This window comes from Mugil cephalus, chromosome 10, assembly GCF_022458985.1.
Source record: "Mugil cephalus isolate CIBA_MC_2020 chromosome 10, CIBA_Mcephalus_1.1, whole genome shotgun sequence".
NCBI classification, from domain to species: Eukaryota; Metazoa; Chordata; class Actinopteri; order Mugiliformes; family Mugilidae; genus Mugil; species Mugil cephalus.
In genome coordinates, this window is record NC_061779.1 from 18,582,704 (window position 1) to 18,871,061 (window position 288,358).

A 288,358-nucleotide genomic window follows, 5' to 3' on the forward strand; every position below is an offset into this window, starting at 1 on the left:
GCCAATGAACCCATATGCTGGTGGTTTTCATTGTACAAAAGTGCAAAAGCGAGAGTGTTTTGTTCCATCGATCCGACATTAACCCTCTCTGTCAACATCCTGCCCCATTTATATCAAGATAGCACCAAGATAATGCCCTTTCCACTCCCTGATTTATATTCCCCATGCACCCCCACTATGTCCCATGGGTATTTGGGCTGGTGGGTGGGGGTGTACCTATGCAGACGAGCCTGTGGAGATCACTGGGGCTAAATCACATTTACCCTCCCTGCCGTGCCTCCTCCATGTCCCTCCTCCTCCTCTGCCAGGCAGATAGATGACAGCCACCTATTCTTTCCTCCAGACAACGGGGTGTTTGCTGTTCCTCTTATCCACCCAAGAGACCGACCTTGTAACAGTGTTATTCAGCAGCAGGATCCGTCTCTATTTGCACTGCCATGTTGTAAGAGGAACAAAAGTGTTTGTCTGCAGGATGAATACATCTAGAGCTTGGATAACCCACACACACAAAATAATATCCTTTTGGGCCGTGTATTATGCTGCTCTTTTCGGGTTTCATGAATTTCCCGAGTGTTATTGAATCCCTTTGCTTGGTGATTTTCTGTGTCAAATTTTTCTAATACATCCCCTTGGGCTGCAGATAATGTCTTTATTGTTGCACATTAACAAGGGTTCCCATCTCAGAGGAAAACTAGGCTTCTCTGATGAACAGTCTGGAAAATAACCATAGCTAGGAACAAAGCGTCAATACTGAACTTAAAAAGTCAGCCTCTGATCACATTAAAAAGACTTCTTTCATATGTTCCTCCAAATGCACCCAATGAGGCTAAGTCCTTCAATTAATTCTACCCTGCTCTTTCTCAAAGATTCCTGCATTATTTATGGGCTTCTGCCACTGCCGATTATTATTTACTGTTTGCTGTTTACATCCACGATCTCCATCTAATCCCAGGGGATTTAGACGATCTCATGTTTGGACTGACACATGGGCAAGGCGTCGTAATTAGTAGAGGCGCCTTTTTGATATCTGCCTGATAGAACTCCGTCTGACGGTTAATAAGCAGACTACAGAGGCGCTCATTTCTCATGTTATCCTGGCGATGTGTAGACACGCAGTTCAATTTATATGCACAGGATTATAAGACTTCAGCCTCTGCTTCATCAAAACAAAGGAATGAAGTTGAGTTTGTGGGGCTAAAATCGTCAAGAGCACATTTCAAAAATGAAATCATGATAAATTAGGAGACAGAGTGAAACAAACAGGAATCCAAATGAGCTGGTTGGAATCAATACAGATTGGATGTGGATATCATAAATTGATTGTCTCCTATAATTCTGCTCTTTTGACATGGCTCTGTGAGGTAAGATTAAATAAGGATTTACATTTTATGAGAACACTGCAAAGACTGAATGCCAAAAATAATTTTTATGCGTTTGTATTACATTCAGTCAGCATTGGAGAGGTAGCTATGCAGGTAGAAAAAAAAAACAAAAAACCCAAAGACAGCCGTCCAGGTAGTCTGGTCTCAAAACAATCAATTGGTTATTATGCACAACAAAAGCGGCACAGAACCTGAGCACCATCCAGAAGAATATCTGAGTAATCATGGGGCTTATGGCTAATGAGAAGCAGGTGTCTGGGGTTGGTCAAATCCGGGCAAGGACCTCTGAAGACAAATGGTTGGCAGGTGAGGAAAAGCGGAGAGAGAGAGATAGGAGAGGGTAAGTGAATCTGGCAGCAGGAGCGAAGAGAAGAATTTGTGTCAGAAGGAAATTAATTAGGTGAAATTAATTTTGCAGGATACAGATATTCTGTCGTGTTATTGTCGCAGCTCTCAATTCTGGAAGATTTAGACTTTTAGACTTAGACAGACTTTAATGATCCATGAGGGAAATTACTTGGTCACAGTAGCTTCGCTGCAAATAAAAGTAACACTCTTAATGGTCAAATAATGGAGATATCTAGAGACTGATGAGATTTTTGTCTTCGAGGAGTTTTTGTTTGGGCGACTGTGCATTTCCTGTGGGTAAGTTTTGACTCTTCAACCACCACTATGAGCTGCCAACAATCTTAGTTACCTGTAGCTATTGTTACCCCAACAACACAAGGCTAACTAGTGTTAGCGCTGTTGGCACACTAGACAGGGGGTGTTAAACATATGGCCCGCGGGCCAAAACTGGCCCGTCGGAGGGTCCAGTCTGGCCCGTGGGGGTGAGTTTGCAAAGTGTTTAAATTAGATGTCATTAGGAGCAATTGTTCAATAAAATTGGCACCCATTTGATTTTTTTTTCCCACTATGGGTCGCACCGATCTAGTCACAGTCGCGGACATAACACAACACAACACTAAGACCCAGAACTAAACAGCAGGTGGCAGCAATGTGCCGAAATCGCCCTTTTCGCAATTGCGCTTTTCTCGTGCGCAGAGATACCTTTTTTTTAATTTTTTCCCACCATGTCCCCTTAGGGGCTCTGTACGAGAGCATACATATTATTTTAAAATTACATTATTACATTATTATCGTTTCTTATTATTCTATTTTAAGTCGCAAACATAGATTAACCAAACTTATTGCATGCAATTTATAGACATGAAAGCAGTAGTATTCATCTATTCATGTTTAGGTACCGTAGTAGCAATGAGAGTGAATGCTTAATCACTTAATAACTCACCATTAGCAGAACTCCGACTGTCTAGTAGACAACAGGATGTTTTGTGTGTGTATTGCTTTTAAAGGCTTTCATAGTGGCATCTGGAAAATGCTGATGAGGCAGTGATGGATCCCTGATGGACGCTACTGTGTGTGTGTGTGTGTGTGTGTGTGTGTGTTGCTGCATGGTCCTGCGGAACAAGAAGGTCTAGCGCCCCCTACGTTGACAGCCATAACCCTTCATCCAATCCGCGGGGACAGGACCGTCACTTTCTTCCCAGCTCTTGAGCGCCCGGCGATGCCGTGCTGAGCAGCTGTGAGCATCGTGAAGGACACACGGACGGACGCAGCCGCCCGCTACGGAAGGTAAGAGAAGGGGCTTCGCTGGGGAGACATGGAAGAAAAACTGCTATTTGACATAATTTCCAGAGAAGCCGGCCGCAGCATTTTTGACAGCTTGGAAATCAGTGTTGTTTACAACGGGGCTGAGTGGGATGCGAGGATGGGATGGAGCTTCTGTAGCCCACCGCAATGCAGAATTGTCAACGGTGTGGAGACCACGAAATGTAAATTATTTTTATGTCATTTTTTTTGTGTCGTGGAAAGATGCCTAGACACTGTATGTGCAAGAATATCGCGGGGTGGCGGGGGATGATGATGTTATGATCTGCCGCACATCCTGGCATGCATGCACTGCCCCCCCTGTCGATGCACGGAACGGATGTAATGACTGAGTGATACCTTTCCAGCCACGTACGGGGCATACGCTTTGAAGTAAAAAAAAAAGAGTGATCTTTAAAGTCTAGATTAATTAAAACACGCCAGAGGCCATAGTCTAATAGCGCCGCACATACCGATGATTCAAACTGCCACCTGCCTCTCAGCCAGGAGATTAAGAAAGACCCGACGACTGTAAACACTTTCATCTGGGGTGGAACTGAAACGCGTGTTGGTGCCACGATTGAATGGGGCGCACGGTTCGGCTCTGTCATCTGTAATTCTTTAATAATAGCCCATTGCGGGCTTGCCGTGCCAGGATCTGAGGCATGTAGAGGGTGTCATGGGCGCGTCCTGACTCACCAGACTAGGCTTCAGTGGGAGAGAAACAGTTCGTGCTACATGTTGCCAAAATCGGGATTAGGGATTTATGCAAGTGCTTGACACATTTCCAAAGGGGATTCTTCAACATGTAGCAAAAAGATGAACAGAAGTATGTTATTTCAGCCGTTGATGGCTGATGAGCTTCCAGCCACTTCGATCACGATGTCATGGAAGTCATGCAAATATACAGCGACCCATGATCAAACTACAGAAATCCTGGATGTGATCCTTTTGATTATAATATGCTACATTCTGCATCTAAATTAATTTGGCCAAACATTATGTAAGCCAGTGAAAAATGCTTTCTAATGTACCAGTAATAAATCCTCCTTCATGACTGATATGATGCTCAGTTTATATTGAAACACCATCAGAAATCATCATCAGTCATTCAGCTAAATGATTATTGTGGAGGATGTAGTCAGGGGTGCTGTTAGCCTGCACTGAATTTAAGTCTTTGTTAAAAGACTGAAACAGGGTTTTCAAAAATAATAGCTCTGCAAGACACAGTCTCAGAAGACACATTCAAATCAACAGTGCTTAGTTATTTTAAATACATGCTGAGTATCACCATCGCAAAGCTAAGAATTAGGCCAGAACTGTTATATTGGAGACAGATGACCATTCACACTCACATGCACACCTATGGCCAGTTTCGAATCACCAGTTAACCTAACGAGCATGTCTTTGGACTGTGAGAGGAAGTCAGAGAAAACCCACGCAGGCACAGAGAGGGCATGCAGACTCTGTGTTAGCCCTGTCATGGACCGGCAACCTGTCCAGGGTGTACCCCACCCCTGCCCAGTGACAACTTGAGTAGGCTCCAGGACCCCCGCCACCCTCTCAAGGATAAGCATTTACGGAAAAAGAATGAATGAATGTTGTATTAAAATGCATTAATTTTTGAGTAGTGTTACTATTGAACTGGAGTATGTACTTGCATTATTTATAGGCAGCTAAACGAGTCTTGTTTAAGCTTCCACAACACTTTGCTGTGGACTAATGTCGTCGTGGTTTACCATGTAATCTAAAACAACAAATATTGTTGTTCTGCTTTTGTGAAGGACAGAATCCACTGAATCCATTTTAAGTTTAGACCGCCAACCACAAACACCTCTGGAAACTCTCCACCTAGATATTTTTGACCCAGATTTCGGCTTTATTTCCTGTTCAGTGCAGGTGTGAGATTCTTCTCTCCGTGTGTCCTGGCTGAATCAGAGCTATAATGTGGCACAAAATGTCAGGGGATTCCAAGGCCTTCTGTCAGGTGAAGCACTTTATGAATCTTGTAAGCTTGACTTCTGTTAATGCATCCTGTGCTGTGTCCCGTGTGCACCCCGAGGACAGACCCCCACCTTCATGCTAAGTGAGTGAATTTACTCTGCTCAGAAGTAGGCTAACCTTCTGTGTGCAGAGCAGCATCTTGCTTCACGGTGAAATACGTCCGAGTATAGAGTTCTGAATTTCGTAATAAGCGCTTCTCTTCCAGCACTCTGGCAGCAGTGACATATTGGTTTGCCAAAGGTGCATTTTTACAGTAACCTGCAAAACGTTGGCTAAGGCTGTTCTGTGAAATGCATTTCAGCATCAGCCTCCATTAGTGTCACAGTCATGACCTGAGTGTGCACTTACTTCCGTTTTGATTTGAAGCGTCAGTCACATGCCTATGTCATGTATTGATGTAGATACGCTAACCTCACCCGAGGCTGAAAATAGAGCCGTCTAACGTACAAACGTGAGAATGAGAGAGACCGTCCTTCTTTTATTTGCTGCTTTTTCACTTTGTTGTTCTAGTGCTACTGCCAAAAGTTAAGGAAGCATCAAAGATTAAAGCAGTTTGAGAGTAATTTTAGGAGATTAGATCTGTTTCCAGATGTCCTTCCAGACTCCAAGCATTAGCTCAGTAAAAGAAGATAGATTTTTCCGAGCGATTTGAAAACAATCTGAACTGATTGGCAGCGGTGGCATGTTGGCAGCAGCATGGGGAGTTTGTTGGCCGTTCTTTGTTCTTACACACTGAATGCAGTGTCAGTCACGCTGGAGGGAAGACGTCCAATGGACTTGTTTCATTGTACAAGTGAATGTTCTTGGAGAGGATGTGGGGAGACGAGACGGCCCATGCAGATGAACACTCCGTGCAGACACGCACGCACAACCATCAGCCTGTACTGCTGCATCTGTCTTCCCTGTCTGTAGAAGTGCTTCTCTGTGTCCTGCTGACAAAACCTGCTATGCTCTCGTCTCGATGCTTCCAATAGGTTTGCTCGGCAATTTACACACTGGCGATCAATAGTGAGACTCACTAATGGTACGACAGTGAGGCAGAGGCATGACGTCTTCTGTGTTTGCCTGAGGACAGACCTCTTCTCTGTTCATGCCTGAGAAGGAGAAAGGGCCTCAGTCCCCATCTGCCGTCCCTGGCTGTCTGGATGCAGTTTAGACTCGGCCTGACATCGATTCTCCCACTGTGGACTGATCCTTGCTCTCTGCATGCACATTACCTGATATAGATCCTACTGTGTGCATAGGCACGGATAAAACAGATTTGTACACCACTTGTTGATCAGTCAGTGACTCCGTGCAAAGCTGTGAAGACATTGTGGCATAACATTATGACCACCTTCCTTAATATTGTGTAGGTCTCCCTTGTGCCTCCAGAACAGTTGCGACTCATCAGAAAATGGACATGGTCCTCTGAGGGTGTCCTGTGGTGTCTGGTAACAGAATGTTGTTAGTGGGGGGTCTTTGGGTCCTATGGATTGAGAGGAGGGGCCTCTGTGGATCATCGTACAGATACTTGATCAGTTTGGGATCTATTGAATTTGGAGGCCAGGTCTTGTGCTGCGTGTCTCTGTCAGGCTGCATCCTGCTGGGGATGGCTGTGGGGATTGCTTGTCATTGCTATGGGGTGGGGGTGCCTGGTCTGGTCTAGGTGGGTGGTACCGGTCTAAGTAACAGCCACAATGTTATTAACTTGTCCTATATTGTTATTTTATTAGCCTTTATTAGCCTGTCAGTTGTTTTAATGTTGTGGCTGATCGATGTATGGTAGCTTTGTAATGCCAACAATGAAAAAAAAAAAAAGGGACACACAAATGTTAGACGTCAAACATTTCACTTTTTGTTGTTGTTGTTATTGTTAATATTCCATTTCTGGTGCCTCGGTTGCCCTCACGGATGTAATAGCCTTCAATAATTGCTCCCAGCACTTCAGGAAGCTACTTACCTTTAACGCTGGAGCCCATATGAATAATTATCCATCCACACTGGAATAAAATTGTGCCTAATGCATGTACGTGAATATGTCTCTACAACGCTACATGGTTTAAATCTGACAAATAAATCCACAACCAGGTTAAATAAAGGATACATTTAGATAAGTTTGATATCGACTACAGCATTTTTGCCTATTATAGCATTTAAGATCCTGGCAACCTGACAAGATAAAGAAAAAGTTATTGAAGAAATGTCTTCGTTGTAAAAAACATCAAACCTCAATAGGATATATCTGAATGTGTCTTTCATCATGGAGCCAATAATCTCTTTCTTTTATCAGTGCGGTTTTGTTTGTTGATAAAGTGCAGAGATTGTGGCTCACAATGCCTCCTGTGGTTGTCTATCTGCCAAAGTGATGTCTCCTTGAAAATCAGATTACTCCTAGTTTCATTAAGACGACATGGATCAGACAAGCAGGTAGTGTTTGGAAGTTTCCCGGTATCTCTCCCTGCCACTCATGGGGGAAATAGGATGGCACTGATCAATGTTATCGAAATGTTATCGCACAGTAGAAGTTTCAGCTTCCGTGACAAGGATTTCTCTTTGCAGCTTAAGAGGTCAGGTCCTTAAAATCACTATTTAGATAAAATTAAGACATAAAATCAGGATTTATTTATCAAAGAGAACTAATATCCCCTTCTCATAATTCCATCTCGTTCCACCGTTTTTGGTTCCAGACCATCCGCATGTTAACTTTAAACATTAACTTTAAATTGGGGATTTTAACATCATTAAAAGCTGTAACTAGGTTAAATCGGAGAAGATTTCATGTCTGATATTCTGCTCAAGTTTCTCTTGGATATTTTTAGACTTTACAATCAAAGTAAATCTTCTGGGATTTATGGACTCAATTAAAAAGAGATTACAAATGTGTGCCCTTCCATCGCCTAATCTGTGTTAACAGCGTGATCAGTCATTAAAAAAAAAAAAAAAGTATTTCTGATGATATATTTTCTTAATTATTTTCATTGTCAGCCCAGAGAACTGTTTGTTTGCTTATTAGTGGTTCTACCCTTATCTGGCTTCACTGGGACGCCAGTGGTTTCCGCAATAATAACGAGAGTTATTTGCTCTTCAAACAGCTAATTACAATTAGGTTGTTGTTAGCTATGGCTAAGGGGCTCTGTATTTAATGATGCTAAGAAGTACATGTGACAACACTGCAAGGTTAGTGGGTTCAAAGGACAGTTTCTGTAATTAAGTAGTCAATTTCAAGCATTTTAATGTGAATGGGCCTTAATTAAACTACTCCTCAAAGTGTCTGATTACCTCCTATGCATTTGTTTCACTGAGCAGAAATATTATGTTACACACAGGGGACTGGCTTCTCACACGGGAGTCTTGAACTGCCTGTTTTTGAATCTTTGTGTGCGTTCAGTTAAATTGTTTACAGGGCCGCCGAGAAGCTGTGCAGCCAGACGACTGTTCCTGTAAGAGAAGACGTTCACTTACTTGTAATTTGAAAAATCAGCCGAGTGTGTCTGATAACTTCCCTGGGATTTAAAACCAAAGCTTTGAGATGTAGAAACATTTTTTTGCTCACAGCTGAAATCCTTATCTGTCGAGATGTTTCTATTTCTTTCAAATTGTTTTAAAAAGTCAAGTACTTAATGAGTCATAGAGACTTGGTGTGAAGACCGTTGAGCAAGCTGTGGCACTAAGAGATATGACGCAGAGGAGATGTTTTGGCTGAATTTCGGATAGAAACGATGAGAAATGATGCCTGCTGCCAGGCTCACCTATACAGTCATATTCCCATTGATACAGTATATACTCCTCCAAACTATTCAGATGAAAGTGTGTATTTAGTGTCGTTCTGAAGATTAGATTACCTCTGTATACTTCTTTATTGGAATAAGCTGCATCGTTCTGAATTTAATCCCATTTAATCAGTGTTCATTATGTGCATGTGAAAGCATTAGTTTCAACTGCTTGCGCTGCTATGTTATAGTGCTGGGGATAAAGAGCAAGCCTCATGGAGGAGGGAACTCACCAATTAAGTACCAAAGCGCCTTTCTCGGTGGGGCCACGCTACTCCTGGGGCCTTTGAGCAAGGCCTGTTGCTATGGTGCTGGGAACATGTGTGGAAGACAGGAGCACAGATCTGCATGCTAGTTCAGCACGCAAGGCTTGCGAGCATAAATGCACTGCTTATACCGCTGCTTTTCACATGGACTCTGTGTTTCCATGCTAACAGAATATGGGGTGGATATAGCATGCTATTCAGTTCAGCCTTGTTACCTGCACAGATACTGTACCATATTAAACTGGCGTTATGAAGCCCACCTGTTTAAAATAACAGGAGCGTGTGGGAAATTTTTACATTAATTGAAAGTGTCCTTGGTGGGAAGCATATTCGTTTTTCAGCTGGCTGATTCCTATACTCCAGGTTGAGGGATTGTAAAAGTTAATGGATAGAAAGCTAATCGCGGAAAGAGCCCAGAGGCAAAGGCTTCCTGGCACGCAGAGCGAATACTGAAGAACGCTGGGAAGCCTCATTATACATTTAGGGGCGTCTTGTTTTCTCACTCTCTGGACAGCTGGACAGCTAAATTGTTCGTGGATCAATAGTTTAGCGTCCTATTGGCCCCAACGAGTGATTGAAGTGCATTTACACCCAAAGAAATCCCATTATCCTTGGCGGAAATGGGAAGCATAGCACTAGGAGCTTCAGCAAGTGTTATCGCTATGCCCATTATTCAATGTGTTTGTTTACCTACAGTGTTACCGTTCAAAGGCATTTAAAATTTACCTTTTCTTGCTTTGCAGTTGCATTTATAAATATCCCGGTGTTCCTGTTTGGTTTTAAAATAAGGGGCATCCACTTTTAGATCGGGTGTCGTTTCTGGGAGAATTCCTATCACTTCGGTTCTTATTCAACAGGGTCGATTAAAAGTTCAGAACTTCTTGCGCTCCCTTACAGACCGGCTGATTGTGTATTAATGCTGCGTATAATGACCGGAGCCTTGCTGCAGCCCGTCTGTATTGATTCAGCACTTATTTCAAATGGCTGCTGTTGTTTTTTAAGGCCAGCTCTTTGGCTATGGCAAATGCAGGAGGAGAGAAGGAGGAGGGTTGGGGATATTGAGAAACTGAAAAGCACAAAAAACTTTGGAGCTCTCCCTTCATTCCTTAGATCAGTGTAACCACAAATAAAAGCTGTGGCTGTTGCAGGCTGTGGGCTGTGGGCCGCCGCTGTCCTCTCCTGGCTCGTTTGCTGCGCTGCCGCTGTATTTGTTTTTCATTGGTCAGCCCCCGAGCCCCTGGGTCCTCGGGTCCATCTCTACATGAAGAGCCCATTGATGTGGGCAAAATTAGCATTCGGTGTAGGCGAGCACGACAAACAGGTTGGTTTTCCATTTCACACTAACAAACCTGTTCTTTCTGGATACTCTCAAAGGATCTCAAATCAGCCGACTTGTTGCATAGCTAATGAGCATGGACAAAAGTAGCCAAAGAATGCCCATGTAGCCTTCTTCGGTCCAAGGAAGGCACTCTTTGTGTAGGCCCTGCCGACTGACACATCAGGGCAGCACATTTCAGCTGGTATGACATTGTCACATTTGGCTCAAAGACCTACAAGGTGATGTAACAACCTGCGTCATGTTTTCTCCAAGTACCAGTGGCACAATACAGCAGCACTAATGGCTTCCGACAAACTCCCCTAAAACGTCTGTGAACAAAAGTTGTTCTTTGGCTTTAGCATATCATTATACAGATCTGAACCCGGCATTCTGGGGAATCGGCCTGACTTATGCATGAGACTGTCGCGCTAATTATACTCCACATTCTTTTCCTTGGCTGAGTTCGAAGCTGCAGGAGCTTCTGTTGCAATCTGCTAATTCATGCTGCTGACTTTCTTCTCACATTTGTACTTTGCAACAGCAAAGTGCCCTCAAGAAAAAAATGACTAATATCACCCCACGGAAAACACCACATGCAGCCTCGGTGTTCATTATTTGTTGGTTTTTTATTTATAATGAGTCAGACTCATGCTTGTTCAAGCCAACCAAGAGAAAGAGAAAGGGAGTTTAATTACAGAGCTTTTACTTGTACAAGCTTCACTCTTGTGCAGTTTATATAAACGGTAAAAAGGTAGGTAATGATGATAAGGATGCGAGTGACGCTACTTCTCATTACCGACTGTCTAGACCGAGGTAGTTGCCAGCAATCACAACATGAATTCCTCTCTGACTGACACCGGCTCTCACGCCGTGAGGAAAAATGAGCAACGGATGCAATTAAAATGTTTGATCGGAGTTCAGTGGGTCACAACAGCGAAGAGCTTCTCTACTGTGTGTGTGTGTCTGATGGTGAAATATGTCAGTAGCACACCAGCTAGTGTCGCTGGTTGGATTATTCATGGGGAAGGTGTAATGGCAGTGAGTAGAGGAAAGGGCATCCAGAGGTGAATCTGACTGGGAGACAGGGCATTGAATCCTATTTTTTTTTTTTTTCCCTCCCTACGCTCCTTTCACAGTTGCCACCCCCCACTTCTTGCAGCACTCTGACTCTTATCTGCAACATACAGCTCCACTCACGCTGCACACACAGGGCCATAGTGTGTGGAGGACAGACGGAGTGAAGGGCACAGTGTCACTCACAATAAGGCAGTAAGACACACACGCACATAAACACACACTTATATATACAATGAATGGAAAGAGGAGGGGTTGCAGTTCTCTTAATTCCCCTGCAGAGACGATGCAAAACACTGCTCTTCTATACGAAGGGGGATCGATGATTACAATGCATTTAGGAAGACTGCTTGAGTACATAATGTCATTCACACTGGCACATGACCAACAAGATCACAATTTGGCTTCAGTGCAATGATCGGAAAGGGAAAAGGTTGACAAAAAATACATATGTCTGCTTATATTCTGAATAATAGATGAATCAGGTGACTTCTAAGAAAAGCTTTAATCCAAAGATTAAAAAAAATCAGCCCCCTTTTAAAAAAAAAGTGTGGAGGAAAAGATAAAATGTGGCTTCACAGAGCAGTTTTTGGCCAGATGTAGTCACTTCCTGAGGTCTTGTCATCACCACCAGGTTGTTAGGCAACATGTGAAGACCACGATGGACCGTGCCAGAGTCCTTCCTCCGGCTTTTATTCCCAGGTGCGCTGTCAAAGAGAACGAAATGTAGACCCTTGAAATTACCAGGAGTCTGAATGCTTCTAAATTAACCATTGAAAGTCAAGAGAACTGTACTTTGGAAATGAATACTTTGCACACACTTCAGGCACTCGCGTACCACCATGCTGCAGTGAATAAAACTGCAAAATATCTGTCAAAAGAAGGAAGCTGTAAGTACAGCAGAATCAAGCAAAAGTGTTTGTTTGAATGATAATAAATAAAGAGTCCCTTAACCTAGTTTAGTTTTCTTGCTGCTGCAGGAGGGGGAGGTGAGCTGATTGGAAATGCTTTAAACCATGTGGCTGTGTGGGTTGTCCCAGCTGTGTCCTTAGCAGCACTTGGACTGAGCATGAAGAGCTTCGTTACAGTGAAGGGAAGATTTACATATGGGAAGTGATAATCTTGGGATCTGAATGCCAGAGAACTCCCACACATCTACGGCTCATTGTGCTGACACAGCGCTGTCATGATGAGCCAGTTTTGTGTCTGAAGATTTCAGTTCATGCGTCATTCTGCAGAATTAACAACTTACTGTAAACGTCGTATGGCCCGGGCGTTGATCTCAACACTCAGTACACGGCTCTCTGTTCTGTTCTTTCTGTTGTTTTAAGTGGGCACCTGTTTAGTGTTTTGAGCCATAATCACATGGTGTGACTTGGCCAAGAGGCACCAGATGACTCAGGTCTTTGCCCAGACTGTTCCTCATTGTCAGTCGGCACACACACCGCTTCCCAACAGGCCGACTGACTGTGGCCATGTGCTCAGCGGTAAACACAAGAGAGCAGGGTCTGTTTACATGGGCGCTCTGTTCCAGGCGTCAATGTATGTGACGGTGGAGAGGCTGCAAATATTGCATCCGTCAGCAAATTGGCACGTTTTGATGATTAGAAAATAATGAGTGACAGTTGTAGTTCGAGGAAAGAAAGGCAGGTGTTCACGCAGATATGCGCCCTCCTGCGGTCGCGTGAATCAGTGCGTGTTAATTCCTCTTGACGTGTTACATCAAGAAAATGTGGGAGATGCTTGTTACAAGACAAACCTTATGATGCCTTATGATGTGTTCTCTAAACTTAACTAAGTAACAAGGCACTTCTGAAAACAACCCTCCTTTTATGCACTAGGACGCTGCAATACTGGATAATATGTTCAAGCATCAATATACCCTAGCAACAAATATTAGAGTCTCAGATGTTTGCCAATTCAAATGCAGTTGCCTTCTTTAAATAGTGTGCACTTTTCTTGAGTATTTGAGTGCCAAATAACTGGGGAATATTATTTTACACATAAATGCACTCATTGAGAGGGACTGGAGAGCCTGCAGTGGCACAAATAGTGGAGGAAGACTTCCTGATGGGCAGGCTTGAATATGCATGCCGCTGCTTAAAAGCACTGGCACAGACTAATACAGTATGGCAGTCAATGGATCCACAAAGCAGGCTTTGTGTTGCCTACTTTCAACTCTGGAGGAGGCGTCTGAGCCTTTCGTTTGAAGCACTCTGGCCTAAAGTGCCACATTTCAGAAAGCAAAACCTTAAGTTTAACTTAAATGTAAATCTTATAAATAAAATATCATATGAAGAGACGTTGTTTGTGTTAACTACAATTCCTCAGCCACTACACAATTACTTATTAATCAGTAAATGGTTACATTAGTTCCAGCTTGGTTTAAGATTTCATTTAAGATCCATTGAGGCTAATGAATCTTAAGTAAAGCAACCAAAGTAAACAACTTAGCAGACATATTCACTGGTGCTTTCAAATGGTCTATTAGTGTGTTCTCTCAAACCACTACTTGTGGTCCAGACATTGTTCCATCAGTGCTGTTTAGACAGTAACTGGAAAGGTCCACATCTCCCTCTGAGAAAAATATGTAAATAGGAAATAGTAGAAGTAAAGAAATCTCTGCAGGGCTTGATGTCTTAGAGCTACAAATTGTGCGACCATGCCCTTGGCAAAAAGGCCGCCATGGCGTCGAAAGGGGCAGCGGCACTGGGAGCCACAATGGCTTGAACAAATGAAATTATCATTCTCAAAGCTTGAGCACGTTCAGACCCCGCATGAATCTGTCTGCCTTTCTTGTTTTCATTCGTTCTCCTGCAGTCTGCATGCAGCCATGAGCTTTGACATGAGAATATGAGAGAAGCTGCTAGTTCTCCTGTGGGGAAAGAATCTGTGCTTAAAATAAAATCCAGATGAGGCACTTTGTTGCTCAACATGTCCCTTGCCGTAATTACTGTGAATAAACCGATACAACATCAACAGACTGCCCAATGGCCTGGAAGGATTTATTTTTTTTATGGCAGAAATATTTGTATAGGCAACAATGGAAACTTCAATGGAGAGCTTTTTGTAATAGCAAAGCGGGTAAAACATCAGTTGGTACTGCACACAGCTTCTGCTGCATACGTCAGCTAACTGTTTTGACAAGCGGATATAAGATGAGATCATCCTTTATCTAAATGGAAATTGTTCAGTTCAGCTCTGCTTAAATTTGCAAGTGTATTTGGCTTTTTAGTAACGCACAGAGGTTTGCTCTATTGAGAAAATTCAAAGTGTGACTGAACACTGGGAAGTTGTGCTTTTGTCTGGAAGACCTTTGTGACATCTCAAGGGTATAACTAACTTCATTTTTACCAACAAATTTCTCCAAACAACTCTCTCTTCCTGGGGCTCCTCAGTCGTGCATCACTCCACAACCTGTAGCCAACAGCAGCGATGCTTCATAATTATCGTAATGGCCGTTTTTTTTTCCAGAAAGCTTCCCAGTGTTCAGCCCCACTTTGAATTTTGGCCATCTGTAATTTACAGTAATTCAAGTACCGTAAACTTTTTTTTACGTGCAGGCAAATGTTCAGGTCTTAAAGGGTTAACACAACAAAGCTAAACCGTAAATGAATAATCACAAAAGATACCGATCAGATTTTAAAAATGCCTGCATCCGCCCCGATACCGATCTTCTGATACCGTTTGGGACATCCCTATGACTCATGACCATTTAAAAATACATTTGTATACTGTGTGGATAAATGTATTTGGGGTTGAAAGCGGCTTTTTCATGAAGTTCTGCTGACCATAAAAGCACATAAAAGTTTTTTTGGAGACCAGTGGCACCAACAGCCTCATGGGCTTCTGGCCTCAAAGGCTTCTTATGTAATTATCCTAATTACAGTGTCAGTTGACTGAGGCAGCGACATCGAGGCATCAGCATTAATAGATCAATACTGCACAATTGATCCATCCTTGTCTGGCTCAGCTTTACCTGAGCTAAACTGGCTAATATTGATTAATCTGCTGTTAGATTTAGTTTCCCACGCCTTGTTGTGTGCATCCTATTACATGTGTGAATTGATTAATATATTCCAATGATTGGTTGGTGCTCACCCAACAAAGACATTTCTTTATATCTTGCAGAAAAGTGTTGTGTGGACACTAGACTCCTCAGCAGACCTCCACTTGTAGTGCAGTGCTCTCACACACACACCCATTCTTGTATTGTCATGAGGACACTCATCGGTATAATGCATTCCTTAACCCTAACCCTAACCATCTCAACTAAATGCCTAACCCTAACCTAATTGTAACCTTTTCCCTAAAACTGAGTTTTAACCTTCAAAACACCCAAAAAGTGAGGCCAAAAAAGTGAGGACCGGCCAAAATGTCCTCACTTCACACAAATGTCCTCAAACTGATGTCTTTAACCTTTGTTCTCGGAAAGATAGCTGTACAAGTACACACACACACATCCGCCAACACACTCACTCACGCACACAGTCACTTTTGAGGGTAAGGACGAAAAATGTGGAAATGAACTCGCATATGAAGGACAGAGCTGTTTGATTGGACTGTGTGTCACAAAGGAAGATAAAGGTTATTGCCATCACTCGCACGCAAAAGACCGTATGCTAATTGTCACCACTTCCAACTGCTCCACTTAAATCTGACCTGCACTTTGTTCAAACGGTCTTCTCAGCAGATCATAATAAAGACAGAACAGCCCGAAGGTGAGACGTTTCTCGTGAAGAGGAAGAGGAGAGAGTGGGCAGTTAGCTGTGATGGACGCCGAGTTCTGCAATTAGGCTCAATGCTGTCACGTGCGGTAATAATTATCCGACAAGGAGATGTGCTCAGTTCCCCTGTTCTGTCACAGTGAGAAAGAGATCATGGCTGTTTGTATTTGTGCGTGTCTGCATTTGAATACAAAGAGGCAGACAGAGAAAGGAAAAGAGTGTCACATTTCCTCAACACTTGGCAACACGAACGTGGGACCTGGGTTCTCTGCAGTGACCTTGTTTGCTAATTAAGTGTCAGACCTATTTTTCCACTCCAGGAAAAAAGCTCATATCTTAGGGCTTAGATTCCCACAAGGCTCTGAGAGCACTTGTCCGGCTGCTGGTTGGCTTCTGTGGGTTTCTGTGTTTTTTTTTTGCGTCGTGTATGTGAATAAAAGTGACATTAGAGAAGCCACTGAATGGATAACCCTCTCTTATGAATACCGCATTAGGCTGTGAAGAAGGATGTAAAAAACCCAGTATAATAACAGCAAAATGTCACTGTTGCTATTATTGGCTAGCATCGGCTCCACTGCTCTCTTTCACACATTTTGGCTTGACAGTATCTGTCCTGTGGCAGACAGCTACAGGTGCAGCGCTCCAGTAAATCTGTTCTTGAAAAGATTCGGTATGAACTGGGATTTGGATGTTTTAATATAGAGTGTAGCAACTGATCATCCTTTTCTTATTATATTCACATTTAGTCAAGCCACTAGTCAACTGGCTGATATACTGATCTATGATATCAGTATATCAGTCAGTTGACTGATATATAATTATTTATTTATTTATTTATTTATTTATTACATGTTTTTGTGCCTTTTTGTGGGTAAAGAGAACAGAGACAGAAGGGAACAACGTTCATCAAATGCCTGCCAGCCGTTGAAGTATGCTGGCAGCGTTTTAGTCCATGAGTCATGAGCCCTTATCTCTCTCATGGATATCAGGTCACCTTAACTTTTCTGTCTGCATGTCCTTCAGAGATCATTATCAGTTTCAAGATCATAGGAGTGATCTTGAAAAAAGGGAAATTGTCATTTTCGTCTGTAATTTAAATTTAATCTGTAACAGTTTTCTTAGGAAACTCCAGAAAACCTACTATATCGTGAAGGTTATTACTGTTTTGATATAAAATGCAGATACAGAGGAAGAAGTCTGTATCCCTGTAGTCTGAAGAATCAAGCGTTATCATATCTGTTTGAAAAGTAGTTTTTTAGACATATATCGTCTTGTCTCTTTGCATCTAGCGGCCCTCTTTACATTGTATGCGTTTCGCTCAGCGACCATGAAAATTGCCCTATTTAATGACGCCCTCTAATGTCCCTCTGGATGCAATACTTCTGCAACAACAACTCACTGACCTTTCCTCTAAAAGCTCCTACCTCCGTAGTAGGTGCTTCTTGAAATGAACAACAGAATTCTCTTTGGATTTGTGTTTTGTTCCCCATTGTGCTGGAAATTGTTGTGTTCTGATGCTGCAGGGCGTAACTGATTGTTTGTCCAGTCCTTAAAAAGAGCAGCATTATGCGTGTGACACATATCAGTCACTTGAATGCCAGCCTTGACCTATATGTGAAGGCGTGGGCCAAAGGAGGGGCAGGCAGGCCAGAGCATAGGGCAGATATCTAGACTAATGAGCCTTAATGTGGCACAACATGCATTAATTTGGGGCCTGCAGACACAGTCAAGAAGATACGTTTGGTTCTTTGGCAGATTCTTTGAGCTAATGCCATCATGTGTTTTGCTGTTGTATAACTCAGACCACTGCTTGAAAACCTTCACACATACACTACACACACATTTGCTTCAGGATCTCTCTGGCACTGCATTCTCTTTCTCTTTCTTGCTCTTACTCTGTTTATTGCAATTCTTTTTTTTAATATTTTATTTTTTCAAGAACAGAGTTACAGTTACAAACTGACAAGACAAAATCAAATCAAGGAAAAACTCAATATGCACAAGGCAAAAGACAAACAAAGTCACAATGACAGGACAAATAAAGTGGCAAAATAAATAAAAATATAAATATAATAAAATAGTAATAAATGAATAAATAAAATACAATCTGCTGTAATTGAAGAGATAGACAGAGACAAAGGGTAGCATCACTACACATAGATTATGCCAAGCCACGTTTGAATACAGGGAGATTAGTCAACCTGGTGCGGTGATAGATTCTCCATATAAAGTAAAAATGGTTGCTATATTTTGGAAAAAGTCTTACTACCTTTCTGCATCCAATAAGGCGTCAGCTTTCCACTTTATTGCAATACATTTCTTAGCAATTGTCAAAAGGATTTCTGGATTTTCTTACCACCAAATGCTTAATTCTTAACTGCTAAATCCGTTTGCTAATTAGATTCATGTGCATGCTGGATGTAGCAGACAGCAGAAGACAGGAGCTGATGGGGCGACTCCCCCAAGGGAGAAGGGAAGCATGCGGAAAGTTCAGTGTGACTCTAAAACTTCTTATCTATGCCTTAATGACTTCTCTAGTGAAATAATCAATACAACCCAAATGACTCCCGGGGCCCAGGGCCCACTACAGGAAGAGGATATCTCCAAATATCCATTATGGATGAGAGCAGAAGTGCCAGGATGGAACGAGAGGAGGAAGAGGAGAGAGGTTACAGCCAGAGAAGAACAAGAGGGTTGGAAAGACAGGAAGGGGACATGAGAACGTAGAAAGTAATGGATGTGAGAGGGACTTGACCCAGAGTGGAGGAGGAAGAAGATTGCACCGTGGAACACTTCAGCTGTGTGTTGATTTTGTTGTATCTTGGCAGCCTCTGTGTGGTTGCTTCCCGCTGTTCCTCCAGCACGGTTGTAAGGTTTATTTCCAGCTGTGGGACTGGACGCATCCCTCACAGCTATCAAAATGAAATTGTCTTCTTCCGTCCCTCCCACAGTACAGCGTCACCTCGGCAACAAACGTTTTTTGTTATAATTTTTCTCTTCTGCTGCTCTCAACAGCATCCTTCCCGTGGTAGATGCCATAGTCTTTTTACTTCCTCTTGTTGTAGTAATGTTGTCCTCCCCACCGTGGCTGCCATGCCCTGTTATTACTCTCCAGCTCTCTGTAAAACACATACAGTATGTGCAACTCCCCAGCCCTCTATGATCATTCTCTCTCATGCTTTCTGTCCTCCTCCACCTCCACTGTGATGTGAGGTCACAGTTGGGGAGTCCTGTGATTTGACAGCTAAATGTTTATGTGAGCATTCATTTATGTGTGCATGCGACGGAGGGGGCTTTGTGCTTTTCAAAGCCTGTCATAGAAGGGGGCAGCATGCCATGACAGCAGTTGCTAACCCACACTAGCAGACTAACAGTTTATCCTGAGGCGTACTGTAGCAGGGAGATATACAGCCGGCCCCAGTGCTGCCAGCTCATCTTTAACGGGACTCTCAACAGCACCAGTGTTGGGGTGCGTCCGTGTGCACCTCAGGGCTGCATGCTCGGGAACAGAGGTGGGTGGCAGAGTGGGCTCGCTGTTTGGTTTGCGTGCGCTGTGTGGAGGAAGGAGAGTTGGGAACTTTGCTTGTTTCTGTTTGGCTATTGTAAGCATGTGTGTGTCTGTGTTTGTGTATGTGTGATCTGGCACCGCTCATCTCTGCTGGCTCTGGGATTCTGTGCTCTGCAGAGGGAATAGCTCATTATCCACCTCTCAGAATGAAGCATCCTGCCTTACACTGCAGTGCTGCACAGTGAAAGGATGCACCTATTGAAGCATTATGTGTACGTGGCAACCGTACATGTGCATCTTAGCTTGTATGTTGTTAAAAGGAAAGGCGCGACGTGCTTCACAATATGTGTCTATGTCTCTTATATCTCCCCTTCTGTGTTTTTAGCTTCAGCCTTCACGAGTTTCTTGGACTTGATATGTTTACATTTTTTTCATTGCTTGCGGCTTACTGTTTGAGCTACTAAGGCAACAATTCATTAAATATTCACTGCTATTTTCATTCTATTTTGTGTGTGTGTGTGTGTGTGTGTGTGTGTGTGTGTGTGTGTGTGTGTGTGTAAGGCTGCGCTATGTGTGTGATTTATTCATGTCAAGGCTCACTCTGACACATTTGTCCTATATGCCCAGTGTAGCCTGTTAGATCAAATAATAGGCAAGTGTCATCAGCATATATGCTGTGATAATATTTGCCCTATATGTGCATTGTTCATCCATGTATGCTGAGTTTTATAGGCCTTTAGTACATCATGGTTAAACTCCAGTGGAAACGTAGCTGCTTCATGGCTGTAATTCCTTATGGTCTGAAAGTCTGTGACCTTTAGCAATGACTTCCTGTGCACGGTTTTAAGGCTTTCAATTCAAGGAGTCAACAGCAGCATTTGCTTCTGCTCAGAATCCAGAATGACTCTCTGCGTGAGCACCTTGAATATTAATTACATTTAAATTTACCAAATTATTGAATCAAACTGTTCCTCAAGGTGAAATAACTTGGGCTGGAATCCAGTTTATTTTCTCAGCTTGTTAGTTAGCGACATAAACACCAGATTTGGTTCAGTTTATTTCACAGGAGATGGTTAGTGGCTGTATCTTTCCTCGGATTTGGTGAGGGCGCACCCCTTTTGAAGTAGCTGACTTTGATGCACCAATCAGCATTTCAGCCTGACTTGTGTGCTTTTTTTTTTTTTTGGTGGATTGGTTGCCAGGCGACTGAAAAGAAAATGTGAAGAAAATCAATAATCTTGATTAAGCAGACCTTTAGTGTTTTTTTTTGAGTGTTTGTGCTGTATGATTGGTTGTTGGATATGTTAAATATTCTGCCTGCCATCACATAGTGGAGCAAGGTTATTTATCCTTCCTCTTCCCTCTTCGATCAGAGCTGCTAAACAGTTGTGATGACCCTCTTAGGGTGGCTACCCACTGTAGTAGTATATAGCTTTAGGGTTTTTTCCTCTTTGCCTTTTGCCCTGAATCTATGCAATAAAAGACCAGTGGTTGGTACATCACTCTATCACTGTATCATCAACTAAGCAAGGACCTCACTGTATCTGTATCTATGTAATCTTCACATTTTGTCCACTGTTTAAGGCTAAGTGAGTCCAAGTGTTTCAGGTGTTTTTTAAGTAAGAAATAGAAAATACCCATAATTCAGACTTCTAAGGACTGTGTACATTTGTAGTTCCACATAAAAGGGCCTACTTTCTCCGACAATCACAGGAACCATTCCTGTTAACCTTAATGTGCCTAACATCAGATTAATACAGTGATACCTGAAGAACTTCTCCTGCACTTCTAATTGAAATGTTGCTTATAAAATGAGGATTTTCCAGCATTATATAGCTGTAGAAAGGACCTTATTTTATCAAATGTGTATTATGAGTTTGTTATTTTTTGTCTTTTCTACGGGGTAATCAGAATGATCCATTTCTCCACCTCATTCCCCATCTGACATACTACAAAAAGCACTTGCAACAAGAGCTGACTGCCATTCAGGTCACCTTCTTTTACCCAAACCTCTCAGCACTACTCATATTAACATGTGCACAAAAGCTCTTTTGGGCTGACTAGACCCAATTGGTCTCTCCTCCTAAGATGCAGCTTGGCTAGCTCATTGAGCTGCTGTCCTCTTCGACTGACTCACTGAGCAGTAATAAAGGGCTTTGAAGGGAGAATCAGATCTGAGCAATCAGGGGCAATTTACTTTGGCTTAAATACAAGCATGTGAGAGGCTACAGTTGTGCCTGTTCCATTATCAGTCAGCCGTAAATATTAGCTGTAAAAATCTGTTAGCACTAGCAAGATGTCAGTTGATTATACGCATTGCCTCTTTCTTCAGCTCCTACATATTCACGTACAAAAGCTCAAAGCCAAAGCAGCAATGGACTAAAACCAGAAATGGTCAACAACTAAATCTTAAAATCAAAGGCGGATTTTACAACCACGGCTCTCATGTAATATGTATTTCTTTTCTTCCCTTCATGCAACCAGTCTCTTCATTTTGCTTCCGAGACGCAACACCACATCAAATGTGCAGATTTCAAAGAGCCCTAGAGACTTATCAAAGACTCTACTCACATGCCTTCCATGAGTCAGAACGGTTTAGTCCAATCAATGTAGCACATCCAGTTTATTTTTAATGTTTAATTTAAGATAGCGCAGTTTGGTTATTTACTCACTCGCACAATTGTATGCGTGATCAGTCATCTGCTTATCATAATGTCCTCTAAACAGACATCTGATGAATGGCGGATGATTTTTAATTTCATTGCTTACGAGCACAAATTAGAATCAGTTTCATTTATTGAACAGAAAGTGCCATTGTCAGTGTAAATTTCCTTTCCTGGGTATCAAGTATGGTGTTGCAGTTTTATTGTTCATGCTTCCCGTGCACTTTTACAAAATGTGCTGCTAAGAAAAATCTGTATTGTTTGCTTATTTATTCTCTATTTTCTGCAGCCGTCATTGTCAAGCGCAGGGTAGGTGCGACTGGCATTTTCTCTTAATCCTTATCATGTAAATACCCAAATGATGAGGCCCTTTGTAATATGTTCCAGTACGCCCACCAAACCAGACCAGAGAATGAAATGAAAAACATCATAATCAAAAAAAGAGACATGAGGAAAAATGCAGGACGTCTACAGTTTCATTGTTCGATGAGCTGCCAGTTGCTGCTTTTTCAAAAATAAAACAAACCCTGCATTTGCTACAAAATACCGATAGATTTCTGAGAAACGTATCTACCTGCAACAAGCACCAACAGTTAGCTTGTACATGCTATTTTTGTCTCTTGTGGTCAGAGTGGTATTGTTGTACTGAACACACTGAATGTACTGCACCTCTGATAACAGGGACAGAGGGAAGGAAATGATCCTCTTCTATTCGCTGGAGGGATTGTGCAATGTCAGATGTTTTGGGTAAATCACACCGAAGAAAAAAGTCGAAACATTGACGTAAGCCAGACACAAGCCTCGTACTCTGTCTCTGCGCCCTCTGACTTTTCCTGCACGCTTCTGAGAGAATAAATGAGAGAGTTTACAAATAAAAGCAGAGTGCTGGCTAAAAGGAAGAATTTTTACCATTTTAGGACTAAATGGATGCTATCAGATGGGATTTGGTCTCAGGCGTCATCCCGGACTCCCTTCACCTCCTCCAATAGCTTTAATGATGTTTGTTGATTCCTGATTTCATTAGATACATTCTAATATGAATACAATGACATTTGTTCTCAGCACTGAAGTGCATGATTACCTCTTGCACGCCACAATCTATTTCATTTTCTGTAAAAAAAAAAAAAAAGTGTGTAAGCTAAAACCCCTAAAAAATAATTCTACTTACATGCTCACATACATTTTACCATATCTAACAAGTTCACCATTCTGTCAGAGACCCAATTTAGACCCTAAATGGACCATTAATGGACCATTAAGGGCATCAGCTGGACAAGAATGTACAAATGTATAAATGGTGAAAGCGTATCTGGAAAGATTTGGAACCTCTGCACAATTTCAATACTGTGTGTTTTGTTGTCTCAGCACAAAGCTTTTATGTCTCTTTTCAGTCTGGCACACAATTTATAATGTTGTCAGATCTGCTCCAGCGATACAGACCTACAGACAGACTCAGTCTAAACTAATTTGTGTGTGGGGCCTTCAGGGCTCACTTTTTGTGAAATCTTCTAGCGTCCCCTCTGCCAGATCCCTGCAACAGTTACTCAGCATCTTAATGCAACCCAAAAGCGCCCTTTGACAATTTGTGTGTGATGGTGGCTGCCCCCCGTCCCTGTCCCTCACAGTCAGTATTGCTTTCAAACTCATGGCAGCCCACAAGTATAAAACTCACGGCTGGGAACAGCTGAATCATCGTTTTGCCTTTTGCCCACGAGTAACTCTAGAAAGATTATGACTCAGAGCATTTCATGAAGATATATCACTTATTTTTGCTACTCTCCACAGCTCATCACAAACTAAACAACCGAACGTATTATTTATTTATTTATTTTTTTAGATGAAATGAACACAACCCTTGAGTTTGGACCTGAAACATACTGTATATTTAATCCATACATCTACGCTCACATACTTAAAAGCTAATATATGCTTACTAATATACCATGTGTTCTGTATTACAGATACTTTGTCAACTGTCAAAGACTTCAGGTTATAAACTGGACACTTTGTGTTCTACACAAAACACAAGTTTATGTCTATTTTTAGGGAAAAAGAAATCTTTGAAATGAATGAATGAATGAAAATTTTGAAAATGTTAACTAGTTGTTGTGGATCATTTGTTCCTGTGAAGATCAATTCAAGAGACAGTTAAATAATGAGGGAGAGCTTTTATCCTCCGTTTTTCATTTTGATGGTTCAGCGCATAGGTCTCAAGGGGGTCCATGGAGGGGGTGGGGGTCGCAAAATCTTTGGTTGATCAGATATTTTTTTGTATATTTTTTTATTTCCCCGCACAAATTTTAATTTCTTTAACTATTTACTAATATTCTAGTAAAGGGGTCAGGGATAGCTTAATACTGAATGCAAAATTATAATATTAATGTATATTTAGAAGTATCACTAGGTCGAGTTTAATATAGAAGACATATAATAGGTAGGGGGTCCCTACTTAATCTGTCCATCAGTTTGAGGGTCCTTGGGCGGAAAAACGTTGAAGACCCCTGGTTTAGCGACTTTGTACTGACCGGACTTTACGAGCCAGGAACTTTACTTGAAGGACTTTATTCTATTGAAGGATCACATTCATAAGAGTTAGTTTTTTTACATGTCTTATGCATGATACGTAAAATAGGAAAAGTTAATCAGCAGATTTACAATATCACAGTGCTGATGATGCCTTATTGTCACTGAAGTTTTTTTTCCCATGTTTTCTGGATCCTTTCAGCTCCTCTGCATTTGACATCTTTTCCAGGAGAAACCAGGCTTTCTCTGCGACACCGGGGGGGATTATGTTTATGACAGTGCTGATGATGCGTCTGGCACGTTGCCAGGCTAATGATGAGTAGGTGGGGGAGGCGTTGCCGCGCGGGGGTTAAAGAAAGAGGGGGTGACATTGTGCGCCCGTGCATGCGCGTGTTTTCAATTTGTATTTTTGTGCGTGCGCGTGCGCATGCGAGTGAGACGGGGAGGGCTTAAGAGATTAAAACCGCAGGCTGGTCACAGTGAGGAGAGAGGACCCCTCCGTGGAGCGCTCTCTCTGCAGGGAGCCTCCTTCATTGGCGTCCCATTTGCATGAATCCCTGTCCTGCTCAGGGAATTGGCCTTTTCTGTTCTCATCTTCCCTCCCCTCCTCCTTCGCACCTTGGAGAGAGTTCTTCCATCCAGCGACGTTGCTTGTTCTCTGAGGCAGACAATAGAGGGGAGTATTTAGGACACTTGGCAGGGCAGGCGTGGTGGAGGGGATGGGGACATGGGCTGCTAAGTAGCTCATCTCATCACATAGCCACTGGCATGATACCCCTCTACGGCAAGGTAAGCACAGACCAGAGTCACACACACACATACACTCAATGCCCTGATTGTTTTTCAGTGTGTTTCTTGGAGCTCCTACAGAGTGGCGATGGCTTTCCACTAATAGGTATCCTCCTCCTTTTCTTGACCATAATGCAATTAAGGAGGATATTTGCGGCTTACTTTATGATTACATTTACACATTCTCTTTGTCTAGTTAATCTCTGCCCTAATGTTGGATTCCCTGCCTCTAATCTAATAAGGGGATGAATGGGGATGTTGTGGGGAGGACTCTACTTAGATAAATCTTTCCATTGTTTGCTGCCCAAGTCAGTGTTTCCCTTTTATTTGTGTAGTCTGAATGTATTTATTGCATTTCTCAGTATACTTCTGGATATTCTAACACTTTCTTCCTCGTCTGTGCAGCTTTTTTTCCCGTCACATTTGAGCAGCAGCCCGTCACCTTGTTATTACAGTTATTTACCTCAGCGCATGGACATTAGTGAATAGGGACTTAGACATGCGGCTTCTATAGCGCGCCTCTGTTCTCCTGTAGAAACCGCTTAGCCAATATCTTTACTGCACAGATGTGCCATGAAGCAATTAAGTGGAGGGCCCTTTTCTTGATAGAGTGCAATTCCCTCCTGACCTTTGCCTATATGGCGCAATTTTTCATACGTGATGTGACATACTGTCCATTCTTGGATGCGCATATCTGGAGGCTGGAGCATTTTCCTTACGTTGAACACATCACACATTTGCACAGCCGTTGCACTGAAAGGTCAGTGGTTTACTGTGCTGCTGTTGATTACATTTACATAAAAATAAGCTGGAAATGTATTTAACCCCCGCATCAGAGGTTGTGTTGGATACACTGTCTGTGTGGAATGACGGACAAACTCTCTCTGATGTCTCCAGTAATTTCTTAAGAGTGGTTTTGAGACTCTGTGTAGAGGTTCCAGCTTGGCAGTGCCCGACTTTACCTAATTACCAGGTGATTTGAATATGCAACCTGTGTCAGCACCCTTAACTGTGCGTAGTCTTAACACATTATAGACATCTGAGTTATATTTACCCTTGAGCATCTGAATGGATCTATGGGACTGACACACTTTTGGAGCCTGCTTCCGGTGGCAATACGAGGAACTGCAGTTTTTGGCACTTCTGTCTTGGTTTCATTTTTTTTTTTTTTTAAATCACTTGTTAACAGCAACAGTAACATGCAAGTGCCAGAAAGAATAGGCTACTCTTACTCATAGATGTGGTGTCCACAAGATTTGTTTTTAATTTCTTCAGCATGTGATATTTACAATCTTTTTAAATACTTAACACTTGAAAACAGCAACACTAGGTAAGAGGAACCTTAACAGTGGCAACAGTGGCTGCGCCTTATGAGTTGTTACATACATGTAAAAACAGCAGTGACTTAGTGTAAACAGTGTAAATCAGCTTTCATTCTAAGCTCTTTGAATCGTCACTTCCTGTTTAGGATCAGCATCAGAAATTGACCACATTGTGACCTCTCCTGCAGAATTTCTCATCATTTCAATTCCAGTCATATGTTTGCATTAATATAGAGACGCTGTCTGATTTGAGGTTAATTTAATTCATACGTCCGTCCGGCTCCTCATGGGTTGAATGACCAGTGTCATTGATATTCAGGTCAGATGAGGTTGCTGAGCCTGTGTGGCCCCTGGGGCATTGTGTCGACTGCAGTGGTTGGGATAAATAGCTTACATTAGCATGCCTGCTTCAAGTGGAGTGAGACAGAGAGAGAGAGAGAGAGAGAGAGAGAGAAAGGGGAGCGAGAAGAAGAGAAGGAGGTAGGTAGGAGCGAGACAGGGTGACACAGTGAACGAGCCATGACTGGATCATCTGCAGCTGGATTACATCATGAATAATATACGCCACATGGAGCCTGTCTGCTATAGGTTCACAGCAAACAGTTAACACATGAAGCGGTTTGAACACAAGTAGAAAACACTGTGGCAGACAGTCGCTAAAAATATACAGTGGGGGAAATAAGTATTTGATCCCCTGCTGAATTTGTAAGTTTGCCCACTTCCATAGAAATGATCAGACTCTGGTTTTTATGGTTGTTTACTGGTTATGGGTATAGACAGAATATCAATCGAAAATGCATAAAAAAACACACAATCTAAAAGTTATAAATTGTTATGTATTTTATTAAGGGAAATAAGTATTTGATCCCCAACAATTCACTTAGAATTCAGGCTCCTACAGATTGGCTGGTGTGCATGTGGCACACAGCTATACTCAGTCAACTAATTACCAATACTCCTGATCTTAACTCGTCATGTATATTAAGCACACCTGCTCTAAGAATCAGTTTCTTACATTCCAACTTCTACAGCACCATGGGCAAGACCAAAGAGCTGTCAAAAGATGTCAGGGACAAGATTGTAGACCTGCACAAGGCTGGTATAGGTTACAAAACCATCAGCAAAAGGCTTGGTGAGAAGGTGACAACTACTGGTGCCATTATTCGCAAGTGGAAGACCCATAAAAGGACCATCAACTGTCCTCGGTCTGGAGCTCCCCGCAAAATCTCGCCTCATGGAGTGAGGATGATGATGAGAAAGGTGAGGGAGCAGCCTAAAACAACACGGCAGGAGCTTGTTAATGATCTGGAAGCAGTTGGGACCTCCGTCACCAAGAAAACAGTTGGCAACACACTGCGCCGTTATGGATTGAACTCTTGCAGTGCCCGCAAGGTCCCCCTGCTCAAGAAGGCACATGTACAGGCCCGCCTTAAGTTTGCCAGTGAACATCTAAATGACTCAGAGAAGGCTTGGGAGAAAGTGCTGTGGTCTGACGAAACCAAAGTTGAGCTATTTGGCATTAAGTCGACCCGCCGTGTTTGGAGGATGAAAAAACGTGAGTATGACCCAAAGAACACCATACCCACGGTTAAGCATGGAGGTGGAAACATCATGTTTTGGGGCTGTTTTTCAGCAAAGGGTACAGGGCAACTTCACCGCATTATGGGGCCAATGAATGCAGCCATGTACTGTAACATCTTGGACAAAAACCTTCTTTCCTCAGCAAGAACACTGAAGATGCCTCGTGGGTGGGTTTTCCAACATGACAATGACCCAAAACATACTGCCAGGACAACAAAGGAGTGGCTCAAGAAGAAGCATATTAAGGTCATGGAGTGGCCTAGTCAGTCTCCAGACCTTAACCCGATCGAAAACCTGTGGAGGGAGCTGAAGCTCCGAGTTTCCAAGAGGCAGCCAAGAAACTTGAAGGATTTAGAGACTGTCTGTAAAGATGAATGGGCCAAAATCCCTCCTGCGCTGTGTGCAAACCTGGTGACCAACTACAAGAAACGTCTCATCGCTGTGCTTGCCAACAAAGGTTTCTCTACAAAGTACTGACTTGTGTTGTGCTTGGGGATCAAATACTTATTTCCCTTAATAAAATACATAACAATTTATAACTTTTAGATTGTGTGTTTTTTATGCATTTTCGACTGATATTCTGTCTATACCCATAACCAGTAAACAACCATAAAAACCAGAGTCTGATCATTTCTATGGAAGTGGGCAAACTTACAAATTCAGCAGGGGATCAAATACTTATTTCCCCCACTGTATTTATGGAGTGCATGTAGTGCTACATGGGAGTTTATTTTTAGGCATTCTTTGTTTTTCTTCACAAGTTTCGTTTCCTATCATTAGTTTGTTGGATCTCAATTCACTATTTCAACTATTAGTGAAAAAAAATGTCAAGAAAATGGTTTCCTCACATCCTGCTGGAAAAAAAGAAACCAGCTCCATTACAGATAGCAGTGATATTTACAAATTAAAAATTGTTTTTCTGAACCAGTTTCTGCTCAGCAACTCAAGGTCTGTGCAATACAGAACAGGTAGAGAGCATGTTTTTCTGCAGGTGTCGTTGTTTGTATTTTGGGGTTAGTGCTTTATTTGCTATATAATGAGCCTGGACGGCCCATGTCTGTTTTCTGTCTTAACTGAATCATTCTGTTGCTCTACTGGGAGAAAAAGCCATGTTTAGTTGTAGCCAGGTCCAGGCTTATTTGTCCCTTAGATACATACTAGAGGCATAGAGATGTAGAGAAACACTTAATGATCCACAAGGGAAATTAATTGGTCGTAGCAGCTTAATTATTACAAAAAGATGAGAGCTGGATACAATAAAGAATAAAAGAAGGTCTATAGCGTTCTCTGTGGGAGCAGAGCTGAATCTGCCCATCTAATGTTAGTGGAGGAGACTGATTGTCCACAATGGAGAGCAGTTTTATCAAGTGTCCTCCTGTCCTTCGCTGAAACAAACGTCTCCAACTCCCTACCAATCACATGTCCGGCCTTTCGGATTAATTTGTTGATCCCACTGACGTCTTTTTTTGCTTTCAGGGCTGAGGTTGAACAGACAAACAGGCTGTCTGTGCTTCGTCCTGGAGTCAAAATCAATGCTTTTGTCATAAATAATTCATAGGTAAGAATAAATGTGTCACCACTGCCTTGTGGTAAAATGGGGCTGATTCAGCGTAAAAAAGAAATGGATCACAGCTTGTGTCTCATTCTGGGACTGGCATCAAAACCAGCAGGTGTCTGATCTCCTCTGAGACGAAAATATTTGTGATGTTTCTTGTTTTCCATTTAAGAGAAAATTGAAGCGCTTTGATAGCAAATCCTGTGTTTGCCTTTTAGGAGAATGTGCTGTAAAAAATATCTTGTAAAACCAGAGAAGGTGTAGTGTGCAGAGAGACTGTAGTGTATAGTTACAGTTAGCCGCATTATGACTGATAATAGCTGCTTAAAATAGAGACTTTGGCTTCCAGGAAGAGAGGAAACTGCCTGTGGCTGTTAAACTAGCATCAAATGTGCCCACAACTGGAATGTTTGATTGAATTTTTTGTTAAACTTCCGTGTCGCTTCAGTGAATTTCACAGGATGGTTGGGAGGCAGAAAATCAGCCACATACAATGGATGACTTAAGCTAAAAAGACTGAACAGTAATGCCCATTAAAGCAGATGAAGACACAGCTGCTTCCCACAGATGATGTCAGTCACTGTTTCATCCTGATTTAATCTGGATCTACACTGTTTTTCTTTCAGATAAAATGTACAGTCAACGATAACAATGTGAAAAGGCTTTAAATCCGTATTCAGACCAAATCTGATATACTATGAAACTTCAGAATCCCCCTTGTTAGTCTTAAGTGAGAATTTAATGATTAGTAAAAATCAATGATACTACAATTTGTGGATTACTGCTCATTTTTACTTTTCATATAGAATGTGTTTACATCATATATATATATATACATCAATAAATATCCTGAATACTTCAATCATTTTGAAGAAAGGAGTCTCATTATATATATATATATATATATATATATACCTGAATAGAAAGGAGTCTCATTATATATATATATATATATATATATATATATATATATATATATATATATATATATATATATATATATATATATATATATAATGAGACTCCTTTCTTCAAAATGATTGAAGTATTCAGGATATTTATTGATGTATGGGCATAAAGAGAATAAAAAATGATGAAGCCATAGATGTATATTTAAACAAACCATAACAGCAGAGTTCAGATAGTCGTGCACTGAAAATTAAGAACAGTCGAGGGCTGTGTACAACGGAACAGAATCAGAAGTCAGAAAAAACTTTATTTATCCCCGAAGGGCAATTAGGAGGGCGCAGAGCGGCACATAAATAAGAGCAAGAGAATAAAATAACAAAAAAAGAATAAAATCAAAGTGGCAAAAACAGCATATTATGTACGATGGCAGGCCTGCTGCCAGTAACAGAAGAGTGAGATGAATTGTGGAAAATAATATAAAGGACATTGTAATATTGCACATGAGGATAAATGATATTGCACTTGAGTATTGCACAAGAAAACTTAAGTTATTGTAACTGTGTTAGAGTTCTTTGAGTTCAGGAGGAGAACAGCGTTGGGAACAAAGCTTGCTCTCCTCCACTGGACAGCGGAACCTGCGACCAGATGGCAGTAGCTCAAATGCATCTCCAACTGCCAAGACAAACAAAGCATCCATTATATAAAGTCTTCCTGAACTTTTAACAATAGTCTCATTTAACTTTCAGCAAAAACAGCCCTAAGATCAAACTGTTCGCTAATGTACATACATACATTGCAACATGATCTTTAAAGCTGTGGGAATAATCATGGGAGACGCTGCACTTACTAATTGGAAAGGACATGAATTGAACTGATGAAGTGTCTTACTGGAACTAGTCTGATCTGCTCCAACAAATAAGTTGGAAAAGTTATAAGAGGAAGTCTTATTGCCAGAAACCCCAGTGGTCCTCAGCAAAGTGGAGCTGTTGCAACTGCACAAAAAATGACTTCATCATGCATGAAGTCATTTTTTTCTTTTTCCTCCCAGCGTCCAATTGTTGCATTCAGCTGAAGGTTTGTGAGACAGTCTAAAAAATCTAAAGATATTCACTTCCAGTGATGTAAAACACAAGGCTTTCGAACTGCTGTTCGAGAATTGACTAGAACAATACGCTGATTGCTTGACTAAGACGCTCTGCTTTAAAAACACACTGAAGCCATTTTCTTACATCTCAGTCAGACATGACTGGGGTGTCTCATTTTCCTTCTCCAACTGATTAAGACCAATCCAGCGTTAACCCCAGCTCGGCTTCATCTTCCAGGATTACTGCAAATCTCTTGTTAATGACTGATTGTGGTGGTGGTGGTGTTGATTGTGCCTGTGGTGAGTGGGGATGGTTGGGGGAGGAGGTGATGTTGTTGGAGCAACATCGTGTTTTTGAAGTCTTCCACTCTGACCCCAGCGTCATCCCCTCCTCTCGGCTCCACCCTCTTCCCCTCCTCCCCCACATCACTGGATCTAAGCCCTAGCAGATAAGGAGAGTCGTTTCCATAAAGTTACCCACTCATTTATGCCACTCGCATTGGAGCAAACACGGTAAAAGGAGGCGCTTCACTCACTTTGACTCAGCTTGCAGCGCCCTAAGGGAGTTACAGGGTCATGATAAAAAACACAAATGACAGTATCTGCCCCCAGAAGCCTCCACTGATTCCTGGTTTCAGAGCGGCGAGCTTGAGAATTCCAAGGGGAGTAGGGAGAGAGAAGCAGAATGAAATTCTGAGAGAAAAGCAAAGCTGGGAGTGGGAGAAAAAAAAAAAAAAATCTTAACATGAAAAAGCCACCGAAAGCAAACCTCAAGCAGTAATAGCTCTGGCAACCTCCAAGGTGTGATTTATGGGGGGGGGGTTTTCTTTAGGGCTTTCATGTCTGGGCTTTGTGATTTACTCTGATGACTGAAACGCTCTCATCACGTGCATTCAGGCTGCTACGATAAGACAGGGGAGGTGGAGGCCCCATTAATACTGATTGTATGAGTCTGCTGCCTTTCTGTTGATATACTGATGTGTCCATCAGTATATCAACGTAGAGACATTTCCTAATGGGATAGATGGGTTTAGTTGTTCCACTCTCCGCTATTATGTCACAGTAAGGCTCCTTGTGGTCGCTCCCATTCTTCTAATTGCACATATAAAGAACATTTATGATTTATGAGTGAGGGAAATGACCCATGTAGTTGATGCACATAGGGAGGGTACGAGAGTGAGTTTTTATAAACTATTTTTAAAAACAATTTTTTTTCAATGCTTTGTCTGACTGCAAGTGATGAATGTCTTTAATAAATGAGCAGAGCACCCGAGGTATCAGTTCCACAATAGAAGAGTTGTTTCAGATTAAAATGGGTGTTTGCATAGTTTCATTGCTGGTAACAAAAGGCCCCCTGCAGTATACAAACTGCTGCTTTTCAGAGGTGTTGCTAGGATACAGTCCAGCGTGAAGATGAAATCCTCTCTGTGGGGCTTTCGTGCAGCTATATGCGTCTATGTCCAACGTTTACATATAGTTAACGTTACACTAAGTCTGCTTGTTTAGCTTATATCGTTTGTGCGTGTGAACCTGTGTGTACTCGTGCGTTCAGTTTTGCTGTTGCCGTTTTACACGCGCTTTCTTCTCTCATACTCCCATCTCTGTTACGAGATTGCATTCGTCTGGCGAGCTCTGAGATCTCAATCCCGTCACACCTCTGGGTCTCCGCCAGTTGGCACCTCAAGCCGTTCTCAAGAATCGATAGTGTCTGCTTTGTGTTCAGTTACACTCTAATCAACAGTCATGAATCCAGCAAGACGTGGGAATGAATTAGCTGCCAACACCGAAATGATGCTCGGTGCTTTTAGTATTTGTGACTTTTAGCGTATTGGTCAAGGATCGTCAGAGAGCATGCTGTGAATAAGACTTTTTTCTACATTATTTCTATTTCCTATTGCTATCCCTTCAATGACAGCAGACCTGATGTCAGTAATTAAAATACAGACCTGGATTGTAGATCTGTCATCTGTAAATTGACACGCACATCGTCCACATCTAAGACACTAGGATCTAGAAGCTAATGAGTGTGTGTCTGAGATTATTGCCACACGGGAAATGCTTTTAAATCCACATTCATGCTTATCCAACCTAAGAGACGTGAACAAAGGCCCAGACCCTATGTCCGACTCTAGACGCACATTAGTGTAAAAATCCAGTCCATATTAATGGGAGACATTACAGGTAGAATCCCACTGTGGGATAAATTAAAAGACTGTCTTGTTTCAAGTATCTCTAAAATAAACATTTAAATGTGTCATTTGGACGTTTTCTTTCTACGAGTCTGAAAGAAGACTGGTTGTGTTGTGAAAATAGCTCAAAATCGCACAATTCACCAGCGCATGAAAAATAAATGCTTTTCCCCGTAGTGTCTCTGCTAAATGTGAAAGTGGTACGTCACTTTTCACTCACACACCGTTGATTCCTTTTGTGTGGCACTGATTCAGACTCCCTTGTTGTTGAAATGGTCCAACAGTTGTCATCACCCTTGGCTGATTAATCTGATTATTCTAAAACATTTTCAGTTTGAGCTGGTTGCATGCGTATCATCATGAGACTGCATTAACCGTTTTGGCACCAAACAGCCATCATGGAGAAATTATCAATCCCCTTTCTTCTTCTTCTCAGTCAGCGCCCCCATTGTGCTTCCTCACTCATACAGCTGCTGCTTTTCATGTGGTGTCACTGCCCATGAGGCTGAGAACTGGTGCTGTGCTGGTGTTGTGCCATTTAAATCTTGGGGGATGCGAGCGAGCGCCGAGATGCCCGAGCAGCTAAGCCCTCACTCGTGATTTCCTCGGGGGAGTTGGCCAAATGCCAATCATCAGACGTCAACCTATCAAGGGGGTCTGTGCCTCGGAGGCTGACGGGAAGCAGAGGCGCGGTGAAGATGAAGCGTCGTCTCCTAATGGTCCTCGTGGTTTGATTCGTGAAGCGTGTCACACTTTGACACCGGTTGATCCTGATGTCGTTAACACAGTTTCGTACATGCACAGTAATGCTGCCATAGGATTACGCTTGTGTGCTGCAGTGATCACGCACAGAATACTGATGCTGTGTTTATGCTACAAGAAAGCTATATTTAAAATGTGCTGCCATGTAACGTCACTAGTGGTTAGAGAAGCAGCTTTGGGACCTAGTTCGATCCTCTCCGTGTCCATGGCCACAAACTTCATATCGCTATCAAATTACTTGTAACCAGTTGCTTTTTCTAAATCAATCAAAATATAATCATGCAAAAAATATTGTACAATATTGTATGTTGCAAAAGCAGAGGACAAGCACCAGTCTCCAGCTTTGGATATGTGAATTTGTATTTATATCGATTCCTAACTGTTTACTTCAGTTTTATGTTCTCTACTCATGGCCTCTCATTCAGCCTGATTTTCTAATATATGAGCTCCCACACAGATACGTTTTTTGTGCAAGGTAGATTAGAAAAGATACTGCCCTCTTCTTGGGCTAAAAGAGGCCACATGGTTTGACATTCAACAGGTGAAGAGCTTTTTCTGTGCAGCTAGCAGGTGTTTTGCTAATCGCGTTAAATATTTTAACCTGAAGGACACTTTTTTTTTTCTCTTAACTCGCAGTGCTTTCTTCCGTAAGAGGTTTTCTATGTTTTTGACCGCCTCTCTTGCCCTCTTCTCTTCTAGGAAAACCGGGAAGTCCTGCTAATGTTCCATCAGCTGAGCGTCCAGCTGTGACCCCACCAGGTGGTTCTCACTACAACATCATGCTGCACCTCACCTTGCTCCTCCATCTCCTGGTCCTTTCACACTGCCGTGCAGGTCTGTCGCACATTCAGCTCCAAGTAAAAGGCAAAACTAATCCACAGAACGTGCAAAAAATATATTTTGAGATACTGTATATGCAGGATCTGTTGCTTGTATGACCTATATGCCATTATATTTCTTTTCTCAGAGCTAAATGCAAATGTTTAAATCCCAAATTTCACACTTGGCTTTGGCATTGTATAAAAATGTTGTAGTAAGTTCAGCCTTGTAACAGTTTGCACTCTGACAGTTTTCTCAAGCAGCATGCAGAACTCAAAGGCTCTTTTTCTCATTTAGTGCGATTTTGTTTTCTTGTGCGCCCTTGATCTTTCGAGTATCGTCATCCGAAAATCCAGTTGTTGGATTCATTCAGCACCAGCCATCTGCTAGTAAATTGTACCATTTACAGCTAGTACAGAAACAGATGCAAACTTTGAAAAGTGGCTTCCATCTACAAAGGCTGAACATGACACAGGTGGCAGGCAGCTTGAATAGTAGCACACTTGTCTGACCCGAATTGTCAGTGTATGCCGTGAAAGAGGGGTAATACAGACAGAGTGTGAATGAGCTGCTAACTGCCAGCTTTAGAAATCTTAGTGAGATCTTAGCAAATGTGTGCTTCAAAGAAACAAATACAAATGTGAGTTCATAACTGACGTTTCAGTTTTGATCTAATATAATGATTTGTACTCAGATTTGATCAGATCCAGGTAATTTTAAGAAAAAAAAGCTCAAGACAATGAATAAAAGATACACACAGTACAATGTACTATGTTTTAGGCCAAGCCATTCAGCCATGTGCCTTTCAGGGCCCAGAGTTTGTAGGTTTCCATTCAGCATAATTCTGTGCAATCACCTGTTAAGGAAACAAAACAAAGTGGACAGAAAATAACAGCCCTGAAAATGACCTGTCTGAAAAAGAACCATCGCTCTCTGAGTTTCCATACCTTGGGCAATTCTCACTAGTTTAGAGGGGGTTTGGAGTGCGAACGCTCCTGGCTCCACGCAGTGTCTTTTTCGTAAAGATGCTACGATCTAGAACATCCATTTTTCTTTATTCTCTCTCTTTTTTTACAATAGTCAGCCACTTATGGCATTGTAAACCAAAGTCAGAGTGTATCACATCCAATGAGGGGAATGGACAAGGAAAAGCACAATAACACCGCATACATGGTTGTGCTTCACTAGGCACATAGAGTTCACACAGTGCACAGCGTTGAACTGTAACACTGTTGCACTTTATTTAATCAGACAGCAGCCAAGCGGTAGTCCCTGGTCTTTACTGTAGGTGGAGAGAACTGACTTGACATTTAGTGTAGCCCCAACAAGAACAAAGTTTGATGGTTAATGTGACATTAATGCGGGAGAAAAAACTCAAGCACTATACTACCTAAAGAAAAGTGCAGAGACTGTTTTCTATGGTGCTGTTGACCCATAGTAAGGCTTATACTGCAACATATAGTTTGAGAACTGACTTACAGTCTGTGACCATTACAGTGATTAAACCCACATACACTGAAGGCCAGTCGCTGAAGGTTTGTATTTTATTGTGAAGACAGAATGTTGTGGATTCCTCAGGCTGGCCTTCAGCCAACGGTAGTGCTTCAGTCCAAGGCAGGATTTCCAGTCATTCATCACATTCACAGCAGCTAAAAAGGAGCTCTACTGTAGACCAGTACCTTTCTGAAGAAACTTTCTCAGTGATGGATGATTTGTTTTAGTCAATTTTTCTTGTTTTGTCCAAGGAGAAGTGAGAAAAATACAGCGTGCTGCGGGACCATGTTTCAGTACGTTCACTTCCTTTGTTAACTGTTACAGGTGCATCAGTCCATGGAGAGGCACCTGACTTTTATGGAGGTAAGATGGATCACACGGCAAAAAATTGAATAGTTACTTCTTTCACTGCCCTTAAAAATGTTCCCGTTTTCAGTTGCGATTGTTTGCCCGTGTTATGTCATGAGAAATTCAACAAAGATGAACATTTAGCACACATCTGTGAGGCAAAAACCTCTCTCTCTGCTTTCCTACACGGACTTAGCGAGCACCACGTTTCCAGTCTAAGGGAAACCCAGTCTACAGCCTTACTGCGCCCTTAAAGAGAATCCCCAGTATTTTTATTATTTGCCACCTGATTAAGCTGGAATTTAATTCTCCACAAAATATGGTGTCAAGGCTGCTCGCAAGGCTACAGAAAGGTCATGTGGGCTGGTGACAGGTGATATGTGCTCATGAACACCTAAAGCACCCCTGGGAAATTTATGGGATTCCTCAATTTTACCTGAAAATCAAGACCAAGAAGATATCTGAACGGAGAGAAATAGGTTAGCGGGATAGCAATAAAATTCAAATGCTTGTTTCAGTTTGATTTATAGCCTAGTCTGAGCAGAGACAAACAGTCTGCTGTCTCCTGTTTACTGGCAGGTTGATGAGGCCGTGGCCATGGAGAGATATATGATTCACAGTCAAGGTTATTCAGCCAGACTGAAGACTTACGGTTTATTGTTGCATTATTATATCAGAACACTTCCGTCACACAAGCTGATACTGGTATTAAGTTTTAAATGTTATATACATACATACATATATATTTTTTTTTAAAGAGAACTCACTATTGACTATTGAGGGCATCATGTTGAAAAGATATTTATCAGATTCATTAGTATTTACCTTTCAGGATTCAGTGTGAATATTACTCATTTCTCTCGGCCTACATTAGGGTGAGTGAAAATCTGTGTGCCACCGTTGCTATTTCTGGATTTCTCATTCTTGCAGATGTACATTAATCTTAATGGAGCCGGGTAATATCCAAGACTGTTCTGGCCTGATGAGTGCAGCATGGTCATTAGATGCAGAACTTGTATCTGAGCTGCCGTGCCTCGTTGTGGAATTATGTATGATAGATGAGGCAAAGAGAGAAAGAATTATAAAAAGGCTGTATGATTCATTCGTGATTCATTTAAACAGCCAAATGCAGTATAGACCTTTCTGCCTCTCTATGTGTGTACATGTCTGTATATAAACAGCATGATTCTGTATATACTTATATTGATATATTTTATGAGGAAACGTCAGAAGAGATGATCCACTTTCATGGCTCTGTCACATATGAAGCTAACTCAGCTTAGCACGAACACAATTGGACGTGACTTGGTGTTATCAATAGATAGAAATTAAGATATTAAAATTAAATTAAATGATGTGCTACTATTAGTGATGAGCTACATTCACTTTGAGGTTGCATAACATTTCAGATACTCCAGATGTAAAAAGCTAAGATGTAAAAGCAATGGAAAAGTAGGAAAGTGTTCCTTTGTGGAAATATCTTTATTAATAATAATAATAATAATAAAATAAATCAACTTGAGAGTTTTTCTTTGTCGGGGCACTTCCTTGTTCTATTATGTAGAATGGGTTGAAATTTCATGCCAGACTGTCAGCACGGGGTAAATTGAAAGAAAGGAAGGCTTGCTGATGTGTTGCTTGGGAACAAGTTGTGATGCTGTATGCCAGTTGAATTGTTAATGGATCCTGTGGGGAGAGAGGTCATATTTTTCTTCTGGCCTCTTTGTTTTTTTTTTTGCTGTATTTTTACCCAGTCATTCTCATTAGTTTTCTGTTCCATTAACATTACTTGGTTTTACTTCCTCGACATGTTGAGCTTGCGCTCTGCTGAAGGTTTTTGATGTACACATCTAATTTACTGATCTCTACGGTTCTTCAGGTCTCTCTGCACAAAAAGAAAGTCAGAAAATGCTGCTCAAGTTTTAGAACTTGGTGTCAGACCTGGACAAAGTTGAAGGCGCAGCCCTTGGTGGTGGTGGTGGTGGAGTCGATACCAGGCTCCTCAAAGGTCACAACACTGTGTAGGCAGCCTTCCAGCAGGGACACACTGTAGGATCAGTCTTTATTCCTACAAGCAAACTTGTTATCATTTCAGCTCACAACATTGTTAATACCCATCACTCTGCTGCATCCACCAATAATCAACTTTAGACAGACAGTGCAGGCTTGAAAGGAGTCTTGTAGTTTTTCAGAAAGTGTCAATATATCCACCAGCAGAACGTCTGGGGATTATTTCTGGACTATTGACTGATATAGTTGTCTGTCATGGTTTCTTACCGTAGCGAAATCATTGGATTTAAATTCGAAAAAAAGTTAGGTATTGTGTTTGTTCGGTGTCAGCTGACATTTGAGACGATAATTCTTTTTGACAGCCGTGTTGACAGCAGTTGGCACCACGCCGAGCGCGCACTAAGTGACACTGGCCATATAACGGAAAATAACTTGACCCGCAGTGAAGCTGAATAATGATATATTATTTATTTAACAAACAAAAAAAGTGGATTTTCCACCCCAGGGACATTTCGGTTTGCCTCATTAGGTGGCTCAGGGGGTTGTGGAAAACTATTGCTACACCGTTCTTAGGCCTCAAGGATACAATATGTTAACTGTCGCGCTTGGACTTGCAGATGTAGCCCCAAAGCATCACTGCCAGTAAAGGTTTAAGACCCTCCGGGAAACAAAAACACACACTAAACATTGGTTTTGCAGAATGGAAAGTTAAAGCCTGGAAATTTAAACAGGATATAATTAAAAACAAAAACCAGTAACATTTTAGCAGCAGGTAACTGTCTTGTACTTAAAATGACACTTTAAATCTCAATGAATAATTGATGTCTCAATGGAAACCAGCGATAGGGAAAATAACAGCCTCCTAAAATAACATGCTTCAAATTCAAATGAGAGTCTCAACTTCCCTGCTGTTGAGCTCAGTAGGACTGTCAGTCTGTCCAGTGGAAGATCACTTCCAGCAAGCCCTGGAGACAGATGGCCCCTAACTCCACTGTGTGTGTGCGTGTTTGTGTATTTGTTTGTATATACACCAATCATGCATAACATTATGGCCACCTCCCTAATATTGTGAAGGTCTCCCCTGTGAATCAACAACAGAATATTATTAGTGGGGTCCTACGGGTTGAGGAGAGAGCCCTCTGTGGCTCAGGTTTGTTCCAGTTCATCCCACAGATACTTGATCAGTTTGGGATCTAGTGAATTTGGAGGCCAGGTCGACACCTTGTGCTGTTGTTCCTAAAGCATTTTTGTGTGTCTGTGTCAGGCTGCATCCTGCTGGGGATGGCTGCTGCCATCAAGGAGTGTCGTTGCTATGGGGTGGGGGTGTGTGGTCTGCTCTAGGTGGGTGGTACATGTCTTAGTAACATCCGCATGGATGTCAGGTCCAAATGTTTCCCAGCAGAACACTGCATGGTCACAAGATGGTCGATGTTATGTTACTTCTCCTGTCAGTGGTCATAAAGTTGTGGTCGATCAGTGTATCTTTCTTCACCCGTTGTACAGATTTGGTTCTCCCTGAGTGACTCTCAATCTTTTTTTGTTTTTGAGCATGAGTAGGAGGTTTGGTGGGTAGGAGGTTGATTGTTTGCTCTTTTTGGCCCAGAACCAGCCCTTTTTTTGTGTGATTATTCTCCCAGGTTGTGCAGCAGTTGTTGCAAAAACAACTTCGAAATATGTGAAGGTGCTGACAACAGCGCCTATTCTCGGCACCCTGAAATGACGGTATATGAAAACTCAAGCCACACCACAGTCCATCTTATAATGAGATCTGTAAGTCAGACCATTGTCAAAGCCTGTGGCTTACATCTTCTGGGGAAAACGAATCACTGTTCAAACTTTCATGGAAAGCCTTCGCCGTTCTTTACATACGTTGGTCTGTTGTTACCTCACCAACCACCAGCGCGCCTGAGGCGAATAACTGGAGAGTTAAAAAACCTTAGAAGGAAACTAGGTGAACATCAAAGTAACAAAATCAAAGAAATGTAAAGAAAGGGGTGCAGAGGAGCGTGAGATGTAGGTTACAGAGATGGTGGAAGGACAGCGAAAAAAAAAGTAAAACAAGGCAGAGAGAATGTAAGAAGCCTGCGTGTCTCCAGGCTGTGGGCCTTATGTGGCCTGCTTTAACACCCCCCTCCACCATCTGTCACATCCCACATTACAGGGAAAGGAAAGGCACCAGTGCTCATCTCGCGTTACACTCCAACTGCTTTTTCAGCTCCGCACCACGGCCTCAGCGACTCCCCTCCGCCAGCCCTTTATACACATTTATGTTTCATTGTTACATGTGCAGCATTTGTCTGACACTCATGCTATAGAACTCGACTCAACTCTTTGTCTTTGCGTGTCTGTTTCTTTTAACTCCTTGACATTTTTTTCCTCATTCCATTTTCCTCCTCCCTTGTTCCCAGAACGTAGACTCTCACTTCATTTTCCCTCCGCCAGCCCCACAGTGCCCCATTTATAGTACGTTTAATTTCTCCCTGAGCCAGCAGCAGTTCTTTGGTCCTTCAGTCCTTGGGATTTGCGTCAATGTCAAGCTCTCACACACGGTTGGCTGCTGGAGTCTGTGAGTGGGAGTTGATTCTGTCTCCTAACATCTTAATTGCTGCCTTCTCGTTGGTTGTATGCAGTAGAGCTAGCTTACTAATGTGACTTTAAATCTCTCTAGTTTTGACAGCGGGCAGATAAATATGCATCCACTCTATAAATTACTCAGTAACTGTCCATCACTCACAGGTTTGACTGCTGGAATGCATTAGCTTCATTTCCCATACTGCTCCTTTTGTGGTAGTAAATAAGGATGAGAATGCACTTTCAGCTCGCAGGATATTATAAATATCAGTTCCTTTTGTTGAGGTTTCTAAAGGTTGCTCCGTGTGTCAATATGACATTTTCATTGTGAGTGAATTCTAAGCTCAGGCCTGGTTGGAAGGATCGACTGGGAGCAGGATATTACCGTCTGAAAGAGCGAGCTTCTCCCTGTTGAGGTGTCAGCTGTGCTCTCTGGGAACGCAGAGGCACAGGGGAATAGCACACGTCCGAGCGCGCGCTTCACATTCATATTCGTGCAGTCAACTGCGTACACGCTCTTGATCTGAGAGAATAATCAGCGATTGGGAAGATTTCGCCTCATTGCTTATTCATAGCCTGGCTTTGTATTTGTGTCTTATTCATGCCACTGCTCACGATGTCTGTCTGTTTTAATGAGTAATTGGGGCTAATTGCGTGTGCGCGTCAACGGTGTAAAAAGCGGATTGAGCCAAGAGCGGCGTTTTCATCATGTTCTCCCTGATATTGCCTGAGCAGTGCAAAGCGTTTGATTTATGCTAAGTCAGGCTGGCAGTTCCACTTCTAGCATTTCTATTAGCTCGTAACAATATCATATTCACTAGCATCGGATGAATGCATCACCGTTTTGGCACATAATGGAGGCCAGCTCTGTTATAATTGTTAACAAACGGTTGCACTGTTGTGATTTGGATCAACGCGGAGGCATTTTACGCAGTCAGACATCAGTCAGACATTCATTACAGCTGTAGCCAAGATTTCTGTGGAACCAGCCAGCAGGATTTATTTTTTTATGTCTCAGAGAGCCACAAGTAAACAAACTCTAGTGTCACTTCTAAACCTAGATATCTCTTTTTAATTTTTTTTTTTTTGATGAAACTGCCCCAGAACTGACAGACAGATGCTCCAACAACCCGATATTATCTGTTTGTAAGTCAGACCCAGCTTGTTGTTGTTATTTATCCTGGTCTTGTTTGTTTGCTGCCAGCAGATGAAGCCACAGGTTACGGGCCAGTGTTTGAGGAGCAGCCGGTGGATACCATCTACCCCGAGGAGTCGCCTGAGGCAAAAATTACCATGAGCTGCCGGGCCAGAGCCAATCCACCTGCCACATACAAGTAACATATGTTCCACATAAACCCAGTGTCATTACTACACACTGTGCAGTTTGTGTGCCTCCCACTACTGACTGTATTCAAATGGTTCCAAGGTGTTCCTTTAAATAGCATTGTCACAAGGATGTTGTGCCTATGCACCTCCTGTGTGTGTGTGTGTGTGACTATGATTTTCATATAAACCAGGTGATTTCAAGCAACGTACGCAAACTCATTTTCAGTGTACCACGCTTCTTTCAATCGATCCTAACAATAATTTAAATTCAGAAATACAACATGCCAGAAAAATCCCAGTAACAAATAAGCTGTTCCTGCTGCTTTAGCGCAAACACCGCAGCCGTGTCGCCTGCACCTCATTTTGCAGCTCAAAATTTCAAGCGCTTGACATTATCCATTTCAATTTAGATGTAAATATATGTAAATGATATTTCCCTGCATCCCTTAAATCGGTTTTACTGTCAGAGCGCCCAGAATTAGATGTCGGAAGGGAAGGAATTAGCTTTGACCAGAGCTGGTATTGAGTGTTTTAGAGGGTTCATGTACAGTGCAGTCCAGCCTCTCAGAACGTGAAGCCCGTTGTTGTTTTTTTCTGTAATGCACACTTAGGTTATTCCTGAGACTGACAGCTTTAAAAATGGACAACTGTACTGACCCTGATTGTTTTCCTCGCAGGTGGATGATGGGCGACACAGAAATTGATGTGTATGAAGAAGACGGTCACTACAGTTTAGCAGGAGGCAACTTGGTCATCAGCAACCCCAGGAGAGAAGAACATGTGGGAAAATACTCGTGCTTGGCTACCAATGTCTATGGCTCAGTCCTCAGCCGAGAAGCCTCCGTCCAGTTCGGATGTGAGTGACCCAGAGATGAGCTCAGATTAAGGCTAGGATGCACAGCACCACCCAGATTTAATAAGACGGCCCTGGAGATGTACTTTCACGCATATTATGCGCATTGAAATAGCGAGGGCAGCTGGGACAAATCATAAGTGGTGTGGAATCGCAATTCATGAATGGTCTAACTTCATGATGACAGTGTGACTAATGTGCATTTCTATTAAAATACATCTCCATTCAAGAGCCGCTGTTGAACTTTTCAAAGCTTTAGTATAATTTCTGTGCTAGTTACTTTTAGGAGATCATCTAAATACAAATGATGGTGTCAGTGGAATCAGGTCTTTGTCTCTTCCTTTCTCAGACCTCGATCTTTTCTCATTGGAGGAGAGGTCTTCAGTTTATGTCAAAGAGGGACAGGGGGTTGTTCTGCTTTGCGCTCCACCTCCACATTATCCAGGTAAAGCATTTGATATCTAATTCTGCTGAGATGTTGTGTACCCTCATCGTGTAGCATTAGCATCTCATTAATAAGTGGGCAGATGGAACAGTGGCATTAATTAGCACTGCTTTGATTTCTGGTTCTTGGTGAGTCAGGTGGGCTGAGGATGAGGACGTCTTCATGAATTTGTTTTGGTTATTGCGTTCAAGCTAATATGGCATCAAAGCAGACGTTTCCTCTCGTACTACTGGTCTGCATCCTGCCCTTTCTATTTTTCTTAAGGTTTGATTTTCAAAGCTTTGTGTTTGATTCAACAAAACTCTTTTTCTTCTTTGCATTACTATTATTTAGCCATCAATCCAAAGACGATATATCAGCGTTTTTAGTACTACTACTGATGCAAATCAGATTCCATCCATGAGTGTAGAAGCATTAACTCTCTCTCCACAGCATCAGAATTACATCAACAAGCTAATGTGCTTTCAGCATTCCTCTATTATGCCTCTTAGCTTGAAGCTTTATAAGATTTAATCTGCAATGTCAATGAATGCTTGAGCCATTCTACCCTTGTTCTGGTATTTCAAAGTGAGCCAGCTTCACAGCCGGGCCCTTTGGCTGTTTCCAGAGCCGCTGCTCTGTATCGAGACTCTCGATTGACAGGAGGCGTGTTTGCCGTGTCTGTTTCTGTGCAGCTGAGTTGTCATTCCGATGGATCCTCAACGAATTCCCCACTTTCATCCCGATGGACAAGCGGCGTTTTGTCTCCCAGATAACTGGCAACCTCTACATCTCCAAGGCGGACTCCTCAGACAAAGGCAACTACTCCTGCATCGCATCCAGCCCATCGATTTCAAAGAGTGTTTTCTCCAACTACATCCCCCTTGAGCCCCTGGCTGAACGTTAGTGCCGCACTTCCTACTCTTTGTATTTGCTTGCTTCTTACTGTGGTTGTTACACTAAAGCAGTGGTTTAAGTTTGCTGAATGTGCTTTCATAACCTACACAGAAGTACCAAGTGGATCAAAGTATAACCCCAGGGCCACAGTAATGTGTGTGGTGCACTGGACATTAAGACATTAAGAGATTAAATGTGTGTCACTGTAATAGCCATACATTCTTAAAACAAAAAGTATCTACCTTGTATTTCTTGCACTTTTTGCTAATGTGATGAGGTGTGATTATAGAGTATAGAGGATGTCAAGTGTTTCCTAAAGAGATACTTGAAGATAAGATGTGCCTCTGCCCGGTCACACCAAAACACCACATCATTTTTCTTTTCTCCCATCGCTTCTGAGGCGCCACGTTTAGTCACAGCGGTGCTTGTTTTAAATGTGATAAGTCATGTCAGTGCTATTGATTTTTAAATTAAAGCAACAGAACTAAATTAGCTCTAAAGAAGACTCAAGGTTAGCCAGCTGGCTGTAAAGAATAAACAAAATGAGCCAGAAATGAAGAACAGAAACTAAAGGAATGTACTTGTACTATGTTATTAAAGCAATTCTAAATACTAAAATGTAAAAGAAATCCACCAGGTGTTGAAACTCATCAATATTCAGTTCTCATATATTTCTGATAAAAGTCTAACCAGTAATTTTATTCTGCCTGAATAAAATTTGCAGAGCTTCCTGGTTCTTATCTGTTGCTGTGTCCCTTCTAGTTGGCAACCGCTGTCACCACTTGCGGGTTGCGTTAGGTTGTGACGATATACATACTAACATTGTGGCGTTGTGGCAAAAGAAAGCCTTTTCAGTAACAAAAGCTTTAGCTCAGTTGATGCCACCTGTCAGTAAACTGAGAAGTAAATTCTAGCCTAAACTGAGCTGAGTTTGTACTCAAGTGACAGGGTGGTTGAGATGTTCTGAAATGGCCTATTTCTACACAGTGTACCGCATAATGTGGCCCATGAAACACTGGAGGAAAGTTTAGCAGTTTGATTTTTAAATATAAGTCCTCCCAACTGAGACAGCAGGAAAGAAACTCTCTGGAAACGGTGGCTAAAGCTTTCTAGGATTAGACATCAGAGACATCTATAAAGCAACACTTACAAAAAAAAAGTATCATTTACTCACTTAGATGAAATTTTGGAAGAAAAGCCTTAATACAAGTACGGCAACAGAATTTTATTTATTTTTTTGTTTGTTATTTCATGAACTGGGTTTGACACTTGGGTCCTGATCCTTCTTCTCAGGTCCCATTAGGAAATATCCTGCTGACCTCAAAGTCAAGTTCCCAGACACCACTGCTTTGGTGGGGCAGAATATCACCTTGGAATGCTTCGCTTTGGGGAAGTAAGTGTGAGAAATCGTTGGTTGTCTTTGTTTGCTAGATTAACTATCTATCTGTCTATGTCTGTCTATGTCTTCAAACCACACCGAATAGCTCCTCAGCTCTTCCATTCATAGAAACTGTTATCCTTTTTTATCCGTTTTTCTTAAAGTACTTCTCCAGATGGATGGGAAATTGCTTGAATAACAATTCCTTAACTGTTAACTAGGTAGCTGGCAATGGCCAAAGTCTTAGTGGTGCAGAAATTCTCAGACCAGGGGTGCTCATCTACACTCTCTGAAAGCCGACCTTATGTGCACTCAATCATCAATCCAAAGATCTCTATTTTAAAAGAATTATAAGATTTAATCTGCAATGTCAACGAATGCTTGAACCATACTATTTTTGTTCTGTGAGCCAGCTTCACAGCCGGTCCCTTTGGCTGTTTGATAAATTTCTCTTTATCCATGTGATACTTTTACTGTAGGTTGGACTGTGTGAAGATCATTCACTGCCTGCTCACAGAACTATACACCAGCACGTTTCATAATGATGATGACTTAAGCGTTGCAAGGTTTGTCCATTATAAATTTTCTCTAAATTTTCTCTGTCTGTCCTTTTCAGCCCTGTCCCTGAGATTCGGTGGAAGAAGATAGATGGTCCTCTGCCAGTTTATCATGAAGTGCGGTTGGCTGGAACCCAGCTGCAAATGTATAATGTGCAGTTTGAGGACAGTGGCATCTATAGGTGTGAGGCCATGAACTCAAAAGGAAAGGACTTCCACAATGCACGTGTGACGGTGGAAGGTAAGACATGTACCATGGCGTCTTTATCGGATGTATTAATCCTCTTCCATGCACTTTTAAATCTAACACCTCCCTACAACATCCAACATTCAGCATCTTTGCAGTTTTCTAAAAATTCCCTCAAACACTGTAACTCTGGGTTACCTCATTTGCAGCTTTTCCTGAGTGGGTGGAGCACATCAGCAGCACAGAGAAACAACTCGGCAGTGACTTCACTATGTCATGCACAGCAAGCGGCAAACCAAAACCGACCATCCGGTGGCTGAAAAATGGAGTACCGGTAATATTCAGAGTCATAAATCCTTAAAGTGAGCCATTTGGTTACAGGATAAACATTCTCTTGGTGACACTGTTATGTCTCTTATCTGTTCAACATGCAGCCTAGGGTTGTTAGTGTAGCGCAGCAGAGACAGGAAGCTGGCACTGTGGGTGCACGCCACGTCAGGAGAAAGTACCTGTTGTTATTGAGCAGTTGCCAGCATGTGCTGTGTAGCGCTCCATAGAGACAACTGTCATCAGGCCTGAAATACCCAAGAGAGCAGCAGCTAGCGACAGCAGAACGGGGGAGGCTTTTGGATATATCATTATGCATTAATGAAATCCTCACCCAGTCAAATTAATTAGTTGTCATCCGTACTTCTGCCGACGTCAGCAATCAACTGTTTCATTTTGTTCCTTTTTTTTAAAAAATAATTTAAACTGTGTGTAAAGCGGAAAGGTGATAATTTTAACAATTTTTGTTTTCCTCAGATTGACTCAAAAGAGGTGAAGTTCAGCAGTCTGACACTGGAAAATTCAGGCATGTACCAGTGCATAGCAGAGAACCAACATGGGGTAATTTATGCCAATGCAGAGCTGCGTGTGTTTGGTGAGTCGAACTTAGTCACTGCACGAACGGCTGTGTCAGAGATATGAAGGTCACAGTTCAGTATCGTCGGCATGTTGTGTTAGAGTGGCGCACAGCACGTTTTATTAATGTGTCATAAATGTGTACATTCTCGCAGTTCATGTGTGTTCTACACGGTCTCTGACAAATAATCCATGCTGTCGCCCTTCAGATTGCGCTCCTACTTTTGAACACAACCCAGTGAAGGGAGTCCTGGCGCCTAAAAATGGACGGGTGGTGATTGAATGTCGACCCAAGGCCGCCCCAAAGCCCGCCTTCTCGTGGAGCAAAGACACTGAGCTGCTGTCCAACTCCACCAGGTGTGTAGGTCTCTCAGTACGATGGCACTCTGCCTTTCATCTTCTAGTCATGATCATTTTATGGATTTTTGTTCGTTCGTGGAGGCTTGATTATCGTGGCATCGTGAGTTTTGTTGTTTTTAATGTCAATATTCATCAAACGCAAGCCATTTCCTGTGACACATCTGGGCCACATTTACACAAAGAAAAGTATGTGGGACTGTCATGTCAATGCTCTGAGGGGGATCTACATTAAAGGCAAAAGGAACAACATCTTGATTCTGGGTATCTAAATAAGCTCTAGCTCTCCTAAATCCACTGCACATGCCACAAAAGTCTCTAATGTTGTTGTTGTTTGTCAGTGATAGCTGATCACAGCTTTGCTGGCTGTCAGCGGCTGACATTAAGCTCATTCTCGAGATCAGCGTGGGCAGACTGGTGTGTAAACCCCTGCCTTGCGATCCTCACTGACAAACAAGCCTAATCTGAGAACTCTGAGACCCCCTACCCTTTCCCTCGCCCTGTAAGCCCCCATTCCCCACAGGGGCACTCACATAGAGGACAACCAGCAGGCAAATTACTATGCAGCATATGTACCCTAATGCTCTCCATGGCCCCTGTCTGTGTGAGAGAGGTTGTGGAGTGGTGATGGGGCAGCTGGCGCACTGTTTATCATGCGCAAGTATGAAATATGTACAGAAAAATGAGTCCACCTTCAGCACAGTTTAATTTTCCTTTTCTGAGTTCTTTCATCGTTTTTCATCATGCATTTATCCATGCAGTAACATACGCTGGACTTTTGACCTTCGCATCGTGCTGAATACGTTACGCTCCTCAGAGTGTGAAAAAATAATTCCCGTTCCTCCTCAGGGTCTTCATCTGGGAGGATGGAAGCCTAGAGATTCTCAATGTGACGCAAGCAGATGAAGGCATGTACACCTGCTTCGTGGAGAATGACCGGGGCAAGGCCAACAGCACAGGCTCTCTGGTGGTAACAGGTAAGTTCCCTCAAAACAGTGCAGCTGAATTAATAGGCCTCTTTATGTTTGTGATGTTACTAGGGCAGTTGGTGTTGCTTTGACTGATGTCAGCCTCAGCTGGCAATCATACTTGTCTGTCTCCATTCCACCAAACAGTCCCGACCTCGAAACGTCTACTGATATTGAATTATGGCCCTCTGAACAGAGTGACAGTATACAGGCTACTGCTGGTTATTCACACATTTCCCAAGGGCAAAGGCATGCTTTAGACCCAATGTGTTGAGACAGGGTCTTAGCCCTCACACTGTTTAGTGATAAATGAAGAGAAGACTTAACCTTTGACCTGGCTGAGATCGTTTCATTAAATATCAAATAATAACACTGATATTTTATTTTTTTTATTTTTTTTTGCTTGTCATGTCTTCTATATAGACACACATTCTCAGTTGTCAAGCGTTTGAGCATTTTTTTTACAGTTATCTCTGCTGTTTCTGGATGCACAGATCGTTACTGCCCTCTGCTGGACATTTGTGGTTATTGAAATGTTGAAACGTTTTCACACCAGCGTCACATACTCCACCAGTCATTCACGTTCCACAGCAATGTTTAAAAATATTTTTTTCCTCAAACTAATTTGCCTGTAAATATGTACGATTTATTCAGTTCCTTTTAACCGAAATTGCCTCAGTAAGTTGTCAGTGGGTTGTCCTTCATCCGTTTCTGATTTTCCCCAGAGTCCACAAAGATCACCTTGGCTCCATCCAATGCTGACGTTAAAGTGGGAGAAGACACCTGGATGCAGTGCGCTGCATCACATGACCCCTCTCTGGACATCACCTTCATCTGGTCCCTGGACGGCCGAGTCATTGACCTCCACAAGGACAGCCAACATTACGAACGAACCCCGGTGAGACATCGTATTGGTCAATTAATTTTCTTAGTGAAATTAACTGAGATAATCCAAGTTTAACATCGATTGCTTTGGCTCAAGCGGAGAATCCCAGCTACAGCCTGGACTTCATCCTTGTCAAAATCATATTTGAGGTTGAGTTGACGTCTACCATTTTCACTGGAATACCTGAAATGGAAAAGTACAGCCTGATTTGAATGAATATGGCTTTAAAATACATTCCACATACACTCCCTGAGCGGAGCAGTTCACTCTATATCAGTTTAATAGCAATTTCCTCTTACATCCATTACTGTTGACATGACCGCTCACTCTCCCCCTCTCATAGTGCGGCTCTAACTTCATGCTAGTGGTTAGCCTCTCTCGTTTGTCACTCTGCCCACCAGGCAAACATCATATTATGATTGTGATGGATGATCCAACATTTTTGTACGTGGAGAATTTTCCTCTCGTAAAAATGGGGTTGAGTTCCACTTAATACTATTTGTGTGGTATTTGCCGAGCCAAGTTGAAAACAGTTACGTAGCCTTTGAACAGATTGTTTTTCTTTTCTACGGTGCTGATGGGAGCAAACGTCGTATAGATTTCTTTCATTTCCCATATTTCACGATGAGTAGTGCCAGGCTGAATGACAAAGTGTCTAACGTGATCATTTTGCCCTGACAGGCAGACAGTGGGAGAGCTTCGTTTCATGGTGCACGGGGTATCGCTGTCTCTTAAATGAATGACCTGTTCCCCCTTTTGTTGTCTTGTGCAGAACGGAAGCTCAAACGGCGAGCTGCGGATTAAGAACGCTCAGCTGAAACATGCTGGACGCTACACCTGCACCGCGCAAACCCCAGTGGACAACGTTACTGCCTCTGCCCACCTGGTTGTCAGGGGTGAGTGTTTAGGCAGAATGTGATTTAAACGCGAGTCAATTTTTCAAGCTGCATATACACGGGGAATTTTGTCTCTACCGCCCTCATATTCTCTTTGAACAACATCATCTTTCAACCTCATGCACAGCCCCACATGCTGAACAGCAGAAGTCTCTCCACCTTACTCTATATCACCCTTAGAGTTTGGGATCTAAGTAAGCCTCGCTGCTTCTGTGTGGACTGAAGGGAATTATTAAATCCATGCTCTGCAGTCCCTTTTTGCAGTGTTTGTTAGCCTGGAGTGGAGACTCCAGATCCACCTCTTATCAGAATATGACAAAATTTTGTGGGCAGAGGAAGTTTGGGTTTCCATCCAGGCTAGAAACGTTGTGCCTTCTTTACTGATGTGCAACAGCGAAACCTCTGATGATACAGAGAGACAGCGAAATCTAAGCTGATCAAATAAAACCCTTAATTCTCCCTAACCTACATGAACACACCGTTTTCAAATGTGATATTGAGTTTTTTGTCTGTTCTCTTCTCGCTGGTTTGAGGTGGATTAGACTCACCTCAAAAAGCTAATGCCATGTATTTACATGCACTAATCTGCTGAGGCATATTTTTGAGAGTTGTCTAAAGATGTTAATTGATGTTTTTACTTTAAAATGAGGCGTATTTATGAGTGTTTGTTGTTACAGAGAAAACCGTCAGTTTCATAATGTTTCAGGGACTTTAATTTCATAGAGTTCAATAGATGCAACACAAGTCAAAGGAATTCCTCATTCATATGTTCCTAAAGCAGCCATTGAAATGCTTCCTTGTGGTCAGATCATTAATAAACAGGCAGAGAGTGTGTGGGGGGAAAAAAGACTGTGAGATCTAGCAAAGATAGTGTATATTCTGAGTGTTTGTAAATCTCTGCGGAGTGAGCAGACTGTACTCTTTTATGCCAGGTAATCTGTCAACCTCGGCCCCCGCGTGTTTCCCGAAAGGATGAGGGAATGACTTGTGTTGTTATGAATGACACGTCAAGTGTCCACCAGTAACACCAAGAGAATGTCAGACTAATTCAGTTGTTCAGATACCAGTAACAGGCCATGGAGTGTCTGTTTGCCTGTAAGCTGGCACATGTCTAAGTAGGTCGTATTTAACTCTACCATGGGCAAGAAGCGGGGGCAAGAAACTGGGAACGTGAATTGTTTTACAGGATGTTCTGATAACAAGCTGTTGTTGTGATGGGATAGAAACAGATTCAGCTGAATGGGGACGTGCGGAGCCGCTGCAAGACATGTTTCAAATAGTGCCTGCAGCTCCCGTCTGTGCTCATTATGAGCGAATGAAATGTGATTCCATGTGATGAGTGTACGATGAATCATAGATTTCTATCTCTCACCACAGAGTTTTGATATGGACAGCTGCTGATTTCAGTACTTGTTCTCCCAACCTCAGATAGATATCAACGCACGCAGAGTAAACACAGCCACACTCCCGCAGCACTCTTGTCTTTCATTTACCGTATTTCAGCTCCTGGATATTTCATCAGGCTTTGTTTTCACCTTCCACTTCCTGATGACTGAGAGCTTGCCTTGCAGTCCTCTGCTCGGGTCTTGAAACAGGCCCAGTGTCAGTGGACAAAGGGCCTCTTCAGACAGGAGCTCAGGAATTCTAGCAGCGATCTGGTAGCCAGTGATCCCCGTTGTGTCCTGGGTGTGCTGCCGCTGCCGCTGCTTTCAGGACGGGTGCTGACAGACGGCCAGGTGAACACACAGCGGCCGACTGTGACGCTTTCCAGAGTGTAACCAAAGCGCAGGTCATGAGCCGCACCTAATGGAGAGCCAAATGCCAGCAGCCCCGGGGGCAGCAGCGAGGGAGAGATGAAAGACGGCCATTTATCACGTCTGATGAGGAAGCAGATCTGCTTGAGGAGATTGTCCGAGCTAAAAAACACAGCTCTGCACCTGTAGCTTGTTATTAGTAGGGATCTGAGATAGGGAAAAGAGTTGTTTTCGTATGGCGGGGGTGTGTTTTTATAGCATTAAGTTACGGTCTCGCCTGAACAGCGGTGAAATGTGACTGCGTTAATCTAAGTGTGTTAGGAAAGCTATTCATAAACTTCATCAAATTTAGTGACACTGACACTTCTCAATTCACCATGATATAATACATACAATAATAATATAATATATAGAATATATATAATAACAATAATACAGTAATATACTGAAATATGTACAACTTACTTCCATTGAACTGTAAAACAAGCTATTTTTCCCACAACTATTTCTCTCCCGTGGAGGAAGGAGAAAGCTTAAGGCTGACCAGCTTTGGCTGTCTAATCGCCTTACTTCTCTGGGCTCATGTCCACCATTTGGAGAAAAAAGTAAACTCTGTCAGATTTCTGAGGCTGTGGGTTTGGAGGCTAACCCTGACACAGTCTGGGTTTTCTATTAAGCCATTTTTTAAGTTCCAAAGGAAGAGTCAGGAGGAGCAAGAGGACCAAGAGAAACACTGGGTTTAAAAGCCTTTGCTTGAGCTTTAGTTCATGTATGTCAGTGCCCTCTTAGCCCTAATGTCTTAATCCATCAGTTTTTGTTGATGTCTTCTATAAAAGGCGTCACCTAAAAGAGGAAACGTAAGGACCTTGGTGTGCTGTGCTTCAAATGCATCAAAAACAAGTCTGTTTTTAAGACCGTTGTTAAAGTAGAAAGATGTTAAACCGCTCAGGGCCTTGGCCAAGAATCTTCCCACGAGATCGGAGCACTTTCAATAATGTAAATCTCCGTTGTTTGTTTTCTCCGTGTACAAAAAGTTAGACAATTGTGAACCGAAGACTAATGAACAGTGACTATTTTCTTCACCCAAACCAGCAGTCGCAGTTTATGTTCTTCACCTGTCAGTCAAGTCTTGTCTGTCGCTCGTTTCTTTTCCTCTAGGTCCTCCTGGTGCTCCGTTTTTGGTGCAAATGGAAAAAACCACTGAGAAGAGTGTTACGTTGCAGTGGATCCGCGGCGCAGACAACCACAGCCCTATCTCCAAATATATCATCCAGTACAGGGACCAGTTCTCAAAGGATACCTGGAAGAATGCCATCACATGTAAGACATCCAGTATGCCAGTCGGCCAGATAAACACTGCTACCTTAAAGCTGAGCTGAGCGTGGTCACACCGCACAGTGATACTGTAGTCCTACGTGATGGTGAATGTCTTTCAAAGACACGCCTAACCGTAGGAATGGGTTCTTAAAAAGCACTTTGCGGTCATTTTCAGAGTATTCTTGTTAGAAGACCTGTGCTGTATCATACTCTACTGTGCTATTGCGCTAATGTGTGCATTTTCCTCTCTGTTTTTTTTCCTCTTCTGTATCAGCTCCGGCTGAAATAGAGGGGAATGCAGAGACAGCCACGGTGGTGGATTTGTTCCCCTGGACAGAGTATGAGTTCAGGGTCACTGCTGCCAACACTCTGGGAACAGGACAGCCGAGCAGCCCATCACCTGTAATCAAAACCCTGGAATCACGTGAGATTGAGTTCTGACTCTGACTCTGGGCCAACATAACGTTTATAGACTAGAGAATCAGAAAACCTTAAAGGTCATGGGCTAGAAGGAAAAGAAATGCGGTAAAGGAGTCCAGCTTTCCGTTCCGATATGTATTCATCATTCTATTATTGCACTGTTTACTGTTAAGTCTCGCTGTAGAAAGGAGTCAGCAGAAATCCCATCATGCTGTGCTTCCTAGAACAGAAACACGCTGCCAAACTCACCACACGAGCCACTACAAATGAGCACTTTGGTGAAACTGTATACTGAAATTCAATTATAAAATGGGAATCACAGACCTACAGTAAACTCTCTTAAAAACATAATCATCAATTGAAAGCGAGCTGCAAGACTGAGGCAAAACAAGACGACTTGTGCCACTTCATCTCCCGGAGTGGCAACTTTCCCATATGAACATTAAGGTGTTGCGTTTGGCATAGGAGAGGACACCGATACTGTATTTGGAGAGGAAGGATGTTTCAGTAGCTTTTCCAGAGCTAGGTTGCAACCCGTGTGGGTTGGCTTTGTTTGTGTGGATACATAGCATGCGGGCTCAGAGTTTTGCTGTTGCCGTCTCATTGTAGTTCCTGTGGTGGCGCCCTCGGATGTCGGCGGGGGTGGAGGGGATAGCAGAGAACTGACCATCACGTGGACGGTGAGTCGGGACTTTCCACCGGGCAAAGTGGGGGAATAGGTTCCAAGTTTCTGCACAAGGTCACGGAAAGTTTCAGAACTTGTAGTTCAATTTTGCAGTAATACCAATTATTTTATTGCACACGTACGGAAATGGAAGCACGCGATTGTCACAAAGGCCTTGTATATAAACTATAAATATAATTTACCTGAACAGCTTTCGTCACGGCAGCATGTATAAAAAGTGGTCCGTGGAAATGTCACAAAGGAATCAAATGTATTTAGAAAGACTGTGTGATGCATGTCTTGAACACATTTTTTTTAAATTCCATTTTTAATGGTGTTTATTTTCCACTCGCTTTGGAATACAAGAAAAAGTACTAATAGATTATGTTAAATGAAAAAAACACACAGCAGAACACACGGAGGGCCTAAAAGTGTTTGAAAATGACATATTACTGGACATCACAAACCATATCTACCTGCCCTGGATCTTTACCTCCTTCTGCATCCAAGAAGTTAACAGTATCCTGGACCGATGTCTTTCTCTCTCTCTGTTTGAACTCCTGCCCTCTGGAAAACACTGTAGGTCCATCAGAGTAGTATTTCCCGACTTACCCCAAACCATTACCACATTGAATATGCATGCTAAACATTTCATTATATTTCAGTACGTTTTATTTCTTCAGGCGTTGTTAAGTCAGCTCTCATGAGTAAACAAAGCTGATAAAACTGATTCTAAATCGCAGTTTTCTTTTCTGTGGCATGTCCTTTCAAACCCAGAGCAGCTGGAATATGATGCAAGGTGTTCAGCATCTCTGGGCACATGGAGAGGGATGAACCAACAAAGTCTCAGAACTTCCTCTGTACCTCTATTTACCTCACTGAATCTAATCTAAACATGAGGGGTTTAGGTTTACTTCCTTAGCTGTAAATCCATACCAGTCATTTAACAACTGAAGAAGCTACCCAACAAGTCCAGTAGCCCTTGTTTTAGCTCTGTCTTTGGTCACAATGTGAACGATCAATGGAATTGGCCACCTTTGCTATTACACCCAAGTACACAGCAGTGTAAATGTAGGGGGATGGTTAAACATTTTCTGTAGTTTCCCACTTTAAAGTAATTGTATTGTTTTTTTTTTTTCTGCCTCAGCCTGTACAGCCACAATACTACTATGGGCCGAACTTTGGCTACATTTTGGCCTTCAAACCCAAAGGCAAAAACGACTGGGAAAGAGTGGTGGTGGCTGATCCCCAGGCCGAGCGCTATGTCCACAAAGATCCCAACATTGCCCCTATGACGGAGTTTCAAGTCAAAATTAAACCCTTCAACAGCGAAGGAGAAGGGCCGTACAGCCGACCAGCCATCATTTATTCCGCACAGGACAGTGAGTACTGAACAGGTTCCCGAGCTGAACAACACCACACACCATCACCCTAGTCCTATTTTGTTATCGTCACAGAGTGAGGAACCCTTCAGTACGCCAACACTCTGTTATTTCAGTCTGTCAGTGGCATCTACTTATTACTAGCCTGCTATTCTGGGGAGTAGGACCCATTTAATATTAGTTCTCATGTATAGTTATGAGGAATTTTAATACCCCTTGAAAGTGAAAGCATCTTCCCCTCACGCTCTCTTTTCTTGGGGGGATTATAATGATCTATGTAGCATGAACCAGAAAGCTGATAATTCGCCGAAGGATGTGAAGCATTTAGCCTAGTTATTAACTTCCACTGACAGACTGTTGAGATAACCACTGGCAACCCAGAGAGGATGGGTTACAGAGATGCCCCGCTGCCATGGTAACAGGACTTTTTGAGGATGTAGGAGTTTATAGTTATGCCTGCAAAGTAATCTATTTTTGCGTGCGTTTGCCCCTGTGTTTCACTCTTCCACACACTGACAGTATTTGATGAGTTGTTCGAGGCCCAGGGCCACTGTGACAATTTAATAATAGTTAAAAGGAGCAAGTGACGCTTCTGCAACCAAACTTGGTCCATACAGTGACTAATTAACATCACTAAAATGTTGATGATGCACCACTGCATTACAGAAGATAATAAATACAACTAAGGGAACATTAGTTGAGTCAGGCTAATGGAGACGTTAGAATTAACATATTCAATCATATAAAATATATATATATATTTTAAAATATGTACTTTTAATATAACTTGTTTACCACAGTGTCCTCTAAATCTGTCCTTAGTTCCAACTACAGCTCCTACAATTGTTGCCTGCAGAGCTCTGTCTGCCACAGTGGCCACCGTGCTGTGGGAGCCCCTCTCTGACGTTGACGGATACCAGGTCAGTCTTCTGTTGCATTCTAACTTTACCTACAACAACATTAAACCTCCTCAAAAGTCCTTAAAATCTCAAAATACATATGAAAAAAAGAATTCCGATGTCATGTCTTCATTTAAAGCCTTGATACAATGTGCTTATTAACATACAAAGTACTATCATTCATTTCGTTCTGACCCATTGGTAGTTGTGACACTTTTACCTTCTGTTTCTGCATTCTGGTAGTCTGAGCATTACTCCCTGCAGTGCCAGCCATAGCCATTCCATAAAATTTTGTCAACCGATAGCTGTTGGTGCCAAACTCACTGAGAAATCACTGTGACTACTTCATCATAAAAGTCACAATGCAATCAAAGCTGCAGACGTACTTAATATTTGGCTTTCATTTGCGGGAATCTCTAAACCCGAATGTCTGATCATCTTTCTGAATTCATATCCTGGAATCTGTTTACAGACTTCATTAACGTAGCTATAACCTAATACAAGGTTTTGTCCGGGATTGTCACTTCTAACTGTATATAGATATTTTCTGGCCCATAGGCGAAATCTCCACTTGATAACTACTTGACATAACAGATGCGCCGGTGACACCAATCTTCTCACCTCACTTAGCACCAGAAACTGAATAGCATATTTCCAAAAATGTTCAGTTGTTTCTTTCATTCCATGATGAGCTTTGTTTTTATGCCAATCTCATCTGTGTCTCTGTGCCTCAGGTGAGTTACTGGAGAAGTCACAAAGACGGTGAACTGGAGCCACAAAAGGCTGTGGTGCCCGGAAGGGAAAACCACACCAAACTGGAGGGCTTGAAGCCCAACTCGCACTACTTCATTGAAGTTCGAGGCTTCAACTCCGCTGGATACGGGCCACCCAGCAAGCCCTTTCAGATCCACACCAAGAAACCCCGTATGTGGTGCTTTGTGACGCATCATTTGGGTCATTTTAATGTTATCTGCTATTCATTGTGTTTTATTTTTCTTTTATCACCAGCTCCAAGTCGACCCCCACAGATAATAAGTAAAAAGTTAAAAGGAAAGTCAATAAATATTGCCTGGAAGCAAGTGGAACCGCTGGCTAACGAGTCATCAATAGATGGGTACAGAGTGAGTACAGTTCAACATTTTCATTTAATTTCTGAAAGAAAAACAGCAGCTGTTGGGAAGATCATATTATATGATACGACATATGTACATATACCTAGGTGCTGTACAGGCAGCAGGGTTACTCCACGGGCACACTGTATACAACCAACAAGCGGTACATAGAGCTTCAACTGCCTACAAACGGGACCTATGTGGTGGAGGTCCGGGCACACACAGAAGGAGGAGATGGGGCTATGGCACAAATTGAACTCACAGGTAACATATGTCATTTAAGCTGATTAAAGTAGTATTTTGATGTCAGTGTAGTGTTTGTTTTCATGCAGCTTTGTTCTGATATTTGGATGTGATGTTCAATATTAGTAGCATAGTACTCCTTTTGGAGGATGAAATCTCCTCCTTTCAATAATGTTGATGTTAAATGAAATTCTGTTTAATGAGAGAAATCTCCTGTGAAAAATGATATGCCATCTTCTCCCATGTTTTCACATCTGCAGAAAAGAATAAGACTTCATTTTGAATCCGTACTGCTGACGCACTGTGACTGCTCTTGACCTGCCAGCAGGTTCAAAGTTGGCAATAGGCTACGATTTGTCATGGCCATAGGGTTCCCATGGGCCAGAAAAGAGCTGTCACTTCAGGTTTCATACCTCAGATTGGAGGGCTAAGATGGTCCGTGACTAAAGCCTCCATAGCCCACTGACTGGGCCCTCTCACTGGCTGATAGACTGACGGGCAGGCCGACTGGAGAGTGGAGGCCTTAAGCCGCTGTAATTGATCTCGATGAGAAGAGGATCCCCCTTCTGTGGTTTTCCCTTTCCGTTATCGTTCAGTCCAGACCCCAGCTGACAGCTTGATTTCTAAGACCCGGGAGTTTAAGTCATGAGGGATTTGAAAAGCAGGGCATTGACAAACAGAGGGGCACTTAAGGTGATCTCCACACTGATCTGGTTATATCACGCCATATACACCAAACATGCTCTGTAGCCGATAGATGAGGGTTGGTGCTGTACTTTGCAATAGGGACTCAGAGTCTTACTGTTGAACGAGCATCTTAACTGTAAATTAATGACGATAGTTCAGTTCCAGGTTTTGTGGTGATTCACGTCACCTGGTCTGGCTCCACTATATAAAGTGGTGACAGGCACCCATTCCCTCTCTTCTCTTGGATATCACCTGAGCTCTTGTATATTTCAGTCGGTGGTGTTAGTTTTAAAGCATAGGTTTGGGTGGGCATATGGTTGCAGGACTTTTGAGGTGGGCAAGGGACATTTTTTTGAAATTGAGAGCTACGGAGAAAGTGTAAATCGTAGGGCATGTTTTACAAGAACGTTGGTAGCGGGTAGGATTAAGGTTTTGTTGTGCAGGTTTGGAGTGAGTGCTATCTGGTTATGTTTGCTTTGTTTGAAATTTTGAGAGGTGAATAAAAAAGGGCATTTAAGAATCCACGTAAGGGTGTCACTTGTTCTGTAGGTTCAGAAGCTTTAACATTTGATAGATAAGTTTGAGTTGCAACAGCAACTTGTAACGCCAACTCCAAGTCTTTAGCAGAGGATCCAGAAGTCCAGAAGTTGCTTATTCTTGCTACTTTGGGCCAGCCTAAGGGTTTGCTCTGTCTTCTTTTTTTTTGATTGGCTGTGATCTTCCTCTTGTTCCAGGAAGTCAAAAGGTCGATTGGAGTCCTTGTTTGCGGTGGAATCGTCAAAAATGAAAATACAAATGTCTTCTCAACACTCCATAAAACACTCTTTTAGACACTTCCCCTTGACCTTGAAGGAAAAAGTAAAGACGTGAAGAAGAATTTTGAAGAAACACTTAGATAGAGATGACTGTGGTGCTAAGAGATGTCTTTGTGTCTGCTGTGGTGAAACTATACACTGTTGAAGACAGGCGGCTAAAAGCTCATCGTGGATAGTTCAGACTGATAATGTGATTATTTCTAAGCAGACAAAAAGACCCACCTGTATTTCTCCTTCTCTCTCAGTTGGAGCTGCCATGACCATCCAGAGTCTCAGCATCCTCTCCCTGCTCCTGGTGGCTCTCCTCTGCCTGAACCTCTGAATGTGCTTACGGCGGACACCAATAAGAACTTCTGGGGCTCTCTCCGTGATCTTTTGGTTCGGGATGCCACGTTCCAGCTCTTTCCCCTTTGGAATATGTTTGTGGAAACAGACACAGAAAAGGAACAATTGGAAATGGACGGAAGACATTCCTTATTTATCCACAACAGGCCTCTTTGGAAGAGTGTCGAAGGAGTCCTGTCAACTTTTTAAATATGCCTTACATAAATGACTGCACTTATCTTTCACAGTAACCTGTCTTAAAAGTGTAAACCCTACACTTAGCGTAGTTCGGCTGTTCAGCCCTTTTAAATAATGAATCCGACCTTTCTGGTACAAAGATGCTGTTTGTTCCGAACCGTAGGCTTCATTTGATCCTCAACGCTCTCTGAAATCCTACAATCCTACAGTGCATTCCATAGTGTAAGGTAAACAAACAGCTGTGAAGGCTAAGTGTATGAGTTTATAATAACAGTCTTCATGTCTTTCTTTACATGCAGTTCAGTGGCATTTTTTAACTAAACATACCTTCTGTTACCGATACAGTCAAAGCAAACCTCTTCATACATGATTTTACAACAAGCAGAAAGAAAAGAGCCATTCCTGTCATGCTGGAATAATTATTCAGTGTTGTATTCATTCAATGTATATTTGTTTTCCTATCTAATCTACAGTTGATGCTATTTGAAGAAAAGCAGATTGGTTTAACCTGCAATCGGATTCCAAACTCTATTAACACCAGTTTCAAATTTTGTGCATGCTTACATGAAAGAAAAGTTTGACAAGTTTTGCGGATTTGGACTCAAACCTGAATGTAAAGCGAACCATAGCAGGATCTGAACATTACATCAAACTTGCGGTTTCATATGCAACACTGCAGCCGACCATGTGCAACAGCGGTCACTTTGACCGCTTTGCCACCTTTGATTATAGTTGTTCAACGGTGACATTTTCTGTTGAGAGTGAAAACTTCATGAGAGTGAGCTAAACAACTTTGTTTTGACTGTATCACTAGGACCTCAGTGGTACCAGCGGGTGCTTTGTAAAGAATGTTAGCATTTTATTTAACGTCTCTCTGGTTTCTGGCGACGTTCGTGGCCTCCAGTAACTGTGCTCCGTCTAATTCATCTGTGGCTACTTAATCATTCCTAGCTCCTGTAACAGTAATTTAGAATATCTCATTTTTCATTACAAACAAAAGGTAAGCGAAGCCATCCATGTGAGCGGTAAGAGCCCATCCAAAGCTCATGTTGTTTCAAATGCATTATTTTTGTCTTTTTATTAAGATGTAATCATGATCAGAGATATATAAACATTATTAACTGTTGTCCTTTTTGATTATTATATTTGTATGTCTTGACCCACCTGTGGCTGGACATTTTTAAAAGTTTATTTCATTCGAATGGAGGAGCAAACGCTGCGTCTAGAGCTCCTTCATTTCTCGTGTGACTGGTGCCGGTCATGCTTTTACATTGTGACAATATCAATGTCCACCACAAAGTGCTTTTCCCAGTTTTCTCTTCATGCCACAAATAAGTAATACAAAAAAAGAAAATAAATAAATAATAATAAAAAAAAAGAATTGCCAAATGCATGAACGCCTTGACCTTGGACATTTTGGGCAAAGCGGTGGCTCAACTATATCATGCATGAGATTGGAGACAAAGGCGTGCATTACATTAAAAACGAGTCAACATCATAGCAACTTCTCGGCCTCTCAGCTTCATGTGTACTACATTCCACTTATGAGTGACATCCCTTTACGTCAGAGACGGCATAGATCTTAGCCTAATATCTGCGTTAGCTGCTAAGCTTCATAGAGCCAGTCATCTTGTGTGAGGTCTTTGGGAGAGGATTTTTATTTTATTTTTTTTTAGAGAGAGAGTTAAATCTTGCACTGACTAAAGGAATCTCACTCATTCGAGTTCAAAAACGGTCAGGCAGTCTCGCGCACACGATGGTGGATGGATTTGACGGCATGGCTGGTGGCAGTGGCAGCGTGTTCTTGGCTGTCTGCTGGAGTTCGGTTATTCACAAATGGCATATATGAGGGATGAAACGAAAACCTCTCGTTGGCTGGACAAAGAACAATAAAAGTGTAGTTAACTATTAACTGTCTCTGCTGTTTTGTTTTGTTTTTTTGCAGTAACTTTTCCGACAGAGAACACTTGGGGAAAACTGTTAAGGAAAGTTTACGGTCTGCAGTGCTGGGATAAGATTCTTTAATCAAGTAAAATACTGCATTAAAAGAACTGAATAAAACCATGTCATCATTGTTAAATATAGTGTAGAGACTGTGGAGAAGGACTCCTTAAAACCTGGCAACCCAAGAGCTAACCCTTCAACAACCTTAGTTTAATGTATAAAGTTTGATAAATTGGAAGAGTTGTTGTCTTAAAAACTGCTGGGAAGCTTAGTCCAAAAGAGTTACGATGAAATGTACTCTGACCCCCAAACTGACAGGGAGATTAAGTAGGGACTTATCTACTATATATGTTCTATATATTAAACTCGAACTAGTGCTATTCGTAAATATACATTATTATTAACATTTTGATTTCAATATTAAACTATTCAAATAATACACAGGTCCAAATATTCATTTTTTTATTTCAAACTTGTGCAACAGTAGGGTGGCCGTGCCGGAAAACTGTGCATTAAGATAAAAAAAAAAGTCTAATCAACCCCCATTGTTGAAGACCTATGTATTAAATAAAACAGTCCTACACTAAATCTTATAGTATTCAGCATTAGTTTGAAATAACTTAATGAGTCACTTTAACTCAATCCATTTTAACAGCACCACAAACTACATCCTAGAAAAATGATTGTCCCATTGAATCACCACCTTTGTGACACCGTTTTAACATCAAATGAACATCATAGCAGTCGTGAAGCTATGATTTAGTGCAGGGCTGGTGCATTAGAATGAACTGGTCTTCACTAGTGGGCCTTCTTTTCTGGCAGCGATCACATGTTAATAGGTGATGACATGTTGTATTCTAAAGCAAAATACGAATAAGTGCATGACATCGGCTGGAGATTTGGCTTGTGCAAGTATATAACTCAACTATCCAAACTATCTCTGCCAAAGTCCCAGTGCAAGATTAAGTTCACTGTCAGTCAGGCTCAGATGGGATTCGATGAGCTCAGTCTGAAATACTGATGCAAGATCGAAGCAAAGGTTGCAGCAGTTTCGTGTCAAAAGTTATAGGAGGACCTATCAAAGTCAGACAGATAATGCTCTTGGGTCGGGATGGTTTATTCCCCGGGGGATTCTCGCCCTCATATATGCAGGAGTTAAAATAAAAAATTCAGCAAAAGGGAAGCTTCATAAAAAAGAAACGAAAAGGTATTCAAATATCTTTCACACACCTATAACCTCTGACTTGTTATGCATGAAATATCCACAGCAGTGTTTCAGCTCTCACATATCAAACAAGGCAGGTACCATCCGTCATTCATGAGCCGCTTCCATTATCAACTCAGATCATTTGCAACAAGTCACCAGTTGATGTGTGGAAAAAGTCATTCTTTACAGAAGCCAGACCCAAATATATCAGAGATAGTGTTTCAATCTGTCCTCCATTGCAGACACAGTCAGCTGTAGTTCTTTTAAAGGAGAAACAGCTGTTGGAGTTTTGTCTCCTCTCAGGTATCGGGGGAGATGAAAAGTAAATTGATATCTCTTCATGGATTAGGTCTGAGCAAACGATTCAGATTTAGATCATCGCACGGTGTTAGGTTGCTTCTCCATTTCACAACTTAAAAGTTATTAGGTGAAATGGGCTCACACGGAGAACAAAAGGCAGAGATAACTTTTTTCTTTCCTTTTTTCTGTTTTTGGGCCATGATTTAGTGTCTTATCAGTCCAAGCACATGGCCTGTGTGATAAGTCTGAACCCCGGCTGCTGCTTGGATCAGTCTGACAGCTCCTCTCTGCGTCACATACTTAATAAGGCTTAAAAGTCCTTCTCCTCTCAGACGCAGCTCTTGCCAACATTTAAACAGATTTACGCAAACTTAATACAGATAGCTACTCATTCATTTACAGTGACTGACACAGGGGTGGAAACACCACAGTCGTCTGACCTGCTTGTGCGTGTGTTTTTGCAGACAGGTGTGCAGTCCCATGACAGACTGCCTTTGTAAAGCTACACCCATTCTCTGACAGCTCAGGCAACACAAAACACACTTTAAAAGCGACGCACACGTATTAGACTAGAACCAGACTGCAGAGGCCTGAAATGTGACGCTGTCTCCTAAATGCCTGCAGTATATCATGCTGTGTCAGGCGGCGGGACTTGACCGAGACTCACGCAGCAAGGCTTCATAATTGAAGATATTGTGTTTCAGCTGGGATTTAGCCATTCAAGGAAAACAGCGCCCCTGAGACAAGTTTCACCAGAACACAATTTGTACTGAAAGAAGGCTCAATTAATGTAATAAGGGATGAGGAGGAGGAGGAGGAACAGCAATCCCCTGCTGATGATGCCAATCATGGTGTGGACTAAGTGGCTTCTTTCCTTCTCAGATGAGAGTAAAAGCGTTTGAGATTGCGCGAGGGATTGGGCGACCTCTGCTGGAGAGGCTTTCTAACACACCAGCAGTTCACACAATTAAAAACTAAAACTGACAATTAAAAAAAGGTAAATATGTCAGATATAAAAAATAAATAAATAAAAAAAAAAAAAAAAAAAAAAAGCATGTTGATGTGAAAAACTTAAAACCATAGAACATTTACGCAGAATCTCACCAAGCTCAACTTCTCGCGTCATGTGGTGCCTAAGTGGCGCAGCCCATCAGCTGACTGAGCTGCGCGCAGGAGGAGACACCTCCAACTTCTCGGCGCACTCACGCTTTCATGTGTCCAGACTTGTAGTAAACTTTGTCCCGACTCGTTAATCTGCGTAGGAAAGTTGCCTGCGCGCAAACTATGTGCGCTGACTGCCCAACTTCTTGCGTGGACAGGAAAGGGACCCGGTCAGCCAAGTTTTGCTCGCAGGCGGGATGGAGTCTCAGACAAAGCCGCTCGCCGGTGAAGGTGTTTGCCAGAAAGGATGCGGTCTTCTGCTGTCCCCGGAGCACGCCGACGGCAAAGGGGAGCACTGCTGCGTGGAGGCGCTGCGCACGGTCACCGACGAGCTGGAGGAGAGGAGCGCGGGGCTGGAGCACGACGTCCGGATGGCGAGGCTCAGGTGGAACAGGAGGGAGCAGTCCCTGTTAGCCCAGGTGTCAACTCTGCAGAACGAGGCTCAGCTCGCTGCCCTGAAGTACCAGCAGAGACTCCACCGCTACCTGCTGCACATCAGCAGCATCGCAGAGCAGATGATTGGGTACTGTCAGGTGAGACGTGGGGTGTTTATTCGGTGCTAAGAGTCTAATGAATGAGATTTATCAGACAGAGCACGAGGAGTTGATAAAGTCAACACACTTCTGTGTTTGTTGGTTTAATCAGAGTGACTTCGGCAGAGGTGCTGACAAGAGCCAGATGCCGGAGAAAGCAACGTGTTCAGATTCAGAGCCACGGGTAACAGTTAAAGCGCCTCAGGTAAGAGAAGCATAATCTTGTTTACAACACTCATATCAGTGTCACTTGTCAGATTTTTAGCCCCACTGCTGAGATTACTAGCAGCTGTGGCCCATTCACTAAAGCTGTTTTTTTTTTATCTAAAACGCCCGGTGGCAGCAGTTCTCATGCTGTTTGACTGTTAGTGCCCACTAAGACACCCCTGCTGATGTTGATTTTAGGATTTGGGTGTTGTAAAAGCAATTCCTCTTCCTCCTACTCCGTTTCACCCACGGCCGCTGCTCAGGTTGAACCCTGCAGCTGCTTAATTCTGTCTGTAAATGTTGACTTTGGTATCAGAGTCTGACCGGAGTATGCCTACAGGAGGTAATCTCTCCTCAAACCCTACAGCTTGTCATGGTCTTTGATTTCTTTGGGTTGGGCATGTATTTATTGACAAAGAAATTAGGAGCTGTATGTACAGTGCATATCAACTTCAGCGGTGTATAGCTGTGCTCTGCAGTTCATAGATCTGCTCGTAATGTGTGTTCACAACCAAACACAAGTGGCGCGGATCATCACACCGAAACGTGAAGTCAGTTCACTTGAATTCAGCCTCTAATAGACTCTCAACTAACCGCTGTATCCAAACTGTATCTGGCCCGTCACCAACACAGAAGGAAGAAAGAAAGTTTATTCCAGTCCTACCAGGAGAGTAGAGTAACTGAATGCTGTTGCCTCTTACACTTGATTGAATGAAGAAGAAAAAAACCTAAATAGTTTATAGAAGCGGTGTGAGTTCATGTGATCAGTACATTGCACACATCTGCTTAAACGAGTGATTATTTTCATCAGTGATATATGATGTTATTTCCTGAATCTCTAGGTGATGCTTTCAAATGCCTGTCAGATAAATTTATTTGACAATGCAGAAGATTTGGAAATCACATCAAGAATGAGTGACGTTTATTCTGAAGTAATTAAATTAAAAAGGGACAAAATGATTAATTTCCAATGTCTTGTCTGCTACTTCTTAATGAGTTAATTCTCTAACTAAAAAAAAAAAAAAAACTTTGTTGCCAACGGCTTCAATTAAATGTAAATCATCACCTTTTTGTTTCTGGACCTTTTGCATAATGTTCCTCTCAAGGTTTCAACTACTTACAACCTCATCGTTTCCAATATTGAACTCGTGGGCTAAACTGTGGGTCCTAACTGCTCCTGACTCTCCTGTTGTCATTGTTGTTGTTGCAGGGTTTTATTAAACCTCCCATTGTGGTTGTCCATTCTAATATTAGATTGTTTGAGTAAGCTCAGGAGGTAGCCTAAAAGTTTGCATTATTCAGCCTGTGGCCAGCGACTGTGTTGTTTTTGGGCTGCTGCTGAGGGTGGATGGGTTTAATCGTGGTAATGGTCACATAAAGTATCTCTCTAATTGCCTACAGCGTGCTGTGCTTTCAACAGACTCACTTTTGATTAATGTGGAAAATTGCTCACTCTCCTCTGCCAGCGCTGGGCTGCAACGCTGCGTCTATTTTTGGCCATTTTTTTTTTGTTTCTTTCTTGTCTAAAAACTCCTCTCTAATGTGCCTTTAATAGTTTTCTCACTGTGTGTTTTCTTGTTTTGCTTTCCAAATGGATTTTCCAATACTTCAGAGAGCTGGGCTGCAGCTCACCAAAACAAAGTTTTAAGAGTTTAGTGGAAATCCACTTTGCTGAAAAAGTGAAAAAGCTCTTCTGTCTGCATGGACAATGGGGCTGGATGGCTAGTAAACATCTGAGCAGCAGTTATGGATCATCAGAGGCCCCTTGTGCGGTTGGAGAGCCGGCCTAATTGGCCCTTTATTGAGCTCCTTTAGTTACACTTGTTGGGTTTTCCATTCTAGCCTTTTACACGAGCTGATTCTAAAATGGAAATGATGCTGTCATTTTTCAAACAGTGGCTCCCTGATTCAGACAAAGGACGGAAAGCAGAGCTCTCCTCATTACCAGACTTACGACTGTCTACTTTGATCCGAGTAGAGCTATCTAGCCGTTAAACCTCAGCCTCAACCTCAGGAAACAAACGTCTCCAATTTGCCTGTGTTAAATAAAAATGATATTTATTGAAGTTCCTTTCATCATGAATAATAAGAAGAATTTGGATAAAAAGCCAAATGTGCGAAAAATGTCTGTGAATATCAGAATATCTCCTCGTTTGCCGTAGAGGTTGTTCCTGTGTGGACGAGCTAGTGCTCAGCTCTCTCAGTCTTCAAGTGTTCAGTGGGGTTGAGGTCAGGTGCCTGTGGAGGAAGGTCCATGACAGTCAGAGCTCATTTGTCTACTCTGGTCCCCAAGCAGTTCTTCAAAGCACTGACTTTATTGTATGTTTGAGCTCGTTATCCTCCTCTAGTGTGTATCCATCTCCACAAAGATGCAAATCGGAGGGTTGGATCGCGTCTCTGAAGGATGGAGTGCTATTTCCCCTTGCTCGGGGTGGAGTTGGTGTAGGTGTCCAACAACAAAGTAACAAATCAGTCCCAGATGTTAATACTCTCACCAACACTCTGGGTTTCATACTTTGTGTATCATTCTTTCTCCTTACTGTAAATATAAACTTCTGTTTTTCTCTCAAACTGTAATTCGTCAGTCATCGAGTCATCTACTGGGATTTTTTAATTCCCGCTGAGAAATGGTTCACAGACACCACCGCTTGTCCTTTGAGACACTACCAGACCACAGCCTCCCTCTGAGTGGAGTGTTGCTTTCTTACCTAAATACCTAAATAAATCTGTGGTGAAGTTCCTTTTATGTCTCTGTCAACAAACCTCGTTGTATTGATGTCGGAATGATGTGGTCACTTTTTTGTCCTCCGCCTGAATGCGCTTTGTAATAAACGTGAGTGTCCCCTTAGAGATTTGATGTTGAGAAAGCCCTTGTTAAGTGGGAATGGCCGTCAGATATCTGACTCGTTAGCCACTTTACGCGCTATCACAGTGCTGCTCAGTAAGTGACGCACTGCTGGAAGCTTGAACGGTCATAGTTTCAGAAGAGAAGTGCAAAATGTTTAATCCAAAGTTATTTTAAATGACTTGAAGGCACACACATCTGGCTGCAGATGTTTTAACTGATGTAGTTTCTGGGTCAAGGTCTACACCTTAACTGATGTCGAGGTTTCTCGTAGTCCCGTAACATCCCAGCGTTTTGGGGATAATTACATCAGCGTTGAAAACATGCACAGAGAGGCATGCGTCTCTAGTGGACCCGACTACTAAGCTCTCCCACAGCTGTTCTCTATTGTCAATGAGCCCGATGGTCGCTGGATGCAGGAAAACAAAGAGAGTACAGAGACACAACTGTAGTGAGAAGCCAGTGGGCTGATTTTAAGGCTGTGAGTTAACGCTACAGACAGTGTCTTTTTTTTTTTTCTTTTTTGTTGTTTTGTTTTCATGTACCTCAGAGATGTACTGATCCAGATCCAGCTGATTGTGTGCTCGCTGGACTGACAGTGAATGCAGCCTGTGAGTCAGGCGAACTGTGTTCTGCTGTGTTGAAAAGGGATAATAGGAGGCACTGAAACGGCAACAGGATTAGTCAGCATAGCAAAAACATACCGACCTTCATTTGCCCATGCTGTATGTTTGCACAAAACCAGAGGAGTACACGAATTAAACCGCAGCTGAGGTAAAACAGTCCCACTACTCCTCTTTTTTCCACAGCCAGCATCCCCCCCGATCCACGCTCTGGACTTGGAGTCAGCTAAAATGTTTGGAAACTAAGGGAATATTTCCATGTAATTCACACTGCATAGTTCTGTTGAAGCATCGAGAGAGAGAAAAAAAATCTATGTTCTTGAACCAGAGGTCGCCTGCGACATACCGAAGCCTTTTCACCTGGTGGAGAGCGAGGGTACAGTAGATCCAAACATTCGTCCTTTTTCGCTCAGATCACGGCAAATGGGAAGTGAAGTGGAGAGGGAGCAGAGAAATTGAAAGTATAGAGTGGAGAGTACACAACTTAAGTATCGGTGTCATCAAAATCCAATCTTGCGTGACAGGCGGAGACGGAGGCAGGCCAGTTTGTTTGCTTCCACAACAAAAGATGTCAAGAAAAGATTGCTTCTCAAGAAGAGAACCCCTGCTTTTATGTCGGTGCGTTTGTTTGTTGTGTCCAATTTGAGTTCCCAAGTTGGGGGAAAAAAAAAATCGAATTTAACTAGAATGCAGAATTATAGGGAAAAAAAAATCCATTATTTATGTTGCTGCAAACAAAGGCAGATGTCTCATGGTCATCAGTTGGACGCACAGATGTACACGTCGTTTTACTGCCTGTCTAGACTGTTTTATAGTCTCTTTGTGCTCCAATTCCCCAAAGCACTTTAGTGAAAATGGAAGAGAACGGTTGCGTTGAGACAAAATGGCATGAAGTCACTGGTTTACAGCTCGCTGTCTGCTCCCCTCGCTGCTGACATGCTCAGAAAAACTGGGACTGGCTGATATGGAAATTGAGTCTATCCCGCAGTCCTCTTAAACTCCTTGGCGTGGAGCTGGAAACACAGGGTTGTCATGTTGCGTGCGCTGTAGGCCTCTGGAGGTGTTTTCTGTACCTGTTCTGCTCTGTTTGGGACGCCGTTTACCCGGAATTTACGCCAAGTAAACTGTTTGTCCTTCGCCTGTGAGAGAGGGACCGCCCTGCTCACCATTTCCTATTTCCTCTCCAATTTGAAACGCACTCTAAAGCTGCTAAAACAAACTTCAGCTTGCATTAATTTAGATTTATCAGTTAAGAGAAATTCGATAGAGATAAGCACTTAATTATTCAACGCCGGTCTATTTTAACGTGCTGCTCCCGCTTTCTTCCTGCATATTTATAGGGATTTCATTGCAAGTATTTTCATAGGTGTTGGTTTGGCAAACAAGATGTTTTCCTAAAACTGTGAGGGCAGATATTGAGATTAGGATATTCCAGATTCAGAGGGTGTGTGGATTTGGATCAAACCAAGAGAAGTGCAGAGATTTTTTAGCTGTGTGTGTGTGTCTTGCCGTGTGTTTATTTTAGCTGTACAGGTCTGTTGTTTTAAGCACTAGGTGTGAAGAAGTAAGACGTTCTGCTGAAGACCGCCGTGCTCGTAAAAAGAGGCACTGTGGGCGAATTTTCCCTACCTGCTGAAAGGCCCTTTTTATAAAGTGCAGAAGGGATGTTTGGTCTGTGGGATGTTGGAGAGTGACCAGAACTCAGATGAACTTTGATGATAAATGACCTCTACAAACATGTAACCTTAATCCAAGTCATAATAATAACTATAATTATACACCGATCAGTCATAACACTAAGTCCACCCTGCCTAATATTGTGCAGGTCTCCTTTTGTTCCTCTCCTTAGTGGAGAATGGACATGGGCTTTCTAAGGGTTTTTGAGTTGTTCCTAAACTGTTTTTGTGTGTGTGTCAGGTTTGCGTCCTGCCGGGGATGGCTGCTGCCATCAAGGAGTGTCAGTTTCATTGCTGTGGGGGGTCTACATGTCTAAGTAACATCCACACAAATGTCAGGTGCAAAGGTTTCCCAGCATTATTATCTGTTTGACAATACATTTGTGTATTATCACAAAACCATCACTTCTCCTGTGAGGGGTTTTAATGTTGTGGCTGATTGATGTATTTCTGGCTAATTCGATGCTCCATGGCGAGCACAAACACTTTGCGCATGTAAATAAAGTTATATTCTGATGGACGTTTGGGGGCGTGTAAATGCGCTGTATATATCTTCTTTAGATCATTTTACTTAAATCAATGTAAACATAAATTGGAGCCTCTGGTCGGAATAATTTAATTGCAGTTAAACCACCGTTCTGCTCATTTTTAGGCTCACCAGTAAACCTAATGTGCATGTCATTGGACGGTGAAAAGCAGCTTAAAATCCTTCTGTCACCAACTTCTTGACAAAGCTTGTGCAGTGGAAAATGATATTGAAAAGAGAGATTAACTGAGCTGGTAACTGTCAGATTAATCAATAATGAAAATAATTGCCGGCCTTTTAGACCTTATAGAAGTGGCAATGAATATTCTTAGAGTTATGTGCAGCTGTCATATTTGGATCTGACAGACTTTATTTATGCGCGTATATACACTTATTGGCTTCTGAGTAGGTTTATTACAATACGGCCCCCCCTATTGACTTATTCTTCGAGCTTGTGTGTTCTCTGCTCTGTCTACAGATTTATTTTCTGTCAGTTTGTTTTTTTCAGGACTGAGGTTTGAAGCTAACAGATGTTCATGTAGTAAATGGCAGCTCTGTTCTTTTTCTGAAGCTCTGCTCTCAGGTGTACCTCAGGAAGCGCTCAGCGACTGCAGTGATCGATCATTTTATTTATCCGGGAGGAGAACGCTCGGGTTTACTCGCACCTTAATGACCGCGGCTCCTCTCTCTGTGAATCGGAGCGAGAGGCTCAAGTTCAGGATTCAACGGCAAACATCTGGAAAAAGAGCCTCGCGTCAAAGAAGCTGTAAATTAGGAAGCCGAGATGAGGCTGATGAAATTTCCAGGTCACTTCCTAGAGTTTTCTTTTTTTTTTTCTTTTTTTTTTTTTTCTGCCGTGTAACCGCTTACTTGCGGACAGGTACACACATTGATGTAGTGTACACAATCATCTCCTGACGCACTCCCATGGGCGGATGATGTATACCTCCTCCTCAACTTAAAAACGATGTCACGGAAAAGCTCCGCTATACACAAGAGCTCTCGTGCAAACAAACCCTTGAGAAAACGGCTTGTTGTGAAGTTGATTCACCAAATAAATATCTGCGGTCAGATCCGAAGTCAGTCGCCCCCTCCGTTCCCATCTTTACCACCGCTGGGGGGGGGTTTGGTTAGTCAGTGACCTGACTCCTTTTGAACTCACGCGGACCTACTGATTTCCCCGAGGCTTGATAAACATGTGGCTTAAGCTACAGCTGTTACGGGGAGATTACACTGAAAGTCTTGAGTCAGCAAATACGCCAGCTGCATGTGTACACACTCACACTCACACACACACACACAGCAGTGGTCAGTCCCTCATCGTGGTTCTCTGCAGAGCTTGTAATGAGTGTGTAATGAGGTAAGATTGCGGCTAGACCTTCCACAGTGAGAGCCAGTGCTCTGTTAGCAGCTCAAATCCAACACGGTCCATTCCATTATGAAAAGATAGTAAATATTGGTCCAGGGTTATTCTCATTCATTAATTCCTCATTAAATGTTGTGCTCGTGGTTTTCAGGTGGTGCCGAAGCCAAACTGTTGAATCCATTACCGACAACCCTGAGTTTAAAATGCCTCTGAGGACCATGCTGGGCTTCACATCTTAGCTTTTAGTTAGAGAAGGCCATGACATTACCTTTGGCCTTTCAGTGAACGTGAATCATCACCGTCCCCATCATCAAAACGCCATTCCTTTCAGACTGTATTTACCACACGTTCGCCCGCAAGCTGAATTAAGGGCGCCTCTGTTTTGTCGACAGGAGGATTAGGGCTTAATTACATCTGGGCAGGGGCAGCCGTATAGTCGTAGAAACAACTGCACAATGGAAGGCCGGTGCGGTGCATTAGGGAGGTGTTGAGGAGCGGGATGTAAGCCCGCGTAATATGCCAGGTGCGTCCAGGGTATTAGCAAACGCTGGCACGGCACCGAGCGCCTGCCAAGACGAGGGATCAAAAGCGAGGCCGCTCTACCGAGCCCCTGCTCTCGAACCATCTCGAAGGCCGACGCTCGTGCCCGTGTCGGACGGTGTCGAGTGGAAGAAACGAGAACCTGTTGACTTTAATCTGCTTAGCATGCAGTGTTTTTTTTTTTCTCCGGTCTTTAATCATAGACACGCACAAGGTCAGGAATACACACACACCCACACACACAAACACACGTAGGAAGATCTTGGAGCTTGAATCTCTTGTGGTATCGAACCACATAAATATTTTTTGTTTGATTGTTCTAGATAATTGAGATTGCTCTTTTCCCTCCAGTATAAAGACGGGATCTTTTGAGGTGCAACATGACGAAAACATCACTGGAAAAACATTTAATACCAACATCTTTCGAATTAATGTCTTTATCTTGGAAAATTCTCAGTGTTTTGTCTTGAGAAGCTTTCAAAGTCACTATTTTTTCTTCTAACCACACTGCAGACGGAGAACTGATACTAATGTGACATTCTTAGAAATAAGCGAGAAAACATGTTTCGCTTTGTAACTTTAGGAATTTTGGGACTCTTGCAACGTTTGGGATATTTTGCTTTCTGAAGTTTGATACCTGTGCTGTATCTTTCATCACTGTCACATATGAAACCATAGCCAGCGACTCTTTTAGCTTAGCTTAGCGCAAAGACTTTACTTTATGCATGCTAATTGGATACATCAGTAGTCTGAAAAGCACATTTGGCATAGCCGTGAGAGGGACAAGAAGAGGCCCTTAAAACTTCTGCACAAGGAAATAAACAACACACTGCGGATCATCTGAATCCCTTCCCACATCCCAAAACATGACTTTGTCCAGTAACAACAGAGATAGCACCGCAGGAAACATCATGTCCTCCCCATCTCAGTGAATGAGTGGCTTCTTCTTGTAATAGCCAGAGAGCGGCGTTTGCCTGCTGTAGCGTGACCTGTTAGGAACTAGTTAGTGGCCGACTTAGTGTATTACTTGTGCAGCCACACAGAGTCGTCTAATGCTATTCCAATCATCGCCTTCGTGTTGTTGCTGGAAGGTTTTTAATTAGCTAAATGGACTAGCCGCGTATAAATATTCATTATGATTGCTGCTGTCCTGCAGATAGAGCCCAGTTTTAATTCTCATAGTTTCAACGTCTTAAAAGGAAGGTAATTGTTTCAAGCAGGCTTATTAAATCTTTTTTTTTTTTTAACAGTTAATTGAAATCGTAAGCATTGTGCAGTCATTTCATAGTCGCTGACTGCATTATCTACGGTATTATAGAGCCAGAAATCATCCCGTGGGCTTATTGTAAGAGAAGGCGTTTCTTATGCAAGATTTGCAAAGTCAATTTTACATCCTGGTTTGTTAACTAGCTGCCCTTTCCTTTCTTATCTCTGTTCATGCATTGCTTCATTTCTTAGAATTAATTCTAAATTAAGATTTTTCTATTGTGCGGGACTGCGTGCTTGTGCAAGTAGTCAAAGAGAAATTCAGCATTTCCCCTCGAATATCACACACTTGCTCATTAGTGAGGGAGAGTATGGGAGTGCAGCAGCAGCCTCACATGTGCGCATGAGTAAGATTTTGTGTTTTCACAGCACAGTGCACATACGTCACTGTTTCTTTGCTCCATTTCCCGCTAATTGATCTCCACCTCGTAGAGCAGGAGGCTGATAGCAATCTGCTCGCGTGTTTGTGGAGCCGCCACCAACGGAGAGCCAGATATATTGGACCGCAGCACAAGCGGTTGGGGTTGAGTCAGCGTGTTGAGGTCACAGCACTGCTGCCGCTACCAGGCCGCCATCTGGCTGTGCCACCGGAGTAGAGCCGATCTCTCACTACATCTGATTGCCTGTCGGCGCTCCAGATTGGAGCTGGCTTCGCCGCGGCCTCCACACACTGAGAACACATTGTTTTTCAATGTGTGTTGATTCTCAATGGCTCCTTCCCCGAGCGCCTCCTGACAAACTTCTACAGGTCAGCTATAGAGAGCTTCCTGTCCTACTGCTGCAGTGTGTGGTTCAGCAGCTGCACGAAGGAGAACAGGAAGGACCTGCAGAGAGTGGTGAGGACGGTCGGTTCACCACTACCCCCGCCACCGGGAGACATCTACATGGACCGGATCCAAAAGAAAGCCAGTCACGTTTCCACAGACCAAACCCACCCTGGGAATAGACCACACTGCCTTCAGGGGAGAGATGCCCGGTTATCATATCCAGAAGTAATAGACTAAAAACAGCTTCTACCTTCACCTTCAACCTTTCCTTCATAGACTGCTGCTGTGCAATAGCCCTCATATATATTCCCCAGTCCACCTACCTCAATAGGCACATTTGCACTATTGTTTATTTTACTGTTTTAAATGCTGCTTTTCCCCCTTACATTCATTTACTACTGTGTGCCTTTGTTGTTTATTGTAAATACTGTGTTTTCTTCTGCATGATGCTTTATATTATTATATATTATTTATGCTATATGCTATGTATATCTATATATTATTTATGCTGCTATAGTTTATATTTTTATTGCTTCCAACTCAAAGAGCTGCCAAACTGTAATTCAAAGTTTTTCACCAGACAATGGCGTTAATTCTGTGACACATCTCTGAAGGCATGTGGGAAGTGTAACAGTGTTCCCTCTCCAGCAGATGGCAGAAAGTACACATGTGAGCAGGCTCACTGTTATTTGCAGCTCAGACAGATGTCGGTTGAGTTGTTGATGTGTACTCGTCAAACCAGTTAGGTTTGATGTGGAGAGATTGGTTCACGAGAACTTTGCGTGCACATCTGTCAGCTGAGATTCTCATACATTTGTTTTTGCTTTTTTTGCCCCCCGCTGTGCCCCCTCAGTGACAAGGAAAAGCCAGACTCTTTGGAGGGGGCAGATACTTTAAAATGCCCTCTTTTGAATGCTGAATGGAATCTACCCACTGTGTAGTAGATTTTTTATTTTTTATTTTTTAAAGAAAACAGCACAGAAGAGCAATATCTTGAAAGGATTTGGTGCTGCAGTGCTGTCCCTCATCTTTAGTCTTCTCAGCCAGTATGACTCGTCTACTCAGCATCTGCTCAGATATGCATTCTGCCTCTGTTCTGTGCATTTGTATGAAATGGATCAGATTGCCCTCTTATAACAGCACGGCTGTCTTTTATATTATATGTCGTGCACAAAGTGGGTGTACAAGCAGTCAGATGTGACTTGGATCAACAAAAATAAGCATTGTGAAAAACTCTGCACGATGTTAGGATAAAGAATATTAATAGAAACACTTTTGGGACTTTGATTTTCAGTTGTTTAACACCTTCCCCCACCCACACTGACCTGCTGAAGGAACTGAGACACGCTCACCTGTTGTTCTCCCAATTAGCATGCACCAGTCGTTGATTAAGTTTCAATAGACTCTCACTAGTTGGTTTCCTCCGGTTAGCCTCCTAATGAATGCCAGGGATGATTTGGAGGCGATTGTCTTCCCTCATCACTGCAAATGACCGTTGAATGCCGCTGCATTGTAAAATCAATAGCCTTGGACTATCAGAGCCCAGAGCACTTTCGGATTACTGATGAGAGTGATTCAAGGTGTTTAGCTGTGAATGTGTTTTGGCTGTGTGGCAGAGAGAGGGAAATGAAGAAAGACAAAGTGGATGTGCAAGACGAGAGAAGAGGAAAAGAACTAATCTATTCTATGGGTTTTTGTTTATGGGCTTGATCGTTTCCTCCAAGATAATGCTTTGGATCTCTTAGAAAATGTCTGTCCTCACAAATGACAGGAATTTCCTCTTACCCAACAGAGTTGGTGCTGAAATCAATGTCGGCTAGCTGCCTGTGGCTAATCAAAGTGAATAGTTGGCCCCTTGTTGCAGGCGACAGCTTTACTCCTTATTGTTTTTAGGCATGTTTAATAGGCTCAAGGTGATACATGCTGGTTTTCTTTTGTCCATAATTCAGTGTTGCTTCGTGGTGCATAAAATACACCAGGCCACTAGTGGATGTGGTTGTCAGTGGACATAATAAGACTTTATTTCTCACCCTCATTCAGCAGTGTATCGAGTGATTCTATAATTTGGTATTCTCTTTGTCTTGAGTCAGCTGCCTGTGGACGGGTAACTTGCCGTGCTTTGCGAGGCAGAGACGGCGTGATTCATCATTTCGCCATGGCGCTCATAGAATTTTTATTCCGGTTTCACCCCCTATTTCTTTTTTTTCCCCGGCTTTACAAAGCTGCATTATTTCAAGGGTCTTTCCATCTTATCAACGTGTATGTTTGTACACAACCAAAGGCCATAAATCAGACCTGCATTTGCACTCTGCATAATGTATCTCATGTTTGGATGAGGAAATGTGGGTGATCTTATGAATAATACAAGCTGCTCGGGCTTCGATGCCAGTGCAGATAATAATAAAGCAGGCTTCTATCAGTGTGGGCCAACCGTAAGAGCCAGAGAGCCTGGTACATTAGCTGTGGTGGACGGCTGGTGATAAATCAAGCATTCACAGAGAGGATTGCTTGGCACAGGGGAGCTCCCTTCGGAGGCCTCCCGGAGCTGTGCCATACGGAGAGGCAAGGCATTCAGAATGCCCCCCTCGCCCGGTACCACAGGTCTCGAGGGTGGCTTTTAATCGCCACAAATGGGTGGCAATAACAACTGGCTGTATTTCACGTTCTGTCCGATAGTTACGGCCCCCCGTAGTTTTTACGACGGGGAGATGTCAGGTTCCTACCATAATTGGCTCTTCTATGGGGATTTTATGAGTCTGTTTACTCTGTGAGGAGCACTTGTCTTTGGCATGTGTTGATGTTCTAAGGGCCTGCTGTGTAGCTGGTTGATGCACTTCCAGCTCTGTACATAGGGTGTCTAAAGATCGGATGCTGCATTGGCCACTGATTAATGCGCCTACACCCAAAGCCAGGGGTGGTTGGAGTTATCTGAACCAAAATCTGACCATCTTAATTCAAGCGCTCAAGAGCAGGGCACAATAGAGTGGGAGACTCTTCTCTGTCTCCGTGCTGATGGATGGCTGCTGTCTGAGCCAATCTAGGGCTATTTTTCATACATTTCCGTACACGCAGTGGGTGGGGGAGGTTTCTGTCCTCACCTCCTTGACGTGAGTGAAGTGTAAGTAACCTCTTTTCTTGTCTTTAAGCAGGCGAGCTTGTACTTTCTCCTCTCAGCACATGTTTCTGTCACAATGGAAAGCTCCTCCAACCCACAACAATGCGCACTGACACCCTCTGGTGTGTTGCAATAATTCATTCACTCAAGAGTTGACCGGCTACACGAGGAAACACGATATTCTCATCAACAGATGAAGAATCATTAAACATCATCTGCGTCTGTGGGAGAAAATTGCAAAGCATCTCTCAACCCAATGAGCCATGGCAGAATTAGCTTTGTGTTCTGCTTTGCGTTTCTCGTTTGATGTTAAAGTATGATGATGTGATAAGAGGATGTCTTCAAATGCTTTGCGCTATGCACATTATTATCTCGTATTTCCTTTAATCTCAGCTCTTGTTGGGGGAGTGTTACGGATGAGGGCTCAGCGTTGGTCACATGGAATAGCTGAGAGATAATCATCCTCGGTGTGATTGAATGCACATAATGGCTGCAGAGGTCCACGACTGAAGTCTGCGATGGCGAGAGTGCTTGGAGTGGCAAAACAGTGCTGTGGTAATTACCAGCTTATCTGTAGGAGATCACAAAAATAATTATCCGCAAAATTAATTTAATAGATAAAAATGAGCTGACACTTTTCTGTACTGCCCTGAATTCGTGTTCCCATGAAAAGTCGGACATGCCTCAAGTACTGTCCACGTCCAGAGTTTCCATGTCCAGACATGTGTCTTTCTCTGCCGTTTTTATTGAGGATGTTTCTAAGTATAGACATAGAAGAGGGATGGTGAATTACAGCCAAATATATATTTTAATGTTGTTCTACAGTTTGTTTCGACCAGGTCGAGTGGAACTATTTATTTTTCACTCTAAAGAAATTTGGCTTTAAAGAAGAGTTTGTTGCCTGGATCAAACACTCTTCTCCCCTGGTGTCCATGATCTCCAATAATATTCAATCAGATTACTTCCCTCTTGGAAGGGGTGTGCTCTGTGCCCTCTTTTGTTTGCAATAGCCATTTAACCCCTAGCAATAACACTACGGCTCAATAAGGACTTTAGAGGTATATGTAGGGATGGCTTAGAGCTTAAAGTGTCCCTTTATGCAGATGATCTGCATCTGTATGTTTCTGACCTAGCTTTGTCACTCTTATCAAATTATAGATATTATGATTTAGAAAATTTTCAGGTTACATGTTAAACATGGAAAAGAAAAGGCGAAGACTTTTCCCTCTGCCATTTTTCCCGTCAAAAGAGTCCAGAATGGTTTTAAAGACTTGTTCTTTCTCTACTACCTTTACGAAAGATTTTGTTGCTCCCCTTAATAAATGTAAGCAGGACTTTAGCAGGTGGGCCTCTCTCCCATTATCATTAGCACAACGTGTTAACGTCATTAAAATTATAGTATTACCTAAATTGTTATATCCTTTCCAAAATGTTCCAATTTTAATTAAAGAAATCTTTCTTCAAACCACTGGATAAATCTATTACTTCCTTTATATGGGGGAACAAGCCTAGCGGTATTAATAAGGCTGTTCTCCGTGGATCAAGGTGCTTAGGGGGACTGGCTCTATCAAATTTCCCTTTCTACTACTGGGCATGCAACATCCAGAAATTAATTCACTCGTTTGAAGATAAACCAGTTGCAAGAAAGGCAGATTGGGTGCAATTAGTTTTCTTCGTGCCAACATCTTTTAAGTTCAGTGATTTGTGTGGCTGCTGCTAGAGGGTGCTGTGGAGGACAACATCCTGTGCACCAAACCAAACTGTGTCATTTCACTACAGGGAGGCTTCTCTACTGTACAGTACAATTTAAGAAGCCATATCTCAGTGGCATGGAGGAAAGGGTTACTGTAGTTGCTGATGCCTACGTTGTTGCCACAGCAACCCATGCAGATAGGTTAGTGATGTCTGGACACACAAATCTGATCTAATTGCAGACATGGTTTTATTACAGTGCAGAGACTCAGTCCTAAAGATCTGATTTGAAAACCAAACCTGATTAGCCTGCAGTCTGAACAAAGGCTAATATTTCTCATTTATCTCTGGCCTTTTAAATACGTGCTTTAAACCATTCAGTCCAATTACTGTGTTATCTGTTACAGCTATGGGTGCCTGATAATGAAAATAATTGACAGTCACTGGGACGGTCTCAGAGGCAGACGGTTGTTGTTGTTTTTTTCCTCATTGAAGTGTTCTTGGCTTGGTTGATGTACTCTGAACACTTCTAATGACAAATTGGTTCAATACTCAATCAGAGTAATTTCCCTTTTCTTCTATTTTCTTCCTTTTTGTTGCTGTGCCTCAGTGAGCCACCAAAACACCCATCTGCACTTCCCTCTAATCTCCAGCATGGTAGTGCTTTGGTAACCACACCGGCTCCCAGCTCTGCATTCATTATTCATGGAGATAAATGTCCGCGATGTTTGAAGAAATTAGTGCTCGTGTTTCTCAGTTTATCTGTCTGTGAGAGATGACGCCGGTATGTTCTTGGCTCTCCGAATCCAGCACTTACAGGTAGTGGTGTCTGCGATCTGTGTCTGTGTGTGTCCCTTAATAACAGTGTGAATATGAAGCACAGCGCTCCTCCTTCACAGCAGTCACCCTATTGTGTTCCCAGTCCCTCACACCCGCTTCCCACATGCCACCATCGAACTGATACACTCCGTTGTGCTTTAAAGCACACAGCCGGCTATCAGTGACATGTGCATGTATTTACCCACGTGTGTGTATGTATGTCTGATTGTGTCTCTGCGTGGCCACACGCTGCGCCGTGCCGCCGCTGCACCTGTTTCATGTGTCTTATCGTGCTCATCATTTCAGGAAGCCTTACGGGCCTCAGCGGGCCAGACATGTGAACACACACACACACACACACACACACACACACACACACACTTGATGAATAATTAAAAAGGTGCCATGTAGATAAGAGGCCAGTGCACCTTGAGGAGCGTCTCACCCACAGCCTTCATGTCAAACACGCTCAGATTAAACGTTCTTTGTTTCCTCAGTCAGACGATTTGGCTTCACGTCTGCCAAGAAAGTGACATATTTTTTAGGGAAACACACACACACACACCCACACACATACAGTAAATCATCTGACTTGAGTGACGGCATCCGCTGAGCAGGTGTATTTAGGGAAGCGGTGCGATTTAAAGGGTTGCATTTGTTTTCAGTTTCCAGGAAGCCAACTCTGAGATTTCTCCTCTCTCCCAAATGCAATAGAGAACATTAAAAAATGACATCTAAAAAATCTTGCTCTGCCCAGAAACATCGCCCTGTTGACACTGAATAATCCATAGAACTCACTGTCAATGGTTTTGACTGGAACTGCTTTCTGTCTTTCTGGGAAATGAGCTCCTTCTGATGTTTTTTTTTTTTTTAAATGCTCAAAATCATTCACTTTCCCAAACTATTCAGATGGAGGGGGCTGTCTCTCAAAGATGTCATGAGGTTAAGCTTACCCCTGTAGACTGGTTGACTGTAGAGCGAGGCTTATAACAGAAATAAATATTTGAACACTGTACTCCCCAAAAAATGAACGGAAGAAATCATAACTGTGCTGAGGCACTTGAGGAAATACCTTTTGCATTAGATATGGGTGAGTTGATTCTTTAATGTTTTCTTCATTTTTTTTTTTAATTAAATCACTTAATAAAACTGTTAATAAAACTAAATCCCATAGCATAAAACCCATCATTAAAATATTGAGTAAATTGAAAGTGACTGTGCTGAGGCAGCAAACGTTTCAAAGGAAAGATCAGTGTGTTTGCATGTCTAGTTGTAGCATGTCGTCAGTGTGTAATTGAGGATGCTGCTATCATGGCGTACAGAGCTCTGAGAGCCATTAACAGGCCAGTCTTTTATGACATTCTGTATTATGGATGCTTTGTGCGTGCAGGTTCATCAGTGGCCATAAACATTGGCCCAGTCAGCAAACTCGACTCATTAAGAGACATTTAAATGTAATTATTTATTGATGCCTCTCATGATCTATGGTCCTGGCTGTGCCGAGGTGGGTTTTTATTTTTCATGTCATGAAAGCCTGGTCTCTGAGATTACCCAGGTTAACAGCTGTCTCAACTGTTGCAACGCTAATTAATGTGTCCTGTTGGTAATCTTAGAAAGTGCAAAGGGAGAAGGAACAAAAACGGAGAGAAAAACTGGCCTTTTTAATAAACTTCGAGTTGCTCAAAGAAGCTAACAAGCCTCTGATGTAAAGCTTATTTCTCGTGTTCTCATGTTCACTGAAAAGTGATGCAAGTTGCGTCCCTTAAACAAGTGATAGCTTCCATTTTATTAATGTCTACCGAGTCCGTGTTGCTCAGTAATTCATGAAGGGGTTCAGAAATCAACACACATTTGACTAGTGTAACTCCAGTCATAATAAATAGATGATTTCACAGACCATGTAAAGTTTTATTGGCCATTTTATGAGAGACTTTCATACACCACTAGTGAAACTCTCCTGTTTGACATTTCCTACGGCCAGGATGATAAAGCTGTTGAACCGACACATTTTATGAAAGGCGTTTTTGCTCACTTAAGGTTTTATTAGACTACCGAAAGCCACAGACAGACACGTACAGTCGCGGAGGGCTGTGAACTAGAGCCGAGGAAAAGTCATTATGAGTTCAAGAGCTATCGAGGGGATAAATTAGACCGTTTTCTGAGAGGCGCTAACATTCCCACAGAACTGTGTCACTTGCTGTCATGCCAAACCTTACTCTTGACATTTCAGCTGGCAGTGACAGTTCCTTGCAGGGACTGACATGTCTGCAGATAGCTCGCCGAGCTTTTTTTGTGTGTGTGCATATATTGTAGCTAATGCTATGTTTTCGGAGCCTTTTTACCTCAGGACGTTAGCCAACGCAGTCCAACCCAAAACAAGATTAAGAGATTACACGTATGCTCACAACTTTGTGAAGCACTACTCGACGCAATGGTGCTTTGGGCTAAGCGTTAACATCATCATCTGTCTTGGTATTTGGTGCCTCTTCATAAACTCAAGAAAAAACAGTTTTGAGGTGTTTTCTTGTTTAATCAACCCATTAAATATATATATATATATATAAAAAGCATTTTGTCAAGGTCAGTCACGTATATTTCAGGAATTATTAAATAATAAGTGTGTTTGATAGGCAATGTCCTACCTCCTATACTCACTTAATTTAAATTGTGATTTAAATAAATGTGCTGTTTTAGTCTCAGAATATGTTTTCCTTTGTCTTCCTAGTAAGTGCATGCAGTTAAATGTTTGACAGATTCATGACTTTATCATGTCATCATATCGCAACCCATTCATTTACAAGTCAAACAGCTGAGTATTCCCTAGAAGATCATATATATACGTTGTATGACACCCATGGTGGCATGGGTCTGCCGTCAAGCAAGATTTACCTTTGTAGCTGGGAAGTCAAATTTAATATTTAGAAAAAGAATTATACATCAGAGAAATAATTTTAAATTATTCATAACAAAATGAAAGGAAAAAATGTTTTAAACATGAATATTTACGAGGAAATGCAATGTTCCTCATTTCTGGTAATGCTAATCTTTACTGGGGACACAAATGGCACCAAATACCATCAACGTGCACAGAGAACCTGCTCACAGCAACAATGTCAACATGCTTGTGTGCTTGGCCGGCTAGTTTCTACCTCATTGACCAATATAAATGCAGTGTGCTAAGATGCTAACAGCCTGAACAAATACATGTAACGGCAACATCCAATAATCAATGACACATTCTATTCAGTCAATGTCTGGGAACCAGGGTATGGCTATATATTACATTTATTTGAAGTTTTGTTTTTAACCACTGTTGTCCTCTGAATGCTGACCAGTTTCCCGTAGTGATGTAGACTTTTGAGTTTCCACTTATGCGTTTTTTTAGTTCAAAACAAGCTTGAGTAAGGACACAGTACCAAAGAAAGGGAGTCATGTCATAATCATTCACTGATAAAGTAGACTTACTTGTTAAAACTTGAATGTGGCCATATGACAAACCTGTGGCAGATCATGAAAGAAAAGCACGTAATGGAAAAGGAGCGTGTGTCTCCATGAGAGTCTGTTAATGTCCCACCTCCTGAATTAAGTCACAGAAACCTTTAGCATTTCATATCAGGACAAACACTGCACCCTTTTACACAGGTGAAAAGCAAAAAGTTAAGTCGCGTACATGTGGCATATATACATTTATCATATGTGGCAGGGGTCTTCGACATTCAACGTGTTCTATATTAAAATTGATCTCGTGCTATTTATAAATAAACATTATTATTATAATTTTGCATTCAGTATTAATTTATCCCTTATCCCTTTACTCAAAATGTTGGATTCATGTTAATGTGAATTTAAAGACATTTTAATTTGTGAGTGAAAGTTATAAAAACTTTTCAATCAACCAAAGAATTTGCGACCCTGCAGTGCGTCTGTGGACCCCCTAGGAGTCATGGACCCCCTGTTGGAGACCTGTGATGTACGGTATGTGCCATATAGTTTTAATATATAAATCATTTTTCGGAGTGTTTTATCTTGAGTAAATCTTTTTGGCCAAACATGAAATCAAAAATAACAATCAGTCAATCCATCCAGATATTTCTGTGTTGGATCAACAAACTAGCAACAACATGAATTAATAAAAAATACAGACCGAAGATCCCTATGAGTGTAGATCTCCTCCTGCTTTAGTCAAAACTGTCTAATTCAGTATCACCAGTGACAGTTGTGGCCTATTTAAGTTGCTCTCAGCAGCAGACCCCTTTGGCTTCTTTAGGCGCTGGAGGGTTAGATCTGCCAAGACTAAACAACAAGGACCTGCTGGATAGAAATCAGATAAAGTCCCTGCAGGAGAGTGCATGCCTCGCTCTACATTCCTAGATGTACGACCACACCGTGGTATCACGGGGAAATCAAGGGAAGGTAATCAGAAACACAGTAGGGGAGGTTGGCACCTGTGCTTGTGTGTAAATGTTAAGCAGAATGCATTTTTTCCGATAATGCTCTGTCTTGCATGGATAGTGTTTTGAGGTCATGCCACTCCTTCAGAGGATTTGGACAGAAAAGCGTCTATGATTTCAAATCTCCCACACAATCCACGCACCACCGCCTCTTCATGATACTATAAGTCATCCTGGTCACCAACAGTAGCTTATTTTTAGCCTTTTTCCAGCTCAATATTTCTGCGCTGCGTCTCTGTCAAGGTTAAATAAGCAATCAAATCAGTCAAAACGCTATCCATCACAGAAAAAATGGGAGAAAAATACACCGAGCCTGATTGGAGACGTGCAATTTTTCAAGACACCCTCACATATACAGCCTATATATTGCGCAAACAATTTCTTATCTGACGTGAAGCATGAATAGATGTGGAGTTGGGGCTCTTGTCGGGGATCAGAAGGGGTCTAACTGATTATAGGTGGATCCAGAGGGATTGGCCTGCCTCAGCAGATAAAAGAGGTTGGCAAAACAGGGACAGGCTCCATCCATCAGATACAGAGGTGGCACGTCAGCCACTTTCACGCAGCACTGCGGGTTGACGGATGGCTCGGCCGCTGACATGAAGACATCTGAAGGGCTGTCATTACCAGCGTTCCCCTGTAGCCAACTGGGGGGTACAGTGGCTAATAAAAATCAATGAGTAGCCAGAGAGAAGACGGGTAGACGGACACTGAAGTTAACCTTGATGTGGCAGGGAGTTACTCTAAAGTTTGCCGTCGGAAAGTGCCAAAAACGATACATTTTCTTAATGGTGCAAAGAAAGAAAAACTGCAAAAATCCACAGACTCTCTCCTTAAGAAGCTACAGAGCCGAGTCCACGGACTATTGGGATTGTATGGATTCTGGCATGCACATTTAACTGCATGGAAGTAAAATAATGAAAAATAATATGGATGTTATATTAAAATTCTTTTTAATTAGGCAATAAGTGGCAGCTCGTGCCCATTTGCCATCTGCGGAGTCTGTGGATCATTACCTTACTGTGCCAGGTTTTGTCATAAGTCTGAATAGAAACGTAGCCGCGCAAAATTCCTCACATGGGGTAGTCTTAATGCACTGTCTAATTGAGATGGATATGTTTTTAATGACTGGCAGCGTTTGGTTGTTGGCTCAAGTGATATGACGCAGAGAGCGAGGAGGGGGCATGCGGGGTAATAAGGATACCTCGGCCAAAGGTTACCGTTAAAGCTCATGTTTGATTTCTCTGGCTGAATCAGAGAGCATTTTTTTTTCTTCCTTTTAATGGGGGTGGCTGTAATTGCGAGCCTAATGGAGGTTCACTCTGCCGCTAGTTAGCTCGGCAGCGGTGGCTTGCTGCTCATTTATAGAGCGACAGGGGGGCAAGGGTGTTTGTACTCAGAAAGCCATGACATTAGGTGCTGTTTTTCTTCCTATATACTGTCTGGAATGGGGACAATCCCTCTTGTTATTGGCAGATTTGGGAGACGGGGAGTATTGCTCCAGCTTATTTAGGGACGTGCACGCGGCTCCATTTGAGGATTAAAAGATAAACATAATTAATCCTCTTTGGTTCGATAAATTGCAATATTAATGTCGATAGTATCTCCCCCAGTAAAAGGCCCCAACAATCCGCCATCATCACTAAGTCAGAGCTCCTGTACGATCAATGTATTGTTCAGAGTCGCCTGCAAAAAAAAAAAAAAAAAACGGTTTCTTTCTTTTTTCTTCTCTTTTTTTTGTGGGCTGCCATAGTTGTGACCTGCAGAGAAATGGTGGCGCCCCAACATATGGCCGAGCTCTGACCGATACACCGGAGCATCAAGGATGTCACAGAGCCTCATGTACCACGAGAGATATGAGGCTGTGACGGCTGCAGATCATTAGGATCCCACAGCTGGGAGAATAGCCTTCAGTCAAACATCTATCTCTGGACGTAGGCACCGCGGCTGAAAAGTCTTTGTTCGCCCTTAGTACCGCTGATGGAAGTCATTCCTTTCCCCTGTCCTCTGAAATCAATGTAAAGGATGATTCTGTCAGCGCTTCCTCATCTCCCCGCGCGTTAGGGGAAGAAAAAAAAAAAGGACAATTCAGTTTCACCCTGCCATTTTAAAATGATCCAATTTCTTAAAAACATTCCACCTCGGCCTCATTACAGATGCACATATCCTGTCACTTCATTTCGGAAGCCATCAGATCTTCCTCTGCTTTCCTGCAAACCACCCTTCAATTAGCTCTGTTATCAGGAGTCTGGGGCTTAACCTGAGATAGTGAACAGGCAGAGCTCGCCCATCACTTCGCCAGACCTCGTCGCATTCGAGGACTCCCCCCACCTTTCCTTTGGCACTGACAGCAGTGACAGAAATACGTAAGATTTAATTAATTGCATTTTTTTTTGACGTCCACGGAGAAATACTTACTTATAATGAAAATGTCACAGGCTTGCCCTGTTATGAAAATTTATTTCACTGTTGCATGGAACTGTTAAATACGAGAGAGACTAATAAGAAATGTGTGATGTGTGGTAATAAGGGATCACCTGTAACTGTGAAGACTTTTTTAGATTTTTTTTGAAGAATGAGCCCTTGATATCTGCATAGACCTACCACGTTTCTAGAGTAGCACAGAACAGACGGACCAATCTCTAACGAAGACCTTTCACCTACGAACCTGTAGCGGCAACTTCTGGGGGTGCCAAAAATGGCTGGCACCCACTCAAACCATTTTTGCATTAGCTGGGTGCTGGTCAGGAGTCAGACGCTGAGTTAAGGGCAGTTCCAGTGCATCCCACAGGTAGATACTTGATCACTTTGGGATCTAGTGAATTTGGAGGTCAGGTCAACACCTTGTGCTGTTTTTCACGACTTTTGAGCTGAGTTTTTGAGTCACGAGATGGTCGATGTTATTTCATTTCACCTGTCAGCGATTTTAATATTATGGCTGATCGGTGAATGTTTTCATCCGTGCTGCCGTGCCTCTGCATAATTGCGTTCCTTTTGTAAAGTTACAGGATTATTACTAATTATGATAGTAAAAACTGAAAAAAATCTGTATTATTTTTAGGGTTTCTTATGAGTAAAAAAACTGCTATCTAAACACTCTCCTGTGAGATCTGCATCCGCGGTTCACCTGCCCATTAATTCATTTAATTCTGAATCTCATTTTCATGCTTTAGAGGGCGGGGATCATTAGATATAAATGAGATTGCTATGGCCTGCCATGGGTTGCCATGGAGGAGACCTATCTGTGGGGTTACCAGGCAGGGGAAGCTGTGTGTGTGTGTGTGTGTGTGTGTGTGTGTGTGTGTGTGTGTGTGTGTGTGTGTGTGTGCGTGTGCGTGTGCGTGTGCGTGTGTGTGTGTGTGTGTGTGATGGTGCCAGGTGGGAGGAGTGGGTGGGTGAGCAGGAAGGTTAGAAGATATGGAGTTGATTACTTTGGGTTGCCATGGCGGAGGAGACTAATACAGCAATATCCAGCTGGTTTTCATAGGCTGCGCTGTGAATGGGAGGGTGATGAGGATCTAAAAATGAAGATTAGATTGGTTTCATTTTCCAATAGTGCAAAGCCATCTGCTAGCGTGTGATGGCAGTTAACAAGCCAGCTTTTCGCCTGTTTGGGTTTTCCTCCTTGATTTTCAATTGACCTCCTGGTTAGACGCATATTTGTGCAATAATCTCCGCGGCTAAATGATACCCTCTCCCAGGCTCTCATTTCCTTCTTTTGTGATTCCCCCTCCTCTGTTCCTGCGCTCCCTCAAACACTTCATTTTCTTGCTGTTTTACCCCATGCCCATTCCCTCTCCCTCTTCATGTTTACCTATGGTGCAGTTCCCTCTGATTGTCTCTCCCTGCGATTGATGAGAGTGTTGATTGGCTGAAGGTGGTCTCCGGGGTGGGGTCAGGAGGGCTGGCAGCGAGCCGTCCCATCTGACTGTGTCACAGCAGCCTGCAATCAGGCAAACTGGATGAGACGGTGCCTCTCTAGATGCTCACTACTGTTAAGGACCCACAAACACACGCGCAAAAAACACACACACGCACTGTCTTTCATTACTGAGGTGCTCGAACACACGGAGAAAAGTGGAATTGAGGTGGAAAGAGGAGAAGAGAGAACAAGGAGTGAAAAGAGTCGGACACAGCGAGGGAGGCAGAGAAAGAGAAATCGTGAACAAGTGCTTTAATAGAAGAGAAGTGAGAGGACTGAGAGAGCACGATGAAGAATGAGGGAATAAAGAATGGCTTAAAATGAGAAAGTGTTTGTTTGTAGTGCGCGAATATGAAAAATGCGCCCGCCCTTTGAATAATATCCACCTCACTGATGTTGGGCGAGATAATAGCTGCGAGGCAGGCACAACAAAATACAGATGATGGCGTCTCTTGTCCACAGCTGTGTAATTAAGCGATATCAGTGACAGATATGCATATAATAATATTACTGATGCCATCAAAGGCCGAGGCTTCATTTCCCTGATACGCATAGGAAGAGAAACAAACAGCAGCCATCCGTTTGATTTTCTCCCCTCAGTCTGATTGATTGCAACCCTATCACAGAGAGGAAAACGAGGGATAGAGCTCTTTATTATCTATGAGCCCAGGGAGAGAGGGAGGGGGGAGTATTAACATAAAAAAAACAAAAGGTTCTCCTCCAGAGTTCAGTTAATTGAAGTTAAACAGAGGCAGTGTTTCCACATGTAGCCATTGTTGCGCGGGTGCATCGGCCTTTGTTCTCTTCAAACACCTTTAAGGATCTTAATGAACCACCCTGACACTGTGACGTGGGACCTCTCCTCCAGATCGGCCTTGACAGTTAATTACAGTCGGAGGGAGGGCGGCGGTGGCGCTGCATCACTGGCATCACGCTGATCTGATCTGAACGCGCCACCAAAAGAGTGAGAACGCGCCGCGGTTTGTTTGTTCTCTCCCGATTTGACAAACTCGAGTGAAGTCCTACTGCGACAGTATCCTGCTCTCTGCTCTCAGTTTTTCGTACTGGCAAAAGTTAAGATCTTGTCACTTAATTAGATCGCTTTGTTGGTTTATGGTGGGTGGACACCATGAGGTGAGTCTGCTTTTTGTTGATGTTCAGTTAAAGGCAGGGTCACAATTTCTAAATAATTGTCGTGGCTGCCGGATCGTCAGATTTCTGACATGTCAGCCGTGGCAGGTGGTTGAATCTGGAGCAGTTCTCTGCTCCGATTTTCACCACAGCTGCTGTCAAAATATCCGGTACACACTGCAGTAAAAAATATGCTGAAATGAAACTACGGTCTGACAGAAATGGACTAGCCGAACCAAAAGTTGTCTCCAAAGTTATCTGCAACTTTATACACCGATCAGGCACGACATTATGGCCTAGTATTGTGTTGGTCTCCCTTGTGCCTACAAAGCAGTTGTGACTCGTCAGAGAGTGGACGTTGCAACAGGATGTTGTCAGTGGGGGTCTTTGGGTCCTATGGGTTGAGGGGAGGGGCCAGTGAATTTGGAGGCCAGGCCAACACCTTGTGCCGCTCTTCCTGTTTTTGCGTCTGTGTCTGTGTCAGGCTGCATCCTGCTGGGGGTGGCTGCTGCCATCAAGGAGTGTCATTGCTCCGGGGTGGGGGTGTCTGATCACAAGATGTCCAATGTTATGTTGCGCCTGACCCGTATATATTTGTTCTTGCTCATAGTAGAATTGTACACATGGACCTTTCTCTTTTTTACCAGCCCTTTTGAGGAGTGGTGTTTTGACCTGTGCGTCCACATTACACAGTGTGAGCACAAGTTCGATGTGTGCAAATACATGTCGTCGTCCCAGCTTTATTCAGTTTGCTTAACTGTTTCAGCGTTGGGAGCCACTTTGTAATTTTTTTTTTTTTTTTTTTTTTTTAAGACGTGTTATTGATTAATCTTAGATGCAATCTCTTCAACCCCCCTGCATGTGTTTCATATGCATCTTATCTGCTCCTGCAATTCTTTTTCCATTGTTGAAGTATCTCAGTGGAATTCCGCAGATGTTACAGAATTCCCTGAGGTGCATTCCAGAAGGTGAAGTCAGGGAATTTAAATAGGTTATCTACAGAAGTCAGAAAATAGCATTGAATTTAATAAATGGGTCATTTTATAGAAACAGTACAATGTGTAATTATACTTGGGTCTTCAGACGGCCTGAAGGAACCATTTTTATTTTATTATATCATGTTTTTCCAATTGCAATTTTCATGCACTGATGCATTTGTAAACAATTTAAAAAAAATATCAAATGTTTTGTGGCTACTGGGGCACATTTTGCAGGTGAAAACAGTGCAGTGCCCTGTTTAAACTGACAGTCACTTTTTAATGCTAAACCTGAGCAATCCTAAGTGACCTTCAAGAGCTAATGTGATTATAGGACGTTAGTTAGTGAATGTCACCTCAATATTTATGCTTAACTGTGAATGTATTATTCATTGAGTTTGTTCTGTGAAACCTCTCATTATGTAAATTGTTTGTATTTCAGTACTGCGCAGGTAAGTACTTCGCATCAGGGGTCCCCAACCTTTTTTGCGCTATGCCCCATTTAATATTGACATATTGGTTATTTCCAAATGTTTATGGTGTTTTTTCAGTTTATTGTCTGTGTATTTCAGGAAATGGAAACAACATCGTTTGTTTTTATGGCTGTCTGAGGGTATTCAACCTTGACTTTGATCACAAATACACATTCACTGACCAGCCAGTTCATCATTTACACCTTGCTAGTATCAGATCAGACCCCCTTTGTCTTCAGAACTGCTCTAATTCTTTGTGGCATAGATTCAGTAAGGTGCTGGAAGCCTTTGTTTGGTTCATTCAGACATGATGGTATCGTGCTGTTGATGCAGATGTGGTTACTGCATGCCCATATATGACATGAATTCCAAAGGTGCTCTAATGGTTTGAAATGTGGCCACTGTGGATGCCAACTTTTTATACTGAACTCGTTGTTCACATGGTTATTTGAGTTACCTTGCCTTTCTATCAGCTTCAGCCAGTCTGGCCATTCTCCTCTGGCTACTGGCATCAACAAGACATTTTGTCCCAGAGAACTGCTGCTGACTCAATGTTTTCTCTTTTTCAAACATTCTCTGTAAACCCTAGATATGGATTTGCATGAAAATCCCAGTAGCAGTTTCTGAAATACTCAGACCAGGTCTGTCTAGCTACAATACCTTGTTCCAAATCACTGAAAGCAACATTCTTCCCTGTTATAATGCTCAGTTGGATCTTCAGTGTCTTGAGCATGTCTACATGGATAAATGCAATGAGATGATGATTGGTTGATGACATATTTGCATGAATAGCCAGTTGAACAAATATATCTAAGGAATTGTTGTTCTTCCTGCTCTGATGTGGATAATTCGCTGGCCAAAGCTCCATTGTGCATCATCTGCAGTTTCAAGTAATGGTCAGATTCTTTCAGCAGTGAATGGAGCTAACAGCAAATCAGCTGGAATAAGTACAGTCCAACCTCTGTCTTGTCAAACACCCAAACCCAAACATGTCAAATGTCCATCTGCCATTCTCTGTTTTAGTTCATCCTTGGAAGCAGACACTTGTTATTCTCCCCCGAAGTGTCAATTTGACTTCACTAAGCAATCCAGAGATGAAGCTTTGCCATCCGCTTATACTGCTTATTGCACTGACTGGATAAAAAGATGGACAATACAAGATCCTCTGTGTTGTGATGTACAGGGTTTTGGATGAGCAGTTTTGAAGCTCAGTGTAGATACCTGCGCTCGTCACTATCTAATCAGTAACTCCTCCTAACCCACAACTAATTCATAAATGGTCATTTGGGCCATTCATATATTTATATATATTTTTTTATGTATATTTTGTATGTACTTGTCTGAAACCTGATGTTGAATCACTTTTTGGGCTTTACTGAAAGTAAAACAAACCAGGAAATGCTCCATTGTTGGAATACAAGATGACTGACATGCATTTGTAAGTCTTATCTTTGTACATTTGAGCATTACTTTGATGCCTGGCTGTCTACAAGTACAACATATGATTCATTCAGTCATTCAGCAGTATTCATACAAAATAAAGGTAGAGAATAAGAAGACCCAGAATTTAATTTGTCATTGCTTCGGCCCTATATTTGAATTAAGATTCCTTTACTAATCTTCGCATACAGTTTATTCATTGCATGTTGTTAAAAACTGCGTCGTATGCATAATAAACCACAGACGATATGTTTTATTGCAGCGAGTTAGAGCTGCAGGTCAGCAAATAGACCTAATGGTGCAAAAAATCAACATAAAACAGGGACCATATGCAGCGTCCTGTGCCTGGATGTTTATGAGCCCGGAGCCGGGCATACAGTAAATCACCGCTTGTAATCAGGGCCATCGCCATTGGTCGTGTATGAGATGAGTAATATGAGTTATATTCCTCATATTGCTTGGCTGTCATCCCCTTCATTCAGACCCCCCCTCACAAACCGATGCGAGGCTATCAGCGCCGACCTTGCTGCAGCACCCGAGCTCCAGGTGGAAGTGATAGATACTCACTCTGTATGACAGCCGAGCCCTTTTGTATAAGAAAAGCCATATTGATTCATGGACCAATAAATACGCAGACAAGCGCTTTTACTTAGCTGCTCCTCCCCCTCTATTTGGATGCCTCTTCTCCTCAGTGTTTTCTTTTTCTTTGTGTCCACTCGGTGAGGAGAAAAAAAAAAGCAGTAAAGTTCTCATCTTATCAGCGGATCAGCACGGTGCCAAGCTCGTGGCAGAAACAATGGAGGGTCAGTAGGATGCTGCGCATCAGCCACCGACTCAGGGCGCTTATCAACGCTTGCTTCATCAGTGGCTGCCAATCAAGTGGCTCTCAGGCCACCCGCAGAAAGAATGGCCTCAGCCTTGTGCTTCTGAGATAACCAGACAAACCGCCTCCTCCATCCCCAAGGCTCGCCCTGCTCAATGGATTAAGTATCGATCATAACAATACTGAAAATGGAGTTATTATTTTCTCCATGTGTCATTATAAAAGCGACCTCTCCTGTGAGCCAGATGGCCACTTGTGACAAATTTATATTAGTGTCATAAGTCAAAGTGAAGGAAGAAAAGTGGCTCTTGCACCTGCAGGCCTGCGTTTTTTTTAAAGTCACATTGATTTAAACTGTGAAAGTAAGTCATTTATTTGTGGAGCGTAATTCAAGTTGAGCCACAACCAAACACAGTGGTTATTTATACTAGCAGCAATGGACAGTCTGACCTTACTTCCGTGTTCTTTTTAAAACCTTGGATTGGGACAAAGTACTTTAATTATGGGCTCTTTTTTCCATTGTGGTGAGTTCAAGAGAAAGGGATTTTTTTATCTACAACATTTTAACCACTATGTTTGTTTGTGAATATAGTCCATTCAACATCGAACCCTGTTTAATGGAGGACTGCTGATCTGCCTCCTTGGGATGATTTCATCATGTTGGAGAACTGTCTGGATTGTTCTCGTAGACTCTTATGTTGAGACGTTGATTGAATTCTGGATTTCCTGCACCTAAAATAAAATATCCGTGATATGCTGAATCAGATGATAGCGTGGAGTTGATTCATTTTTCATTAATACTGAATGGTTTCTTTTAAATCCCAAGCTGCTGAACTGGTTGCTGGTGATAGTGCTGCTTACTACAAAATCCAGTTGTTCATTGCAGCGTGACATTGTTTAGTTGTCGTACTGTTCACTGACCAGTTGATCAGGTCATCTAAACCATTAATTCAACTTTCCCCTACATTTCCCTGAGGGATATCGCTGGAGCTAATACAGATTTTAAACCTTTTTTGGATCTCATGTAGTGAACCAAATTGCTCATGTCCGTTCCTCTACATCAACTCACACAAACTGTGTAATCCAGTGAATGATTTGCAGACCCACAAACGTCCAAAACCTTTGTGTTTGTTGGCGTACTTGTTGAGTGGCCATCGATAAGAAAAAATCAAGCATGTGACGGGGATGTTGTGAATAGAGGCGGCGGTGCGCATGTCCATTCCTCAGACTTATGTGGCGCAGTTTCCTTGCAACACTTCACCACTTAGTTTAATTGTGCTGTTACCGTAGCAACTACACGTCCACTAGCTTAATCATGCATCACACTGATAAAGGCATGGTCTATGGGTTTGGGTCATACATTCTTCGAGATATAAATCTTGATTTTCAGTAGCCTTGCTGGCGTACTGTCAATTTGACTTGTTACCAAGCAGCAAAAAGGAAAATTGCATACTTCTTGGTTAGCAAACAATCTCTTTCTCAAATCCAGACAAGTTTCAGGACACCTTAATAGCACCTTGGGCACAGGCACGCGATTGATTTCTAATCATATAATAAAATATGCCCACCGTGTCATATATTACATTTCCCATGTCCTTATAGTGACCTCTGATTGCTAACACGAAAGCTGAGAGTGGCTGCATCTGAATGTCACATTGATTAGGATTGGATGTTGTTGCTTAGCATGTTTTGCTCAGTGCATTTTACCGGTGATTTAAGCTGCTGTCACTTGCAGGGACAGCCGTCCATCACGATTAGTGCTCCCGCAGTATCCTGCAGTAAAAGGATGGGTGCATGTTAAATTCGAATATGTTCCTGGCCAGTTCATAACCGGCTGAGTGAGAAATATCACCGGTGTCCTTTCCTCCAACCTCGAGCCGGTTAATTCATGATGGAAATGTGTGTGCTATGACCAAATACGTGTCTCTAATATGTAGTTTATCCCTGATGCGCTGCCGCTGATTGAGTGTTTTTATGGTGTTTTATTTAAGGCACAGTGGCATTTTCCACGGTCCATATGTTAATACAAACGCCGCATGTTCGATTTTTCCATGAAATTTCATTTTATTGGACCAACTGTTGACTCCTGTGTGCATACGGCCTCAAAGTAGATTCAGTCACTTGACATTATCTGGACCGGGTGACTGTAACGTTCCTGGTCTGTGGTAGTTTCAAAATCGAATTATGGCTTAACTGCAGCTAACCCCAACACAATAGGAGCATATCCAATCACATTTGTGTGAAAAATGAGACGGGCCGTATTTTCAATTACATCTCAGCATAAAGGGATTCTTAATCCTGTCCCCCGTGCTGCCAGAAGCTGTTAATGAATTTGCTTATCCTCCAAGATGTGACATGCTTCCGCTTGGGAAAAACACAGAAAGCAGTCTTTTTCCTTTGTCCTCCTCACACAATACTTTGTCTGATTGTAATGGATGCAAATCTATTCACAACAAGGTTAAACAAGTTTGTTTTGCTGAAGCTGCTGCCCTGCTTATGTATAAAGTTGGTACATAGATGATCTCATAGGCTAAATCCCCAGGCCATGATTTGCAGGATGCTGTAACCTCCCCTACTGGCTTTTGTCTGCTTATTGGATTGAAAATATTTTTTTCATTGACAAATTCACATATATATATATAATTAATCCCAAGTGGAGTACAGATGTTTGTACTACATTTGAATGCAATATATTTAATTAAAAGATCCCAGTAGAAATGTCATTGTGGACCATTGATTTAGGCCTACTGACTGACATTACCATCACTACACCTACACACCTAGTGGGTACAAGTCTTTTTTATTCCGAGCTAATTATCACTCAAATGTGCGATAAAACATCTGTTTTGTCTTTAATTTGAGTCGGTGCTGCCGCACAGACTTCTTTTAGGTCTGGAACACATTAGGGAGCAAGTCTGGTCCGTCTGAGGTCTGAACCCGTCAACAGTTAGCGTGATGATGGATGGTGTATTAATGTTCTCAGTTGCTTTCTGTTGTCGCTGTGCATTACACAAATGAGGCCAAACAAATACCCACCCCCTCAGTCTACCGTCACCCCACACACACATTCACACATTTCCCCCACACCATGGGGTCTCTGCTTATACTAATACTGATAATAGGCTGTGTGTGTTACCTTGATGATGATTTAAGTCCCATTGAATCAACATACATTACGTCACCACCACATCTGGCTTACATCATTAGTCCTTCACATTTCTCCTAAATGACAAAGGGGATTTTCACTGCCAGTCATGTCTCCTCTACTACCCCCCTTTTCACCCCTTCTCCTTTTTGTATGACAATAACTAATTTTGAATAAAATCAATGGACGAGGTGACTCGTAGCTATATATATGCTAAAGGTTTCGCAATGTCGGCTTTCTTTCACAGTCTGGTATGTGGGCGTATCTGTGTGGGTTGTGTGTCTGAGACATTTGCACATGCACACATGCACACGTGCACGTGCAGACATGCATACGCACATACAGAGGTGACACGGTCACCGTCATTAGACCTTCACAGGCATCTGCTCGCGCCTGCAACGTGACGTGATCCTTCACCTTCTACATGACAGTTGCCCATTTAGCACTAAATTTATGCCGCCCATGCCCTTTATCAATGCATCCTGGGGGTGCGGCGGAGGGGTGGGGGGGGTGAATAAAGGGCGTAACTCAACATCCTCAGCCTTGATTTGTGCTACTGCTTTAACTCAACCCGACATTGCAGTGACATGTAGGGCTTTTCAGAAGGCCTGATGGATGCTCAAGCAATGCAGATGCTGCGTGTGTACATTAGATAACATCCTTATACGTTCTGGTTGAGCAACTGTTTCCACAACATAATGACCATGGCCGGTTGCCATTTCAGATAAACTCAAATCCAACTTCAGCTGCATGGTAAATATTTGAGTGCGGTTCAATTTTAGTATGGAGAAAAAAAAAGTTATTTTTCAGTAAAATTATTGCTCGGCTGACATGGGATTATTCAGGCCAATACTAATATTAACATTTAATATTGTGAAAAAATATTTAATCATCATATCATTTAACCATAGTTTGTCCAATCATCTTTGAGTCCTTGAAAACAGGGGGAATTGTATGAGTTTTTTTACTGTGAATAACTTAAAACAACTGCTAAAACTATTCTAAACATATTGCATTGAAACTTAAGTGTAGTGTGAATAGGAAAAACAAGAAGACCACATGAACAACATGGACGTGGACAAATTACACTAACAAGAAAAAGAAAAGTGAAAAACAGCTGTGAACAATGCTGAAGTTGAGGGACAAGTTAAGCCGAGGTTCAGGGTCACTGAGCTTGTTTGTAAATCTCGTCTCTAGCCTTGTCATTGCTCAGTTTTTTTTTTCTGTTCTTATGCTGCTGTTACCTGGGGTGAAACGCGTCGTATGAAATGATGACACGCAGTCATCATTATGGATGAGTTTCTTTGGGCTCGCTGTGCTTCTTTGGGAATAGAAAATCTGCTTGTTATTCAGCGGAAGTGCCCGTTTGATAGGATTTGGAGATGAAAAATAAAAGGAAGACAAACACCTAGTGAGGACTTATTATTTTGTTATCACTGCCGCGTGAAGTCAGTGGAGACGATCAAAACGCTGCATTTTCGCTCAAAGACTTTGTCAGCGCTTGGATAGACACTTTTATATTTCCCTGGTGAAGAGACTTTCAAACATTCAAAAAAGATGCTGTGAATAATTTAACAGTCTGTCTGCTTAGGGAAGGTCACCCCTTTGATGCCCTGTGAACTCTTCACCTTACTTAACTTTAAAGGGTTAGTTCTCTCAAACGCACCACAGTCATATTTGTTTTCCTTGCACCATCTAGACATGGATGTATTTTTTTTATGTTTTTTTGGGAGGTTAATTTTCATTTTCAGCTGTTTTTCAGTCTCATTCATGACACCCATTTCCATAATTTGTTCAAATATTCTTAGTGTCAAAAAAAATTGTCAGTGTTATTCTGTGTCTTTCTGTTTACATAAATTAAGTCCTTGTCGATTTGTGCTGCTATGATAATGCAGTCTAATTAACAAAGGCACATAAAAGTCGTACTGTCTAATGGTAATGAGCTCCATCTTATTGTTGCCAAGAAAAAACATAACAATGCATGAAAATAAGCTACAGTTGAGCTGTAGAGGACTACGTGTTGAAAAATACACGTGACTTTCGAAGACAGGATTGAACGGGATAATTTCACATAAACGCATTCTTCCTTTCTGTTTCCTCCGCTCCATCTGTTTGGAGCCCTCTTCACCCCTTCTCTGAGGGGGAGAACGTGCGAATGGTAATAGAGACTGCCGATCATTGCAGGCTATCGCTGCCACTGCCCAACCTCTGATAGAGGAAGCTATTGGAGGGTGTTATCAGGGCCAGCTGTGCGGGCTGGGGTATGCATTATACATGGACTGTAGCCCTGACACTGTGTGCACAGAGTGCTCACAGAGTTACAGTCACATGTGGCGCAGTGACTGTAAGACCAGCTAATTATGTGCAGAATGAAACTGATCTCAAACGCTTCATACTGGGAGTCACTTACAATTAAAACACAAGGACAGGACTAAGAGATTGTTTGCCTTGATACAGCTGAATACACAGAGCAGGTTACACAGAACTGAATGTGGTATCACTGAGTTATGTTTCCAACACTGGGTCCAGGGTCTGATATGGTATGGTAACTTTATACACAATCTGGGAACCCATCAGCTGTCGTCTGATTGGTTCGGGCTTCTGGTGTAGCCAGAGGACATCCAGAGAACACATTACGAATATTCAGGTCAAGAATTAAAGTTTCCTGTGCCGGCCATTGCTCACAGTTCCAATAGCAACTAGAGATGCAAGAATGGTGAATGAGTACACAACATATGTCTTCAACAGGAGGTCCTGTAGGCGCTTCACAAATTCTTCGGTTGATTAGACATTTTTTATATATATTTTTTTAATTTTTCCCCACAATTTTAAATTCTAATTCAATTTTAAATTTAAAATTCTTTAAATACACAGTAACGTGAGTCCAACATATTTTAGTAAAGGGATAAATGGAGGCATTATCTTTCCATCAGCACAGAACAGAGCACCACACTAGCTGGGGCCTGTCAATCTTAGCTTCCTGTACACAGTAGGCCCCGCCCCCATCACTGGTGGGCGAATCACGGGGCCGCATATTACATGCTGACTGGCACGTTTCGAGAGCCTATTCAGTTCCCAGTTAAAATTCCACAGGCATGTTATCAGCAGAATATTAGCAGAAGAGAAGCTAACAGTGCAGCTCGCTCCCATCAACCAGCTGCTGAGGCCAAAATGGATCACGTTGTCACTTGCACAAAAAATTGAAATAAAAAATGATTGTGCATTATTTGAATAGCTCAATATTGAATGTAAAATATTAATGTATATTTATCAACAGCACTACGCCGAGTTTAATGTTGAACACATATGAAAGGTAGGGAGTCCCTACTTTATCAGTTTTAGGGTCCTTGGCCTGAAAATCGTTGAAGACCCCTGGTCTCCAGTGCCTCTGTTTGAGGTATTAGCTTTGTAATAAAGTGAACTGTCTTTCACAGTTATTACCTGCAATAATAGAAGTAAAAACAACAAGAAAAAGACTGGCATTGAATAGCTATGGATCCTGCCTCTCTTTCCCCACCCAGCACAGGGAAGACATTCAGCTTAGGAATTGTGTAGAACTTTGTTTGCCAATTAAACCAGTGTTGTTTTCCAAGGTTGCTTTTCAACGCCCATCTCAAGATGTTGCATCTCAGCACACCGAAGTCAAGTCTTGGCATCAACCAGATTCAGCTGAGAGCCTAATATAGACAGGTCTGTCTGCACAATAAAATTATCAAGAATAAAACATGGAGATATATATCCCAACACCACCATTTCCACCATATCTCTTTGCCTCTAACCATCCGTGGATTGTATACCTGCATGCAACCTAAAGCCTAAACCAAACCAGAAAAGGAACTAGAAACTTACCGGTCCTCGTTATTCCTATAAGTCCGCCCCTTACCTCCAGACTCTGCATATTCACATGCAGACATCTGCTCACAGAGATGACTTGATGTGTAGGCAGGGCAATGGATCGTTGTGCAGTATCCTGGTTTAGCATCAAAGACAGAGCGTAGAGCGTGAAAACGCCAATATATATGGTCTGTATCATAAACAATTGTGGGAGATCTCTGATGTTTTCGTAAGAGTTCAGGGATCATAAACTTGAGGCTGTAAAGACATAGTAAAACACCAGAATTTTAAATTGCCAGCAATCATTTGATGTTCTGGCAGAAAACAACATCTAGGAGAGAAGTTGATAAAAGAGTTTTGACTACTGTGTTGAGCTTGGCAACGATCATACACCCATCACAAAAGCAGCTCTATGTTGTGAATGGGCTTAGGGATGTTGTGTCTGCTGTGTTTGTTTAAACTGACAAGAAAGGTCTGATTAAGCATCAGTAAAGTCTTATTCTTTTTATTTTGCTGGTTGCTAGCAGCCCCTGTGAATCAGGCTTGTTCCAGTGTATCACACAGATATTTGATCAGTTTGGGATCTAGTGAACTTGGAGCTCAGGTCAACACCTTGTGCTGTTTTTCACGTTGTTTTGTGCCTGTGTCAGGCTGCATCCTGCTGGGGGTGGCTGCTGCCATCAAGGAGTGTCAATGAAATGGGGTGTGAGTGTCTGGTCTGGACTAGGTGGGTGCCACATGTCTTGGTAACATAACATGAATGCCAGGTCCAAAAGATGGTCAATGTTACCCACTTTTCCTTAATGTTTTGGCTGAGTTTTCATGAAGGATGTCTTTTCTGGTTTTCACAGACGTTTTCCAGCAAAGCTGGTTCTGCTTCACCATGTGTCACCATGGAAAGAATAATCAGAAGGAATTATTCCTCGTGAAGAAATCAAGCAGGAAGGCAATATGCTGGTGTGACCTGTCACTGGTTGGTTTCACCTGTGGTGGTTAGCTGCCTCTCAAGTACATTACATGCTAGTTCGCTTTGATGAGCCTCCCCTACACTTATCTGCATTTTTACCAACACTTCACTTACACTAATTGCTGTTACATATTCATATACATGCATGTACATGACAATTACATGCATGTACAAACAAAGACCCTTGTAATGTTTATTTTGGCAAAAAAAAATTAAAAAAACTTCTTCAAAAACAGATTTCACGGGGTTGTCATTGAAGAGGACTCTCACATTATCAGCTGGAATGTCAGATTTTTTTTTTTTTTTTTCACGTGTGAAAATTTTACACACTCCATCTCACCGTTTGGAGTGGCCCCCCGCTGAGAGCTCTCAACCTCCAATCCTGCTTTTAAAGGCTGGAGTGGTGAACTGGGATATTCAAATCAAAGCCGCCTGAGCGCAAAATGGAAATGAGCTCGAGTCATTGACAGGAATTCATAACCGGGCTGACGTATCACACGCTCCGCCATATCCAGCAAATGTTGCGACACGTGAGCTCGCCGGCAACACATGAATGGGAATAGTTAAACAAAACGTAACGCGACTCCTTCAATATATGTTAACATGCAATATATGGAGCTGTTTTCTTTTCAGCATTTAACCAAATTTGGCCAAAGTGTATTCTCACCATAAGCTTGGCCTTCGTCTTGTTTATTCGGTGTGAACAATTAGGACCACAAATACACAGACACATTTGGGTTATCGGAGAGAAGTCCTGCAGCCATGGAGATGAGCATGAAAAAATAATCACTCACATAAGGGATTAACTGGAACAGGAGAAGTTGCTTCTACACATCTGGTTAACTGCTGTTCCTCTTGGAAAAGCTACTGGGAATACAAAGCTGAGCTGTGTCCCAGTTTAATACTACACACAAATTCTTAATGGGTTCAGGGAATGTAGCCTTCCCACTTGATTTTTAATGCACTCAAATCCTATATTTTGCAATCTAATGCACACATGCAATAGAAGAGGTGGTGACAGATGCAACCAACTAGTGGTACGACAGAATGATTTTGTAAATGTGAAGAAGAAAGTGTAATGTTTGTCTTCAGTGCTTGCTGTTTCATATGTGTCCTCCTTCTTTATGTTTATAGTGTTGCTGTTCTTACTGCAGTTAAAGCGTGTACTGTATGTGGTGGTAGTTTTCTTCTGCTATCTACATGCAGCCCTAATCTGTTCGGCCCATTTTAACCTTTATAATTCCTAAAATCACAGTCCCTCAGTCCATTTCTCTTTGCTGTCCATCTTTTGTGGGTTTTTTGTGGGTTTTTTGTCTTTTGTGGGTTTTTTGTCTCAACAATTTAGGCTTTGTCTGATGACTGAGTTTCTATTTTACCATCAAAAACCTTTCTTTGATATATGGATTTGTTTCATTCTTGTATGCCAGAGACATTGAATTCATAGAACCTTGGTTACAGCCATAACCATTGTTAGTGTGGGCTACAGTGACCTAGTATTTTGGCATAGACTGATGGTTTTGTTTTCACATCAGCCAGCAGAGAGATTTACATGGTGATGGTAGTCTAATCAGTGTTATGTGAACATGTGTGGCAAGGGCTTGAATCTGACATTTGCACCAACCAAACAGAACATCATGACCACACATATACAGTGCATTTGCATGCCTCAAAATGTCCATCAGAATATAACTGTTTATTTATGTGTGCACAATGTTTCTGCTCGCTATGGAGCATCAAATCAGCTGGATATGCACCAGTCAGCCACAACATTAAAACCACTTACCACTGACAAATAAATAATGTTGACAATCGTTTGACAATTCAGTGTTCTGATGGGAAACATTTGGACCTGGCCTTCATGATGACTTAGACATGTACCAACCACCTAGACCAGACCAGGCACCCTCACTCCATAACAATGAAAGCCTGACACAGATACACACACAAAAATGGTTTAGGAACAACTCACAAAACATGAAAAACAACACGAGGTTTTGACCTGCCCTCCAAAGTCACTAGGTCACAAACTCATCAAGTATCTGTGGGATGCACTGGAACAAGCCTGATCCACAGAAGCCCCTCCACTCAACCCATAGGACCCAAAGGCCCCCACTTATGAAATTGTGTTGTCAGACACCAGAGGACACCCTCAGAAGGTCCATGTCCATTCTCTGATGCTAGAGAATGATTTTGCAGACACAAGGGAGACTTACACAATGTTAGGAAGGTGGTCATAATGTTGTGCCTGATAGGCGTGTATGTAAAAGTTCTGACAGCTACTACAGCTTTACATGTATTACTCATCATTCTGCCATGGGTGACAGCTTCACTACGAGGGACATTCTCTTATCATTCTCCTACACTTGAAAGTGAAAGTGTGTTAAAGTTGTTTAGATAAATGGCATGTCTCTTCCAACGTACATTCTCACAGCACTGAGAGTAGGACTGCCTTGTCCTTTGTGGTAAGGTATACATTTCAGAAATATGTGCTCAGTGCATTAAAAGCTCCACGAGCCACAGTTATTCTGTGATTCACTCCTCATCAGTGTGCACCTGGCTGGAAAGCGTGTAGCGATGCCCTGCTTCTCAAAGAGTTGTCGTCAAGCCGGGTGGTACGTAACATTAGCCTTCAGCAGGACTTAAAGAGTGAATTTGTTATCAGCCTTGGCCGTTGTGGAAATGAGTCTCTCACTGAAGCCTGGCACATTCAGGTTCTTTCAGGGAAACCATTCAGCAGTGAAACTGTGCAGCAGACTGGAGAATGAAACTCTTTAGAATGAAATGTCACCTGAAATGTGTGAAAATCTTCCTCCCAGACAAGACAGGGGGCAAAAAATAGAGAAAGTTATTCAGGTTCTTTTTTTTTCTTTCTTTCTCTGAATGTGGCGTTTGGTGCTCGCATCGCTCGGTACCCCGCTAGACCCAGAGGCCAGGGTCACGCGTCAGTAGATAAGAGGGTCATGTGTAGTTGAAGTTAACCCTGTGGTGAAATGGTGCAGATGGACTGCCTCAAAATTCCTCTTTCCTTCCTGCTTTTATCAATTATCTGACATTAAGACTCCAGTGACCGCCCTGAAGACGTCACCCTGAAGACAAGTCTGTGGAGGTTTTACAAAGCGTCTGCCTTCACTGAGCGATTTCACATTTCTGCTCACTAATGTGTTTTTGTTGTTTACGGCAGAGCTGAACCTAATCATCTTTCTAGTAAGTTCATTTGTCTTGAATATGTTTTTTTTTAATTGTTTAGCCCTTCACATTTCCTGGGGCCTCATGAGAGGAAGGTAGAGAAGCGTGTGAGTAACATCTGAGGCAGAGCAGAATCTACAACTTTGAAAATCTTATTTGTAGGAATGTGTGTAGACGAACACATGTCAGCAAATCCTAAAATACGCAACATGTTGCTTTGTTGTATTCATATGTGCAGCATATCCTGTGTCTGTCAATCAAGTTAAGAATAAAAATGCTGTGTTGTCATTGGCTCACAATTTAAATTCTTCAGCGTTATACAGCCGTCTTGATGTTGTTAGACGTGCACTACATCTACAACGTCTTTACAGAGCTCACACATTTTATTTGAGTCACATTTCCTGATTAATAACTTCTCCACGTTATTAATCAGGATATGTGACAGAACGGCCACTGAATAGCTGTCAAAGGGGCCCCTTCTCCACGGGAGCTCACCAGGTGGAGGAAAATGACCCCGAAACGGCTGCAGCCTGTAATCATCTGTATTAATTCTGTGTGAGCTGTTACCAACGGAAAACACATCTGTCCAAAGTGACTTATTGATTTCATAAGACACCCAGTAAAGCCAACGCTGGGGCTCAGCAGCAACAAACCTCAAGTCACGTGACCCAGATGAGCTGTTGTCTAGAAGAAAAAAAAAAAAAAAAAAAAGGACCTTAGCAGAAGCGTGAAACCTTTCAGCGATCCTCGGTCCCCTAACGCTCCAAGGAAATGCAATTTCACATGTCCGTAATTGAAATCTTCCCGGAGATGTCTCTCACACTTGTTTGATAATAATAATATTGATAAAAAAGGTACTTTTCAGGACCTACACGGCGACAGATATTTTGGACCAGACTATATCTGGTCTAGTCTGTCTCTCTTAATGCAAATTTTATTCATAAAAGGCTTGCTGGGTTTTCTGATTCATATTTCGCTACATCACACAGGATTACAAAAGTTCAAAGTCTAATACAGCCATCACAGTCCCTCTTGATACATCTACATTAGGCCGCTGTGGCTTTACTCTCTGTGGATCCCAGAGTGTGATGTAGAGGCAGCCGCACGATCGCCCCTCATTCCTCGCAGCCATGCCTGGAACGCACTGCATGAAGAGGTTCATTACCTCCACGCCATCCCTCTCCCCCTGTCGGCTCCCCCCTTTCACGCAGCTCCGAGACACGGCAGCAGAAATAACACGAAAAAGCCGACGGAGTTTTCAGCCTTGGTGAAACCAAATGCAAGCTCTCTGAGCTGCAGTTGAAAGAGTGAATAAAAAATATTTGGACTGCGTGTTGGTTAAGCAAAAGTCATCCATCTAATTACGGGTGAGATGGCTTTCACAGGTGCTATCCTGTTTTGGGCGTCTTCGCTCGGTAATTGGATGACTTTGTTGGCTTTAGCGCGAAGGACAGCTTGTGAAAACGGTCTTATTTGTGTGTGTCATTTAAATTATTAAAATTTTTTAGGCCCTGTTAACCTCACAACAGCCCTGCCTTTTAATTGGAGTTATTTTTTCAGTGGTTCAGTGACGGTGTTAGCTCAAAAAGCTCCTTTTCCTCGGACTAATTGAGAGTTAGGGCTCCTGTGTGCATTCGGTGAATCCGTGGAAAGGCATGAGGGTACTTGACAGGTGGGCTCATAATGTCTAGCCCCTCAGGGGATACAGAGACATGTGAAGTTGTTACTGTAATTGCTCATGCGGCGAGGTGGCCTTCCCCTTTGTCTGCACGAGTCTATCAGAAACGCCGGGGGGGCCTCCCTCCTTTGTCTGTGGCGTTAACTTGACGGTGAAGTCATTGTTCTTTGTTCAGGCTGCCTTATCCCACATGTGCATCTTGGTGCATGCAAAGTGGCTCCACCTGCCTCCAAAACACCTGTTTTGGTTGCGGGAATTCAAAGTTTATGCATTTCCTCTTAAATTCTGCCTTCTACGTACAGGACCAGCCATATAGCGTGGCACATGTGTCGTGTGCGCATATGATTTCATCGCGAATAACAATGGCACGTGTCTGCATGTGTTATTTGTCTGCAAGTGATTTATGTTTGTGTACGTGGGTGTGCGTTTGGTGCTTCAGCTCTAACATCTGGCACCACTGTGATTGGTGTGGTGAGCCCTCAGGCCTTTTCATAGGTGATAGATGACACCTATCACAACCTGTCAGCAGGGACCTAGTCAGCCAACAGGCCAGCCAGCCAACCAGCAGCCTGCCCTCCTTTATCTTCACCCCCAGTTTTTACTGCAGAGAGAGATGGAGAGATGGTGGCAGCAAAGAGAGTGACTCATTGCGTTTTATGAATATAAAGATGTGTGCAGGGTTGTGTTAGCCGGTGCCATTGAGACCGTAACATTGTATAAAAACCTGTCAGCGAGTCAAATGCTCGATTTGCTGAGCAAAGTAGGAACTCCGTAGAGCCATCGTTTCGTTTGTCTACGCGGCGTCTCGTTATAAGCAGAGGAACAACCAGAAGTTTGCCTTCTTTCTGAAGCTGTTACATGTAAATCGACATCGCAGTGAATGTGAATGAGGAATCTAGATTAAAAAAATGATAATAAAAAAAAATAATAAACATTCTTCAATCTCCAGATGAGGTGTTTCGTTGGTCGCCAGGAACAGGCTGTGCTTTAGCACCGTTGGAAAACCTGTCAAGCAGCCTCCCTGACTCTGAGACGATCATTAGAACCCATCTGTTGTATCATCTTTTCAGCCTTTCGTCTATTATTTCTTCAATACCACTCTGTTAAGGATGGATCACCTTTTTTGGTGGAATTTGGCGCCAAGTCCTCCTTATTTGGAGAGTGATAGCTAGTGTGAGTAAAGCTTGATTCATAGCTATGCATTAGACAACATAGGAGGATGCCCTATAGGCTGTGACTATCAGACTGTGTTGAACATGCCTATTATTCGCGTACCACTTTATTTTGTGGTAAAACTGCTCTGCAGTGCACTACATCGGCACCAGCCACATGTGTCGACATAACAGTGTCGCTCCATTTATTTTCGCAGATCTTCATGCAACCTCAAAAAATGCTTCTGATCTAGTGCCACAGACATTTTGACAGGCGTATTTGTCAGAGTGCAGACGTAATGAGACGTCGTAGGGATGAGGCAATTAAGCACTTTGTCTATAAGATTGTCTTCAGAGCTTTACACCATTCCAATCCCTACACTGCTATTGTTCACATTTCATCTTTCATTTTTGAGAATATGCACAACTGATATACGCACATGCTAATAAGTAGTTAATAGGAAATCTATCACTGGACTGAAAAGTAAGGATGAAGGAACAGACATTTATCGTGTTATTGTTTAAGTCACACTCACCTGGTCAACTTATCTACTTGTTGTTTTACTACTGTAAGAACTGCACAACAGACCAAATGTGTGGATGTTAAAAATACTTTGTTCTCTTTGTAGCTGCCGGTGCACTGGTGAAATTTTAAATTGTACTATTTAAAAAGTTGAAGTACAATCAACCAAATACACTGCACGGTAGAGTACGTCCACACTGCTAAAGCTCACACATGTTAATGGATTAACCAGGGGCCACTGGATGAGGTTTGACAAAGTGCAGGCTCAGGGCTGCAGTAGCCTTCCTTGTGCCTGATAATAATTGATGGATGACTGTGGCGCAGGACACTGACAGCCTGGTTGCCTGGCCTTTACCCTCTGCCAGCTCAACCCTTACATGTGTGAAATAGCCAATTACTCTGACGCCCATTGAAAGTAATAGGCTGATGAGCAAATGGCTACTGTGGGACACGGGAGAACCTTGTAGATGGAGGAAGAATAAGATAAAGTTCTACCAGGAACAGCTGCCACCGGCCGAGCTGGGGCCGCTGGATACTGTGCACAAAGGAAAAGAAAGGGTCACCTAGGTGTTTTCCCCCTTTAACCGCCGGTATCCCCATGCTGTATTGACTTAAAGTTTATGATCCATGATACAATCATGTTATACAGGAGCTAATTTACAGAAATAAATCCTCCTTTTAGAGGCTGTTAAATGGATAATGGAAACAGCAGCGGCCATACATTCTCAGGGAAGCATTAAACACCTTTTTTTGCTGGGGTATGGAAAGTCATACGCTGCACGGCGAGCCAACGGTAGCCAGCCATAGAGTATTGACAGAACAATCCATCTTTATAAAAGACAGTGAACAATTCCAATCTATTTTCTGAAATCACATTATCAGAGGCAATATATGACCACATCTAAATATATACAGGAGATGTATGTATGAAGAGGCAGAAGGGGAATCGTAGGGGGTGTTCGCGTACAGTAAAGCATCCCAGATAGAAAGGCGCGCAGTCTTTCTTCATAATTGGACAGGTTATTTTTACACAATGCTGACGTCTTGGGCTGCATGCTGACATGTGTAGCCGTATTTCTCTCAAATATTCTCTGTAATTCTCTTTCAGCGTCGTGCCACCTCCACCTCCCCGCCTGGCGTGCAGCTCCGCGCTCCTTCCATCTCTACATCTCTTCCTTACCCCCATCCATCGTCACCCTCCCTTCCATTCACTTGCGCTCTCTCTCTCTCTCTCTCTCTCTCTCTACTTTCCTTGCACTTCATGCTCATCTGTTGTTTTTCCTCTGCAGCATTTTTCACTCTCCCACGTCTCAAGCGGAGTGTAATTGACTGATGTTTGGAGCGTCTCGCATTGAGAAGAGACACTGATTGGACACGGCCAGTTCTCCATGTAACCAAAGCCATTCATTTTGCGCTAATTCAATTCCAGCTCCACTCCCACCCTAATCTATTGGAGGCAAAAGAAAATTGAATCCGGACACAGATATCATGTGGCATCTTTTAGATTTCTTGTTTACTTGTCCCGCAATTAATTTATCATCAAACAAAGTCATTACTGTGGAAATGTCAGCATGAAAACAATACGGACAACAATGCTGTTTTTTAACATCTCATTATGTCCCAGGTCTAATAAGCAGACTCCAATAGCCTTTCAACAAAATAAGCTTTCTAACTTCATTTCCCATGTGCACAAACTCTTGAGGGCATTTCAAGTCCAATCCAATGATGCCTGTATGAGCTCTGTTACCTCCACTTAAGAGTTCAAAGACGAACCTTGTCTGCCCTTGCCGTGCACACGGGTGTATCGAGTCCTCCCCCTGCCTTGCACGAGCCAATGGTGATGGATGATGTGTAATACATCACCTCACTGGTGCTGGGTGGGTAGTAGACCTGATTATCAAAGCTCTGCTCAGACACTGGCTCCCTATTAATAAAATAAAGCTTATGCTGGTGTAGGTTTAGCTGATAACAGCATGGTTGAAGCAATGAATGAAATGCAGCGTAATCCTCCGTCGACATTCGGAGGACGACTCAGGCTAAAACCAGACCGCCAGAGGTTCCAGTGTTCGGCCGCAAGATGAACTTGGACAATGTGAAAGTTACATTGAACAAGTGCAATTTTTCGGTAAAAACTTCTAACTAATAGTTATTCTTAATTCCTCTGCTTGTGGACAATGCTGAGAAGAATAATTAAACTGCAGATTGCAGCATTGTGCCCAGAAGCGCACATTTCATTGGTTTAATTGTTAATGTTTTACAAAAGGATAATTTCATTAAATGTAGAGTATTCATTTAATGTACTTCTTTGCTCTAAAACAAAGAGGAAAATTGTCGTAATTTATTATGTTACTAGCCCGGCCCACTTGGTTCTGTATGTGGCCCCTGGACTCTAATGAGTTTGACACCCATGACTTGGGTGATCCCTCACTAGTGCCACCTTGAAGGTGATATTTCTGCTTTATCAAGACAAAGGACGCTGTCTTTGGTCTGGGTTATTCTCAGGTCAAAGTCTGATCAGTATTAATGTATATGATCAAATATGTGTCAAATCACAGCTGCCCTTTAGTGCTAGTTGGAATATGTACAGGCAAGGCTAATTTGATAAATACTGGAACCACAGCTCCTTAACATGAAGCATTGTCACTAATAGCATGTTAGCATACTGGCGTTAGCTGATGTTGGCATGGCTGTACTCTCTCGACTCATTCAGGCTTGACTTTCAAAATATCTGATTAGTCTGATGTTCATTAATCTATGCTGAGTTGAATTATGTAGTATTTAGACTATTCATTAAAAAACACTCAAGCTCATATTGTAACTAGATAAATCCAGCCTTCCTGAGTGATGTCTGGCTGATAGCCAGCAACAACAAACATGATGCAGTGCATTAGTTGAAGCGTGATTTCACTGGCCAGAGTACTGTATATTTTGATGGCTTTCAGGCCTCCTGGCAGAGTTGGGCTGTGTGGCGTATCTATTACAGATGGTGTGATTGACATGGGCAATGGGGCCTGGGATTGGAGATGGCTGCGGAGTATTGGTGTGAGGGAGAGTTGTGTTCCCTTCATTAGACAGGCTGGGGGAATGCCCTGTTGACCCCACACTGACCCTTCCAACACAATTACGAACCACAGGCCTGGCGCCAGTTATTGATGCCCATTACTGACATGAGCAGCTGCACAGGGTTACGTTCTCACTCACTAATGTGAGGTGCGCCGTGTCGGAGTCACTGAACGATGGAAATGCACATTAAAAGGGAAAACAAGAGAATACATCCTCCGTGACTCAATGATGGATTCAGTTTTGGGAAAGGAAAGCACATTTTATCTTGCACGTTTCAAACTTTAGAACATGGTCTCCTAGTGAATTTTGCCCATGGGACGAATAAAGTGAAGATTTCCAAGTTTGGTGTATTTGGAGATGCTGTTTTTGCTGCTGTTACTGCGATTATTACTATTATTATTATTACTGTTATTATTAATATTATTGATATCAGTTGTGTAATGGTTGTATACAGTAATTGTAGTTTTGTAGCAGTAATAATGTGGTAGTATCAGCTCAGCTTTATTTATAGCACTCATTAAAAATAGACACAGCTGACACAAAGTGCATGGGCAGAGTAAGAACACAAGACATAAAACAAGCAGTTAAAAACAATAAAAGCAACAATATCAGTATCTTAAAACATTATTAGCAGCATCACGACACAACAAGAACAAAAAATATTCAAACAATTGAGAGAAAATAAAGCTGATGATGATCAGCTACACCAAACCACGATAAACATCAAACTCTTTAATCCCGTTGTTGACCGTCAGCTTGTCACAGACGACTGATTTATTTTTAGACACTGAGTCTGTTCTTTGCCTTTCAAGTTTCTCCAACTCGCTTTTTATATGAGCGTGTTAAACACAACCACATGCAGTCCAGATTATTGACCCATATCTTGGACTAAAGAAGAATCACTCATTCATGGAATCTTTAATTTGCTTGTTTAGTCCATTCCCCCGAAATTCAATTTATGATAACCTAACAGCATTTTCACATTTGAGTTGAAACGACTGAATGAATTGACTATCAGAAGTTGTCAGTTCTCTGATGAAGACAGATCACTTGATCACTGCGTGAAATCTCTGTGTAATTTATGAACAGAAATCAGAGCTGCCTTCGGACCCTGAGGTATCAGGGGAGATTGCGGCGTGATTGGAACAAACACCTACGATATGGCAGAGGATTCTCTAAAACTGGAAATAAGAGCTGTTTGTTGGATCCCGTGTCTCTGATATGAGCCCCTCTGTGTCTATCTGCCTGCTATAAATGCGTGTGCCGGTGGGCCACTCAGCTGTTCCTCTGCTGGTGTATTTGTGATGTAATATCCTGGGCTGTGAGTGTGGAGTGAGGGGGGGGGGACAACTTGCAGCTTTTGGTTATCTTCTCATTTCTCCCTCAGCAAGTTGGCAATAAGCCGGCGTTCAGCCTATCGATTTTCTCCACCTCTTCTTGTAAAATGAAAACTGAAATTGTTTCCCCCCCTTCCCTCGCTCAGGTTGCAGGTTGCAGGCTCTTGACAAACTTTGCTGCCTGCGATTTATATAATACTTCTCTGTCTGAGCCTCTGGAAAGCGAAAGGGCTATTTCCACCACACGGTCTTGCTTTGACGTTGTTGTGTTTGGCTTAGTGCCATTATACCAGCCTAGATTGCATGTTGGCAGCGCCTCTGCATTTCTTATGGCTCTTGATTTCAAATTGACGTGAGGAATCCCTGCTTTTTGCCTCTCAGTGGTAGCGTCGGGTGGGGCCCTTTAATGAGCCTTTGTCCCCACTCACTCGGGGAGGACGCTTGACTCCAGGAAAGTGGCCTGTGTGATTAGTAAATTGTGCTTAATTAGATAAATGGAAGGGTCACCAACAGATATGAAGTCAAAGGGAACCACCGAGTGATGGCGGTGTCAGCTGATGTTAATGAAGGGAGGGTGCTCAGAACAGCGCGGAGTCTGTAGAAGCCTTTAATAGATAGTGATTAAGAGCTATTAAAAATGACCAGACAAAGGCAAAACTGTGCTCCGCTCTCATTTAGTCTGCACAACCACTCCTGTCCGCCTAGTAAACGGCGAGGAGAGGACTGATCTGTTAACTCTTCAGCTCCGGTAAGAGGAGTCAATGAGGTGGGCAGCCAGATCTAATATTACCTGTTTGATCTTGTGGAAATGTTAATGCGAGGGGAGGATGGATGATCTGCTGAATAACCCTAACCGGCTTCATGGATGGAGCGTCCGAATAATCCATCCAATCAGAGGGAGATTGGTGGGAGGACGAGAGGCGGATGATCTGGGCGGAAGAGAAGGAGAAGATGAATCACGAACAGGATCCGAACTGAAAAGATTAGATTCATATCAAGCAGAGCATGCAGCTGAGCTATCGCCACCATCAGGCCTACACCCCTTATCTGACTTTGATTTATGTTTCAGCAACATGCACAATCAGTTGGATAAAAAAAAAAAAGATTTAGGTCTTGTTTTTGTCCAAACAAGGGAGCGTAGTTTAAGTGAATACATTTGACAGACTTTACTCTTGACGACTCAAGGAGACTCCCACTGTTTGTGGAGTTTGCCCTCTGCTTGGCTTGGCTTGTAGCAGGTGCGTGAGCCTGCTCCCCATGTTGCCTGTGGCTGACCTCCCTGCACTAAGCCTGGGCAATTAGTCCACAAAATGGCTGACTGTAAATCTCCTGCAGGAAGGCTTTGGCAGGGCCACCCGGAGGTGAGCTCCACAATGAGGAATTAAACACACAGCATTAGCTAACGGCAGTTTTATGATGCGGGGAGCAGAATGGGGGTGAGGACGGGTGATGCACCTCTGCGCAATCGTCGGTGGGAAGATGTGTTGTGTGCTGTTGTGCTCTTCGAGATCTGAGTCCTTGAGATTCATATAAGGAATGTGCTCTTTAATGAGGTTCGTTATAGGCGAGTCTGCACCGAACAGGGTGGGATTTGCCGAGCTGAGGTACTGTGGGTGCACCGTAAAAAACTTCAAGGTTCATTGTAAAGTACTGTGTGACTCAGCATGTCATGCTATTATTGCTAGTAGAAAGGTGAGACAATTTTAGATTTTGTAGTATTTAACATACTCAGACATGTCGTGCACATATAAACTGAATGATGCTAAGCCCATACTACCATATTTAAACAGGTCCCCATAATTTGCTACATGTGTTTTTGAAGATATCAAACCAAAAAAGTAAAATATTGAAGACCTTTTAAACTTACATTTTAAACTTTGAGAATTGCCATATTTTAATGACTAAATCAATAATGATAAATAACACTTTTGTTTAGAAATAATAAGTCCTAATGGGATATCAATAAATAAAGGACATTTCTGGGTGATTTAGACAAATTGGCACACACTGATTGAAGTAGTATTCCATTTAAATTGCTTGTGTCCATGCCACTCATACTTGATCTTATTGTTTGGATTTTTGCAAATCCCAGTTTTGAATGTTTTCTTGAATGCGAAATTAAGATTTCAGTTTTAGCTTACTTTTTCACCATTTTTACCAACCCAATGGTTTTCACCTGAATAGTGACCTAAATATACAGTACTGCAGAACTGTGTAGCATGTAGTATCAGGTGGATGTTTAACTGACATAAACACACTAGATAGTCCTCATCGAGCCTCATCAAGTTTCTAGTGTAACTTATAACAAGAATTCACTCGCGTGGTGATCACCACTCACCCACCCATCTTCCGACATGACATTCACTTCATGGCAGCTTAACAGATTTAAACCGTTTGTCTCTTCCTTTGGAAAATTGTCAGTAGATTCTTTACTTGAGCGTGTGTGTGTGTGGATGTGTCAGCTCAACACTTAACATGAGCCAGCAGAATTTATTATCACTTGAGGCTCGTGTTCAGGGACATTTCTACATTTCCATGACAATGATCCATCATTTCATTAGAGTAACCTGCTAGGACACCGTCTCTTACGTAATCAAAGTGGACTGACGACCCAGTTCTGTCGGTCACTAATGACGTCCGGGCTGGGATACTTTAGCTTAATCTAGGTGTTAATATTCTGTGGCCCATCCATTGTGCGTGTACCTGTATAAATCATATGCCAGATTCCAAAGTTTTTCAGTTTCTCTTTGGCAAAAGGGGGAAACAAAGGTTTGGCGCTATGGCTTTAGATTTTCTACCAGTATGACCTAGCAAAGAGCTGAAATTCAAATGGTGCAACACTGCGCTGTGACAGTAAGTTAATGGACAAATGGAGGAACAATACATTTCTACACACAATCTGGTTTGGTGGCATACAGCGCCTCTCGCCTGATATTTAAAGTGGCGAAATGGAAAAACTGGAAATGAATCTCTCACAGCCCATCCAGTCGGCAAAATCTAGATGGTGGTGTCTTCTGAGGGCCAGCGAGCGCGCTGTGAGCTTGTTGAGTCGTGGGGTTCTGACAGATAGCGTCGCCTCTTTCCTTATAACCAGTGGCTGATTTGTGAATATTGTTCCCCTTTGGTTTAATATGCTCTGCGCTGTGAGGCGGAAACTATTCCCAGAAGGCTGCCAGAGGGGGTTGCTAATTTATCTCCGGTGTATTAACGGTGCCTTGGCGAGAGAGCGCACCTCGACCTTCTCTTCACTAAAGTAAACGGGGGAGATGTTGACCTGTGTTGACCTAAAACCTTGAAATGGGCTCCATTCAGTGACGAGCCCGGCGATCGGAGGGCATGTTTGAGTTTTTTATGACTCTAACCCTCCCTACTCCCCTCAGACAGACATTCATTCAGGGATACGCAGCCAGTCGTTGCCCTGTGCGTTGCTGTATCCCTACACCGATGGGGGTCACCCTTGCAGGTTCGATATTGCGATACGCGATCTACAATAGACTATATCTGATTTCTCAGTTGTTTGCCATCCGACAAAGGCGTGTTTATATGAGGGCGCTAGGTCCTCTGATATAGCAGATTTGTCGTCCCACATGAGTGGTGAGTATGCCCTGCAGCTATTCGAGGCCCATCAAGCGTAACAGACAAATCAATGAAACACTACATCCAAGATGTATAATCTCATTAGATGGCTGCTACAAAGAAATACTGCCCTATATGATAATGTCGTAGTTTTTGTGTCCAGTATAGATTTAGGGCTCTGATTTTATTGCTTGTTGACCATGGTTTGTCCATCCCGATCAATACTTGTGTGTCCGTGAAATGCTTTGGTGTTTCAGCGTTTAATTCATACCGAATGTGTAACTACAAATCTTCCCCAAGGATTTTAAATTTGGCTTTTAATATGAAACTTTTCCTTACTGTCCCACTGATGGAAAGTCCAACTTTGTCATTCAGAGTCCAATCCTCTCTAAAACGGTCTGTGTCTGTTTGTGTGCGCACTGGTGGGATGGGGAGGTTACCGTGCTCTGCCTCGAGTAGAAAGGTTTTGAAGATGAATCTCTGCGGAACAGTTCTTTGTCATGGGCTCTGTCAAACGTGGGTTACCATGGTGACATGGCAAGGTTCAGAAAACCCATCCCGGTGAAATTAATGTGAACCCCAACACCAGACTATCCACTGAGATTCAATGATTTTGTGTTGATAGTAAGTAAAAATCAATGGCTCTCCTTTGGGGTGTAGAGAGTGGAGGAAACAGACAGTGAGAGGTTAGCTCTGTTTATTTATTCGCGTCAGTGTTCTGCGTTCAAGAGAGCACATCAGCAGGGACGTTTTACTGCGCAACATCCGCGATCAGGAGCGAACTTTGCCACTGAGGACACTGCCTCCCAACGCCAAAAGTTTCCTCTGACACTGACTAATGTAGAGGTTTTTGCAGCGTATACATTTGAAAAGTAACTGTGTCAGGTCTCAATTTGATATTCTGATTGTGAATCTCATAACCGCGTGAAATATTTACCTCATTTGGTATGCTTTGATCAAATCCTCTTAGGCTTTCTCTTTGGTCTGCCAGAGATAACAGAGGGGGAAACAATCAAAACATTTCAGCAGGTTCTGAAACAGTTTTTCTCCTAAAAAATACATTGTAATCACTTTTGATCAAACTGTCGTTCTAATCTGAGATAAACCACGTTGACTATAGCAGGCAAATCAGAATGGATTTGTTTTTCAAACATGGGGTCATCGTTTTAATCTGTTGATTGTATTTAATGGATTAAGTATGGCAATTTCAGAGGCAGGGATGAAGAGAAATATAGCAAATCCTCTCATTTGTTTGACCTTTTTGTTTAATGAATGGCTGAAATTCATCATTTTTCTAATAATGTATCAAATGACTTAGTGAGTCTTCGGATGTAAACAAATTTTAGTTCACAACGCTACATTTCATAACCCATCCCATAAGCCAGTGTGTCTTGTAATGCCCTGGTCTCATCAGGATATCATATCCTATCATATCCTATCACTTCGCATCATAGCATGACCCACATTTCAATTGTGCTCCTTTTCTTTTAGGGTTCAGCTGCCAACCACGTGCAATTGTAGTCTACCCTTTGATTCTTGAAGTTTGATGTACTTGAATATTGCACACTTCTACAGAATCCACCTCATAAATAGACCAAGCCGTGAACATAAAAGATGTTCTCGCCTTGGTCTATTTATGGCAAGCAAACTAACCTAGATCATCCTATGAATGTATGGGGTGCTGTGAATAATTAGTTAGAAATCAGAATCTTTGACCTGTGATTCTGAATATAAATAGATGTCAATTATGTTAATAGTTGGATTATTATAATTGTTAATAAATAATAATAATAAAAAAAAAGCAAGCATGTAACACACTTTGAGCTTAGACTTACCATCAGCATAACTCATAATCAATATGTTAATGTGCTGGATGTTTAAATAAGCAACAGTCTGCCAGCATCGGCCAAATATCATCTTAAACCAGGGGCATATGTTCATATATGGTCTCCAGACATTGTACCACAGATTTCACTGACTTGGCCCTGCTTTTATTGTCTATGTGCTTCTGTCTTGCTCATGGTAATAAGTGCACATAGCATGCGGACGTGATATGAATTAAAAGGGCTTTCAGATAACGACACATGCAATCAAAGACGGTTTTATGAATCGCATTGCACAGGACATGTGGCTGCATTTGTCACAGGCACCACTGAAACATCACCCGTCACACACACACACACACACACACACTCTATCTGGTCCAGTCCCCTAAACTGGAATGCCAACACACCAGCACGCAGCACAGCATGTTAAATCACACACACGTCTCCCTCTCCCTCTCTTCCCATTTGGTTGCAGTCTGCTCTTGTTTTCTTATCAGGAGTACAGAAAATAAGATTCCTGCCCCCTGGGTATCATCATAATTCCCGACTAATCTGTGTGCTGAAAAACAAGGATGTTATCCATCTGCAGGTTTGTTATTACCAGCGGATCCGTAGCCACTCGCCATTCGGATTCTGGAGCATTGCAGTTCAGGTGAAGGTTTTAAGCTGATCCTGGGGCACACTGATGACTTTCTCCCACCTGGCACGGCAAGAAATAGATGTCACCGGAAGGAAGAAAGAAAAGAAAAGGAACAAAAAAAAAGCGCATAAGAAATGAAGGCGTGCTGGTGTGTGCACCCACCAGGGCAGCTGAGGCGCTCGGAGGATCACAATGAACAAGCCCATCACAACACAAATTACAGAGTACATGAAGGGTGCTGGTGGAGGCCTGCTGCTGCACTGATGTAGAGCAAACACAAATTACTGTGTTGCTGCCAAAGTTGTATGCTTAGCAGCTTGTCTCAATCTTATTACTTTTTGCCTCATTACTTTGGAGCGATTTGGAAAAGAATACATCAGTTGATGTTGGTAAACCTTAATACCGAGGTCATGTTACTCGCATCGCAAATTGTAATATTGCTTTAAAATTACAGATTGAAAATGAAATGGCAGGGAAGACGTCGGCATCAATTTCCTGCGTGTTTCCGTCAACGTATAACTTTCATGATTCGATTTTGCTGCCAGAAGCTCAAGAACTACAACAAATGACATTTTTTTTCACTGAAAAAAAGAAGAAATGACTTTATTTATATTACTGAAACAACACAGCAACCACACAGACAGGGGGGCGGGGGGGGGCATCATTGCAAACAAATCACAACTGATACTGTGTCAAAGGAGCCCATTACAGTGGTTACCTTAAGATAAACTCCGTATTTCAAACCGATTAAACATTGGTTACAGAAATTCTTCTTGGATTTACATTTCTTTCTGTATTTATCACATTTCTCAATGTTGTATCTCAAAGAAAAGGTCATTCATCCCATACTTTCATTTCCTGGTTATTGCTTTTTTACTGTCTGCCAATAGTATTTGTACGAAATATCTGTCCTGCCTCTTTAGTCCAGTAGGCATGTTTCCCAGACACACGACACTGAAATTAAAATCGAGCATCAATTTTACTGTGTATTAAATCTTTTCCGTCAACGTGTAGCTTTTATGATTCAAGCCTGCTGCTGGAAGCTAAAGAAACACAATAAACTATATTTTCCCACTTAAAAAATTTAAGAAATTACTTTATTTTTATTATTTCTATTATTTCTATTACAATAGCACAATAACACAGGCAGACAGACCAGGGGGACGTCATTGTAAACAAATTATAATTGATACTGTGTACAAGGTCCATTACAATGGTTACTTTAAGATAAAACAGGTATTTCGAACAAATTTAACAATTTAAGTTACAGAAATTATTCTTGGATTCCCACTTCTTTCAGTATTTGTCATGTTTCTCAATGTTGTATCTTAAAGAAAAGCTCAATGTTACATGGTATAAATTTTGGAACTAATCAAGTACCTGTGGATCGCACTGGAACAAGCCTGATCCACAGAGGCCCCTCCCCTCACCAAAGTAACAACATCCTGTTATCAGACACCACGGGACACCCTCAGAAGGTCCATGTCCATTCTCTGATGATACAATTGTTCTGGAGACACAAGAAAGCATAAGGAGGGTGGTCATAACGTTAGACAGACGACAGATACGTGATTGTGAGTCTTGTTTACATATGCTGCAAAGCAACGTTAACATTTATTTATCGTGTTTCTATGCATTAAAATGTCTGAATTTTTTTTGGTTCTAGATGTTTAACGTCCTTTTTTGCTTAGTTGTGAGCTAGTTTCTATTGGGCGGCAGAAAACCAACAAGTCAGTTGACCAAAGCAGAGTATGAGGACCGGGGATGTTAATCAAACTTTTTTTCATCACTGCCCCAATAATCAGTCTGCACTGTTGAAAGATTAGAGCCTCTGTCACTACAAAGCTATCACAAAATGTCCCACCAGCTGAGGGTTCCAAAGATACTTCAAAAGGCCCAGTAATTGTGATGGCGTTGATAGTAGATAAAGGAGGATGACGGACAACCAATAGTGCTAATGAGGTTTATCGCCAAGCAGAAACTAATTTTTGGGAAGCATGTGGCGCACTGGATTGAATAGGGGCAGAAGTTACATGTTTAAGGGGGGGCAAATGAAAAGTGTAGATAATAATAATAATTAAAAAAACATGGCATTGAAATAAATCTGTAAATTTTTTCCTGATTTGTATTACTGTGAGCTGTATATGAATGCTAAATGCTGTTAAATGTATGTTTCATTATAAATAGAGTTTATAGATAATAATAGACTTTAACAATGTACCACAATTTCTCATGGAGGCTGCTAAAACCAAAGAGTCACCGTAGTGGAGTTGATTGTTGTGATTATATTCCTTTGGTTCGTTGCTATGAATGAGACTTTTACATAATAAATGATTTTTTTTGACCCATTGTTTAGATGGTGATGAGTTGAGCTAAATTGCTCTGAAGCACATTATATTACCGGTAATTGTGAACGCTAATCGGTCACACGGGTACTACATGGGTTTTGTGTGACTTTGTCTCACAACGTGACATCGGGAACAAGCATCGGTACGCCGCCATTGTGTCGCTAAAACGGCTCGACCTGCCAGTGACATTGCCTCAGAAGGCCCCGGATGGGGCGCAGTGAGAGGTTGAAGGTTCGGCTGTTTGTGCTAGAATCAGCGTAAGTGTTGAATAGGTTGGTATGGAGTCTAACCTGTTTGCCCTCTGAGCTGATTGTCTCTATAGATCGACATTCTCTCTTCAGGAGAGCAAAACTCTCATCCACAATCAAAGGTATATTGACTGCGTATTGACGAGCGCTCAGCCGGCAGTGCTCACAGTCTGAAATCAATGAGGAGCCTGTTGTACATGTTTGCTACTTGTTGTCAATGAGAATTGCCACCTTGAAGTTTTCTGCGACAGGAAACAATTTGCCCTTTTTTTTATGCTTCTTAAAATGCTTTCCTGGTCCTTCAGTTGAGTTAATCGCATATTTGTATGAACTGTGAACATTGGGCTTAATATTTGTTTTAATTGCTTTCTTTTATGTTGATTTCATTTCATGTTACCTTACAGTCAAGAGGCTTTGTAATCCTTTTTTCTAGTGGACCAGTGGAGGTTTATACGGTGCGGCTGGGAATCTCTCTAGTCTTGTTACTGTATATCAGGTAACTTAATAAAAAGAGTGTGACCCCAGCGCATGCAGGTGTTGCATGTCACCACAAATATCATTATTCATCTCTGAACCCACAAGAGGAGGCAGACCTCTTGTCTCTGCTGGATCAACAGCTGCACAACACACACACACACACACTTCACATCAAAGCCTTATTTATGCTTGAGTGCTTAATGCATTCGGATGCATTGCTATTCATTGCGGGGTGGTAGGAGGGAACTTTAACAACCGTCAAGGCTTAAACAGAGGAAACAAAGCATTTTCACCTCCGTACTTCCCGGAGCCACAGGGAGGCTGGCGGGGCGGCGGGGCAGGATGTCCTGAGGGTGTGCTGCCACGCGGGCGGCGGCGCGGTCACGGTGTCATGTGAATATTTACACGGCAGCAGCCAGCGAGGGCAGCACTCACTCTGCCGCCTCGGGTTGAATGGATATGAAAACAGACAGGAGCATCCAGCAGAGAAGTGTAGTGGCTGCGGCTTGTCTTTCACTCACGGCTCACCTCTCATTCCTTTCCTCTCCTCCAGCTTTAGGCGTCAAACTGATTGTTTCCTCCCCGAAAAGGTCACCGCTCTTACACGTGTTAAACATTGTTGGTGCTACGTTCTCAGCTCGTACGAGCCGCACGTGGTTCACACATGAAGTGTTTCTGACATGTTGAAGAAATGAGTTGCTGAAGAGGTTGGAGTAGAGGTCGGTTTGTCTACAGATGAAGGCTGATGTCTCAGTTATTCTGATCAGGGATTGGTTTTATTAGTAAAACATTTGATCACACTTGAGATATGTGATTTCTTTAAACCTTTGTACGTTATATATAAATTTCAACTAAAAGAACCCTCAGAAATGTGACTCTGGACCTGAAATCTCCGTCGCAAGCTTTAAAAACTTCGCTTGGGTTCCCTTCACTGAGCTTGGGTTCACTTAACTCTCAGCCGATCTAAAACAGGGCAAAGAGGTGGAACGTGAAAGGAGATAAGGCAGATGGGTGACACTTCGCCAGACATATGACCTCAATGATACACAACTGTAAGCCTAAATTTCAACTCAGTGCAGTTGGATGGGAACTATAGATAGACATTATATAGACCAAATCCATTTGTAAAGATAGTCATGAACTTTTAGGGACTGAGTACATATTGTTTCCTAATCGTTCATAATAACAAAAAAACAAAAACACACCTTTCATGCCTGATCCTGGAGTAATAGGTAAAACATCATGTCTGCACCAGTGGCACTTGGCAGTTATTTCATCCTGATTGTATAAAAAGACCAGCTCTTTCTGCTTTATTCCCACAACCTAAAAGAAGCTTGGCACGTGCCGCCACCTCCAGAAGTTTCAAAGTCAAATGGGGAAACTCTGCGGGAGATTCCTGTCTGATTTGCACCTTGTTTGATCTTCATGCAGACAGGGGGCACCGGGGTTAACTGGATTTCATGTAGGAAGTCTGTGTCGCGTGGCATCGCGTGTGCTGCTCTGTATAGAGGGGAAAGGAAAACCAAAATGTCACCATAATTGGATGAGAAACAACAAGAAGTGTTTGTGCTTTGCTCATAAGTAACATCATCACACGTTATTAGCGCAGTCTGGTGATATTATTAGCTAAATATGCTAGTCACAGAGTCAATTAACACAGTAATTTATTATTAATTGATGTAAATAGGGATGTAGACACACTGTGTGGATAGATGTTTAAATTGCTTTCCGGCCTATGGGCTAGATACAGCAACACTGCATGTGCCATCGTGCAAGGTAGCCTACACAGTGTGCTATTTTTAGCCACGGTCATGTTCCCACATGAATTAAAGATTCAAGCCTTTTTAATAATTTATTGTCATTGAGAAAGATGTTTTGGTCAGCCACCCGCGGTCAGCCTGAGCCAGCTTTGAAGCACCCACCTGAGCATTTACGCGTGTGCGCACGCTTGGAACAGCTCCTGTCAGAGCTGTCACGAGAGGAGCGGGCTGAGACGATGATTCATTCATAAAAGGCTCTCATTTAATTACTCCCAAATCAGGTCACATGGATACCCAGGAGGACCGGCTGCTTTGCAGCGGCTGTGGGCGATCGCATCAGAGCCGCGCGTCGAATCGCAAATCGCTCGCAGATCCCCCACAGCTCTCCCTTCACGTGAACGGGGTTTCAATCTCCAGTGCTCGCGCCGATGAGATTTCCACCCACCCGGCGTGTCAGAGCTTCCCTAATAAACCTGTTTATGTATTAAACACAGTGGGGACACTTGGTATTCCGGACAGACACTGCTATAGACAAGTAATCACTGCCATAACTCCTTCTTATTAAATCTCCAGGTAAGATGCTCTGTTGTTTGTTGTCAAGGTTACCATAATCTTACTCAAGTGCTGGAATACAGACATCACTTCTGGAGATGATCCCCACTTTCTTGTCAGACCTGAAGCTTCGCAATATATATTAATATGTGTAATAATGCTTGCTTGATATGTTAAATATCAGCTTCTGACACGAGCAGCCAATAACCCTCCTCACAGAAAAAAAAAAAAACTAAAAAAACATTGGCAGTCGCGACTGTCCTGAAAACTCGCTGCTCGACTGTAAAACAAAAATAGACTGAGCGGTGGACATACTTTAAAAGTCATTCAGATGTGATGCATGTCAGCTGGCTGGAGCAGACGCGGTGGAGTATTGAACTGGTCCAACTTCTGTGCTCGGAGTAATGCTCGTCAGTATTTATCCCCCTTGCAAGAAATCAATACAAATACACTCTGTAGGTACTGATTACGATTTCATATTCCACGCTGGGGTGTGTGCGTGCACACATGCGGACGGAGAGAAAGCCCTTGTGAGCATTAGGCAGGCGTGTTCGGAGGCACAGGGTTTTGCAGCTGGACCATATATGTGAATGATACACTTGACTGAAGGTTATTCCTCCAGGTTTACGGTGAGCTCAAATATCAGTTTGTGAGAAACGGGGGTAAAAGAAACCCTCAAATACACCAGTCACAGTGTGGACAAATCGCTTCTCCGCTCCCAGTGATGGGAGGCCCATTAACTGAGAGAATGAACGCCACCGAGTGCCTCCTTCTACCCGAGCAGGCAAAGGGCAGGCCCGATGATAAACGACGGCCGGACAGGATGAAAGGACGGTCGGGAAGTCGAAAGGACACAAGGAGGAGGCGGAATCAGTGTTTATCAATGTGAAATACAGGCGCTGGTACACACAAGAACCTTTTCCATATCAATGTTGCGACAGTAACGATTTACATAATATTAACATCACTCAGAAGTCCTGCAGTCTTTAGGGGACGCGCAAGAAGACAAATGATACAACCCACAGAGCTTCATCTTGTTAGAAAGTAAATGGTTTTGCTAAATGTAACTGTAATGTGCAGATCTTGCCCTCGACGCCGCCGCAAATGCAATCTCAGGTAAATTCACCCTGTCACGCCGTGCAGCTCGTGGCCATAAAGCACCTTGGAAGGGCTTTTATCAGTCTTAATGCACTCTTCAAAGAGCATCCTTCAATCTGCATGTCCCGTGGAGGGGTGCCGCTTGACCGCAGGCAGAGGCTACTGTATCAGTCTCGCTTCGCAGATGATGAGAGAGACGATTTGGGTGACCGATGAGCATCTTAACCTTTCGGGGTCAGGGAGTGAAGCACCACCGCCACAGAGTGATGGCCGCCCAGACCTGGACCCTGACGACGGCTCTTCACGTCTGCCTTTATTGGATGCTGTCAGCAGATTGTACGCTCTGTATTTCTGTGCAGGGAGGACGTTGTGTTTGACCCGCGATGGTTTTACATTTTCCATCTCCACTGGCTGCACAGACTGTGTCTCTCATCCACGAGCACTTCGTGGTTCTCCGGTTCTTGAAATATAATTTCAGAGGACAGCCTCTGACTCACGTTTTCTTCTCAGTACCACTGTACCACAAGCAAACATAGCAACTCTGTTCATCAAACGCAGTATTATATCCCCGCTCCCCAGTCTCCCAACAAGACTCTTTGATGTCAAATTGACACTTTAGTGAACAGCACTTCATGGATTTGATATTGCCTGGCAACTGAAAAACGCGCCTTGTGGCTCCTTCAGGCCGAGCGGCTGCGGGTAGGGAGGACAGTTCTGGATGGTAGAGACGAAGAGGAAGGACGGTGGATGGCATTAATCATAATGGTGATGTAGCTCTCTGTTTGGCTTGCCTCCAGGCAGTGGAGCAAAATTAAAGCCCAGAAAATCGGATTACGGCGTCCCTGGGGGTGGGATGCCCAGTAGCCAGCTGATGAGCACTCATCTATAGCTGTGCTCTGCGCGGCGGGCTCCGCTGTCGGCTGGGGGGCCAATTTGTTAACAGTTATTGCTCGTTAGTGTGGCTTCCTGCTTGTGAAAGCGGGTTCCATAGCTGAGACAATAACCAGGGTCTATTGGGTTGCAATTATCGCAGTTTGAGGGAAGGCGATGGTTTGTATATCGTCTCTGAAGTCGCCGGCTTTCCTGATTGCCAATTTGTTGCGAGGGCCCCCATTATCGGCGACACCTGTAGTTCCTGAGTTATAAATATGAGATAAATTGTTTTTCAGTCCTCATCCCCAGAGGTCTGTGTCAACTCATATTTCACTTTAAAGAAAGTCCAGTATGCCACTGGTGGAGTGCAATGATTGTGTGTAGCACTGAACTGGAGGAGAAGGACCATAATGCTGTATCTCATCAATATAAGTGGGGGCTGCGGTTATTGCAGTTATTTTCTTTATTGATTTGTTGCTCACTATGAAGAGTGTGTATCTGAAAAATAAAGAAAGTGGAGAAAAAAAATCTTTGTTTCAAATGAGGCCCAAAACATTTACCAATTAACCAATCCCTGAATAAATCCACAAATATTTTTTAAAAGTTATTATAAAACATAACTACATGAACCAGCAAAAGCTAGCTGTTAAAACTAGGAAATAGGAGAAAAATAAGAGAAAATCCTGTCATTATCATAATTATTTTTATTAAATGTATCTGCTGAGATTTATCAGCTTCAGGCCTGACAATTACTTGCATCAGTATTGACGAAATAACACTACATGTCAATATATCCTTCTTGTGAAACACCACAACTCTCACATGGTAGCTTCAGAAAGCTTCCTCTGCCATCAGTACTACGCTGCCTCGGCTGCTGCTGCCTGCCCTGCCCAAGCTTCTCTCGGGAGCTGCTCACACAAAGGAGCTTATTGTGTAACTGCCTCAGTCCTAATAAAACCGGCGCTCCCGCTCCTCCGCGCTCCTCCCTCTCCGTCGGTCCCCTCCTCTTTTCCCGCCTCCCTCATGAATATCCCAGCGCGCTCCCTCATTATTCATGAGCTGGTGTGTCGGCGTAGTCATGTGCGCCCGAGACCGAGGAGGAAAAAGGGGGGAGTGTCTCGGCGAACGGGAGTCACAACTCCGGTGCGCGCGTGTGTGTGAGAGTCTGAACTAGAGGGAGCGGGAGAGAGGAGGCACCCCGGCTGATGCTGGAACGGCTGCTGCTGCTTGCGCCACTGCTGAGGGCTGCTGTTGCTGCTGCTGCTGCTGCTCACATCTGAACCCTCTTCTGCCAGGCTCAGCTGGAGCTTTCTGTCCCTCCAAGCTTGGGGTTGTCCACGACTGTCTGAATGTGTGAATGGGACGCCTGGAAGAGATGCTTGCTAAGGAGTGACTGATGAGAACCAGCGCTCCGGTGTGGAGGGTGACCCCCTGTGTCCGTACCACCGCTGCTCGGGGAGAATTGGACGCCTGGCGTTTCCACGACGACTATAATGGGCTGCAATCTGTGCACTTTACAGAAGCGAGAGGAACACTACAAGCTGCTGTATGAGATTGCACAGGTGAGCGCAGGCACGGCTGGCATCGACTGCGTGCTGCCGTTTCACATGATTCATTGTATGTGCTGTGAGGAGAGCAGCCCGCTTGTTTACTCCTGGTGTTTTAGGCGGACGACGCAAAAAGGTATGAATGAGGGATTGATAAATAAGATAAAAGTGAGGTGGTGGAATGGAGAGCGGGGCTTCTTACTCACTAGCAGATGTGTTTTGAGTAATGAGCAGTCGCTCAGAGTGCAGCTAGTGTGCAGCCCATTCATCCCGCTGGAGGAGCTGTGCTAAGGGAGCAAGTTTTTATATAGAGCAGCGGCACCTGCGTTCCATGACAAGGTCTGTTTGTGGCGATTTCTTTCTTGTTTGAACGAGAATGTGCTGTTAATCCATGTTTTTGTCTTTGATGAAAAGTTTTCTTTTGGCCTTCTGGTGTCAGTGTCACGCCTCCGTCTGACAGCAGGGCTCCTTTTACATTTCTTAGAAAGCACTTGATGACGGTCTCGATCGCCGCACAACGCACAGAACAATTGCACAACGATCGCACATAATTTGACTGCGCCATTTCTGTCACTTCCATTACCAGTGCTTTATTAGCATTTCATACAATTAATCAATTAATTAATTAATTATTCAGATAACAGACAAGTAGGCAGAGGGCACTATCTCATAGACTGTGGGGGAGCCAAGCAGATCACCTAAGCACCTCCACTTTTCCCATAGGCTTCCCATTAGGCTATGACAGGCTAATGACTGTGAAGCTCTGTCTCCTGGAAGTGGAGTAGTGCTCATCCCCTCCCCTCAAATAGTGCCTGCCTTCACGCCACTGTGATCACAGCCTCATTAGTCGTTTTATACAACCATCCTGTGCATTAATTAGACGTGAAATGTCTCTTTACCCTTGTGATAGCAATAGGATGAGAAGAAGCGGGGGAGGTAAACTATCTTGGGCGAAAACCACCGCTGCCTGTAGCTTTCAGCTCATGGGCGACCTGAGGCACTGCCAGACTCTAGTGACGGACGTGGCCAACGGTGATTTTCAGCTGCTTTAATGATGGGGGAAAAAAAGGGTGCTACACTGGACATGTGCTACAAGCTTCTAGATCAGCAGTGACGAAGGTTGTATTCGCTAATGGTCTGTTTAATATTAGCAAACAGACAGTGTGAGTGTCAGGGGACCCTGAAGGATGAGTAGACGGCCACTGCAGCGCCCGCTTCCCCACATAAGGACCATAAAAATAGTGCTGTCTTGGTGCTTATCTTGGCTTTCGCTCCTCTCTCTGCACCAGTTGTTAAGAAAGAGTGTCGACTCCTTTCCTTGTGGTTTAGCAGAAGGGATCCGTATCAGCCAAGTGGGCCGGTCTCCAGGGCACAGTTGCCGTTGACAGGAGCTCTCCGGCGCGTCTGTCCACCCACTGATATACTGAGCTGGTTCAGGCACGAGCTGCAACATCAGCACCTACGTTCAGATTCCCCGCTGTGGGTGGGAAGGCGGGAAGGATTTAGAGTACGGGGAGTAAAGACCGAGATGGGAGCAGGGAGAGAGCCATTAACGAAAGAGGCAGGATGAAAGGGGGAAATTAGGGAAAGGAACGGGAACAGGTGAAGCATCATTAACACGGGGAAAGGAATGAGGGGAAGCAAAAGGAGAGGAGCTCCTCTGCACAAAGAGTGCACGCGTCCGTGCATATGCACACACGTGTCCTCGGAGACAGCTGAGTGCATTCCCAACAACAGCACAGCAAATACAGAAAATACAAAAAACACAATGGGTAGAAAAGAGCAAGAAGACTGGCAGGGAGAAGATTCTCCTTGGATGGCGGAGCTCTCCGTGCAGCTACAGTATACAATATGTCAATGTGTCTTTGTGGTCAGGTAAAGTGTGTTGTGACGGCGGGAAGCTGCGCTCGCTGCTTGCACCGAAATTCTTTTTCTTCCATATTGTCTGTCTGCCTCGCTCAGCTTTCCCACTCTTATCATTTCATTTTTTTTTTTTTTTCTTTTTTGCTCTGTTGTTTGTTCTGTCGTTCACGAACACACACGCACACACACACACACACACACTTGCTACTCGTCTGTGATTATGCATAGTTGAATGTGAATGTGTATGCAAATGAGGTTAGAAGTGGCTTGCTGGTGTCACAGCGTGACTGACCAGCCTTGTGGAAGGTTGATTTGAAGAGCAGGAGTCAGTCACAAGGGCTGGGGAGCCACCTTCCTCCCCTCTCCATTCACACCCAGGAACAATTTTGACACTCTCTCCGTCTGCCTGACCCCACAAGCTGTGGGAGATTTATGACTAGCTGGCTCCCTCACCCTCTCCATTCCCCCCGTTTTCTCTATTCTCACGGCTGCAGGTGCTCTGCATGGAAATGTGTTCACCTTTCTCAGCTGGCCAGCAAAACCATCTCACCGAGCTGACATTTTTTATTTATTGAATCAGCTCTCTTGTCTGGACAAGAGCACAAAGGTATCTTGTCACCTTGTTTTTTCACTTTCCAAACTCACTTTATATTTATACCTACTGCTGATTAGTATTTGTCCATCCATCCTTCTTTCTTTCGGTCATTCTTTTCCTCTCTTTTCTCCGACCTCTTATTGTTGATTGGATGTCTCTCAGCCTTTGCTCCAGTTGATCTGTGCTGGACACTGCTCCAGTTAAGCTTCCAGTGAGTGTCACGGATAAGTGTAAAGTTTTCTTGTTTGGTCAGCGAGGTTGAAACCTTTCTGAACCTATTAACCTAGGTTCAGAAGCTCTTACGCTACAGTGAGCGTTGTTTTTGCAGACAGTAACATACTGTAGTTGATTGGTTCTGTGGGCTTGCAGGGCATTGTAATTCCCATTGTATCCATGAGTCCCCCTCATGAGTGTCACACGTTGTCTGTGCTACACTAAAACCCAGTGATGTGTGGCTTTTTTGGGCCTAATTAGCAGAATGGCAGATGTTGATGTGAGGAGCAATGCAGCATGGCTCATTTTTGCAGAGTCTAGATGCATTCGTTGTCTCCATTGTCTTCTGATGAAAACCTCTTTCTGCAGTTGGGTCGTAATCAAACCAGAGGTCCCAGAAAGACTGCAGTGGGTGTCAAAACTTAACAATTAATTTACCACCAGGCTACAGTAGCGGCCAGCTGCTCTTAATTTTGCTGGGTAATGAATTTCCCCTTTTTCAGCGTCCCTCCATTCCTTATTACCCTGTTTTGTAATTTTTCATTGAGCCTGGATTTTTTTTTGTTAGTGGAACTGTTGAAAGCAGCATAGCCACTTTTCTAAGTTGTATTAGGAAGGAGAAGAATCGCTGCTGCATTTGAGAAATAAATGGAAAGTAGCTTCTCAGCTCAATGAGGCACACCAGTCCCTGATAACTTGCTGATGCATATGAATGAGAATGAGGCACGCTCAGAGCACACACACACATACATATTTCTCTCTAGGAAACAAAAACACTGTCTTAGTGAATATTCAACTATGAAACCAGACAGCAGTGTTCATGAATTTTAGAGTGTGACAGAGCTCAGGAGGCCGACCGTAATGTAATGGAATCTCAGAGTTTAGCGATGTCATGTTGAGCAGCGTCACATGGTTGACAGAATGGGACGGACAGACGTGAAATAAACCAGATCTGGAATTCATTTGTTCCTGGGGTGAAAGGCAATTCCCAGGAGGAGGCGGCAGGTCCTGCAATGGGGTGGATATTTTGTTTTGTGTACTAGCACCAGATGTGAAACCTGTGGACCGGAGAGGGTCTAAAGAGGACACAGCTGACTTGCTGCTGCTTCTGTAACACTGCTGGCCATGTGTGTAATGGATATGCATTCAGTAAAAGGTTGAAGAGCTATCACAACAGGCAGACCTTCTGAGTAAAAGGCTGCACAAGGCTGCCTGTATCGTCGTTTACCATACAAAAAAAAAGCACATTTGTGCTGTCTGTTTAAGTCAGGGCATTACTTTTCATGTAGTGTATAGAGCAGCAACGTGTGACAGTGAGACAATCAAAGTTTCTTTTGCATGTACAATGTTATTTCACTTGCACCTGGAGAACCTCCAAATCTCAATTGTCAATTGTGTTGATCTCATTAAAAAAAAAAAAAAAAAAGATTACAATAGGGCTCAGCATATCTGTTAGTCTCTTTGGAGGATTTTGTGATACAGGCAGTGGTGTTCCTCAGGGAAGAACTCTGGGCCCAGTTCTGTTCATAAATGGTGCAATAGTAGTAGTCGTAGTCGTATAAGGGTGGGGCTTTAATCAAACATTGAAAAATGGTTGCCTGGAATTGTACTTTTTCTTCAACCACTCAGTTGGTTGTAAAAGCAATAGCCAAAACATATGAAAAATAAACATAAAATCTAGTATTTTCAACATTATTCAGTTGGTCACCTCCTGTAGCTCAAACTGAAATAAGTAAATATGGTAGTTCAAGTTCAAAGCCTCAGCATTTTAGACACAAAAATTGATGGAGCATCATAACACAGACAAGTCAGCCCACCATTTCCACATGATATGTAATGCTGAGCCAAGCTGATAGCTTCTAGTACATGGTGCCAATTAATTTGGAGTTGACTGGAGTTTGAGGAAAGTACCCCCTCCCACATCTAAAAAAAATAAAATAAATAATTAATTTCTATTGATGAAGCACTTTCCTCCTTATAAACACTATATGAGTAAATGAGATTTGGCCAGACAATAGCATACTGATAAACTAATCGGCCAACACATCAGAGCCCTGATAAGAGAGGTCAGCTAGTTAGAAGTTAGTTCACAATAGACACAACCAAAATGTTATTTAGATTTCCGTCAAACTGAAATGTCGGTGCAATGGCTCAGAGCACAGCAGGTATATTAAACAGACAGAGTATGTACAGACATACAAATATAAATCCTTATTTTATGAACTGACTAATTGAGGAAATAAGTAACAAACTCCCAAAAAGAAGTTTGCGGATCTTGTGTACGATGAAATAGAGATTTACATTGTAGAAATATCCATCTAGGATCAACATCATTCTCACTTCTGTGCTTTATGAGTATGACTGTATAACATCCCAGTGATGGCTTTGATGGTACATTAAGGCTGTTGAACCTTGCTCCAACCCCCACATTACATCTTCAGCAGCATCGCCAGCTACAAATGCTGTCATCCATCTTCTTGTCCCATGATGGTTTTTTTTTTGAAAGATGTTCCTCAACCATTAAAATTGATAGGAGTGAAGAAAGGGTGAGGAGAGAAAAACGCATTGCTTGATTGATCTTGTGTTCACCCTGGATATATTAGCCTGAGATGTAATCTGGGCTGTTGGAGCCGCTTTTACTATTCCCAAACAATGCAAAGGTCCATATTTTTGAAGCGGCCCTCAGGTGCTTATGGCAGTTACGCAGGTGGACAGATGAATACGCACAAATCCTTCTCATGCCTTTGTAATACAAAGAACCGTATTTCTGAGTCAGCTGCCTCCCCATCATCCGTTCCACTGCTTTATTTTGTGCTTCATTCTGCAGCTTCTAACCAGATGCCTGATCTGTCAGCCAACCGTGTTTGATTACAACACAAAGGGACGTCTGCAAGCTTTGCTGCTGTCTGTCTGGGGGGTTTCTGAAGGGCTGAAATTGAGATAAACATGCAGAGATGATCTGTTACCACTAAGGCTGTTTTCAAAGGAGACTTATTTGACTCCTCAGTCTATATCTCCCCTCACAGCATCTAATGCTCTTCCCCTACTCATCAGGTTGACAATATTGCAAAGAGCATTGCATAACCACTGCCATTCAGAGCAGAAGATTTCGTAGTCTAATTTTGTGCCAATCACACATTTAATATATTTCAATATCTTAAATTGCTTGGTGTTGAACACAGTGTTTTAACTAAAGAGATATGTAAAAGATAATTAAATTCCAGATCACACATTTTGACCCAGAGACGTGTGCAGTGACACTGGGATACAAATGATGCCACATTTGCCACAAGACATGAAGTCAATGGGTTTTATCAACCAGTCCACTAAATCTCACCATGGAGGAGCAGAGGGGGGGATTTAAGAGGGAGCTGATGAATTGACCTTTTCCTTTTCATCTGTTTCTTATCTCAATAAGAACCCAGCTGACCTTTTCAGCCACATATCAATCTCTGGACTCCGTCGTCTCCTCACGGCTCTCCAACGCGACGCGAACATGGCCCTTCAAAATTAGTTTTATCTCCCGTATGTGCTTCCGTCTGCACAGATTTCTCTCATCTCACTCACGGCTACCGCCAAGGAAGAGTCGCACAAACAAACCGTGACATACCGTTTTCCTCAGGGACCTGAAGCTGTTTATCGGAGAACAAATTTTCCTGCATCTCACATCTGGGTCTCGGACGCGGAGGCACTTGTATTGGCTGTTTGCTGTTTCAAGGTATTCAGACGAGGTCGCTGTGATAGGAGGGTATCATCTGATGTGCGTGCACAGAAACAACAAAAAAGCAATTATAGGAGCAAACAAAATCCTGGAGGTCATTAAACTCATTCAACTTCCTGTCGTTACCTCCATCGCCTCATTAATTCATTGGGATAAACGTAATCTCACCGTCTTTCTTACTCACTGATTAAGTCCCGGTTTGGCAGAGGGGGATGACATCAGCGTGGCGTCATCTGTGAGTAATACTTAGCCTTGTATTAGGGTTTGTTTTACTCTCACATTCTCATCAAGATCAAAGGCTGCCAGCTTCAGTCAGACTGGACAAGAAAATTAACTACATGCCAGAGTATCTCAACGCCAATCCCCAGAGAGCCAGAGCATCTATTTAATGAATTGAACCCGGTGTAAGATGACTCAGTTATTGTTGATTGTGTGTGTGTATGTGTGTGTGTGTGCGTGTGCAGAGAGCGGGATACAGTATGTCACTAAGGCTTGGGGGAAATAAAATATTCTCTGCCCTCGTCTTTTTGTTTGTTGCCATATCCCTGCCAGTAAGCAAAGGACAAAGGAGGCATAATTCTCTGCCCCTGTTATTATTACCCATGACTTGAGAACTCAGAACATGACATTATGCATTTCAAAGTAGCTTATTATTGTTTTTTCTTCTTCACACACACAACTGTGACGTGCTTTCGACTGTTTATGGAAATATCCATATGCACGTGTGCTTAGAAACGTGAGTACGCCCCGACTTGTTTGCGTCTGTGTCTGAACCGGTTTGCATCTGCGCCCTGATTGCTGCGAGTATATGCATTCATGCATGTGTGTATGTGTGCTGTATGCTAATTTGCATGCGCGGCTGTTGTGCAAGACTTTGGGCTGCTAAATTATGCTCTCAACTTCTGCGTGTGTGTGTGTCTGTGTATTATGTGTAGAGTGCGGACGGACCTGACAGCTTGTGCTTTTCTCTACAAACATTGGTGAAAACAAAGAGCTGCGTGATACACACGGGAGGCTGTACATCTGCATCCAGGGCGCCTCTTAGCTGATTATCCGCGTTTAAGCAGACAGAAGGACCCTCATTAATTTACAGCCATTCATAAGACTGCTTTCCAGCCCTGTCTTCCCAATTAGGGTAGATTGTATGCTGGGGTGGATTTCAGCTATAGTAACGTCTGTAATGGAGGTGGACAAGAGTTATTTATGGCTTTTTTTTTTTTTGCCAGAAATTATAATTTATAATCAGCAGAGTAGTAGAGGTGGATCGGTTTGCGGTGTCACAGCCCAGGTAGGAGTGGAGTGATGATTTTTGTCGCGTCTCCGGAAATTAATTAACACCAGGCATGGAGCCTTTACAAATTACACAGAGGCTGCTATCAGTTCCAAGGATCTGATGTATCAGTACAGCGTGCTTGTGGCAGCCAGTTGCACCAACTCCAATGTGCCCTGCTCACATGTCTGCATTTACAGTCACTAGAAAGTTCATTAGGTACAGTAGTGAAAACAAATGCATTCTAATTACGGATGGGTATTGCTAAGGTTTTATCCGATACTGGTGCTTAAAGAATGGAAGACATACAAACTTTCAAAAATGGTGCCTTTTAATTTTTAAGGTATTTGTGACATGCAAGTTGGACAGAATATTAATTTAAATAATCTAAATACAACTAAGACTAATGAATAAATTGAGAAATATAAAGTTGAATTTACAACAACTGTGAAAATTAGAGTCATAATAATAAAACCAGCAGTAAGACAGAATACGGAGCATACAGGACACAGAGAGCATGCAAAAAAAATCACAGGATTTTTACAGTACTTTCAATCAACTTTCAAAAACGCCTAGCAACTTTAAATTTTGAGGAGTTCTGCAAAAAGATGACCATGTTAGCCTTTTCTGGCTAACATGGGACTGAGCTTCATGCATTCAGGGCTGGGTATCTCCTTTTTCTGGATGCTGCTAACTCAGCTGGCGTGGGGTCTCGCAGGCCATCACATTTCTCGACTCTCGACAAATTGGTATGCGTCGTCAGGTGTTTAATCAAATTCCAGGTGTTACCTCCTGTGTAGCAGGTTGGCCAGTGTGCATCTTTTCAGGTGAAGTACAGCCAAACATTTGACCATTTGGCCTTAGGCATTTTGAAAATTGGCTTCCATCCATGCAGTCGATGTCACGTGTAGCGTCGGGACATCAACAGAGCTAAGTTACTGTTTGCATCAGCTTTGTTGCCATTATGGTGTCGGTATCCCTAATTCTAATGTGACCTGCAGTAGATCTTACCTACATAAAGGTTAGGGTATTCGTTTTGGAGACTGGTTTGTAGTACAAGTTAATTGCATTGTGTTGTTCTGACTGTTTGTATCACATTGACAATCCCATTGTAGTTAATGGGCTAGGCTAAATAACGTACGGTTACATCTAAACGCCACAAACTGCATCTTCCAAAAGTATCAGACAATTGAATGACCACCAAGGTGGATATGACTGTTCAATACAGTTTGAATACATTTGTTTTCACTAGTGTACCTAATGTTTTGTCAAGCGAGAGTACACCAGTTCATTAGACCTGGGTTAAGACAGGACATACTATATTTTTTTGTAAATCAATTTTTTTTTATTTAAGTTTTACCATATACAACAAGCACCAACAATCATTCCAAGAGATAGGTGTACAAAGCAACTCGCCTACGGTACGGTTTTACTGAAAGGTGACAATGTCCTATTTTTGCTACCGGTGAAATGACAGTATACACATGCTTCCTCTTATCTGAATCATGTAATTCCTTCAGTGCCCCCCCCAGTCAGAAGTATCAGCTCCAACATCTCTGGTGACATTTTAAAAAATCGGATGGTGTCAGGGCTGGCGCTGCCTGCGTCATCTCGATGTGACAAAGCTTTGAATTCTTCTGTCATTGACAGCCCTCCTTCAGTTTCCGTCTGCCTTTTACTCTCCCGCTTTTCTGTTCTGCCATTCCCTCCGCGTTTATACTTCAACCTTTTGCGTGACTCCTGTGACTGAAGGTGTGGATTGTCTGTGGCAGGTGTGTGCATGCCTGCAGATACTCAACTGCCAGTGTGCTGGAAAATGACTGTTGCTGGCAGAGGTCAGACGATCAGGCTGTGTATTCAGTTGCAGGGGGCGTAGGAGGGGTGGCGCTGGGGGGGGGTGGTGGTGGTGTCGGGGTGACACAAAGCCCCCTGGGTGAGGCATCCACGGTGGGTGTCGCTCCACAGGTCAGCGGGCACCCCCTGCAGCTCTCATGATAAGACCAGCCTGACAGGCATTTGATGGGGACGGTGAAATACACTCACACCTCTCTGCTCCCCAGCTCGGCATGGCCAGGCTCTGGGGAGGAAAGCGATAAGAAGCTCCATGAATGCATCTAACAGCCTCTCCTAAGGGCTAAAATCCAAAGAAGACAAGAGGATCCAGCAATATCTGGTATTAATAGCAGCCATACATTGGCCAAAGAACAAGATATAAATAAAGAAATAATTGTTTTGTTTTTCTTTTTTCTAATAAAGCTTGAGCTGTTCTGTTTTGTGCCGCATGTGGCGAGTGTTTAAGTCCGCAGTGGCGATCCTCGCCTTAGCTTTATTGTTGCTGCCGTTGTCACGCTGACACACTGACACAGATACAAAGGCCTCGCTTTTAATGAGCTGCATTTGCAATGAGACCAACGGCATAGCTTTTGGAAATCGGACGCCTTTCTCAGACAAAATCAATGTCTCATCAATGTTCGTGGAGTTTGAGTCGACACCTCTGTGTAAATGTAATTTAATTGGATTGCAAAATCTATTCAAACGTCCAATTGCATTAGAAATGTGAGCAGACGTGTTAACTGGTACACGAAATGTTTTACACAGAGGTTGCTAAATTCTAATATGACTGACCCGGGAATTCAGACATGCTTCATGCTTTTTACACGCATCCATGTGAGCATGTGAGAGAAAGGAAACTATTTTTACAACACAACACATTGTTGTGGAACAGCAGCTAGCAGAAGTTCACAGTAGGAAGTAGGTGCAATCGTTGTGAGGTTGGAATGGCGACCGTGTTTTCTCCCCCGCAGCACTGCAGTCAACCCGGCACCTCCTACACAACCCAGATCCTCTCACATTCAGTCCTACTTCCTCGCAGCCTCAACACTAGCAGACTGACAGAAGGGAGCACCAAGGAAGGGAAGGGAGAAGGGGGGGGGGGGGCACCTGCCGTATTAGTTTCCTTGTTGTGCAGAAACACAAAGCTGCATTTAGGACGTGATTTATAAAGGCTGGAAGTATTGTAACGTCACCATACAGCCTTGGAAGGAAACCGTGTAATCCAAACTCATAATTTTGGATGCTATGTCAGCCACAGTGGTGTTATATATTACTGGCACTGAGCAAGTTATAAAGGAGCTGCCTGCCAAGGAGATTCTTTTACCTTCCAGGATAGTTTATAGATGGATTTTTTGTAACGGTTTATTTAATAAAGCAGTGGACCCTTATGTATTGTAATCGGATATAGTGGTGACCCAGTTTCTTCCTGACCAAACTCCGCCATGCTTGCCCAGCCCTGTGGTGTAGAGGGAATTTGTTTCCCTATTTGAGATGAGGTTAGTCTTTCCTAAAATACACCCTCATACAAAAAGGACAGGACAGAATAATTGCCAGTGACTCCCAAAATCACATATCTGATTGTGTATGACAAAAGTAGTAAGTTATATCAAAGTCTGCTTTTGGAGAAATATGGGTGGATGTGGTATTTCAAAATTGGATTTTAGCCTGTGCACTTGGGTTCGTGTCTATGATCAACCATTACTTTTCACATGGTTTACTTATTAATCAGCTTTTGGATGACTTTTGCTTTGGGCTGACATCTCGTTAGTTAGACAGCTAAACTACTTTGTTAGATTAAGAAAGAAAACATGGTTTGGGTTCATATAAACCCCTTCTCTCACTTGACAGGGTAACCGTCTTTTCTCCAGTGTTGTCCAACTCATAATCTGGTTGTCTAACATCATTTTTCTCCACCACATGTCTCATCCACCATAATCAAATAGCGATTCAAGCTCCACACTGTGCCACTAAGTGAATAAGTGCGACGCTGACGGGCAGTTTGACGTAGCTTCAGGTGATTGTTAAGGTGACAAAAAAAAAAAGAACTTAAAGACAAAGCTTTTATCCCCACATGCACATTCCTAACCGGTGAGTTCAGAGTGGTGACATAATGACACAATTATATACTTCCCAAGGTGATGGCCTTATCCATGGTTGAGAAATTCAGATGAAGAGCCGCTGCTTATTTGCACCGAAAAGACCACGTTGACGTGGTTCATGTACCTCGTTCAGATGTCTCCAGAAAGCCTCTTCCTGTTAGACCATGTGTCCTCTGATCTAGAACAGGGCTGTGGAGAACAGCATTTTGTCACCACAACCCAGACGTGATGAAGCAGCAATGAATAGGTACACATAATGATGAGTTCTTCGATAGTCACAAAGACTAACTGCAAACTATTTTTATATATATAAATATATATTTTTCAGTGTCCTAGTGTATGTGCACAGTTCCTGTCCAGCGATGTGATTGCCCTGTGGGGTGAACTGTGCGCTAGAGAGACACAGATCAAGAAAGACGAGACAGAGACTGGATAATGTCAGGGGGCGCTGAGTGGTAGTCCATTAGTGTCACCGGCATGTCAGTAACTCTGAGTGTCATCGGTCCATGTCACTTTGCCTCCACTGCTCGTCAAATGTGAAGTGGGAGTGGCTGCTGTCATCACACAGACATTCAGTGAGTTTACAAAAAAAGCAAATAGGACAGTGACCGACCAGTCCTAGAGTCAGCAAAAAAAACCTATTATTATGGTCCACATAAAATGTCTGATGTTCCATCCCATTTATATATTTTATATATATATATATTTTTTTTCTTTTTTTTTTAATGAACACAACATAAGGAATTTGACTTGAAAATAGTTTTCCTCTGAGGCACGTCTTGAAATTGAAGGCGCCTGAGGGAATAGCAGAGAGGTAATCAATACAAGAATGTCTGTTTTTAGATACTGAGTGCATTTTAGACTGTGAATTAATCAATAGCTGAATATATTTAGCAAGAAAGAGATGGAGGTGGGATCAGGATGAGCTACTTCCTCCATCTCTGGGCTGCTATTCACCAGAGAGCTGACTGAACATTGTAAAAAAAAAAAAAAAAAAAGGACAAAGAGCACTTGATGTGATGCTTGTCTGTGTTTGTCTGGTGTGTGTGTGTCTGTGTGCGTGCATGTGGAAGGGGTGTAGAATGCAAGTGTATGTGTTTTCACGCCAAAACATCATATTTTCAACTCTCCAGTAGATTTCCCTGCTCCATAGGGAGAGAGTTGTATTTCAGGAAACACAGTCTGGAAATATCCCAGTTGCTTGGGGGAAATCTATCACCGTTGCTTGTTCTTTGTACAGGAATGAATTTTGCAGTCACACAACTGAGGGAGTTCCGTTTCCCTCTCTGTCTTTGTCTGACAAGTCGACAGTTCAGCCTACACCTCAGTGATGGCCCCAGGTGAATGTAAGATATATGGGTCTTCTTATGTCAGAAAATGGCCACTCAAACTCAAAGCTTGCAACACCGGTAGAGGCCTTCATCCAAAATAAGAAACATGAACGAACACAGATGTTGCTTGTGGCAAAAATAAAAAAGGCAAGTGTATATTTTACCAAAAGCAGGCTATATAAATGTTTAATATTAATGCAATGTGACGTCTTGGATAAAGCTGAAATGTATGCTCAGTCTGCAGGTCCCTTTGGTTGTAAATAAAAACCACGTATAAGGACTGGTGTTCAGGTTCAGTACACTAAAGATGAAAACTGATCCATTTCAGTGTTTCCCGAAAGATTTTGTGAGACCCTGGCGTATTTTGTTTGTTTTGTTTTTTTTTTCCCCCATGTTTCTATCATCTGTCATTAAATTACCGTAATGACGCTAATATTATATTTAGCATCAGTAAGCAGCAACCTGTGCAGTTAAGATATAGGAAAACTGAACATAATGCTGTTGAAATGTGACTTTCTATGGACAAATGTATGTAACATTAAGTATTACAGCAGGGGTCTTTAACATTTTCCAGGTCAAGGACCCCAAACTGATGGAGAGATTAAGTAGGGACATGTGTTCTATATTAAACTCAGCCTAGAGCTATTAATAAATTCACATCATTATAGTTTTGCATTCAATATTAAGCTACTTAAATAATACATAGGTTCAAATATTCATTTTTTTTTATTATTATTTCAAACATGTGGAACAGAAAGATGGCCTTAAACATAAACATACCTATATATATATTGTACTTTTAACTTTTAGCCAGTGTCTAATATGAGGCCCCGTGATTGACTCAGCAGTGGTGGGGGCGGAGCCTAGTGTGTACAGGAAGCTTAGATTGACAGGTGCGCTGTTGAGACAGCTCCTGTATCTCTGCATTATCAACCAAAGCTTTTGCGACCCTCCTCCAGTACCTCTGCAGTACCCCCTAGGGGCCAACGACCCCCCTGTTGATGACCTATGTATTAGCGAATTTAACTGTGCTAGCTAGGTCTTATAAAGTTAAGCTACTTCCTGTTACATCTGAAGTTGTTTCCTCCAGGCTTTGACCATCTCTCTTAAAAATCTTTTAAGTCTCTTTATCAATCAAGACCATGAATTCTGGACTAAACGGTAGTAACGTCAATTTTTATATGCCAGTAACACAAGTAGCGTCACTTACTACGTGAATCCCACATGCTCTCTGTGCCATTTACTCCTTCTGTCTGTGGGGAGCAACAGGAAAAACGTGACGCCACCGCATACATTATTCTGCAAATCCCTCATTTAAACTATTTTAAGGCTTAAAGTTATGCATATTGAGTGACAGGTTGCTGCTGTCACAGGTTGCTAGCAGGCTTCACCCACACGTCTCCCTTCGCCTCACACTCCATCTCTTTGCCCATTCTTGAATTAGCCCTCTTGGCACTGCCAAGATGTTGACGCTGGAGTCATCACACCGAGGGCTCTTCAGGAAATCTATGGGTGAAGTCACAGAGGGCTCATCCATCTTTATATATGCAGACCGTTCTGACTGCAGGTATTTTCTCCTAAGAATACATTTTGATTTACATAGAGGTGGAGATTAGAACAGATGATGCTGTATCCACACGGACTTCTATATGTGTGTGTACTGAGCAGTTATCCTGCGCTAAGTGTTTGGCAGACGCTTAAATGTGCAACACAAATTGAGAGAGAGTAACCAAAATTGCCAGATGTGAGCGGGCTTTAACAGGTTGCTCTACTGCTGCTCGGGGCCAATTAGCATTTGTCATGACCAACTTCCACCCCAGTGCCACCAGCCTGTATGTTTTGAACACACATTTATTTTCACTGGCAATATGGTTCATATTTTATTAGCATCACTAATTGTCTCCATCTACAACCCTCCGCCGCTTCTTCCCAACTCCTAGAACTGTTTTCAGAAAATCACAGACGCTTTGCTCCCAAGCAGTTGCGCTCATCTAATTATAAAGCACTAGGTAAATGTTGAGCAGATGCCCTCCACCAGTGCCACCACCCTCCCCCTCTCTGCCTTCCAATTGAGAGAGCCATTTGGTCTCATTCTAGTGTTACATTGGCTCCACATGGAGTGGCGATCCTAGCCAAGCGGCTGCCACGGTATAAATGAACCTAATTACTTCGCCTTCCTCCGCATACTGTCCGGCAGACAAGAACAAAAGAACTTCTACTTCCGCTGAAGTGGTGCGATACCCCCGCTGTGGCGCCTGACTCCTCAGCCCTCTGCAGCGAGGGCGCATGAGTGCGACTGCGTCACAGGATACTGCACTACCTTTTAAATGACTAACGCGTCACTTCTACATGGCAAATAGCTTCACGTGTCCTTGCACCTTGCATTTGGCAGAGTCTCGCCATCCATAATTAGACTGTTAGTGGAGGAAAGACAAGGGAAACTTTAGGAAATAGGCTGCAGAGGAAGACTTTCAGAAGTTCCTGTAGCAACCTGTGATGTGAGACTTGCATCCGGTGTGTTTAAGGCAAGCCAGCATGTCAATAATATTCTGTGCAGCAACAGCTTTGTTATCCTGTTCTTATAATCACCTTATAATTAATACATTTCCCCTTGATTTTTTGGTTCAGGCTTCATCTTTGTTGCAACAGATGCCTTTATTTTATAATTGAATTTTGCACAGCTGATTTCAGCTTCATGTTATTCATCTGGTGTCTATTGGGGCTGGAAAAAACCTCTCCGTTTCACAAGGTTTCTTTGGTCAAAGTGACATGTGTTTCCTCTGGAGGTGCATAGTAATTAATTGTTGTTTTATGTGCTCTATAATGCGATATCCCTGATGTGATTGCACATTAGGCTGAACAGCACAGGCAGCTGCACTTGACAGTACCAGTAGTGATTCGGACAGAGTGTCAGCAATCAAGCAGAGGGAACTTTATTCCCAGGTAATGAAAAATGAAAAGGGAAACAAACAAACAATCAGGACTCGTGGCGACGGCTTCGTAACGATGCTTTAAGCTACTGTTGGGGAAAAGTGTTTATTGAGCTTAATTTGGACTCTGCTGTTCCTTCCTCTCGTCTACCAGTGTTCACATCTTTCTTCTGGCGCCATTACCCCTCATACCACACACACTCTCTGTGCTGGGGAGGCAGAGCAGCTGTCATTTCTGTCTGGCAGTAATTTCTCTCTTCACTCCACCACAGCCACAAGTGACCTGTTCCTGTCTCCGAGCCAGGACAGATGACAACCCCGCTGCAGCCTGTTTGCTCCAGGCAGCGCGTATAAACTTCACTGGTATCCAAACCACGGCTGCGATCGCACTTAACAGCTAATTACATTTTAATCTTGGCCTTGCAGTTGTAGGTAAAATGCCTTGTTAAACAATACTGACTTTACGTGCAGGTTGGATGAAGCACACACATGCGCAGGAGCAAACAAATGCGCGTACACGTGGGCATTCATTACACAGTCGGACCATAAATCTGCCTCAGAATTAACCGGTGAGTAGAGGCTGATTGCTGTAGCAGCCCCCTCACATTCTCAGGAATGAGAACAAATGAGCGGACGGTGGCATGAACAATCCTTTATTGCAGCCATTAGCCGGAGGAGCCGGCACCTTATGAAACAAGGGACACCAAAGACGCAGCACAGTCGTCACACGCGTGGCCCGCTTATGGTTCCCATGACAGTGTGAAGACTCCCCCCGCTCACCACCGCGCACGCATACCATTACCACATTATCGCCGCAGTCTCCCCTCCGTTCGCACAATCAGTAGATTCAGTGCAGTCATCTGCTTACTCCTTGCAATGTCAAAATATTTCTGAAGTGCCAGCTAATAAGTGCAGCTCTGGAGAGCCTCCACGAGCTCAATATGTTCATCCACACATTTTTTTTTTCTGCCTTTTGGAGAAACTTCAAGATGTGCCAGAATCATTCATCAGGAACTCTGCCTGTAAATCATTCCACTCATCTCTGGATGCACCCTTCAAACAGGAACAACAGCGACGACGCCAGGTGCCCTTAATCAGGATTGGTTTGTTTGCTCGTTCTGTGCATATATTAAAATTACCAGGTGGACCCTTTTTTTTTTATTAATGTATTCTCCATCTAGAGCAATGTAACGTTACAGCTCATTTACCGTGCAGAGCTTGAGGTCATATAAACATGGTTTGACGGGTGTTTCATTATATTCGGACCAGAGCGGCTGACGCTGCTGTATTTTCTACTTGCGGTTACTTACTAATCCCTGCTGTTAGACACAGATAGAAGCAAAATTGTCGAAATAAAAAAATGCTGACAAATGCTTGAAAAGCTCGCCGTCATAGCAGCAACGGTGGTGATATACCTAGCTCCCGACTAAGTATTTGCCGGAACTGAAAACCAAAAAGAAAAAGCTTAATAAAACTTCATGAAATTAACACCACGGCACTCTGATTTCAATATCAATGTTGTGCTTTCTCCTCAAGGCAAAACAGTTCTTTCCAGACCATTGGTGACTGCCAAGTGCTCTGCCGTACACACACACATAAGAAAACAGTTGGCAAACACTCGCTTGGACTGATCAATTGAGGCGCAGATGTGTGTGTGTGTTAACTTTGTTGTCCCTGTGGAACTCTTTTTTTTCTGGGCTCCACAGTTTGAGGATTAAAAACCAATCTAAGACTTGGTTTTAGGCTAAAGGTTATAAGGTTAGGGTTAGACATTAGGTCAATTTAAATATTTGAGAATAACCACAAGCCAACGGCTACATAACTTAGTTTCTTCCACTTGAATTGAGAGTTAAAACCTTTACTTGCCTCATGTGTGATTGCAGCTACAATAGCAGTGACGTGGGCTTTGCTACAACTCCAAGTTTGCGAGAGACAACTAACTCAAAAAAACATCAATCAAAAAAAAAAAAATCGTGAAATAAGCTATATACAGAATAAATGTCATGAACTGTACTAACAAATGTATAATAGGTAATGAACAGTGCAAGATATGCTGCATAGAAGTCGAAGTTTATATAGTGTGTGGTTTCATAAGAGTTTATGGTTTGTGTGGCCTGAGGAGAAGAAGCTGTATCTTAGCCACTAAGTCCCGGCCATCAGAGAGAGAGAGAGAGAGAGGAGTCACTTGCCGGAGGGCAGCCGCCGGAATTGTTTGTGATTTGGGTGGTGAGTGTCTTTAATGATCCGGTTTGACCTGCGCCTGCACTGCCTGGTCTAAATGTCCTGGAGGCAGGGCAGTGTAGTCTTTAATAAAATTAATGGTATTATTACCTTATGCAGACATCCATACCTGCACATGTGTGGACTCCATACCTCACTCAAGTGTGCGCATCAGGTGTGAAATCAGCTAAAGTACCAGTGATTAGAATATCATATACTGCAGTCTGCACTTCCTGTCTCCTTCAGAAATGTTGTCGTATTCCAGAAAAATTGGAAGTCAAGATTTTACAACTAGACTCCAACTAGTAAAAATTACAAAGGATAACCACGAAGGCTCATATAAGATAAGATAAGATAAGTTAACCCTTTATTTATAACACAGTGACAGAAAGGTGTAGGTGTACACTGTAAATGGTGAACTTACACTAAAAGGCAACATAAAGTCCATTTGTCTGCAATAAATCAAATGGCTACATACTATCAAACAGTGAAACCTGTTCTGCGAGTCAGTGAATGGCAAAATATGACTTTAGTGCATAGGTCTTCAACACTGGATCCGTGACCTCTAGGGGGTCCACAGAGGTACTGCAGGGGGAACATTTCGCAAAATCTTTGGTTGATTAGACATTTATATATATATTGTTTTATTTATTTTTTTAATTTTCGCCCCCAAATTTAAATGTTTAAAAACGCATTAAAATGAATCCAACATATTTTAGTAATGGACCCGGAAGAGGTTAGGTATGTTTATGCCACCCTATGTTGCAAATGTTTGAAATGTGCAACATGGAGTGTGCAACATACGCCCAAAAAAACGTTGAAGACCCCTGCTTTAGTGTGTGTGTAATGACTGTATGATCTGTCACCTTATTTCAGTCCTCTGTTTCAGTTATGCATGCGAGGAGGCTGCTCTAATGACTGCTCAGTTGTCTAATCACTAGTCAAAAACCCAGCTTTTGACAGTCAGCAGTTTCTCGGTTAAATTTGTTACACACTTGGAGCACTTGGTGGTTGGTGGCCGAGGGCGTATGCAGTAGCATCATTGTTATTTATCGAGAATTCGGTTGCTCTTCTGAGCATCATTTCTCTCTCCTCTGTTTGAACTGCGTAATCAGGACACAGTGGGAAACACTGTATCGCCTCCAATTTCCTCTCCCTTCCCTTTGTTTATTGACTCGGGGACCTGGCAAGGAGTGAGACTCGAGTGGGTTGGGAGAAAAACCACAGACACAAGCCTAACCTAACCTCTCTGGCACTCTTGCCGTGCCACGAACGCGACGGGGAGTCGTGAGGTAGATTGATTGCTCTTGTGATCATTCTTCTGAGATAATGTCCCTCCTTTTAATCATTCATTGTGCTGCTGCTCTTTACAAGGATAAGATTATCATCAGCAGCTTCATCACTGTCTCATTCTAAATGCCATTCTAATTGGACAACGCTGCGTTTTCGTCTGAAGTTTTCATCTCATCCACTGCTGTGTGTCCTTCAGCTGAAATGGTTTCCCTTTTGGATGCTTTGTGAGTGAGTGTGTGTGTGTGTGTGTGTCTTGTGTAGTTCCTTGCACTCTAAGAGCAACTGAATTCTTGCTTGAGTCAAGATCATCAGTTGCCAGGTGAATGTAATTACTCTACCAAACTCCCCAGGACGTCTACAATTGCTCTTTGTAAAATCGCAGTTGTCAGTATTTGCAGCATGTTAGCTTGATCCCCGTGGCGTTGAGCTTTTCTGAGAGCTCTGGAGTCAATAGCCTCATATTTACTCATTTGATGCCAGTGAGGCCTAATAATCCTGTGACTCCATAAACCTGACATTTCATCAAATCACCGGCCATTTACCTGTCAGACACCCCCCAGCTTTCCCTTCTGTGATACATTGTCAGTGTTTGAAGGGAGATTTGAAGATGAGTTTGATACAAAAAAAAAAAAAAAAGAAGAAGAAGCTCGTAGCCTCTCAGCCTTGGGCTATCGTCAGTAATCCGGCCCTTTTATTGCCTTTGACAGTGGGCGAATTGACCTGCCCTCCTGAGTCTCAGTCCATGAAGCAGTCTTGATTTTATTGGTCTTTTCAAGTCCTTTGAACTGGTTGACATTTGTGACAGGACTCTAATTATTCTATTTGACTCTGGGGAAAGTTAAAAACAGGAGCCTCGGGTACAAGTGGGCAGCAGTCACTCACATTTTGCACAAGATTAATTGTTTTCATCGGCTGGCTTCTTTGTTTAGCATGTACACATGAAAATTGAATTCTTTGCTGTATTTTTCCGATTCTTCTTTCATACTTTACCTCTTCCCACCCCTTCCCTCCTTCACTTCTGTCCTTGACACCCCACCTGACCTAGCTTCTAGTTAATGGCTAACAGGCAGATCAGTGGTCAGCAGCAGGGGTTCTGAGTGACCTTTCCAACCCACACGGTTCATTACTTGTACTGTCAGACCTCCACGCGCCAACGTATGACCTCCTCTCTCGCTCCCAAACCAGCCACTGTGCAACAGCCTCACAAAGAGCCAGTTGGTAGAGGGGAGGGACAGGGAAGAAGGATGAGATTCCTTTGTTGTGATCATGAGTATGTCTGGCATTATGTAAATAGTGCTTATGCAGTGTTAATTGCCTCTGCAGCTCAGATGAGCACATCAAATGTGAAGAAAACAATTTGCGGCTTTCAGAGTCTTTCAGAGTGCACGGCGAAGGAGACTGGACCTGGCATCAGATGGTATTGCTGGTGCTGCCTGCTGTCTTTGTCTTCAGATCTGAGCTTTGTGTGAAATAGCAATTAGGAAGGAAAACGCAGTTCATTAAAACTCAGGTCTAATTTTTGTATTTTTTGAAGCATTTATCTCTGTAAAAACAATGTATGAATCAAATAAATTGCTAAGTTTGGAGAAAAAAAATGCAGATGATGCAAGAAGCATGGGTAGGCCAACAAGATAACTGCTAATGCAACCATCCATTACAACTTCCTGGTTCATCTTTGACCAAACTACTAAAGGTGTGGGTACTTTCCTTGGGATCAAATAGTCAAAGGGACAGTTCAACATTTCAGGTAAGATGATGTGATCCATCTCAAATGGGAACACTCAATATGAAGCTACATCTAACAGCTGGTTAGCATAACCTGGCTGTGTCCAAAATTTACAAAATCAGCCTCTCAGGTCCTTTATATTTAACTTGGACTTTATCTGTACAAAAATCATATTGTAAAATGAGTTCTTTTGAGATATACAGTATATCAGATGCCTTTCTTGCTCTCAGGAAGTACACTACAATCATGGGAGGAATTTGAGGCTTAGGTCAGACTTGGGTGTGTTTGGTTGGTGCATTTTTTTGTGTGTGTGTGTTAAAAAACACTTTACTGTGCACCTTCATTTGTCGTAGCACCCTTCCTCACATAAAGAGTTGTTCCGTGACAGTACCCACTTGATTTTCCCTCAGTCAGCATATGGATGGCACCATTACTCCTCACATCTTTTTACGCCAGCCAAGCCATTTTGCTGATCTACACAAGCACGTAGCATCATCCAACTACCCCACGTCACCCACCCACCCCCAAACCAATTACCAGTTATCACCAAGGAGGAGGCTTTTCATCCATTAGTTATTCATCCACCCAAGTGCTGCTTTTACTCTTAATTTGATTTTCTTCCCTCCATTTTACATTAAAACTCACTCCGAGATGGCAAGATCTTAAAAGTTCAGCAGAGAGATTAACTGTGCATCTCTAAATCTCTTTAACAAATACACCCTGCATGTACCATTAACCTTGAACAAGCCGATTAACTTTGCCTCGACAGCCCCAAATCATATTTGGAATTTGCTGCCGAATTTCATAGTAAAGTCAAAATAGCACGGTTCAATTACCTCCCATTCAGCCGTAATCTGTTAGTGATGAAAATGGAAGGCCGTATTGATCTAATTTCATGGGAAAGTGATCGTAAGCGGAACATGAGGATGTCGTGGGTGTTATTGCACCGCGCGCTGATGAATATGCACAGCAGTGTGTCTTTCTGCCTTAACTTTACGTGTTAACGTGTTTGCGTGTGGCGGATAAAAAGGTGCCTACTTATTGCTACTCTTGAAGAAACTTGCAACCGACAGTGACCCGACAATTAGTGTCTGGCAAGTATCCTGAAAATTACAGTAATTAATTACTGATTGCGTATTACTGGAAATTAGTAAGTATTTAATTTGTGAACTGATGGTTTCGTCTCCCTGTCTGCTGCTCATTGCATTCGACATTGAGTACCGGGGCAGTTCATGATAAGATCTCTTCGCCCTTTGTCCTTTTGAAACAGCTGTCCTTGCGACGAGCGTTTACAGCAATAGCTTGGATAATAAAGGTATGTAAAAAGGCGCACAGTGAATTTCAGAGCGGACTGAAAGAGGTGATACACTTTGAATGAGTTGCGCAATAAAGGGAGTACTCCACACAAGATTGGTGCTCAAAGAAGAAAATTGGCAGAATTCATCAAATGTTCTGCGGGCATAAAACCTCGGAGGCAGCACGTTGGTCCTTTAATGTGAGAAACGGCCCAGGGGCCTTGTGGAGTGTGTTTTATGTGGTTGGAGGGGTTAAAGGAGGCCTGTATATTGGTTCGCGTAGAGATGTTGAGGGGATTGTCAGATTTCCCCAGTGGCGTCCTCACTCTCCCTCTCTCTTTTTCTCGCTGTTTCATGTCATTGGAGCGTTGCCTGAGTCGCTGAGACAGTAGCGCTGACGGCCTCGGAGTGATTTATGCAGTCATAAGGGCTGTACTGTAGCAGACCTCAGACCGTATTTTATTCAGACACTTATTATTGAAATGAGACATTTGGGTGTAAAGAGGAACCCACTCCGTTTTCTCACTGAGAGGATGAGGTAGCAGTGGTGTTCATGTCAAATTCCAGCCTTCCAGCATTTGGGAAGTCATCAGGGAGTATTTAATTTCTCCTCTCTGCTGAACATCCCTGCTCTCCCTTGTACTTATCCATTTTTAGTTATGTAAATGCAGTTTGAAATGTTGAAAGACATTCAACGTGCCGGCACTGTTGTTGGAGCAGTGCTTGAAGGTGCTTGAAGGAGAGGCAGTCAGTTGGCTGAGGGTCCTCCGCTATGTTGCACAGACTCAGCAAAAAATAAATAAAAATAAAAAAAAATCAACAAACCGTATAGTAGCTATTTTTGTAGTAGCGGTTTGTAGCAATTATTTTCACCAAAAGTCCAATGCATTTTCTGCACTCACATTGTTACATTAGAGGTAGTTTGAGAATTACTGCGGCTCAGACGGCCATAAATCATCAGTGTAAAGGTTGAGCAAAACTGCTTGCCTCGCCATTTTCTGTCATCTCTGTGCTGTCGTCTCTCTAATAAAAGGCAAAGAATGACCAAAAACTTGAAACCTGCAAACACTTTTAAATGAAACATTCAGTCAGGGCTTGCAGAACTCTGTTGTTTGCAGTTGGAGGCTAAGAGAACATTTTGGGAAATCCGCATGTTTTCACTTTCTTGATGAGAACATCGTTGCCACCCTTACATGCTAATTGCTAATTAGTCTGGTTTTAACCGATTACGGAGGGGAATGGCTTGTGCAAAATGAACAACATCCAACACAAGTTTACATAAGTGATAAAAAAAATATCACGTCTTTACGTTGCCCAGAAGACTTCAGAAACCGTGCTTCTTTTTACAGCCACTTTTAGTCTGGTTAACTGCTACTTAAAATTATGTGATATGTGCATTTCGTTGCCCCAGAACAATCTGAGTATAATATTTTTGATGTGAGCCAAATGGTTCTGCCTGCTGCGAAGCATTAGATCTGCAAGAAATAGAACAAATGGCGTTTTATCTCCCCCCCAACTTTATTGACAACACCATGTTCTTTAAATAGATGAAGAAGCTGAAGACTTGAAGACACACGGATAAAGAAATTGTTCATTCTACTCAGAGAGAAAACATTGGCTCAAGCATTTTTTCCCTTGGTCTGTTAGTTTGCGATTGAGATGAGGCCTTTTCGTATTATCAGTGAAACATTAGCGCCTATGGAAATGTAGCAGTTGATGAATTAATTAAGGATAAACGACCTCTAATTTTGATAGAATAACAGTGTTAGAAAGGTGGTTTCCATTCCCTCAGGACACAGGCAGCATGTCCTCTGCTTTGTTCTGGCCCCATTGTTCTTTGGTCCCTCTCTACTATCTCTTCCTCCCGGCGCTATCACACGACAGAGGTAAGCTTTATACTTTATACTGTTGAGTCTCACTCAGGACAGCTGACCTGACCCTATCAAGGTATTTTCTGATCCAAAATGGAGCTTGCTTTCAGATCTCATCCCTAAACTGTCACCGTCCAGTGACTCTCTTATCTGAGGCCTTCACGCTCGCGCTGACTGGACCCTAACGACGAAGGGTCATGTTGCCTTTTCCCAAAAGACAAGGAGATGGAACGGGGCGTGTAAATCGTCCGTAAGCGCCACACTCCCGGGGCCGGATGACCTACATGTTACATTTTCTCCATCTGCCTGCATACACTTAACGCCCCGCAGGCTGCCACTCAAGCCAGCAGGTGACGGCGCGCAGTAGATACAGGCTGCGCGTAGCCGAGGCTTAGCGCATGTACAGATGTTAAGCGCAACACCCAAGGTTACGCGGTTAAACCTTGGGCGCCGCTGAAAGCCTTGTTTACTTGTCAGTGCAGCTGAAGTAGAAAGGATGACCTTGTTTCGGTCCATTCCGGTGCATTTGCAGCTCAGCTAGGATGCGCGTGAAGGCAAACACTTTCTCCTTGTTCACAGCATAAACTCTATAAAAATGAAAACAAAAACAATTCATTAAGATTCAAAGTGCCACATGCAGGCCATAAAGTAGTGTATGTGGTTAATTCAAAGGCATAAAAAAGCTAATGGACTATTAGAGTCTACTGCCTGAGGCTGCCTGTTCTCCTTGCACAAGAGGTACATCAATCACTTCTATCAGTAATCCCCTCTGCAAGCTGCCGGCAGTGTCTCTGCCTTCTGCCACAGAAACGGTCCCTCAGCAGAAGCAGCATCAGATATGGCTGAAGTTGACATGTTAACAGATAAACTGGCCCCCACTTCCCTACCGCTATCGCTACATTCTGCCCTCGGTCTTTGGAGATATTGATGGGAGGCAGCAGTCGATGAGACAAAAACAGTGACGGAGGAGACGCCCGAGGAGCCGAGCTAAGCCGCCGCGTGTTTGTTCTCCCATGCTCGTCCTCTTACCTGCAGGATAAATGATAAAATGGGACACAGATGAGAGCACCTTCAAGATTGTGCTTTGCTGGAGGTGACTACGAGCTCATAGTTGTAAAAATAGTGAGTTTTGGGAGGGGGGTGTGTGTGGGGGGGTCTTCAAGTAAGTCTGTTTGTTAGCAACCGCTCAGAGCAGCTTAAAGTGACGAGGGATGTGTAGCGAAGCGGAGATTAAACGCGTTCAGCTGCGTCACAACTTCCCAATTTTAAATGTCGATGTCAATCTGGGACCCTGCCACAGACAGAATGAAAGAAAAGAAAAGGGCGAGGAAAAAAAAAAAGTGTTTTCATCCTTATGCTCCACTAAGCTGGTTTACTGCATTTGTTGCTAGTCGTCTCAGAGGGCTTTGAATGAAAACACATTTCTCTTCTGGCTACAGCTGCTGCGTATCCACGCGCATATCCAGCAGATGTGTCTTGATCCAGGCTCCTACTCCATTGCAGCGCCCATTTCCTTCCAACTTCACATTTACCTGATCATCTTCTGTCCCAAATCCGGAGCAAATTACCTCTCACGAGTAATCATCACGGTTTTGTTCCAGACCAGTAAGATAATTCGTGGTGACTCCGTGAACGTGGAGCCAGGTTTTCAGCCATGAAGCTCAGAGCGGAGCTGCTTCAGATTCAATCATCTCTACAGCTGCTAAATAATTAGTTGCGAGCGGATTTTGTTTACAGGCATGTGTTTATGACTGCGTATGTATTTGCATACTTGAAGAGGATAGCTGACGCTTATGTAACTACGCTGAAACGCGTCAGCTATCCTCTTCAAGTATGCAAATGAAGAGCCTACAGCTTGTTCTGAGTGTAGCCAGTTAATGCGGGTAAGGGTTGAGAATTCTTTGAGATTAGGGAATTTAGCCGTTCGCAAAGATCCACTGCACGAACTCGCCTTCAGCGTCCTTAGCCATGCTGACTGATGACGCACTTTACCGAGAATAAAGCTGTTGGGGAGACTGCGCTGAAGGCGGGCCTTCCTTCAGTGTGAGAATATCTAGAAAGCTGCAGCCGGGCTTACGGAAAACCCTTCCCATCTGTCAGATAGGGCCGCGCAGCTAAGCGAGGCGGCGCGCTTAGCTAGACGTCAAGTGGACGCAGCTAGGACGGCAAAATCCCTGATGCAGGAGATAACGCTACTTAAGATTCGTGTGTTTATTGGGGGATTAATTGTTCCATCTGGCTCCCATGAAAATAAGCGAACAAAGTAAAAAAAAAAATAAAAAAATTAGAAAAAGCAACGCTCCCTCCTCCTTTTTCTGATGATTTTTCTCATTCGGTTGCGGCCGTTGAATACAGCTAGTGAGGCTTGGAGGAGGAGGAGGTGGAGCCTTGACCGGACAGTCAGTACCAGGGGTGGGGAGCTGGAAAATTTGATCATTTTTCTTCGGGTCTGTCATAAGGCATAGGCTGCCTCATTTGTCTGCTCCTTTGTTCTCGCTGTTCCAGGCAGAGCGAGAGACAAGCAGCAAAAGAAGGCAGAAAGACAGAGAGAGCCAAAGTCAAAGGGACGATATAAGCTAATTACTATAGTGCTCCATGTTTCTTTAATACAGTACTTAAGCCTAATGTATGTGCCGCGGTATTTAGTGAGTGCTGAGTGGCCAAAGAATAAAAAATAAACACAATGAAAGAATGTCTGGAGAGTGGGGGAAGGAGGGCGACTACACCTCCATTTTTTTATTTATTTTTTTTTCTCTCCAAATTGCCCCGCGGTTGCACAGGCAGGAGCTGTGTTGACCCAGTTTATCTCCTGCTCAGGTGATTAATGCAACATCGCTACAAACAAAGGTCACTTCAGGAAGCAGGGGAGCAAGTCAGGGCGCAGCTAGAGCTGAGGGAGTTATATACGGCTACCGTTACGGGCGGGAATATCAGTAGTTTTTTTTTTTTGTTTGTTTGTTTTTTTTGTGGGGCATCACTCAGTCTCTAGAGGTACACGTGGAGACGTCAAGGCAAAAACAATAAAAGACACACGAAAAGAAAGTCGCATGCACACACAGGACCCAGGGAATGAGGATATCACTCTAGTACTTCCTGTTTTTAGATCATAAATGAAGGTGTGAAGTGTGTGAGATTTTTCTGCAAGAGCAAGACTGAATTTGGTACTAGAAATGGAATATAGTACTGATAATTCAATTTTCATTAAGGCTGTAGCGGGTCGTCGTCGAAATTCCAAATTCAATCTGCGTGGAACATGTTATGGCAGCTCCCACTGCCGGGCATCCTAAAAAAGAACAAAGATAGCAGCAGACTCTATCGTCAAATGTGTTGGAAGTCAGACAGATGAACAGCTTACAATGATTTATAGAAATGAAAAGGAATACCACAGCACAAACTAATGCTGCTAAAATGCTGCTAATCTCCACGCTCAACTGTCACTTTTTGCCGCTCAGTGGCCGTAACCATGGAGACTTCGCTAGCTGTGACGTCATGTGCATGCCCTCCATAAGAGGCAGGTTTAGCTCACCAGCTGTGTAAAAACTAAGATCCAGGTGATGCTTGCATGTGTGTGTGTGACCCAACATGGAAACAAAGACAAATGTGTGGATATTTTTTTTACTGTCTTTGCATTCGTTCACATAACACCTCAGGGTTGCGGGCTCCCTTTAATGGATCATGAAATTAGTCATAAGTGCCTTTAACCCCCCTGGTTTTCTTTGATGTTTCAACTTCAGTTGCCGGATTGTTTCACCTCTTCTGGTCTCTAAAGATGAGTCCATTTCAGCAAAATAACTGTCACATATTTCAGGTTCCAGCTCTTTCAGAGATATCACAGTGAGAAGAATAACCTTTGATTTTTAAACATTAAATCGACCCTAGCCACTCACAGTGACTGTTGTGACCAGGAGTCAGATTTGAGCACCTCAGAGGCTGAGGACATGAGATTTACTGAGTGCTTTACGCTGTCAGATTTTATCAATACTTCACCGCTAACAAAATGACCTTAGAAATGTTTAGTCATTTCTCAAAATGTACTGTGTAAAAAAATGTAAACGATTACTGGTGGAATATCTGGTTCAAATGTAACAATCTCCAGGAGATCCCTGATAGTTTATGAGTCTTTAAATTTCGTTTACAGGCAGCAGACACTTGAAATTGTTCACTGCTTGTTAATTTTGTGTCATTTTGTTAGTCAGGACCAGGCTGTGTGTTTTCTTTATTTCCGCCACTATGATTCATGTTAAAGAAAGACAGTGATTCAGGCTCTGTAACTCTACTGCTTTGAGTTTCCTCCATGCCGTGTTTTCCACAGCTGACACTTGTGAATAGAAATGCTTTCTTTCACTTTTATAGATACCACTTCAACGAATTTCATTTTGCGACGTGAGCAAAACACTTCACTCCAAAGCCATATTTAAATACATCAGTATGTGTAATTGCGCTGTCTGCCTTATTTTCCTTCTTTCTCTTTGCTGCTATCTAAATCATGATCTCTGGTTGTGGCGCGTACACTGAAGCACATTCTCCGAGGTATTCCACGGCCACGCTTTCTCTTCCAGAGAAATTACTGGTGCTAAATGACGCAATGATTTTCTTTATATGTGCCAGCTGTACCGCAAATGGTTTTCAATCTGCCAGAAAATCCAGTTCATTTCGTGGAGATGAGGTTTTAAGATGGAATGAGTGAACAGAGGCCGTTTGGGCTTTGAGCTAACATCCTGAATGTTTCGTCTAACTCCATTTTCTATGTATGTTTTCCCGTTGTTATGTTCCTTAAAATGTATCTTTGATCATCTGCCAGCGGAACACTAAGAGGGAAATAAAAAGTAAAATTTAAAATTTCAGCTGGAGCCACGCTCCACAGCTGTGAATCCACTGTGTAGCAGCAGAAGAATTGGAAGAATTAAGGGCACAGTATTGCATTTAGGCCGGCGCCACTCCCACGTTAGCACCTGAGACACAAAATATTACATTTGTCAACATCAACACAAAAAAAAAACAGTCTTCCATTGTTTGCTCAGCACATAAAGCACAATAAGACTAATAGCTGCAATAGCCTTTTTACATTTTCACAGGCTTTTAGTCAAATGTCACTCAGACAGAAACACACACACACATGCACACACAGTTTGTTTAATGAAGCAGAGACCATAATGAAAAAAGCAAATTTAAAAAGAATATAAACAGATAAATAATTTGGGAGAGTAATAAAGGGAAAGTAATAGACATATAATAATATAGCAACAAATGCTATTTTATAACCTTTATAAGTACAATGGACAATTAAATGGTGAAATAAATACATACACTAGAATTAACACAAATATGAATACATTATAATTATTATGAGAGTGACATTTTATAAATTTGCGCCTACGACTATATTTTTTGATTTTGGCAGTTTTGGTCGTCCATACAGGAGTCTGACAAATTGTCTTCCCTGCCATCCTCAGGTGAATGGGAAGGAGTTGTCCAAGTCCAGCCATGAGGAGACTGTGGAGGCCTTTCGCGCTGCCAAGGACCCCGTCGTGGTGCAGGTCATCCGGCGGACCCCGAGCGGCCGCCCCCACGGCCCCCCTCAGGAAATCCATGTGGTGGACGTGTGCACTCAGACCGACATCACCTTTGAACACATCATGGCGCTGGCAAAGCTCCGGCCCTCGACCCCCCCTGTGCCTGACGTCTGTCCCTTCCTGCTCTCTGACAGGTATGAGCAATGGGAAAATTTATGCGCCTGTCCCAGATCTCTGTGAACGCTCGAATCCTTCGACTTCACTCCGTCCTTGCATTTAATCAACAAATCTCATTAAGTTTGAGTCCTACTTTCCTACACCATACAACTGTGAATAATAATTTCACGTCGTTACTTTTTCATTTAATTTCTCTTGATATAATTGGAGCGATTTCGGTTCGCTGCTGCAGAAAGCAGTAGAAATTGTTGTTGTGTCCTTGTTTTGACTTTGGATCAGTCTGACGGTAATTAAGAAGGGAAAGAAAAGCGAGTAGTGAGAAATGTTTTTGAGCCATCAAGCAGAAATATCAGTGTTCGCAGGATTATGCAGGACGCTTGTAAAATATAAATGGATCGTCTGAGCAGCTGCGTAGTTGATCCTGACAAATATGGATTTGTTTAATGAATGAGCTTACAAATGTCCTTCATGTCTTCTTTCACCTAAAGGACACACCAATTAAAATTAAAAAAAAAAAAATTAAGGAGAGGGCTAAGTGGCGCTAATTAGCCATTACTACAAAATTAATGGTGAAATGTGCTAAATGTATCTCTAAGTAGGTAAAGGAGGAGCTTGAAGAATATCGAGAATCAGTTATCCGTCAAAGACTTTGTCACGTATTTAACTGACTCTGTGAGGTCAGCTGCATTTGTTACTCCTCCACTTGAACACATCAGCTCCACGAGCTTTTCTCTCGTCTCCACCGCATATGTTCAACTTTCCAAATGTCCTTACACTTTCAGAGTGATACAGGACAACCTTTCATAGATTCTCTGTCCTCTTAAAAAAAAAAAATACACGCAGAGCCATGACTCAGCCGTCTGATTGAATATGTTTGTTTGACCTGCATGTCTGTAGAAAAAGCAGAGAGAAGGAAAATACATGCGATATAATCGCTAGTCAAGTCAAATCGCACTTCAGCTGGATATGGCCTCAAAGTTTTTTATTATTCATGTGAGATGAAAGTCCAAAAAAGCAGAAGATCTTAGAGTTTAAATGATCAATGAGAGGTTTTTCCTGGAAAACAACAAAGGAAAAATGGGTCGTTATTTCGTCTTCTGGCATTGTAGATTAAATTCAGTTCATCTCAGAGGAGTAAACTGCGAACAAGACAAGTATAGCACAAAGGAATATTGTGGTTGTACCTCTGGGTATTGGACGAATGAGGTCAACAAAGATTTTGACCTCAGTGTCTGTCGTCATTGGTCACTGGAGACTGATTTAGTGTCGGCCATTATTATTATTTAACATCATTAAAAATTTGCATTTTTATCCGGTTTGCACACAACTTATAAAGTATTACACATGAAGCGATCGTCGCGTCGCTGCACGTTTATATACTGGATATGTTTCACCACAGAATCCCCCACGGATCATTCTCCCCGTGATGTGGCTGCTTGATGTATCCATTTTACTCATGCAGGTTTTACAAGGTGATTAAAGCAAATGGGCTAATAAAAAACTAGGCAATGCAAAGCAACACACTTGCAGCCCCAGGCCCAGGCCAAATGTAATCAACGGGTCCCATAAAACCCACATTTTCTTCTCTTCTTCTAATATCAGGTGCACAATCCAATAAACAGCACATTTTATGGATACAACAAATGTTTGGCACCTTACATTTGAGGCTAGATTGTAAATTTGTAATCGTATTCTTTGCACCCACCGACAAACTTTGGTATATGAACAATATTGGCGTGCCAAGCTTTCTGGCATTTACCAGTTTTTATCGCTGAAAGGTTGTTCCACAGACACATTAGCGGAGCTTGGCAATCTGAGAGTCAGACAGACCCTGAACACATCACTTTACATGTTCAACTGAGTGTCTTTTTGAAGTTTTGGTCCACCATGATTATCTTGTGTGGCACCAAAGCTGCTCGTGTTGTTAGGCTCTCACAATGCAGTTTTGTTCTCTGACTGAGGGAGGCATAATAGAATTACTCTGCACAATGTGTGGGGTTTGTCTGTCAAGAGCAGGAAGTAAATTACAGTATGCGCATATGCTGTTATTAACAAGGGGCCGTACTTTTATCACACACTCCAGCGGCAGTGAAAGTCCTTGACAAATCCTTTATTCTTCACATTCCAGCTAAGACAAAGGCGCAGAAATCCTGTCACTTTGAGATTTGGAACGTCTGGAAGTAAAAAGGGGAAAAAATATCGTGCTTACGCCCAAGTCTCCACTTCTGTCTGTTTGCCTGTCTCCCTCCCTCCCTCCCTGTCTGTCTTTCCCTCACATTCTTCCTCTGTCTGTCTCCCCTGACAGCTGTCATTCTCTACACACAATGGACCAGGATTACTATGAAGGGACCGACTACCTCTCCCCCGTTCCAGCTGATGGAGAGCGGACAGAGGAGTTTGAGTACGAGGTAAGGACCGCACGTCACTGCTAACCAGCGCCTGACAGACTCATCAGCACAGCAAATATTATGTTGGCAGACAACTGACAGGAAACTGCAGCAGAGAAATGCACGGATTGAAAAAAATAAAAGTCTTGCCATCACAGAGTTGGTATGACCCAAAATTTGTGGAAGTGATTTTTCATCTGTAAAGCCCTGTACATGACAATCATTACTGCGTAGGATCTAGGAGCATTTAGTGGTGAGGCAACCTTTGTGGCTCAAAAATGAATCGAACATGGTACTGTAGTTCCTTCAATGAAGGAAGTGAGCTTCTTCTGTATTTTTTTCCTTTATCATATGGATTTTTGATATACTGATGTATTTGATTACACATATCGAGGCTCAGAGGTATGCATTCAGTCCATGGATGCTTTGAGTGACAGACTTGTGTTAGCGCCAGGCCACTAACTGTCTGCTAGAGCCGGATTCATCACACTGAGCAGTAAATCTTCTCTCCAGGAGTTCTATGGGTGACGCCATGTCTGACGATGTCTACTAAAAATGCGACTGACACTTTTGGTCCAGTGTTTGGTTTGTTCACTTTAGAAACCTGGCAGAACAACCTTATTTTAGGGTAAGAGTTTACTTAGTTTTAAAGACACATTTGCACAGCTTGGTTAATCTAAGAGTCAGACAGACCCTGAACACATCGCTCTACATGTTCAACAGAACAGTCTTTTTGAAGTTTTGGTTCACAATGATTTTCTTGTTGCCTCCACACAGGACCTCTAAGGCAGTGCCACTATAGCTGTTAGCTTTTAGCATCGATATGTACCAACATATATCTAAACTCACCATTTTGTGGAAAGGTTCAAGCACCGGTTGACTCTATGGGAAGATCCCATGGAGACAGGAGTGACAGATAATCAGCCTCTTTAAAGACATCTTATCAAGCCCTTGGTTCCATTTGAAACAATAACATGCATCCATTTTTCTCCACACAAAGGGAAAGAGGAGAAACTTTCAAACAGACTTACCGTTACCTGAGGTTCGTTAATTGTTTTCACAACTCTCAAAGATAAAGCTAGCAAGCTGGTTGGAATCCCAATTAAATTGTGGCAGGTGCTAGTAAAAACAAAAAAAAAAAAAAAAAGAGGAGCAGGAACACGTTCATTCGCTTCCTCGTTTGTACTGTGTGTGCAACGGGATCAGTGGGATATGTGATGTTTCTAAGGCTGTTGATCTCTGATGCATACGTAAAGATGCACTGATTCAACTGTGACGGGAAGAGATAAATAGACTGTCTCCGCTCTCCGCTTTGGTCCGATATTCTTTATTTCCGAGTCACTGAGGTGCGAGCATATAGCCGGCGAGGCCTCTGAAATGGTCTGATGTATGATGATTGCACAGCCCTCCCTCCTCTTATTTGTTTCATTTGAATTCACTCTGAATGCTTCCACCCACTGAGCTTGAGCTGTTCATTCACATACTAAAGAGATTTGCGCACCCAATTGGATCGCACAGGCCCCACTGTCAAATCAGAACAAATATAATGTATTAAAGCAACTCTTTATGCCTCATTGCTATTAACAAATCCTATTATGCCGCGTATGCTTTGTGGCCTTCAGCATTTTTTATTTATTTATTTATTTTTTTGCTCCTCGCGCTCGGGGAGTTTTATACCACCTTAATGCTGCCATGCTTAACTGTATGTCAACTGAAAACTGCGAGGGGCTGTAGGCAGAAGCTGAAAAGCCACTTTCAGAGTCGCCCTGATCCCTCGCTCCACTCTCAAGCAGAGGAACAAGAATGAAAGAAAAGCACTTCTATAAATTACCTTTGTCAGAGTGGTGGAGAGAATGTGACGCTAATTCACCTTTCTAATGCACCAGGATTGTAGCTGGGTTTACATGGAGCCATATATTCCGATTGTAATCGGTTTAGAAGCCCAAACCGGATGAAAGTTCTCCATGTAAACACCTCAATCAGAATAGACAGGACCAAACTGACTCCGTTCTGTTTGAATAAAAACGTAAGAGCAATAGCAACGGCTATGCTGATTAGACGAGAGATCAGGCACGCCTTCACACTCCATTTCAGTAGGTGGCGGTCAGGCACTCGAAAGTTGTTTGCCAACCGCCATTCAAAAGAAGAAGAAGAACAGGATGTTTTCATTGATCTGCCCGTGTCACACGTCTGTAAAACCTGTCCCGATTAAAGTAGTGGTGCATGTAAACATCAGATCAGAATAGATCACCTCACATATGAACAGCTGACCTGAAACCTTCAATCGGAATGAGAAAAAAGTTAAGGGACCTTCGTGATACTGAACTCAGAAGGAGTTTCACGTTAGTACGGCGGCAGTGCTTTAAAGTTACGTTACGCAACTTTTGCTAATGCTTGTGTGTACTTGCAGTCTATGGTACAGCCCCTGTGGTACAGTCCCTTATCTTCCTTCAGCACTCAGAGTAAAAGCCACACCAACCTTCTGTTTTTCCTCGCTGTCTACTACTTAGTTTTTATAGATTGTAGTCCTTCCTCTGGACGCAGCTCAGAAACTTTTCATTATTTCTTACTGCAAGAAACTGAATTCATAGAACCATGGTTACATCCATAACCATATAGTTTTACTATATAGCGATACGTGTTGTTGCTACAGCTGTAGCAAACCAATCATTGCAGGCTGATGTAAACCCCATTGCTACCAGTAAGCTACTGTGGAAATGTCACCACAGACATTTTACATACTGTATGTACACCAATAGGACATAACATTATGACCACCCTCCTAATATTGCGCAGATCTCCCTTGTGCCTCCAAAACAGATGTGACTCACCAGAGAATGGACATGGACTTGTTCCAGTGAATCCCACAGATGTCAGATCAGTTTGGGATGTAGTGAATTTGGAGCCAGGTCAACACCTTGAACTGCTCTTCATGTTTTTGTTGTTTCTAAACTGTTTTTGTGCCCTGCTGGATATTGCTGCTGCCATCGAGGAGTTTCATTGTTATCGAGCACTCTGAACACATTTTCCAATGTTTTAAATGTTCTTTTATGTTCACACTGCAGCCTGAACTCTTTTTCATTCAATCCTAAATTGGGTATGAACACACCCGGTTCCTTGTCACCACAGCTAAACAACCACACATTCACTGCTTATGGCGCTGTCCACAGCTGACCTTAAAAACTCATGGCTCTCTGTAGCAAAGGGATTTCTTAAATGTCATATAAATGGCAAGTTTCTGTAACCAAAGTAAATCAATCGAGAAATCCGGTAAATGTAGCTATAGCTGTAAAAATATTTGTACACATGAAGTGTGCTGGACTTCTACCAATGCATTGAGTACGTTCAAACAGGAGAGGACTGCCCAATCAATCCAGTCCAAATAACTTAAAACCAACAGAGAGTCTAACTGAAATGAAAAGAAACTGAAAGAGAAGCTTCTACACGTCTGTAAAGGTCAACTTGACTGATGAATGGTGTGTAATGGCACATTCTTCACATTCCCTAGACTCTGCCTCACAGCTAAAATGAAAAGGATTTAGCATATTTCTGGTGGCATACAGTTTTACAGTTTTACAATATTCACCTTACCAGTTCAAGTTAACTTTCCAATTCTCTCCTATAAAGTAATTTCTCCCAGTAACCAGTTTATCTTTAATCTTGAAAACTCCTGCTTCATGAACGTATATGGTATTTAACTTTAAAATGTAATAGTTCTTCCTGTTGAGGTAGTTTCTCCTCTTCTCTTCTTATCTTAGAGATAAGATTTCATACGTAAAGGTCATAGATTTCCTAGCATGCAATGTTGTGTGTGGGGCCGCAACACAATACCAGTAACCATTCTGTTGATTAGTTTTGGTGTGTTCTGAGAAACTGAAGTACTCAGAGATTGCGTTCACTCTCCTTTTACCAATGGAGGCCATCCATGCATTTGCGACTGCTTTTCAAATTACTGGTAATCAAAGGCGCGATTATTATGACAGCTTCCAATGTGCTTTGATGGTGGGCACAATCTTCCCCTTAATCACGCCATCACAGTCATTAATTTACTGTCAGCCCTCATCCCTGTGTCACTCTGCAATCTCCCGCCTGAGAGGCAGAGAGCTCGCCTGGAAAATAAGAGGAAGGAGAAAAAAAATCAAAAGGCAAGGAGAGGGGGGACAGACATTGGCGTATGTGTGTGTTTGATGGTTCGGCAGACAGTATCCTTTTATTGCGGCTTCTGAGTAAGTGGGTGCTCTTTCTACGTAATATTGTCTCAAAACAAGGGACACAAACTTCTGAAAGAGAAAAAAGGGTCATCCAACACGTATTAATTGAAGCAATCCATTTTGTGCGATCACCTAGCCACAGGTCTCTGGCACTATTTCCAGACATTAATTAGTTAGGAGTAACTTTAGGCTTGTTTTGCGGAGCCACACACGGATGATGCAGTACCACCTCACACCTCGGCTTCGCCTCAGCCTCGGCAATTAATTTGCGTGGTTTATTTTTAGAGGGGTGTCTCGCAGACATTGCGACTGATTTCAGTATCTCCCACATGTCCCACAACTTCACACGTTTGCATTAGCATGCGAGATGTGCGCCGCCTCCGTGGCTCCCATTACCTCCGCGACTGCTCCGTTGCTTCTGGAGGCGCGCCGCTCCAACAATGGCGACGGCGGCTCATTAGGAGCATCCTTTTAATGCGGTTAATGACGAATTCTGCGGCCTGCCTCGTTCAGGTAGCCACCGTCTTCCACGTTGTTTCCCTCTACATCAGCGGGGATTTGAAGTCGTCATCACCTCCGAGGCAGTCAATTAAAGATCTGAGCTCCCCGTCAGGTGGAGGCTGTCAAAAAAAAAGATGAAACGACAAAGCTCAGATGATGCCGTTCTTAAGCTTTTTTTTCTTCCCCCTCTCTGCTTGTGCAAATGTGTGCGCTCTCTTGAGTATTTTTGCATGTGCGATCGTAGGGTTTGTGCGGGGACGGAGGAGTCGTTTATGCTTCAGTATCTAAAGGAGTGTGCGGCCCTGCAGCTGCCGGTCCCTTGTTCAGAATCGCCTTAATGATCTGTCAGTGTGAGTGTGAAAAGCTGAGGTAGAGATGTGTATGAAGAAAAGAGTGGCAGGGGACGAGGAGAAAATGGGAATTTAGCCTAAAGGTGTGTTTATGTGTGTGTGTGTGTGTACGTGAGGAAGCAGGGGGGTCATAAACAGACAGCCGCTTTGGAGAGAGGGAGGGGGGTGCTCGGCGGCGGCCCTTCCTTCCCCTCATCTCATCCGAGCGTGGTCAGGCTGCACCCCCTCCTCCTCCTCCTCCCCTCCCCAAAGCCCCACCACATCTGACACATGTAACCAGCCAACCTGCACTTGTCACAGAGGAAATGAATCTCTCTGTTTCTGCGTGAGACCCCCATGAGCCCCACCAGAGCCCTCGCTGCCACCTCATTTCTCTCTGCCCCCCCGCCCTCACCATCCCCCGTCCCCGCCCCGACTCAACCACCCCGCTCCCGCTGCTGGGAGTCGGTGTGTTTCTGCTCTAATGAAGACCTTGGGAGGAGAGGCCATTTCACACTTGATTCCCTCCAACACCCTTGATATGTTTCAGCGTTTGGAGATGGAGCACCGGCTCGTGCTGTTTGGTGTTTGGCTGCACTTCTGTTGGGGGAAACAGAGTGCAAATGGGAGCAAAGTAGAGTTGAGTATATGTCTGGGAGCGGTGGGAAAACGTACACCAGTGAATAGATATGAGACGAAGGGAGACTGTGAGTAATTAGATCGTGCCTTCTTATGCATTGTAGTTTCAAACTTAAGTGAATAATTCCTCTCCACAGCATGGTCCCACGCCATGTTCTGAAGTTGCTTGTGGGAAATTTGACTACTTATTTGTAAGTCAACAGTTTGTTGATCGTTCCCCGTGGGAAGACAAGATATTATTGCTTCAGCAAACAAGTATTTCTGTTAGAATAAGCATAATTATAGTTTATTTATAATCTCATATTCTATAACTTGGCAGCGACTTGAAAGGAAAACACTGGAGGTCCTCTGACGTTTATCAAAGCCTCCGCGATCAAACTCTCCGAGCTGCGAATGTGTTTCATGATCAAACACTTTCTGACTTAAAAAAAAAGAGAACCTCGGATGAGAGTTGGCTACCCAGACTCAATAAGTGTCTCAAAAACAAGCAGGATTTTTTTTGTGCCAGAACTTGAAAAACGAGGCTGTTTGATCTTGAGTGGAGTGGCCATTGTTATGCATGGAGGTTTTTGTTCTACGTGAAGCGTATAGAATTCTTTCGGATCGGTTTCTGTTTGTTCTTTAGGCAGGCACTCTGTGTCAGCAAAGCGGAATCACGGCCAGGTTTATTTAGCAGCCCCTCCGTCGAGGTTCCTCAGCAGATGGAGTCTCGTTTTCACTCTCCTGTATTTTCCCTTTCATCTGCGCAGGAAGTGGAGCTGTGTCGACTCAGCAGCCAGGAGAAGTTGGGGCTGACGCTGTGCTACAGGACAGACGAAGAGGAGGATGTGGCCATCTATGTTAGCGAGGTGAGTGGATAACTTTAAGCTACTCCACTTGAGGTTGAAAGAGTTTCTCTTCCTCATACAAGACTCTCTAAGGAAGGCACTATTCAGGCTGCCAGCCCAGCTGCATTTTTTTTTTTTTTTTTTTTCTTGGCATAGCCAGGGTGATTTTAGAAAGCCTGTGTCAGATCTGTGTCAGGCAGGACATTCTGGCGCCTCAAAAACAGATTTCAAAGCGTCTTTTATGTCGCTCGGAATAAAGATCCAGAGTTACAGAAGTGCTGAGCAGGATCCGGGTTGCTATCAGGAGAGCGCTACGGAAGACAACATGGATTACAAGAACTGCTAAAATGAATCATCTTCTGGCACCTTGTGTGCAGGCTTCTATTTCTCATGTAAAGCCACATCACCAGCTTACCTGCAGCCTTACCACAGAAACCGACAGGTTGCCAGTACCTAGACCCAAAAAGTAAATCCAAACTGACAGTCGCCCTGAAGGGTCTGAACGAAATCTACAATATTTTGCCATCAGTTTATTTTCCAAAATTTTGATTTACTTTAATTACATCCACTGTGCAATGCCCTCAAATGATACAGTGTACGTCTGCATACCTTCCATTAATCACCGCTGATGACGCCAAATCTCAACTCGCTGCTCACTACTGAATAAATCTGAGTCGAGTCCCGTGTGCATCACGTCGCGAGCGGGGAAAGAATGAACAAGCGTGTGATTTCGGACGCAGCGTGAGTCTCCTCTCTCTTTTATCTTTTCCCATTCTGCCTCGCTCCTGGAGATGCTGGAATAAAAACACGCAGCATACATGCACCCTCCTCCTGCCAGCTATTTTTATGCCAACCACCATGGCTAGGACTGCTAGCGCTTGGAGAAATGAAAATATCAATACTCTTGAGGCAAAAGGTACATGCATATTCTACAGATTTCTCAGGTCTTTGAAGTCTCACATTTACATATTATACTCTGATATAGAGGGATGACGACTGTCGGCTCCAACAACAGAGTGCCCCCGTAGAGCACATAAACAACAGATAAATCTCCAGCTATATCAGTTGTGGCATTTAATATCCACGTCCCAATTTATGATTTACTTTAGTATTCATGTGAGCAAAGCCAGATTGTCTGTTGGGCGCAGTAATTTTAAAATTGAACTCTTTTATCAAACCCAAATGACATTATTGAACAGTTTGGCAGAGATTTAACTGCGTGATAACACTGTCAGTGGCAAAAATGAAATGACTGCCAAGACGGAGAGAGAGAAAAAAAAAAGTTGAGCTGACAGCGACGAGCAGGCTGCTAGATGCGCGTCAGGAGAAAGGACTTCTTGCCCTCCATTTTTCTCTACTTGTTGGGTCCGTGTGAAATACCGTCCTCCATTCTGCTCAACTTTCTTTCTAATTTGTTTGAAGTTGGCTCGGACCTATGCAAGGTGTCCGCTTTGAGGGCTGAGCGGAATATAAATCGCTGTGGTCGGTGGCTCCCGGCAGCATCCTCTAGTGTTTTCTGTGTAAAAAAAAAGAGGAGTGTGCGGCATGTTAATGAGGTGGCTGAATGTCGCTGTATGCAGGATGTCGTAGGAGCATGTAACACCTCCTCTGTCTTGCGTAAGTGGTGAGAACACACCAACCCGGAGTTAAGAAAAACACAAGGTTAATTTAAAACAAGACGAATACCCTGTCTTTGTGGCTCTTGTTCAGTGGCCACATTTCCATTGTGTGTGTGTGTGTGTTTAAGTTATTTCCTATTGAATGTCGCCTCATTCAGAACAGTGAAATATTCAGAAATACAAGAGCAGAAAATCTCATTAGTCCACCGATCGATCCATTTTCTGAGCATGTTTATTTCTGTTCAGCAGAACAGTGGCTGGGGACTATGCCAGCAAAAAAAAAAAAGCAGTGTCTGTCCCACACAGCCAAGGCCAAGGCCAACAGACACAGCAGCTCTCTCCAGTGGGCAATTTAGAGTTTCTATTTTTCCTCTACATTCATTTTCTTCCCACAGTTAAAAAAAACACAGCACGGACCAAAACTAGGGTCAAACCCGAGACCTCCTTTTCTTTTCCTCAACTATTAATAGACTCCTGTATATTCCTATATTTCAGTTTTAGATTATTCACTGTTGACAATCTCTCCCCTCAACTGTGGATGGATTACCTTCCATTCCCTCGGTTCCTTCCACTTCCTCACCCTTCCTGTCTGGGGATCTCCCTCCCAGTTTAATGAGTGGTCCACTGTGTAGGAGTGGACTATCATGAAGATGGAGTGCCGCAGCACCTCGCCGTCTTCCGAGATCACGTCTGCCAGGAGGAAGTGAAACGAATGGCCCCAGAAGCCGATTGATTGGCCGATGAAAGAGTGTCCTGCCCTCTTGTTGACTAGCATTAGTTACAGCGAGAGCAGGTGGATGGTGAACTGGGGCCGAGTTGCAGGGTGGGGATGCTTTATCAACTTGCCAGAAAATAATAACTGAGGAAGGCACAATGGTGGGCTTAAATGACAAAGGTGATCACTCCGGTTCTCGTGCCGTTTACTCAGCTTCCAGAATGGGGCTAAAATGGCTTTGGAAATTGACCAGGCCGCTGTGGGAAAGCCATTTAACGTCGGAGGTCTTCGCTGGCTGCACACGTTGTTAATAACAGTCTAGATGTGTCTAGCTCAGGGATGTCTTCTAAATTAGTTGTATTTTTTGGCAGTCCTTGATTCTTTTTTAATGAAGACTTAAAGTGTTTGTTTGATTTTTTGTTTTGCAACCTCCACAGATCAGTCCGAACAGCATCGCTGCCCGAGATGGACGTATCCGAGAGGGGGATCGCATTGTCCAGGTACAGTAAGGCGCACTCTCTTCTTTTTCTGTCTTTTTCGGGCCTCCTCGGCCCCAGCTCTCATTAGGCTCAACATAAAAACGTGCTTTTATTTTGTCGCACTCAGCCACTGTCTCCCAGCACGGGAGCCCATTCATTTTTAATGGCAGCACATTAAAAGGGGGGAACTCGCCCCCATTGTGACTGTTAATGGGGGAGAAATGTCCCCCTGGCTGTTTTAGTTACAGACTCAGCACCAACAGAGTTTTTTTTTTTTTTAAGAGTTTTGGTTCAGGATGACTGTTGTTAGCCTATGGCTTCATCTTCAAGCTTGATTTCTGTAGGAATTCTGCTGCTGCAGGGTTTTCCTGGCCCTGGAATGGGCCTTCGGGGGGTTACCCATGACAGTAAGCACGATTAGTTCATGCACTATTAAGGCAGTATGTCCGTGCAACCTCATTTCACAAAACTCTAAGGACTTTCCTGTTATTTTGGACCATTTGCTGAATAACTATGTCTGTTATGCAAAGTAAATGAAACTCAAATTACAAAACTGGTTAAAAAAAAAAAAATTGGATGGGGAAGGAAGGGAGGAATCTGCTTTCCTGGAACTTCATTTTGGATCTCAAGCGGGAGTAAATATCATGTCTTTAATGCGACATCGCAGCATCTCGATGAACATTGAGATATTTTTTCCAAACCACTGCCGTGTGCCAAAACATTATCTGGAACAGTTTTTCCTTCTCACATACTAATTTGCACCTACCAGGAAACAACAGCATGTTGTTGCTTCTCGTTTCCAACCTTTCTGCTGCCATGCACTTTTCAATAAAACCAGCTGTTAACATCATCTAAGATGGTATCAACTTATCGAATTGCTATGCCTATTACCTTTTCACACCTTCTGCAGTGTGCTTTGCACGTCTGACAGAACAGATGAACTTTTATTGGAAGCAGTTTCTCTCTCCACGCACCTAGTGTACTTTAATCCTTTAAGTCTATTCTCCTGCCTTCAGTGCTCCTATATATATATCTAGAAGTGACTCTCTATTAGAATCCGAGCACTACCGCAGCATGGGTTGACCTACAGCTCTGTGTGCGAGTGTGCACTGTGTCTGAATGTTTCCTGTGTTAAATGGAGCACTGGAGCCCCCGCTGCTTCTCTGCTAATGTGCCGTCCAAACTCTGTAAACACTGTGTCAGTCACCTTTTTAAGTCGGCACCAACTCCTGAAGGAAGATCAGTGGCTCATTAAGTGTCCGCTGCTTCGCTGCAAATAGACATCTTTCGGATCGCACACTATTAATATTAATCGTCCCTGCACTCGTGAATGCAGCTTTAAGGTTAAAAGTAATGTGCAAGTAGACGCTAATCGTTAACGCCACAAATAGCCAAACTGAATTATTAAGAGCGAATGAAAAGGAGACGTGCACGAATTCACTATTAGGTACAGACATTATTGAATATCATTTTTATGAGAGGTGAAAACCGGAGTGATGTCGAGAGAGAAGCTAATAGTCTCTGCTGCAGGTATCGGACGTGGGGAGCGGATGCACGGGCTCCGCTGGTCTAATTGTCCACCCTGTGTGACTGATTTGAGCCGGGGAGAGGGTGTGTGCGTGTTTGTTTGCGAGGCAGACCAGTACTCTTGCACCATTATCCACCACTGACAGGGCCATTATTCTGCCTGCGAAAAGATGGACGCCACCTGTCAGCGGCCAGTTAATTGTACGACTAGATGTATGTACGCCGCCGGATACTTCGGAGAACACAACAGTTCCGTCGGCCCACACCCGCCGTCTCATTCATAATCAGCGCTGGGGTGCGATTCATATTAGAAAGCAGAGGAGTGTTTAGTTTCCTCGGGAAAAAGGGGGGTGTTATTGTGCGGTGCATTTTTATTTTATATTATATCTAGATTCTCTTAAGGGCTGTTGTACTGGAGGACATTAAAGCTAGCCTCAGTGTGTGTGTGTGCGTGCCTGTGTTGAGATGTTTGCTTGCTTTTGATTAATAGCGAGTTCAGTAATCATGTTTGTCATCTTCAGATTAATGGCCAGGACGTACAAGACAGAGAGGAAGCAATGGCTGCACTCTCCAATGAGGAGTGCAGGAACATCATTCTGCTGGTTGCCAGACCCGAGCTGCAGGTTAGATATGACCACCCATATACACACATAGACACACATTCTTTACTGTAGCAAAACCAAGTCTACTGTGGGACTAAGATGGGTAAAGGAAGCACAATTTCTAAATTGTAATGCACACTCTCTTGTACAGTATACTTGCTCCGAGTAAAATCCTTAGCAGACACTAAGCAGGCTGCCCACTGCACACTCTTAGAAGCCACCACCGAGACACCTCATCATGTTTTATTTTTATGTAGCACCGCTGTAATTGACTTCCAACAGTAAGCCATAAAAGCTAATGGTATGCTAATGCGGAGTGAGTTCAGGCCCAAGGCCGGTGGCAAATAAGTGGAGGGGCTCTGCCGCAGTGCAGATGAGCAGGAAGCAATAGTGGACCGTTTGTAATTAAATGTGTCTCTCAGTAGTAAATCTGAAGTCCTCAGATACGGACACCATTTGGTCCACATCAAGCAGACAAACACATGATGGATGATGTGGAGTAAACGGGGCCAAAGGTGGCCATTACCCATCAGAGCGAATTTTTTTGCTGTTTTTTAAGATTATAAAGCATGTTTAAAAGATGAGCCTTTCCAGATCATTATAGATCCACGTCATGTTTCTTATTTCAAAGCCTTGCAGCTCTTTTTTTTTTTCCTCCAGAAATCCTATTTGCGCACACATTTGGAACAGCCAGCTATTTCTTTTGAGGCGCGGCCGCCACAAGCTTGAGGCCCTGACAAATAGCAGTACTTGTATATGCTTACCTTCTTCATTCATCCTCAGCTGGAGGAGGCCTGGCTGGATGATGAGCACAGTGAGTTCCTGGAGCAGCTGAAGATGGAAATGTTGGAGGAGCAGCAGAGGGAAGAGATGGAATTAGCAGCCTTACAGGAGGAGCAGGAGAATGAACAGGTGAATAATTGTCAAATGAATAACACTTTTTACGTTTGATTAGCTGCCGGTACGGTCCAGTTCAGTAATATCATACCATCAATATGACCAGTGATTGCTTTGACTTTATTAAGTCATTATTCACGGTCAATATTAGCCGGTGGCAGACGGAATCAGACTCTTCATTGACTTTCTCCGCAGAGCCGGGTGAAAACAAGTTTAGCTCTTTGAAATGTGGAAAGAAAATAATGATTATGAATATTTATGGTGAGGGACCGTTGAATCATTTAAATTCCAAACATTAGTAATCATAATTTAATATTCTGTTTTTTGGGGAGGATAACGTACTACAAAAATCCATATAAATGGGACTTCAAAGATGTGGCGGAGAGGAGACAATCCCTAAAGTAACAGAGCTGTATAACACAGTCACACACAAAAGCGCGTGTATTCCTCCAGGAGAACGCAGAGTACGGTCGTACTTCTTGAACTCTTCAAAAGTTTTGGCGACTTTTTATCCACATTCTGTGAGCGACAAACAAATCTGGAAGAAGTATATTACTACACAACATTTGTAAGTAGTTCATATTAACTGTGCTTGCAATGAAGATGAATCATGCTAGCACGACGATCAAAGCAAGGCTTTTTGCAGGCGGACCAATAACTGCTTTGACTCTGTTAGGTCATTATTCGTGGTCAATATGAACGTTATGTTTGAACATAAGAGAGAGATGACGAAGAGAGTCAACCTAATGCATGCATTTAAATATTTATTTTATCTTGACTCGACTCATTTCAGAGAGCAGAGGACGACAAGCCCACCTGCTCCACGCTCCCTCATCGTAAGGACAGTGTGCGGAGTTTAAAAGACAGAATGGAGAGCTCCGAGCACAACGTCCTGGCCCACATCCAGAGACGTCTGTCCCAGTGCCTGAGAGACAATCGGGACGCTCACTGTGCCACCGGCTCCACGCGGCTGGAGGAGAAAGACGACGAGGACGACGACGAAATGGAGGGCGACCGTTTCCAGCAGCTCCTGGAGCTCAAGTGTCAGATACGAAACAGCGGCGAGTACGACCTGTTCTACAGCCGCCGCAGCACCATCGAGTGCAGCTTGGGGGAGCAGGGCGGCGTGCAGCACGAGCTGCGCATGCTCAACGAGGAGCTGCGCAGCATCGAGCTCGAATGTCAGAACATTATGCAGGCCCACAAGCTCCGGAAGGGCCAGCAGTCTCCGTCGACGGGGAACTCCACCAAAAACCAGAGCCCCCAGCGCGGCGAGCCCACCAGGGGCAAGCTGACCGACATCAACGAGAGGCTGGAGAAATCGGACAAGGACAGCTCCAGTGCCTACAACACGGCGGAGAGTTCGCGGAGCACCCCTCTGGCGATGGACCGCTCCCCGGAGCACTCCCTCCAGAGAATGGTTAGCCTCACCAACCAGAGGAACCTCTGCAGCGGCCTTGCTAGTGGTTACTCTCTTAGCCCGAGCCCTATCCCAGCATGCCGTGCTCCGGTCCCGGGCAAGAGCAGCAGCCCCGACCACAGCAACCCTTCCGAGTCCGACCAAACACCTCAGGCCGAGGAGGAGGGGAAAGGGAAATTAAAGCACGGCGCTTCTCGGATTCCTTACTTCTCGCCTTCTCACAGTTCCCAGCAGAGGCAGGTCAACATCCCAGCTCACGCCCGCCACTACCAGAGCTACATGCAGCTGATCCAGCAGCGCTCGGCCGTGGAGTACGCTCAGAGCCAGCTCAGCCTGCTCAGTGTCTGCAAAGAGCCTCAGAGGCCCATTAACGAGCCCAAGATGGAGTGGAAGGTCAAGATTCGCAGCGACGGCACCCGTTACATCACCAAGAGGCCTGTGAGGGACAAAATCCTGAGGGAGCGAGCCCTGAAGATTAAAGAGGAGCGTAGCGGGGGCATGACCACAGACGACGACGCAATGAGCGAAATGAAGATGGGGAGGTACTGGAGTAAAGAGGAAAGGAAGCAGCACCTGGTCAGGGCGAAAGAACAGAGGAAAAGGCGAGAGTTCATGCAGCGCAGCCGGCTGGAGAGCTTGAAGGAGAACCCTCAGAGCAGCAGCGAGGGGCGCAAGGAGGTCAGCATCATAGAGCTCAGCCACAAGAAGATGATGAAGAAACGCAACAAGAAGATTTTAGACAACTGGATGACAATCCAGGAGCTGATGACTCACGGCACTAAGGCCCCCGAGGGAGCCAAGGTGCACAACGCCTTCCTTTCAGTCACTACTGTATAAAACAAACGAACAAAAAAAAAACACATGCATTCTACCCCATGTGGTATAACATACTTGCCTCGTTAAATGTGGCGTTTTTATGAGGACAATAGGAATATTTTTCACACTTTGTAACCCAAAAAGCATTTTGTAAAGAATTTATCGGTGGCGTCACAACATTTTCTCGATGTTTTTCCAATTGTTTTTTTCACATCAACTCTGTGGGAAGAACCTTTTTCTATGAGACTACAAACAATACAATTATTTTATTACTTCACGCTAAACATGTTTATCTTTTCAATTCTATTTTCATATTTATGTTGTAACCATATAGCTCCCGGCAGTTGTGTAAGAATCTTAAGCCTTTTTTCTTTTGTATTTCGTGTACACTTGCCAATGACGGATCAGTGAGTCTCCTGCCTTTCACTTACTTTAACACTCCTTTAACTGACATATCTACCGGTCTTTCAACTGTTAATGATAGGTTAGTTAGTTTTCAGCACGCAGACGTGGCCAGGAAGTCTTCAAGTGTAACAGTCAGCCCTGCAGAAATCCTAAACTTATGGTAGTGGAGGCGTATTTTTTTTGTTTTGTTTTGTATTTTACTGAACAAACTTCAGGTTTAAAGGCACAAATATATATCTCACATTCCAGTCACAGTACTGTACCATCTGGTAGAGATCGAGAAGATGAAAATGATTGTGGAAAATCATAATGAAGTCAAAAGAAAAAGTGGAATTCATGGGTCAAAAGTTCTATCTCAAATAATGTTTCTCTGTTGTCACTGCAAAACAACCTTTTTATTTCCATTTGTCCCAGTTTACATCCACACTAACATTCCAGCACCAAGTCAGTATTCAAAGATAGATATGGGTCATGTAAATAACATATTTGGTTATTCCAAATTATGCATTTTTCCAAATGCAGCATTCTCCTTCATTAAGTCTGGTTATAGGACATTTCCAAACAGTACATTTAGAAAGTACAATCAGCCACAACATTAAAACCACTCACAGGATTATTTTCAATGCTCTACTGGGAAACATTTGGACCTGCCGTTCGTGTGGATGGTACCTAAATAAAGTTAAACTTGTGGCTGGAATGAGACCATAAATTATGCAAGACTTGCATATCAATGTTTTTGGATATGTGCAAGCATCAGAAGGCGGACCTTTTCCAGAGGCATTTAAAGAAAAGAGTGACAATGTGTTCACACAAGTTCACCACTGGCGGAAAACCAGCAGCCATGTAAAGCACCTACTAGATAAATGTAGGAATAAAGGCAAACAAAATAATATTTTATTCATGTAAACTTAGTCGCAAACTTAGCTCATATGGTCCATGTGACTCTCCCACTGTCCCAAAAGGGAAAATGATCCCAGAAAAACTCAAAATGTCAAATCTGTTACAGGCTCAGAAGAGACTGCTGAGCATTAGAAATCGTTCACATGATCAAAAGTTATTTGTTGACAAAACTCTTTTTCTAATATTAGTTTCATTATCATAAACTTTGTAAAAAAAAAAAAAATGTCCGGAGAAGCTGGTTATTTAATTTTACACTAAGGTCTGTTTTTTCCCCTGTATTTTGTGATTTGAACAATGTTGAACAACTGAAGGGCATAAGAGGTCTTGACTCGTGGCCAATGATGCAGCTTTGCTTGTTTGGTTTGAAGATTTGGATAAAAACTGTTTTATATTTAATTTTCTTTCTTTTTGTTATCTTTTTCTACACACTCAACAACAGATGGACCTGCCCATAGCAGTATTTTACCTCCTTACACATCTCTGCTCTGCATAGCCTTAACAGCACAACCTGAATCAATGACATGTCGGTGTGGTGACCACACAAACTGTAAACTGTCTGTGTATCTCTGGGCAACAGAGACATTTCATTTAGCCTTAATCATATTCTATCATCTGAGTTTTTGGTAACTGGAACCATTCATAGACGTTGTATAGTCCTTAGCCACTTATGTTCGCAGTCACATCAAACCGGCGTTAGGATGATGCCACTGAGCAGGACTCAGAACACAGCATTTTAGACCTGGTGAATGGGTTTGCCATTTATAGAAAGCCTTTATAGTTCAGTTACGTGTACAGTATACTCATTCCAAATGCCTCATTTTTAACTGAAGTATTGTAAATTTGAAAATTTTAAACCGAGTCCTGTATGTTTTGAGTCGATGTCTGATGGTCTGACTTCAAGTAACGCGTAGGTGGCACATTTGTAGCCAGGTAAAATGTGTGATAATGGTGATCTCTGCTAAAGAAATGATAATAAATTATTGTTTTTGGTATGACATCACACTGAACCATGTTTTTTTTTTTTTATTTATTTATTCAGGTGCATTCATAGTACAGCTATACTTGCAAAGAAAACACAGATGGTCCTCAGCTCAGCAAGTCTCCGTCGCATATCTGAGTCATTTTACAAATCCACTTAGCCGCTGTGCTGTGCTGTGCTCGTAGCTGACGGCGATGATGTTGCGGGACAGTGGACAAAGATGAGAGAGGTGGAGGGTGTTAGGAAACGTCATATCAGAAAAGTAAACAGCGCAGAGAACAGAGACAGAGAGAAGAATAAAGCGACTAACCCCGAAGACCAATCCCGTGAAGTGAAACAGAATTACTTGTTCACTGAGCACACGTTCACCTCAGATATCTCCTGAACAGCGGCTCTCTGCCAATATGTTAAGTTATTAAACAGAAGGAGATTTCAATTAAAATCTCCTTCCACTTGGATGGCTTTGTGTTCATTAAAACGTACCAGCCACTTAATCATCACTATGGCCTTGTCAAATGCAGAGAAGAGCTGCTGGGATATGCTGCTCTCTGTATTATCTTAAGCTGTCAGCGTGCTATAGCTGAAATTGAAGTGTCATGGATACCATATTGCCTCAAGTCTGTTCTGTGCTCTTTCAACTTAATTCAGAACTTGCTCCACTTTAAGAACCTGGTATAATGTGAAAGGAACCAAGTCTGTGAGATATTGTTGGACTTTTGTCTTTTAGTTTTTCATATTTTCATATGTTTCTTAGAAAATAAAACGGCCATTGTTCCACCTGGATATCACGTGAGAGCACTTTCTAATGGTGTACCCTCGTTTACATACAATACTGTTTCATAATGCTAAGCCTCCAGTTTCATTATAGTCCAAGGCACTAAAAAGGATCTCCACACCAACACCAACTCCTGAGCCAGTTACACACAGACAGACACCATTAAAATGCCAAAGAGACGCCACAGAAGGAGCTTTGTGGGTTGTACCAATCGGCGCCAAAACTAGCCAGAATACTTCCCAGCTAATTAAGTTCATCCCTGAGCTCCTGAAAGACCCAGTCAGGTGTAATTAAAACTGAGCCTGTGACAGCCGTGGCATTTGTCAGAGCTACCCAGCAGTTCAAATACCGGTACCGACAGAAATGTCAAGCAGATAGCGACGGCTCATCTCCTCCTCAGCACTTACACACACACACACACACACACACACACACACACACACAGTGTTATGACGGTTTACTGATAACCTTTAGGATTCCCCGAACAGCAAAAACTACAAATTCTCTTGCATTATTCAACCGGGGATGCCTGTATTTATTGGCATGAAAGATCCACTTGACACACAATGGCACGATGTACTTTATAGTGCCCCCTCTAACTCCTAATCTCTGAGGCAAGTAACAAACCGGTAATTGCCTCAGATCATGTGTCTCTTTAGAAATTGAAGACAGCTATGATCTTTGGTATAATAACTGTTAGGTTGGAGTAGTTGACCCAGAAGTAGTGGCGTGCTACGGATGGACTGGTCACGGTAAACTACCTGCCCTGAATTTATATGCCAGTATAAACAGCCTCAGTATTGTCTTCTGCTTGACTGAGGATTGTGGTGTAGCTGAGAAAAGTAATGCCAAACTTTACTAGCTAATGTACGTGGAGCTAATACAGGGGGATCGCACAATTAGACAATTAGACAAATTAGACAAAATTAGTCTAATTAGTTGATTAGACATTTCTTTATATTTTTTTATATTTTCCCTCACAAGTTTGAATTTCTTTAAAAACATATTAGCATGAATCCAACAATTTTTAGTAAAGCGATAAATGGAGGCAGAAGACGTCATCTTTCAGTCAGCACTTCAGTCATTCAGCGATACAGGAGCTGTCTCAACAGTGAAACCGTTTCACACAGAGCATCAAGCTACCCTTGAGACCTGTTAGTCTAAGCCTCCTGTACAGAGTAGGCCCCGCCCCTATCGCTGCCAAGCCAATCACATATTGCTGCACACCTGCTTATTACACGCTCTGTCAGGGTCCCCGCAACTGGTCAAGGTCCTATTCAGTCCCCAGGTGACATGCCAGATACACGCTGCAATATTAGCAGAAACCAAGCTAACAGTACAGCTCGCTCCCATCAGTCAACTACTGAGGCCAAAGTAGCTTGGTGATTCACTAGCCCTGGTTTATGCACATGTTTGAAATAACAAAAATGTATATTTGAACTTAATAGCTTAATACTGAATGCAAAATTATTATAATAATGTATCTCCTGGGGAAAGCCTATGAGGTGGCATACCAACTACCAACCAAAAAAATAAATAACAACCTGCTACAACTTCAGAATTCTTGTATGATAAAAAAAAAACAACAAAAAAACAAAGCAGAACGCTAAACGAGTGTGAATGAGATTGTTCTATGAGAACTGCAGGTGATATTTAAGCTGTGAGTTTTAATATTCGTACAGTAGTATCATAGCTAAGGTTAACTTAGAAGGCTACAACATTTGCCATTGCTTGACATTATCTGTTTTGAGGCTAACTTGTCATTATCATTAGCTGAAGTGAAAGCACCAATGAAATCAGTCAGATTTTAAATCCTACATATCAAACATGTTTGATATTAGTTGAGGTTGAGCTCCAGAGAAGTCTGGGCAGTTTGGGAGGTTTAAGATTTGTTATTTCCTCGCATTACCAAATAATCTGAGACAAAACTGGTTACAGAGTAAGGCCTGGATCAGATTTTCCCTGCTGTTATTGAGAAGGGAGAGTGTGGAGATAAATCCTCCCTAAATTCCTGTAGTCTGAGCCAAGCATTAGGAAGACACCGTGTTATTTTACAGTTCACCCAACATTACACTGTTCAGAGTCCTGAGTATGAATAAAGCTTATAGAGCTGTGTTCAACTATTCAGGTTTTTGAGAGTGTTTTGTTTTTTTTTCATTGATGCTGTTTTCTAAATCACCTTGTACCAGTAAGTGAAATGAAGTTAAATTTCATCACAGACAAATTGGGGGATGAATGAATGAATGAACGAATGAATGAACAGACCACCACGGACATCCACAGCTAAAAATGACTATCCTTAAAAGCAAGAACGCTGGTGTGTTTGCCTTGAGCGAGACCTTTTAACTGAAACATAAAACGCTCAACGTGTTTGTTCACATTTTTTTTGTATTACCTGTGAACTGATGTGATTGATTCTGGGCTGCAGAAAAGTGGGAAGCTGTGGTGCATATTGATTTCTTCAGACTACAGAAAGTTGCCACATATTGCAATGCCTAAAGTTGCTGGCAGTAGAAAACATTGTGAGCTTTAGAAAGACCTGCACCCAGGCAAAAATGAGCAAGTTAGCTGTTTCATGCCTATTTCATTTCAAGCAATTTAATAGCGAGTGTTTACAGCCAACTGTGACCATAATACCAAAGTTATACAAGTTAATAGGGAAGAATTAGCTGAAAAGTCTCATCTTCTGTTGCTTCATCACAGCTCTGTGTATTCAGGCTCTCTGCTGGATGTGTTGTTGTGTGTCATTATTGGCAGAGATCTTTTATTGCTCCCGAGAACCATTTGGACTTTTATTTTTTTCACTTACTACACCCCCGGTTTTTATGTGTCATTTGTTGTTTCATTTTCACCCCAGCCAAAAGCATTTGGGGACCTATTAAGCAAAAACCTGTGAATATTTCAGAGCATAATTAGAGCTCTAATTACAATTCATTATTCATAAAATGGGTGAACCAAACGGCGATACATGCTGCAGAGGTCTGAAACATGTACAGTTAGGATGGCAATTAGAATATGTATAATACTCCCTAAAACATATTGTATTACTGTTCGACATAGGCACATATGCTGGTGTATTATTCATAGACACATATTGCAGATTTTAAGAGCTCTGTGGTACCCGCTGGTGGAAAACTTAATCTCTCTGCAGCATTATTGAAATTGTACAACAGGTGCGCTCTAATGTTTCCAAACAGCCAAACAAAAGTGTAGCGAGGATTTAAACTACTTTTATTGCACCTGCTCACCTCGTCGGCATTCCACCACGCTAGGCTTTAGCTTGGATCAAAGAAAGTCCTCAGGACTTTGATTAAAAAAAATGATACATGACTTTCACACAGCCCTGAATACAAAATAAACAGTTCACAGATATTTAGTCTAAAATCCTCCAACACTAGTCCTGAAACCCCTACATGAGCTCCACCTCCATAGCCTGAAGTGGTAAATCTCTGAGCCTGACGTTTTCTCTGACCTCCACGGTGAAAAAGACTGACGTGTGTGGTCATCCGTGCACCCTCGGTCCATGCTGTGTACAAATGTAGCACTTTTGCAACCTGCCTACATTCGTTGTCTCTCCATTAACATTCCCGCAAAGTTTCACTTTTCCTTATTCATGAGCTGTGGGTCAGAGTCCGTGTCCAATAGAAATTGCTATTATAATTCAGAGTCTGTGATTGCCTCGCTGGGCCTCAGAATTAATAAATGATGTCTGGCAGTCAGTGCGTAGGGTGCGTTTCCTAATTTATTACAAAATGTAAACACTGATCCCACCCTGCTACTTTTATTATTTTAGTGTCAGCATCACTAGTAACTTTCCACCAGGTATCAGTTATCCCTTCATATTCATTTGTATTACATCATGTAGTCCTGTCATGAAGGAAGCAAATAGCTGGACTCATCTTCGCATTTCTTTAATTGGCTCCTAGCGTGTTTCCTAATGAAATCATAGCATGTAGAGTGCGAAGTTAACTCATATTTCTGCACTTGCGCCACTGTAATAGTTTATACGGCGTCAAACAGCAGGAGACTCTGCTGGTACTGTTGCATTGTGGGTAACGAGACACCTGCACTGTGAGTAATGAGAATCTTGCCAGGAGGTCTTGCTGGTCCGAGCTCAGCTCTTCACAGCTTTCAGGTTTTTGCCACGGGCGGGTACAGCTGGGAATGATCCACGGTGCATGTGCAGAGGAAAAGTCAGTGAGTAATGACCTCGCTATAATGTAGACAGAGCTGCTTTTGGTTCATCAATATACTGCTCAACGCATGTAAAGCTGTACTAACTAACTCTGCACAGTGAGAGCAAATTCTTTTTAACATTTGAAACGTAAAGACTTACCATCTCATCTCAAAGCACGCGGTATTTGAATTACCGTAACTCACAATGGTTCGCGCCACTGACAATACTCGGAGTGTGGCTTAGCATTGCGAAGTTGTGCTTCGTGACATCTCAAGGGTATAACTAACTTCGTTTTTACCAACAATTTCCTCCAAACGGCTCTCTCTTCCTGGGGCTCCTCGGTTTTGCGTCGCTCCCCAGCCTGCAGCCAACAGCAGCGGTGCCTCATCATTACCGTAATGGCCGCTTTTTTCCAGAAAGCGCAACATCCCAGCCGCACTTTGAATTTTGTCCTTCTGTGCGTTACGGTAATTCTTAAAAACGGCGGATGTTCAAGTCTTAAAGGGTTGAGCAAAGAACAGGGTTAGTGTCACATTTTCTGTATATTCATTCATTCATTTCCTGTAACCCCTTGTCCAATGGAGGGTCACACATACCATACTCACATGCACCTCACCTTCTTACTGTGAGGCAGCAGAGCTAACCACCACACCACTGTGCCGCCCCACATTTTTTGTTGCACAATCTAATAATTAGAAGTAAATAAATCATACTTAGGGCAGCATGATCGTTGTTGTTATTAAGAATCCATTTTGTCTTCAGAAAATAGCATTATTGTACCACATTGCCTGCTACCCTTTATTGATGTGCAAATCATGGGTTCTGCTAATGTGGAAATAGTAATGCCTCCGTCTAGTTCTTTGTTTAGAGATGGACTGGCATCAAATCTGAGCCGTGCCTTTTCCCAATTAACCGCTTACACCAGCTCTGCAACTCAGAACTACTGTAGTCATTAATGCGTGCACCTATCTCCTCCATTGTGATGTCCAGTTACTATTTAATTATTTTAAATCCTTTGAAGTGCCACTGGTGGTTACGCAAGCAAAGGCAGATTTTTTTTTAGGAGAAGATGGTGCCTTTGAAGTATGCTGAACAAGGTGTCCAAAGGAGGGTTGGGAACAACTGGGGGATTAGGTGAATGGAAAAGGAGGGCCGATTCAGCTGACTGCACGGCAAAGTCTTTCGCACAGTGTCCGACCTTGAGGCTGGACCGCGCCATTATACTTTATTACGGTACGTAACACAAGTCTGTGCAGGCTTTATGATTCATGACCACTGATTTCATAGTGCTTTGCAGACCATTTGACAATGCTGAGTTTTATAATGAAAAAAGACCACGGCAGAGGACTGGTCATCGGGGATAAGTGCTTTTGTTTCAAAGGGCCTTCAGAAAGTTAAATCGGACGTGACCTGAGCTAATCAGCTAAGTAGCAGAAAATAGGTCAGTAACCAATAACACAGCACACTACACCATCTACAAAACACCATATCCCTTGGCTTTAGACCTCTCTCTAATTTCTTCATGACATTCGAAGGAAACTTGCAGCCATCAAGACATCCCTTGGCACATTAACGAGAAGGTCAGGTTTTGAGCAAAAGCAGAGACACATATTCATCACGGGAAGGCTCGCTGCTGAAACACTGCTATTGCTTTTAATACCGACCCTAGCAGTCTCGCTAATAGTGCGGAATCAGAAAGTGGAGCAGCAGAATACTCACCGGGAGCAACACACACCACAAAATGTACAGATTTTCCCAATGGCAAATAGGCTATACATCACTGTCACCCTCACACTGCTTTTGTTGAGTATCCTATCTGCATGAGTGTTAGATTTTGTCTCCTACGAAGGAATGGTTTATGCTCACCATAGCTGCAGTATGCACGGAAACCAGTATCATGATAGAAGTGCCAACACGTTTTGTTCGTGCACGAACGATTTGTGGTTTATTTTGGATGCAATGTGTAAATCGCCCTTTGAATCATTGGTCCAATAAGTGTCTTCTGCAGCAGCAGTTGTATTTGTGCTCAGAGGATAATTGTCTCAGATACCCTTGAGCTCAAAACTCCTCAGGTGTGCCCTCTGTTCTTCAGTCGCATGGGGATACAAGCACTCAGAGAACAAAGACATCTCATAAAGTATGTAAAGTTATGAGCATCCACTGCTGTGCTGCAGTGTAATCAGTTAAATTTGCTTCTGGAGGGCAATATTAGTCATGGTTTAAGGAGACTGGTGTACGCGGCAATTACAGAGTGGGGTATTTTCATTATCTCAAGTGCATGAGGTTTTGTTTAGGCAGCATTTTTAGGAAACGACTCGTATGAGCAAATCTGCCCATATGAGCGACCCAATAGATAAGTAAGGCGTCTCTGGTGAGGAAATGAAGCTATTAGTCACAGTTAGGAACCAAACAACCATCCAAGATAGCGGACTGTTGTCCTTGTATTATGTAAAATATGACACTCAGTCCATTTCGTTATAACTCCATTATTCACTCAGATATTGGCTTCAGTTCATCTCTAATTAGAGGAAGATTTTGTTTTACCAAAATCAACATAACTGATGTACAGTGTCCGTCCTCTCTAGTGTGGCTTTTAGATGACACTGACTCTGTATTAGCCAATAAAGAGTCAGCCCATGACAAAACTGAGTGTACATATCGCAGCAAATATCGATTGCTTGTTCGACAAGAGATTACACAATGATGTGGTCCTTAAAAAAGAGGGAGAGAGTTATGAAGCATAGGCGTGGATACAATGCAGAGCTTTTCAGCATCAGCCGCTGAGTGTGTATCTTTGTATGTTTCCTCTTAGCAGATATTGCATTGTGTTCCAGGTTCAACTGGTTTTGGTCATAAATAAATGGTTGAGATAGGAGACGTACAGTTCCTGGTGACTAGTAGTTCTCTTGCCTTCCTATGTTAAATTAACTTTTTACCTGTGGCTTTGGATAAAATCAAAACATATACAGGTATTTTCACAAAGTACACAAGTGCCTGACGCATGCCTTCTAACCATTTTTCTGTTCTTAGTTTCTTCTGTTGTATCTCTCAAGTCCACTTTGCTTTGACCTAAGAGTTACCCTCTTTGATTGTTATTCTAACCGGACGTACGTTAGCAACGGTAACCAGGGTAGGAGTCTTTCGGTTCGTGTGTGAACAGCCAACAAGAAGAAGAACAACAAAGGGCAAATTACCCCCAAACAAAATGTAATTCCACAATAATCTGCAAAGTCTTCAACATTACTCTTGCTAATGTTAAAATTTGTAAATAAAAATATATTTAATAACAGTAAAATTTAAACTTTTACATAAAATCTGTTAAAGTTACAACACTTAAAACATGTCAGCATCATAAACAGTAGACATCTGCCACAGACAAACACCGATGGGAACTTTAGTCCTCTGCTTTATATCTTCAGTTCGAATTAGATCATCTCGATGAACTGACAGAATACGTCTTCTTCCTCCGTCTCCTGGAAGACAAACTACCACACTGTGCACAGTCAGCATGTTGTCAAGAGCAAAGGCATTCCTATGCTGTCTCACAGCTGGTTGAACTTCCCTCTGACAACTTTATCCACTCTAACACACACAAAAATGAGCTGCCTTTTCAAGTTTAGACTCCTAAGTTTCTAACGACATTTCTACCCTGACCTACTCCTCCAAAACAGTAGTGACTCGTCAGAGAATGGACATGGTCCTTCTGAGGGTGTCTGGCATAACAGGACGTTGTTGGGGGGGGTCATATACTTGTACATATTTCTTTAGATATTTATTCCATATCTTCAAAAGTGTAAATATGGGGCGAATAATCATGGTTACTTCCTGTCCTATCTGTAGAACTGACCTGGAAGTAAAGCCTCTACCAGAAGTGCCCCCACAGTGGAGGTTTTGCAGCCAGACCCTTTTTAATAATGAGGCAAATTAAATGGCACTCCTGCAGTGATAGCACTTACGGAAAGGTGGGGGCAGTCTTCAATTAAGCATGGCAGTCGAGATTTATAGGTGACTCGGCTCACCCTAAAACAAGGCTGGCTGTAATTTGTTCATGTGTAAAAGAGAGAAACCTCTGTGCTATTTTACATTCTGACCTGGCACTTTATTGCTCATTTTAAATTCTTTAAGCAAACTGCTTTTATTTAATCATTTCCGCAACGTACTTCAGAACAAACATGGATCTCCAGACTATCCTAAGTGCTGCTGCCAGGGTTTTTTTAAACAAAAACTAAAATGAGAATACATTTGCAACTAGTTTTAAAGTTCACAGATTTCGGGGTACTAAACTGCCCCTCTCTTATATCTCAGACCATCATTTAATGAATCCTAAGTTTCTCCACAGCTCTTCTTTTAACTATCCCAAAGGTCACTAGGAACAAAATTAGGAAGGTATATTTTACCAACCATGCCACCCAAATATGCATTGCCTTTAAAATACGTTTTTTTTTGTGTGTGAGTTAAGAGCTATGAAACAGATTCATTCATATCTTACTAAGCTAACATAGCCAAGCTAACCTCATTAGCTAGCGTTAGCCCTGCTCCCATCGTGATATTTTCTTAAACCTGTTCCCAAAATAGTTATTGGATGGTACCTGAAGTTTAATAAGATGTTGGCGAAGGTTATTTAAGGTTTCTTGATACAGCGTGACACAGATCAACCGATGTCCACAAAACAAAATGATTGCTTCAAGTGAATGTTCAACCAAGCAACTAGCCTTTTTGTAAGAGTAACACTAAACCAATTCAAACTAAATTTGACATGAGAGCAGAGACTGAGCTGAAAATGTACAATTATTAGTGGCATGTAGGTTACATGTTATTTTTTTTCTACAAAAATTTTAATCAATAACATCAACCATGACAATTCAGTTTAAGCCCTCATGGCACATTTTGGAGACGCACTCAAAAGAACCAATGAAGCAACAATTTTGCTCAGTTACTGATGTCTTAAAACACATGCTTCCTCCTAAAATGGACTGTGTTAAGCTTGTGATGTTACCGCTAAGATGTCAAAGATAGATTCCTTCACAAACTATTCTTTAATCTTTGTCACCCCTTGCTACTAACTCGCTTTCTATTGGAGCACAGGAATCAATTTGCGTAGTAAACAATTTGAATCCGCAAATGATTATTGATTATTATCAAGCTCTGCCTTTTTAATTAGTTTAAGAGTGACCTCTTAGACGTAGCTTCAGCTCAAGCAGCCACAGCCTTAAAGTGAGAGCAGTTTCTTGTTTTAACCCCTGGTGTGTTCTGTAAATGTAATATTTTCAATATTTTCCTTGCCCTGCTTTTATAAATGTACTCATATTCACAGCCGGGTAATAGGTTTTTCAAGTATTTTGTTTGTGTGCTCTTTTTTTAAAAGATGAATCATACTCTGGAGTCTTCAGTCCATTTCATAAACACAATGACCATCGAATGTTTTACTGGATTTTACCATTCAACATGCTACTGGTCAGACAAAAAAAAAAAAACAGACGTGTGCCATCACAGTTTTCATGGCTTTGTTCCCCGTTCGACATCTTATTATTTGATAAAACAGACATGCTATATTGTCCTAGTGCATATGAATGGTAGCCCTTTCTAATATCGTCTTTCATTCTATTGAGTAGTCCTCTATCTGTCCCTCACACATGCACGTGCTCACCTCAGTATTACTATAAAAAGGTCTTGTAGGCATATTGTAAATTAAATTTCATTCAACAGTGGAGGCTGAATAGCTGGGCTAATATTTCTTTTGATGATCAGCACCACACAGGGACCTGATAGCCATTCATGTGTGGTCATATTGTTGGACTAAGGGATTACATTAATTCCACCGAGCCCAATATTTCTTTCTAATATGAACACCTCATTTAATTTCCTATGTTTGAAAGGTTTGAATGAGACTTTTTTAGCACACAATGGTATCAGCAAAGGTAGGAAATATAGGAAATGTAAAGCATATCTAAAAACCACCAAAACACAATAAAAAAAGTACGTAAATGCACATGCCGCATGAACATCCATGGTTTGGTACTCAGCTGGAGGATCCTTGTCACGTTTGAAATGTGCCATCACAGGTGTATAATGGGTCATGGTGAGAGCAGAGGGATAGCAATACATCAAAAACGCAGCTAAGTAGTGTGATAACTTGGGGTGAAAATGGACTCCTCTAACGGTGGACATTTTAGCATTTCAAAGTGGCTTTTCAAAGCACAGGTGTTTCCATAACATTAAAGGTGTCTTGCCTGCATTAAAGTCATCAGCGAGGCAAAATGCACAAAGAGCTTTGCTGGCAGCAGAGCCCCTAAATGGGATGTAGCCACTGAGTGTGTTTACATGAAACACGAGACGGGAGTATCCTAGTTCAGAGATTCATCCAAGTTGTTACCATAGTAAGGGAAAGATGTTAACAACCAAAATGACAGATTTGCAATGAAAGGTTTAGTGATCTCATCTCATCTTCCATAACGCTTAATCCTCACCGGGGTCGCTGGGGCTGCTGGAGCCTATCCCAGCTGGCAGGTTTTGTGATAATAATGATAAATAAAACCACAAAGTATGAGTAGAGAAGTGGTTTGGGTGAATTTAAGTTTGAATACGGGAATGTGACGCAGGCAAAGCTTCGAACTGAGAGTCAGTGTTTGTTGTTATTCTGCGACCAATCCAAAATCTTAACCGCGTGTTAATTAATGTAATGGTGCCTTCCATTTGTACTCAGAGGTCAGAATTTCTGAGTTCCGAGTAGGAATTTTAAAAGTTGGATTTTCTGAAGTCGTAGTATCCTCACTACCCCCGTGTTGTGTTACCAAGATGGCCGCCCCATATGTAAACAGTAATTAGAAGCTCTTGTAACACTTCTGATTAGTTTTTGTTGCGTTAAATCGGTCCTACAGACAGTATTTGTCCACATAAATATGTCGAAATGCTGTAATTTAAGTCTTTCATGTGTTATATGGGAAATACAAGCCTATGTCGCGCTAACAATGGCTAAAAACAATAGCCTGGTAAAACCAAAACAGTGCAAAACACCATCATGGCAAACTGTGATTAATATTGTATTTTTGTTTACATTTAAATTAAACGATTAAAACACTTGAATATTTTATACATTTCGGCCTTGTCTGGTCTTGTACATTTCATCAATGTAAATAACTACTGAAAAACTCATGAGACAGTTCAAGTTATCTGTTCGATTTACAATTTGTGTAACTTAAATAATTTAATAATTTAAAATTTAGTTTAACATCATAGTAATAATATTAGTTAATATCAAGAGCTAAATAGCTAAATGGAATGTGCCTTCTCCCGTCTAAATGGCCACATTTTGTAACAGGGAGAAGAAATCAGGGATTTTCATCTCATCTCCTACTACCGCTTATCCTCACTGAGGGTTGCTGGAGCCTATCCCAGCTGTCGAAAAATCAGGGTTTTTATGATTTCAAAAGATTTTCAGTTCTGTGGTTCTGTTTCGCAAGCTCGGTTGATTCTACTTGTTTGCTTTCAGTCTGCAGAACTAAGAAACTTCAACAGTGCATATATAGACAGGCCTGTGTTATTCATCATAGCAGATTTGGTTTTCTCAAAACTGGGATAAAGCCTCATCCGTGCTTTGGGGACAAAAAATGGGGACAATCAGAAAAACAAGATACTTGTCCATGTCCATGAAAACTTGGTTAGAAGCCCTGTTACTATGGTTGCCTGCAGTTTAATTTATCTTGCCCGCTGAGATAGGGAGACGTTGCATGCGGTGATTTTCACAGACATATGTCAGCCAGTAAGAAATAAAAAGTAAAAAAAAAAAAAAACAGATAATGATATCGCAGTTTATCAGAGAAATCTATTGCATGGTTGCAATGAAAAACACAGGGGCTAAGAAGTGGTTTGCGTCTGGGCTTACCCCATGAGCAAATACCAACAAACTGCCAAGCGAACCAAATACAAAATTTTATTAAATTAAGAAATACATTTCGAGAAATTTCTTTGCATTAATAGATAACACTGAGTAAGATACTATTGTTGAGCTCAGTTTTCTATTTTTTTTTTTTTCAACTGCACATTAAAATGTCTTTCTAGTAGACAGATCATCACACTATCTTTCTCTACTTCACAATCTTCTCTCCCCCTCCCTCTGCTACAGACAAAATTATCATGTTGCGTTTTTGCAGTTAATTCTCCTTAGCTCTGGTTACTTTCTCTCCTGCAGCTGTCCCGCAGGGTACAGACACCCCAAACCAACATCTAAGAGCCACCACCAATGAAGGCCGACTATCGCCTCACATCCCTTGAGTCTGGACCAAAAAGTTGCGCTTGAACACACCACAAAGGCTACAGCAGCAATTTAGCCAGCTGGCATGAACATCCTGCACCTACATGAAAGGAAATAATTCTTCATACCAGCAGGTGGTAGTGTTCTGTATTCCTCACTCGCAAGGAGAAACAGAAAGAGCTACAATTAGCAAAATAAATCTCTCATGCAGTTCAGTCGTTTATTCGTTTAACAGAATAGTGATGTTGAGACGAGATCAAGATTTAAACCCAGAGCTGCCTTCTGTGGGACTTATTGACTTTTTATTTGTTTACTGTTGTCACATTCAATTCTCGTCAAGTTCATCAGCCATCGATTCTAGATGCTACACCAACGAGTGGCCACAGGTTGGGACAAACAAAAAGATAGTATTGTAGGATCGCTGTCAGTCACAGGTGTCCCAACAGCAGTCAGCTTGGTAAATACTTAGATGCAGACACCTACATCCGCTGTGACCATTGTCCAAAAGTCCAAAAACATTAATTGATTTGATGTCCAGATCTCCCTGAAGAGTCAGCGCATTATCGAAAAACTCTGTAACCCGCTATTTATTTTTACCTACAATTTCAGAATTATCTTCGCTCAAATAAGATTAATCATTGAGCACATTTCAGAGAATCCCCAAAAGGCAGACAGATGTGATCAAAGCAACATGATGTTCCCCACTTTGTATGTGACCAGGGAACATAGGAAAAAAGGGTCAGATGCTCCCCGCTGTTGCAGGTCGATGAACAAATCGGGGATCTCTTTCTCTTTCTCTCTCCAAAGTTTGAGGTGTCTGTTTGGAGCAGCTGCTGACAGATGTGCTGTGTGCTGTGTGTGTGTGTGTGTGTGTGTGTGTGTGTGTGTGTGTGTGTGTGTGTGTGTGTGTGTGTGTGTGTGTGTGAAATTGCGTGTGTGAAATTAAATTAAATTAAATCGTCATAGACCTAGGCATAGACCTATGTCGCAAAACGCAGCAGTTATGGAAATTATGTAAGTATGTGCATATTGGACCCGTTGTGGAAAAAAAAATAAAAATAAAAAAAAGGTCCTATGTTCCGTTCTGTTGCTGGTCGATGAACAAACCGGGAAACATGGGACCTTTTTGTGGAAAAACGGGGAACATAAGACCCAGGAAACATAGGTACGTTCCCAAGTTTTGGGTTTTCTGTTCTCACCATATGGACATGGATTTACATGAGATGTTGCACAGGCTTGTAGACACATACATGTAGAAAACAGATTTCTCAAATGAACAAACTTCTAGCACTTTCACAAATTCTACAGATTCTTTTTGCAACTTTTTATATTATTGTTCTGAATATTCTCTTTCAGTTGTTTATCTTATTTTTTCTCCCATGTCAATTTCCACCAAGGAAATTAAAGGTACATTGTCATCAAGTCCACAATTATTCTAATGTTGTGATAAGAACTGTTAGCGGCCTAATGGTTATTGGCTTGGCTATTGTCTGTTGCACGTCGGCACAAAAGACACTTTATATAACCTCACACTAAGACACTTTAAAATGTCTGTATATTTCATGTTGCATATAAATGCTTGTATATCCCCATGTAAATTGGACTGTATATTTTTTGTAATTCTTTACTACCTCATTCTTATTCTATTTTTAAGATTATTTCATTTTATTTTGACTCTTATTCTTATGTCTATGTCTGGATCATGTGTGTTCTTTCTTATCTTGGCACTCTTGGACAAAACAATTTCCCTGTGGGGGATCAATAAAGTGATCTTGAATCTTGAATCTTGAATCTCGAAGAAGTGATAAGCAGTTTTTCTCCAGTCAGTCGCTGCAACTATCCAACGACATATTTACTGTTAGTCTTTCTAGAATCTCGTTTCATGTAATAATCCTTCAAACTCTCTGCTTCATCGTATTTACACTATCCTGCTGCATTACAAACATGTATTCTGGAGTTCCTCGTGTGGTGAAACGCAATGAGTTTTGGTAAATAAAAACCAATGAATCCTATCTCTCACTGTGACAACACGTGCGTGTCGGTATTGTCGGGTGACGGACTATTCTTGCCGAGCTGAATGACCTTCGGCTACACTTAGCTGGAGCTCGACATAACCGTGGATCACTACGCGTCAGCAGCCATTCACATTTGGCCTCATGCTCATGTGCCAGGGATGCTATGGGACCATAATGGCTTACATTTCACCAGGTCCTGTCATAGGACATTTCCACATCTGCAAAACGGGGCAATTATTGTTGTACGGTGACTGTTTAAGCCGGTAATGCGGCTGCTGTGTGTCAAACGCAGATCGCCCTCCTTGAGGTGAGGAAAGCGAACGTCTCACCCTGCTCAGCTGTGACACCTTTTGGACTTCGCTTGAACAAATGCATTGTCTGTTTAGAGATGAGATAATGTGATGTGTCCGTCAGGAAGCTGAATGAGTGTGGAATAAACTTGCAAATTAAATTCACCTGTCAGTCCACATGTGTTTGATCCCATCTCACTGTCAGTAGAAATCAAGATTCCTCACTACAGCATCATTTGAAGACTTATAGAGGAGTATGCTAACCGCGTGCCGGCGTGTTACCCTGCCTTCAGCCGGGTGCAAATGAACCATGTGTCTTGGTTTATAAAAAGACGCAAAAAAATTTGTAACTGCCTGCTAAGGGTCATCAGAACTGAGAGGAACTTTGCAATCTCCTTATTACCATATAAGTCATTCATGACCTCCAGTTGCCCCCTTCCCACATTTCCTTGGCCCTTCACATGTCGCCGCCTTGTTTGTTTCCTTCGGCAAACCTTCCGTCTCATTTGATTAACAGAACACCAGAGTTAGGTGGTGAGGCTTTCAAAAACAATATAACTCTTGTAACTTGTATGAATTATTACTGAATTATTCCATAGTGTCTCCCTTCAGGGCAGAGTCACAACTCGCCTCACATACTTAAAATGATAATCAGCAGACATTTTCAATACTCGAACCCCCCACTCGTGTCGATAAAGTTAACCACGTCGCGAGCAGCAAAATTCCTCCTTGTGGTCTTTGACGGAGGGCCATAAAATATTAATTTCACAACAGCTGTCTGGGGCTCTCCCTTATTTGACGTGGGCTGTCAGCCCTCTAATAATCTTCCTGGGTTTTGTCTCATTTGTGTGTCCCCGTCGAGGTGCCTGTAATCTCCTTCATTATTAATCTCACAGAGCAGAAATGTCATGCCGGCAGCCTCGGCGCACATTCGGCACCGTTTAATTCTTGTTTACCAGTCTTCCTCTTTCGCCCCGGTGAAGCCGCCCGCCGCCGCCGCCGCCGCCACGGCAGCGTGCTTCCCCCTAAAGAATAGTCTTTTCATTCTGTCAGGAAACCGAGAATTTGCAATGAGATCTATAGTCTTCTCCCTGCCACACGCCCCTCTCATCATTCCTCTAATGGATCACAACAGCCATTGTGCCTTGTATCTCTGTGTGTGTGCATCTGTGTGTTGGGGGGTAGGGGGCTTGTGTGTGGCAACTGTTTACGTGAAGATACCTTCAGAGCCCCCTGAGGAAATTTTCTAAGCTGATTTTACCCTCTTGTCTCACGTTCTACTTCCTACTCCCTCATCTCTTTTCCAGGTCCCCCGACTCCTGCAGCTTTAATGTGACATCACAGGGTTGTGTACCTGGCCCGGGACCCCCAGCTGGAGCGAAAACAGACGGAGCTTGGCGGTTTGCCTGTGGTTTTAGCGTGACTGATCTGAGTGCTGTGGGTGGAGGCTGAGGAAATAACTGGAGCAAAAGGTGACTGATGGAAATTTAAAGTTTAAACGTTCGATGACAGTGTGCGGCCGGGTTTCATTTTAAAACATTTTGGCCTTCGTTAAACTTTTTGGATGGTGCTGCAAACACATTTTGTTTTTTTCAGGTCTCTTTAAGTCATAATTAAACCTGTGCACCTGCGATGTGAAGGCGTTTGCTGATATACCACATAGAGCATTATGAAGATCCCCTCAGCTTCATTAAAGTATTTTGGGCATATTTCATTTCATTAGCCTCATAATTCTCAAATATGAAACAACTCTTTTGAAATTTTCCAAAAAAAAAAAACAAACCACTTCTTTACAGAACCAGCTGATCAGCCATGTTCGCTACACCAGAACCTACTGGGTAAAGGTTTTTCCATCTCCCATCAAGCACATTTAACTCAAATGTCAAAAGATGTCACCTGAGCACAAAAACACCAGAAAGAATTTCGAATAATTTCAAGAAGTGCAATCAAAAGACTTTTTGATTAGACCATGACAATTTTGGTTCATTCTCACAGCTCAAAACACACACTGAACAATAAAGAATGAAGTGACAGACATCAGCATCCAAGGCCTTATTCGGCAAGAATGTGTATTGTTTGTATTGTTGTATTGTTTTCACCCATGTCAATTTACAGCTAATCCGTAATAAACCTCATTGTGCTCGTTTCCTTTTCTAGTATAGCAACAGATGATTTGTTTATTCATCTTTTTAATAATTGGGGGAGCAATATTTTATATGCCCCACAAGCTTTGTCCACTCGTTTGTCAAAATTCTCGCTGCCTGTCAACAACTAATTACACATGAGCTGTTGCTCTATATTTTGCCTGTAGCTGTATGTTTTGCCTAAATCACCAACGCAGGTGGTGGCGTCATGAAGCCAGATCCAGGATTAAGACAGTGAGGCTGCCTGGGGGTCCTGGAGGGGGTGGAAATCTGAGGTTGATCATGTCTTTGAGAGTACATGTGTGTGCCGAGGTGGCCTTGCCAGTTCAGTGGGCCTGTATATTAGCGCGCACCAGCTGTTCTTTCTTATATGCCAACTCCGCCTTTGTTTGCTGACGGGCTCATTGGCAGCTGCACGTGGGATGGGGAAAGGCACCTGTCAGAATTATACATGGGGCCTCCGCAGCTCCACAAACAACAGATTCAGGAGAGATTCTTTCCTTCAGAACAGATGGAGAATGCTGGAGAATGTGGCCTGTGTGTATTCAGGCTCTTATTTTGAAATTTATTCTGCGCACACTGTATTGGCACGGGCCACATGGATCTGGGAAATGAAATCTGCTCAGTGGGTCAACATGATTGTGGACAGGAGGTTGAGCTTTACAGTCGAGCATCTGTTTTACACACCTGTTATGGAACAGACTAATTCCACTATAAGCCATTACTGGTATCCATGAATTGTTTTAATTGTTCAACTGGACGTCTATCCTCCAATAGAGGCGATTCTAGGTAAGTATTTAACTACATTTGGTCGTGGACAACAGTGCTGAACAGTGTTCTGCTAAGGTCAACTAATGTTAACCATCAAACAAAAAGAAATAATATGATGCTGGTGGAAGTTCAAATGTCTGTCCCCATAGTTAACGCCAGACTAAAGAGATTTATGCTTAGTTTATAGCTGCACGTCACTTCTTTGCTGTAGGTGTAGCTAAGGCCCCTACGTCATAGATCTTCAACAGGGGTTCCACGACACCTAAGGGGTCTGTGGAGGTACTGCAGGGGGGTCGCAAAATCTTGGGTTGATATATACATATATATATTAATAATGTATATTTATAAACAGCATTAGGTCGAGTTTAATATAGAACACACATGGTAGGTAGAGGGTCCTTTCTTGATGTCTCCATCAGTATGGGGATCCTTGGCCTGAAAGACGTTGACGACCCCTGCCCTAGGTCATAGCCTCAGGCTCTGACGTGCCCCTCGCCAGGAATGTAACTACACGTTGTGGAGACGCAACATCAGCAACAACAGCTGTGATTGGTCCAAAATGCATATCCTTTTTCATGTGTCTCAGATTGGACATGTAAAACGTTCTCCCTCAATCTTCTACTTAGCGTGTACTCAGATGGAAATTAGCTGGTGCTCCAGATTTATTAACTTCAGCTCCAGCACAGATATAAATGCTTTCACAGACGTATAAACAAAACTTAGATTGCAGAGAGGTGTAAGTTGGGAGCCCCTTAAGGAGGCCTCCAACTGTCATTAAAAAGGGGCTCATTACCATTGCTGTAGTTTAATGTTTGCCAGCCCTTGGGTGGTCCCTATTAGCCCGGGATCCAATATCTGATGATACGCAATAAGTCCTGTGGTCTCAATATCATTAAAATGTTGTGTCAATAGCAGAAACAATACAGCAATCAGGTAAAGAGCAACAAACTCAATATCTTGAGCCACGTTCATCAGGTTAACCAAATATTAAATCCTTCTTGTTTCTTTCACACGCTGCTGCTAACTGCCTGCTACAGCTGTTATTGTTCATGCTTGTTACACCTACTCCCATATACAGCTGTTTGTGGCTGTGATTATTTCTCCCCCCCTCCTCCTCAAGGCCCCAGTCCCATCCTGTCTGCTCTCTTATTAATCACACCATTGCAGCGTCTCTCCAGCAGTATGTATATTCCTTATCTCAATAATATATGACTGCAGGGTTCTGTTGTGGAAAACCTCTGAGGAATTTCTCTGAATCTCTGAATGCTGCTCGGTTTAAATAACGGAAAAAGCGAAACAAATAAATGACACCGCATTATTTATTTATATTAGGCGACTTAATATTGGCAGGTATTCTTCACTCAAAGGTTCTTTTAATTTGGTAAAGTATTTAAAAATCAAATATGCAGACTGGCGCGTGAATCAAACAAATTTGCACATGTAATTTGATGAAAAGCAGAAATTAATACACTTTTAATTTTTGATTTATACGGCTTTTAAATGATTTTTGAACTCGGCATCAGTCGTTTTCTGCATTGCATTGATTCGTTGGCTGATAATTAGCTGGCTGTTTTGTTGAATAAAACCATAATTAAATCAGACGTAGAATGAATGGAGATTTGTTAATCAAGCGTCACTTGAGCTAAAGAGCTCAGGGGAGGAGTTATTAAAGCACTGCCTGCTGACGAGGAGTGCGATGTAAAGTGTTACTGTCAGTACACAAACACAATCAGCGATGCCATCAATATGCAGATTTGAGCGTTATTACAGAGACAAAGGGAGCTTTCCAGCATCTCAGAAACAATAGATGAAATTGAAAACAATTACAATTGTTACAATTACAATTACAATTACAACAATATTTTTATATGAAAATCCTTTTTGAAATGCATGCAGTTTGCACATTTTACAGGTGTAAAACAGTGTAACGTTCTTATAATTTGCAATTGAATTAACTTTAGTGCCTTACTTAAACTTGGTACCTTTTTTTGTAGCTTTAACCACCATACATTTTTAATTTCTCTAATTTATTTGGCATCAGTAGGACCTAAGAAGTATAAAAACTAAGCATCATCTTTCAAGAGGAAGTAGTAGTTTCCTCAAATGTGGACACTGGGATTATTTCATTATTTATAATTATGTCACCAATGTGTCACAAAATATAAAACTGAACATATCCGAGCAAAACTAGAATTGCGAACAACGAAGTCCCAGTGTCCTCAAACGAGTACTTGCCAGTTAGCGAGGTTGTAGCTCATTGCTATTAAAATTTGTTAAATTTGTGTGTCATATCAAACTAGAAATGTTAATAAGTATAAATAAAAAAGTTTTAACCGTAGAATTAACCATAGGATCAAAAAACATAAGCAGCTTCTTTAGTTTATACTTTTTTTTTCAAAACTTTATTTATTGAGTTTTTTCCTTTTCTCAACAATGATGCACAATGAACACAACAGGCATACAGACATAAATCCCTTTCCCTCCCTCTCATAACCAACAGTCCTCTCGGAGTAAAACAAATCAGTAAAAAACAAATAGAAAATTATTAAAGAATAATATACATAATTAAAAATAATATATTAAATAATAGTACTAATAATAAGACTTTTGTTTATACTTATTAGTTAGTAGAGTGAGAATAATGACATAATGAATAATGATTTGTAGCCTATAACTACACTCTATCCTTATCTTTTCCATCATTACATCTTGACCGACTGACAGGCAGGTATGAGCTTTCCTTCCTTCAGCACTTGAACCCAAGGAAATGTGGTTGAAGCTACCGAGGAAATAAAATGAAGGTCCAGTCCTCATACGCTTCCTTGACTGAATTCCCATTCATAATGTAATGAACAGACTGTGTTTTCATGTGCATTCACAGCATATCGTGTTGCTCCTCCAGAGCTCAATATGCACATTTGAACATTTTTACAAATAAACATGGCTTCCGCAGAGCATTCATAACAAACTTCCCCTCGTTTTGTTATTCAGCAAGAGTGGGCCTTATTACAGCACCATTATCCCATTAGCAAGCCTCTGGACTGGGTTCGCTCGCTGTGGATGAAAGAGAAATATTAAAGCGCTCATGAATAGAGCTGCCACGTTTTTAAGCGCCTGCGAGCCAGCCCAATGATACCCTTTACTCAAGGAATAAGCAGGGGAATGAAGAAATGCCCCATATAATGAATGTATTGAAATTGTCTGGAATAATGAGCCTTTTGATGGAGGGGTATTCACCATCATTTGTTGTCAGCTGTGGCACCTCAGACACAAGGCACTATTTGCAGATATCATCATTTCATTCAACCTGTCTATTCATATTCAGTAGACCCGGGAGGCGAAAAGAGCAGGGAACACGTGTATGAAGTAGAATATGCAGGAGCTCCATTGTCTAAGAGGCAAATCTTTCCAAATGCATTGTCTGTCAAATTACTACGGTATCAGAATGTAATGAGACAGATAGGCAGTTCAATAAAGCCTGGACAATAAACAAGTCACATCTGACATCCAGGTAGGTCTGCTTGAGTAAATATGGTAATATGAAGGCTTTCATAATCCCAGGCCTGCACCACATCAAACTCTCACTTTCTTTTATATCTGTGCGCATTCAGAGAGTCACACATCAGATAAAATGAACCGAGCAGAGCAGTGCAATGGCCTATAAACTGAGTGGTAATGATTTGAAAGGCAGCCCTGATGATTCTGCTGTGAGACTCGAAGATGGGCCGCACCTCTCCATCCCTGCGAAGCCCGAAGAAATTCAAGCAGCTAATGAAAATGAATGGCCAGCTCCATTCGACCTGATTGTCAGAGCTGATTTCATCAATACATCTAATAAAGGAGTCGCACCTCGTAGTGGGACAAAAGGGACCCATAATACAGAAACAGAGAAAGAGTTTTTAAGTTATCTGCAGCACTGTGCTCCTGCTGTAGACTCAGAATATGAGTTTAGTAAAACGCATTTGGATTTAATTATGGGGTGGGTATTAACTGGTACAGAGAACAAATACATCACACCAGTGGTGATTTTGGCTTGGAAATTCTGGTGGGGCCATGCAGGAAAATCTTATAATGCAATCTAGAAATACCATAATCGATACCCTCACAAAAAACACTGTAGCAAATGAGGGAATGGACCATAGCACCTGTCAACAAACAGGTGATGACAACATTGGGCCTGACGAAAACAATTTCTGCTGAATAACACCATCACACAAACAATGCCAATTTGATGATATATATTAACATATCAATAGCACCACTAAACGACAGTGTTAAAGATCTCACTAGATCAAATACTCAAGATCAAAACGTGACAACAATAAAAACACAACGCACCACTCATGGCGTGAACGGCGCACACCCAGTACACAGCAATCAATACACAAAGTCACCACACATAATAAACCACAGCCAAAAAATTTCAGCTCCACAGATGGGTGAAAAGCTCCATGATCCCCCACACAGACCCACACACGTAATGCCAGCTACACATTACGCAAATTCCATTATAATTCAAAAAATAGGTAAACTACATTATCAGTTCCATTTAGATCAAAAATAAATTAAGTTCCTGGTTAACCAAGTTTCCCTCTTAAACAAGTGGTAAACTCGTTTATTCAAACGTGAATTAGCTACTGGTATGTTATGATACTACGTTAGCCTAGCTAGTGAGACATGTGGCGAATTTCAGGCCATTGTCAACCCATTGTTGGTGCTCTGACTATAATGAGAAAAAAAAAAGAAACTGTTTGTACTTTCTTGTATAAATCATAACAATCCTGTGGTTTTAACTTGTGTTACTGTTACCTTCATATGTATTCCTTCTACCATGACCAAATTCAAACTAATTCACTAAGCCCAAATGATTTGACTGGCCCAGGAGCATGCTGGAGCTTACTCAGTTCCCAAGAGAGTGACTCTAAACCGACTTCCCAACACAAAAGGTTTCTGCACGTTGAGGTTGGTCTGGCTTCCAGGCTAGCACTGTGGTCCTCTACTGTTTACAGAACAGAGAAGCAGATGGTTGCAGAGCAGCCAGAGTGGCTTCAGTTATGAAGGATGCTTCAAATTTCCCAATTTTACCATTAAAATTTTCTGCCTCACCTAATTTCATCTCTGAGCTGCCGTAAAACCATGGCCATTATCTGTTAATTGCCTTTTTATTATTTTAAATCTAGAAGCAAACCTTAATAAATATTCATTAGAATATTCATTAACATGTCTATTACAGAATAGTCCAACCTCAGATGTGTTACAACTGGAGGGTTTGCAGCAGAAGCAGCCTTCATGCTTGTGAGGTGGTGGTTGGCACTGATGCCTCACAATAAGAAGGTTCCATGTCTGTGTGGAGTTTGCGTGTTCTCCCTGTGTTTGCGTGGGTTTTCTCCAGGTACCCCGGCTTCCTCCCACTGTTCAAAGACATGCTCGCTAGGTTCACTGGTGATTCTAAATTGGCCATATGTGTGCATGTGAGTAGTGAGGCAAACTCATAGGTTTCAATCACAATCTAAATACAAACTGTGGATTGGTTTTGTTGAAGCTCGTTCCCTGAACTAAATGGATTTACCATTGTTTCATTGCTCAAAGGAGTAATAGAGTCCTATCTGCTGTTCTCATGTGTCAGCCTAGCCAGAGGCAAACCATTTAAACGATTATGGATCACCTCACATGTGGTCTCAGTGATCAATTAGTGTGATCCAATAATAATATGGCTGGAACTAATTTCATAATGGATTCATTACCGCTGTTGTGGTGACAAAATTAAATGCCTTGATTGACCCAACCAACTGTCAAAAACCTAAGCTAAATTCAGTAGCCTATTATACTACTAAGGCAAGAGAAAAGGCAGCATATTTTCATGCTTGAAAGGCTTGAGGAAGAATATCTAAACCATTTCCACGCTTTACACTTTTCTTGATGATTTGATTTATAGTTATTTCAGGGCTGCAACGAGCCGTCGATGAACATCGGTGGCTTCAGTTAAATAAATATGTAGACTTATGTGGAATACAAAGACGTAGCAACTCCCGCAGCTGCAAGGAATGCCAGAAAATGACCAAAAGAGCCTGAGGAGAGGCCCGGTAAGTTTTACACTTTAAAAAATATGAAAGAACCCATCATTGTAAAACAGTCACTAAGCACAAGCAGTAGATTCTGCTTTCTAGTGGATTTGCAAATTGTATGTACATTATCTTTGAAACTAAATAATGCAACTTTCCTTCAACATTCCCTTTGCTGAAAAAGACTAAAATAGGTAAATCTTAACATTTGTAGGATGTATGAAATTGGTCAAAGTTTGAAACATGTTCTTCATTCATAGATATCATGTTAAAATATATCATTATGATTAGGTTTAATATGGGAAGTGATATAAATGTATTACTTAGAGTTCAAGGATCAAACTAGGCTACTATTCAGAAAAGAGCAGATTAATAAAATAATAACCTTTAGACTGCTCGTCTAATCTAAATAATAACCTATACATAAAACGACTGAAAACAATATACTTGTAGTAGCCCAAGGCACAAGGCTTTTTTTTATTGTTGGAACACGATCATGAAATCCACAGACCATGGACGGTCCTGTCACAATTTGCCATTTAGCAGATATTGTTCCCACATTTTGGATACATGTCTCAGACTGTTAGGCCACATAATTATTGTATGACTGGTCTCGAATGAAGACAAATCCTTAACCGCAGCAGTACCAATGCCATGCTCATGCCCATAATGATATCCGGTTCCTCATTATGTTAAATAGAGACAACTATGTTGTCAAACTGCCAGAATTGGTAGCTCTGTGTTTTTCTGACCAAATCAGAATTCACTTAACAGGTAACCATGGGAACGAGAGTTACTGTGAGGTAAACTTTCTATCATTAGTCATGAATTCAGTGAAAATGTGAAATGTTGAAAAGGATGCTAAATCTCTATTTCTGTCAATTATAACGCTGAATTCAGAATGTATGTAGTATATATGTAATTTATTCTTTATGATTCCAGTTACATTAATAGTTCCTAAAATTCTGAATGACTGTATTTTTGATTAATAATTAAAAACATGGCTGTAGTTCATCCTCAGTGTTGAGATTTAAGTGATCAGATATAAAAATTAAACACTGAGACAGAGCTAGGCAATAAACAGATTTAATAAATTCATTTGATTCTGTGTTTTTTTATGCAAATCATTTTTTCGTTTAATCCTTCCCTCTTTCCCTCTTTAACTTCTTATGTAACCCTTGGGCTCAAGTTCAAAGTGGGATGTTGAGCTGTCAGACCTCGAACCACGGTTCTCTGCAAAGTCTGTTTACAAGCCTTTGCAACTAAAGGCAGTGGCGCATCCAGTTTATTTATGCAGTTCATTTCATCATCTCAAACAGAAGCATACAGCCCAAAAAGGTTTTCTCTACCAGATGATGCAAAAGGCCCCGACATAACACATGGACTCGCTAAAAAGCACCAAACGTTAGCCAACGACATTTGCTAATTATACCCCACATCACAAGAAAGGGTGGAAGCCTGGTGGTAAGCTATTCATGAAGCATATTGCTAAATTTTGAACTTTGGATCTTTGGATCCCAGGTATGTGCTCTACAGTATCATATTCTTTGATTCAGCTGCATTGCTTTTCACTGGTGATCCCATTGAGAAGAGTGTTCTGTAAAGACCTTTTCTTCAGCAGGGTTTTTACTTGTCACAGGAGAGAAGGCACAGGTGTGTCAATGGTGGGTAAGTTATAAGAGCCTGCCTCTCATTAACCTTCGAGCGAAGGCAACAATGGATCCCATGATCTCTGAAGCACCCAGTTAATCCAGAATACATTTTGTGTACTTGGTATGAAACAAAAGACTAAGACCAAAAATAAAGTGTGCACACTGCAACCAACCAGTAACAGAATATTCTCATACTTCTTCCCTTTCTGAGTTCCTATAGATGTGGTGGAATTCCCCTTCCTCCCATCCATATCTTGTGTTCACTCGGATCCAATTGGCTATTTAGCAGGAAGGTTACTTGGGGGCAACAGTGCTCCCAAACGTACGTATCTCTCAGTGCTGCTGCTGACCTAGAGAGAATGCAAAATGGACAGCAAGCTGTGGAAGCTGATACACATAGCCTGGAATTCAGCCTGAACTTCCCATGTCCACAAAATGCTTTTTGAGAAAAGTTGAGTCACTCTGTTGGGAACTGATTATGATAAATATGGTAAAGATCTGCCAGGCCAATCAAAATGTCTGGGTGGGTTTTAGGTGGTGACGGACAGAAAAGTAACAGCAGTGTAGTCAGGAACATCATCAAACCACTGTTAAGTTGTCCACAATGAAATGGCTCTAGTGGGTTGTTGGGCTACCCAGGAACACTAAGATGTATAGTTTACAGACAATGATATGAAACCAAAGGTGTGTATAAAAGTGACCTCATGAGACGGAATTGGGACAGCAATATCTGTCATGTCACCTTAAATTTCCTACATCGAGCTGTTCAACAAATGTTTCTTTTGAGACTTCCAAGCCTGGGTTTACATGGTCACTAGACTGCCATCATGACGGGCCGTTCATTGTGTTAATATGTGTACTTTCTTGTATAAATCACCACAATTAAATTGTCTTCTGGTGCCAATAAACAAAAGCAGAACAAGGGAAACAATGAGACGTCATTAAAAGAATGCAAGAAACAAACTCAGATGGTGGAAGCTGATGAGGAAATTGGGATTATGAAATATGAACAGTTCTTATGATCATGCAAAATGATGGTGGTCTCCGATTATGTCGTAGTTTTGACAGGTCTACTTGAAGAAGGAATTAATCAGAAAAATAAATGTCAATCACAACCTTTTAAACCGGACACTTTATTGAAATAACTGTGAAACTATTCATATTCTAAAACTAAAAATATAAAACAATTTGTTTAGAAGCTGCTTAACGCAGTTTCTTTCTTCAAATCCAGTAAAATAATCATTGAATATTTAGCCCGTTGCCATGTTGTGAGTTAATTAGACAAGCACTTCAGCAGTAGAGGAAATCAATTTCCCCCATATTGTGAACAGTAATTACCCTTAGATAAGCTTATACTCCCTAGAGTTTAACAGACATAGAATCACAACAACACATAGGTCACAAAGGTTAAAGAAGGGTAATTAACTTGAATGACCAGTACCTTAACTCACAACACATTCACAGCTGAGACAGGAATAGTTATTTGATGGAGCGACATTAGCAGAAAATGAAAGAAAACTGTACTCAATGGACGGAGTGACGATCAAATATTAAAATGCCGTAAATACAAACAGGATTTGGGTGTTTTCCTGTGACTCTGAGCCCTTTGAATAAATTAGTGTGTCTGAGCTCATCACACAGCAGTTCATCTCAGCAGTAAGTCGTCTGTCTTCCTCATCCACGTGTAACAGTCACCCAGTATTTTCTGTCTTCAGCAGCTCACCAAAGCAGCTTCACCAAGGGCCAGTGAGTGGCCACAAATTTAGAGGAAAGCATTTGCAGAGAGAGACTGCACTTTCATCTTGCCAGGCGGTAGGCAGTAAATTTAACTCCCATATTATCCAGCACAGCAGAAATGTCTTTATATAAATATATACTTTCTTACTTCATCACATTTTTCTTTTTTTTTAAATCACTGACTTATCCTTTTGTCCTCTGGTCACCAAAGACTTGTTGCTGATTCTGGCTTTTTTTGCTGTTTGTTGGCTTTGTCTCAGATGTGACTGATTTGAGTTGTTCCTGGTTTCAAGGGTAACATAAAGAGAAAATATTAGATGGGCAGGTGAATACACTTTTGAAGTAAGGCTGGGAAAAAGAAAAAGGGCCTAAAAATAAAATCAGATTTTTTATTTTTTTATTTTTTTTACAACGAACTATAAATCAAGCCCCATGGGCAATTAGCTCACTTTTGTGGTCCTCGGAGAAGTGGGATGGACACTTCACAGACCCCAGCCGTTGCTGATTAAGTGCACAGTGAAACTCATGTAGGGCTGCATTGTGCTGCTGGACCATGGTCTGTTTTGGTCAGTGATGCCAGATACACCTGACGTTTTCCAGCTCAAACCCTGTTTAAGAACCTGTCAAAAGAAAACTGATATTTTCTTTACTACTAGCCATGATAGTAGTGAGGTCTACACGGTCTATACAGAACACTCATCAATGGGATCGCCAGTGATCATCTCCTTATTTGGACATTAGGCCTTGATCCTTGGACTATAGCTCAATACTTAAATGATAAAACCCTAAGGGAAAGGAAAGATGTTTAAGCTTATCCCTATGAAAAAGTATCTCTCCATCTATATATCCTGCGGAGCAATAATACTCATGTATGGTTTATACCACCATGTCAGTTTGACGGTGTAGCTATGGCATCAGCCCAGAGCCCCAAGATTTGAGTCACAACTGTTGAATGTGAAACAGAAAGTAAAAGCAAAATTTAACCAGACTGGCAAAAAAGACACGACACCTACTAGAGTTTGGGGGGCAATTTTACATATCGAACCAAAATGAGCCTTCAAAGTCACCCGAGTTATGTGAAATAAGGTCACATCGCCTTGTAATGTTTAAACACTTGTGGACACTGACCATTAATATGTTCTTACAAATACAGCTAAATGTCATCATTTGCATCATTTGAGTTTTAATGACTGTGGGGACAACTATGTCTAAAATAGATGTTGAGTTAATGGTTTTGTTAAACTGAGGAGTCTCAGTAGGAGACCAACCATTGTCCCACTGTGTGGTCTGTAGGCATCAATGCGATTCTGAGTGGAATTAGTTCATATTTTTATAGCCTTTTATAGCCTTTTTCTCATGGACTTTTACATGTGCCAGTAAATATTGTACGGCTGGAAGAAACGAGGGGGTTCAATAAGTCATCACACAAGAAGCAACATTAAAATTTCAGAGGTCCATTTTAAATCTGATTAAACTCCGGTGATAAAAGTATCATTCACTCGCTAGCTTTCTTTGTCATCCATTTGTAATATGAGCCGCAGAATTTCCCCGTAGCTCGGTACTATTCATTGCCAAGGGCGTCAGTTGAGTGTTAAATGTTGTAGAGAAGGCAGCTGAGCTCCCACTTTATTATACTCAAGCTCTGCATGCTGTAGCTTTTTATTTTTTTCCCCCAAAAGTGCCATTTGATCCCAGCTTCATTGTTTTATGCACACTCTCCCCAGATATTCCACGCAGCCATTAAACGGTTCTGTGTTTAATAAGTCAGTTTTGTCTCCTGTTGAAATTTTTTAAAATTCATTCACCACGCTTCTATCCCCATTGGAGCATGACTGGAAGAAAGCAATGCTGAGAGTACAGTGGTAGCACAAAAGGTTTTCTAGCTGGGAGGCATTTGTACAGAGATAACCATTTTTCCCATCTCTTCTGTGAATTTTTCACTGTTGCTTAATACATCTACGAGTGAAAAGGGCATTTTGGGAGAGCTTAATGGTTGACTTGGTTTCCGCTGCGAGGCAGAGTTTTTATTGATTGATAGTGGGCTAAATAGATGGGAAGGGGGGAAGGGTCTCATTGTAGCAAAATATTTGTTATTTAAGTCTAAGGCGTTTGAGTTCAGGACAAAAAAATACTATTTACTTCATCTTGAAGTAACAAGCAGATCTGACCAAACTAAATAAAAGGAAATTAAAGATTTGATGTTGGATCTGCTCAGATTTGCAGACACATCTAGACACATATAGAGAACGACAAGGTGGCCTAATTTAGGGAGGTCCACACTCTCAAGAACTCTCAACAAATCTGTAGCAAGGATAGTGGAAACAGGAAGGAAAGGAAACAGACTTAAGGAACAAGAAGATATCTAGGAGTACCATCAGCTGTGAGGAGAAGGAAAGAGTTACCAGCTTCAAATTTGTTGGGGTCCATATCTCGGAAGATCTCACCTGGAGCCTGGATATTTCACAGCCCATAAAAAAGATCCCGGGGGCGCCCAAACTGCTGTTGATGAACTTTCACCGGCGCACCGCTGAGACCGCACTGACATACGGCGTGGTGCTCCAGCTGCACTTCCACAGTCGGGAAGAACCTGCAGCAAGTCATTAAAACAGCAGAATGGGTCATTAGATCTCCGCCACGCAAGCTAGTGGTCGCCCACTCAATCCACTCAATCCCCACCTTTCCTTCAGGCAGACAGTGAACAAACCCAAGCACGGATGAAAAAACTAAATAAAAGTCCTAAGGCAGCGGAGTGCCTTCTGAAGCTCATAAGAACACCAGAGGGCAATATTCTCTGTTCTCACAACTGAACTATTCGGGGAGTAACTATTATGAACAGGAATCAAAACTACTTGTTAACAGGCAAGGCAAGGAACTGCTTGGAGGTTCCCTCGACGGGTGACAAGAGACCTCCCTAAAAAGTAGTCTTAGTGAAGTAGTTAAGTGCGTCAATGTCACCTAATTTAGACTGTAAAGATGGTATCTCTGGGAGTGAAGATAGAAAGAAAGACAAGAAAGAGAAAATAGACTCTATCATCACCTCTGCTGCGGAACTAAGTTCACCAGTTAACCTAATGGACACGTCTTTGGAGGGTGGGAGGAAGCCGGAGTACCAGGAGAGAACCCACGTAGGGACAGGGTCCTTTTCCTGCAGTTCACACCAACTATTGTGATCAGTGTTGGAACTGCTCTCCAATAGTCCAGATACAGAAGTCAGTCGGGTCCGAATTTTTTAATTTCACCTATTTTTGTTTGTCCTTTGATGGATGTGCCATCCATATAAGGTGATTTCGCACAGAAAAGATTATACCTGGTGATGTTTAATACATTCTTGTAAATAAATCCCACGAAAAGGCCATGACAGCAACAGTGAATTGCTTTTTAGAGAGTGTTGTCTGCGTTCTCAAAGCAGTTTCTCTTTCACAGACCTGATGCACAACAGCTGAGGAGAATTCTATTTAACAGCAATGCACATTGTTGTAACAGACTGCAGGCGTGGCCCGGAACCAAAACAGACAGGGATGGTGTTTCTTATTTGAATTTTCTGAATAATGGAGGAATATGTGGGGAGGATTTCTCTTGGGGCAACCAACCAACCAACACCTGAATAATAATGACACAGCCTGACAGTTGAGAGGAGTGGTTTCTGTAACGCGACACTGTCACAAAAGAGACAAAGGTATTTTAGGTTAAGGCGATTGTACCTTTAAGTTGCTGTGGTAAACTCCCTCAGGGCAACAGAATAAATGTGTTTTTGTTTCTCCCTTCACAGCAAAATTCCACAAATTGAGTAGACAAATACACACAAGTGGATGCACATAAATTGTATCTCCCCTCTTTAAGTGTGCATTCGTGAGTCATTTGCGGCCTCATGAATAATTCAAGTGTTAAAGAGAAAAATAAAAAATAAAATCCAAATGCAATATGGGAAAGAAATATATGTCACACAAGGTTTAATGTAATAATGAAGACTCCGCTGTTAATTATCGTCCAGCTGTGTTTGTTACCGGCTTCGTTTCACCCACGTGCTCTTGCCATTCCACTCCTTTAGCCTGGCTGATGGAAAGAACAATCACTTTGCATGAGCTGAATCATTGCTCTTAACTTGCGTGGGGCTCCATTACGACTATCACTTGGAGTCAGGGAACTATCACAACAATGTGCAGCACAAGATTAAATGGAACACTGCTTTTTGTAGACAGGCTATATAAATACCGGACCATATAATTATGATTTGAAGAAGGCATCTCCATGAAATGTTAATTCGATTAAGAATTTGGATAGAGCCTTGAGTGGCTGGAGATGAATGTAAGATGAATTGGACCTGTGGCTGCCACTAAGGGCGGCGCATGCTGATTTTAATTTGATCAAAAGCACGAGGGTGTTAAATAGATCGTCCTGCTGAGCTGCTACATTCCCATCTCTTTGAATTTATACATTTTCTAATGGAATTAAAGGAAAGTTCAGCAGCGTGAAAGGTTGTGCAAAGTGGTAGCATGAAGCCAAGCGCTGCTTTTATTGCTTTCTGCTCTGGTGCTCAGAAGTACAGTTCATCAGAAAGCAGAGCAGGAAAGACTGCAGTGGGTGGGGGGGGGGGGGGGGGAGCAGGCTGCTACGTTATGCATAATCAGTGAGAGCGTCGTTGCTTTGTGTCGGCTGAGAAGCCAATCACATTCCAGCCTGACTCATGGAAGTCAGTGTTTACAGTGTTTATTTGTTTCATAAAGGCTCTGCCAGGTGTTTTCTCATGACTTTTCACCAACAGCCTCATTCATATCCATTATAATCGTGCAGCTCAACAAGGATTTTTTGCAGACTCTCAAACTGTACAGTATTCACAAGCTCCGGAGGTCAGCTGTTTACTCCTCATTTCAATGCAAACAGCAGCACCTCATCCTCATAACACAGAAAATGACTGTGTGTACTCTCGTCAGCTTTACACAAATAAACCACCACGCAGTGCTGTCACTGAGGGCGCTTTGCTGAATGCACTGAAAGCTAATTGACAAATGTTTCTTCTGCTCCAAGAATCTGTGTGCTGAAGTGTCACATTGCTGGTGTGATCTTGGGTGATTTCGCTAAGAGCCATGTTATATGATAACATTTTTCATTACGTATGTACACCGATCAGCCATAAAATTACGACCATTATGATAGGTGCAGTAAATAACATTGACCATCTTGTGACAATTCAGTGTTCTGTTGGGAGACTTTTGGACCTGGTATTCACATGGATGTTACTTAGACATGCACCACCTGCCTAGACCAGACCAGACACCCCCACCCCATAGCAATGACACCCCAGGTGTGGACCTGGACTCCAAATTCACTAGATCCAAAACTCATCAAGTATCTGTGGGATGCACTGGAACAAACCTGATCCACAGAGGCCCCTCCCCTCAACCCATAGGACCCAAAACTCTCCAACAACATCCTGTTACCAGACACCACAGGACACAATCAGAAGACCCATGTCCATGTACTCGCAGATCTTCTGAAGGTACTTGAAAACTCAGCTTCGGTATTCGTCGGGGGCTCCAGGACTCTAGTTGGGCCACGATCTTCCATCTCAGGGCAGCAGCTCTTGTATTGAGGCTGTTGGTTTCCCTTGGGGCTTGATTCCCAACCTCTGACTGTGAGGGTGATGAAGACATCTCCCCGCTGACCTGTCATCCTGACTATCCTTTGCCGTAGCATTGTTGTTGTATTTCAGCAATCTCTAGTTGTGATAGTTTAAAATTACGGATGTTGGAACACTGGGCTAACAGCTGTTTCTCTGTTAGTCTTGATTGTGGGTTTCAAAGTATCCATTGGTCCCACATTCGCTGCATGTATTCCCTCTCTCTGGGATCGCTTGTGTAGTAGCATTCCAACAACTTTGTGTAGGTAGGCACTGCAGTGTATATATAACCACTTTGTGGATAGTTCAGAGGAAAGTTTCAAGACTTTGAAAACGATGGCATTGTAAGGTTTTCGCTTAAAAACCTGGAGATACAGATGGAGGTCAGGATGCAATTTGAACCTTTCTGCAGTCGGCGCCGGAGAATAATTAGATGAGGAGGATCATAGGAAAGGTCTCAGAAGTAGAATTGGTTTTGCAGCCACAGAGCCATCAGTGTCAGCGTCGCCGTGAGAAAGCAGCTGTCAACAGGTGGTCACATTTGTCACATTCTGCACTGTATAGCACTTTTTTTTTTTTTCATTTTATCTAATGGTATTTCATGTCTGTTTTTCTTATCAGAAGTGATCCTGTTTGATTTTTTCCTCTTCCAAGTATAGTGTCGTCTAAACAGACACAATACATAAATCATAGATTGAAAGGCTGTAGAGTACAATGTGTAATCTTTGTGCATTAGTTATTGTAGACATCCCTTGTTCTGCAACTTTAATTTTATCATACCAATTTATTTTTTATATTGGGCAGGAAGACGTTTGATATATATTATTTCACATCAGTGATAGCATGTTATGTGTGTGTGTGTGTGCGTGTAACATTGTAGCTTATTTCCAGGCCCATTGTCTGATGGTAATGTTGGTTCCTGGCTGCCATCGATTACGGTGGGATGAATGGGATGAGTGGGTGGAAGTAAAGCTGGTCACCTACAGCACGGACAGTCTGGACAACGCTACCAAGCAAGAAGTAAGGGTTACATTTATATACTAGAACACCTGTGATGGGAAGTTGCAATTAACCTCAAACACAGAAATAAAACACAGGAATAAATAGCCTTGTGCTTTCTTTACTCTTTTTGTGTTTTGCACACAGTCATGGGAAGACACATCATAACAAGATGTGGTAACCATGACAACAAACAAGAGCGTGAGTGTTATGTTGATGGTCAGAAATAGTGATTTTTTTTTTTTAGCTTGTTGATTTATTATGGTGCCTTCAGGTCTTCCGGAGCTGAAAAGTACAAATACAGAGAACTTCCTCTGAGAGCTTGAAACTAAACTGCTGAAGTTTCTGTAACCTCTCTCAGTTTTGTCTGCATCACATTCTAGTGTAGCCTCATGACAATATCTGTATCAAAATTTGGAAACTAACTGCTAAATGAAAAAAAGAAGAAAAAAAAAAGAAGCAGTTTTACAGTGATTCACATCTTGTGGCTTGTTTTCCACATTTAGTGGCTGCGATTTCTGCACCTTGCTCCAGCGATGGGAACGAATCTCTTACTGTCTACCCCAAGACATCTCCTCCAGCTCCTGCAGGGATCAAATTATCAGTTATGACTGACAGAAAATGATATTGCATTTAACCATATATATACATATACAGCATGTTTGGTAGAAAGCTGGTGTGGTAGACAAACAACACTCTTATACTACAGGCCTCAGACAGTAACTAATGCCGTGCTTTATGACATCCATTAGCCCAAGCATAAGTGATTCAACAAGCATATGTGTTAATATTTAAACGTCTTTATCTATATATTCATCCATATTAATGGCTCAGAAGGATTATTACATCAGCGTGTCGGAGGAGCCTCCTGGATTGGCCTCTGATGTCACACCGTAAACCTTTGTGATCTTCAAACAGGATTAGGGCTTAATCTTCTTATTAAATTGTCATTCATGTGTTATACAATGCTGCAGCCCGTCTGCAAAATAAATTCCAATCTTTATTAGAAATCTCAAATGTTACCTGCGCACTTTCATCACATAAGTCTTGAAATAAAGGTAATTGATGGAGACTTTTCATGCATTTTAGATCACATGCTCTACAAGCACAGGCAAAATAAGTAATCAATTCATAAAAACCAAGGGCGCCAAGTGTAAACGTTTCACTCGGTGTAACGCTTTAAAATTGACTGTACATCACAGCATTCAATTGATTTTCCTTGAACACCTCTATAGGTAGGCTATCGAGTGAAGGGAATATTGAACGGCTGCTGGCTACAGGTAAAAGGAAATCCATGCATGCAGGAGGGAGATAATGAAACGGAGTGAAGTCAGACCCTTAAGGCACGTAACCAGTGACTGGCTCTGGGTCCCATGACAGTAAAGATTTTCCACCTTTAATTGAAATCTGGTTATGCTCTAGTCGTGATGGACAACTTGTAAAATAAAGGCAGCGCCTCTTCTCTTCCTGTTAATTTCAGTGACACAGAAACAGCTGCTCTGTTTTAAAGTGCTCTGACTTTTCATCGCCATTGATCTTCGTGTCTGAGGGAGAGAACTAAGGGGTGATTGATATGACTGTGGTTGAAGGAGAAGGGGTTGTGCTGCTGGGCTCGTTACATACACGTGCAGTTAAACTCTTTGAGTGATCATGCAGAAAGTTTGAGGTAAGGATCCATCGTGGTGTTTCTGTTGCAAGGTGACTGAAAAGAGCAAGTCAGTACTGAGGAAAATGTGCAACATTAGCCATTCTGCAGTCGTGACGCAAATGCTGCTCTGGACCACTTTCTGGATGTCCAAGACACTTCTAACATGGACTTTTTCCACCTTTGGCTAAAAACTTAACTCACAAAGTCACATCTGCTTCCCTCGGAATGAGGTTTTCTTAAGAAATATTCCATCAAATCTTCTTATCTTTGTCATGTCTGCCTTCACCACTATCACTTATGCCGCTGAAAAATTAGGCCCGTCGCGCGACCAAGCATGCATAAATAATGATAATGACTTATAGGAGCTTTGATGAGGAACCATCTCTCTGTTTTTGTGGTCAAAGTGCCCTTGAAAATAATAAGGGGGTCTGAAAAATGTCTTTCTTGGAGCAATTTGTGCTCTGTTCCTTAGTTGCAGCCATACAGCTCATTATGCATTTTTTGCAGCTTTGTAACCCTAAATTGCACAGTCGCTGTAATGTGTCTGATTAATCTATTTCAATGTTGCGAATGCCTTAGAGTGCAAGAAACAGAATGCTTAATTAGTCTGAGATTAGATTTTTATAATAGGTTTCACATGAGGGGCATGTCTACGTAAGTTCCTAGAAACCCCCAGCTCATTTAACACTTCCATCACAGCCAGCGGTTCAGGAGGTGGAGGGAGATTTGCTGGGAATTCTCGTGGTTGTGGAACAGGGGCCGCGGGGATTTCTCTTGGATGCACTTTCAACTCGAAATGAGACAATTCTCTGGTCTGAAATCAAGCTTGGAAATGCACAAAAAAAAAAAAACAAAAAAAAAAACAGCTTGCACTGGTGTTGCTGGACTCTAAGTTTTCATTTGACCGCAAATGCTTTCAAGGTCCTCCACTGTCCTTTTTCGTGTCAGAGAAAAAGTGTTCGGGCAAATCCATCATCTGTCGTCTGCTGTCAGACTCTGGGAAAAACAATTAAAGGTTCCACACACAGGTCGAGCTGCTCCAATAGTCAATGAAGCAACCTCTGTGTGTGGGCCCGGGAAAGATAGATTCATTAGGAAATGCCAGCGGAGGAGGGATGAGCATGCAAGGCAATTAAATGATCTCAGTGTATGAGATTGAGGACTCAGGGGACTGAAAAGATGAAGGGAAGAGACAACTGTTATTAAACGAAAAGTTTACGGAGCAAAGTTTGCGCCGAACGCTGTAATTATTAAGCCATCAACACAGTTAGGGTCATGTTGTGGTGAGTGGATGGCTTATAGCCTACACTTAGACACATGCAGATATTCAGTAAACAAAGGCCCATGTTTTTGACATGCCTCCCAAGAGTCAACAGCGCGCAGTACACGCAGACACAATTTCTGTGAAAACAGATGACATAAACACATGGCATTTGGGCACAGATAATGTACGGCCACCGATGCTGCTGATGTCATGCTGGTGCTTGAGAGTGGATGCCTGCATTAGAACGTGTGGCCAATCCGTTACCATGAATCAAACGCTCCCTTCATTAATGGTGCTTCTTGTCTACAGAGCAATCATGAAATTGTAGAGGATTGAATCCCGGTGTATATTGTTCGCTAACAATACTTGGCATGGCATTGATTTCAACAAATAGTCCTCCAGCCCTCAGGCAACGGGATGTAGCTCATTGATGAGACATTTTATCAGGGGAAAAAAGGTCAGCTGGAGTGATTGATTCCCTCTTTTATGAGCAGTAATGCGGACTTGTGCATTTCGAATGCTCAATCTCAGTGACATTTGCTCCAACTGGGCCATAAAAAGCCAATATAAGAGTGAGATTGAGTACTAACATCCTTATTTTTGTGTTTGAATAGTATGCATCTATAAAACATGCCTCGTCGACTTGCATGCAGTGGAGTCCTCGGGGTCTTGGCGGAAGCTCTTTGACTCGTTGTTTATGGCCGGTGAGTGAGAGTGAGAGGAGCAGCCCCCCTTGGGGTAGCGGAGGGTATTGATTATTTGTTGAAACATTGATCCACACAGTGTAGCATGAGGCAGTGTGCCATTAATCCGGCGAACCTTCCCTTCGTGGAGAAATGTATTTTAGAAAAGGTGGTTAAATTGCAAGGTCTGAAGAAGTCAATCCAGGAGTAGCCCACAGGCAGCTAGCCAGGTGTCTGTTGCCAGCTGTTTGTCGGCTCATTGCATCCTCCAGACTGAAGTATCCCAACAGCTATGGATTGCGGAAAACAATTTTTAGATACTCACGGCCACTGGGAGGCCCATATATCGGCGTCAGTGATGCAGTCAGATTTCTTGTAGTGCTATCATGATTTGAGATATTTGTCATATACACGATGTACCCTCCAGATGGACAGTAGTGACACTCTGAAGAGCTGCGGATCTTCTCTGTGAGGTTACCCACTTCTGATGCCGTTCACAAACTTATGTACAGCATAAAGTTCACTTACAGAATTAATGGAAAACGCAGATTATTTATTTTATTTTATTTTTATTTTTTTATTGAAACGACAGTTGGTTTACTGATCCCAGAAGCTGAAGTATCAAACCACTTTCGCTATAATACCATAAACACCCGTCAGCCAAATAAAGTGGAACCAAAAATGATGATGGCAAATGTTTGCAACTTTAATTGACCTTCTCTGATTCTCAGTTTACAGGCAGCCTATCCGTACTTGTAAAGCAAGCCTTTGTCAGCATCTAACCCATATGCAGTTATCCCGTGATAAATTGGGTCAACTTAACTTCATTCCATGACAAAACGCTGTCTTCTCACTATAAGCTGAACTGGCAGTTCCACTGTATTTGCGTGTGTGTATTCTTCATTCTGTTCTGCTTACATGGCAAAATTCACTTCTCAGCATGATACTGAATGATTTTGCGCATAGCTAATGCTCAACTGTAAATTCCATTAATTGTTTTAAACCCTGACATACCGGCACAATTATACCTGTCTCAGCAGTGCAGGCGAATGTATTATTGATCAAAATGTTGACTAGTTAAAGGATATCCTTCTGCGACAGGAAAGGTGGGGAGCGGGGAGATGGATGCACAGGGCAGAAACCCATTTTCTACCTGTTCTGTTCAACTGTGATGAACTTCTCTCCCATCATCCTCTCTCTGGTCCGTCACTTTGTTCAGTTTATCGAGCTGACAAGATACACGGCCGACTGTCAGGTTGACTAAGTGGAGTCTTGTACTCAGTTAGAAGTGCTGTCTGAGAAAGTGAGGTCCAGCTATTCGTTAGGAATGGTCTTAAAGCATCTATGTCATCTGCGGCCTCCTTAATCTTAATTGTCTTCCTGGAAGGTCTCAAAACCTATTGAGCAGTACTGAGTATTTAACACGTTTTTTAAACGCTGCCTTGGATCTAGCTGTAAAGTCTTGGTTTCATGCTGAAGAGAGAACTATATTTGATGCTTCTTTTTAAGCTCACTGGTTTGAATTAACATGGACAGAGGCCATGCAGAAGATTCACAAGCTATTCAGAACGTGATTGTAAACAATTTAGAAATTTGGTTCAAAGAATAAAAGGTTATAGAGTAGGAATCCTGGTTAGTTTAAATATACCTGAGGTTTGTCAAAAACTTGACTGTAGTCTACCTGATTGTGTATAATTTGAAATGATTGGAAATATAAAAAGCGTTACTGTTCACACTAGAAGGCCACACAGTACACACTGCCAGGACAAAAAGAAACTCTCCGTAGCGATAAAGTCCCTCTAACGGAGCTCCGTATCCTGCTTACCCCTTACAGTGAAACACGGTGGTGGAAGCATCATGGTGTATGGGACGTTTCCCATTTATAGGGACAGAGAGGCCTCTGCTCCACAGTGCAGCAAGCCTGAGACGGGGTCAACAGTTCACCTTTCACGACAACAAAAAAAGCACACAGCCAGGACATCGCTGGAATGGCTTCAGGATAAGACAGTCCTTAAGAGGCCTGGCCAAAAGCCCAGATTAAAGCCAAGTGGGAAATCTGTGGAGAAACCTGGAGGTGGCAGTTCAGACGATTCCCATGCATAATCACGGAGCTTGACAGAATCTCTTGGGAAGACTCAGATGAACTGCAGAAATCCATGTGTGCACAGCGTGCAGAGACTTACGCAAGGAAACTGGAAAGAGTGGTAATTACTGCAAAATGGCCTTCAACAGCAGTCTGAGGGTTTTATTTTTTTTTTCTACTTTCTACTTTACCATTATGACTCCTAGTGTGTCCCACAGCATGTGCATTGTCTGCACACAGATCTTTAGTTGACACTCTACTAAACTGTAGCGGAGCGTGAGTGGAAATCGGTGTATACGCTGCTTTTTGTGAATACATGTACACAGTCTACATCAACAACAGTTGATTTAGCACTTTGAATAAAACATGCTGTAAAACATCATTAGCTCCAGAGTTTCCACAGGTAAAAAGGTTGTTGATGACTTTACACTGTCCACCTTGTTGCTCCGTATTGGGCCACTTTGCCTCTTGACTGTTTTAATTTATGCCTGGGATTTGAATTGCTATTGAACATCATGGAGGCCAAGTGGTGCGAGCAATAACATGAATAATCCATTGGCAGTTCCTGTTAGACTGAAAGAGAATGCAATCTCAATCAGCAGTATACTCGGGGGAAGTGAAACCAGGCTACAGCAACATTAGCCTTTCCCTTCCCTAAAAACCGAATACGCTTTGCATTTGGAAGTTGTAAATATCCATCTTACTAAGGGCTGCACTCCGAAGGTATTCAGCACCACTGATCATTTCTCTGCATGTGCATAATCACTTCACGGAAGAAATGAAATGACCTCTTGTGAGTTTTGGTGCGGGAAGTGTACTTGCTTAACCCCTCAAAGACACTTTTGGAAGGGGAATTAAATACTGTTGAGAGTGGATCAAGTCCTTCATTAAACGTATGAACCACGGCCAGTTTATAAGCCTGCTGCGTAGCCTGTGGCATGTCAGTCAACCTCAAGTAGGAGTGTTCTACCATTCTGAACACAAGCTTTCTCTAATAAATGCATTAATCCCACTATGTTACACTCCACAGTGTACTCTACTTTACTGCTCATTAGCTTACATTGCAACAACACATCGATTGACTGCCTAATATACATATCTTTTGAAATCACTGCTGTGTGCTGGGTGGCTTTCGGCTACACATCATGGAATACAGCTAACTTTACGTTTGTAAACTTGAAGAAATAATTCATTAAAAAAAGTGAAAGCATTTTCCCCCCACTCACTGCCCACTTAGAAATTCCTTGACACGAAAATGGATGGATATATCTAGCAGCTTTTTAGCATAGAGAGCTTTTTAAATTCATCACACAGACCTATCGCCTATTCCAGGCACGACTGTCAATCTGCCTGTGAAATGAAGAGCCAGAGGCTAGTGACCCAGACACATCAGCTCCTTTTTTGGGTATCTAACAACACTTTCTAAAGTCTTCACATTCACACATTGATTTCTTATTTTCAGCTCGCCACTGCCTTCTAGGACATGGCTCAAACTCGCTCTTTGTGCGGAGTGAGTGGGCAACAAGTACGCGTTATGCAAAGTGGCTACGGCGGCTGGTGCAGACTTAATAAGAATACTAAATGAAATGTAACAGAGTGAGAACAGAGTGTTTCACATTAAGTCTTTAGGAATTCAGGTTGAGCATAAAAATTATTTCATTACGCCAGAATTAATTTGCCTCATTACAAACTCATAACTGCTGTAATTGCTTCATTTTTCTCTAATGCTTTAAGAGCCATGTTTACTTTTAAGGCAACATTAGGAACTTCCGGAGCATGACACGCACTGCGGGCTGCGACACATTGAAAATGGTAACATTTTCAAGTCGAAATTCGCTGCAAGCACACTGTATATATTTTAAAAAGAAGGAAACGTACACACTGTTAAAAACGTTTTTTTTAATATATATATATATATATATGTATAAAATATCATTTCACCATACATTTACTACATGTATCCCAGCGTTACAGTGAAACATTAAAATCACATCACATAATTTTGTTCTTATAATTTCTCAAATCGACTGTGCAAATGTTGTTAGAACTACAGTACCTTGGAGTAAATGTCATGACCCAGCTGGCTTGATAAGAATTTCCTTTCCTTTCCTACGTGTACCAGTAACAGGTTGTGTTTTTATTGCCAACGTTAATGAAATGATCACCAATCATATGCAATAACAGTGTACAGTAAACGATGCATTGAAAAAAATCCCTCATTGTAATATATGAAATGATCGATGGAGCATCAAAAGTGCTTCGTGTCCCAGATGTCGACAATAATAAATACTGATCAGACACAATGAAGTATTCTCCACGAGCACTTGTCTTGTTCTATAAATAGAAGAACATTCATTCTTACGGTGGCTGACAAGTACCTGAAAACAATGACAACCATGTCTGCGATATACTGCAATGAAAAACACACAAAATACACAACCTGCTGAATTATATTAATACTCTAATAGAATACTCTGGACAAGTCTGCATTTCCTTTTTTTACATAACCCTTAAACAATTGTACAAAGTGATTACAGGTACTGACCCAGTAAAACAAAGGAAAATAATAACACTACAACACGATTGTCTGGAACACAGGGAGTGTCCTACCTGTGGGCTATGAAGTCCAAAATCTCTGCAGGACGAAGTGCACGGTAGTGAGAAAGCACGTGTGTTCTCATTGGACAGATATTCAATGAAACATTGTCATTGGCTTCGCTTTAAAAATTCAAATCTACTCCACAGGTTATTTCTACCGTCTTAATACGAGGTTTGTGAATGAATAATTGTTCAGCATGGACCTCAGTCTGTTAGTCGACTTCGGTCCAAGTCTCTGCCATCAGAGAGACCTCAGGCACTATTCATAGTAGAAAGGTAGTGGCATGGCGAGCCCATCATCTTCCCGGCGGGGCGTCCCGTTGGACGGACATGATGCTCCGTTTTAACCTCTTGGTGAACAGGTGGCTGGCTCTGCCGCAGTAGGTGTGGGTGGTGGTCCGCAGCGACGCCTCCAGCGGCAGGAGCAGGGACGCCTCCATGTTTTCACCAAACTGGTACTGGAAGGAAAGGGAAACATGTGCCGGAGTTCGATTTTTTTTTCTAATAACGCAGATCAGATTTTGCAGCTGCAGCCGCTTTAATTCCAAGACTTGTAATAAAAAAAATATTCCTGCGACAGTTAGAATGCAGTCAAATCACATCAAGTTGGTCACATTTGTCAGTTCGAGGCAATAACATTCTGCATTCGAGTTTTATATGTCGATCGAGGGGGTTTGGGGTGTTGAATATCTTTCTATCACCACAACTGCACACAAATGGTCTCGGTGAGGCGGCGACATAGTTACTATGGTATTCAATTCAAATTAATGTTATTTATACAGAGTCAATAACAATAAAATTGCCCAAGATGTGTTACAGTGTCCTTCTGTGTCACAGCAAAGAAAAAACATCCAACACTTCAGTCAGTTAATATCAGCAGCAAAGCTTTAGTCACGTAGAGTGTGCAAATAAATAAGTGGACATTCTCATTTTTTTCTTCTCATTATTATTATTGATATACACCCACCTATTATTGGTCTAGTAAATAAGAGAAACCACTATTCTACAGCATCGTATCTGACTCCAGTTTGGCAAAGCATTAGGTTACTCAAAACACACTTTCTTTATTATCTTTCATATAGTGCAGCAGGCCATAAAGCACCATTAACAGCCTCCTATCGATTTTTATGTGGATGTGGCTGGTGCGTTGTCCACACAGCCATCATGATGTCTCAAACTAACATCAGCACTAAAAATTTTACAACTCTTCTGTGGGCTTGGCTGGGTAATGGTAGTGCCCTTTATTGCAAGCGCCTCTGCTGGCTCAGAGAGCCCGTCTTGGGAGCCCGGCTGACTAAGGAGCTCTTGGCTGGACGGAAATGAGAGTTTCTTCCCTGAATTGCCTTCAGGACGCTGCCCACAAAGGACCGAGCTGGAACAAAGACCCAGAGAGCCGGAGCCACAGGAAGAGACGGCGCAAACGTGGAAGAAAGTATAAAACCTAATTGTACGACAAAAGCCCCGTGTCTTACATTCGTGAGCTTGCTTTCTGCTCGCTAATGACAATCCACGGCGCTCGGCTTCCTCCTGAAAATCAGGTGAGGACGGTACGTGGCGTCTGTGTGTGTTTGTGCTGTCGGAGAGACTGATGGAGGTATGAGGCCCGAGTGCCCCGTAATGAAGCCTGCTCGTTTACTTAATGGCTGAGAACATTGCCCGCGCTGATAGCGGCCAGGCTAGGCCCTGTGGCGGTAATGGATGGAGACCGGCTAATGAAGCTTCCCCTGCTCCCCCCCTCGATCGCCGCCTGCATGTTGACTGGTGCGCTGAAATCAACGAGAGCAGATCGAAGGCGAGCCGCCAGCGAAACAGCGAGAGAGCTCTCAGGATGATTTGCCTTCTCACTGATGATGGAAGTGTGGAGGACTTTTAAGCTCGGAAAGCTGAGAGGCATTCAAAGCTAATTTGAGAGATGGCATACTTTTTTTTTAAGCCAAATTCTGTCTTCATTTGGATGTGCCAGCAGTGTCCCGGGAGTGCTCTACTACGGGGTGGATGGTCTAGATTTTTACCAAATGTCAAGACTCATCCGGAGATCATCAGGCATTCCGAGCAAACTGCAAAGAGAGCGAAGAGGAAAAAAAAACCCAACCACGAACCCATTTTATTAACAAGTATCATCCCTATAATTAAAACCTAATACGAAGCACTGGAACAATGACGTGTGCCTACAATAAACATGGGTTCTATAGTTTATTTTTGAATGAATCCCTAATTGACTGCCCTGCAGCCATGAACATTCCCTCAGCCAAAACCACAGTAAGTGGGTTTTAGAAAACATATTTTGATGCACAAGAGGACTCAAAAAGGACTTTTTGGGAAACGCATGGAACACTTAACTCGTATGACTGATCAGCTGTTCCAACGTTTTTACGCATTTACAGATTCATGAAGGAAAAACAGGAAAGGTAGACGAGCTAACACTGTGTTGGTTTCGGTCTCTTCCAAACAGAGACTGCCTTACGTTTTTAAAGAGAAGCATGATGGTCTGTACTGGAAAGCAACAATATTTAACGATAAACACAGCCAAAATGATGCCGCCCCCCCAGGTGAAGTGTTAATCGAATGCCTCAAATTACGAGAAGTATTAACTCTGCGACATCATAGTCATCATGGAGTAAAGTCTTACAGCTGACACAACTCGGAGCCAAACAGTTCCACTGGGTGAAGCCGGGCGGGGCCTGTTTGCCAGGTTTGGGAGACCCGAGACAGGATGACGGAAATGTTTAACAGGCTATTGATCAGGGCACTGGTGGACGGAAGCGTCCATAAGAGAAAGGCAACAGCCTGGAGTGCGTATTGATAATGCAATGACTGACAAATGTTCCTCCAAACAGTCTGGTCTCCCCACGCAACTGCCCCCTAAAGAAGCAGAGGCACCAGCAAACGAAGTCAATGCGGCGACCACTAGAATAAACAAAGACTTTCAAGCGGTACTCCCTCTCGCATTAAGTTGCCAGCCTCCCGTGTGTGGAGCATTTTACCAGAAGCTTTTAGGAAAATAAACGTGTATCAAATACAGCGAGAGAGGCAAAGCCACTGGCAGCAAACACATATTTGAGTGTTTTTAATTTCACTGCGGATTACGGCTGAAACCACAGAGTTCTGTGAGGCTGTCCCTACCTTTTGGATGGCTTCATAGACGGCACGAAATGCTGGCTGCTTGTCATCATGATAAACTCCTCTGTTACCATGGAGAATGAAGACACCTTCTTGTTCAGCCTGTTGACAGTTGCTTCCATAGATACAGTGGTCTGGACGGTAGTTCCACTGGCACGGGAACACGTATAGGCTTTCTGTAACACAGGACGATTTAAAAACAACGATTTATTCACTCTGCATTCTCTAAAACGCGTGCGCATTCGTTGATGAACATCCAAAACCTCAAACACCATTAGTGAAACACTGTGTCGTGATCTGGCGTAACAAATGCTAAGCTCACACAAACCTGGGTTATGGTAAAATATGATATTGAGAAGGTCCTGGTCTCCCCAGGTGATATTGAGTTTATATTTCTGAAGAAGTGGCATCAGAATTTCCTCCCACTTCAGGGCAACTGCCGTCATGTCATTCTGCAAGGACAGAGCACAGCAGTCAGAGAGCATCCCTGTCACTTTGCTGCAAAGTCTATTTAATTTAATCCGTTTAATCTATGTAACTGTGCTCTATGAATCCTTTGGTCAACACTTCACACCAACTCAAAGGAAATGGTTCGTCTACACATTTGTCTGCTCCCTCGGAAGATTTACAAAGACATTACAAGAGTGACCTCAGCTGGTGAGTCCTGGTGGTGCAGCTACTCCCTAGGCTCCACTCACCATTTTTAATTCTGTCAAAATTTTAAACACTTTCACATATTTGACTCATTAATTAAATATAATATGCCGAACTGTGAAATATACATAAGTCCAATAAGACTTTCAAATAATAAAATTCATTATTTTCCCTTTGTAGACTTCCATTAATGGCCCGTAACATTAACAAGTATATTACACTGCTGTTAGTTCCGACCTTTGCATGTATCATTACAAAACGAAACACAAACTACAGGGAATACAACCAGCTAAGAGTGGTTAACTCATTACCTTGAAAAATTTCTCCCTGAGGCGTGTCATGTTCATGAGCATGACCCCTGAATTGATGCCCGTCTTGCCGTAGTACGGGTGACGGGCAAAGCGGTTGTACCAGCCGATGCGTGGCTCCTCGTGCTCTGGAGCCATGGCGGCTAAGTGGCTCGAATTGAACTGTGAAAGCAGGGCCCAGATGTCCTCTACCGGCTGCAGAAAAAGAATATCCGTGTCTACGTAGAGCAAAGAGTCCACCTCCTTTAGGATGAGCTGGAAAATAGACATAAAAAAAAAAAACTTGTGAGCATATTTTGTAAAAGTGGAACTGTTGCAAGTGTTATGAATAAAGAATGAATGTAAACCTACTGGCAGAAAGAGCCTCTGAGAAGCACAAGGTTTGAAGAGCTTCTTCCAGTCTTTTGCATTCTCCTTGGGAAATGTGATGGGGTAGATGGTGAAGTTGAACTTGGTCTGAATCATCCTGGGCCACGATTCCAGCTTCAAGAAAAGATGAGCACAAGAAAAAACATGGAACTCACCCATATCTGTACAATTTTTCCTTTTCTTTTCTTTCTTCTCTTTCCCAAATGATGCACCTTCAGGCTAAAAATTTACAAGGACTGTGGGAGAAGAGACTTTCCTTTAAAAACCATCTAATGGGTGTTCTACAAGCATGCAGAAAAGCAAACTATTTCTTAAATATGTCTTGAATTGGCTCGTTCAATTTGTGCAGCGGTTGCCCTTTTAACGTGATTCCGTATTTCCCAGTTGTCAGTGATAAGAGAAAACATTTACTCTTGTTTAATCATAATGGAGCAGCGCACAACAGCAAACGAACAAACAAGCACATAGAAATTCTGGCGACGCTGGGAAAGGACACTTACGGCGTCTCTGAAGCTGTCGTGAAGTTCGTCCTCAGCAAAGATGTAAAAGTGCAGAGGCTTTTTGCTGAAGAGAACGGCAGACTTCAACATGGTGAGAGTCTCCTCTAGCCTGGGGCCACAGGCCACCACAGCCAGGTGACTCCTCTCATTGCTGTGTCCCTTGATTGCAGAGCCTGACCTCGCGCTGAGAGCCGAGACAGAGTTAAATGAATCAGTGATCAACCCCGGCTTTTGTTTCCGCAGCCGCATGGACACACTGGCAAGTGTGGGAAACAACAAAGGAATGGAAATATCGGCAGTCTCAGCTGACTGCTACTCAGCCCTGCAGGGTTGGAAATATTATTAGATCCAATGGAGCTTTGTGTTGCCTCCAAGTGCTTCCTGTGAACTACTGCTGGATGCAACTTGCCAGAGACCACATTACCAATTTTCAGCCACATCACAGTATGTATGTGATGGTATGGCCTTCCAGACGTACAATACACCAGTCAGCCACAACAATAAAACAACCACCCTGTGAAGTGAATAACGCTGAAGATCTTGTTACAATGTAATGTTTTTACCTGAGTTGTGACATTTATGTGCAACGGACACAAACCCATTCAGCGACATGATGTTATGGGCAGAATGGGCATGGGCACCCTACAAAAGTGTTGGAGATGCTCTGAGTTCGGTCCCAAGCATCACAATTTGTTAAACGCCGGAGTCACTCAAATCCTTCCACTTGCCCATTTTCCTGCTTCTATCACATCAACTCTGAGAATAAAATGTTCACTCGCTGGCTAATATATTCCACCCACTGAGAGGTGCCGTGATAACAAGATAATCGTTGTTACTCACTTGACCGGTCATAATGTTATGGCTAATTGGTGTATAATAATACATTTGCAGGAGTGCAAATGACAACCAGCGGCTCAATTGACAAGACGCTTCGCTTGTTTAAAGAATAATGAATGCAGATTTGATTTACAGTGCAGATCACATTAGCTTTTCACAGCAGTCACGAGGCACACGGACTACAAGAGGTTCACAGAAGAATCATTCATACCTAAGAGACGATCCCAACAAGCAGTCCACTCCACACACATCAGCAGGCAGTCTCCAATACGGACTCCAGTAAGAAACTGACTTACACCTGACAGAATGAAAACATCAACTTTTGGGTCCTCAACGTCATTGTAAATGTGAGAGCTTCAGAGATTAGACCGTTTTCTGAAGTACCTCCTGGAGTTGTTCCAGCCAGGCGTCCCTGCTGTCCTTTAAATCCGACTGAAGCTAACTCACGTTAATGAGGCACACAATCAATTAGCAAAGACATTAACCCTTTATGGGGCAAGGAACCTCATGGTGAGGTTTAGAAACACGTGGTTTTCATTCAGCCAATCAGAGAAGACCAAGGAAACCTTCTCAGGTCAACTGTGGTCTTCAGGGTCCACCTCTGCATAAATGCTGAGCAAAACTGGTTTATTCGGGGTACCAAGAAGAAGTGTCCTAATTTTGTCTTATGTGATAATGTGTATGTTAAGAAGTGGCTGAATCACCACTCATGTTCTAATGGTCTAAATACATGTTTAGTTTGTTTACCACCTATAGAATTCAGTACTACTTGCTTTTCTCCATGAACATTTGAATTTTGAGTGAGCAGAGTGGCAAAAGTAAAAAGTCATATTATGCTCCATAATAACAGTGTATGGTTTAAATTTAGAATTTCCAATTATTTCAATGAGAGCCATATAAAGGGTTAAGATCACCAGGTACTCAGCTAGCCAACAGCTGGTAGCTAATAGTTTTAAGTAAGTCGTTTTAAACGCAGCTACGGTTGCGGACACGAAAAACACACTTGAATTGAAACGGTTATCATTTTAATATATTAGTCTGATACCTAAACTAGTAACTAGTTGTTGCCTGGTTGTGCTAAAGCAAGCAGCGCGTACCAGTTGAAACTAACTACCACTAAAATGCTGAGCTGTGATTTCAAATGAGTTAACATAGCTACCTGTCTAGTCCCCCTCCGCGGCCTCGGAGGCCGGAAAGTCCCGGGCTTTTCCTGAGAGGGCTCCCGGCGTCATGACCGCTCTTGTCGGGCACGCCGCGCTCTTTGACGCGCCACTCGTCTCCGTGCTCTAAGGTGGAGGCTAGCTGGCTGAACACGTACAGCAGAGAGAAGAAAGTGAAGACCATGCACAGGAGAAATGCCCGAAGATAGCATCGCATTTTGCGCTTCGGGGTTTTATGCGCTAAAGAAGCATTTTGTCGTTGGTCTTAGCTCATGGGCCATCTGATGTACTGGCATCCAGCTAATCTGTCTCATAAATCAAGTCATTAGGTAAACCGGAGAGCACAGTTGGTGTTTACAGTCCTCCGCCCCACCCACCTCCCGCTTATTACACGTGTTCCGTCTGATCAGCCATCTGCCTGTGCCAGCACGAGCAGATGAAAAGTTGACTTGTAAACTCCGAGCATATGAAGATATATTGTTTGCAATTGAGGCATATTGGGTAGTAAACGCTGTAGTTGGATCGCCAGGAAAAAAGTCACCCGTCATGTCATTAACCCGAAATCAAGGGAGAATTTACCCTAGCACAGAGACATTATCACCCAGCCACAGGTTACACAGCATTTATCTATCTGTATATATTTATCTATCCATCTATCTATCAAAGTAAATGTATCACTTATTACATAATTATTGATGCATTCAAGTGTCAGAGTGACTGTGCATGTTTTGCTTGTAGAATTCTATAAAGTATCTGCAAACTCAGTGTGGTAAGAGTACACAAGAACAACATTTCCACTGAATGCATCGAGTCTTAAGTAGCCGGTGGAAAGCATGCACCTGAAAACTATACTTTTGCTTTTATTGTCTGCAGCTAATAAAATGCAAATGCTTCTATTCAGTTCACAGTGGATCTTATTTTGGTTCATTACACTTTCATGACCACTTAGAATAAAACACTCTTTTGTTGACAGGTGGCTGTTGTCAACTAAACAGAGAGAACCCCGCTGCTCTCAGTGTTTGTGTGGATATGTGCATGCTTGTGTGAACCAGTAGGCCCAAGTGCCGTTTGGGATATGAAGAGCTTTGAGCACAGTGACAGATTTTCCACTCTGCTTAGAATGAAGCTTAATCATGTTTTTATTTTCCTGTTAGCTACAGACCAGTAACAGATATGGCTGTCATGTTGTCTTCGTCCACTTCCTCTTTACTCTTGGGTGTTACCGGACAACCCTAGACCAGCCACCTAGACCAGACCAGGGGCCCCCACCCCATAGCAATGACACTCCTTGATGGCAGCAGCCATCCCCAACAGGATGCACCCTGAAAAAGGCACACACAAAAATGGCGTAGGAGCAACTCAAAAAAATACGAAGAACAGCACAAGGTCTGGTCTCCAAACTCACTAGATCCAAAACTGATCAATCTGTGGGACGCACTGGAACAAGCCTGGTCTACCGAGGCCCCTCCTGCAACCCACAGGACCCATAGACCCCCACTAATAACATTCTGTTGCCAGATACCACAGGACACCTTCAGCAGGCCCATGTCCATTCTCTGATGAGAGACCAACACAATATCATGTTATGCCTCATTGGTGTCTCTTCTGCTGGTCTCTTTACCCACCAGGTCTCAGGCAGAGGAGTTCCCATGTATGAGCAGAGTTCTGCACTAGATTTCACTGTGAAGCATCCTGAGACAATTTACATTGTTTCTGATGCTATACTAATACATACAATGTTAACTGAATTACAGAAGTTAACAAATTATAATAAATAAGTAAAAACATATGCAAGTATCTACAGCTTATTTTATTCAACATTATCTTACAATATAAACTGTTCTATAGATAGATCATGCTCAACTCTAACAAGTGAAGGAGAAGCATACTTAGAATATTGTTCATTATTTGTACTCAAATGCTAGACAGTAGGACAATGATTGCGTTCAATGGCATAAAATGAGAGCTGGATAAGGCCAGTAACCAACAGTGTTATGTTTTACTGATAATGGCAAAATGGAAATAATGCTAAAAAACAAATGTTAACGAGGAACAAAGGACGCCATTAAGTGCAAATTATCATTCAAGGTTATTCTACAATTCTGAGATGACTTCTTCACATTTGTCTCGTAATGCTTCATTTATTCTGTGCGGCAACCATCGACTGAATGTGAATCTGTTGTAGCACTGAGGTGTTAAAACACGAGTTACCACAACACGTGGCGCAGTTCCACTGGCAGCCAGGATTTAATGCTACTGTTCCTTTTTTTCAAGTTCATCGTGATAGAGTTTGCTGCAGACAGGTGCACAGCACGCATCCTCGTTAAGTTATCCACCGTCACCGGAAGGCAGTGAAAATATAAACCCCCAAGCAGAAATGAACGCTATCGTATTGGCATTTATAGTATTACTTTAAAAAATAAACGTGCAGTTTGAAGTTTAATCTCTGGTTGAGGCTGTTGAGAGTGCAGAAGAATGGGCTGTGCTGGCCGGGAGAGCGAAGGTTAGTGAGTCTCTCCGTTAACTGAAGAGCCTTCCCCGCGCGGCGAGGAGCATCTGGAGACTCCTCGTTCAGTGTTATCGGAGCTGGAGCCGCTTTGACTGTGCTGGTCTGCTGAGGCAGTGCTTGTGGACGTGGACGTGGGTTTGGCTTTCGCCTTAAAGTCTGTGATTATTACAGTCAAGTCTCCAACGGTGACCTCCAGGTGTTGCGCGCTGCTCCTGTCTATGTTTTTTAACCTGGGCCTGGTGGAGAGGGACAAACAGGGAAAGGAAATCCAAAAGCTGCTAAATATTTCAGAGGGGCAGCAAAACCAGCAACAAGATGAAAGGCTGCTGTCGATTATGATCTATCCAGCCATTTCTTTAGAAAACAGTAATTCCTACCTCATCTTTTTATAGCTTTTCTTTTTCAGCGAGGGTTCTTTATCACTTTTGTCTCTGTCCGACTTTTCTTTCTTCTCCTTTTTAGGATGTGTTGGAGGTGCAAATTGCTGATTTACTTGCTGTGCGACCAGCTGAGAGACGGGCCGTGGTTTTCTGAAAGGGGCAACAACAAACAAACAAAAACAACAAGTCATCAGCCTGGTAGCGACACTTATATCATTGAACCACCTGTTAGTGGGGTGAGCATGTGGTTTCCACTGAGCTCGACTGTGCAGGTAGTCAGTGTGACCAGGAAGCAGAGGCCTTACAATGTTTAGTTAACCACACGCACTTAAAAGAAAGTCAAGATAAAAACTTCAAATTGGGAGCAGGGTAACAAGTTTTCAATGCAATCTTAAAAACATACCAACATTAACAGTACTTGGTGTAAATCACTCCTCTTGGCTCGGAAGAGATGTAATCTTTAAGTGATAACATTAATGTGTGAGGTGTGAACAACATGTTCGAAGTTTCAATCTAAAAAATTAAGTACAGATGGTAGGACAGTCTGAATAAATGAATTCTGAACTGACAAAGCCTCACATTAACTTCAGATTCAGAAAAAGGTACATCCTCATGGCTATTTTGAACCTGACATATGGGTCCTACCGGGGACCCAACCCTTGAAGTGTGGTTTTAGATCGCATGCAAACATTTGCTCTACATGCTGCCTGAGTTTGAGAAGAGCTCCTGTGAACTTAACAGAATACTCTCCCTCTTTCTTGTATCTAAGCAATTAGCTTTACAGAGGATCTGTGATAAAGAAACGTGACGATCTTCAACTTCCCCCGCTAGCAATTCCACACGGTACAACACAGGATGCAAAAATATCAACACTACTTGGAGAGAAGAAACAGGCATGTTCACTGATGAGGCTGAATGTCGCTCCGCGCAAACACGTAAATGCAGCAGGAGGTGGTGTCAGGGGAGCGCAAGAAAGCCTGCGAGCACTCGCTTGCCAGTTCATTGAGTACATTAATGGAAACTAATGCATTTTAATACAACAGTATTACATGAAATGTTAGTTTTGTGGAAGGTACGGTATTCAGCATTTGTTAAAAATAACTTTGAGAACCTTTTGATTCAGCTGTATTTTCATTTTGTGTGGTTTCATTACTGTGGTTTGTAGGACTGTTGAATTGTACTGTGTTGTACTGATACATATTTGAATGGGGAAAGAAATCACTCATTAGTTGCATTAACACCTACGTTTTACTATGTTACCTTTCATGGCGTATCCTATAAATTTCTTTTTAAATATGTACGTGTTCTGTGTATGCATGTGAAGCATTTGAGTTTCAATACTTGGAGGCATTCTTTGTGGCCCTAAAGTTTAGCCAGATGTGCAAAATAACAACACTGAGGACATGAACAATACACTCAGCTGCCAAAACATTAGGAACCCCTGTGAAAAAGGAACCTGTCCTAATATAATAACACATGTGCTAAACCTTATGTTCAGATTATACTGAAACAATGAAGGACAGTAGATTATCCGACTGAATGATCATTTTGGAGGATGTAGTGTGAGGTGCTGCCTGTTATTTAGCCAAAATAATAGGGACACGTGTCAGTAGAACACAATACAACAGTGCTAGAAACTACGGGGATTTAATATTGGAATGGATTAGTTTTCACTAGCGTACCTAATAAAGCGGCAAGTGAGTGCGTCTACTACCGAGGTCATGTCCTCAGCGTGTTTCTGGGAGTTTGGGGCGTGAGATGAGCTGCAGATAATGGTTTAAACGCTACAACCCAAACGAAGATAAGATTTATTACAGGAGCGTTGCAGCAGAGGCGACGCCGCCTGATAAACCTGCGCGTACCCCCCTTTTAATTACGCGATTCACAGCGCAGCCACACACGTAATTCAAAGCGCGACGACCTGACGTGTCGCGCACAGCTGTGGGGTAATTAAAATACTCCTGCGGCGCTTTGACGGTCAAACATTACACAGCTTCAGTCGTTCTTACCGAGTGGAAGTCCCTTTTCTGACATCGCACATCATGCACTTGAACGCCTCAGCGCTGTTCCTGAATGTGCACACGCTACAGTCCCAGTAGCCATCGTCGGAGAAGGGCTTGGGTTGACGCTTTGGCCTTCAGACAAAAACAAAACAAAAACAGAGGCACAGTTTTAAAATGCTGTTTCCGGGAACTACCTGTTTGAAAAAGACGGAAACACTCGGGGAAGCGTGTTTTTTTTTCAGCTCAGGAGTCGCCCGTGGCAGCACGGGGAGCCTTCAGTTGACAGAGGCGGTTTGTTTGCCCCCGTATTAAAGCGGCAGCCAGCCGCCATGAACCCTCCAGTGAAACAGCCTCATCCATTCACCGAGCTCTCTGTGCACGTACGGCCCCGTCACAGTCCTTATTCAAAACACGGCAGCGGCGAGAGGTTTACCTTGTGGGACTCTTCTTGTCTCCCATTTTTTTTAAATAAAAAAAAAAAGTCGGTCGCGCGCAGGAGTTGAAAATGAGATGTGTTACAGGTGAAAAAAAAGCATTTAGCTGCTACTCAGCTGTCGTGGAAACTCCTGTCGATGGGCGGTCACGTGGCGCGACTCCGTCCAATCAGCTTCACTGAAATCACAACAGCTACAAACGTGACAACACCGCCGATGAAAGGCGCTTTGTAAACTTCACAGCGCTGCGAGCTGCTCGCAGGCAAACTTAATGAGGAACAGGGAAGTAATGCTTAGACACCATTACTGCCATTAAGACTTATTTCGGTTTTAATTTGTTTTATGAAGTGAGGAAATGAGTTAAAGTATGTTTTCCCCTCAAGAATACAAAAATTAAAAAATGTGTATTCTGTATGTAAAGGCATACACATCCCAGTGAACAAATTTGGCACAGCAGGGCCCTCTGCCAGGATCCTGATGGAGAATTAATGACCTCACAGCCCCAAAGCTGCTCCTCTAACTACTAGTCACAGCTGTCATAAACAACAAGACTTTAATATATTAATACATTAAATGTGTACCAGATCAAATAAACCTCATGCATATGTTCAAGAATAGATGCACTGTAAACACTTGTGGAACGATCATGCGTAGTGCCTACTGTACAAGTCTGTGGGGTTAGTGGTATGATCTGGGGTTGCTGCAATTGCTTAGGCCTAGGTTCAGCAATATTATGCCCAAAGAATGAGATCGGCTGACTACCTGAATATACTGAATGAGCTTCCCTGATGGCAGAGGCATATTCCAAGATGACAATGTCAGGATACATGGGGCTCAAATAGTCATAATAAGAGTGGTTCAGGGAGCATGAGACATAATTTTCACATATGGATTGGCCTCCACAGAGTCCAGACCTTAACCCTTGGAGAAGGGTTTCTGCAGTGGTCAGACTCTCCCATCATCAATATAAGATCTTGAAAAATGAATGCGATACTGGATGGGAATAAATCTTGTGACATTGCTGAAGCTTAATGAAATGTGCATTAATGTAGCTAAAGGCGGTCAAATGAAATATTAAAGTGGGTGACCTTATTTTTTGACCAGGCAGTGTACATGGGGAAATTATGTAATGAGGAGGGACGAATTGCAATAAACAGTTACAAACAAATATTGCAGAACCTTTAGTTAACCTCTAGAGACGATCCATGAATGTTGTCTTTATTAATTTAAAAATATAACTATTTATATTTACAAATATTACCTGACACGCTCAAGCCAATTGAAAACCTTTGACGGGCTAAATTGTAGTTTCTGGTGTTTTGACCAAACCTTGTATTTGACCTCGTACAGGGCTCGTTAGTGTGATTTGTTGATAGGATCTCAATGAATAAATGGTTAGTCACAAATCAAAATCTAAATAAAACTTTGAATAAGAGTTTGAATCTATATAGGAAACATTCAAGTTAGATAAAAAAAAGTAGAAAAGTGTAGGCCTGTATAATATATTGTACAATATAGTTGTACAGGCCTGTACTTTTCTATTTGCGGTGTCTCAGAACTGTGAGGAATGAATAATGGAAATAGAAATTGTATTTTTTCTTACTGTACATATGTTTTTCAGCATTCACTGTAGACAGCTCAAAATAATTAAAACTGTGAAAGTAAAAGCACATTCAAGCAAAAATCTGTACCACAGCAATCAGTAGTTACATTACCTAAAAGAATTGGTTTACTGTACTAGGTTTCTCATTGACCACAGCATTGCAGATTGAGAAACTGTTATTATACTTGCAGCGTGGTTGCGTAGTTTGGTTTTTATGTGGCCGGTTCGAGTCTGTGTGTGTTCATTTGTTCGTGTTTTTGAACACATCATAATGTGGAGTATTGTCTCCACCAGAGGGCGACCGCATGTTGCTCTTCAGATATACATTTTTCAGTGAAGAACATTACTGGAAGATTTCCCCAGATACGTGGTGTGTAACGTGAGTACTCTGAAATGTAATCAGTATATACAGTCAATGGATGGAATGAATGAATGTAGAAAAAAAAACATAATAACAGGTCTCATAACATGTAGACTATATAAAGATATAGTCCGCCCATGGTGTGCTGACTCCAAGTACTCCTCAGTCATTAATGAACCAATGTTCATTAATGACAGAGGAATAGTCAGTCACAATTTACAACGAAATTGTGAAATACAAGTCAGGAATAAGTTCGAAAAACAAATGATAAATTGACCTGATATTTTTTTTTTCCATTTTCTGCCCAATCCAGTAGATGGCGGCAGTGTGCCCACAATCTCGGCACTAACTAAGAATAGAATCCAAACGAAGAAGGAGCACGTAGGAATGAAACATGGAGCTATGTATGTAGTGTTTTGGTTTCAGAATACGCAGAGACAAGTCTGAAATGCTGTGGAATTTGCATTTATGTATACGTATCTTTTAGCGGAAGGAAGAATATGTAATTCCCACTGTGAGGTGAGGAGTACATATATCGTTATTCGGTGAGTTTCGTACGAATTCCTCGCCTGTTGTGCTTTTCACTAGGTAGCCTTGCTAACAACAATGCTAATACAGCTTTATCTTCGAGTAACAACAGTAGTGTGCACGTTCTGTAATAATGTAAGACACAAAGTCATCTTGTGACAGCACAGCAGTCCTGTTTAATGCCACTGCTTTCACTTACACGGACTGTGTGCGTGGACTCTATCACATGCTGAGTCGAATAAAGAGTTTAAAAGTTTAAAAGACCATTTTCCTTCTTATAGGTTCGTCATTGCCAGCTAAGACACACTGAGCAAACCAAACAAGGAACCGAAGTTATTCCCTAAACAGTAAGTGGAAATATCTACATGCAACATGTTATGCAACCTTGCACGGTACCAGCACGGGTCACTTATTCAGTATGCGCCCAAACAACAATCTTCTACTTTGTCTGGAGAAGTTACCTCAAACTGACAATGTTTTTTTTTAATGTTGGATTAATCTCATTCTATTGCTGCACTCTCGTCCTCTTTCATTAGTTCTTCTATCTTCATCAGAACAGGGAGATTTTCAAGGCCTGGTCAAATCTCAGTAGTGTTATTATCACTACAGGATGTTAATCATAACATGGGCAGCTCAGAGATTCAACCCTCACTATCCCATGCTTACTTGTGTTGACATGAGTTATTACCTTTGTGTCTAACCATTCATCCATAAATTCAAATTCAATTCAAATCATCACAGTTAAGAACAAATACTACAATTTCACCTCTTTGAAAATGGGAGTGAAAGATTACTGACAGGCCACTGAATGAGGCCTGATTGCTTTTCCCACCTGCGTAGGAGAAACTCTGAGAAAGTGCGGATCGGTCATGGACAGAACTTTTAAATATTTCGGCACCTATCTCCAACTTATCATACTTGACCAGAGAGAAAGCGAGGGAGTCTAACAGTTGGAGCCAAAACATGGATGATTATTAGCTGCCCAGACAGACACAGCCATATATCACATAATTGTTTAAAAACATACCTGGCTTTTATTTAGACTTTGGGAAGCACAGTGTTGTGGGAATTTTGCAGCTCTAAGCTTATCTGTTCAGTCCTTTTCCAGTCATTGTCACATGGGACAAAGATTCTATTATGTTTTTTAAATGTGATTTTCGTGCATGTAGCGTAATCTGGGAATTTACAATGTTCACAAAGTCCGCGCTCAGTGGAATTAACAACAATTACTGCTCCTAAACTTATTGAAACAGAGCTGCAGCAAAATATTAGTCAATAAATATATTGATAATTTAGTTTAATTTATTGACTATTTTCAAGATAATCAATTAATCCTAACTCATCACCAATTAATTGACATAACTATTACAATTAAATATTGACTTATTTATTTCCACGTTTTCTCATAATAACACATTTTAATATAAAGGCTATGAGTGAAGAACACATTTCAAACTTTTACTTTTAGCTTAAGTGCTGATTGATTGATTTATAGCTTGTACTGAATGTAACCAGTATTATTTGTGTTGATAGGAATCTGTCCGCATGCACAGAAACGAACTGCTTCCAACTTCTGCAAGTGTGTTGGAGAGAACCGTCGTCCTGTTTGTCATTAGCATCTGCCCGAGGGAGCCTTTGTTGAATAATTGTTTAGATACACAACAGCTGAGGATGCAACAATTACTCCCAGGCAATGAGCAACAGCCCAGTATGAGTCAAAACTCACATTATTCCAAATCCTGAAGCCGCTGACTCGTTATTTAAGAGGTCGGAAGGCTGGTGCATCCTCTCTGTTGAGCCTGTGGTGTTGTGGTTTGCCGTTTCATTTTAACTACGAGTCTGACTCACTCTGTCTCGGTTTAAAGTATTTCCACACTTTTGATAGTTGTGTTCTGGCTTTTTTGTGTGGTTATTTTTATCATGTCTGACAGCATGTGCCACAACATCATCGCTTGGTAGCTGCCTAGTGGCTAGTTTGACATCACACAAACACAACAGAGTGGACCAGCTGAGTCATCAGAGCAGACTGGGCGTTTCACGTTGAAGGTCACTATAGGTGGTCATAATATAGAAATATATTATATATAATCATTGAGTGTTTATGAATATTTTAATCATGTAAACCTATTCTAGCACACACCATCCAAATAAAATGAACCAGACTGACCTGCCATGACAATCATATGGAGTCTTTTGACTTTGTTATGTGTTATTCACTTAATGTAAAAGTTACATCATAGCTGTACTTCAAACTCTAACTGGCACCGAAACTCAATTTCTTTTCTTTTTTAATAGTGGCATATCGCCGTGGCCCAAAATCAATTAGAGAGGCGTACGAAGATCACTTTTCACCACAGGAAACAAGAGAGGTAAGAGGATGGTGTTTTTTTTTATTACTGTTTTTTATTACATGACCAGTATATACCGATGACCATCTTGTGATAAAGCAGTATTCTTTCATGCGGATGTTATTTAGTCATGTACCACCCACCTAGACCAGACCAGACAGCCTGACCCCACAGTAATGACACTCCTTGATGGCAGCATCATTATGTTAAGCCTGATCAGTTTGAAGTCCCCATTTTTTGTATTATGTTGCTGTTGGTGTCGTAGTCTTGTGATTAGATTTGGAGGCGTTTATTGTAATCATGAATATTCACTCTCTTATTTTTAAGAGGGATCTTAAAGTTAATCACATCAGGCATAATGGTTTCTACCCCACGTTTTCCAAGGCCAGTGCACTGAAATTTTGTCATTTTAGGTGACAGTTCATCGAGTTGTCAACATAGTTGAACGGAGGAGCCCTAAGCCACGGCCGGTGGAATTTGACCGAGGATATAACGATGACGAATGGTACGGTGTTTCTCGGGATTACCCGGACATGAGGGGATGTCACGGTGAAGGCAGTTACGTGCCCAGCGATCGACGATACTTCGACGACGACCCCAGCTTTGGCAGTTTTCGCCGAAATTTCTTGCCTCCACAAAATGTAAGACGTGAAGTTTGATGTGTGTGGCTTATAAGCAAAACTCTTTTGTTTTGTGATCACTGTTTAGCAACTAAATAGCCTGTGGTGTATAGACTGATCATTTTCAGTATTTAACATGATTTTTTTAGTTTCCAACAATGTCATACGACAATAATAAAAAACAATTTCCTGCTCAAGTTCTGCTTCTTGTTCAAGTTGTTAACATTGTGTGTTTCCTGCTTTCAGGACAGCCCGTACTCCCAACAGTCCTATAGCAGAGATGATCTGAGGCACTATTTAGGTTCAAGGTAATATATATATAATACTTCTATTTCTGAAGTTCTTAACTTGATTTTTGTCTTCCAGCCTTCACCGACTTCCTTTTGTAATGCATCAAATTGACCACTAGATGTAGGCAGAGTTCTGTCTGTGAATATTATTGGCTACAATGAGCCTTAGTAGTAGTATTCTCTAGCTATGTATGCATGTTATATTATTTGATAACAGTAATCAGCAGTTAATCAAACCAATACATGCAAAATCTGTCAAAATAATGTTTTCACATTCACCTGTTTAATATATAAAATCTCTTGTGCAAATTGTTGACAGAAAGATGATTAAATTATTATTTGAAATCAAAGCGTTGGTAAACCCTACACAGAGCAGCTGAGACTATCAGTTATAACAACTACATCAACAGACACTCTTCTTTCACTTTAACATACCCCACCAGTTTATGGGTGCAGGCCCCCCCTCCCAGGAGTCATAGCAGGCTAAAGAAGGGGACAAAGGGCACTAGTGTCTACTCACTCAGCCAAGCACTCCCAGCCCATACCCCCCCCTGAGAGGAAAAACAGCTGGACCACTCCCTCTTCAGTTAAACACCCACTCACACATCTCTGATACTCAGATCAGGATACGCCTTGTGTCTTTTTTAGTCTTTTCTAATTCACCCTTTAGACATATTTTAAATGTGCTGTTCCTTCAGTTTTTAGATTCTCAGGCCATTAGATTAAATTCACCTACCATGAGGCCGTGACTACAGAGAACGTACAATATTAGCTTCTCAGGCTCCATACGAACCTTAACAAATGTTGAAAATAATATTTTATTAAACTTGCTTGTATTAACTGTTAGTTTGACTCTATTATATGTTGGTTCATATACAATTCCTGATAGTGAACGCATCACTGACTTAAAAGGATAAAATAACTGTCCTAAAACTGTAGTCACATGCTCACGTTTTAATGACCATGCAAAATTTCCTTCCTAATGTGGACAAATCTGTGTTGTGTGTGAAAATACTAACGGTAACATGATTCCCTTGTGATTTTACTGTCCCCAACCATGGGACAGACGAAAAGGATTTTGTTACCAAATGACACTATATATTATATATAGACCCCCATGTGACTAACCCAGCTAACGACTGGAGTTCCATATTAAACATCTGGTAAACAATGGATAGCATTTTTCTGCAGAAAGACACAAGACACATTTACACTGGAAGCAGCTTAGCTCGGGTTCTTGCAGGGGTCAATATGAATACAACATAACATAATGACATATACGAGTACTTGAGTACTGCTTTAAAACAGATCTGAAATTTGGCACCGAAGTGATCCCTGATCAGTATGTCATAAAGCGTTTGTTTTAATTAAAGCAGTGCCTAACCCCTCGTCCTTTTATCCAGACCACAAGGCAGGAAGTAGGATTGCGTCTTGTGGAAAGTACTGTAACAGGGCTCATGCTCACATGAGGGGAAAACTGCAATTAGTGAGTCTCAGTCACAGTCACAGTGTGCTTTGGGCTAATGGTTATTTTAAATTAAAAGAAGAATGCATTTGTTGTCACCAGTGCACCTAATAGACAAGCAAGTGGGGCTAACATTAGTCTACTGGGTGTTTCAAGTATATGTCCGAGCAATAAGACATGACATAAAATACACATAAGTGTGTGTAATTTGTTTCCGGTTGCCTGTCTGATAAATACTTGAATCACTCTGGCTTTCCACGTACAGCCTTTAGATGTTGGTTTTTTATGGCGTGAATGGAAATTCAGTGTTTGTCAAATGGCAGGCAAGTCTTGGCTACTTCAAACAGACCGTGGGTCGTAAAAGTTTGAGGCCTTGTTAGACCTGCTTTTTGTTTGAGATGTGGCCTGAGTTCAGGCAGAGGTCAAGACAGCCAGGTGCCTTTGTGGAGAAATTCCATAACAAGGTTGAAAAGCAGATTTGGTGATATTGCTTTTTAAATTCAACTCCACATTTAGGCTCACTTAGGGCACTGGATACACTGTTAATGGAAATGAGTTGCTCCAGTTTCTGCTTCTTACAGAAACAGGTCAAGCAAGTTTCTGATGGCTTTACCCTCAGAGTTTCCTATTTAAACCTCAACTTCCCACCAGTCCCTTAGAACTGGAGAAGCTACTTGGATGAGTGGCGAGGGAGAACCAAAATTGATCCATCTGTCAGACAACTGTAGCTGGTGCCAAAAGTGGAAGATTGTCTCCCTTCCACATATCCACATATTGATCAGTGTGCCACATCACCGCACTGAGTCTGACTCCAGCATTTGTGGGTTTGTCTTGTGTTTATTCTGTTTCCATTATCAATCTAAAGGCGTCCACTGATGAATATCCAGCACTTTACCGTCTCCGCCCAGCCATTACACGATTAAACGAATGTATTTTGAATGTGCATTCATTGTGCTCTTATAGATTATTTATCTGTCGTATTGTACGTGGACATTTCCTGACCAAACCTTTCTCTGTTTTTCAGGAAGAGTAGTAAATCTTTCCATTTCCGCAGCAGAGGTCGAGGGTCAGGTCCTTCCCAAAGATCAGTGCAGGAGAGAAAAACCAAGTCAGTGCCCTCACATTCATACGGTTTTCTGGTATTAATCTCGTAACTACACAGGCATGAAAACAGTTGTCTAGTGTTTGTAATAAAGGAGGAAGAGGACTTAATAAAGATAATTGAACAGAGGCTGTTTGATATTCAAACACATAAATTATTGTCAGTTTTGTTTGGCACACTTTTAAAGTGAATTCTTTCTTCAGATGCTGTGTATAAGTACAGAACTGAAAGGTTTGTGAATTGTATACTTTGGGAGGATTCAGTAATAATTTTTAATCGTCACCCTTTGTGATATCCATAGAGAGGACCGTGACTACAGGTCTTCTCAGCCTTCAGCAAATGTACGGGACCGCTCTCCCGTGAGGAGGGAAGCCCAGTCACCGGTGTCTGTCCGTTCAGCATCAAGCACCAACAAAGGAAACACTTCTCCTGACAGAGACAAGGGCTACAACCACCAGCAACCTCAACAAAAGGCAAAGCGTAAGTACTAAATCACGTGTGTGTGGAATTTCTTAGAATGAGTTTCTAGAGTAGAAAAGAACAGATAAACCAAACTTTTATTTTTATTTTTTTATGTTGAAGTGGCAACACCCACACTTTTTCTGTCATGGTTGGAAAGGAAAGCGTGAGGGAGGAGTATTCAGTGCGCTGTAATATGCATCCTCACCACTAGATGCCACTAAATCATATACATTTGTTCTTTAACTATTGTTAGTAGTGTGTGGATTATGTGCTCTGTAGATGGCAATCTTCAGTCCATGGAAATGCGACGCCACCTCAGTTAATATGGCAGAGGTTAGAGGTTAGATTAGGTTTCTCCTTTTCCATTTCTAATAAACTTTCTGTCACAGTCATAACGTCATCTTAATCTGATGTTAGTGTTTTATCTTTAAAATAAGTTGCTAACACAGCAGAGGTCAGTCCTTCATGCTCTCCCCTGCTCTGGTTTCCACCTTTGATTTTAAATCTGTTGCACAGACCTAGCAGTAATGGACTTGACCGACTGACCTGGTGCCCCACTGGATAGTGTGACATCCAATAACAAAGCACCTCTCTTAACTTTCTGACACGCTCTGATTGGCCACAACATGTAAAACTTAAAGGCCCGTAGAGGATGTGAGTGCTGCTGGAGAGTTGTGAGTTGACATTTATCTAATTCAATGTTTTTTTTCTGTGCAGCTGCTATACCATCTGTAATGACAACAAAAGAAATGATTTCCCATTCCACTAAGCCGCTCGTACAATTAAAATTAAGCCATTCCAGGCGAAGCATCTGTTTTCAGAGGTGGTGTGTAATGTGAGGGGCCGGGGTCTGCTCAAACATGTTAGGATGTTAATTACACTAACACCGCACACACACACCTTTAGAGTCTGGGAAAAAGGGACACTCTTAGTTTATTGGGGTGGTTTGGCTTTGGATTCAGAACATGACCTTTTTCTTCACTGAGAGGTTAGTTAATAAGGCGACTTAACAATGTCTCCAGAATCACTTTGGGTCTGTCATTTTGAATACTTTTTTTTTGTGAATTTTATAGGCTCCAGAACTTTAATTAACAATGCTGACCTAATGAAATTGCTGGATTACAAAAAGCTTGTTTTTAAGTGAGGTGACATAAGCAATATTATTAATTTTGGGCAGCATTTTACTCAGTCCTTTGTTTCCTAAGATTCATTAACATATTTTTGTGTCGAAAGCCAAGCTATGTTTAGTAGCACCCTTTGAAAATGCTATAAAACAATGAGAAAACAGTCGTACCTCCCACCTCTGCTTCCATCTGGGATACTAATTGGGGCACACAGCAGAGTAGACAAAAAGGGGGTCTGATGATGCCTTGTCGTGGACACGCAGTCTGCTGGCAGCTTAGAACTGAACACCATCCAGTCAGCTTTCTTTTTAAATGATGGAGACTGTAAATGTATGTCTGTCTAACAGCTGCATCTGTGAACGTGGACAGCTTAGCTGAACATTTTTTGGGTAGTTAGTGGATGGGGGGGTAGTTAGCTGCATAACTGAACATGACAAAATAACCATCACTCTCCAGATTAATCAAGTTTCTCTAATTCCCCACCCCAGCTACAGGAACTCTTCACATGACATTGGGATATTCTTTCAGCCCCCAGCTGAGCTCAGCTGTGGTCTTACTATGTGTTACCACTGAATGAGAGAATCACCCCCCCCCCGATCTTATAGAAAGTACAGGGGTCAGTGTGCTGATTAGATCATCAGAGAATGTCTCACCTAGTCACACAAACGTCTGTTGATCTAATTTGTGGACTGCGCACAACATTTTGCTGTGAGTCTAGTGTTAGGGACTATTCTCTACTTAAATTCCATGACATAAATGTTTACTCAATTACTTCTGTTCAGTTATTCCACTGGTCTTTTCTGGCTGCTGGGAGGCCGTTTGCCCCAGTATCATTTGTGAAGAAACAACTGTAACAGCTGTAAACCCTTGAGCCTTTAGACACGGTTCACTTATATGTCATATTAACTACTTCCTTTACGGCCTTAACACTGTTGTGTGTCTGAATGCTCCCAAACAAATTATCTGAGTATCATATCTTTATGGTCTCCACCTGGGGACTCTGCAGTCCGACCGAAGAACTCAAATTGTGTTACACCTTGTATCACTCCAATCATTATGAGAATGTTCCTTAGTAATAACAAACAACGTGGCCCTGTTTGTGTTTTACTAGACACACTGGAGCCAGCAGGGGACAATATCTTAATTTAGGCACAGCTGAACTCCATGGCCACTATTGTGTAGGAGGCTCCAAGAAGGGAGTATTAAAAAAACACAGATTTCTATGTTTCAGCTGCCTCATGATGCAGTAGCCCCACGATTGTTCTGTGTGATAAGTGTGTGATGCCTTGCAGGAGAAAGCAATTATATCCCTCAGGATAAATATTATGTTATATATTTTGACCTTTTTTTATGGGACACTGCAATCTGCTTTGAACGAGTGCAGGAAGAGGAGAATAAACTGCAACAAAGATCCCTTGAACCGGGGATGCAGCATTCGTGGCATGAGTCCCAGACCAGTGTCTCACCAGGAGGCTCTCCCAGGGTTTATTTTAATACCGACTTAAATTAAATTAAAGAATGCTGTGGTCGTCTCTGTGTATTGTGTGCATCATCCTTTTTATGGTCTTCTTAACTTGGTATTTTTTTTTTTAATCATAATGCTCTGTGTATGATTATCCTCCTGTTTGCTTTCGTACTCACACAATGTACTCCGCGCAGATAAGCCAAATGTGACGAGCCACACCCCCAGCAGCTCTGTGGAGGGGTCTCCACACAGCTCAGGATCTTCAAAGGTAAAACTTGCACTTTATGGTGATCTAAACCAGTGCTGCTCTCGCAAAGAATGTGTAGCAGGGAGCAAAATAAACTTCATCTACTGTGTAGTGTTTGCAACTAATATTACAACTGGAAAAACATTTGGTAATGCTATGGAATATCACATATATATTATTAATATATTATTATTATTTTACTATAGTTACACAAAGTTGGCTACTATTTCAGCTCTTTCTTGAAACATCTAATCTGTTCAAATCTACAGCTACAATGTTTAGATATAAAAACAGTATCCATTTAAAAGACAAAGAAAATGGGGACATGAATTTGTCTGTTTATATGTTGTCTGTTTTATGTACGGTGCACAGTGTATTATGTGAAGTCTGTGCGCCATCAGCCTGTTTTTGTAAAGAATAATGACCACAATGTGTGTTTTGGTTTATGGACATTTGGTATGGTATGTTACTTTTAATTGTAGAGATAACTCACTGATGTGTCACCGGGTCTTAGCTTTGATCCTTGGCTGTCAAGCTGCTGTAATCAAAGAGATATACTCCTTACAGTCCTCGTTTCTGTTTACTGTTGACATGGTTCATGCATAATGAGACACACACGAAAACAAGCAGTCAACACCTGTAAGAGAGCAGAGCTGTCTCTATTTGAACCACTTTGAAATCAGAGCCAGTTTCTAAACCCGGTGACCTCGACTCTGACCTTTAACCTCTGGCCCGCCAGGAAAAAACTTCAGCATCTGTAGCGGAGTCGGAAGAGGCGGCTGCTGCCAGCATGGAGCCAAAGCTGACACCAGTGGAGGACATCAAGGCTCGCCGGTTGGAGGCCATTAAGGCTAAGGCTCTGGAAATTGAGAAGGTAATAAGATTTGCTCCATGAAACGACCTAACTTCTGCGAATCCTCCGGAGTCTGTGTTGCTCGGGCCAAAGAATGACAAACTTTATCCATGTGGGCCCTAATTGTGTTTGTTAGATCTGAAGATTCTCCCATTAGAAGTTCAGTTCAGAAAACTTTATTTATGCCATGTGGGCAATTCAGTTTACAGCTCCCAGCACAATAAAACATTCAAAACAGTCATCCCTTAGACATACAACTCTAACACTCTCAATTGTCAGTAATCCGTTGACTAATGGTTTCCCAGCAGCGATCTTGTACATGTGCAAATATGCAAAATAATTATAAATACAAATAAATAATGAGTGAGTAAGATAAAAAATAAAATATAATAATAATAATGAAGTGAGGAGCACAATCTACTGTTTAAAATTGCCATTCATCAGCCTGATAACTGACGGGACAAAAGAGTTTAAGTAGCGTGTGTAGCATGAGTGCATATTTAATATATCTGAAAATATTTCTGAACTAAACATCAAACTACATTCCCTTAAATATGGAAGAAGATAATTTACCTTTCTGGTTTCCGTGACAAGTATGTCACAGAAACATACATGGAAAAAGTATGTCTTCAAGTACCATTTCCATCATATTATATCTTTTTTTCATCGTACATATACTCTGACTTGGAAAAAGCCTTGAAATGAGAGACAGTAGAGAAAATCTTTTCAGCCTTGGCATTCTTACGTGAGAGTGATCCGTGATTGACATTTATAAACCACACCAGACAACCCTTAAAGTCTCTGAGTCAGGGTGATTACACAGGACATGGGTGCAAGTCAAAGGTGGTGCCACACACTGTTAAATATCAGACATGCTGAAGCGCTTTATTTTGTTTGTAAAATGTCAATTATGTACACTGTAGCTACATCATTGTAGCTGCAAAACTAAGGTTCCTAATGGGCTCACCTTACTGTGTGGAGGCTCCACGCTCCATATGTGGGATTTAATCTGATCTCGAGGTGGGTCATGTAACCGGGCAGCCCTTTTAAATTGGCTTTATGATGTGGCTGAAAGTCATGGGGTTGATGTTAACGTCGTATAAATGTGCCTTGGCTTGCTCCACATGATATCTGAGAGACTTTTTTTTTTTTTTTTTTTGCTCTAGAAAAGGAGGATGAGTCAGTAGAAAAGTCCTCAGCACCTCAGGTTGTGACGCCTCTTGTGGCCTGCTATTTGGAGTTGCACTTTTTTACCTCCCCTTCATCACTTTGCGCTACAGTACCACTTATCTGTTCCCGTTAAAGCAGGGCAGGAATTGCCCTGCAGGATGCAGGCGGCCCACCCACAATGTGGTACATCTCTTGGCATTAGCGCGCATATGGCTACCCTGCCATTTCCAGCTGTTTCTACAGACGTGGTGAGAGGGAGAAACCTCGACCGCGTATGTACTGTAACATCTGCCCCGGGCGCAGTAAAACACATATTGATAGCAGTGGCCAGAGCAGATCCACAGACTCATTAAACTGGTCTGAAAGAACTGCTTTACTGAAGTTAGTGGAAAAAAACTTATCCTGAAATGGAACGTCTCGTTACATTCAAAAAAAAAAAGTGGACTTTCTCAGCAAGGTGTTAATATTGTGAATACATCCCTGTTCTCATGGGGCTCATTCAGTCAGAAATGGATTCGTTACACCAGCATATGTCATTTTTTTTTTCTGCCAAGAGGTTGTTGTAATACACACATTCTCTGTGGGTGTTTGAAAGGTATAAATGAAGTCCAAAACCTAATTTTTTGACAGTTAACATCTCTTAGTATGACATTGCTCGTCATAGCATATTTCTAAATTTCATTACAGAAGTATGACTACCATGCTTTTTAAACCTTCATTGCGATACCTCATTCTCCTCGCAACAGATGGCCGGCACTCTGTCATTCTATACGCTGAACACGGAGCTAATCAGAGCATCTACAATAACAACAGCATAGAAACGTAGAGCATATCTGTATATCGATTTCACAATGAATATAAGTGGCCGGGAGTGATTTTCAGAGAAGTCCCTTCATCATCTCAATCAGCGCAAATGAAACATATCCATTTCAACTATTAGCCCCTCCGCTGAGAGGTCCGGTTTGCAGCTTGAGTGATTAAAATGGCTCTTTTAATATCCCCTAATGTGTACCAGCCCTCAAGTCATTATCCTACTTCCCTTATTATGCAGGACCCCTGCCTGCATCAGTACTCATTTGAACAGAGCCTCGCTAAATATCCATGTGAGAGCCGTATGTATAATCTCACTCAAACTCCTACCAACCCCCACCCAGTGCTCCAGCGCACACTCCTCTCGGTATGTTCACAAATTGGACCTCCACAAACATCCGATTTGGGAAAAAGCCCACTTTGTAAGGTCTCCTCCTCAAGGCCCCTGGTGTTGCTGTTTCTCTTGGGGCTCCGGTCCGTCCTGTGTGGCCCCATAGTATCGGGCTCAAAGATCAGCTCACGGCTCCCACTCCAGGGAGGGAATTTAGGCTGAACCTCCCTGCAACCTTTTCTCACAACAGAAAGAGCACGCTCCGGTCAAAAAGTAACCTTCCTGTTTGTTCAAATGACGTGGGAGCAGTTTTCACAAAAATAGTGGGCTGGATTGAATCCCTATTGTCCAGTAACTAATAAATGCAGAGTGAGGTCGTTTATGTGTAGCACATGACAGCACGACCATCATCGCTCAGAGTCCGCTATGCTCCACTAAGATCAAAAGAAATCTCTTAGTTTGAGTTCATTTTGAGGACAATTTTCCCAAGCCTGTTTCAAGCTTTCTCGTGTTTAAAACTGTGTACATGGTTTATAATGAAGTGAAAATGTAATCACAGTCAACAAAGGATTTAACTTGGGAAAAGTGAAGGAAGGCTTTGTTTTGGAAGATGGCAAACATAATCAGCCCTATGGTGATTAGGGGGGTTCTGGCTTGTGGGACATACACCACATGTTTGTGTCTCATTTAGCTTCACATTTTAAAACCTGGAACCAAGTATTTGTTCTAAATAAAGCGTACTTCACGGAGAGGAGTTAGTGGCGGAAAAACTCCAATGAGATTGTGTTAAGCTAAGATCATGAAATAGATAATATTCAGAATAGCCTGAGAAGGAGCTGCTCAGGCTGCAGGGAGACGGGAAAGGAGACTTGTGTTGTGGATTAAAGTTGACCCTGAGCTTAGCTGGCCACACGTGTCGTGAGTCTCTCACTTCCTTGTGGTCGCGCTGAAGACTATCATTATATGGGGCCGCAAATTCGCTTGACATGATCTGCAGACATTAAAGCATCCGCCGGAGTCCAAACATCTCCCACAGTCTGGGATATTTCTGTCAGAGCTGTCTTGACTGGCCTTCGCCCTGCGTGTACGATACTTGTTGTGATACAATGATAACATTTAATTATAATGTTATCACTTCATTATAATAGTTATTTTACCTTAGCAGAACCTTAGACATTTCCCTGTAGCTGGAGCAAACGTTCATGCTCTTTAGATCCACAGGTGGGTTCAGTCAGGTGGGAATCTGAACATGCTGTAGCCGGTTAAGTCTGGGAGTATCGGGAGGAGAGAGGAATGAAAATAAAAAAGGAGAACTGAAGGAGCTAGAGGCTTTGCAGGCTGTTAACGCCATTGTAATTATCAAGTAGGACATAAAATCAAGACCCCTAATTTTCTCCCAACAACCTTTGTTTGTAATTTTACCATTTCACATAACCTCGTTTAGCCTACCCTTACCCTAGTCTGACACACAGTTCCACCGGGTTATCTTCAATTGCCCCTTTCAGACGTTTCGTCCAATCACGGGACCTTTCTTTGGTTAAAAACAGAATGAATGCTTCACATGTGGGGAACTGTTTCCATCCTTATGCTACCAGACTTGGCGTCATTCTATTTTTGTTTCTTTGACCTTTTCTTTGTCTTTAAAACTCCACCCAATTGAGCTCCCTATCAGATTTTGACTGTGGCAAATAGGATGATTTTTAACATGTTGGAGACTTGCAGTTCCAGTAATGAAAAATACTTCAGTAAATCACGTATTGTAGACATTCTTTCTCGCTCAAAACCTTCATGGAATTCTCATTAAGTCATGTGCAGTGAATGTAGAAATGCTCCTGTGATCACAATACAGATTGATAGATAGAGGATAGCCCAGACTCACATTACATAATGTGTATCTAGGCAAAGAAGCAGCAGTTGTGGTCTGAAATTTCCCCATAACTGACAGAAGCTTGGAATATCGTTGTTTAACCGGTTAACCTCACATTCTGTTCAAGCATGGACACTGATTTAAGTTGACAGGCAGCATTTTTCTTTTCAGCGTTACCAGAGCTCATGGCTCGCGTTGTATTGCATTTAATAGACAGTTAATGGTAAATTAGATACTATCGGCTAACTTTTGCTCCACAACTAAGGCCTGCACAGCCCGCATTCCTAAAATGGCAATGCAGTATGAACATGACACAGATATATGGTACCTTTAAGGACGCTGCAATCCTTTGATTAAGTCATTACCTTGAAAAAGTAGGCTACATCTCCTGACACTCGAGTATAACTGATACAAGGAGTGAGTGATTTTTACCTGATCAGCTGATGATTAAAGGTTTATCCAGGAAAAAAAGTTACCAAAATGAACTAGATGGATCATTTATGTAATTTCACGCAATTGTTAAGCACATTTGTCAGTTTGTGTGAGGACATGATCTGTTTTTTAATATATAACACGCTTTCACTGCAGTAAAGCATTCTGCCTGCCCCGGTGACTTAAGGTGATGGTGACCGGAGCTCAACCCAGCAGGGCTCTGGTGTCCCATACTACCCCTTAACTGGCTGGTGTTGCCTTAAACCTCTCATTAGCTTCAGTGAAGAAATTTAGCCTTTTCTGTTCAGGTGATAAAGATGTTGCGGGCTTGCACCTGGGACTCTAATAAAGAGCTTAACAGCCGTTTTGGGTCGGCAGTAAAGTCTGAGAGGGATGTGAGAGCTTGTTGCAATGTGGTGTGAAAGAATGCCAAAGCACCGCTGACATACTCTGACACCTCACGTCCCTTTTGTACTGGGGTGGACGTGCACTTGAATACGCTCACGTTCACACACCTGTTTCATGCAATACACCAATTTAGCTGAACCGGGTTCATTAAGTTCACAGTTAGGCGCCTGCACAAGGGTCGGCCTGTAGAATTTAAACAGCTGTCAGATAGAGGTTGAGATCGGGTCAGTTGGACATTTTTCTCAGTAGGCCATCATCGACACAAAACGTTATATGCATTTATTTCTTTGAAAACCTCTAAGGTATTTATATTGGTATTATATTGGTATTTTGCAATCTTTTATCTTTTAACCCTACAGTTTGAAGTGAAAGTCATATGTGCTGTTAATGGGAAAACATCTAACACATGCTGCTGTGATTTAGCTCGGATAGATTTCACGGTCATAACTCCAAATGTGTGAAACACATCTTGCAAAGTGTGAACAAGCTATAATCATCATTTCTTTTCATGCTCATAAATATTCAGACTGCTGCAAGCGCAGGGCAGTCCGTAAAGTGTCTATAAATTGCCTTATTTCCCCTACACTGCATGTGTCATTGTATCATGACAAACACTGGCATCCCTGATGTGATTGTTTCATGTTCAGCATTACAGGCAGGACTGTGAGACATTTCGCACCGTGGTGAAGATGCTGGTGGACAAGGAGCCCAGTTTGGACAATCTACTGCAAGCGCCATTGGATGATAACCTGTCGGAGATCAAGCAGCGCTGCCTAGACGCACTTAGGATCTTTGTCAATGAGCTGGACGAGGTATTAGAAAAGCCGAAGACCTCAACATAGGACACATGCCACAGAACACTGACATGATAATTTCTAGTATTTACCTTACTTTCTGACTAAGTCTAAAATAATGGTGGTGGACTGAAGAATTTCACTATTCCTCATCAATCAAACGTTTTCTTCACTCTTACATGTCAAATACACTCAAATGTAACAACCATTTCCAAATAAAGGGTGGGATGCTTTATAAAATGTAAATAAAAATATAATGCGGTGACTTACAAATGGTTCAGTGTCAATAAATTGGACATAGCTCAAAGAAAACATCATGGGACAGGGTCAGCAAAGGACTGGAAAAGTTGTTTAATGGTAACAAAACACCTGTTTTTACACTGAATGTCTCACAGGTCGGTAACATGAATGAGTCTAAAAGCAGTGACCAAGAGAAGCGAAGTCTTTCAAAAGTGGAAGTGGAAACCAGTTTTAAGTTTCAAGACATCGCTCTGTGTCCCTTAAATGGCACAGGACACATGTAGTGGAAATCACTGCATGAATTCAGGGACACTTCTGAAAGCTATTCAGTCAGTGCACACAGTATCATTAGATTAGATTAGATTAGATTAGATTAGATTAGATTAGATTAGATTAGAAGCTACAAGAAAAACTGTCCGGATTTTGTTTTGACCAATCAAAATCTGAATTTCCTTTTCATAAATTACGGCCTTTGTGTCGTCTGTGCTAGTGCTAAGAAGGAAGGTATGTGGGTACATTAGTGTAGATGGCAAGGTAACCTTTTCAGCGAAGGCCTGGGGTGAAGTGGTGAGATAATCGCCGACTACACCCAACAGAATGGCTCTGTAGTAAAACAGCCCAGGTCCTAAACTGGCCTGCCTACAGTCCATTTCACAGTGAGAAATATTTACAGTATTTGCTCTCCATTTTTAAACATTCAGAGTGTTGTTAAAACGATGTGATGCAACACATGCCTCACATTAACAATGGGATGGTGTCCCAACTTTTTTTGGAAATGGTGTTGTAGTGGATTAACTGGGGAAGAGAAATCAAGACTGGTTTGAATAAATAATCCAATGTATAACTATACTCTTAATATAGTCTTAGTATTACAAGTAAAATCCATAGCACCTTGTCGAGTGAAGCACATATCCTTTTCTATAAACGCCTGAGCAATTCAAGTTTGAACCCTCAGCTGTGTATTTGTCATGAGACACATCACAGCCAAATGATGTTATTACAGTTTGCTGACACTGATTTGAGTGAAATACCTGATCACTGAACTATGTAGGGGGTTGGTCGTTGAACCCTACAGTTAAGAACACTAACCTCTTCAACTGTTTTCTCAATCTCTGTTAATGTGTGGTGATTTTGTGTCCACTGTCTACATATCTTGCTGCTTTGTAAATTCAACTGATACAAATTTTAACAGTTCTCAAACCAGTATTAAAGGGTCCAAGTGAATGTGGTGTTTTAGTGCTACTATATACAAAAGAGATATTTTATTAAACATGCATCTTTGACTTACAGTGTTGAAATAAACCTGGAACTTCTTGTGAATATTATTTAGTTGAAATACTAAAATTTTGTAAATAAAAGATGAAACCTTGCCAAAAAAATACTTGAATACTTTACAGAATATTTTGTTCATGGGATAAAAATCAACACAAATCTTGACATTCAGTACATAGATATTTTTTTTATTACAAATAACTATCTTAGCCTTATATTCCAGTTTGTACATTTATACAGATTACATGGATTTCCTTAAAATACACATAAATGACCCATAAATACATTGCTCAACCAAGCAATTTAATACACACAGTGCTTTTATGTTTGCGCTGCACAAGCCTGGAAGAAAACAACTGAAGAGCTTGGGTAACAGTCGACTTGTCATTAAGTTTCTGACACCCTCATAAAATGGGTCTGTACCAGCTCCCAATATTTTACTGTTAATGCCATTTTGGTACAAAGCATGACAAGGGTACAAAAATAGCCATTTTGTTTTTTTAATTCTACAATATATACAGTAACGTCTGGACTGTTAAATAAACACAGTTTTAGAATGTGCGTTATAAATATGCTCCGAAATACTTTACCATCAGTTTGTAATGCTACAGAAGCGTACTCCTATGGATAATTAGAATATTGACTTGTTTCTCCAATCAACTTAGTAAATCGAGTGCTGTGAAGCATTTAGTAGAAAGCAGACTGTTATTGTATTTAACAGTGAACATAAGAGGCAGGGGTGAGTGGCAGAATATTACCCAAAGTACAGGACAGTACTAAAAGTCTATGAAATTATACAGTTTTTGCCCTTGTGGCCTTTTTTCTTTTTGGACTTAGTCCACTGGCCATAAGGAGGAGAAGACATGCCTGCTACAGGGCTGAGTAAGTCATCTGTGTAATAGTGTCTATGGGGCCTGGGTTGAGGAATAGGCTGACCCAAGAAAAAGCCCTCCTCCTCAGAATCGGAGGAGGAGGAAGAGCATGTGGAACACCAGTCATCGTCATCACCATACAGCCCCAAAAACCTTCCCATCGCTGGGCCCTGTAGCCCATAGTCTGACATGGCAGCAGGATTAGGGCGACCATTGAAGGCTTGGTGCCCCTTGGGGCCGAGACCGTTTCCTCTATGGTCCACCTTGTAGCACATTTGGGCTCTCTCCTTGGGCAGAAGATTAAGAGCATTGTCAGAGCGAGACTTGCGACTGCGACGCCTTCTGTGGTGGTGATGATGGCGACCTGAGTTAAGTTCCTGACCCTGTTCCTCAAAGTGGTACACTCTCCGGCGAGTCCTTTCACTCATAGGGGGTTGGCGCACTGGGAGATCACTGTAATGGCCATTGTCTACCACGTCATCAGAGAATTTAACTTGCTGGGGCCTAGACTGTGAACGTGCTCTCCTTAGGGCAGGAACGTGTGGTTTTGGTCTCTCTTCAAGGGGCGCTTCTTCTTCTTCTGGAACATTTTCCTCCACCTCTTCCTGCTCAGATGCAAGACTCTTGAGGGAATTAGCACTTCTGTGTAACATAGAAGAGTTGAGGGTTCCCATGTTACTGGTTTTCTCACAGTCTTCTGTTTCTAGTTCATGGAAGCCTTGCAAGGAATATACCAATGATCGATCTTTACTATCACCATCTACTGAGGCCCCTGTAGAAAAGAGAAAAAAATCATTAATTGCTTGCACATAAACTTTACTCCATATCAAAAACCAACCACTGTCAAGACAAAAATGTTTATTGCTTAGATATGACGTATCCCGTTCCATCTACTGACCAGTAATATTGGAGAGAGCGAGTGAGTCCATGGAGTCTCGGACATTCTGATCTGGCTTTTTGAATTCATCTGTGATGCACTCCAAAGAGTCTGTGTACCATTGTGGCTCCTCGCCCTGGAAACCACCTCCAGCCCCATGATCCAGCTCTAACTCCTGGAGTTTTCTGCTGCTCGCCGGGCCTGGATGGCTACCATAGGCAGAGTCCCCTAACCCATCTTGTGACTGCGCCCAGTACATGTCAGCCTGATATTTCTTACTTGCCAGACTCCCTCTTTCTCCTCCACCACAATTCCCGGTTTTTGAGGACTCCTGCTTTGACTTGGTATCCTTTTCGGCAGCCCAGAAATCTGTGGGTCTAGAGTCATTGGCTTGCTGGAACACCCCATGCTCCCCAAACTTTAATAGCAACTGAGTCATGTAGTCCTCATGCTCAGCCCACTCCTCCTCCTGGTCCTCAGGTGCCTCAGTCTCTTCTCCACGCCCTCTCCAGAAATGCTCATCTGAAAGGTTCATGTGGGTAAGCTTGTTGGTCAGGGTGTCATCAGCATTTCCACTTAAGCCAGGAAACTTATAGTTGACAGAAGGAGAGAAGAGGAGCGACTGTCGGCATTGGTCAGCAGAGCGGCTACTCTTTCCCATGCGCACACTGCGCCGTGATTCACGTGAGCGGGCTGACTGGAAGGCAGAGTCGGAGGAGTCGGAGGCATGCACATCTTCCCCGAGACTGCAGGCCTTGGAGCAGTAAATACGACCCTTGTGCGGCAAGAAGGGGCAACCTAGTAGAGAGCTCTTACACTGGGCACAACTGAAGCAGGTCTCAGTGGCATGCCAGTGAAGTCCATCATAGGTCATCTGAGCATGATCAACACCTGGAAGAAGAGAAATGTTGATAAGTTGTAAATATTTCTTTTATCTATTTGAATGACTAGGCAATCATGGCGGCTATTCTAACTCTAGGAACTCGTCATCTTACCAATGTGCTCTCCACAGGCCTCACAGTACTCTGCATAGAGAGACTCAAAGCAGCCACAACAGTATGGTCTGCCATCCTTCATGATGTAACGCTGACCTCCCAGAATTGTCTCACATTCAAAACAGGAGAAGTGCTTCATGTGCCAGTGGCGCCCCTCTGCCTCTGTGCACTCATCAGCAAAGATGATCTGTGGACAAAGTTGTATACTGTATGAGACCAAACTGCAGTCTTCATCTTCCTTTCAAGCCAGTGGAGACAAATGTTATTGCTATTCTAGAGGAATTTTGAAAGGCAATAAACTAAGACTATTTTTCCTTTGCTACAATGTTTTCTCTAAGTATTTCAGTCTTGTGGTTTTACCTCATCGCAAGCAGAGCAGCGTGGTTTGAGTAGCTCAGCGTGGTGCCGTCCACAGTGGATCTTTCCATCATGGTAGAAGTAGATCAAATCCACCAGCAGTTCACTGCATGTTGAGCAAGCAAAGCATGCCGGGTGCCAGCACAGTCCCTGGCTCGCCCTTGAGGCAAACACTGCCATTTCCCCACTGTTCATGTTTTCACCACACTGCAATATACAGAATATGCAGACATGACTGACCATAGAAACTACAACATCACATGGCTTCCAAGTCCCTTCGCTCTGTTGTCGAGGGAGTAAATATGTATTTCATGTGCATGTGTCAGTCACCTAACCATAAGTTGTTTTTCTTTCCTGCTTGTCGTCTTTCCAACTATTACATCGCATTAGACGGGCTCTTCAAAAAGTACAAAACAATCTTAAAGAATTATGGGTGTCTTGTGGGGAGCTACATCAGTGGGACCATGTTTTGACAAAGTTTATGCGCACCCTCTGGCTGCTCAACGACCATTGTAAATACTAAGTGAAACACACTGTACTGAATCACTCCAGCAGACAAAGACAGTTTAGTTTGTGGCTACCAATTGTACTGTCGTATTTAGTGCTCTTTTAAATTGCACGTCTACACCCAGATCTCAATTTCAGCTTTTGCTTAAAACTGGATGCAGATTAGCCAAATACACGACAGCACATCGTTATTCAATACTGTTGTTGAAAAATTCTTTATATTGTAAAAGATTACTGATTTTAAAGCAACTTCATTCCATCCTTAGTTCAGTATGTTTGTACAGGGAACTTACATGTTCACAAATGCTGTTCAAAAGATTGCGGGGAAGGAGTTTTAATGTGCCCCTTCCCAGTGCTTCCTTCTTCCTCTGCACGCTGAACATATGTAGCTCCTTCTTCTCCTCCTCACTGAGGGACTGGCAGTAAAGAACCTGAAAAAGGAGGTGATGAGTTCAGAAGCTCAGAATAACTTATGGATTACAGGTAGACTAGAAGCTAATGTGACTTCTCCCGCCCACTGAATTTTTGAAGTGGAAAGCTGGTCAGGCATTGCTATGTTGGGAACTGATGTCCTGCAAAGATCTGCTGGGTCTATTAAATCGTTTGGACACGCTAGATTCGTAAAAAAAAAAAAAAAAAAAAAAAAAGATTGACAGTGACATAGTTGCTCCACAGCACTCTGATTATGTGGAGTGTGATTGGTTGACTGACTATCGAAATTGGATGGGGTAACTTTTGTTCGGTTAAAATGCGCCCCAAATGGCTTCTTACCATACTTATATTCTAATAAGAATTGGGTATGGCTATGCCAGGGTCAATTACAGGTTTTTACACAGAGAAATTGCATAATTCCATATTTCTAAGCACATTACAACCATTATTTCTGGTAAATGAATGGATGGGATATGAATTTTGTTCAAGTGTCCTTTTTCTACTATCCCAATGCAGGGCTGTCAGGCACTAATAAAGGTTGTAAACTTAGGTAAGTATGAGAGAGGGCATCATGCATACCAGAGCATCCTGAACAAAAGCAACTCTTGACCCCGGCTTGCCCTTCCTACACTCCCCCCCTATATATCTCCACCCGTGATTGAGAACCTCATTTTTACAACAGGCCTTTTTGATGTTTCGCAAAGCCTTAACAAGAGGGAAAGCAGACGTTTACACAAACAAGGCCAGTGTTTAGAGTGAAATCAAGAGGATGGGCAACAAAAGAAGAGAGACGGCCAAGTCGGACTGTGGTGCCACTGCGGTGGTGGCATCACATAAAGCCTCTTTCAACCAGCGTCCCTCTCTCCCGCTGAGCTGCCCTCGTAAAAAACCACTGCTATGACAGGAATCCTGCTGGTGGGGGCTCCCAGCAAACATCATAAAATCATCAAGTCAAAAGCCACTGTGTGCCCACGCTACATCTCTACAAGATTGTGGAACAAAAATCCCCCGGTGTGATGTCCACGTGAATGCCAAGGGCTCACATTAGCACGATGGCATGGACACGGCAAGGCCTAAGCTCTGTGGGATTAGTGGGCAGCAACCGATAGAGTTACTCAACTAAAATAGAGAGTAGAACATTCCTTCAGCTGTGGTGCTAAGGACAGGGCTTTCTAAGAGGAATTCGATGATACCACATTTATTCACATGCGTGCTAAATATTCTCACCTCATTATCATGTGGTGGCAGTTGATAGAGGAGCTGCTTGATTCTGAACTTCTCTCCTGGACTGTTGACGTAAGGGATCTTATCCTCAGGCAGACAGGAAAAATACAACTGCACCTGGGGAAATAATAGCATGGAGATATTAGGTAGGTCTAGGTGGCATTCCTCAAGAAATATATTTAAAAACATCTAAATACATCCCACAACTGAATGGTTATGCATGCGAGACGAAACTCAATTGTGTGAAACCCATTCCAACTTACGCAGTACATTTTCAGTAATTTATGGACTTCACAATTTTTGGTTCCCCAAACGATTTCTTTTCAACCCAAATTTTCATTCATCACATGGCAGCAGTGTATTAATGTTATAGTCTTGGACAGAAAAACACAAATTCTTTTCCAAGGAACCAACACATTAATTTGCGATGGGACACATTCTGGGACTGTTCTGTGCAAAATATATGGAAGACTGACTTTGTGGAATCAGGGAGTTCGCTTGAGTTTTTCTTAAACCCCAAAACTGTTTTACTTCAAAAGGACGGCGGCACAAAGCAGCGCTGCTCTTTGATGGCGACGCTGCAGGAATCACTTTCTTCATAAATCTGTACTCAACCAGCCAAAACAGGTCAACAGGTCAAATTAATTTAATGGCTGTATCTTCCAGTCATATGCTTGTCTCTATAGGGACAGGACAAAGCAAGCTGTCACAGTGGCACCCTGACCCTTGGGGCTGACCATTGAAAACTAAACTTTATGAGGGAGGGGCTATTACACTCGGCCAGATAAAGAGGTGGGATGTGCTTGTCTTGTGTGTTGGGAGACTTCCTGCAGCTTTGGCCGTTTAGAGAGGGGGTAACAGCAATTTACCCTGACAATCAAGCCAAAGCCCCCCCCCCCCTCCCACCATAAATTATGCACATCTTCATGCTGCTAGTACCCCTTATCCAGCTCCTTAGGGGCTGATCAGCAGTCAGCTATCACCCAGGACCTATTAGTTTCTACACTGTAATGATGACCCATAATACACGGCCCATTTAGGAAAACGGCTGCAGTAAAGGCATTACAGTTGACCTGTGCATTTTGAGAAAACAACAGGCCAAGCATGTTTAGGCTTTTGGGGTTCTTCGTCGCCGCAACCCCGTCTTTCCTTGCCCATCACCCGCTCATTGCTTCCATGTGTGTTTAACAGGGGAAGCGGGATGAAGGGTGATTGGGAGCAGGAATGAAACGCGGTGAGACAAGAGAGAGCAAAAAAAAGAAAAAAAAATGCAGCAGATTTGGGAAAAGTGCCACATCACACTGGCTGCCCCGCGGACACAACTAACAGCCCTGCCCGTGTTTGTGGAGGAGATGGCTTGTTAAAAGACGTCCCCTTGATTCCTGATCCTGCTGGCAGAAACAGGCTCGGGCCCACCGAGTCCCCCTCCTAACAGATCTCTGATAATCGCAAGCAGACCTTGCCACACCGCAGTTTGTAAATAAAAGTACACACATCCTGCCTATAAGTGGCCGCCTGGTAGAGCCTGACAAGTCCGCCTCAAACAAGAAGACCAAGGTAGTTTTATGAAATATGTTGTCTGTCCCAGAGGTGCCATTTTCTAGCGTGTTATTCAGTTATGTGCTGAATAGCGTTTATCTGGGCCAAGCAAATGGGCTATGAGGGAGTTAAAATCAGGTCAGGGCTGTTTTTATTCTCTGTCAGGAGGATACACCATTATTCACTGTGGTGATGTGGGGAAGAAGTGATTTTTGAACCAAAAAATAGCTACCAAAGTTAAAGAGACTCTTCCGTGTAGTACAAGAAGGCCGTATCCAAATCGGCCTAAGTGCTAATCATAAATTTCATGCAGCACCTAGAATAGTAGGCTATAAACAACATTCTGCTTACCTGTTCGGGTCTAAGCCCAGGTGGTACCCAGGCATATTCCTCCAAGGCACAGCCCGAGTCATCATCGGAGGTGGAGCTGCGTTGGAAGCCGGAGGTTAGCTTGCTGACTTTCTGCTCCATCATAAAGTCTCGCTGGCGTGCCCCACCCTGGAATCCGGCCACTGGCCCTGGTGCACTCGCCAGGCTCATCACACTCTCTTTTTACTAGGCAGACAAAGCAATGGGATGGAAGGATAGGGGGAAGGAAAGAAAAAGAAATTGCATCAGTCTCTGCATAACGCTATCCTCGCTCCATGTAATCTGGCTGTCTCATGCCAGCGCCATTCCACTAAATGTTAACCACCAGTTGAATCACACCATCGCTGACTCTTTCATGCTGCCCGCAGCCCCCCCTCCCAAAGGCCCGTTGTGGCACCCGAGCAAGCTTTTCTTGGTTCACTTCTGGTGATGAGTCTACTACATAAAGACACTCATAAAGGGAACTATACCCTTTCACTGCTATTGTGGTCGCAGCTAAACATGTGCCCTCCTCATGTGGCTCTTGAGGACGTAGAGACCATTAGGAAATTCCCCAAGCTTCACAAGGTGACGTCTGATCTCATTATAGTGACAATAAACAAGCAGTTAACTATTCATAGATACACACAGTTATTTCAAAGTCGCTTGTATGCAGGCCTACCCATGGGAAATATATTTTAAGGAACTCATACTTCTTTCGTATGAGGTTATTTAGTTTGCCCTCGACGCAAAAGAAGGAGCAGCATCAGAGGCTGGCTGTTAAATCTCCACGTTTCATGTTATTTGTGGAGTTTAGGTTTAAGTCGGCATGAGTCATCACTTTACCCTGCTGAGGTGCTACGTCATCCCATGTCCTGAGAGGGGCCACCACATGGGATCTGACGCTGGCTTGATCAGTTGAGCCTGAGAGGTCTGTATAAACACAGGTCTGGCCTTAAGACAGAGCCACCATATGGGGAATGTCCACAAGCCTGCTCTCTCCCTTCATCTCTCCTTTTTCTTTGGACTGTTTGTTTTCCAACCTGCTGCAGCGAGTGTCTGATCAGTCTTTCATCTTTTTTAGATGGGCCAAGCAATGCCGGACAGGTGAAGTATTTGGACAGGGAGGGATGGATGGAGGGTGGCATGGATGGATGGGGTTGACTGAGACTGACTGAGTACAACTAGAGGCAGTGAGATCAAAGACTGTAGCCATTGTGACCTACGTATGTGTGTGGTGACCACAGTCACTGATGCATCACTACACATCCTCACACGCAGGCATCACTGCACTGCTACAGACACACAGTCTCTATTACAGAAGCGTAATTTTTAAGCGATAACCCTCCCACAGTTTGTACCACACTTCAGCCACACACTGGCGTCAACTGGTGTTAATGAAGTAAATGTGCGTTTTAAAACGCAGTTTAATAGAACAAGGACAGAAGACTTCTCAAATCAGCACAGTGATTAACTAACACCTGTGCAATAGCATGTTGACGTCTAAGTTTGCTAACACTGCTGAGGCGAGAAGTATCTCATGGTTTATTGAAATCAGCAAGAATGCAGGTTATTTGTAATGAATGAGACGTTTCATTTTAACAGACAAAGTGTGCTATTTATTTCAAATGTGTCTTGCCTTAACTAAAGTTTGGAACTCAAACGATACACTTTGGCAAAGCGGAGAGCCAACTTTCTGTTCCAAATCCGAAACTTCCATTAACTGTGATTATTTGTCATTCACCACCATCAGTCCTCGCTTCTATTCATCTCTGCTTCCCCAGCTACCTTACTTTTCTGGTATTACTTTGACCATCAATTCCTAAAGCCTCTCCTAAAAGCCCGTTACTTAGTTTCTTGCGCTGCTGTAAGCTGTTTTTGGGGGGGACCAAGTAAACATGGGGAGATGATGAATGTGTGTCCAGTTGTGGCCATTTCTCACGGGCCAAAGGCTCTAGCTGAGATCAAATGGGAGACCGGCCAGCATCCAGCAGCCTGGGCCCTTGCACCACCTCCCCCCGAGCCTCCACCCCCTATGGCCGGCAAGGGCACAGAGGGCCAAAGAGAGACAGCTGAGAAAACCAGACACACTCGAGTACGGCCTTTGAACACAGACATGACAGTAAAGGGGCCAGAAAATCTGCGCTCTCTCTCCAAGAATGATATATGTGCTTCTGGGAGTGTGCTGCTCCTATACTTGATGAGGGAATGCACACATGGATGCAGGCATGCAGACACAAGCCGCTATGGGCTAAGATGGTCCACACACCGCACGTTATCAACACCCTGTCAGAGTCAGCTGTACGCTCATGTACGCTGCATGTCTTTTAGTGACGACTTGGAGATAGTGGCATGCCCGACCCTCCTGTGGATGATTAACTGCTCCACTAGACAGGCCAGCACAGGCAGCTACTGGCTATTCATATCGACTCATCTTCCTCAAGGACAAGTCAGCCAGTGTGGCGTCGCCACTACCGATGACTGGCATGCCCACTCAGGCTCGCCCAATCACAGGCTACCGGAGCTAAGTGTGATGGATAGTTGTGGTGACTTGTAACTGCCTTGTACCACAGAGTGTCAGGTCAGCCGAATTGGCTTATGACACGTCCCATTAAAATGCCTCTGATGTCCTCAACAATGGTTCCTTTGTGAAAAGATCCACTGAAGGCTTGTCCCATCAAGAATCTGTTTATCTCTCCTTAAGTCTTTTTTGTCCTGAAGATGTGGTGTGTTATCTCCTCATACGTGACAGTTAAAGCCCTCAAACCCAGATAACCTGTCTGCAGACGAGGGAGCGGGGCGAGAAATGAGACACTCTCTTGTTCTACTCGCATCTATTGACTTGCAAATGAGACCAAAATAACCTGCAAAAATGTGGCCTTGTTTGAGAGCGGCTTGGGTTTCACGTGGGAGATGGCTAACTATAGGCAGGTTGAGTCAGGAGCCAAGAGACTCGGGCTTCACTGCCTCGCATTTTATCAGGCACAGAAATCAGTCATGCGCCACATTTGTTAGAAAGATGTTTGCTTTCACATGTTGGCCAAGTATCTGCGAGGATGTCTCACACGGCCAAACCTGACTCACAGGAATGTAAGGCTTGAACTTTAGCCAGGCATTCAAAAGGAACACAGGATGTGCATGGCTCAGTGTTAGGCAAAGCCCCTTTCTCATACAACCACATCTGCTCGCATGCTAATTTTTCCTTTAGATGTCATGCAGTTCATTTCCTCTGACTTTGCCAGCGACGCTTCCTTAACATTCTGAATGACAGAAGCCCTGAGCCAACTAACTTACCCATCCTTATACCGACTTGCCAACTTACTGACTTATCACTTGGATTTTAAAGTGTCTCTCCTAACAAGGGGACTATAGTTTGTAAAATAAGTTTTTAAACACCCCCCTTTCTCACCCCAGTCCCCTTGCCTTGCCCTCCTCCCACATTAGCCAGACCCCTGCAGTCCTGAATGTTTAACAGCCCCTCAGTCTTTTGTAAAGGTGCTTGTTAACATGGCTTTGGGAGCTGCAGGCCTGCATATCTGACTGATCTGCCCATGGAGGGCTGGAGGGCGGTGGGGGTGCCATCGGACTGAAATGGGGTGGCCGAGATGTATGAAAATGTTAATGTCTTGTTCCACAATGGGGAGGAAATCTAAGTCAAGCCAGGTGAAAGAGAGAGGCTCAAACACATCCACGCTCTGAAAGGTTTTCATTCAGTGCAAATTCTTGAAAACATCCCACAAGTTATTTCAAATGAATGAAGAGGCTTGTGTGCTATAGAAAAAAAGCGCACAATGAGGCTCATATTCAAACAAGCTCGATATAACGGGAGCACAATGAATGAGTGGGGGGAATCATTCATCTGAAGAACGAAATAACCACTTATTTGTACTCAGCTTTAAGAAGGTACAGTCCAACTCGACATCACGCATAACTACAGTGAAAGGTATTATCACTTTGTGGGATACAAGTGGCTCGAGGGACCTCATGCTTCAACAGACCAATAAATACAGTTGACAGTGACATTTTTAAATAACATTCAGATACACTTAAACCAAAGTCCCCCAAAGTCCAGACACTGGAACCTTGCATTAGCAACCCCTGAATGAGCGCACAGAGAAAATAAGCAGCTTCTGGTCTGAATTACTGTCTATATTCCTCTAGGAAGTGGATGATGGACATGCACACAACCCAACACAGCGCTCTCTGTCAGTTTGGACCGACCAACATGTTTAACTTGGCTTCTGCTGGCTCAGCGACGCAGGATAGGCTCTAGTTGGAGAGAAAAACAAGAATTTCTGTTCAAAGTCCCTGCTTACTTGAGCTTGAACTCAGACAGATCGGTTTATTTTTTATGTCAGACAACATCGAAAAATATGCAGCAGTTTACCGCTCACTCCGCTGCTCTCCTGTCAACTTTTGGCACTTAACATGTTGTAAAGAAAATATCATCTGACTGCATGCCAGATCAGATTTGTTAGGCAATTAAGTCCTCATGTGAACCGTAAGACTAACATGTGTAGAAGTAAATCACTGTAAATGTTAAACTTCTGTGATAAAACCAACTAAGCATCATAAAACCAAGAACTGATAAAAAAAGTTGTTCTTTCTTAGCATTTCATGGATTTTAAACGAAGTCAGCTTGCAGACGGCAAGCTGGGAATGCTGCTGACAAAAGAATTAGATAGGAGGTAGATTTATTCAGCGTTGAGGGCTGAAGTTTGGTCAGCTCATGGAGGCCTGCTTTTCGTGGCCGGGGGGAGTGTTTTTCCAAGACCAAATGGATGGGAGTGACATCCCCACAGAGGTCCACACTAGTGAGACCACCTGCATGTGCTGACCAGACTGAACCAAGGCTCAACACGTACTGCTGTCATGTAGCAGACATCGAACACATTTACACCCCAGTGCTTTCAGCTCACAGTGCAGCACAGACTCAAATAAACTCCTCTGGAAAAGATGGAAACGCAGAAAATGAGACATTGCTCAGAGCTCCACCACTTGTGCTGTTTTTGTAGTTCATGCCAGACTAATGATTAACCCATGCTCGCATTAAGAGGTTTCATCTTCAGATTTTACAAATCTGCCTCAGACTTCCAGGAGCTTCGGTGCTATTGCATTTATTCATTTTTTTTCTTTCAATCTCACAACAACAAAAGAAGATTCCTCTAAGCTTCCACCTTTAGCCTTACCTCAGCGTAGGACAACTCTCCTGGAAGCGAGCGGGAAAAGGGATCTTATCACGGCTATATCCAGTCCTAGATGCTTCTCCAGCCTCTGTGCTCCATATCTATGTGAGATCCTCTGAGTTCTAAATCCAGGGCAGGCGGGCGTCTCTACCAGAGCTGTCAGCACGGGAGCAGCCCATATCAGAGCTACAACTGTAAAAAGTCAGTGAGCTGTCTGCGTACATGGGAGAGAGTGTTTGAGGGAGGTGTGTGAGTGTGTACATGAAGGAGCCCAACCAGATGGTCAGCCCGCCCTTGTCTTTCACACACACACACACACACACCGCTTCTCCTCCTTCTCCCCAACCCTCTTAACCCCAGCCCGGCCCCTTAACCTCGGAGCAGCCAGTCACGGCGGTGTTGAGCAGAGCAAGGCGTCTCTCCTTCGCTGACCCTCCCCTCGTACTTCAAACACATGCTCCCAAATGAGAACCACCGGTAAGGCTCGCAGGAACTGCGCTTTTAACAAGCACATCAGTGATGGCAGAGCTCGTTTTACCACACTAACCGCCCCACATCCACAACAGCTTTCACATGACATTCTTCTCTCTCCTTCCCTATCAACGGCTCAAAGATGTGGGGAGGGCGGTGAATGTCGCAGCCAGGCTTCGGTTCATCTGGTGGTTTGTCTTCCTTTCCTTTCCCCGCGTAATCGCCAGTAAGTTGCAGAAAGGCGTTCGCTCACTGAAGTTTTATGATTAGAGAGTCGACAGATCAAGTGAACAAAAGATGCTTTATGTGTCCCCGCTCGGAAAATTGCCTCCTAAGCTCCCTGACAGCTCGGATCGGCCACGCAAATAACTTTTCCCACCGACTGAACATGATGTCAGCACGTTTACATGAGAACAGGACTCTTAACATGTGACAGAGCTGGTATTATCGGCTTAACTTTGTCTGAGTCGGGGTTAAAAATATGCAGTATTGTTCAGCACAACTTTGTCAAATCCTTCAAAAACACATACATGTAACAGTTCTAAGATTATACATGAAGAGTGACTGTTTTAAACAAAATGCTGAAGAAGCTGAATAATATGGAGCTAGGAACAGAAATGATTAGGTTATTAATTTATCAACAGATTGATTGCTTTCTCAAAAACTAATAATTTTGGCATTTTTAAAGAAAAAATGACTGGTTCTATGTTTGGACCTGCCACAAACCAGCAAGTTATATCTTCACATCGAGGAGATACATAGTCATAATATTTAGCAGCTAACGAAAGGAAACTCACTTAAAATGCAAACATTACGGCAGACCTCAATTACATTGAACCTTTCTTTTTTCCTATTTTACACATCAGAACGACAGGAACTTCAATTCCGCACAATCCAGTGAAACTCCACGACCTCTGCCTCTCCTTCACCTCTGTAGGAATGTCAGACCGCGATTCCCTTCCTGTTGCCTCAGAAAACAAAAGTGGCCAGTTCGGGTCAAATTCTGGCCAGTTGCGCCTTTTGCATCCTTCTGCGCTCGTTTGGTTGCAATGTCAGAGTGTTACTTTCACCCTGACAGGACAGGTTTACAGTGGACATAACTGTGGACTAGAGGTTCTTCCTTTTCAGCTTGTTTTTTGTTGCAAAGTGTTAACATACTTTAAGACTGTAAAACAAAGCAGTTGGACATTTTACTGGGTAGCGAGGAATCTATTAAACAGCTAGAATTGCTTTCTTTATGAACATTTTAGCAGCTGTTTTAATTCTGTGGCTGTGACGTCAGGAGCTAAGTCCGTGAACTGGGTTTTTTAGTAGTCGATTAATTTAACAGGGTTTAATAAAGTCAGTAGTGTCATACGGCATGTGAGATAGTTTTATATTATAGAACAGACAGAATTGTGCATTTAAAATGACAATTCTGTCCAAACGTTTGCGGTTAATCCCACACTCTCGTTTAATGAGATCACTGGCGACTAAAAGCTCATTTCTAGGGCATGACTGACAGCATTTGGCTGAGTGGCACTTCTTTTTCCCTGCTCTGCACTCCCACATGTATCTCACTTTCACACCATCGTCTGCTGAAGTATCACAGCGTGGGTGTCGAGAGGTGACGTTCGTTCAAATGCTAAAATTGTAGCACACACGTGTCGACCGTCCTTTTATCTGAAACTGGAAAAATCAGAGAGGAAAATGGTGAAAATCGGCGCAAGTACGGCTGTGTTTGGGTGCGTGGACAAAGCCATTGTAGCAGCCAAGGCCAGGGAGGAGAGGCACCCTTTCACAGCAAACTTCAGACCTTTGTGCAGGTCCAAAAGGCTCAGCACCCTGCTCCATTAGCAAGTCTTTGAGGGGAGAGGCAACACAATGTCCTACCACAAAGGCGGGATTCCTGAAATTCAAAGGTGGTCAACTAATCTGGAGAAAATTTGCAAAGAAACAAAGTTGTCAAAATGAGAAAATAATAGTTTCTTAATTCCTTAACATGAAGAAATGAAGGATGGTTCTCTTTTAAGACAGTTTCTGTATATTTGATGACTCTCATCGATTCTCATGAGGAAGTTTAAATGTGTGGACTTTGACAGTGAACTAAGGTGTCTATTTAGCGGCATCTGGGAGTTATATTAAGTCACTCACAGGAACCTGCATTAGAATAACACCACCACTCTAAAGTTAGAAGTAGTTAGCAGTGCAGTTCAAGGTTCGCCTCAGATAGTTGAATAATATAAAGTTGGACAAGTCACGCATCCCTGACCCTTGACCCTGGAGAGCACCAGATGACCCATAAATCTATGGCCCCGGGGGCTTTACGGCCCATTCCCCTGTCATAGCCACAACGACCTGAACAGCATCTCACACCTGGTCTGCACCTTCTCACCGCTGTAAAAGAAGAAGAAGAGGAAAATAAAAATACGCCCTCTGCTAGCGGCGAGGTAGTCCGTGACCAGCATGCCCTGACAATGACAGGACAGGGATGATCGTCATCAGAACCAACGCCCAACGCTAAAGCTGCATTCTTCTCCGGTCCGAACACGTCCTCAGAGAAGGGGACCCATAAAACCAGGCATCTAGAGTCAAAGCTGAACTCTGCAGCATCTCACAGTAAGCGTGTAATACAAGGTAATCTGTTTAAAGGAGTCAAGGTTTGGTCTCAAGACATGTCATAAATTGCGGTACCTAAGGGGGCAAAGGGAAGGTCAGTCTCTAACTTACAGTCATTGGTGACTATTGTTGAGAACAGCTCTCACTGGTGTGTGAGCTACCTTATAAAACGTAGGCATTCTCAAGGTTTAAATGACTTGCCAACGGGTATTAGCAGGACACAGGCCCAACAAAAGCTTCAGTTATAAAGGCCAATAAAAGCCTATCACCCTACTGTAACAACAATCCTTTTTACGCCTTGAAAGAGGGAGGAAAAGGTCAACTGGTGGAGCAGCCAGCGCATTGATATTGACTTAGCTAGATTGGCGCTGACAAACTCAGGTCAGACCGTGGGCTTGTTAGCCCTATAACCCTCACATAACCCCCTTTTTTTTACTGTTTCACTCTGGCACATTGGAGGCAGCTGAGGGCGCAGCTTAGAGCTAAGCTTAGTTTCTGACAAGAGACATTTGTAGAAATTAAAGCAAAACATCTACTCACTTGACACTTGACCTTAACGATCATGTGTTTCTCGAGAGTGGTGAAAAGGAGAAATCTAAATGAGAAGCAGGGCTTCAGGATTTATCGGAATTGGTAATGAGTTGTGGGTTGCATGTGAACTTTTACACTATGGATGAAAATTTAAATTGATTACTCACCAAACGGGAACACAGAAGGTCACAGTGCTTAAATGCTAAGTCTATCGTCAAACTTCAATTGTTTAAAAAGCAACGGCATTATACTTGTTAAGTAGATGATGTAAGTTTGTCTAGTTGCAGTTTTACGCATCGGCAGCACTACTCGTCCGCCTAAGTATTTGTGCTCGCAGTAACCCTATTCTATTGTGTCATGTATGATGTGACACAACGTGAATCTCCAGCACATGACGTGTCTCATCCCTAAACTAAAGCCCGGTGTCAGGAAACAGGTTGTTTCTCCACTTTATTGTGTGTACGCTACTGTCTAACTGCATGGCCAAACATTGCGGAGACGTATGATCGGTACGGGTCATATTTCACCCTCGATTTGACACCCTCTCACCTAGTTGTAAAAGCCGGACCTCATTGGGAACAATGGGAAGTGGAGCGACAGAGCCCCTGGGGCTGTTAAAGAGAGGAAGCCCCTTTATTTGAGGATGCTATAACTCAACAAAAGCCTGCGGCTGTCTGCACACAGAGCAGGCCGGGGATGAATGGGGCTGCTCTTACACTACACACTTGTGCTAACAATAGCAGTGGATCAGCAAAGGGCGAAGCCTGCCATGTGTGGTCTCCGTGGGCAAACCGGGATGAGTGCAGATATAAAATTACAAAGCAGCCCCATTAACACCTTGAATCACCGTGTTCAACCAACGAGTCTCGGTTTTATCATCGGTTTAAAGTTTTAATATTTTCCTTGATCGCTGTCGGGCCTTCCGAGTCATGTGAGAAGGTCTGTTCACTCCTGTTGAAACAGCACCCCGTCAAAGACCAGGTTCGACGCTTGTAACCTCCTGAGACTCGGCTGAATTTTTAGTTTATGACCTCATACTTGCAGAGAGCGTAATTCACACAAGTTAAACTTCACACCTCCTCACACATCTGGGATTTTCTTCTCCACTTTCCTCGAAGTTCAACAGTATATCCTTCATATGGCAACACAGCTATTTCCTGTGTGTTTCCAGCCCCCGGGCTCAAACGGACACATGAATGAGACCGCCGTAACAGGCGATGCTTGGGCGTGAGGGCTCCTGGCCGCCCGTTGCAGGAGCAGACGATGCAGTTTAGAAAAGAAAAAGGTTGACAATTCCCACACGTGGAAGCGTTTTCCTGAGCCGCATGGCTTCAAAAGGCAAACCGTGGAATCCGACAATACTCTGAAACAGTTAAGGGCTGCTCAGTCAGGATCCCACTAATGATTAACATTCCTGAAGAAACGCTCCGTTACAGTCTTTTTAGAGCGTTCTAATTAAACACATGCTCCAGTGCCACAGCACAGAGGGAACTCTGACAACTGCGAGCGGGGATGCTTCTTTCCAGCTCTGCTTAATTGGACACAATTTAAGTCATTAAGGTGGTAGTAAAACAGCAGAAAGAGCAGACGAGAGGCCCAGTGATCTGTCCTGTAAGGCTCCCTGTGGCTCTGATGTTGTTGACCCTTTCACCTCCTCATGTGACTCACATTAGATTATACAGAAAAAATGTCCAGCTGGACGCTCTGAGGAGTCTGAGGAGAGACGTATTGACTCGTCTGTTAGATACGTCAAATGGGTTTGCATGTCTGAGGAGGACAGAGCGGTTGTGTATGTTTGGAGATTTTATGTATTGAGAGGTAAAACTTAGATGTGGATGTGTCTTATTTTAAACATTTGAACTGGTGTATTATTTGAATAGCTCAATAGTGAATGCAAAATGATAATAATAATGTATATTTATAAACAGCACTAGGCCGAGTTTAATATAGGACACATACAGTAGGTAGGGGGTCCCTACTTAATTTCTCCATCAGTTTGGGTCCTTGGCCTGAAAAACATTGAAGACCCCTGGCCTATAAGAAAATGTAGGTGAGAAAATGTCAGTATAGGTTGGCGTTTTTACCTTTAGTGTCTCTGTGCTTATAGCTGAGTGTACTCTGCATTCCTATAGGTCGGTTATCTTTTGACATGCTTCTCTTTTTTGCGAGCACACTGTCCCAGATGTGGATTCAGAAATCCATTTTCAATACAGGCTCTGCAATCAAGTGGTCTACCGTTAGCTACCATGAGGGTAAGGATTATTTTCTCTCTGAAAACTTCAGTTGATGACCTGAACCGGCTTAATGAAAGTAAAATTCTGCACATGCATACCTGTGTATATCATTTTAAACCCTACTGTTTACCTCGTGTCAACTTTGAGACAAGCTGCACGTTACGCTGTGCATATAGGGAGGTCCACCTCTGTCAGTTTATCAGCTATACAGAGAAGACATTAGTGCCTGGGAGGCGTGTGTCTCTGTGTGTGTGTTGGAACAATGCATGTGAGGGATGGAAAAAAGGGACACAACTGGCTGTCTTATCACCCTCCAAATTACAGATAGCAGGCCTCCGGGGTCGAGCCTATTCTTAGAAGCCTGGCATGTAATATGTCTGTTTCTGTCAGCATCGGCGTGTTATTTTTGGAGCCGCTAATACTGAGGTCACTAATGGCACCAAACCATTTTCATCCACGGAGCGCATGAAAGGGTGGGGCGTACGCTGCGTTTGATTTTCAGAAATAATAATAATAATAATAATAATAATAATAATAATAATAATAATTATAATAATAATAATCCTTCCCTCTTGTTTTCTTTGGGAGCTCAGCCCCTAACAGGAAGACAGTGTGCGAGCACAGCAAACAAAAGCCCAGCTCTTTGAACCAGCCTCTCACTAGGAGACGCCGTCAGGTTTCTGTGGCCAAACGAACTGTTGTCTGCGTCTGCTCGCTGTGGGCCTCAGACCGCCGCTCAGCAAGACACGTCCTCAGCTGGCCTTGGTCAGCGTTAGCCCATCTGTGTGTAATCCAGCGACACTTACTCTCACTGTTACATACATTCCCTCTGTCTCTGTGCGGACAGATTATAGGCGATTACAGGGTAGCGCAGAGCAAACACAGGTTAAATCCAGTGATGTGCAAATTTGAAAAAGCTGTCAAGTATGGAAAAATTTGACAATTTTTTTCATTATGGGATTATTTGTGTAGCGAGCTAAACAATTTACCTCTGTTTGTTTACACATAAATCAGTTTGACTGAGTTTTTGAATTGTGGATCTGTGTTTATTATTTAACCCGAGAGCTAAAATACAACCCAAACTAAAATACACTGGAAGTTGCATAGATGTGATTCATCAAGCTGTAAACAATCATTTGTCACACCAATATTAATAGCGCCTCGCGTCTCACAGCGTAAATATTTGATGCTAACTGTGTGACTTTATTTATTCACTTTAAATAACACGAGAAGTTGATCTGAGGCCAAAGTGACTCTGCTGTAATTAATATATATATATGAGAGAATTTGCATCCAAACTGGAAGCAAGGAGTAGGAATTGCGACACATTTTATGCACACTTCTCTTTTTTTCAGGGAGAGACTTCACTAAGTCCTGGTAAACATCTAAAATAACAAAAACTGTGTCAGTGTCCTCTGTCCTACACATATGCACTGAACTGTGTCTTATTGTATTTCCTCCTTGGATATATTATCGCCGTGCCACTTACAATTTTATATTAGGCTGAACTGAAAAGCAAGTGCCAGGGAGCATCCGAAAGAAACTAGATCACCCACTATTTTTTTATGGCAGATCATGTTAAGGAATTATCTTAGAATAAGCTCACATAAAACACACACACACACACACACACACACACACACACACACACACACACACACACAGAAGAGAAGAACACTACCTTAAACCATCCCCTACCCACGCTAGCCGGAGGGAGATAAAGATTTATTGCCTTGTGTTCCTGGTAATCATCTCATGATTTATTTTAGGAAACACTTTGAATGACTAATTGTAATCAAATTCAGCAGTGCGGCCAAACGGAGCGCATGCATTTGTTTCCAGATACTGACTAATGACATGGTAAATGAAGGATATTCTGGCAGACACCCAGCCACTGTCCCTGCAATGTGTAACTGTAACCTTTCTGAGAAATCTCAGGAAATGCCTTTGTTGTCAGTCCAAAAAAAAAAAAAAAAAGAAAAAGAAAAAGAAAAAAATCGCCCTACGGGGTCCGTTTATAAACCCCGCTGACCTTTTCCATATCATCCGCGCTCGCTGACTCCACCCCTGTGACAATGCCAACAGGAGGAACAAGAGCCACAGGAAGGGGTGCGGGGGGAGGAGGAGTGTGTTTTGCATATTTCCAGCCAGGGGTCCGGAAAGCCTTAACTGAATCCCCTGTTGTGTGTGGGGGAAATGAGCTGGGCTTTTTAATGACTATCTCAGGGTAATATGTTTTCTTTTGCTTCTAGGCCCATGATGCTGCGATTGCTTGGATGGATCCCCACAGAAGTGGGGGACAGAGAGAAAACAAGCCCTCCTGCAGGCCTCCCGCTCCGTGTCAGGGTGGGTCAGATGAACTTTCCAAACTCTCCATCAGTAAACTTGCTGACATTCGGTATCTTTACATCTGTTATTCCCCTTTTATCAAAGGCAGGAGTGCTGATAATAACCAGCTTTGCAGCACCATGGTTATTACGCACTATACATCCCAGAGCTGAGCATCATGCCTATACATGGCGGTGATAATGAAGCATGTGTGTCGAGTATGACTTTCATCATCGCGGTGGTCTGATGGTTTGTCCCACAATTATACCGTGTGGTTACCAGAGATCTGCCGGGGCATTAAACTCCAGTATGCGAGCCAAAGCCGTTTTCCTCTAACATCATCCTTCAGCTCCTAATAAACAGAGTTGTGCCTGGAAGCGCTAAATCACTAACTACCTTTAATCACTTAAGAATAATGCTTAGCATGTGGATCCAATGTGTGCCACCGCTTCAGGCAGATCCCACTGACTCTCATACATGACGCCGTTTGAAAGTGGAGGGAACTTTACTGCGATGCAAGCACAAAGCTATAAAACTCTGCCACAGGCTGCAGCATCCACAATGGCTGACTCGACTCTCCCTCGACTCTGTGCAGCCACACTGCTACAGTGCCATAAATTTGACCATCCGAGCCACCTTTGGTTCGGCCAGGCCCGGTGACCACAGATCCAGGGACCACCGGCGTTTAAACAAGTCATATTTCACCCGATCTCCTGCCAGCCTACCACAAATAGTTTACAGTCAATGGACTCTGCTCTCTGGAGTTTGTCTGTGGCAACTCGACTCCGCGCCACATCTCCCCATCCAGAGCCACGAGAGACTGGCCTCCTCTGACAGCTCCTCACAACACACGGCCCTGTCCCGCTCCGCTTTTAGCCCTGCTGCGGTGAGCTGGACCACGTCTGTGGATAAAAGGCTGCCAGAGTGTTTGGCTTGCAGGCGATTTACACGGACGCAAGGGTGATTCATTCTGGCTCTGCACAAACAGGCCTCTGTGTACATTTCGCCAGTGCTGGGCTTTTAAATCAACAGTGGGAAACGTATACACACGGGCACTGGGACTTACATTCTGCTCATTCACACTCAGCTGGGTGTCTGCCACACGCGCTTATACACTCTCTGACACCTACCAACACTCACACACACACACTCATAGGTGAACACTTTGTCTCTGTCCATCTCAGACAAACACACACACACACACACACACACACACACACACACTGAGGCATGGCCCACTGTTTATGTCTGCAACCGTTTTCATTTGTGTGATTTGTTTCCACCTCCATCGCTCTTGCTGCGCACTGTTATGAAGCGTGCGTCTTTGGTGAGAGCTGCATCATTAGGCACAGCTATGTAACACAGACCTTTCTTTCAGTTTTTTAACAGTGCAATTGGCACTAAAAGAAGCCGTCAACATAATCCACCTTTATTAAACCAGTGCACGCAAACATCACGTCGGCTGAGGGGAAACAGAACTTTTCCCATGGCTGTGTCCAAACAAACAATGATAAGGCCAGCTATTTTGTTTCCTTCTTGTGTTCACACACGCACACACAAAAAAAGATCCTGAACAACACACTTTCAAAGTATTCAGGATTGTCTCGCTTTGGAAATGAGACGTGAACGAGCACCTGAGTATGCGCTCAGCTCACGTAGGCCCCCCCCACGCTGAATCATCAAAACGTTAATACCTCAAGCTGTCAAGTATGAACACAGATCTTAACGTACATTTAAATACATGTAAATCATTAATTTGAGAATAAGGAAACTGCATTTGATGTCTTATTTGAACTTGGGTGTATGGCTAGATGGCCTTATTTAACACCAGACCGCACTGACAATAACTGACCGATTTCTTGTAAAAACCTCTAAGTAAAAATGAATGTCTATACAAAGTATTTCATTAATTTGTGGAGCTCCTGCGATTCCAAAGCAATGAAGCTGTCAACAAGCAGTCTGGCCACTAGGTGACACCACCTCCTTGGTTCTGTGTTCTGCCCTCCCTGTATTTACATCCACAGCACTCACACAGACACACTCAAACTACATCTTTGTATCATCTTAACTTAACTTTTCCCAAGGAAGAAAAAAAGGAAGAGAAAAGAAAAAGAAACTGCTCTTTTTAAAACGACTTGAGCGGGTGTTTTGAAAATAGCTTCTGAAACAAATATATCTTCACCATTTTTTCTTTTTTTTTTTACTTTGAAGTGGCAGAGTTGATACTGTGCAGAACCTGCAGTTCATCTTCCTCCTTTATACTGTCAGTGGGCTTTAGTGTATAGTAATAAGAATTATTTAAACATATTTCCACTTGAATTGCACTGCAACACCTTAAATTACTTCTAAAACAAAATATGTCCAAATATTATTCCATATCCTGCGTCTGCCCTTTCACTTCTACCTGACAGGCTTCTTTCTGGCTGGACTCTCCTGGGATGGACGGGGCTCTGTTTTCGTCAGCTGTGGTCACAGTGACAGATTTCAGGCCAGTTTGACTCTGCTCTCTTGCGCTTGCACTGAGCTAAGCGCAGCTCTGTCATTCAGCTCCAAAGAAGGCATGCACGGGATTTAATGGCTTATGGTGATATTTACTGTGGTCCAATGAGAGCAAAATATTATTTCAGACGGCCCTGGTTAAATATAACAGTAACTGCTCTCCTGTGCCTTGTATGTTTGGCACTTTCAAACACAGCTGAGGGTGGAAACGTTTGAAACTTGAGGGCGTGTCGTTGTTCTCCAAAGGAAACTCTTTATGGCATGTTTTGCTCTGTGAGAGGTCCATATGGAGTGATGACTTCACTCTAGCATTTTCTAGTGCTTTTCTGTTTTTATTCAGGGAGCTGAAGCTGTGTTTAAAACGTGAACCTACGTCTCAGTTTTGAAGCCAACCTGGGAATTTCAGAGCAATCAATGTGATCCTCACTGACTCATAAAATTATTCTGATGAGAAATAGATTCCCAGCTACATACACTTACTTAGATCAAGTTACTTTTAAGAATGTTTTGTTTCTCACCTTATCCATTACGACTCATCCGAACTAAGGAAAGTGGCAGTCACCTCTTATACAGTATGTGGCAACGGTCTCCCTCACTCAACAGCACTCTCACTATACGAGGCCTGTAGTGGTGGACAGGCAGCGTAACGGAGCGTCGACCAGTTGTCACCAAAGTGACAGGCGACAGCTGAGTCCATACATCTGGAGGCCCCAGGGACCTTACACTTCCACACGTCCGACTTCTTTGGCCAGTTTTTTCAGCGTCAGAAATACGGCGTGTGCGTTTACTTTGCCCGGACGCGCAATGAATGTGAAACGCGTCTTTTTGGAGATGTTGCTGCGTAAAAGCGCACAGTGAATATGAAAACAGACACTCTGACTTTTTGGGCTGCCACGGTCAGCATATGGTCTCTTCAGACCTCTATGTGAATGTTTCACCTACACAGAAGCTACATCGCTGGAAGCGCTGATCATGTTTTGAAGTCACAACACCGGAATAAATCTCCGCACTTTTTTTTTTTTTTTTTTTTTTTTTGACACCGCATCTTTTCAAACAGTTCCGCGTAAAACTTGTGAATTTGTGATGACCGTAACCATCCCACAAACACAACTGAGAAATCGTGACCGTTTTAAAACATCAGACAGCCGAGTAAAAAAAAAAAAAAAAAAAAAACGAAAGAAAAAGAAATGAAAATAAAGATAAATAACACTCACCTTCCGAAAGTGTTCAGTCACAGCAAACCGAGTATCCAGAACCAATACCAGAACCAATATTCCCGACGCGAGAAAAGCCACTCACGCTGCGTCTCATTGGCATTAGATGCAAAGTCCAGAGAGGGTGCACCGCTGCGCCGCAGAGCTGAAGCAAGAGCTGCGCAAAGCGATGAGCTTAGACCCCGGATCCTGGCAGCATTGGAAAGAGAGAGCCGAGAGAACCTGGTCTGACTTCACCCGCTGTCACAACATCTCAGTCATTTCATCGGCGCACGGTGCGCTATGGGGCTCCTCTCAGCGGTCACAGTGAAATGACATTAGCGCTGCTTCCTGCCCATTGGCTTAAACGCGTAGCCCCCACCAATCCCGAAGAGACGGACTAGTCCCCGCAGCAGTGGACAAATGAACCTGAGAGTTTAACTCTCGCTGCTGCAGTGGGGGTGATGCGGTTAATAGAAGTGACTGAAAACTACCCAGTCACCTTGGAATACTTTAGTTGTAGGAAGCCATTACCAACATGTTAACTTTTGCCAACTTTTGAACCACTTGAAATTCTGAGACCTTTAAAGTTTTAAGTTTCTCCACCAGTCAATAAGCATCAATTCATCTACTCACAACAAAAACGTGGAGCCTCCTATGATCCACAATATCCCAACATTTTCATTATATACGTAAAGTTCTGTGGTGCATAAAAGCTCAGACTACAACGAGTTAGGCTGTTGGCTTATGAGTCAGACAAAATCCTCCGGAATGATCAAAGCCTTGCAGAGAGTTTTTAACTCTTAATATCATCAAGTCTTATTAGGAATTCTGCACATCGCTTTACAAATTTAACCATGTGCCCTCGTCTTAAATACAGCTGCGGCATGTTTTTCGACTGGGGAACCTTAAAGGAGAGCTCTGACCTGCTGTGACCCAGATAAGGCTTCTCCATGACATCAGGACTGACACCGCGCCCCCCAAACAACTCACCCAAATCTGGACCATTCGTTGTATCTGAAATCAGGATCTTAGAACGTTTGTGACATTCTGTCCTGCCTTTAAAATGGGACTTCAGATCTCCGAAATATGAAGCACGAATGTGACCAAACGTATCAGTTTATTTGGACGCTCTTTGACTTTTCTGGCCGCCCCTCACCCTGGAACAGACGCCGTACCTTGGGCTGACCTGGGTTTACGACCCAGTGACCGCAACATGGCTCTCGACTGTGTGAGCGCATCTTAAGTAAGAACAGCTTCAGCGAACTCAGAGGGGTCAGTCCTTCTACACACAGGCCTGACGCCAAGCGACAGAACACAACACTGTGTCAGGTCTTATACAGACCAGATGCATAAACGCTGCTACTTTGTATCACTGTCGTCTTATCAGAGCTGCAGGTTTAAAGATAATTCATAGAATTTGAGCTGAGGTATCACGTCACGTCACAAAGGCCAGTCAGACACAAATAACTACACTAAACGACCCTTAAAGTACCTTTCTTTAGTCTCTATTTCTGATGTGTCTTGTTTCAGAACTATTTTTTATATTCTTAGATGTATTTAGAGACATTTGTCCTATTTCTGTCCCGTCTCTTTCTTCATATTTCCAGACTGCACTCAAAAAAGTTTGAATATAAAAATAAAGCAAAGGATCCTGAGGTGATAAAATGTGGACACTGATCAGACATAACATTATGACCACCTTCCTAATATCGTGTAGGTCTCCCTTGTTCCTCCAAAACTGACTCATCAGAGAGTGGACATGGACCTTCTGAGGGTGTCCTGTGGTGTCTGGCAGCAGAATGTTGTTAGTGGGTGGCCTTGTCTTGCCATGCCTAAATAACATCCACATGAACGCTTTATTTTCCAGCAGATTATATATACACTGCATAGCCTTATTAGACCTGAAAGCGGGACTGGCTAAACCTGAAACCTCATCCGTTGTCTTGTCTCTCCTCAGAGCTTATCTTCAGCTTATCTAATGAGATATTTATGGCAGTGTTGTAAAAAAAAAAAAAAAAAAACTCAGAAGAGCATCACTTACATGACTTTGGACCATAAAGATGCTCAGCATACTTTTCAGCATATCTCAACAGATGTGGCATGAGACTGGCCTCGCCCCTGGTTTTCTGGCTCCAGCATGGAGGGGGGTGACTCCAGGACGCTGGAACTCAATGTTAAGTCTTCCTGAGGCGTTGTGAGCCTAACTTAATGAAACATCGGTGAAGGGAGGTGCCCACTTGAAGACCTCAATTATGCGCCACATGCTGCATGCTGCATGCTGCCTACTGCCGTTGGCTAGGCTAGTTAGCTGGTGTCTTCCTGTTGGTTGCTAGTTGGTAGTTGACTGTTAGCCTGCTGGTTGGTTTTTCTAAATGTGTTTCACCTCAGATCTTGGCACAAGGGATTGTAACATCTCATCCTGTGTGATACTGAATGACTGCTGTGCCTAAAATTGATTGATCTTAGTTAGTTGCTGAACAGCTGGGCTTTCATTTGTCCACAGCATTTCTTCTCCATCCCTGCTGTTTCAGATTTGTTGTGTTTTTCCACATATTTTTTCCCCTTTCTTTGTGTCCTTGTACTTTTCTGTCCACCTTGAAGAACGTCTGTCCATCCGTGGACACTCTCATCTATTAATTATTTAGCTCCCAGTATGAACTTTAGTGTTTTTAGCTGTGCACAGACAGTAATGGAGCACATTTCAAAGTCAGCCCACTGACTTGGAAACCCAGTTTTATGAGCTAGTGGGAATTCTGTATACAACCCTTGTGAATCCCAGCTGCATATATATTTCATGCTCAGGAAGTGCAAATGCATCTGGTTGAGTAGTAAACAGTGGCATAGATTCAAAAACACAAGTTGGTTGATACTTGAAATAAGAGTACTTAGGCTGTGGAACGGATACACAGATGACAATGTAGTTATAACCGTGTGGTCGGGTTGGAGCGAGGTCTTAATCAAGTGGGCTGCTCTGTGTTTTATGCGTGGCTGCGTGTTTCCTTGGGCTTAGGGAAGCTACGGTACATGTGTAAACTAATTCTGCTGAGATGGTTTCTTTCTTTAAATTACTCAAGTAACGACTTCCTGCAGCCCGCTGGGATATTTGCATAGTGGAATATACGTGAAAAATAGATACAGAGGGAAAACGTGTATGCCCTGGAAACATATTCCACACACGTATTTTCCATTTCTACCGTTTAAGATATCTGGTAAATTGCTTATTTCTGCTACATCTATCCTACACAGAGATAAAATAAATTCACATCGAGGTGCAGTCAAACAATATGGGAGGGGATTCTTTTTCTAAAGCGATCTTGTTTTGTTGAGTTTACACAGGAAATCGCCAGTCTAAACAAAGGCAGGAACACAAACAAATAAGTGGCTGGGGCAGAAGCTGCTGACTGATGGTGAAGGCGGGACCAGGCAACGGCTTGACCGGTCACCTGGCTGCCATCCATGTCCACCAATTAGGGGCCACTAGACATTCAGGCCTCAAAATTCACAGCATTATTGACTTCTATGTCTGTTGCTGTTTGTGGAAGCTCAGTTCACTGTTAGGTCGACTGGAGCGACAGGTCCTTAGAGCCAATTGTTGTTTTCTGGAGCTTAAAAGCATTCCTGACAGACTATCTGGCCTTAATTTGTTGTTTCATTTTGCCATTTTGCAAAAACGGAAATACGTCATGAGGCTTGACCATGAGCTGGAGGTACAGCAAGTGAGTCAGATCTTAAGTGGCCTCCTCTGTCCTTCAATGACAGTTAGTAATAGACTTTAAGTGGCAACTCAAAGACTTTTATTTAACCCTTTTGTACAGGTTTTTCTAACTTTTTGTGGAAAGTAATTAAGTTTTTGTGTTTTTTGTAAAAGACTGGGGTTAAATCCTTAAAGTTTCTGAAATTTTAGCATTTTTGAGCAGGCCTGAAGTTATTTAATGGCGATTTTACATACACTACTTAATGATGATAATGATACAATCAAATCAATTTTTTTTTGCTAATCTTTGACATATCCAAGACTCCACCAAAATCCCATCCACCTACTTTTACTTTTATTTTATGTAAAATAATTCAGTTTTTGTGTTGTTTTTTTATTTGTAAAATCAAAAAATGAAATATTTCTAAGCATTAAACTGGCATTGAAAGAGCTAAAATCCTTAAAGTTATTGAAATGTCGGTAGTTTTGAACAGGTCGGAAGTTTTTTAAGAGATTTATGATAGAAGAAAATCGAAAAAAATATTGGGGTGTGAGGATTTTATGACTGTTTCTTTATGCGTGTACATTTTGCATTGGAGGAGACTGGAGGGTAGTAAATTTGAGGAGGGCATGAGTGTTAAATAAACATATGTTAAGTCACTATACATGTGTATATCGTTAAACCAAATAACACAATAGTGCCTGAAAATGCTATAAACTTACAAAGTTATTATTCTCTAATAGCGATTTTTGCTAATATTGGGGAAAATGCAAGCCAACTTTTACAACAGATGCCGCGTGTTTTATCAACTATTGTGTAAAAGAAGAGAGTCTAAACAACAAGACGACAATCATTTTTGTAATTTTTTTTAATATATATCCCAGACAATATAGTAAAAGGAAACAGCAACCACAGTGAGCTGCTAGATGAGGAGCTGCTGGCAACCAACGTCTTTCACCTTGTCGATGCTGTGCGCAGTGTAAAATCAGGGGTTATGGGACGCCTTTATTAAAATGACAACAGTCTGTTTACAGGTGTTGCCATAACAGCCGGGACTAAAATGTTCACCGCTTTAAGCTCGATGCAGACTGTTTCAGCTACAGTAGGCTAGTGGCATTCTGTCTGGCTTGTTCATCCCATTCTGTGAATACCAGAACATTATAAATGATATACACGTTAGCCCTTTTAAGTCTCTGAATGTCTCCTGCTCGAGCTCTCCCAGAATAACTACAGACATCCAGTGAAACAGGAGAAGGCTTGTTTGCACACAGCATGCTAATTATGGAATTGTTAGAAGTAGAAACAAACTGCTCATAACAGTATCACGATATCTGCCAGCCTCCATCCTTGTGACTCCATGGAGGCTCGCTGCTATCACCGTTGTCTGCAGGCTGTGCGAGTAGGAGGGAGTATGCGCTTTCATGTGAAGCACACAGAAATGGTAATTCCGGCCTCTGTTTAGACATCGACAAAGAAGGAACAGTTCTTGCAGAGATGCAGAAGAGTAAATTGATACCACTCCTATGTCTGCACAGTATTTATGAAACAACATCCAGCAGGCAGTCGGAGTGGAATCAGCAGAAATTGGCTAACCTTGCCAAGAAGCGGTCTGTCAAATAATCTCTGTGAGAAAGTTGCTGATTGTTTTCTCCACTTTTTGCTCTTTTATTAACTAACCAGCTTCTGGTAACAGGTTTGCATTTGATGTAAATATATGAAATGACCTCTTGTAAAGAAAGCAAATAATTCTATTTTCTTAAATATCCAACTATTTCTTTCAGCTACACTTTGGTCGTACCTCAACATGACATACATTTTACCCATCATCTGCTAACAATCACTCATCCTTCTCCGTAATGAAAGAGCTGGATCATTGACATCTTGCTCCCGGAGGTATACTATATAGTATAATAGAGTAGTATTTTCACTGCACAAGATCATTGTTATGATTATTTAAAGCCGAGGAGAGTTAGTGCTTCTGCATCTGTAAAATATGTCTTTGGTCTTTGACCAATTTGTGTGGCTTTAAGTTGGATCATTTTACCAGCCATGCGCTTGGGAAAGTCTGAGGGGTTGCACTAGCTGACGCTATACAATGCTCTCCCAGTCCAAGGAACGCTGAGTTGGGAGGGATTCCGGACAGGAAAACCAGACCAGGGAGCTGGGGGAAAGACAAACACTCAGGAGGTTCAGCTGAGCCATGCCAGCAAACAGATTTGAGTTCAAAGCATTATCTCCCCTTTCCTGACACAGTTTTCACTCATGAGCTCTGCATTTTTCCAAGGTGCGGGCAGGTTTCGCTGCAGAAATTTGCATGCCTCTCTAAATAAATTGTCAGAGGATCAGACCCTGATGGCAGCTGGTTTCCGCTACTTTTTTTTCTTCTTCTATCTCCGTGTCCTCCCTCAGCCTTTCCTTCCCATCCCAGACATTGCGAGGTTTCTGCTCTTAATTCCCCAGTGGTGGACTGAAGCTCCTGCTGCATTCCCTGGGCCGCTCTTCTGTCGCCTGTGAGATAGCGCAGAGCACTCAACCTGCACTACTATTAGGATTCCTTATGTTACCCAGATAAGGGACAGAACAGGAACTCTCAGCTTTAATTCACTCTCTTTCCTCATCCTTTCCGTCTTCACTAAGTATAACTGATGTACAGGGTTCGCTTTATCACATTTTTCTGATCTTATCCAGTCAGACCTTGCACAGTGGCTGTGCTATTAGGTGTCTGTGTAAATTTTTCTTGACTCTCTTGACACTCTACTCATATCTCATCCAGCTTTAATCCTCTTGCTCAAGTGAAACCTCCGGGGAGGAAATAATGAGGGATTCTCACCTTTATGCACTCCAAACAAACTTGAGAATGTCTATAGTTTAAAGATGCCGTATGGAAGCTGAATGTGTACATTCACAGCCTGCTCACATAATCCCTCCTCAGCATTATCTTGCCTTTGCCTGGCGGTGGGACCCGTTCTCAATGGGCTGACCCACTGAGAGCGTCTGTTTCCCTCATAACAGGGGCTGCACATCTTCAACCACAATCCTCTGCAGCTTTCAGGCGCACCACGGTGCAATTTAATGTGTGCCTGTGGAATTCAGGCCCGGGTCGTGTTGCTTCACTAAAATACCGTCAACAGCTTTGTTCCGCCACACGAGCAAAATGAGGTCAGCCGCACTCCTGGGTGACACTTAACAATATAATGCATTACTTTTTAAAGACTTTTTAAATGAGCGATAACCAGATTTACAGGCGCGCTTCGTGCTATCTGCAATTGCAGGCGTAGGTTTGTGTATTGGGCTTCAGCTTATGGCACCGTGGCCAGGGAATTTACCCTGATGAAAAGGGGTCTTTCCATTCCAGGTTTTTTCTTGTAGATCAGTATCCGGAGAATCGTCAACCTGGGACTGGGCCTGTACAAGTCTGTCTGCACCTCCGCAAGACGGGCTGATAGGGGAATGTTTTTTGGGGGGGTAGGGGGTGGTCTTGAAAAGGTAGTCTGAAGGTAGCAGCCCCTCAGAGGAATCTGCTCCATTCCCTAAATTCCTCGCTAGGCAACCTGCTTCAGAGGAACATGTTTCAATTGGAGATGCTTGTTTGTTGCTGCCCAGCTTTTTCGGGAAACTTGGGGGCCCCCGCGCTCTATATCCCTTTCCACAATCACTTTAACTCTCCTTTCTGTTTTCCTTCATTCCTCTCCCTCCCTCCTTACGACCCTCTGTCCCGTGGAAATGCGCCATTAACAGATCTTTATCAGCAGACTCATCCCTGCACGGGCTCGCTGTTCGCCTTTGTTTTATTTAACCGACCAAGCGCCGAGCCAGGATGAGGGATTCGCATGTGCGCGCACACGCTTCCCTGTGCAGCTCGGCAGTCCTAATGTGAAACTGGTGCAGTTTGCGGTCCTGACAACCCTTTTCCACTCCGCCAATGCTGCTGTGGATGATAATAACATGGGTCCAGGCCTGGGGGACAGCACTGTGTGGTCAGGGTCGGCCACAGATTGTTGCGCATGTGGACGATATAAACAGCAGGAATGTCAAAACAGCCCTTGGACAAGTAAAGAAGAGGGGGATCGAGGCAGGAAAGGGGCAGAAAATATGACAACAAGCAAGAAATAAAAGTTAGAAACAGAAGAATACAAAGCTTAAGTCGGATGACATGACCAAGACAGACATCCCCCTCCTTGTAATTGTTGGTTTGATTATATGATGATGGAGGATGGAAAGTATGTTGAGCAGTGTATAAAACACAAGGATGTGGGCAGGAGGTGTCGCCTTTCATCCCCCTGGGCTGGGGACAAACACGCTGGTTGAGTCCCAGGAGACGGCCAACCCTGACCATCCTCTCAGCCCTCGTCAGACCACACTACATTACTCAGGAAAGCAAGGGCACCGTGACTTCTTAAAGTTGGAGGACAGCTCTTCCTACTGACAGAAGCTACATGACACCATACGTGAAGCCAACTGAGCTCCATTTATGTGCCCCTTTTGAAAAATTGCCAACAAACAATACTGAAACAAAGAAATAGGCCATAATGCATTCTGCTACCCAAAAGATTTGTTACAGTACACTACAATAAAGTCAATGTTAAACGGATGATTGCGATGTCGTATTCCCAGACCTCGGCTATTAAGATGATCCATTATCTATGGGAATGATTAGTAAAGCTAATAAAACCCAACAATAAATAAGAGCACAAGATTATTTCTTCATAATCATTCGTACTTTGCCGTACTTTTTCAAAAGACAGCCATAATTTGCTCAGCAGCATGAGGTCAGCACGTCTGGGAAGATTTACATTTTACCATTTGAACAAAGGAGTGATGCTGTTATTTTTCTGGTGACAATAGTCACATCTGCTCAAATCCACATCGGAGCCAAAAAGAAAAAAAGAAGAAACACTTTCTGTTCTTTCCCAACGCTCCAGTGCATTTCTCATATTCGATTGTGCTGAACATGGTGTCCTAGATGTGTGACGACCACATGTGCGATGTGAAGGAAGGAGCTCTGAATGGAGAGGGTGACACATCCCATTGGGACATCCTTCAGTCTCTGCCTGTTTCTGTTTTACATCCATTTACACACACACACACACACACACACACACACAGACACACGAGGTGGCATCAACTGCTTGACTCACAAATACTGTTTCTCCTGTCAATCAGCTCCCTCCTAATTAGACACCGTATCTGTGAACGTCGTCTGGTTTCATTTGAGCGCGTTTGCCTCCAAAATGATCTGCGTCTCTCACTCGGTGAGAATTTAATGAGGTGCAGACAATGACGGAAAACTGGACCATGTGCACCACTTCTGCACTACTCCTAATGATCCAGATATTACTGGTGCCAAATCACACCATTACCATTTCCAGTGTGTGATTTCCATTGTACACCGTGCTCATTAAAAGCATCCCCAGAAAGAATTATCTACTTTAGGCCAAAGTAAGCCTGAAGTAAATAAGTCATGTGGCCCTTGGGGGAGAGGATTTGTTTAATTAGCCAAAAAGAGGATTTTCCTCAACATCAGCCTTTTAAAAACACACATTTATCTCCTTTTAAAATTCTGAAAACCATCCCACGACACCTGTGCCAGGATGGGATTTACTTGAATCTGATATAACAAAGAAGCAATTATCACCTTTGATGCTTCGTGTGTGTGTTTGTGTGTTAAGGCCCCGCTAATGTGCACCATTTTAAGGTGTAAATGAGAGGCTGAAGGTTTAGCAGGTGCGTTCTAAACACACGCACACTGTCAGCGGTCTGGCTGTCCCATTAACAGCCAGTCTTCTGTGAAATTCAGAGACAAACACCGTTGGAATATTTATGACTCATTTTCTGAAGCTGCCATGTGTGTGAAAATTTGATAAATGTTTTTTGGGGGAAATGACACGTGGGTGATCGTGACTCAGGAAGAAGTGATGGATCACGAGTGCCCGATGAAACGCATCAGTCAAGTGCCGGTTTCGGCTTTCCACACGGAATATTGTGAACCACAGGCTTGAATCACGTGTGGCTGTGCTTGAAGTGCTGTTAGTTCACTTAAAATTTACTCGAGAAGAAATCAAAACAATTTATCTAATTGTCTTATTTAAATAACTGAAAGTTGAGTCTGATTGTCGCACAGGTTCATATAATGTTTCACTCTGCAGATGAACCTTGACAGAAAAGGTTCAAATTGTGGCTGTGGCATTGTTCTCACGATGAGCTTAATCTTAGTCTTTTGCATGCTTCATTCTTTAATTAAACTTTCCAAATGCGATTAGCACATTGATGAATGTCAATAAAATACTAAATGGGGCTTGAAGTACGTCGATTTTTTTTTTTAAAAGTTCTAATAAGCTGCACAAACGACTGAGCCAAGTGGCAGCATCTAAACAATGAAACCAACGTGGATGTGCCAAAAACTGCAGCGGTTTCATAAATGTCTGTTGGGCTGACTCCAACAGTGACTCATTTCTAATAGTGCATCATATCAGTGAAAATGTCCAGCAATTATCAGCGTATAATATACAGCCTTGTGATTGGCTCAGCAGCGATAGGGGCGAGCCTACTGTGCACAGGAGGCCCAGATTGACAGGTCTAGTGTGACGCTCTGTGTGGAAATGTATCACTGAATGAGTGAAGTGCTGACTGAACGATAACGTCTTCTGCCTCCATTTATCCATTTACTAAAAAATGTTGGAATCATGTTGATGTGAATTTAAATAAATTCAAATTTGAGGGAGGAAATTGTGGGGAAAAAATTGAAAAAGAATATATAAAAAATGTCTAATCAACCAAAGATTTAGATTTTCATAAAAGACTGGCAGGGTTAAAACATGATGAATTATTGAAGGTTGTCCTACCACAGTTAACCAAAATCATACATGCTTATGAAAGCTAAGCCCTTCATTTCCACATTCCAGACTGAATAACCGTAGAATAACCACCAGGAATCACTGATGTTTAGCTTGTTGTAGCCACTGATCAGTTATAGACAAGTCTGAGGAGCTGTCAGGGGAACAAAAGGGGCTGCCACTCAGGTGGTGTAGCATATCGTCTGTGTATACATCTCTGT

General features: G+C 42.5%; 6 protein-coding genes across 12 annotated transcripts; 3 read left to right on the forward strand and 3 right to left on the reverse strand.

Annotated features, from left to right (window-relative positions):
• The first annotated feature begins 2,869 nt into the window (after positions 1-2,869).
• cntn1a (contactin 1a) lies at positions 2,870-63,659 on the forward strand. Of its 2 annotated transcripts, none has more exons than XM_047596168.1 (24): positions 2,870-3,017; positions 35,758-35,892; positions 37,696-37,734; positions 43,505-43,634; positions 44,304-44,482; positions 44,829-44,924; positions 45,599-45,805; positions 47,094-47,193; positions 47,795-47,976; positions 48,132-48,256; positions 48,727-48,844; positions 49,035-49,182; positions 50,032-50,159; positions 50,876-51,048; positions 51,809-51,932; positions 54,845-55,006; positions 55,278-55,427; positions 56,033-56,103; positions 57,235-57,469; positions 58,292-58,389; positions 59,103-59,292; positions 59,377-59,489; positions 59,588-59,744; positions 61,471-63,659. In XM_047596168.1, exons 2-24 carry the CDS (start codon positions 35,838-35,840, stop codon positions 61,545-61,547), a joined length of 3,057 nt encoding a protein of 1,018 aa, XP_047452124.1. In that variant the 5' UTR covers positions 2,870-3,017; positions 35,758-35,837; the 3' UTR covers positions 61,548-63,659. The 2 variants fall into 2 exon arrangements, with proteins under 2 accessions (XP_047452124.1, XP_047452127.1); XM_047596171.1 differs by having other exon boundaries at positions 43,508-43,634.
• A 2,637-nt stretch (positions 63,660-66,296) lies between these two features.
• On the forward strand, positions 66,297-178,604 carry LOC125015285 (PDZ domain-containing RING finger protein 4-like). 2 transcript variants are annotated; one of them, XM_047597013.1, is made up of 9 exons: positions 66,297-66,892; positions 67,005-67,097; positions 159,094-159,347; positions 161,636-161,738; positions 168,147-168,245; positions 170,996-171,058; positions 173,086-173,187; positions 173,950-174,078; positions 174,857-178,604. In XM_047597013.1, the coding sequence occupies exons 1-9, from the start codon at positions 66,557-66,559 to the stop codon at positions 176,318-176,320; spliced, it is 2,643 nt and encodes an 880-aa protein (XP_047452969.1). In that variant the 5' UTR covers positions 66,297-66,556; the 3' UTR covers positions 176,321-178,604. The 2 variants fall into 2 exon arrangements, with proteins under 2 accessions (XP_047452969.1, XP_047452970.1); XM_047597014.1 differs by lacking the exons at positions 66,297-66,892; positions 67,005-67,097 and adding an exon at positions 128,947-129,395.
• A 42,026-nt stretch (positions 178,605-220,630) lies between these two features.
• LOC125014989 (glucoside xylosyltransferase 1-like) lies at positions 220,631-228,668 on the reverse strand. 3 transcript variants are annotated; one of them, XM_047596591.1, is made up of 8 exons: positions 228,297-228,668; positions 227,349-227,435; positions 226,301-226,484; positions 225,783-225,914; positions 225,435-225,686; positions 224,798-224,921; positions 224,473-224,645; positions 220,631-221,807 (listed from the first exon to the last, which is right to left on the reverse strand). In XM_047596591.1, the coding sequence occupies exons 1-8, from the start codon at positions 228,512-228,514 to the stop codon at positions 221,646-221,648; spliced, it is 1,332 nt and encodes a 443-aa protein (XP_047452547.1). In that variant the 5' UTR covers positions 228,515-228,668; the 3' UTR covers positions 220,631-221,645. The 3 variants fall into 3 exon arrangements, with proteins under 3 accessions (XP_047452547.1, XP_047452544.1, XP_047452546.1); XM_047596588.1 differs by having other exon boundaries at positions 225,435-225,914; XM_047596590.1 differs by lacking the exon at positions 227,349-227,435 and having other exon boundaries at positions 225,435-225,914.
• A 1,418-nt stretch (positions 228,669-230,086) lies between these two features.
• On the reverse strand, positions 230,087-233,787 carry LOC125014990 (YY1-associated factor 2-like). Its single transcript, XM_047596592.1, has 4 exons — positions 233,623-233,787; positions 233,196-233,321; positions 231,184-231,336; positions 230,087-231,042 (listed from the first exon to the last, which is right to left on the reverse strand). Exons 1-4 carry the CDS (start codon positions 233,646-233,648, stop codon positions 230,802-230,804), a joined length of 546 nt encoding a protein of 181 aa, XP_047452548.1. The 5' UTR covers positions 233,649-233,787; the 3' UTR covers positions 230,087-230,801.
• Positions 233,788-235,956: 2,169 nt separating this feature from the next.
• Positions 235,957-253,522, forward strand: LOC125014781 (periphilin-1-like). Of its 2 annotated transcripts, none has more exons than XM_047596164.1 (10): positions 235,957-236,132; positions 236,397-236,462; positions 238,411-238,484; positions 238,877-239,104; positions 239,330-239,391; positions 241,863-241,946; positions 242,242-242,420; positions 245,186-245,259; positions 245,978-246,112; positions 251,757-253,522. In XM_047596164.1, coding segments are annotated over exons 2-10 (1,032 nt in total). In that variant the 5' UTR covers positions 235,957-236,132; positions 236,397-236,461; the 3' UTR covers positions 251,952-253,522. The 2 variants fall into 2 exon arrangements, with proteins under 2 accessions (XP_047452120.1, XP_047452121.1); XM_047596165.1 differs by having other exon boundaries at positions 235,959-236,106.
• Positions 253,523-253,585: 63 nt separating this feature from the next.
• On the reverse strand, positions 253,586-277,943 carry prickle1a (prickle homolog 1a). 2 transcript variants are annotated; one of them, XM_047596162.1, is made up of 8 exons: positions 277,628-277,943; positions 260,570-260,773; positions 258,683-258,796; positions 257,317-257,454; positions 256,520-256,723; positions 256,160-256,346; positions 255,186-256,055; positions 253,586-255,059 (listed from the first exon to the last, which is right to left on the reverse strand). In XM_047596162.1, the coding sequence occupies exons 2-8, from the start codon at positions 260,756-260,758 to the stop codon at positions 254,200-254,202; spliced, it is 2,562 nt and encodes an 853-aa protein (XP_047452118.1). In that variant the 5' UTR covers positions 260,759-260,773; positions 277,628-277,943; the 3' UTR covers positions 253,586-254,199. The 2 variants fall into 2 exon arrangements, with proteins under 2 accessions (XP_047452118.1, XP_047452119.1); XM_047596163.1 differs by lacking the exon at positions 277,628-277,943 and adding an exon at positions 265,756-266,035.
• Positions 277,944-288,358: the final 10,415 nt, after the last annotated feature.

What these genes read in the sequence shown, in the direction of transcription:
- LOC125014781 (XM_047596164.1), top strand. An exon ending in ACAGCTCAGGATCTTCAAAG is followed by an intron (nt 245,260 to 245,977) that starts GTAAAACTTGCA and finishes CTGGCCCGCCAG; the next exon opens with GAAAAAACTTCAGCATCTGT. An exon ending in AGGCTCTGGAAATTGAGAAG is followed by an intron (nt 246,113 to 251,756) that starts GTAATAAGATTT and finishes TTTCATGTTCAG; the next exon opens with CATTACAGGCAGGACTGTGA.
- LOC125014990 (XM_047596592.1), bottom strand. Translation starts at nt 233,648, where the DNA reads ATGGGAGACAAGAAGAGTCCCACAAG. An exon ending in GACAAGAAGAGTCCCACAAG is followed by an intron (nt 233,322 to 233,622) that starts GTAAACCTCTCG and finishes TTTTGTCTGAAG; the next exon opens with GCCAAAGCGTCAACCCAAGC. An exon ending in AGAAAAGGGACTTCCACTCG is followed by an intron (nt 231,337 to 233,195) that starts GTAAGAACGACT and finishes TGCCCCTTTCAG; the next exon opens with AAAACCACGGCCCGTCTCTC.
- prickle1a (XM_047596162.1), bottom strand. Translation starts at nt 260,758, where the DNA reads ATGAGCCTGGCGAGTGCACCAGGGCCAGTGGCCGGATTCCAGGGTGGG. An exon ending in TGCCACCACATGATAATGAG is followed by an intron (nt 257,455 to 258,682) that starts GTGAGAATATTT and finishes CTCCTTTTTCAG; the next exon opens with GTTCTTTACTGCCAGTCCCT. An exon ending in GGCCTGTGGAGAGCACATTG is followed by an intron (nt 256,056 to 256,159) that starts GTAAGATGACGA and finishes CTCTTCTTCCAG; the next exon opens with GTGTTGATCATGCTCAGATG.
- LOC125015285 (XM_047597013.1), top strand. Translation starts at nt 66,557, where the DNA reads ATGGAGTCTCAGACAAAGCCGCTCGCCGGTGAAGGTGTTTGCCAGAAA. An exon ending in CAGAGGAGTTTGAGTACGAG is followed by an intron (nt 161,739 to 168,146) that starts GTAAGGACCGCA and finishes TCATCTGCGCAG; the next exon opens with GAAGTGGAGCTGTGTCGACT. An exon ending in AGGGGGATCGCATTGTCCAG is followed by an intron (nt 171,059 to 173,085) that starts GTACAGTAAGGC and finishes TGTCATCTTCAG; the next exon opens with ATTAATGGCCAGGACGTACA.
- cntn1a (XM_047596168.1), top strand. Translation starts at nt 35,838, where the DNA reads ATGCTGCACCTCACCTTGCTCCTCCATCTCCTGGTCCTTTCACACTGC. An exon ending in TGCACGTGTGACGGTGGAAG is followed by an intron (nt 47,977 to 48,131) that starts GTAAGACATGTA and finishes CCTCATTTGCAG; the next exon opens with CTTTTCCTGAGTGGGTGGAG. An exon ending in GGCTGAAAAATGGAGTACCG is followed by an intron (nt 48,257 to 48,726) that starts GTAATATTCAGA and finishes TGTTTTCCTCAG; the next exon opens with ATTGACTCAAAAGAGGTGAA.
- LOC125014989 (XM_047596588.1), bottom strand. Translation starts at nt 228,514, where the DNA reads ATGCGATGCTATCTTCGGGCATTTCTCCTGTGCATGGTCTTCACTTTC. An exon ending in CGCGGAGGGGGACTAGACAG is followed by an intron (nt 227,436 to 228,296) that starts GTAGCTATGTTA and finishes TCATTCTGTCAG; the next exon opens with GTGTAAGTCAGTTTCTTACT. An exon ending in TCAGGGAGAAATTTTTCAAG is followed by an intron (nt 224,922 to 225,434) that starts GTAATGAGTTAA and finishes CTGTCCTTGCAG; the next exon opens with AATGACATGACGGCAGTTGC.